At 48.7% G+C, this 286,754-nt stretch overlaps 1 protein-coding gene, 1 long non-coding RNA gene and 23 other non-coding genes across 29 annotated transcripts; 3 read left to right on the top strand and 22 right to left on the bottom strand.

Annotated features, from left to right (window-relative positions):
• Positions 1 to 14,844: 14,844 nt before the first annotated feature.
• Positions 14,845 to 14,934, bottom strand: trnas-gcu (transfer RNA serine (anticodon GCU)). The gene has a single exon. It is a non-coding gene; the product is annotated as a tRNA-Ser (tRNA).
• A 2,020-nt stretch (positions 14,935 to 16,954) lies between these two features.
• trnas-gcu (transfer RNA serine (anticodon GCU)) lies at positions 16,955 to 17,036 on the bottom strand. Its single transcript has one exon. It is a non-coding gene; the product is annotated as a tRNA-Ser (tRNA).
• Positions 17,037 to 34,002: 16,966 nt separating this feature from the next.
• On the bottom strand, positions 34,003 to 34,084 carry trnas-cga (transfer RNA serine (anticodon CGA)). Its single transcript has one exon. It is a non-coding gene; the product is annotated as a tRNA-Ser (tRNA).
• A 14,170-nt stretch (positions 34,085 to 48,254) lies between these two features.
• trnag-ucc (transfer RNA glycine (anticodon UCC)) lies at positions 48,255 to 48,326 on the top strand. Its single transcript has one exon. It is a non-coding gene; the product is annotated as a tRNA-Gly (tRNA).
• Positions 48,327 to 59,485: 11,159 nt separating this feature from the next.
• On the bottom strand, positions 59,486 to 59,557 carry trnag-ucc (transfer RNA glycine (anticodon UCC)). The gene has a single exon. It is a non-coding gene; the product is annotated as a tRNA-Gly (tRNA).
• Positions 59,558 to 62,328: 2,771 nt separating this feature from the next.
• On the bottom strand, positions 62,329 to 62,411 carry trnal-aag (transfer RNA leucine (anticodon AAG)). The gene has a single exon. It is a non-coding gene; the product is annotated as a tRNA-Leu (tRNA).
• Positions 62,412 to 63,570: 1,159 nt separating this feature from the next.
• On the bottom strand, positions 63,571 to 63,642 carry trnag-ucc (transfer RNA glycine (anticodon UCC)). The gene has a single exon. It is a non-coding gene; the product is annotated as a tRNA-Gly (tRNA).
• Positions 63,643 to 64,317: 675 nt separating this feature from the next.
• trnal-aag (transfer RNA leucine (anticodon AAG)) lies at positions 64,318 to 64,400 on the bottom strand. Its single transcript has one exon. It is a non-coding gene; the product is annotated as a tRNA-Leu (tRNA).
• A 701-nt stretch (positions 64,401 to 65,101) lies between these two features.
• On the bottom strand, positions 65,102 to 65,184 carry trnal-aag (transfer RNA leucine (anticodon AAG)). The gene has a single exon. It is a non-coding gene; the product is annotated as a tRNA-Leu (tRNA).
• Positions 65,185 to 65,560: 376 nt separating this feature from the next.
• On the bottom strand, positions 65,561 to 65,632 carry trnag-ucc (transfer RNA glycine (anticodon UCC)). The gene has a single exon. It is a non-coding gene; the product is annotated as a tRNA-Gly (tRNA).
• Positions 65,633 to 66,305: 673 nt separating this feature from the next.
• On the bottom strand, positions 66,306 to 66,388 carry trnai-aau (transfer RNA isoleucine (anticodon AAU)). The gene has a single exon. It is a non-coding gene; the product is annotated as a tRNA-Ile (tRNA).
• A 9,072-nt stretch (positions 66,389 to 75,460) lies between these two features.
• trnal-aag (transfer RNA leucine (anticodon AAG)) lies at positions 75,461 to 75,543 on the bottom strand. Its single transcript has one exon. It is a non-coding gene; the product is annotated as a tRNA-Leu (tRNA).
• A 2,121-nt stretch (positions 75,544 to 77,664) lies between these two features.
• On the bottom strand, positions 77,665 to 77,747 carry trnal-aag (transfer RNA leucine (anticodon AAG)). The gene has a single exon. It is a non-coding gene; the product is annotated as a tRNA-Leu (tRNA).
• Positions 77,748 to 79,943: 2,196 nt separating this feature from the next.
• trnal-cag (transfer RNA leucine (anticodon CAG)) lies at positions 79,944 to 80,021 on the bottom strand. Its single transcript has one exon. It is a non-coding gene; the product is annotated as a tRNA-Leu (tRNA).
• A 581-nt stretch (positions 80,022 to 80,602) lies between these two features.
• trnam-cau (transfer RNA methionine (anticodon CAU)) lies at positions 80,603 to 80,674 on the bottom strand. Its single transcript has one exon. It is a non-coding gene; the product is annotated as a tRNA-Met (tRNA).
• A 9,601-nt stretch (positions 80,675 to 90,275) lies between these two features.
• On the bottom strand, positions 90,276 to 90,358 carry trnal-cag (transfer RNA leucine (anticodon CAG)). The gene has a single exon. It is a non-coding gene; the product is annotated as a tRNA-Leu (tRNA).
• A 581-nt stretch (positions 90,359 to 90,939) lies between these two features.
• trnai-uau (transfer RNA isoleucine (anticodon UAU)) lies at positions 90,940 to 91,011 on the bottom strand. The gene has a single exon. It is a non-coding gene; the product is annotated as a tRNA-Ile (tRNA).
• Positions 91,012 to 104,492: 13,481 nt separating this feature from the next.
• On the top strand, positions 104,493 to 104,574 carry trnas-uga (transfer RNA serine (anticodon UGA)). The gene has a single exon. It is a non-coding gene; the product is annotated as a tRNA-Ser (tRNA).
• Positions 104,575 to 113,169: 8,595 nt separating this feature from the next.
• On the top strand, positions 113,170 to 113,242 carry trnak-cuu (transfer RNA lysine (anticodon CUU)). Its single transcript has one exon. It is a non-coding gene; the product is annotated as a tRNA-Lys (tRNA).
• Positions 113,243 to 128,904: 15,662 nt separating this feature from the next.
• trnak-cuu (transfer RNA lysine (anticodon CUU)) lies at positions 128,905 to 128,977 on the bottom strand. The gene has a single exon. It is a non-coding gene; the product is annotated as a tRNA-Lys (tRNA).
• Positions 128,978 to 135,497: 6,520 nt separating this feature from the next.
• On the bottom strand, positions 135,498 to 135,580 carry trnal-cag (transfer RNA leucine (anticodon CAG)). The gene has a single exon. It is a non-coding gene; the product is annotated as a tRNA-Leu (tRNA).
• A 3,081-nt stretch (positions 135,581 to 138,661) lies between these two features.
• trnaw-cca (transfer RNA tryptophan (anticodon CCA)) lies at positions 138,662 to 138,733 on the bottom strand. Its single transcript has one exon. It is a non-coding gene; the product is annotated as a tRNA-Trp (tRNA).
• Positions 138,734 to 139,172: 439 nt separating this feature from the next.
• trnag-ucc (transfer RNA glycine (anticodon UCC)) lies at positions 139,173 to 139,244 on the bottom strand. Its single transcript has one exon. It is a non-coding gene; the product is annotated as a tRNA-Gly (tRNA).
• A 2,431-nt stretch (positions 139,245 to 141,675) lies between these two features.
• Positions 141,676 to 175,655, bottom strand: LOC140400009 (histone H2B-like). Of its 4 annotated transcripts, XM_072489502.1 has the most exons (4): positions 175,594 to 175,655; positions 175,182 to 175,250; positions 147,312 to 148,100; positions 141,676 to 142,292 (listed from the first exon to the last, which is right to left on the bottom strand). In XM_072489502.1, the coding sequence occupies exon 3, from the start codon at positions 148,026 to 148,028 to the stop codon at positions 147,642 to 147,644; it is 387 nt and encodes a 128-aa protein (XP_072345603.1). In that variant the 5' UTR covers positions 148,029 to 148,100; positions 175,182 to 175,250; positions 175,594 to 175,655; the 3' UTR covers positions 141,676 to 142,292; positions 147,312 to 147,641. The 4 variants fall into 4 exon arrangements, 2 of the variants coding, with proteins under 2 accessions (XP_072345603.1, XP_072345604.1); XM_072489503.1 differs by lacking the exon at positions 175,594 to 175,655 and having other exon boundaries at positions 141,676 to 142,251; positions 175,182 to 175,581; XR_011937962.1 differs by lacking the exons at positions 147,312 to 148,100; positions 175,594 to 175,655 and having other exon boundaries at positions 175,182 to 175,581.
• A 14,732-nt stretch (positions 175,656 to 190,387) lies between these two features.
• Positions 190,388 to 261,174, bottom strand: LOC140400110 (uncharacterized). Of its 2 annotated transcripts, none has more exons than XR_011938048.1 (3): positions 260,159 to 261,174; positions 247,101 to 247,185; positions 190,388 to 190,507 (listed from the first exon to the last, which is right to left on the bottom strand). It is a non-coding gene; the product is annotated as an uncharacterized lncRNA (long non-coding RNA). The 2 variants fall into 2 exon arrangements; XR_011938049.1 differs by lacking the exon at positions 190,388 to 190,507 and adding an exon at positions 198,212 to 198,393.
• Positions 261,175 to 286,754: the final 25,580 nt, after the last annotated feature.

The following is a 286,754-nucleotide window of genomic DNA, read 5'->3' as shown; positions in this document are numbered from 1 at the left end:
AACGTCCCGGCCTCCACCGCCCTCTGTGGCAATGAATTCCACAGACCCACCACTCTCTGGCTGAAGTTAGGTGGATTGACCATGATAAATTGCCCTTAGTGTCCAAAATTGTCTTTAGCGTTAGATGCGCTTAATGGGATATGGGGATAGGGTGGAGGTGTTGACCTTGGGTAGGGTGCTCTTTCCGGGAGCCGGTGGGCCGGGTGGCCTCCTTCTGCATTGTTCTGCAATATTCTATGATAATCTATGATCAATCTAGGACACAGGCTGTGAAAGCAGCACCGGAAGCAGCAGGAGAGAGAGATTCCAGTCGCCAGGATGCAACTCTCCAATTGAGTACTTCCCGTTGCTCAGATCTTACACACTCGTTTCGAGATTCATAGAATGCTTACAGGTCAGGGTGAGTCCATTCCGCCCACCGTGTACACATCGGTCGCCTCGACCTGGCGTGTAGTCCCGTGTTAAAAACAGAAAATGCTGGGAAATCTCAACAGGCCTGACATCAGCTGTGGAGAGGGGAACAGAGAATGGGAAGGAGGGGCATACTGGATTGGGAACTGTAACTCTCTTTCTCTCTCCACAGGTGTTTCCAGACCAGCCGAGTTATCCAACATTTTCTGTTTCTCTTTCAGGATTTTATGAATAATCTCCATAGCGACATTGCCATTGTCCTCGACGCTTCTATTTATAAAGACTAGTCCCGGATGTCTATTGTTCTGTTCGCAGCGGAGGCCAACAAACCAGAAATAACCAAATTGACCCAATGATCCCGATTTGAAAAACAAGGGCCAAAAAAGAGTTTATTTTGATTGTACTTTAACAACCAAAAAAAATTCAACAGGAATTAAGAAGCCCATTGAGTTGATAAAATGTGCTTTGCTTGGGAGGTAATGGTAAGAGGGTTTCCGCGGGACGTTAACCACCCGTTAGCTTGTTGGTCTAGGGGTGTGATTCTCGCTTAGGGTCGTCTTTTAAAATGCGAGAGCTCCCGGGTTCAAATCGCGGACGAGTCCTGCAAAGCACATTTTAACATCGCTGCGATCGATATGGTGCCATTGACTGAATCCGGTAGCAGTTTGGAGGAAAAGGTGGAAGGGACGTTTTTGGCGCTTAACCGCTCCTTGACACGAGTTCTTCGGCTGCCCACAGTACTGTCGAGGTGACATAGTTGACCTCTTTCAGAATCCTCCTCTGCCGCCTCCACTGGATGAATTTCCTCCTGTTACTCCACTGGAGGGGCTCTTCGGCTACTTCACATCGGTCAGATCTTACACTCTCGTTTAGAAAATCATAGAATGGTTACAGATCAGGGTGAATCCATTCCGCCCACGGTGTTCATGTCAGTCGCCCTGACCTGGCGTGTAGACCGGTTCTAAAAACAGAAAATGCTGGAAAATCGCAGCAGGATGGCAGCAGGTATGGGGAGGGAAACAGAGAACGGGAAGCAGGGTCACACTGGTCTCGGAACTGTAACTGTCTTTCTCTCTCCACAGATGTTGCCAGACCAGCCGAGTTATCCAACATATTGTATTGCCCTTTCAGGATTTTATGAAGAATCTCCATAGCGGCATTGCCCTTGTGCTCGACGCTTCTATTTATAAAGATTGGTCCCGGATGTCTATTGTTCTGTTCGCAGTGGAGGCCACCAAACCAGAAAGAACGAAATTGACCCAATGACACGATAATTTCTTACACTCTCGTTTCGAGAATCATAAAATGGTTACAGATGAGGGTGAGTCCATTCCGCCCACCGTGTCCATGTCAGTCGCCTAGAGCTGGCGTGTAGTCTCGTGATACAAACAGAAAATGCTGGAAATCTCAACAGGCCCGGCAGCAGCTGTGGAGAGGAAAAGAGAGAATGGGAAGCAGGGTCATAGTGGACTCGGAAGTGTAACTCTCTTTCTCTCTCCACGGGTGTCGCAAGATCAGCCGAGTTATCCAACATTTTCTTTTTGTCTTTCAGGATTTTATGAAGAATCTCCGTAGCGGCATTGCCCTTGTGCTCGACGCTTCTATTCAGAAAGGCTGCTCCCGTATGTCTATTGTTCTGTTCGCAGTGGAGGCCAGCAAACAGACATAACCAATTTGACCCAGTGATCCCGATAAGAAAAGCAAGGGACTAAAAGAGTTTCTTTTCATTTTACTTCAACAACGAAATCATATTCAACAGGAATTAAGAAGTCCATTGACTTGATAAAATAAGCTTTGCTTGGGAGGTAATGGTAAGATTGTTTCAGCGGGATGCACAAAGCGATTTAAATTCTATCTTCATTGTCGTTTCATTTGAAACTAGATGTGCTTTTCCTATTTTTGAACCCCAGCCAGTGTCCTGTATCTGAGTGCCATCCATCTCCAAGCCGCTGGTGGTTCAGGAGCTTCCGATTGCTGCATTGATCAGTTTGCTACAATCAACAAAGACCGAACTGCCGCCTACCTGTTCCTCACACGAAGGCGTTGAGAGACTAAGATCTGAGCGGCGTGAAGGATCCGATTAGACAGTTGTATCCGGGCGACTGGTGTCTCTCACCACAGGTGCTTCTGGTGCTGCTTTCACAGACACGCAGCCGAATAACCCATCCAGTGCGCAAACAGGAGGAGGTTCATTCAGTAAATGCGGCAGAAGAGAATTCTGCGAGATGTCAACTGAGTCACCTCGACAATCCAACCAGCCAGACTATTTACAGCAAGGTTAAGAGGAAATTTACCCGGAGTCCTGGGATCATTATTAATTCCTCAACCAGAGTCACTGAGCAGATCATCCAGTCATTAAATGGGCTTTTGCCAGTGGGGTTTTACTGTGCCAATTTAAGCAGGAATCTCACGTCCTGAGGCCATCGATTCCCCATTGAATGGGAGGTATAGGATGTTTTGTGGTTGAACATTTTGCTGGAGACATGTCACCTCGTGGAGGAAAAGTTAATGTCAGAAGTGGGATTCGAACCGAGACCTCCAGGGAAGACTGCGACCTTAACGCAGCGCCTTTGACGGTTCGGCCATCCTGACGCGCTGTGTCAAAATATATGGTCCGTGCACAAATCGATTTAAATTCGAGCTTCATCGTTGTTTCCTTTCAAACTAGATGTGCTTTTCCTATATTTGAACCCCAGCCAGAGTCCTGCATCTGGGTGCGAACCTTCTCCAAGCCGCTGGGGGTTAAGGGGCTTCTCATTGCTGCATTGATCAGTTTGCACCAATCATCAAAGACCGAACTGCCGCCAACCTGTTCCTCACACGAAGGCATTGAGAGTCTAAGATCTGAGCGGCGTGAAGGATCCACTTAGACAGTTCCATCCTTGCGACTGGAATCTCTATCCACAGCTGCTTCTCGTGCTGTTTCCACACACAAGTCGCCATAGAAGCCCTGCAGTGTCCACAGAGGAGGAAGTTCATCGAGTAAAGACGGCAGAAGAGGATTCAGGGAGAGGTCAACTGAGTCACCTCAACAATCCAACCAGACAGGCTATTTGCAACAAGAGAAGAGGAATCTTACCCAGCGTCCTGGAATGAATACCAATTACTCGACCAGACTCCCTGCGCAGGTCATCCAGTCATGAACTGGGCTTCTGCTGTGGGTCTTGCTGTGCGCATATAAGCAGGAATCTCATGCCTGAGACCACCACTTCCCCATTGACCCGGAAGTATTGGGTCTTCCTGGGGTTGAACGTTTATTTGAAGAAACGTAACCTGGTGGAAGAAGAGTGAATGCCAGAAGTGGGATTCGAACCCACGCCTCCGGAGAAGTCTGCGACCGTATGGCAGCGCTTTCGACCGCTCGGCCATTCTAACGCTTTGTAGCAAAGCACATGCTCCGTGCACAAATCGATTTAAATTCTATCTTCATCGTAATTTATTTTCAAACTTGATGTGCTTTTCCTATTTTTGAGCCCCAACCAGAGTCCTGTATCTGAGTGCCATTGTTCTCCAAGCCGCTGGGGTTTAACGAGCTGCTCATTGCTGCATTGATCAGTTTGCTACAATCAACATTGACCGAACTGCCGCCTATCTGTTCCTCACGCGAAGGTATTGAGAGTCTAAAAGATCTGAGCGGGGTGAAGTATCCAATTCGACAGTTGCATCCTGGCGACTGGAATCTCTCTCCACAGATGCTTCTGGTGCTGCTTTCACAGACAAGTAGCCAAAGAACCCCTTCAGCGTCCAAGCAGGAGGACATTCATCCAGTAAAGGCGGCAGATGAGGATTCTGGGAGAGGTCAACTGAGTCACCTCGACAATCCAGCCAGACAGACTATTTACAACACGAGAAGAGGAATTTTACCTGGCGTCCCGGGATCAATATTAATTCCTCAACCAGACTCACAGAGCAGATTATCCAGCCATTAACTGGGTTTTTGCCTGTGGTGTTTTGCTGTGCCAACTTAAGCAGGAATCTGACGTCCTGAGGCCACCACTTCACCATGGAATGGGAGATAATGGATATTCCTGGGGTTGAACATTTTGCTGGAGAAATGTAACCTCGTGAGGAAAAGCTAATGTCAGAAGTGTGATTCGAACCCACGCCTCCAGAGGAGCCGACAACTTTAAGGCAACGCGTTCGACCGCTCGGCCATCCTGACGCGCTACGGCAAACCATATGCTCCGTGCACAACTCGATTTAAATTCTACCTTAATCGTCTGCTATTTGCGATTTTTATCAATGATTTGGAGGAGGGAGCTGAAGGGTGGGTCAGTAAATTTGCTGATGACACCAAGATTGGTGGAGTAGTGGATGAGGAGGAGGGCTGTTGTACGCTGCGAAGAGACATTGATAGGATGCAGAGCTGGGCCAGAAAATGACAGATGGAGTTTAACCTTGATAAGTGCGAGGTGATTCATTTTGGTAGAAAAAAATTGAATGCGGATTACAGGGTCAACGGCAGGGTTCTGAGGAATCTGGAGGAACAGAGAGATCTTGGGGTTCATGTCCACAGATCTCTGAAGGTTGCCACTCAAGTGGATAGGGCCGTGAAGAAGGCTGATAGTGTGTTAGCATTTATGATCAGGGGACTTGAGTTTAAGAGCCGCGGGATTATGCTGCAACTATACATGACCCTGGTGAGACCACATTTGGAGTATTGTGTGCAGTTCTGGTCACCTCATTATAGGAAGGATGTGGAAGCATTGGAAAGGGGGTAAAGGAGATTTACCAGGATGCTGCCTGGTTTGCAGGATAGGTCTTATGAGGAAAGGTTGAGGGAGTTAGGGCTTTTCTCTTTGGAGCGCAGGAGGATGAACATAAGAACATAAGAACATACAAACTAGGAGCAGGAGTAGGCCATCTGGCTCCTCGAGCCTGCTCCACCATTCAATGAGATCATGGCTGATCTTTTGTGGACTCAGCTCCACTTTCCGGCCCTAACACCATAACCCTTAATCTCTTTATTCTTCAAAAAATTATCAATCTTTATCTTAAAATCATTTAATGAATGAGCCTCTACTGCTTCACTGGGCAAGGAATTCCATAGATTCACAACCCTTTGGGTGAAGAAGTTCCTCCTAAACTCAGTCCTAATTCTACTCACCCTTATTTTGAGGCTATGCACCCTAGTTCTGCTTTCACCCGCCAGTGGAAACAACCTGCCCGCATCTGTCCTATCTATTCCCTTCATAATCTTATATGTTTCTATCAGATCCCCCCCTCATCCTTCTAAATTCCAACAAGTACAGTCCCAGTCTACTCAACCTCTCCTCGTAATCCAACCCCTTCAGCTCTGGGATTAACCTAGCGAATCTCCTCTGCACACCCTCCAGTGCCAGTACGTCCGTTCTCAAGTAAGGAGACCAAAACTGAACACAATACTCCAGGTGTGGCCTCACTAACACCTTATACAATTGCAGCAGAACCTCCCTAGTCTTAAACTCCATCCCTCTAGCAATGAAGGACAAAATTCCATTTGCCTTCTTAATCACCTGTTGCACCTGTAAACCAACTTTTTGCGACTCGTGCACTAGCACACCCAGGTCTCTCTGCACAGCAGCATGTTTTAATATTTTCTCATTTAAATAATAATGCCTTTTTCTGTTATTCCTACCAAAATGGATAACCTGACATTTGTCAACATTGTATTCCATCTGCCAGACACTAGCCCATTCACTTATCCTATCCAAATCCCTCTGCAGACTTCCAGTATCCTCTGCACTTTTTGCTTTACCACTTATCTTAGTGTAGTCTGCAAACTTGGACACATTGCCCTTGGTCCCCAACTTCAAATCATGAGAGGTGACTTCATAGAAATTTATAAGATAATGAGGGGGATAGAGTGGACGTTCAGAGACTATTTCCTCGGGTAAATGTAGCTGTTACAAGGGGGCATAAATATAAGATTTCTCATTGCTGCATAGATCAGTTTGCTCCAATCAACAAGGACCGAACTGCCGCCGACCTGTTCATCACACGAGGATATTGAGAGTGTAAGATCTGAGCGGCGTGAAGGATCCAATTAGTCAGTTGTATCCTGATGACTGGGATCTCTCTCCACAGCTGCTTCTGGTGCTGCTTTCACAGACAAGTAGCCGAAGAACCCTTCAGTGTCCACACAGGAGGAGGTACATCCAGGAAAAGCGTCAGAGAAGGATTCTGCGAGAGGTCAACTGAGTCACCTCGACAATCCAACCAGACATGCTTTTTGCAACAAGAGAGGGGGAATTTTATCCGGGGTCCTGGGTTCAATATTAATTCCTCAGCCAGTGTCACTGAGCAGGTCATCCAGTCATGAACTGGGCTTCGGCCTGTGGGGTCTTGATGTGCGAATTTAAGTAGAAATCTCTTGTCCGGAGACGACCGCTTCCGCATTGAATTGGCGTCATTGGAACTTCCTGGAGTTGAACATTTTGCTGGAAAACTGTAACCTCGTGGAGGGAAACTTAATGTCAGAAGTGGGATTCAAACCCACGCCTCCAGAAAAAACTGCGACCTTAACGCAGCGCCTTCGACTGATCAGCCATCCAGCCGCGTAGTGGCAAACGACACGCTTCTTGCACAAAACGATTTAAATTATATCTTCATCGTCATTTCTCTGCAAACTCGATGTGCTTTTCCTCTTTTTGAAACCCAGCCAGAGTCCTGTATCTGAGTGCCATACTTCTCCAAGCCGCTGGGGGTTAAGGAGCTTCCAATTGCTGCATTGATCCGTTTGCTCCAATCAACAATGACCGAACTGCCGCTCTACCTGTTCCCACACGAAGGTATTGAGAGTCTAATATCTGAGCGGCATGAAGGATCCAATGAGATAGTTGCATCCTGGCGACTATAATCTCTCTCCACAGCTGCTTCAGGTGCAGCTTTCACAGAACTGACAGATGACTGCCTCTCAGCAAGTAGGGTGGGGGCAGCTTCAGCAAGTCATACACTAAGCTAAACACTGCACCTTTAACTGAGAAGCAGCAGAATTTGACTTCCCACTTACCTTTCCTGATTTCCTCACTGCACCAAATTACCAAGTTTCAATTCACATTCTGGATGTGTCTCACTCACTCAGGATGTGTCTCCTTGAACTGCGCAAAATCAGATGTGCTTTTCCTATTTATCAACTCCAGCCAGAGTCCGGTATCTGAGTGCCATCCTTCTCCAAGCCGCTGGAGGTTAAGGAGCTTCTCATTGATACATTGATCCGTTTGCTGCAAACAACAAAGTCCGAACTGCCCCCTACCTGTTCCTCACACGAAGGTATTGAGAGTCTAAAATCTGAGCGGCGTGAAGGATCCAATCAGACAGTTGCATCCTGGCGACTGGGATCTCTCTCCACAGCTTCCTCTGGTGCTGCTTTCACAGACAAGTAGCCGAAGAAGCCCTTCAGTGTCCACACAGGATGAGGTACATCCAGGAAAGGCGGCAGAAGAGGATTCTGGGAGACGTCAACTGAGTCACCTCGGCAATCCAACCAGACAGGCTATTTAAATAATGAGAAGAAGAATTTTACACGGAGTCGTGGTATCAATATTAATTCCTCAAGCAGACTCACTGAGCAGGTCATCCAGTCATGAACTCGGCTTCTGCCTGTGGGGTCTTGCTGTGCGAATTTAAGTAGAAATCTCATGTCCTGAGACCACCGCTTCCCCATTGAATGGGAGGTATTGGATCTTCTTTGGGCTGAACATTTTGCTGGAGAAACGTAACGACGTGGAGGAAATGTTAATGCCAGAAGTTGGATTCGAACCCACGCCAACAGACGAGACTGCGATTTTAACGCAGCGACTTCGACGGCTCCAACATCCTGACGCGTTGCGGCAAAGATATGCTCCGTGCACAAATCGATTTAAATTCTATTTTCATCGTCATTTCTTTTCAAACTTGATGTGATTTTCCTCATTTTGAACCCCAGCCAGAGTCCTGTATCTGAGTCCCATCCTTCTCCAAACCGCTGGGGGTTAAGCAGATTCTCATTGCTGCATTGATCAGTTTGCTCGAATCAACAAGGACCGAACTCCCGCTCGACCTGTTCCTCACACGAAGATATTGAGAGACTAAGATCTGAGCGACGTGAAGTATCCACTTCGGTTGGAGAGTTGCAACCCGGCGACTGGAATCTCTCTCCACAGCTGCTTCCGGTGCTGCTGTCACAGAGAAGTTGCCGAAGAACCCCTCCAGTGTCCAAACAGGAGGACGCTCATCCAGTCGAGGCGCCAGAAGAGTGTTCTGGGAGAAATCAACTTCGTCACCTCGACTGTACTGTGGGTAGCTGAAGAACAGGTGTCAAAGAGCGGATCAGACTGAAAGCAAAACTTTGATGCTAATAAAGAAAAAGGCAGATATGCTGCTGGCAAACAATGACTTGTTTCCGTTTGATGTGAGAGAGAATATAAATGGCAGATGATGGTTTCGATCCATGGGGTTATGGGCACAGCACGCTTCCGCTGCGCCACTCTGCTCGTGGTTGTGTTCTTTCGGGGTCGGACTTGAGGCAAAGTTTGAAGAAATCAGTTACAGCGTGATCCATGTTCCCGGAGAGGTGAAACTGCCGCCCGAAATTCATTCTATGACGGTGATTCCAGACACTCCCCACTTTCCCATCAGAACAACGTCACAGAAGAAATCACATCACCTTCACAGAACAACCATTGCGCACGAAAGTTAATTATCTGACCTATGCTGACCAGAATCAGTTTGCTCAAACGTGTGTTCCTGTTGAAAGACTAAATGAGGAAGTGAATAGTTGAGTGGCTACCGCAGGGCAGTAATGTTGTAGCTCCTGGTTTAAGGAGCAGAGTGCCGCAGCGGAAGCGTGCTGGGTCATTACCCCGAGGTCGAGGAATCGAGGCAATTTTCTGCAATTTACATTCTCCCTAACACCAAAAGTAAACATAACGCACGCTCCTGTTTGCTGTGCACCAAATACCCGTCAGAATGTTTCTTGCAGTCTCATCCCGTCATTTGTCCCAGGAATGAATGAGACAAAATGACACATTACAACATTGTAATGCTCACAAATATGGAACCACGGAGAAAACGTTTTAAAATCTCTGCCGGTCTGACAGCATCTGTAGGGTGACAAATGAGCTAACGCTTCGAGTCCAGGTGACGCTTTGTCAAAGCTGGACTGGAAACGTTATCCAGGAGAACGCCACAGAGGGGCAACATAGATATATAACGATATCCAGTAATCCCTCACAGGGGGCAATAAGGAAATAAACCGAGTTCCCATCTTCCTCTCTCGGACGTATGTGAACAATCCAACCAGCACGACTTTTGAAAACCAATTTTACTCGGAGCCCTGGAATCAATGTTATTTCCTCAACTAGAGTCACTGAAGCAGATTATCGAGTAATTAACTGGGCTTTTGCCAGTGGCGTCTTGCTGTGCGTATTTAAGCAGGAATCTCCTGTCCTGCGACCGACGCTTATCCATTGAATGGGAGATATTGGATCTTCCTCAGGTTGAAAATCTAGCTGGAGAAATTTTACATGCGGGGGGAAAAGTCAATATCAGGAGTATGATCCGGACCCAAGCCTCCAGAAGAGACTGCGACCTGAATGCAGAGCCTTAGAACGCTCGGCCTTCATAGAACATAGAACGATACAGTGCAGTACAGGCCCTTCGGCCCACGATATTGCACCGACATGGGAAGTCAAAAAACAAAAGCCATCTAACCTACACTATGCCATTATTATCCATATGCTTATCCAATAAACTTTTAAATGCCCTCAATGTTGGTGAGTTTACTACTGTTGCAGGTAGGGCATTCCACGGCCTCACCACTCTTTGCGTAAAGAACCTACCTCTGAGCTCTGTCCTATATCTATTACCCCTCAGTTTAAGGCTATGTCCCCTCGTGCTAGCCATTCCCATCCGCGGGAGAAGGCTCTCACTGTCCACCCTATCTAACCCCCTGATCATTTTGTATGCCTCTATTAAGTCTCCTCTTAACCTTCTTCTCTCTAACGAAAACAACCTCAAGTCCATCAGCCTGTCCTCATAAGATTTTCCCTCCATACCAGGCAACATCCTGGTAAATCTCCTCTGCACCCGTTCCAAAGCTTCCACGTCCTTCCTATAATGAGGCGACCAGAACTGTACGCAATACTCCAAATGCGGCCGTACCAGAGTTTTGTACAGCTGCAACATGACCTCATGACTCCGGAACTCAATCCCTCTACCAATAAAGGCCAACACTCCATAGGCCTTCTTCACAACCCTATCAACCTGGGTGGCCACTTTCAGGGATCTATGTACATGGACACCGAGATCCCTCTGCTCATCCACACTTCCAAGAATTTTACCATTAGCCAAATATTCCACATTCCTGTTATTACTTCCAAAGTGAATCACCACACACTTCTCTACATTAAACTCCATTTGCCACCTCTCAGCCCAGCTCTGCAGCTTATCTATGTCACGCTGTAACCTGCAACATCCTTCCGCACTGTCGACAACACCACCGACTTTAGTGTCGTCTGCAAATTTACTCACCCACCCTTCTGCGCCCTCCTCTAGGTCATTTATAAAAATGACAAACAGCAACGGCCCCAGAACAGATCCTTGTGGTACGCCACTTCTAACTGAACTCCATTCTGAACATTTCCCATCAACCACCACCATCTGGCTTCTTTCAGCTAGCTAATTTCTGATCCACATCTCTAAATCACCCTCAATCCCCAGCCTCCGTATTTTCTGCCATAGCCTACCGTGGGGAACCTTATCAAACACTTCCTGGCGCGTTGCCGTCGAAATGAAGATCCGTGCATGAATAGACTTAAATTCTGTCTTCATCGTCATTTCATTTCAAACAAGATACGCTTTTCCTACTTTTGAACCCCAGCCTGAGTCCTGTATCTGAGTGCCATCCTTGTCCAAGCCACTGGGGTTAAGCAGCTTCTCATTGCTGCATTCATCAGTTTGCTCTAATCACAAGGACTGAATTCCCGCTCTACCTGTTCCTCACACGAAGTTATTGAGAGTCTGAGATCTGAGCGACGTGAAGTATCCAATTGGAGAGTTGCATTCTGGCGACTGGAATCTCTCCCCGCAGCTACTTCCGGTGCTGCTTTCATAGACAAGGAGCCGAAGAACCCCTCCAGTGTCCAAACAGGAGAACTTTCAGCAAGTAGAGGCGGCAGAAGAGTGTTCCGGGAAAAGTCAACTGAGTCACCTCGACTGTACTGAAGGTAGCTGAAGAACAGGTGTCAAAGAACGGATCAGACTGAAAGCAAAACTTTAATACTAATAAAGAAAAAAGGCAGATGTGCTGCTGACGAATTGCCACTTGTTTCCGTTTGGTGTGAGTGAGAATATAAATAGCAGAAGATGGTATTGATCCATCGACCTCCGGGCTATGGGCCTAGCACGCTCCCACGGCGCCACTCTGCGCGTGATTGACTCGCTTCGGGGTCGGACTTGAGGCAAAGTTTGATGAAATCAGTAACAGGTTGATCAATGTTCCCAGAGAGGTGAAACTGCCGCCCCGAACTTCCTTCTATGAAGGTGATTCCAGTCACTCCCCACTTTCCCATCAGAACAACATCACAGAAGAAATCACATCACCTTCACAGAACAACCATTCATCACGAAAGTAAAATATCTGAACTGTGCTGACCAAAAGCAGTTGAGTCGGGTTCGATTCCTGGCCTTCACAGTAATAGTTGTATTGGATGTTCTTGCGCCACATCGTTAGTTTCAAACTGAGGAAGACTGGCCAACAGCTTTTCACTCAGAATTTATGCGCCATTATTTAATTGAGATGTATAAGATGTCGGAAGGTATGGATAAAGGAGACGTGGCGTTGATGCTTCCTCTTGTGGGTCATTCTAAAACCAGAGGTCATGATCTGAGTATAAGAGATCGCAAATTTAAAACCGATTTGAGGAAAAACTGCGTGTCCCAAATGCTTGTGATTCTGTGGAATTCGCAACCCCACAGTGCGTTGGATGCAGGGAGAGTGAGTAATTGTAAGGAGGAGTTAGAGAGATTTTTATTGGTAAGGAGTTGAAGGTTTAGGGAGAGCGTGCAGGACGGTGGAGTTGAGGCCTCGATGGGATTTGCTAAGATCACATGGAAGGTGTTAGACTCAGGAGGCTAAATTGCCTACTCCCGCTCCGAGGTCATGTATTCTTGGGAGAAGGTGTTCTGGCTGATATCATAAACGATCTCTTGGTCTGTAACATTCTAAGTAGCAGCTGAGGAACCTTTCAGCCATGATGGAATGACGGGCAGATTCGTTGGGTCGACTGGCTTAATTTTGATTCTATACCTGATGAACTTATCTTTTTGGCGCGACTTCATGCCTTTCAAACTGAGGGAAAGAAATCGTTTCCAACACAGAATTTATGCGCTATTAGGGCGGGCAGTGAATAAAGTCAATTCCTCGTCATTTTGTAATGTGGTTTGAATATGGAAAGTGTTCGAGTATTCACCACCTCCAGGCCCTTAAACAAAAGCTAAAAATCACAGCATTTTTACTTCACCCTCATGAAGTGGACCAGACAGAGACGCTACAGACACGTTGCAGACGATGATGGGATACGGACCCACGAGCGCAGAGCACCAAGGGTTACGGTGCATCCCCTTAACCACGTGGTACAACTCCTTCACTTCATGGATCTTTAATATTTGATCTTCGCACAGACATGGAACCCCTCCAATGTACAAATAGAAGGAATTTCATCTGGGAGAGGTGGCAGAACTTAATTATAGGAGAGGTCAACACGGAAACATCGACTTTCCTGTGTTCGGCCGAAGACGAACAGGTGTCAACGGGCGGTTAAGCACCAACACGTCTGTCTTCGTTCCTCCCTCCACTAACCCAACTCGATGCAAAAGGCCTGAAAAATTGGAATAGATTGACACATCAGTTATTGCAGATCCATCATGGAAAAATTAGCCCCACTTCCGAGAAACACTAGATGAAAATTCGACGAGGATGGGATTCGAACCCATGTTTTCAAAGCACAATGGACCAGCAGTCCATCGCCTTCACCATTCGGCCACCACATTACAGGCACGCATCCGCTAATACGTTTAAATTCGGTTCGCATCCATGAACTGATGGAAATTATCTGCCTCTTTCTATTCAACCTGGTATCCAAAATTTGAAATGGGGCGATGGTGGTACAGTGATGAGCGCAGCTGCCTTCTAAACAGTTTATCTGGGTTCGATTCCCAGCTATGGCAGTAATAGTTGTATTGGATGTTTTTCACGACATCGTGAGTTTCAAACTGAGGAGTACTGGCAGACAGTTTTACATTCGGAATTTATGCGCCATTATCTAATTGAGATGCATAAGATGTCAGAAGGTACGGATAAAGTAGACGTGGAGTTGATGCTTCCTCTTGTGGGGCATTCTAAAGCCAGAGGTCATGATCTTAGAATAAGAGATCGCAAATTTAAAACCGATTTGAGGAAAAACTACGTGTCCTAAATGCTTGTGATTCTGTGGAATTCGCAACCCCACAGTGCGTTGGATGCAGGGAGAGTGAGTAAATGTAAGGAGGAGTTAGAGAGATTTTTATTGGTAAGGAGTTGAAGGTTTATGGAGAGCGTGCAGGACGGTAGAGTTGAGGCCACGATGGGATCAGCTAAGATCACATGGAAGGTGTTAGACTCAGGAGGCTAAATTGCCTACTCCCGCTCCGAGGTCATGGATCCTTGGGACTGGGTGTTCTGGCTGGTATCATAAACGATCTCTTGGTCTGTAACATTCTAAGTAGCAGCTGAGGAACTTTTCAGCCATGATGGAATGGCGGGGAGATTCGATGGGTCGACTGGCTTAATTTTGCTTCTATACCTGATGAACTTATCTTTTTGGCGCGACTTCATGCCTTTCAAACTGAGGGAAAGAAATAGTTTCCAACACAGAATTTATGCGCTATTAGGGCGGGGAGTGAATAAAGTCAATTCCTCGTCATTTTTTAATGCGGTTTGAACATGGCAAGTGTTCGAGTATTCACCACCTCCAGCCCTTAAAGAAAAGTTAAAAATCACAGCATTTTTACTTCACCCTCATGAAATAGACCAAACAGAGACGCAACAGACACCACGTTACAGAAGATGATGGGATGCGGACCAAGGGTTATTGTGTATCCCTTAACCTCGTGGTACCTTCACTTCATGGAACTTTAATATTTGATCTTCTCACATTCAAGGAACCGAGGCACCCCTCCAATGCACAATTCCACCTGGGAGAGGTGGGAGAACTTAATTATAGGAGAGGTCAACACGGAAACATCGACTATACTGTGTTCGGCCGAAGAAGAACTGGTGTCAATCGGCGGTGAAGCCCCAACACGTCTGCCTCCGTTCCTCCCTCCACTAACCCAACTCGATGCAATCTGGCCTGAAAACCTGGAATAGATTGTCACATCAGTGATTGCAGATCCATCTTGGAAAAACGAGCGACACTTCAGAGAACCAGTGGATGAAAATTCCACGAGGATGAGATTCGAACCCACGCGCGCAAAGCACAATGGATCAGCAGTCCATCGCCGTGACCACTGGGCCACCATGTCCCACACACTCAGCCGCAAATACGTCTAAATGCGGTTCGCATCCATGAACTGTTGGAAATTATCTGCCTCATTCTATTCAACCTGGTGTCCAAAACTTAAAATGGAGCGATGGCGGTACAGTGTTGAGCATAGCTGCTTACCAAACAGTTGACCGGGGATCTGTTCCCGGCCATCGCAGTAATAGTTGTATTGGATGTTTTTGCGCCACATAGAACATAGAAAAATACAGCACAGAACAGGCCCTTCGGACGACGATGTTGTGCCGAACCTTTGTCCTAGATTCATCATAGATTATCATAGCATTTACAGTGCAGAAGGAGGCCATTCGGCCCATTGAGTCTGCACCGGCTCTTGGAAAGAACACCTCCACCCAACACTAAGGGCAATTTTGGAATCGAAGGGCAATTTATCGTGAGTTTCCAACTGAGGAACACTGGCCAACAGTTTTTCACTCAGAATTTATGCGCCATTATCTAATTGAGAAGGAAAAGATGTCAGAAGGTATGGATAAAGTGCGGAGCACAATGGATGAGCAGTTCACCGCCTTAACCACTCGGCCACCCCGTCCCGCAAGCTCGCACGTCTATCCGTCTTCGTTCATTTTGCACCCATGAACTGATGGATTATATCTGCCTCGTTCTATTCATCCTGGTGTTCAATATTGAAAATGCAGCGATAGTGGCATAGTGGTGAGCATAGCTTCCTTCTCAGCAGTTGAACAGTGATCGATTTACCGCCATCGCAGTAATAGTTGTATCGGATGTTTTTGCGTGACACCGTGAGTTTCAAACCGAGGAAGACTGGCCAACAGTTTTTCACTCAGAATCTATGCGCAATTATCTAATTGAGGGGTATAAGATGCCAAAAGGTCAGGATAAGGTCGACGTGGAGTTGATGCTTCCTCTAGTGGGGCATTCTAAAACGCGAGGTCATAATCTTAAAATAAGAGATCGCAAATTTAACAAAGATTTGAGGAAAACCTACTTCTCCCAAAGGCTTGTGATACTTGTGGAATTCGCAACCCCACAGTGCGTTGGATGAAGTGAGAGTGAGTAAATGTAAGGAGAAGTTAGAGAGATTTTTATTGGTAAGGCGTTTCAACTCCTTACCAATAAGGAGAGCGGGCAGGACGGTGGAGTTGCGGCCACGATGGGATCAGCCAAGATCACATGGAAGGTGTTAGGCTCAGGAGGCTAAATTGCCTACTTCCGCTCCGAGGTCATGTGTTCTCGGGAGGAGGTGCTCTGGCTGATATCGCAATCGACCTCTTCACCTGTAACATTGTAGATAGCAGATGAGGAACATTTCAGCGATGATAGAATGGCGGGGCAGACTCGAAAGGTCGAATGGCTTAATTCTGCTCCTATATTTTATGAACTTATCTTTTGCGCGAATTCGTGAGTTTCAAACTGAGGGGAAGGAACAGTTTCCAACTCAGAATTTATGGGCAATTATGGTAGAGAGTGATTTAAGTAACTTCCTCATCGTTTTTTAATGTTGTTTCAATATGGAAAGCGTTCTACTATTCACCACCCGCCAAGCCCTTAAACAAAAGCTAAATATCACAGCATTTTTATTTTATCCTCATGAAGTTGACCACGTTACAGACGAGAATGGGATTGGAATCCACGTGCGCAGAACACAATGGATTATTGTGCATCACCTTAACCACGTGGTATACCTCCTTTACTTCATGGAAATTTAATATGCGATCTTCTCACAGACAAGTAGCCGAAGAACCCCTCCAGTGTACAAACAGGAGAAGGTTCATCCAGGAGAGGTGGCTGAAGAGAATTCTGGGAGAAGTGAACCCGGTAACCTCGACTGTACTGTGGGTAACCGAAGAAGAACTGGTGGCATTGAGCGGTTAAACCACAAACACGCTTGCCTCCATTCGTCCCTCCTCTCACCCAACTCGATGCAATCCGGGATGACAACTTTGAATAGACTGTCACATCAGTGATTGCAGATCCATCTTTGAAAAAGGAGTCCCACTTTCGAGAAACGGTGGATGAAAAATCGACGAGGATGGGATTCGAACCCACGCGTGCAGAGCACAATGGATTAGCAGTCCATCGCCTTAACCACTCGGCCACCCCGTCCCGCAAGCTCACTCAGAATCTATGCGCAATTATCTAATTGAGGGGTATAAGCTGCCAAAAGGTATGGATAAGGTAGACGTGGAGTTGATGCTTCCTCTAGTGGGGCATTCTAAAACGCGAGGTCATAACCTTAGAATAAGAGATTGCAAATTTAATAAAGGCTTGAGGAAAAACGACTTCTCCCAAAGGCTTGTGATTCTGTGGAACTCGCGACCCCAGAGCTGGTTGGATGCAGGGAGAGTGAGTAAATGTAAGGAGGAGTTAGAGAGATTTTTAGTGGTAAGGAGCTTAAGGGTTATTGAGATAGGGTAGGACGGTGGAGTTGAGGCCAGGATGGTTTCAGCCAAGATCACATGGAAGATGTTAGGCTCAGGAGTCTAAATTGCCTACTCACGCTCCGAGGTCATGTGTTCTCGGGAGGAGGTGCTCTGGCTGATATCGCAATCGACCTCTTCATCTGTAACATTGTAGATAGCAGATAAGGAACATATCAGCGATGATAGAATGGCAGGGCAGACTCGAAAGGTCTAATGGCTTAATTCAGCTCCTATATTTAATGAACTTACCTTTTGCGCGAATTCGTGAGTTTCGAACTGAGGGAAAGAAACGGGTTCCGACTCAGCATGTATGCGCAATTAGGGCAGAGAGTGAATTAAGTAACTTCCTCATCGTTTTTGAATGTGGTTTCAATATGCAAGGTGTTCTACTATTCACCACCCGCCAAGCCCTTCAACAATTGCTACATATCACAGCATTTTTATTTTATCCTCATAAAGTTGACCACGTTACAGACGAGGGTGCGATTGGAATCCACGTGCAATGGATTATTGTGCATCATCTTAACCACGTGTTCCAACTCCTTTACTTCATGGAAATTTAATATGCGATCTTCTCACAGATAAGTAGCCGAAGGACCCCTCCAGTGTACTAACAGTAGAAGGTTCATCCAGGAGAGGTGGCTGAAGAGAATTATGGGAGAAGTGAATACGGAAACCTGGACTGCGCAGTGGGTAACCGAAGAAGAACTGGTGGCATTGAGCGGTTAAACCCCAAACACTGGCAGATACAATCACACAGTCACAAAAAGTGACATACACTGACAGGTACTATGACACACTCACAGTTAGTGAAATATAGTGATACGCATAATCACACACTCAGAGACAGTCTCAGAAACAGATAGATGCAATCACACACTCAGACAGTAACAGATACTGACAGATACAAGCACACACTCATAGACTGTAAGCAACGCTGACAGATACAATCACACACTCACAAATAGTATCAAACATTGATAGATACAATGACAACGCACAGACAGTGACACACGCTGATCGATCCAATCACACACTCACAGTCACAGACACTGACAGATACAACCACACACTTAGAGACAGCGACAGGCACTGAAAGATACAATCACACACTCACAGACACTGAAAGATGCAATCGCACTCTTACGGACAGTCACAGACACGGAAAGATGCAATTGCACACTTACAGACAGCCACAGACACTTATAGATGGAATGGCACACTTACATACTGTAAAAGACACTGATAGATGCAATAGATCACCCACAGACTGTACCAGACGCTAATAGAGGCAATTACACACTCACAGACAGTAACAGACACTAGCAGATCCAATAGTACACTGACTGATTGTAACAAGCACTGATAGATAAAATCACAGACAGTAAGAGACACTGACAGATACAGTCGCGCACACACAGTCAGTGACACACACTGGCAGATATAATCACAACTCACAGACAGTAAGATACAGTGATCGATGCACTCACACACTCACAGACAGCAACGTAAACCGACAGATGAAATTACACATTCGTCGGCAACAGTGCACACTGATAGATGCAATCACACACTCAGACAGTAACATACACTGACAGACACAATCAGACACTCACAAACTGTAATAGACACTTATAGGTACAACACAAACTCACAGACAGGAACGTCACGGATAGGTGCAATCGCGCCGGCACAGACAGTAGCAGACACTTATTGATACTGTCTCACACTTACAGATAGAACGAGGCTGACAGATTCATCCACATACTCATATACCGAAACAAAGAATTGCAGGCCTATCACACGGTAAATGACAGGCTCACGGATAGAATCAGGCACTCACAGAGAGTAACAGAGGCTGGCATGCACAATCACACAATCAGACACAGTAACAGACACTGACAGATACAATCACACACGCACAGAGAGAAACAGATTGGCAGCAACAGAGACTGACATATATAATCACACACAGACAGCAATAGAGACGGACAGATATAATAATCGAATAATAATCCACCTTTTTAGTACCACATAGGTTTCCATTAACACAGCCATGAAGTTACAATGAAAAATCACGAGACGCTGCACTGCGGCGCCTGTTTCCTCCTCTAAGGGGGAGAGCTGACTGGTGTTGATTTAACCTGAGAACTGCTGCACCTCGGGAGAGGGGTGTGTTTGAGAAGGTGGCCCTTCCTGAACCAAATACCCAAGTTAGTTGCATTGGGGTAGTATCAAGTAAATTGGCACCACTCAATGGTCCACTCACACACTGTGACCTCATTGGCTGGGGGCCGGATAAAGTTCTGGAAAGGCAGGGGGGAGGGGTATAACAATCAAATCCCGGTCCCCCGAACAGCGAAGACTCCATTCAGCAGAGCCGGTAGGAAGCAGCGTGTGAGGCCCACCCTGGCAACGAAGTCCCCGAGGAAATCGAGGCTCAGAGAATGAGAGGAACAGACACAGTTTCTAATTCGGGAGGTATGAGAAATTAAGTCAGGTAGTGAAATACTTAACTTACTCAGCATTTTGTTTGAAGAGCGTAAACTTTGGATTCAATATGGAAGGAGTTCGATTATTCCAGGCACTCAAACATCATCTGCCATCTTGTTTCTGTGAATATATTAAACTCCATGAATTAAAAACTAAAAATCACAGCATTTTCAGTTCACCCTCATGAACTGGACCAAACAGAGACACAACAGATATTTTACAGACGACGATGGGAGCTGAAACCACGTGTACAGAGCAGAATGGATTATTGAGTATCGTTTTAACCACGTGGTACAAACATTTGATCACATCATGATGAACATCGCTCAGGCGCCTTAAGGATCAGGTCATGTGGAACTCATGACAAATCTAATTTGTTATCCATTAAATCCCTCAAATTCCGAAGAAGGTCATTCGGCCCATTAAGTCTGCACCGACCCTCCGAAACAGCCCTCTGTCCAGAACCCTCCAATCCCCCGCCCGCCCTATTCCCCTAACACCACGCATTGCCCATGGCCTATCCACCTAGCCTGCATAGCTTTAAAATGAGGTACGAATCCGAAGCACCCGGAAGATCCTCCTTCCGCAGAGACGGGGAGAATGTGGAAACTCCACACGGATAGCCACGCAAGGCCGGAATCCAGCTATTACGAAACGCCAACTGACAGGCAGAATTGCTGTAACTCCACATGATTCGGACAAGTTGAGTGAGTGGGCAAATGAACGGCAGATGCAGTACAATTTGGATGAATGTTAGGTTCGCAACTTTGGTAGCAAAAACAAGAAGGTAGATTATTATGTGGATGGCAATAAATTAGGAAATGTGAATGTGCCACGAGACCTGGGTGTCCCTGTGCACCAGTCGCTGAAGATAAACGTGCAGGTGCAGCAGGCGGTAAAGAAGGCAAGTGGTACGTTGGCTTTCATCGCGACAGCATTTCAGTGCAGGAGCAAGGATGTCTTGTTACAATTATATAAGATGTGGAGATGCCTGCGTTGGACTGCAGTGAGCACAGCAAGATATCTTACAACACCAGGTTAAAGTCCAACAGGTTTGTTTCAAATCACTAGCTTTCAGAGCATTGCTCCTTCCTCAGGTGAATGAAGAAGTAGGTTCCAGGAACAGATATATCGACAAAGTCAAAGATGCAAAACGATACTTAGAATGCATGCACTTGCAGGGGTGATCCCAGATTTAAGAGGGGTGTAAATTGCCCAAGCCAGGATAGTTGGTAGGATGATTTTGCAAGCACAGGCCAGATGGTGGGGGGGGGGGGGGGGGGGGGGTGAATGTAATGCGACAAGGATCAAAGGTCCCGGTTGAGGCCGTAGCAATGAGTGTGGAACTTGGCTACAAGTTTCTGCTCGGCCATTCTGCGTTGTCACGCGACCTGAATGCTGCCTTGGAGAACGCTTACCCAAAGATCAGAGCCTGAATGCCCTTGACAGCTGAAGTGTTCCCCGACTGGAAGGAAACATTCCTGCCTGACGATTGTCGCGCCATGTCCGATCATCCGTTGTCCAAGCTTCTACATGGTCTCGCCAATATACCACGCTTCGGGACAAACTTTCCTGCAGCGTATGAGGTAGACAACATTGGTCAACTCGAACGAGTATGTACCGCGTACCTGGTGGGTGGTGTTCTCATGTTTAATGGTGGTACCCATGTCGATGATCTGGCACATCATGACGAGATTGGCATGTCAGAGTAGTGTGGTGGCGTGGTCGTTGTTCTGAAGTCTGGGTAGTTTGCTGCAAACAATGGTTTGTTTGAGGTTGCACGGTTGTTTGAAGGCAAGTTGTGAAGGTGTGGGGATGTCCTTGGCAAGATGTTCGTCTTCATCGATGACGTGTTGTAGGCTGGAAAGAAGATTTCGTAGTTTCTCCGCTCCAGGGAAGTACTGGACGACGAACGGTACTCTGTCGGTTGTGTCCAGTTTTTGTCATCTGAGGAGGTCCGTGCGGTCTTTTGCTGTGGTGCGTTGGAACTGTTGATCGATGAGTCGAACGCCATATTCCGTTCGTACGAAGGCATCTTTCAGCGTCTCAACTCTCATTTTCTGCTTCACTCCATTGTTCTGGAGTGATGTTCCTCGGATGTCGGAAGAACCATCACCACGTGATACAGAAGGATCACATTTGAATTCAGAGCAGCAAACTGTGTGAATCACAGTCTGTACACGAATCCTATTATTTATTTGTGATAAAGAAGTAGGTTTAGTGAAATTGAAGTCACAATAAATGGATTGAAGGGCGGGTTGTTCATGGACAGATTGCAGAATTTGACGAATATTTATTGTCAGAGATCTCAGAACAATTGATATTTGATGCGATTAAGGAGATTAACATTGAACGAAGCATGTCCTTATCTATAATTCATCATTATCTAATTTTGTGAAATTTGTTCTGACAGATGGCATTCAACGTCCTGAAGTCATCAGGATTCGAAACTGCGGAGATAAATCCCGATGGATTATGAATCCATCGCTTTAACCACTAGGCCAGGGTTGCGTCCCCTGACGTATGCAAACCACACACACTGCTGGTGAAACCACATGTCAAAAATGTAATGCCGCATTTTGAATTCCGGTGCTGCATCTTAATGTATTTCGGCATTCTGATGATTATGTAGATCTGTACTCTGCATTTATAGTGAATCGTATTTAATCGGGGTGGGTTTTAATCAGACTTTGTAGCCATCTGGGATGGTCACTTACCACGAGGGAAAGAGAAACTCGCAAAGCCTTAAACGGACAAGGCAAGACTCAGCCAGTCACGGAGCTTGAGATGTATATTTGCAAGCAAGAAGTCCAGACGGTATCGAAACTCCGACCAATTAGTGTTTTGATGGGGCCGATTAGCATTTGATGGCCCATTTTCACGTAAACAAAGGACTGGTACTCCAGAGACCGTACAGTCCCAGACATTTCGGCGCCAATCCCTGTTCAGGGGAACCTAAAGCAATTCCGCTTGGCACACGTTCAGCCATCCAGGTCCCCGCCCACCTATTGGTTAGGAATCGAACAGCGTGATCAGGGATCACCCAATTAGTGGGGTCCAAACTGAAGGACCGCCCAAAAGAGCGCGAAAACCCCCAAGTATAAGAAGAAGAGTTTGCCGTGTGTTCGACCTCTTTTGAACCTGGCGCCCTGGCAACGACCATCTCCAATCGCAGCAACACCAGAAGCAAGTCCAAGTTCAACGCTCGCTACCAGATGGATGAGCCTAGCTGAGCAGCACCTACTTCTCCAGACTCGATGGATCCAGAATCGGACAGCGGCCACTGTTCCTCTGACCAAAGCCAGGTGCCTGAAGTTAATTACAGGTGTAGTTAACTAGTAGTGTTTATATTGCATGACTAATTGTGTGTAAATAAAGTATCCTTGACTTTGAATGAACTGACTCGTGTTTGGCTCTTTGATCAATAGTCGGTTGAACCTTGTGGTGGTATCATTTGATACCTGGCGACTCTGAGCATTAGAACATAGATATCAAAAGAAAGGAGGGCAAACTAACTGATTGCCATAATTGGAACAGAGCCACAGAAAAAGACAGGGGAATAAAAGGCAACAGTCATTGGCGACACCTGACGGGAATTGACCCAAACGTGACCGTGTCACTCCGAGAGAACCCACAAAAGTGTTAGAATTAGAAATCCAAATTTTCAAAGTAAAAGAAACCACAAGCGAAACCAATATCGATCAAACCTCCAAAATTCAGGAGTGTGTAATCTGCATGCGTACTAAGTAAGTGATATAAGGTAAACTCGATAGGCTTTCTTGCGTGAAACTCTCGGAAGTTGCGTAAACCGGAAAATAGCTTGAGCCTTACCCGTATTGGCATCACCGCTTTATTCCCCCTTGTTCCAAATTTCTGGTAGAGACAGAAGTAATTGTTGGGATTGCCATGAAGGCAATGGAATGCGCTATGCATCCACAGGCACCCGAGGGTGCAGCGAGCAACAGATCAGAACAGTGTCCCGTATGGGAAGAAGAGCTTAGGAGATACCTAAAGGGGAAAGGATGGCCCCAATGGTCGGAAATTTGCGCAAATGAGGCAAGTGTTCCTGGCAGCATAGGACAGACTTGGTGGGACAGCCTGACAGAGATCCACAAGAAAAGTTTAAGTAAGGTTCGTAAGCCGATGGCAATCGTGTCCTGTCTGGCAATTGCGTGTCACGGAGGAGGTCATGAGGGCACTCCGTAAGCAGCTTGAGGAGAAGGAGAGATGTAGATAGGGAGATATTAGTGCAAGCGAGAGATTAAATGTGCAGCTGCGGTACCAGCTAGCGGCGAAGGACAAGGAGATGGATGATGTCAAGAAGACACACCAATCCTGTCTCGCCCACCGTAGCAGCTTCCAAATTCACTATGATAAGGCCTACCAGGACACGCAACGTGATGTGATGGCAAGAGAAGAAACAGCGAACCAGTTGGAACAATTGAGGAAACAGTGCTATGATTTGTAGGCAGCCCTCCGAGCACTCCATAGTTCCACCACGGGACAGAGGCAGAGTTTGGTGGGTCATGCTAAGTGCAGGCAGCAAATTGCAAAATTGCAATCCCTGCTATCTGTTCAAAATGGGTTCAGAGACACCTTTGGCCCACAGCTAGATGAGGAAGACGGCCCTGATTGGCAGGAACTCAGTGAAACGGCCCAACAGTACATGAGTGAGATCGAAAATCAAAATAGAGCCCCCCCCCTCCCGCCCCCCCAGGCTCCGAAAAGAAAAGCACCCGCAACACCGACTGCACAGGCATCACCCAACACAATGAACCACATCACCATGCAGCGCAGGGTCAGCACGGAAGACCAACCCGATTTTCTTTATACAACCCCATTAACCATCACCCAGTTAAGAGATGCCGACGATAAGATTGAGACTTTCCACCGCACATCAGACATACACCACCTTTTCGAGCTAGTGAAGCAACAGACACTAATGTACAGTTTAGATGAGAAGAAGGAGGTAACGCTCATAGTTATGTGCCTCGACCCGTCAGTTAGTTCAGCCCTTCCCAACTCACAAACGGTAGGAGGTGGTTGCCTCCAAGGCATGAAAAGAGCCATTTTAGACGCCATTGACTATAATAGAGGAGATGCGTAGAAGGACTCAACCGGCGCAGACAGAAAAAGGGAGAGCATACAACAGCTTTTGCTGAACACCTTTGGATTCACTTTACTGCTGTATTTGGTGAGTTAGCCCGCGCCCGTTTATCAGCAGACGATACGGTCAAATGGACCCATACACTAGTATCCCATGCCACAGAAGCAGGACAGAAGATGTGCCAGTTACGACTCCTCAGACCCGGCACACAATGAAGTGTGGGGTCGGAAACGCTGATCGAGTGCTTGGGAACAATCTGTACAGAGAACGACACAGCAGGAGAGAGTGGGCGCCACAATGAACCCAGTAAGGGCACACCAAGACCCCGCATGGGTAAATTAAGGTAGAAGAAGCGCGCAGCATGCTAAAGCATATGAATGTTATAATTGTGGACACGAAGGACATTATGCCCGAGAATGCAATACCGCCCGAAGCAGCAAAGGAATAAGCACCCCCCCTCCCCCCCCCCCCCCGCCCAGAAACAATGCCAGACCCATCCACAGTGTTAGCACCCGACCAGATAATTCGGCCATGAATGGCACCGACTGACGGTCTTCGCGCTCCGCAACCTGGGTCCATGATACACTTTAGGATAACTCCGGAAGACCGGTAGTTGCATGCACCGTCCGGGGACGCCCCGTAGAGTTCCTTTGGGATACAGGAGGGTCCTGAACCACGGTAAACTCCTCCACCATGTACCAAAGAGAGATATGGCCCACTACGGACACCATTACCCTTCATCGCTTTACAGGTCAACTCCAGCACGGACACATCACAGCCCCTGTGGATGTAAAGATTGGCAATATTAAAACAAAACACTTGGTCATTTTTGTAGATTTACCCCAGACAGCAGAACACATCCTAGGCATAGATTTCATGAGTGCACCAACCTTTCATTGGACCCAGTCAACAGATGTATATGGGAAATGGCTAGAGCAGCGCGTGCCCCGCCAGGCTCACAGTAGTAGATTATGCCCATTGACTCAGCTCATTAGGAGAGTACTGGTTTGATGCACAAACCATTACCACAGGCAAAGCGGTTAGAGAGGTCTTGAAGAGACATAAAGCAGCGTTTGCCCAGCACAAGAACGACTGCGGCAAATTCCCAAGAGTGGTTAACATTACAGGTCCCAATCCTAAGCCCCAGAAACAGTATGGCTTCCCCCAGCAAGCCGAGGGAGAGATAGTCAAGGTAATTGCTTATTAAAGCTTATTAAATCAAGGAGTGATTCGACCAGTAGCATCGACGAACAATGCCCCGATTTGGCCAGTAAGAAAACCAGACGGTTCATGGCGACTGACCATCGACTACAGGGAATTGAACAAAGTGACTCCCCTAGCAGCCCCAACTGTTGCCACGAGCTCCGAGACCATGTTAAAACAGGGACTCCAGTCGAAAGTTTTCACGGTATTGGACATTAGCAATGGTTTTTGGTCCATACCAGTGGACAAAGGTTGCCAGTATAAATTTGCGTTCACGTTCCAGGGACAGCAGTACACGTGGACGTGCCTTCCACAACTTCTCCTCCATTTTCCACAGACAATTGGCGAATGGCTTATCTAAATTGTCCCGCCCTGAATGCCTTGTTCAGTATGTGGATGACTTGCTCCGACAGACGGACACCAAGGAAACGCACATCTTGCTTCTTTCAGAATTATTAGGACTACTCACAACAATTGAATGCAAAATTAACCCCAAGAAAGCCCAAATCCTCCATGGAAATTTCACAAATGTAGGTACGGTCATCACGCATGGGAAGAGTAAAATAGAATACAAACGCATAGATTCCATTCTAAATTTGCCTTTGCCCCAGAATGTTACAGCATTCCGGTCATTTTTAGGAGTGGTTGGATCTTGTAGAAACCCCATAGACGGATTCGCCGCAAAAGCAGCCCCACTTTCCGAGCTCAGAAAGAAACAGGCCCCATGGAAATGGCTTCCACAGCACACGGATGCCTTGAATGTTTTAAATCGCGCCCTGAGCACAATCCCCGCCTTGCAAGCCCCAGATCCACACTCCCCATATGCGATAGAGGTAGCGACCACCGACCGAACCCTTTCGGTCGTACTCCTGCAGGAAAGGCACGATCGTTTCGGACCCATATCCTATGCCTCACGTGTTTTAGATGCAGTCGAGCAGGGATTTTCAGCCTGCGAAAGCTGTTAGCAGTTTTCTGGGCAGTACAGTGCTTCTCGTACATAACCGGACTCAACCCAGTAACCATTTTGACCGAGCATACCCCGACACAGCTTGTACTGGACGCAGACTAAAAGACGGCACAGTAAGCGACATTCAAACAGCACGATGGATCCTACTCGTACAAGGAAGCGACATTACGGTAAAACGGACAAAAACGCACATGTTTCTGGCCGACCATTTGCACGATGCAGGAACCCCACATGAGTGCGAGATCATAGCCCCCAAGCACAGTACAGGCCCCTTTGTTCCCAAGTCGGTACCAAAAAAGACAGGCATCCGACGATAGACGAACACAGACAAAGCATTGAGAATCTATGTAGATGGCTCCTCCACAGTCCTTGGTGGAAAAAGGATCACAGGATGTGGTATTTATGTCGAGGGTGCGCAGGGACGCGCTTCAGAAGAAATTGCTTTAAAGTTGCCTGGACACTTAGGTTCGCAGGCAGCCGAGTTAGCAGCCATCGCTTACATTGTCCAGCACCCCGATTCGTTCCCGACCCCAGCAGACATATATTCAGACAGTTTGCATGTCTGCAACAGCCTAACAGAATTCCTATCCCTGTGGGAGTCTAAAGGATTAATTTCCGCCAACGGAAAACCTCTACCCTCAGCCCCATTGATCAAATATATCCTTCAGAATGCGAGAGGCAGAAAATATGGTGCGGTAAAAGTAAGAAGTCACCATCGTTCCTCCCCACCCGGCAACATGAAAGCTGATGCCCAAGCGAAGGCAGGCTCACGACATGGCCACTTTTGGCAACCCCCCGAGAGTGCCCCAGTACACGCAGTTCAGGTCTCACAGACCAACATCCAAGACTTAACCCAGGCCCAGAAGGAAGACAAGACATTGAAGGGAATTTTAAAAGGAAACTTCTCAGCTCCCTGCGAAAATGTTAGGAATTCTTTAACGATCCATGATGGAATCGTTTTAAAAGATGGCATTTATGTAGTCCCCACCCAGGACAGGAACCAAATATTTTGTTATTTCCATGACGGATATGGACACCAAGGAATTGAATCCACCCTTGCCCACCTCAGGCCTCTCTGCTGGTGGCCTGATTTTAAAACCGACGTATCCCATTACGTTGAAAATTGCTTGATTTATGCACAGAACAGCCCGGATAGATATGCGAAAAAAGCCCAGCTACGACACACCCGCCCTGTGAATGGCCCGTGGACAAACCTTCAGCTAGATTATATTGGTTCCCTCCACACCCCCCCCCCCCCACCCTGCAGAAATGGATACAAATATGTGTTGGTTGTAAGCGATACATTTACGAAATGTGTCGAAAATTTCCCCTCGAGAACAAAGACAGCCAAGCCCACGGCAAAGATCCTAACCAAGCAAATTGGCACCAGATGGGGACTCCCCTGTAGTACTGTGTCGGACCAAGGTTCGTACTTTACAGGCAGGGTTATGAAAAACGTTATGCCCATTTTTGGTATAAAGCAAAAGTTCCACATTGCCTATCACCCGCAGTCCAGCGGCATTGTGGAACACATGAATCGAACACTAAAGGCAACACTTAAGAAAACGGTGCAGCAGCACAACACGACATGGCACACAGTTCTCCCATTCGCACTGATGTTTGTTCGGAACACAGTGTCGAGTTCAACAGGATATACCCTGAGAAAATCGCACGTCCACATATACTCTCATAACCGGACGACCCATGAAGTGTACCGAGTATTTATTTGGACTTGATTTGGCCAGCCCCGCAGTCCCCACCCTGACCCATGAGAAAGGAGTCCAGCACATGGTAGAAAATATTAAAGCAGCACAAGTCGCTGCAGCTGTTCGACTAGGTGCAAAATGAAAGCAGAGTAAAGCCTGCTTTGATAAGACGGTACACCCGACAGAGTATACAGTCGGACAGCAAGTAATGGTCACCTTATACAACCACAGCTCATTCCTCTCCCCTAAATTTGCAAGTCCCTATTCAACCTCGGAGAAAGTAAGCCCCCCAGTTTATGAAATCACGTATCCGAACGGAAAATCAGGATGGTTCCATGCAAATCAGCTTAAGGTTTATGGAACCCAGTGCAGCCACTCGCACCACCTCTCGTCGGCGATGGCAGACAATGAAGACCCGCCCACTGACAACCCAATCCCCCCTCCCCCAGCAGCAGCAGCAAGTCCACACACACAACCTTGACCCGGCGCCTAGAATCAAATGTCACCCTGACGCTTGCTTCTGCTGACAGCGACAGCACAACTGAAGCCCATGAGAAAACCGAACAATGGACACACAGGCCAGACGCCAGTCTTTGCAGCCCCAGAGACACCGATCAGGATACATTCATCCCCTTCGTGACGATTTATTTGCCCACACCGGAAACTGACCCACCACCCGCCGATAGGGACAACCCCCTTACCCAGACCGCCATATGGAACATGAAACACTGGCAAAGCGATCATTCCTGTCGTCTGACACGGAATGATGAAATGGACCCCACATCGGCAAACGCGGTGTTAGCACGGAAACTCTACACGCGAGTTTGGCACCTGGGAGATGCTGATGACTCCATGTCTGACTCCCACCATGGTAACCCCTTTGAAACCCTTTTCAGAATGGAACCTTGAGGTGTCCAGATGATGAGAGACAGGAACCGATTGAGATTTACGGTGTCCTATACTCTGATGGAACCCGCCCGCTTTTGTTCTTTACTTTGTTTTTAAATGTTGTATATTCTCTCTTGTACGATTTTGTGTCAGCCTCACGAATACTTTCCTGATACAGTAATAACTACTCTTCTGACGCCACATGGCAGTTAAGAAAACAAATTTCCAAATTCGTACCGCTCTTGGAAGGTCACTCAGGCAGTGGAGTAACGGCATTTATCGACGCCCTGCCTGAGGACCCCTTATACATTTGGTCAGCCAAGATCGGGGAGTGGTGTAAAGGCACTGGTCACCACCCTACCCGGGGATTCCACCCATTCTTGCCCTGCCGCGGATCATACGCACTCCATTCGGAGAATTATTTTCGAATCTCTTTGCTGTTCTTTTTCATTCCTGTGGTTTAAAGAATGCATTTTGCCACAACTTTGCCCCTTTCAGGCAACCCTTCGGTTGTTATCCCCCACCTACTATTTACATGTCAGAATCACTTCGTTGGAAAAACGAGTTTGCAGAGGACGGAGAAATTGTTCGTCCACTCAGCCCATCAAACACCAGCTGCGAGACTGCTCGCACTGTGACAGAATTTGTTTTTCGGATGTCTTGTCTCCGCAAATAGTTGGTATACAAATAAAATGAGGGAGTCACATATGGTGACGATTCTAACGGGAAATTGACGTTAAGGAGAAACAGACAGACAAACGAGATGTTAAGCAACAAGATAATAACAGACATTTTGCTTGCTCCCCGAAGAAGATACGAAGATACCTACAGACGGAGAAAAGTCTGAACAAGATGAAGACGACCCTGATGATCTGCATCATGACCGTAGCTGGAACAATACAGTTGCGCGATTTACCTACCTCTACCTCCCTCACCACAGAGGCCCCGAACACGACTATCCAACACAACAACCCTAGCCTGGACACGACATCACAGATAGACCCAGCCACCGATACCCCCACATGGTGTGAGAATCTGATTAAATGATACTCCCTGTCAAAAACAGTAGAAGCCTTACTAGTGATAGCCATATTCTGCAGAGTCACCCAGACAATCAGATTGCGGAAATGGAGAAGGAGAGCCTCCCGCCCTCCAGTGTACACAGTTAGAGTCCCTATCCCCGGACTCCAGCAAACCCCACACTCTTTCTGAACTTTTTTATTTCATAAATTCCGCAGTTGTTGCTTCGTTAATAAAGTTAATTTTCTGTATATGAATGTTAGTGATATGAAGAAATGTGATACTGCTATTGGATTTTTGTGCTGCAAGATAAGTTCTTTGATTGTTGAATAGCAGCATGAGGGTAGTTTACTGAGACACAGTTAGAGGTTCTCCTTTTATATTATTTATAAGGAGAATGGAATATAGGATTGAATGTTAAAAGGCCCCTTAGGAATATTTAGGTACGTGTTGTATCAGGGAGATTTAGGTAAATTCTTTCGACCCGTGGCACAGAGTAGGGTAGAACCTGTCCTTGATTGAGGGTACCCGGCATTTCAGAGATCAGGAGAAGACCCAGTATTGTGATCCTTCACGCTTCGCGGTGAGGATCAAGAGGACGGAGTGTAGCCATCTGGAATGGCCACTTACAACTAGGGACAGAGAAACGCGCAAAGCCTAGCGGGTAAAATGGACAAGGCAAGGCTCAGGCAGGCTCAGAGCCTAAGATGTATATTTGCAAGCAAGAAATCCAGACGTTATCGAAACTCCGACCAATTAGCATTTTGATGCGGCCGATTAGCATTTGATGGCCCATCTTCACCAAAACAAAGGACTGGTACTCGAGCGACCGGTACAGTCCCAGACATTTCAGCGCCACTCCCTGTTCAGGGGAAGCGTAAGCAACCGGGTCAGTGACCGCTTGGAACACGGCCAGCCATCCAGGTCTTCGCCAACTTATTGGTTAGGAATTGAACAGAGTGATCAGGGATCACCCAATTAGTGGGGCCCAAACTGAAGGACCGCCAAAAGAACACGAAGCCCCCAAGTATAAGTAGAAGAGTTTGCCAGATATTCGTCCTCTCTTGGACCTGGCGCCCCGGCCACGACCATTTCCAAGTGCAGTAACACCAGAAGTAAGTGCAAGTTTAACGCTCGCTACCAGACGGATGAGCCGAGCTGAGCAGCACTTATTTCTCCAGACTCGAGTGTTCCAGAATCGGACAGCAGCCACTGTTCCTCTGACCTAAGCCGGGTGCCTGAAGTTAAGTACAGGTTGTCTTAGTCGATAGGTGTAGTTAACTAGCAGTGTTTATGTTGCATGACTAATTGTGTGTAAATAAAGTACCCTTGACCTTGAACTAACTAACTGGTGTTTGGCTCTTTGATCAATAGCCGGTTGAACCTTGTGGTGGTATCATATGATACCTGGCGACTCTGAGCATTAGAACATAGATATCAAAAGAAAGGTGGGCAAACTTATTGATTGCCATAATTGGAACAGAGTCACAGAAAAGACAGGAAAAGAAAAGCCAACATCTTTCCTTCAGTTTTCAATCAGGTCAAAACACATTGATACACAAAGCAGCTCAACACAAACAGATTGAGAGATAACAGAAATAAATACACAATTATTCTATTATTCAACGCACTCTCATGCTCCTACACATAAAATTCAAATGCAAACGTCGCAATAGTAATCATAAATATTGTTTTATTTAGAGCTTGATATTATCCAATACCTGCAACAGCTACGTTGAAGATGCCATCGGAGTGCGTTCTTCAGCGGGAGGAACTCGAAGATTTTATATTCTTCTGTCATTTGTCGCATCCATTCTGCAATTTAGTTTTGCGGAGATATGAAAAAGGAATATGTGAATTCCTCGGCTAGAATGAAATAAACTGATATGTGCCAGTTGAATACAGGCTGGAAATGCAATGAATAGTAGACGCAGAGGCAGTCAGTAAAGATGTGCGGGGTTACACAACAGCCTCACATTGCAGGACCAGTGGGAAATTGGTGTACTTTGCAGATGGTGAGAAACGATAGACCTTGGAGGAGCAAAGGGATTGGAGACCCTTGTTTCGGAGTCATTCACCGTCAGTGGAAATATCCGATTACTAGTTTCTCGTTCTCAACTTCCAGGCTGTCATATCAGAGGCGACATTCATTCCTCCAGTCCATTGTCTGGGCAAATCTCTCCAATGAGCTGCTGTAATTAATTGAAACATCGATTCCCTAGCGGGCAGAGTGGGGCTATTCGGTCCATTAAGTGGTGACCGACCCTCCGAACGAGCATCATACCGTTCCCGTACCAGCCTCCCCGAACAGGCGCCGGAATGTGGCCACTAGGGGTTTTTCACAGTAACTTCATTTGAAGCCTACTTGTGACAATCAGCGATTTTCATATTTCATATTTCATTTCATACCCTGTCCATGCCCTGCCCATAACTCCACCTAATGTCTGGAAAGTAAAGGCCTAGTAAACATGGCCCATCCAACTAAGCTGCAGATGGTTGAAGTGTGGAAGGTAGCCGGTGCAGTCCCACTGCCTGCTCGCACCTCGTTCTATTCATCCATTAGCCTTTGATTTGAACAATAAAATGATATCCAGACATTTTGCTCATTTGTCGGCGAGATCAGCGGCCATTAAGAACGGCAGAGAAGTCTTGCCGTTCGACACATTTTCACGAAAGTTCCTTTGACATTTTTGTGTTTTACACCACCTCACAGCTTTCCATGTAAGGCATAACTTATGACAACGAAACTTGCGTGAATTTGTAAATTGCATGACCGAAGGAAGACACGTTGTCATCAGGATTCGAACCTCCGCGGGGAAAGCCCAATGGATTTCTAGTCCATCGCCTGAACCGGCATAGTGGGGAGCACCGCGGTGTTCCCGGTGGTTAACCAGCGTTCGATTACCGGCCATTGTTGCGCCGATTTATTTAGAAATTTATGCGAGCTGGTCAATTTCAAAATAAGAGAACAAAAAGATCTAACAAATGACAGGCAAAAATAAATTTGAAGCTTTGTTATCATCGATTTTCACAATTCTGGTGCCCGGTGAAGTTAATATGAACGTGACTGAGGTTGTGAAACTATCCTGACAAATAAGAAAATTCAGAGCGAAAGCAGAATGAGAAAAAGGAACGTTCTTCTGTCATGACACAGACATTTAATCCGAATACATTGAATGAACAAGAACTTCAAATTGATACTTAGACTGACATCGTGTTCTGCAAACAGATTGCTCCAAACCGAGTAAAGATTTCAGATCATAGCCGCTGCGAGTAGGATTCGAACCTACGCGGGGAAACCCCATTGGATTTCGAGTCCAACGCCTTAACCACTCGGCCATTGCAGCTGACCGCTCGCGTGTCGAAAACATTGTAAAATGCACTCCAGGTATTCCAGTAATGCAATGAACGGTGTCCCAGTCTTTATCTGGGAAGGGTAGAATTAACATGGAAAAAGACCATGAGATTTGGGGCAACGCCTTGAGCTGCACGAAAATCTCACCTTCCATAACGCACTGTTCTACTTTTGTGTCACAATATCAGTTGCAAAGGAAATATGCGATAAATTGATGTTTTTTGAATGGACCAGTCCAGAACTTCCCAGTCTCGGTCAAAATTAAAGTAATGGAATCGAAGAATCTTACAACACAGAAAGAGACCTGCGCAGACCGAGTGGTCACGTGATGACTGGGTTATCAGGAAGTTCCACCAGATTTCTGTGTGAAGTGACCGCAGCAGGTCTACCACATGGACTCAACGTTAAATTCCTCGACGTCAGACGCCGTTTCCATCCGCTGCAAAGAGGAAGCTGATGTTTTCACCCTGTCAATAATCACTGTCAATATTTCCATTTCAGTTCTGTTTTTGATGATACCCTTTTTCCCAGATCACAGAAAATACACGGAAAGCTCCAGCTGCCGGACATGGTCATTTTCGATGTCGCAAAAGTCCTTCACATTGAGAGCCGTGAAGATTCATGGAGCATCATCCTCAAATTTAGCTGCTCACGGGCATGTGTCACATCCTCTGCCTGTTCGGCAATCACATAGAGTCAGTGATCCTCACCAAGTGAATCAACACAAACCCGGCTCAATAAGAACTGCAGACAAACAAAGGGTGCGTCATAGCACCAATTTTCTTTTCCATTTTCCTCACTACAATATTGTACCTGTCACCCAGCAACTTCCCGACAGGCCTGGAGATAATCAAAGGAACGACAGGAAATTGTTCAAACTACAATCGTTTTCATTAGAAAGTCAAACACTATCTTCAGACATTGAGCCCCAGGCTGGAGGCAAAGTTTGTGTGGGTGTTCAATCAGAATCTCAGAATCAAGCAGATTCAGCACGGCTTTATGAAGGGAACGTCATGGACGACAGATTAATTGGAATTCTTTGCGGCGTTAATCACCAGGATAAATAAAGGAGACCCAAAAGGTGTAATATACTTGGATATCCAATAACGCGTTCGACAAGATGCCACACATAAGTTAACTTAATGAGATAAGAGACCATGGTTTTCTGGCTAATATATTCGGACGGTCTCCTTGGATTTTATTTTGTATATTGTCACGTTCTCCAAGGTACAGTGATATGTATTCTTCTGCGAGCAGCTCAACAGATCATTAAGTACATGAAAAGGAAAGGAAATAAAAGAAAATACATAATAGGGCAACACATGTTACACAATGTAACTCCATAACACCGGCATCGGGTGAAGCATACAGGGGTGTAGTGTTCATGAGGTCAGTCCATAAGAGGATCGTTTAGGAGTCCGCTAACAGCGGGGAAGAAGCTGTTCATGCGTTATCTCAAACTTCGGTATCTCCTGCCCATTGGAAGAAGTTGGAACAGTGAGTAAGCCGGGTGGGAGGCGTCGTTGATTGTGCTGCCCGCTTTCCCCAGGCAGCAGAAGGTGTAGATGGAGTCAATGGAGGGGAGGCAGGTTCGTGTGATGGACTGGGCGGTGTTTACGACTCTCTGAATTTTCTTGCGGTCATGACCGAGCAGTTGCCATAACAGGCTGTGATGCAGCCAGATAGATTGCTTTCAATGGTGCATCTGTAAAAGTGGGTAAGAGATAATGTGGACATGCCGAATTTCCTTAGTTCCCTGAGGACTGGATAATATCCCAAACTTGTATCCTGCTATTGTCACCTTGCTCCACCACCTTGTTCTCTTCACAAAACATCAGGAATCTCAGACCAAATCTTCAGACATTTGATTCTCTCTTGAACCAACATCTTGTCCCTGATTAAGTCCACCTTGGGAAGAGGGGCTTGACATTCCGAGATCCCCTGCAGACAGCCGGCTGCTGTTGATGGATCAAAAGAGGCCTAACCCCTGAAAGAAAGCCTCTCTCACAGTCCTGTGAGCATGTCTCCATTAGACGGCGCAGTCACAACTGCAGAATACCTAACGGCACAGAGGTCCCACTTTCGATCCCGGCCCTGGGTCACTGTCCGTGTGGAGTTTGCATATTCGCCCCGTATTTGTGTGCGTTTCATCCCCACAACCCAAAGATGTGCAGGGTAGGTGGATTGCCCCTTAATTAGAAAAATGAATTGGGTACTCTAAATTTATATTGAAACAAAACACTGAATAGATCCTCTGGGAGCTGGACTCAAATCAAATAGGGAATATCCGATGAATTTCTGGTCGAAAGATTTAACAACTGGATAACGTCAGCTGACATAAGCAATTGTGTTAAAATCCCTGTTGATATTCCACAGGAAAGGGAAGGAGAATTTGCAAAAGACAGATATCCCGCTGTTATGGAGGAAGTTCTCATTCTTACACATGGTCAAAGGGAATAAGGCTCGGCTGAGATTTGAATTTAGATTTTTCTTTAGGGAACAGACACTTTAACGTACTAAACTACAGTGTGTGAGTATGTTGAGCTAATCACAAGGGAATGCTGGAAATAATTTACGGATCTGTAGTATCTGTGAAAAGAGAAATAGTTACCATTTCAGATCCTGACCTTTCATTGGAACGACCTGTTCCTCTCTCCACAGAAGCTGCCGGATCAGCTGAATATTTGCAGCATTTTCTGTCTTTGTTTCGGGTTTGCAGCATCCACAGTATTTTGGTTTTGGGCCTAAGGACAATGAGTTGTCCTTCCTGCTCTGAGGGTTATTGCAGGTCTCTCTGGATGTGATTATCGCTGATTATCCATCTCTGGGATCTTTATGAATCATTGAACGATTTATCGTGAGCTAGTCCCATTTACTGCATTCAGGAGCAGCATTCCCTATCAGTGAGCAGGTCACACACGTTGCAGCCGCCTGCTGCTTGTGACCAGCAACAAAAGCAATTGCAGAGACAGACTTAGATTATCATCATGGGACAAATAACAAAAATAATAATCGCTTATTATCACAAGTCGGATTCATTGAAGTTACTGTGAAGTCGACACATTCCGGCACCTGTTCGGGGAGGCCAGAATGGGAATTGAATCCGCGCTGCTGACTTTGTTTTGCAGAACAAGCCAGCTGTTTCGACTACTGTGCTAACCCGGTCCCTCAATACAAAGCCCGAGAGACAGGATCAGAGGGAAGGTTGTTTTTCTGCAGTGTGGACTTCACTCCAGAACAATGAGAAAAGCAGAACATGAGAGTTGAATGTGGTAAAGAGACGTTTCTTCACACAAAAGGTTACGGAAATTAGGAACTCGCGCCGAACAAGCCAGTGAAACTCAGAGTCAATAATATAGTTTTGAATATTTCACATATTTTTAACCAGCTCTGGTCTGATTGTTTCTGAAATCCTGTAAGGGAGCTGGAGTGAAGATGCAGCCGAGCCCTAATTCAATTTAAATAAAGCGTGGAACAGTGTCGAGGGGCTGAATGGCCAGCACAGTTTGTTTGTTCCTGGGAATACAACAGAATATCAAGAGAAACAGTTGAAAACACACATTGCATTTCATTCATAGAGTCATAGAACCATACAGCACAGAAAAGGCCCTTCGGCCCATCACGTCTGTGCTGCTCAAAAACAAGCACCTAACCATTCTCATCCCATTTTCCAGAACTTGGCCCAAAGCATTGTGTGCCCTGGGATGGCAAGTGCACATCTAAATACTTCAATATTATGAGGGTCTTTGCTCTACCATCCTTTCAGGCAGCGGAAAAACATGTTTTCACAATAAAATATTTCACAACAAACACTGCAATCAGAATCTGAAAAGGGAGAGAGGTCATCTGGCAGGAAGGATCAAGGAAAACCCAAAAGCTTTCTATAGGTATGTCAGGAATAAGCGAATGACTAGGGAAAGAGTAGGACCAGTCAAGGACAGGGATGGGAAATTGTGTGTGGAGTCTGAAGAGATAGGCGAGATACTAAATGAATATTTTTCGTGAGTATTCACTCAGGAAAAAGATAATGTTGTGGAGGAGAATGCTGAGCCCCAGGCTAATAGAATAGATGGCATTGAGGTACGTAGGGAAGAGGTGTTGGCAATTCTGGACAGGCTGAAAATAGATAAGTCCCCGGGACCTGATGGGATTTATCCTAGGATTCTCTGGGAGGCCAGGGAAGAGATTGCTGGACCTTTGGCTTTGATTTTTATGTCATCATTGGCTACAGGAATAGTGCCAGAGGACTGGAGGACAGCAAATGTGGTCCCTTTGTTCAAAAAGGGGAGCAGAGACAACCCCGGCAACTATAGACCGGTGAGCCTCACGTCTGTAGTGGGTAAAGTCTTGGAGGGGATTATAAGAGACAAGATTTATAATCATCTAGATAGGAATAATATGATCAGGGATAGGCAGCATGGCTTTGTGAAGGGTAGGTCATGTCTCACAAACCTTATTGAGTTCTTTGAGAAGGTGACTGAACAGATAGACGAGGGTAGAGCAGTTGATGTGGTGTATATGGATTTCAGCAAAGCGTTTGATAAGGTTCCCCACGGTAGGCTATTGCAAAAAATACGGAGGCTGGGGATTGAGGGTGATTTAGAGATGTGGATCAAAAATTGGCTAGCTGAAAGAAGACAGAGGGTGGTGGTTGATGGGATATGTTCAGAATGGAGTACAGTCACAAGTGGAGTACCACAAGGATCTGTTCTGGGGCTGTTGCTGTTTGTCATTTTTATCAATGACCTAGAGGAAGGCGCAGAAGGGTGGGTGAGTAAATTTGCAGACGATACTAAAGTCGGTGGTGTTGTCGATAGTGTGGAAGGATGTAGCAGGATACAGAGGGGTATAGATAAGCTGCAGAGCTGGGCTGAGAGGTGGCAAATGGAGTTTAATGTAGAGAAGTGTGAGGTGATTCACTTTGGAAGGAATAACAGGAATGCGGAATATTTGGCTAATGGTAAAGTTCTTGAAAGTGTGGATGAGCAGAGGGATCTAGGTGTCCATGTACATAGATCCCTGAAAGTTGCCACCCAGGTTGATAGGGTTGTGAAGAAGGCCTATGGAGTGTTGGCCTTTATTGGTAGAGGGATTGAGTTCCGGAGTCGGGAGGTCATGGTGCAGCTGTACAGAACTCTGGTACGGCCGCATTTGGAGTATTGCGTACAGTTCTGGTCACCGCATTATAGGAAGGACGTGGAGGCTTTGGAGCGGGTGCAGAGGAGATTTACCAGGATGTTGCCTGGTATGGAGGGAAAATCTTATGAGGAAAGGCTGATGGACTTGAGGTTGTTTTCGTTGGAGAGAAGAAGGTTAAGAGGAGACTTAATAGAGGCATACAAAATGATCAGGGGGTTGAATAGGGTGGACAGTGAGAGCCTTCTCCCGCGGATGGATATGGCTGGCACGAGGGGACATAACTTTAAACTGAGGGGTAATAGATATAGGACAGAGGTCAGAGGTAGGTTCTTTACGCAAAGAGTAGTGAGGCCGTGGAATGCCCTACCTGCTACAGTAGTGAACTCGCCAACATTGAGGGCATTTAAAAGTTTATTGGATAAACATATGGATGATAATGGCATAGTGTAGGTTAGATGGTTTTTGTTTCGGTGCAACATCGTGGGCCGAAGGGCCTGTACTGCGCTGTATTGTTCTATGTTCTAGATGTTCTATCTTGTCCTCTGTGCCCCTCTTAATAAAGCCGAGGATACCGTCTGCTTTATTAACGGCTCTTACAACCTTTTCTACCTGCTTAAATGATTTATACACTTGTCCATCCATTTCCCGCTGTTCCTGCACACACTTTTGGAATTATATCCTTTATTTTATATTGCCTACTTGTGTTCTTCGTACAGAAATTAATCACTTCATTTCTTGTCTGCCATATGTTCTCCTGTTGCACCAACAAGTCTATGTCCTTTCAGTGTTCGACGGTGTTCAGAATTCCTGGACCTCTTTTCACAACCACAGGCCGGCCCAAAACATTTCAGACAATAATGTTCTCTTGAAATGTACTCTTTGAACTGTGCAAATTGCTGAACTTTTGAACTGGCTGTTGGACAACATCGGAAATTCCCATGTGCGGATGGGCGGTTACTGCAAGTGTGGCTCTATGGCGCAACGGATAGCGCGTTGGACTTCTGGTTGCTGTCGTGGTGAGACGTTCAATGGTTGTGGGTTCGACTCCCATGAGAGTCACGTTTTAAATAATGTTTTACGAAATCAGTCACGGGTTGATCAATGTTCCCAGAGGACTGCCGCCCGGAACTTCCTTCCAGAAAGGTTCCTCCAGTCACTCCCCCACTTTCTCATCAGAACAACGTCACAGAAGAAACCACACCACCTTCACAGAACGACCATTCAGCAGGAAAGTAAAATATGTGAACTATGCTGACCCGAATCAGTCTGCTCAAACGTGAGTTCTTGTTGAAAGAAAAATTGAGGAAGTGAATAGTTGACTGGCAACCGCAGGGCAGTAATGTCGTAGCTCCTGGTTTAAGGAGCAGAGTGCTGCAGCGGAATGATGGGCCATTACCCCGAGTACGAAGAATCGAGGGTATTCCCTGCTATTTACAATCGCCCTCACAAGAAAGCAAACAGAAACAACGTTCCTGTTTGCTTTACAGCAAATACCTATCAGAATCCTGCTTGCAGTCGCATCCCGACAGTTGTCCCAGGAATGAAGCAGACAGTATTACAATATTGTAAAGGTAAAAAATGGGGAACCACAGAGAAAATGCTGTAACAAGGGATGGGTGAGTAAATTTGCAGATGACACTAAAGTCGGTGGAGTTGTGGATAGTGCGGAAGGATGTTACAAGTTACAGAGGGACCATAAGACCATAAGACATAGGAGCGGAAGTAAGGCCATTCGGCCCATCGAGTCCACTCCACCATTCAATCATGGCTGATTTCAACTCCATTTACCCGCTCTCTCTCCATAGCCCTTAATTCCTCGAGAAATCAAGAATTTATCAACTTCTGTCTTAAAGACACTCAACGTCCCGGCCTCCACCGCCCTCTGTGGCAATGAATTCCACAGACCCACCACTCTCTGGCTGAAGAAATTTCTCCTAATCTCTGTTCTAAAGTGACTCCCTTTTATTCTAAGGCTGTGCCCCCGGGTCCTAGTCTCCCCTGCTAATGGAAACTACTTCCCTACGTCCACCCTATCTAAGCCATTCATTACCTTGCAAGTTTCTATTAGATCTCCCCTCAACCTCCTAAACTCCAATTAATATAATCCCAGGATCCTCAGACGTTCATCGTATGTTAGGCCTACCATTCTTGGGATCATCCGTGTGAATCTCCGCTGGACCCGCTCCAGTGCCAGTATGTCCTTCCTGAGGTGTGGGGCCCAAAATTGCTCACAGTATTCTAAATGGGGCCTAACTAATGCTTTATAAAGTTTCAGAAGTACATCCCTGCTTTTATATTCCAAGCCTCTTGAGATAAATGACAACATTGCATTTGCTTTCTTAATTACGGACTCAAACCTGCAAGTTTACCTATAGAGTATCGTGGACTAGGACTCCCAAGTCCCTTTGCACTTCAGCATTATGAATTTTGTCACCGTTCAGAAAATAGTCCATGCCTCTATTCTGTTTTCCAAAGTGCAAGACCTCGCACTTGCCCACGTTGAATTTGATCAGCCATTTCTTGGACCACTCTCCTAAACTGTCTAAATCTTTCTGCAGCCTCCCCACCTCCTCCATACTACCTGCCCCTCCACCTATCTTTGTATCATCGGCAAACTTAGCCAGAATGCCCCCAGTCCCATCCTCTAGATCGTTAATATATAAAGAGAACAGCTGTGGCCCCAACACTGAACCCTGCGGGACACCACTCGTCACCGGTTGCCATTCCGAAAAAGAACCTTTTATCCCAACTCTCTGCCTTGTGCCTGACAGCCAATCGTCAATCCATGTTAGTACCTTGCCTCGAATACCATGGGCCCTTATTTTACTCAGCAGTCTCCCGTGAGGCACCTTATCAAAGGCCTTTTGGAAGTCAAGATAGAGAACATCCATTGGCTCTCCTTGGTCTAACCTATTTGTTATCTCTTCAAAGAACTCTAACACGTTTGTCAGGCACGACCTCCCCTTACTAAATCCACGCTGACTTGTCCTAATCCGACCCTGCACTTCCAAGAATTTAGAAATCTCATCCTTAACAATGGATTCTAGAATCTTGCCAACAACCGATGTTAGGCTAATTGGCCTATAATTTTCCATCTTTTTCCTTGTTCCCTTCTTGAACAGGGGGGTTACAACAGCGATTTTCCAATCCTCTGGGACTTTCCCTGACTCCAGTGACTTTTGAAATATCATAACTAATGCCTCCACTATTCCTTCAGCTATCTCCTTTAGAACTCTAGGATGTAGCCCATCTGGGCCCGGAGATTTATCAATTTTTAGACCTCTTAGTTTCTCTCGCAATTTCTCCTTTGTGATGGTTACCATATTCAACTCTGCCCCCTGACTCTCCTGAATTGTTGGGATATTGCTCATGTCTTCTACTGTGAAGACTGACGCAAAGTACTTATTTAGTTCCTCAGCTATTTCCTTGTCTCCCATCAACAATTACCAGCGTCATTTTGGAGCGGCCCAATGTCTACTTTTGCCACCCGTTTGTTTTAATGTATTTAAAGAAACGTTTACTATCATTCCTAATGTTACTGGCTAGCCTACCTTCATATTTGATCCTCTCTTTCTTTATTTTTCTCTTTGTTATCCTTTGTTTGTTTTTGTAGCCTTCCCAATCTTCTGACTTCCCACTACTCTTTGTCACATTATAGGCTTTCACTTTTGCTTTGATGCATTCCCTAACTTCCTTTGTCAGCCATGGCTGCCTAATCCCCCCCCCCCCCCCCCCCCTCTGATAACCTTTCTTTTCCTTAGGATGAACCTCTGTACTGTGTCTTCAATTACTCCCAGAAACTCCTGTCATTGCTGTTCTACTGTCTTTCCCACTAGGCTCTGCTCCCAGTCGATTTTCGTCAGTTCCTCCCTCATGACCCTGTAGTTAGCTTTTTTTAACTGTAACACCTTTACATGTACATAGATGACTGCAGCTCTGGGCGGAGAGGTTGCAAATGGAGTTTAATGCAGAAAAGTGTAAGGTGATTCATTTTGGAAGGAATAACAGGAAGACAGAGTACTGGGCTAATGGTAAGATTCTTGGCAGTGTGGATGAGCAGAGAGATCTCGGTGTCCATGTACATAGATCACTGAAAGTTGCCACTCAGGTTGAGAGGGTTGTTAAGAAGGCGTACGGTGTGTTAGTTTTTATTGGTACAGGGATTGAGTTTCGGAGCCATGAGGTCATGTTGCAGCTGAACAAAACTCTGGTGCGGCTGCATTTAGAGTACTGCGTGCAATTCTGGTCACCGCTTTATAGGAAGGATGTGGAAGCATTGGAAAGGGTACAGAGGAGATTTACCAGAATGTTGACTGGTATGGAGGGAAGATCTTATGAGGAAAGGCTGAGGGACTTGAGGCTGTTTTCGTTCGAGAGAAGAAGGTTAAGAGGTGACTTAATTGAGGCATACAAGATGATCAGAGGATTGGATAGGGTGGACAGTGAGAGCCTTTTTCCTCGGATGGTGATGTCTAGCACGAGGGGACATAGCTTTAAATTCAGGGGAGATTGATATAAGACAGACGTCAGAGGTAGGTTCTTTACTCAGAGAGTAGTAAGCGTGTGGAATGCCCTGCCTGCAACAGCATTGGACTCGCCAACACTAAGGGTATTCAAATGGTCATTGGATAGACATATGGACGATAAGGGAATAGTGTAAATGGGCTTTAGAGTGGTTTCACAGGTCGGCGCAACATCGAGGGCTGAAGGGCTGTACTGCGCTCTAATGTTCTATGTTCTATGTTCTAAATCTCAGCTGCTTTGGCAGCATCTATGGGGAGAGAAAAGAGCTAACGTTTGGAGTCCAGGTGACACTTTGTCAAAGCTGGACACGAAACATTATCCAGTAGTACCACACAGAGGGGCAATATAGATATATAACGATAACCAGTAATACGTCACAAGGGAGCAATAAAGAAATAAAACATTATCGAGGAATAAGTCACAATAGAAACTGAGTGCCCAGCTTCCCCTCTCGGACGGATGCGGACAATCCAACCAGCCAGACTATATGCAACAAGGGAAGAAGGATTTTACCCGGAGACCTGGGATCATTATTAATTCCTCAACCAGAGTCACTGAACAGGCTATCCAGTCATTCACTGGGCTTTTACCTGTGGGATCATTCTGTGCGAATTTAAGAAGGAATGTCTTGTGCTGAGATCGCCGCTTCCCCATTGAATGGGAGGCATTTGATCTTCGTGGGTTGAACATTTTGCTGGAGAAATGTAACCTCGTGGAGGAAAAGTCAATATCAGGAGGCGGATTCGGATCCACGCCACCAGAGAAGACTGTGACCTTCGACCGCTCGGCCATCCTGACGCGTTGTGGCAAAAGATATGCTCCGTGCAGAAATCGATTTAAATTCCACCTTCATCGTCATTTCATTTCAAACTAGATGTACTTTTACGATTTTTGAACCCCAGCCAGAGGCCTTTATCTGAGTGCCATTCTCTTCCGAGCCGCTGGTGGTTAAGGAGCTTCTCATTGCTGCATTCATCAGTTTGCCCCAATCAACAAGGTCCGAATTCCCGCTCTACCTGTTCCTCACACGAAGGTATTGAGAGTCTAAGATCTAAGCGACGTGAAGGATCCAATAGGAAAGTTGCATCCTGGCGACTGGAATCTCTCTCCACAGCTGATTTCACAGACAAGTAGCCGAAGGCGCCCTCCAGTGTCCAAACAGGAGAAATTCCATCCAGTAGATGCGGCAGCAGACGATTCTGGGAGAAGTCAACTGAGTCACCACGACTGTACTGTGGGTAGCTGAAAAACAGGTGTCAAGGAGCGGATCAGACTGAAAGCAAAACTTTGATACTAATAAAGGTATAGTCAGACGTACAGCTGGGTGACACCACACTGTTGGCTTTTCGTATGAGTGAACGTATAAATAGCAGAGAATGGTTTCAATCCATCGACCTCTGGGATATGTACCCAGCACGCTTCCGCTGCGCCACTCTGCACCTCGTTGAATGCCTCTGGGCTTGGACTTGAGGCAAAGTTTAAATAAATTAGTAACAGGTTGATCAATATTCCCAGAGAGGTGAAACTGCCGCCACGAACTTCCTTCCATGAAGATATTTCCAGTCACTCCCCACTTCCGCATCAGAACTACGTCACAGAATAAATCACATCCCCTTCACAGAACAACCATTCAGCACGAAAGTAAAATATCTGAACGATGCTGACCAGAGTCAGTGTGCTCAAACGCGTGTTCTTGGTGAAAGAAAAAATGAGAAAGTGAATAGTTGCGTGGCTACCGCAGGGCAGTAATGTTGTAGCTCCTGGTTTAAGGAGCAGAGTGCCGCAGCGGAAGCGTGCTGGGCCATTAGACCGAGGTCGAGGAATCGAGGCCATTCTCTGCAGTTACATTCACACTGACAAAAACGTAAACATAGCGCACGTTTCTGTTAACTTTGCAACAAATACCTATCAGAATCTTGCTTGCAGTCTCATCCCGACATTTGTCCCAGGAATTAAGGAGACAGCATTACAACACTGTAAAGTTCACAAACAAAGATCCACAGAGAACATGATGTAAAATCTCCAAGCAGGAGGAAGTTGATCCAGCATTGACCCTTTGTCAATGCTGGACTCGAAGCGCTTTCCAGTAGTACCCCACAGAGGGGCAATATAGATATACAACGATTTCCAGTAATACCTCACAGGGGGCCAATAAGGAAATACATCTTTATCGAGCAATGAATCACAATAGAAACCGAGTCCCCAACTTCCCCTCTTGGACGGATGTGAACACTCCAACCAGCCAGACATTTTCCCACAAGAGAAGACGATTTTTCCCCGGAGTCGAGGAATCAATATTTATTCCTCAATCAGAGTTTATGTGCAGATTATGCAGTCATTAACTGGGCTTTTGCCTGTTGCGTCTTGCTGTGCGAATTTAAGCAGGAATCTCATGTCATGAGGTCACCGCTTCCCCATTGAATGGGAGGTACTGGATCTTCCTTGAGTTGAACATTTTGCAGGAGAAATGTAATCTCTTGGAGGAAAACTCAATCTCTGGAATGGTATCCGAAGCCACGCCTCCAGAGGTGACGGCGACCTTAACGCAGCGCCTTAGATCGCTCGGCCATCCTGACACTTTGCGGCCGAAGAATTTCTCCGTGCACAAATCGATTTAAATTCTATCTTCATCGTCATTTGATTTGAAACTAAATGTTCTTTTACTATTTTTGTACCATAGCCAGAGTCCTGTATCTGAGTGCCATGCATCTCCAAGCCGCAGATGCTTAAGGAGCATTTTATCGCTGCATTGATCAGTTTGCTCCAATCAACAAGGACCGAATTCCTGCTCTACCTGTTCCTCCCACGAAGGCATTGAGAGTCAAAGATCTGAGCAACGTGCGGTATCCAATTGGACAGTTGAAACCTGGCGACTGGAATCTCTCTCCACAGCTGCTCCTGATGCTGATTTTACAGACGAGTAGACGGAGAACCCCTCCAGTGTCCAACCAGGAGGAATTTCATCCAGCAGATGCCGCAGAAGATCATTCTGGGAGAAGTCAACTGAGTCACCTTGACTGTACTGTGGGTAGCTGAAGAACAGGTGTCAAGGAGCGGATCGGACTGAAAGCAAAACTTTGATACTAATAAACAAAACGGCAGATGTGCTGCTGGGTGACAGCGACTTGTTTGCTTTTGGTGTGAGTGAGAATACACTGGGCCCAGCACGCTTCCGCTGCGCCACTCTCCTCGTGGTTGAGTCTGTCTGTGATCGGACTTGAGGCAAAGTTTGATGAAATCAGTAACAGGTTGATCAATGTTCCCAGAGAGGTGAAACTGCCGCCACGAACTTCCTCCTGTGAAGGTGTTTCCAGTCACTCCCACTTTCCCATCAGAACAACGGCACAGAAGAAATCACAGATCCTTCACAGACCAACCATTCAGCACGAAACTAAAATATCTGAACGATGCTGACCAGAGTCAGTGTGCTCAAACGTGTGTTCTTGGTGAAAGAAAAAATGAGGAAGTGCATAGTTGTCTGGCTACCGCAGGGCAGTAATGCCGTAGCTCCTGGTTTAAGGAGCAGAGGACCGCAGCGGAACCGTGCTGGGCCATTAGCCCTAGTTCGAGGTTGTTCTCTGCTGTATACATTCTCACTCACACCAAAAGTAAACAAAACGCACGTTCCTGTTGGCTTTGCAGCAAATACCTATCATCCCGACATTTGTCCCAGGAATGAAGGAGACAGCATTACAACATAGGGAACCACGGAGAAAATGCTGTAAAATCTCAACAGGTTAGGCATGTCCTGAGACCTAGGATTTCCCTTGAATGGGAGGTATTAGATCTTCCCAGGTTTGAAAATCTTGCTCGAGAAATGTAACCTCGTGGAACACAAGTCCATATCAGGAGTGGAATTCGAACCCAGAGCACCAGAGTAGGCTTCGACTTTAACACAGCGCCTTTGGCCGCCCAACCATCAGAACACGTTGCGATAGAAGATACAAATCGATTTAAATTATATCTTCAACGCCATTTCATTTCAAGTTAGATCTGCTTTTCCCATTTATTTATTTTTAAAATAAATTTAGAGCACCTAATTCATTTTTTCCAACTAAGCGGCAATTTAGCGTGTTCAATCCACCTACTTGGCACATCTTTGGGTGATAGAACATAGAAAATAGAACATAGAACAATACAGCGCAGTACAGGCCCTTCGGCCCACGATGTTGCACCGAAACAAAAGCCATCTAACCTACACTATACCATTATCATCCATATGTTTATCCAATAAATTTTTTAATGCCCTCAATGTTGGCGAGTTCACTACTGTAGCTGGTAGGGCATTCCACGGCCTCACTACTCTTTGCGTAAAGAACCTACCTCTGACCTCTGTCCTATATCTATTACCCCTCAGTTTAAAGTTATCGCTTTAATCACTCAGCCACTTCGTCCCACAGGTTCAGACGCCAATCCGTCTCAATTTGTTTTGCATCCATGAACTGATGGAAATTATCTGCCTCGTTCGTTTCAAACTGGTGTTCAACGATGGAAATGAAGCGATGGTGGTATAGTGGTGAGCACAGTTGCCTTCCAAGCAGTTGATTCGGGTTCGATTCCCGGCCATCGCAGTAATTGTTAGCTCGGATGTCTTGACATCGTGAGTTTCAAACTGAGAAAAACTGGTCAACAGTTTCTCACTTGAGTGTATGTGTAATTATCTAACTGAGGTGTATCAGATGCCTAAAGGTCCAGAAAGGTAGACATGGAGCTGATGCCTCCTCTTGTGGCGCATTCTAAAACGAGAGGTCATGACCTTAGAATAAAAGATCGCAAATTAAAAAAGAGTGGACGAAAAACTACTTCTCGCAAAGGCTGTGAGTCTGTGGAATTCGGTACCCCAGAGTGTGTTGGATGCAGGGAGACTGAGTAAATTTCATGAGGTGTTAGAGAGATTTTTATTGGTGAGGAGTTGAAGGGTTGTGGAGAACGGGCCAGACGGTGGAGTTGAGCCCAGGATGGGATCAGCCAAGATCACATGAAATGTGTTAGGCTCACGAAGCTAAATTGCCTACTCCAGCTCCGAAGTCCTCTTTTCCAGAGAGGATGTGTTCTGGCTAAAGCGCAATCGACCTCTTCATCTGAAACATTGTCGGTAGCAGATGAGGAACATATCAGCACGATAGAATGGCGGGGCAGACTCGATGTGTCTAATGGCTTAATTCTGCTCCTGATATTTTATGAACGTAACTTTTGCGCGACTTCGTGAGTTTCAAACTGAGGGGCAGAAACAGTTTCCAAATCAGAATTTATGCGCAATTAGAGCAGTGAGTTAAATAAGTAACTTTCTCACCTATTTGTAATGTGATTTCAACATGAATAGCGTTCGACTATTAACCACTCCCAAGCCCTTAAACAAAAGCTAAACATCACAGCACTTTTACTTTATGCTCGTGACACGGACCAAACAGAGACACAGCAGACACGTTTCAGCCGAGGATGGGATTCGAACCCACGTGCGCAGAGCGTAAAGGATTATTGTGCAGCCCCTTAACCACGTGGTACAACTACTTTACTTCATGAAACATTAATGTCCGATCTTCTCACAGACAAGCAGCCGACGCACTCCTCCAGTGGACAAATAGAATGAAATTAATCCAGGAGAGGTAGCAGAAGGTAATTGTGGGAGAAGTCAACCCGGTCACCTCGCCGAGACTGTGGGTCGCCAAAGAATTACTGGTGTCAATGAGCTGTTCAGCCCCAAACACGTCTGCCTCCGTTCCTCCCTCCTCGAACCCAACTGGATGCATTCTGGCCTGACAACTTGTAATAGACTGTCACATCAGTGATTGTGGATCCACCTTGGAAAAATGAGTCACATTTCGCGGAAACAGTGGGTACAATTTCGAGGAGTATGGGATTCGAACCCACGTGTGCAGAGCACAATATATTATCAGTCGATCACCTTTACCGCGGCCCACAAGCGCGCAAGTTAATGTGTCTTCACTCGTTTTGCATCCATGAACAGATGGAAAGTATCGGCCTCCATCTATTCCACCTGGTGTTCAAATTTGGAAATGCAGCGATGGTGGTGCAGTGGTCAGCACAGCTTTCTTCCAAGCAGTTGTACCGGGTTCGGATCCCGGCCATCGCAGTAATAGTTGTATCGGATGATTTTGCGCGACACCATGAGTTTCAAACTGAGGAAGACTGGCCAACAGTTTCTCACTCAGAATCTATGCGCAATTATCTAATTGAGGTGTATAAGATGCCAAAAGGTATGGATAAAGTAGACGTGGGGCTGATGCTTCCTCTTATGGGGCATTCTAAAACGAGAGGTCATAGTTTTAGAATAAGAGATTGCAAATTTAAAAATGATTTGAGGAAAAACTACTTCTCCCAAAGGGTTGTGATTCTGTGGAATTCGCTACCCCAGGGTGCGTTGCATACAGGGAGAGTGAGTAAAGTTAAGGAGGGGTTAGAGAGATGTTTATTGGTAATGAGTTGATGGGTTATGGAGACCGGGCAGGATGGTGGAGTTGAGGCCAGGCTGGCATAAGCCAGGATCACATGGAAGGTGTTAGGCTCAGAAGGCTAAATTGCCTACTCCCGCTCCGAAGACGTGTGTTCTCGGGAGGAGGTGCTCTGGCTGATATTGCAATCGACCACTTCATCTGTAACTTTGTAGGTAGCAGATGAGGAACAACTCAGCCATGATAGAATGGCGTGCAGACTCGATCGGTCTAATGGCTTAATTCTGCTCCTATACCTTGTGAACTTATCTTTTGCGCGACTTTGTGAGGTTCAAATTGAGAGGAAGAAGCAACTTCGAACTCAGGATTTATGCGCAATTCGGGTAGGGAGTGAAATAAGTAACTTTCTCACCTTTTTATAACGTGGTATCAACATGGACAGTGTTGGACGAATTCACCACCCTCCAAGCCCTTGAACAAATGCTAAAAATCACAGCATTTTTACTTTTTGCTCATGAAGTGGACCAAACAGAGACACGGCCGCCACATTCCAGACGAGGATGGGATTTCATTCCACGTGTGTAGAGTACAATGGATTATTGTGCATCTCATTAACCACATGATACAACTCCTTTACTTTATTGAATTTTAATACGCGATCTTCTTACAGGCAAGTAGCTAAAGAACCCCTCCCGTCTACAAACAGGAGGAGGTTCATCCTGGAGAGCTGGCTGAAGAGAATTAGTGGAGAAGTCATCCCGGTAACCTCAACTGTACTGTGGGTAGCCGAAGAACTGGTGTCAAGGAGCGGTTCCACTGACAACGTATCCACAGGCACATATAGTGACGAAGACTGTCAGGTTCAGATTGTCTCTTTCACTCTCACTCATTACCTGAGAGTGACAGGAACCCCCCATTTACAAACGGGACCAGAGAAGTGCAGAGCGAATGCACCTCACTCCCACATACAACATGTTGACGGATTCAACACAACCAAAATATAAGAAAAGATCATCACCAAATATTATGTTCTCATAAATCCCGCCGTCCCAAGTTCAATATAATATAAACAATTGTTATCAGTTGTGTGTCACTCTGACCTGCGAACTTCGTTCCACCAGAGTGTGCTGACATCTATTGGCCACGACACAGAACCGCAACAGAGCGGGGGAGATTCACATGAACTGTCGGTGTTGCAGAAACAGGTCAACATGAAGAACCGGTGATAGAATGTGATCGGCAGGACTGAGAGGTGTTAGAAGTAAGTAAAATTTAAACAATCTATATTCATGTATTTCCCAATGGAGTTGGTAGAATTTGGAAGTGTTTATCTTGAGGATCAATTAAGACGAATAGCAGAAATGTTTTTAAGTGAAATCTGGACGAGTACAGGAGTGAGAATGGATTTCAGAGACAAACAAATAATGTTGCATGAAGTAGTCCATAGAATCCACTAATTCTATAGTCTGGGTGTAGGATCTCCTGGAGCACTGTAACAATTAGAGAAGTGTCTGTTTTCAATTATGAGCATTATGGAGAGGACGAATAACAATTTGCAGTATTTTCAGACACTGACAGACACTGACAGCAACAGAGACTGACAGAAAGTAACAATCTGACAGGTAAATCACACTCACAGATAAGAACTGAGACTGACAGATACAATCAGACACTTACAGACAGTAACCCACACTGACAGATACAATTGTACATTCACACACAGTGTCTAACACTGAAAGATACAATCACAACTCACATACACTGATAGCTACAATCACACACAAACAGGCATTAACAGATACTGACAGTTACAATCACAACTCACAGACATTTACACACGCTGATACATCCAATCAGCGTGTGGCTGTTTAGCACAGGGCTAAATCGCTGGCTTTGAAAGCAGACCAAGGCAGGCCAGCAGCACAGTTCAATTCACGTGACAGCCTCCCCGAACAGGCGCCGGAATGTGGCGACTAGGGGCTTTTGACAGTAACTTCATTTGAAGCTTACTTGTGACAATACGCGATTTTCATTTCATTTCATTTTCATACACTCACAGTCACAGACACTGACTGATACAATCGCACACTTACAGACAGTGACAGGCACTGATACACTCGCCCAGAACCCTCCTCTGCCGCCTCCACTGGGTGAAATTCCTCCTGTTTGTCCACTGGAGGTGTTTCTCGGCTACGTGCCTGTGAAAGCAGCCCCGGAAGCAGCGGGGCAGAGAGATTCCAGTCGCCAGGATGCAATTCTCCAATTGGATACTTCACGTTGCTCAGAACTTACACGCTCGTTTAGAGAATCAGAGAATGGTTAAAGATCAGCGTGAGTCCATTCCGCCCACCGTGTCCATGTCAGTCGCCTGGAGCTGGCGTGTAGTCCTGTGATGAAGACAGAAAATGCTGTAAAATCTCAACAGGCCTGGCAGCAGATGTGGGGAGGGGAACAGAGAATGGGAAGGAGGGTCAGACTGGATTCGGAACTGTAACTCTCTTTCTCCCTCCACAGGTGTTGCCCGGCCATCCGAGTTATCCACCATTTTCTATTGCTGTTTCAGGATTTTATGAAGAATCGCCATAGCGGCATTGCCCTTGTGCTCGGCGCTTCTAATTATAAAAACTGGTCCCGTATGTCTATTGTTCTGTTCGCAGTGGAGGACAACGAGCCAGAAAGAACCAAATTGACGCAATGATCCCGATAAGAAAAGCAAGGGACAAAGAAGACTTTCTTTTGATTTTACTTTCACAACCAAACCAAATTCAGCGGGAATGAAGAAGTCCATTGAGTTGCTCAAATAAACTTTGCTTGGGACGTAATGGTAAGCTGGTTTCAGCGGTACGTTGAGCACACATGGTTCGTTGGTCTAGGGGTATGATTCTCGCTTGGGGTCTTCTGCTGCAATAAAATGCTAGAGGTCACGTGTTCAAATCCTGGACGAGCCTTGCAAAACACTTTTTAATATCTGTGCGATCGATATGGTGCCATTGACTGAACGAGGGAGCAGTTTGGAGAAAAAGGAGGGTGGGAGCGAGGGTCATGTTTGGGGCTTAACCGCTCTTTGACACCAGTTCTTTGGCTGCCCACAGTGCAGTCGAGGTGACACAGTTGACCACTCCCAGAACTCTCCTCTACCGTCTCCACTGGATGAATTTCCTCCTGTTTGTCCACTGGAGGGATTCTTCTGCTAAGTATCTGTGAAGGCTGCACCGTAAACAGCGGGGGAGAGAGATTCCAATCGCCAGGATGCAACTCTCCAATTGGATACTTCACGTTGCTCACACTCGTTTAGAGAATCATTAAATGGTAACAGATCAGGGTGAGTCCATTCCGCCCAACGTGTCCATGACAATCGCCTAGAGCTGGCGTATAGTACCGTGATACAAACAAAAAATGCTGGAAAATCCCAACATGCCTGGCAGCAGCTGTGTTGAGCGAAACAGAGAATGGGAAGCAGGGTCATTCTGAATTCGGAATGGTAACTCTCTTCCTCTCTCCACAGATGTTACCATACCAGACGATTTGTCCAGCAATTTCTATTTGTCTTTCAGGATTTTATGGAGAATCTCCATAGCGGCATTGCCCTTGTGCCCGGCGCTTCTATTTACAAAGACTTGTCCCTTCTGTCTATTGTTCTGTTCCCTGTGGAGGCCAACAAACCAGAAAAAAACAAATTTACCCAATAATCCCGATAAGGAAAGCAAGGGCAAAAGGGAGTTCCTTTTGATTTTACTTTAACAACCAAACCAAATTCAACAGGAATTAAGAAGTCCGTTGAGTTGATAAAATAAGCTTTGCTTGGGAGGTAATGGTAAGATGGTTTCAGCGGAATACTGATCTCCGGCTTGTTCGTTGATCTAGGGGTATGATTCTCGCTTAAGGTCTTCTGATCGGCAAAATGCGATTAGTCCCGGGTTCAAACCCCCGCCGAGCCCTGCAAGGACTTTATAACATCTGTGCGATCGATATGGTCTCATTGACTGAACTCGGGAGCAGTTTGGAGGAAAAGAAGGGAGGGGCGAAGGTCATGTTTGGAGCTTAACCGCTCCTTGACACCAGTTCTTCGGCTGTCCACAGTGCAGTCGAGGTGACTCAGTTGACCTCTTCCACAATCCTTCTCTGTCGCCTCCACTGGATGAATTTCCTTCTGTTTTGTCCACTGGAGGTGTTCTTCGGCTACATGTCTGTGAAAGTAGCACCGGTAGCAGCTGTGGAGGGAGATTACATACGCCAGGGTGCAACTCTCCAATTGGATACTTCCCGTTGCTAACTCTTGTTTAGAGAATCAAAAAATGGTTACAGATCAGGATGAGTCCATTCCGCCCACCGTGCCCATGACAGCCGCCTAGAGCTGGCGTGTAATCCCGTGATAAAAACAGAAAATGCTGGAAATCCTTAACAGGCCTGGCAGCAGCTATGGAGATGGAAACAGAGAATGGGAGGGAGTGTCGTACTGGATTCGGAACTGTAACTGTCTTTCTCTCTCCACAGATGTTGCCATACCAGTCGAGTTATCCAACATTTTCTATTTCTCTTTCAGGATTTTATGAAGAATCTGCATAGCGGCATTGCCCTTGTGCTCGACTCTTCTATTTGTAAAGACTGCTCACTTATGTCTATTGTTCTGTTCGCAGTGGACGCCACCAAACCAGAAAGAACCAAATTGACCCAGTGATCCCGATATAAAACCAAGGGACAAAAAGTCTTTCTTTTGATTTTACATCAGCAAGGAAACAAAATTTAACAGGAATTAAGAAGCACATTGACTTGATAAAATAAGCTTTGCTTCGGAGGAAATGGTAAATTGTTTCAGTGGAATGCACAAAGCGATTTAAATTCTATATTCATCGTCATTTCATTTCAAACTTGATGTGCTTTTACTATTTTTGAACCCTGTATCTGAGTGCCAGAGTCACAGATCTGATTATCCAGTCAGTAACTGATCTTTTCCTGTTGGGTTTTGCTGTGCCAATTTAAGCAGGATTCTCACGTCCTGAGGCCGCCTCTTCCCCGGTGAATGGGAGGCATTGGATCTTCCTGGGGTGAACATTTTGCTGGAGAAATGTAACCTTGTGGAGGAAAAGGTAATATCAGCAGTGGGATTCGGACCCATGCCTCCAGAGGAGAGTGTGACCTGAACGCAGTGACTTCGAACGCTCGACCATCCTGACGCGCTGTCGCAAAAGATATGCTGCGTGCACAAATCGATTAAAATTCTATCTTCGTCGTCATTTAATTTCAAGCTAGAAACAAGTAGCAGGTGGAAGGTACTGAGGGAGATAGTAAATGGGTGACCCAAAGACAGAGCAAGAGTAGGAAGGCAGTGCAGGTGTCCTCTGCGGTCATCTCCCTGCAAAACAGATATACCGCTTTGGAGACTGTTGAGGAAAATGGCTCACCAGGGGAAGGGAGCAGCAGCCAGGTTCATGGCACCGTGGCTGGCTCTGCTGCGCAGCTGGGCAGGAAGAAGAATGGCAGGGCTATAGTGATAGGGGACTCAATTGTAAGGGGAATAGACAGGCGGTTCTGCGGACGCAATCGAGACTCCAGGATGGTATGTTGCCTCCCTGGTGCAAGGGTCAAGGATGTCTCGGAGCGGCTGCAGGACATTCTGGGGGGGAGGGGGGGGGGGGAGGGTGAACAGCCAGCTGTCGTGGTGCACATATGCACCAACGATATAGGTAAAAAACGGGACAAGGTCCTACAAGCTGAATTTAGGGAGCTAGGAGGAAAACTAAAAAGTAGGACCTCAAAGGTAGTAATCTCAGGATTGCTACCAGTGCCACGAGCTAGTCAGAGTAGGAGTGTCAGGATAGAGAGGATGAATACGTGGCTCGAGAGATGGTGCAAGAGGGAGGGATTCAAATTCCTGGGACATTGGAACCGGTTCTGGGGTAGGTGGGACCAGTACAAACCGGACGGTCTGCACCTGGGCAGGACTGGAACTGATGCCCTAGGGGGGGAGGGGGGGGGGGTGTTTGCTAGAGCTGTTGGGGAGAGTTTAAACTAATGTGGCAGGGGGATGGGAACCGATGCAGGAAGTTGGAAGGTTGTAAAACAGGGACAGAAATAAAAGGCAGTAATGGGGAAAGTGTAAGGCAGAGAATCCATAGTCAAAAATCAAAAAGGGCGACAGTACAAGGTACAGTGACTGAGGGGAGCTCAGTGAATAGGACCACGAATACTAAAAGAAATAAAACGGGAAGTGAAAACATTAATGTTAAGCGACGCGGCAGGCTGTTACAGGAAGATATGGGTTCGATGACAAGGAAAATTAGGAGAAAGGTTAAGAGGAAATATAACTTAGGAGAGGTTACTGATCGAGGTGTTAAGATTCAGAACAGAGGTAAAAAAGCCAACATAAGTGTACTTTACCTGAATGCTCGTATTATTCAGAATAAGGTAAATGAGTTGATGGCGCAAATCGTCGTGAATGACTATGATTTAGTGGCCATTACTGAAACATGGTTAAAGGATGGTCACGACTGGGAGTTAAATATCCGAGGGTATCAAACCTTTCGGAAGGACAGAGTGGATGGTAAGGGAGGTAGTGTAGCTCTGTTATTTAAGGATGACATCCGGGCAACAGTAAGGGGTGACACCGGTGCTATGGAGGATAAGGTTGAATACATTTGGGTGGAAATCAGGAATAGTAAGGCGAAAAAGTCACTGATAGGAGGAATCTATAGGCCACCAAATAGTAACATTATGGTGGGGCAGGCAATAAACAATGAAATAACAGATGCATGTAGAAATGGTACAGCAGTTATCATGGGGGATTTTAATCTACATGTTGATTGGTTTAACCAGGTCAGTCAAGGCAGCCTTGAGGAGGAGTTTATAGAATGTATCCGCGATAGTTTCCTAGGTGGAACCTACGAGGGAACAAGCGGTCCTAGATCTGGTCCTGTGTAATGAGACAGGATTGATTCAGGATCTCATAGTTAGGGAACCTCTCGGAAGGAGCGATCACAATATGATGGAATTTAAAATACAGATGGAGGGTGAGAAGGTAAAATCAAGCACTAGTGTTTTGCGCTTAAACAAAGGAGATTACAATGGGATGAGAGAAGAACTAGCTAAGGTAGACTGGGAGCAAATATTTTATTGTGAAACAGTTGAGAAACAGTGGAGAACCTTCCAAGTGATTTTTCACAGTGCTCAGCAAAGGTAGATACCAACAAAAAGGAAGGGCGGTAAAAAGAGGGAAAATCGACCGTCGATATCTAAGGAAATAAGGGAGAGTATCAAATTGAAGGATAAAACATACAAAGTAGCAAAGATCAGTGGGAGACTAGAGGACTGGGAAATCTTTAGGGGGCAACTGAAAGCTACTAAAAAAGCTATAAAGAAGAGTAAGATAGATTATGAGAGTAAACTTGCTCAGAATATAAAAACAGATAGTAAAGGTTTCTACAAATACATAAAACAAAAAAGAGTGGCTAAGGTAAATATTTGCCCTTTAGAGGATGAGAAGGGAGATTTAGTAATGGGAGATGAGGAAATGGCTGAGGAACTGAACAGGTTTTTTGGGTCGGTCTTCACAGTGGAAGACACAAATAACATGCCAGTGACTGATGGAAATGAGGCTATGACAGGTGAGGACTTGAGAGGATTGTTATCACCAAGGAGGTAGTGATGGGCAAGCTCATGGGGCTAAAGGTAGACAAGTCTCCTGGACCTGATGGAATGCATCCCAGAGTGCGAAAAGGGATGGCTAGGGAAATTGCAAATGCACTAGTGATAATTTACCAAAATTATCTGGGGCCGTCCCGGCGGATTGGAAATTAGCAAACGTGACACCACTGTTTAAAAAAGGAGGGAGACAGAAAGCGGGTAATTATAGGCCAGTGAGCTTAACTTCGGTAGTAGGGAAGATGCTGGTATCTATCATCAAGGAAGAAATAGCGAGGCATCTGGATGGAAATTGTCCCACTGGACAGGGTTCATAAAGGGCAGGTCGCGCCTAACTAATTTAGTGGAATATTTTGAGGACATTAACAGTGCGGTAGATAACGGGGAGCCAATGGATGTGGTATATCTGGTATATCTGGATTTCCAGAAAGCCTTTGACAAGGTGCCACACAAAAGGTTGTTGCATCAGATAAAGATGCATGGCATTAAGGGGAAAGTAGTAGCATGGATAGAGGATTGGTTAATTAATAGAAAGCAAAGAGTGGGGATTAATGGGTGTTTCTCTGGTTGGCAATCAGTAGCTAGTGGTGTCCCTCAGTGATCAGTGTTGGGCCCACAACTGTTCACAATTTACGTCGATGATTTGGAGTTGGGGACCAAGGGCAATGTGTCCAAGTTTGCATACGACACTAAGATAAGTGGTAAAGCAAAAAGTGCAGAGGATATTGGAAGTCTGCAGAGGGATTTGGATAGGCTAAGTGAATGGGCTAGGGTCTGGCAGATGGAATACAATGTTGACAAATGTGAGGTTATCCATTTTGGTAGGAATAACAGCAAAAGAGGTTATTATTTAAATGATAAAATATTAAAACATGCTGCTGTGCAGAGAGACCTGGGTGTTCTAGTGCATGAGTCTCAAAAAGTTGGTTTTTTGTCCTTCATTGCTAGAGGGATGGAGTTTAAGACTGGGGAGGTTCTGCTGCAATTGTATAAGGTGTTAGTTAGGCCACACCTAGAGTATTGTGTTCAGTTTTGGTCTCCTTACATGAGAAAGGACGTACTGGCACTGGAGGGTGTGCAGAGGAGATTCACTAGGTTAATCCCAGAGCTGAAGGGGTTGGATTACGAGGAGAGGTTGAGTAGACTGGGACCGTACTCATTGGAATTTAGAAGGATGAGGGGGGGATCTTATAGAAACATATGAGATTATGAAGGGAATAGAAAGGATAGATGCGGGCAGGTTGTTTCCACTGGCGGGTGAAAACAGAACCTGGGGGCATAGCCTCAAAATAAGGGGAAGTAGATTTAGGACTGAGTTTAGAAGGAACTTCTTCACCCAAAGCGTTGTGAATCTATGGAATTCCTTGCCCAGTGAAGCAGTAGAGGCTTCTTAATTAAATGTTTTTAAGATAAGGATAGGTAGTATTTTGAAGAATAAAGGGATTAAGGGTTATGGTGTTCGGGCCGGAAAGTGGAGCTGAGTCCACAAAAGATCAGCCATGATCTCATTGAATGGTGGAGCAGGCTCGAGGGGCCAGATGGCCTACTCCTGCTCCTAGTTCTTATATTATCCAGTTATGAACTGGGCTTCTCCCTGTGAGGTCTTGCTGTGCGAATGTAAGCAGGAATCTCATTCCCGGAGGCCACCGCTTACCCAAAATTTCGAAATAAATTTCTTCTGCGATGGCCGAGAATCGAACACGGGTCAACTGCTTGGAAGGCAACTATGCTCACCACTGTACCACCATCGCTCACAGACCCGCTTTAAATTATATCTTCATTCTCATTTTATTTCTAATCAGTTGTGCTTTTCCTATTTTTGAACACCAGCCAGAGAACCCTTCAGTGTCAAAACAAGAGGTCGCTCATGCTGTAAAGGCGGCAGAAGAACTTTCTGGAAGAAGCCAACTGATTCACGTCCGACAATCCAACCAGCCAGACTATTTACAACAAGGGAAGTGGAAATTTAACCGGAGTCCTGGGATCAGTATTAATTCCTCAACCAGAGTCACTGAGCAGATCATCCCGTCATGAACTGGGCTTCTGACTGTGGGGTCTTGCTGTGCGAATTTAAGTGCCAATCTCACGTCCCGAGGGCACCGCTTCCCCCTTGAATGGGAGGTATTAGATCTTCCTGGGGTTGAACATTTGTTGGAGAAATGTAACCTCGTGGAAAAAAAGGCAATGTCCGAAGTAGGATTCGAACCCACGCCTACAGAGAAGACTGCGACCTTAACGCAGCGCCTTCGACCGCTCGGCCAGCCTGACGTGCTTTTCCTATTTTTGAACACCAGCCAGAGTCCTGTATCTAAGTGCCGTCCTTCTCCAAGCCGCTGGGGGTTAAGGAGCTTCGCATTGTTGCATTGATCAGTTTGCTACAATCAACAAAGACCGAACTCCCGCCGACCTGTTCCTCACATGAAGATATTGAGAGTCTAAGATCTGAGCGGCGTGAAGGATCCAATTATACAGTTGCATCCTTGCGACTGGAATCTCTCTCCACAGCTGCTTCTGGTGCTGCTTTCACAAACAAGTAACCAGAAAACCCTTCAGGGTCCAAGCAGGAGGACATTCATCCAGTAAAGGCGGCAGATGAGTTTTCTGGGAGATGTCGACTGAGACACCTCGACAATCCAACCAGCCAGACTATTTACAACAAGAGACGAGACATTTACCCGGAATCCTGGGATCATTATTAATTCCTCAAATAGAGTCAGGAGCAAATTATCCAGTGATGAACTGGGCTTCTGTCTGTGGGGTCTTGTGCGAATGTAAGCAGGAATCTCATTCCCGGAGGCCACCGCTTACCCAAAATTTCGAAATAAATTTCTTCTGCGATGGCCGAGAATCGAACACGGGTCAACTGCTTGGAAGGCAACTATGCTCACTACTGTACCACCATCGCTCACAGACCCGCTTTAAATTATATCTTCATTCTCATTTTATTTCTAATCAGTTGTGCTTTTCCTATTTTTGAACACCAGCCAGAGAACCCTTCAGTGTCAAAACAGGAGGTCGCTCATGCTGTAAAGGCGGCAGAAGAACTTTCTGGAAGAAGCCAACTGATTCACGTCCGACAATCCAACCAGCCAGACTATTTACAACAATGGAAGTGGAAATTTACCCGGAGTCCTGGGATCAGTATTAATTCCTCAACCAGAGTCACTGAGCAGATCATCCAGTCATGAACTGGGCTTCTGACTGTGGGGTCTTGCTGTGCGAATTCAAGTACGAATCTCGCGTCCCGAGGCCACCGCTTCCCCATTGAATGGGAGGTATGAGATCTTACTGGGGTTGAACAATTTTTGGAGGAACGTAACTTCGTGGAAAAAAAGGCAATGTCAGAAATAGGATTCTAACCCACGCCTCCAGAGGAGACTGCGTCCTGAACGCCGCGCCTTCGACCGCTCGGCCACCCTGACGAGCTGCAGAAACTATTATGCTCGGTGCACAAATAGACATATTCAGCCCATCGAGTCTGCACCGATCCACTTAAGACCTCAATTCCATCCTTTCACCCTGACCCCGCAACCCAATAATCCTTCCTACCTTTTTGGACACTAAGGGCAATTACGCATGACCAATTCCCCTAGCCAGCTCGTCTTTATGCTGTGGGAGGAAACCGGAGCACCCGGGGTGAAATTCACGCAGACATGGGGAGAACGTGCAGACTCCGCACAGACAGTGACCCAAGCCGGGAATCGAACCTGGAACCCTGGAGCTGTGAAACAACTGTGCTACCTTGCTGCCCAAATTTTCGAAATAAGTTTTTTCTGCGACGGCCGGGAATCGAACCTAGATCAACTGCTTGGAAGGCAGCTATGCTCACCACTAGACCACCATCGCTCACCTAAGGACGTTAAATTCGATCTTCATTGTCATTTCATTTTTAATCAGTTGTGCTTTTCCTATTTTTGAACACCAGCCAGAGTCCTGTATCTGAGTGCCGTCCTTCTCCAAGCCGCTGGGGGTTAAGGAGCTTCGCATTGCTGCATTGATCAGTTTGCTGCAATTAACAAAGACCGAACTCCCGCCGACCTGTTCCTCACACGAAGGTATTGAGAGTCTAAGATCTGAGCGGCGTGAAGGATCCAATTATACAGTTGCATCCTTGCGACTGGAATCTCTCTCCACAGCTGCTTCTGGTGCTGCTTTCACAAACAAGTAGCCAGAAAACCCTTCAGTGTCCAAACAGGAGGACGTTCATCCAGTAAAGGCGGCAGAAAAGTATTCTGCGAGAGGTCAACTGAGACACCTCAATAATCCAACCAGCCAGACTATTTACAACAAAAGAAGAGAAATTTACCCGGAATCCTGGGATCATTATTAATAGCTCAAACAGAGTCACTGAGCAGATAATCCAGTCATGAACTGGGCATCTGCCTGTGGGGTCTCGCTGTGCGAATATACGCTGGAATCTCATTCCAGGAGGCCACCGCTTACCCATTGAATGGGAGGTATTGGATCGTCCTGGTGTTGCAAATTTTGCTGGAGAAAGGTAACCACGTGGAGGAAAAGGGAATGTCAGAAGTGGGTTTCGAACCCACGCCTCCAGAGGAGACTGCGACCTTAACGCAGCGCCTTCGACCGCTCGGCCATCCTGACGCACTGTGGCCAAAGATATGCTCCATGCGCAAATCGACTTAAATTTAATTTTCATCTTCATTTCATTTCAAACTAGATGTGGTTTTACTATTTTTGAACGCCAGCCAGACTCTTGCATCTGAGTGCGATGGTTCTCCAACACGCCGTGTGTTAAGGAGCTCTCATTTCTGCATTGATCAGTTTGCTCCAATCAACAAAGTCCGTACTGCCGTCTAACTGTTCCTTACACGAAGGTATTAAGAGTCCAGGATCTGGGTGGCGGGAAGGATCCAATGAGACAGTTGCATCCTGGCGACTGGAATCTCTCTGCACAGCTGCATCTGGTGCTGCTTTCACAGACAAGTAGCCGAATAACGCCTCCAGTGCCAAACACGAGGATGTTCATGCTGTAAAGGCGGCAGAAGAACTTTCTGGAAGAAGCCAGCTGATTCACGTCCGACAATCCAACCAGCCAGACTATTTACAACAATGGAAGTGGAAATTTACCCGGAGTCCTGGGATCAGTATTAATTCCTCAACCAGAGTCACTGAGCAGATCATCCAGTCATGAACTGGGCTTCTGACTGTGGGGTCTTGCTGTGCGAATTTAAGTACGAATCTCGCGTCCCGAGGCCACCGCTTCCCCATTGAATGGGAGGTATGAGATCTTCCTGGGGTTGAACAATTTTTGAGTAATGTAACCTCGTGGAAAAAAGGCAATGTCAGAAGTAGGTTTCTAACCCACGCCTCCACAGGAGACTGCGTCCTTAACGCCGCGCCTTCGACCGCTCGGCCACCCTGACGAGCTGCAGAAACTGTTATGCTCGGTGCACAAATAGACATAGAACAAACAGTGCAGAAGGAATCCATTCGGCCCATCGAGTCTGCACCGATCCACTTAAGACCTCAATTCCATCCTATCACCCTCACCCCGCAACCCAATAATCCTTCCTACCTTTTTGGACACGAAGGGCAATTACGCATGACCAATTCCCTTTGCCAGCTCGTCTTTATGCCGTGGGAGGAAACCGGAGCTCCCGGGGTGAAATTCACGCAGGCATGGGGAGAACGTGCAGACTCCGCACAGACAGTGACCCAAGCCGGGAATCGAACCTGGAACCCTGGAGGTGTGAAACAACTGTGCTACCTTGCTGCCCAAAATTTCGAAATATGGTTTTTCTGCGATGGCTGGGAATCGAACCCAGGTCAACTGCTTGGAAGGCAGCTATGCTCACCATTATGCCACCATCGCTAAATGAAGAACTTTAAATTATATCTTCATTGTCATTTCGTTTCTAATCAGTTGTGCTTTTCCTATTTTTGAACACCAGCCAGAGTCCTGTATCTGAGTGCCGTCCTTCTCCAAGCCGCTGGGGGCTAAGGAGCTTCGCGTCGTTGCATTGATCAGTTTGCTGCAATCAACAAAGACCGAACTCCCGCCGACCTGTTCCTCACATGAAGAGATTGAGAGTCTAAGATCTGAGCGGCGTGAAGGATCCAATTATACAGTTGCATCCTTGCGACTGGAATCTCTCTCCACAGCTGCTTCTGGTGCTGCTTTCACAAACAAGTAGCCAGAAAACCCTTCAGTGTCCAAACAGGAGGACATTCATCCAGTAAAGGCGGCAGAAGAGTTTTCTGGGAGATGTCGACTGAGACACCTCGACAATCCAACCAGCCAGACTATTTACAACAAGGGACGAGACATTTACCCGGAATCCTGGGATCATTATTAATTCCTCAAATAGAGTCATGAGCAGATTATCCAGTGATGAACGGGGCTTCTGCCTGTGGGGTCTTGCTGTGCGAATATCAGCAGGAATCTCATTCTAGGAGGCCACCGCTTACCCATTGAATGGGAGGTATTGGATCGTCCTGGTGTTGCAAATTTTGCTGGAGAAACGTAACCACGTGGAGGAAAAGGGAATGTCAGAAGTGGGATTCGAACCCACGCCTCCAGAGGAGACTGCGACCTTAACGCAGCGCCTTCGACCGCTCGGCCATCCTGACGCACTGTGGCCAAAGATATGCTCCATGCACAAATCGATTTTAATTTAATTTTCATCTTCATTTCATTTCAAACGAGATGTGGTTTTACTATTTTTGAACGCCAGCCACACTCTTGCATCTGAGTGCGATCGTTCTCCAACGCGCTGTGTGTTAAGGAGCTCTCTTTTCTGCATCGATCAGTTTGCTCCAATCAACAAAGTCCGTACTGCCGTCTAACTGTTCCTTCCACGAAGGTATTAAGAGTCTAAGATCTGAGTGGCGGGAAGGATCCAATGAGACAGTTGCATCCTGGCGACTGGAATCTCTCTGCACAGCTGCATCTGGTGCTGCTTTCACAGACAAGTAGCCGAATAACGCCTCCAGTGCCAAACACGAGGATGTTCATGCTGTAAAGGCGGCAGAAGAACTTTCTGGAAGAAGCCAGCTGATTCACGTCCGACAATCCAACCAGCCAGACTATTTACAACAATGGAAGTGGAAATTTACCCGGAGTCCTGGCATCAGTATTAAATCCTCAACCAGAGTCACTGAGCAGATCATCCAGTCATGAACTGGGCTTCTGACTGTGGGGTCTTGCTGTGCGAATTCAAGTACGAATCTCGCGTCCCGAGGCCACCGCTTCCCCATTGAATGGGAGGTATGAGATCTTCCTGGGGTTCAACAATTTTTGGAGAAATGTAACCTCGTAAAAAAAAAGGCAATGTCAGAAGTAGGATTCTAACCCACGCCTCCAGAGGAGACTGCGTCCTTAACGCCGCGCCTTCGACCGCTCGGCCACCCTGACGAGCTGCAGAAACTGTTATGCTCATGCACAAATAGACATAGAACATACAGTGCAGAAGGAGTCCATTCGGCCCATCGAGTCTGCACCGATCCACTTAAGACCTCAATTCCATCCTATCACCCTCACCCCGCAACTCAATAATCCTTCCGACCTTTTTGGACACGAAGGGCAATTACGCATGACCAATTCCCCGAGCCAGCTCGTCTTTATGCCGTGGGAGGAAACCGGAGCACCCGGGGTGAAATTCACGCAGACATGGGGAGAACGTGCACACACCGCACAGACAGTGACCCAAGCTGGGAATCGAACCTGGAACCCTGGAGCTGTGAAACAACTGTGCTACCTTGCTGCCCAAAATTTCGAAGTAAGTTTTTTCTGCGATGGCTGGGAATCGAACCCAGGTCAACTGCTTGGAAGGCAGCTATGCTCACCATTATACCACCATCGCTCACTGAAGAATTTTAAATTCTATCTTCATTGTCATTTCATTTCTAATCAGTTGTGCTTTTCCTATTTTTGAACACCAGCCAGAGTCCTGTATCTGAGTGCCGTCCTTCTCCAAGCCGCTGGGAGTTAAGGAACTTCGCGTCGTTGCATTTATCAGTTTGCTGCAATCAACAAAGACCGAACTCCCGCCGACCTGTTCCTCACATGAAGATATTGAGAGTCTAAGATCTGAGCGGCGTGAAGGATCCAATTATACAGTTGCATCCTTGCGACTGGAATCTCTCTCCACAGCTGCTTCTGGTACTGCTTTCACAAACAAGTAGCCAGAAAACCCTTCAGTGTCCTGAAGGGACGTTCATCCAGTAAAGGCGGCAGAAAAGTATTCTGCGAGAGGTCGACTGAGACACCTCAATAATCCAACCAGCCAGACTATTTACAACAAGAGAAGAGAAATTTACCCGGAATCCTGGGATCATTATTAATAGCTCAAACAGAGTCACTGAGCAGATTATCCAGTCATGAACTGGGCATCTGCCTGTGGGGTCTCGCTGTGCGAATATACGCAGGAATCTCATTCCCGGAGGACAACGCTTCCCCATTGAATGGGAGGTATTGGATCTTCCTGGCGTTGCAAATTTTGCTGGAGAAATGTAACCACGTGGAGGAAAAGTTAATGTCAGAAGTGGGATTCGAACCCACACCTCCAAAGGAGACTGCGATATTAACGCAGCGCCTTCGACCGCTCGGCCATCCTGACGCACTGTGGCCAAAGATATGGTCCATGCGCAAATCGATTTAAATTTAATTTTCATCTTCATTTCATTTCAAACTAGATGTGGTTTTACTATTTTTGAACGCCAGCCAGACGCTTGCATCTGAGTGCGATCGTTCTCCAACACGCTGTGTGTTAAGGAGCTCTCATTTCCGCATTGATCAGTTTGCTCCAATCAACAAAGTCCGTACTGCCGCCTACCTGTTCCTCACACGAAGGTATTAAGAGTCTAAGATCTGAGCGGCGGAAAGGATCCAATTAGACAGTTGCATTCTGGCGACTGGAATCTCTCTGCACAGCTGCATCTGGTGCTGCTTTCACAGACAAGTAGCCGAATAACGCCTCCAGTGTCCAAACACGAGGAAGTTCATGCTGTAAAGGCGGCAGAAGAACTTTCTGGGAGAAGCCAACGGATTCACCTGCGCCAATCCAAGCAGCCAGACTATTTACAACAAGGGAAGTGGAAATTTACCAGGAGTCCTGTGATCATTATTAATTCCTCAACCAGAGTCACTGAGCAGATCGTCCCGTCATGAACTTGGCTTCTGCCTGCGGGGTCTTGCTGTGCGTATTTAAGCAAGAATCTCACGCCCTGAGGCCACCGCTTCCCCATTGAATCGGAGGTATTGGATTATCCTCGGGTTCAACACTTCGCTGGAGAAATGGATCCTCGCGGATGAAAGTTGAATGTCTGAAGTGAGATTCGAACACACGTCTCCAGAGGAGACTGTGACCGAAACGCAGCACCTTCATCCGCTCGGCCATCGGTACGCGCTGTGACAAACGGTGTGTTCCGTGCACGAATCGATTTAAATTCTATCGTCATTGTCATTTCATTTCAAACAAGAACAAAGAACAAAGAAAAGTACAGCACAGGAACAGGCCCTTCGGCCCTCCAAGCCCGTGCCGACCATGCTGCCCGTCTAAACTAAAATCTTCTACACTTCCTGGTTCCGTATCCCTCTATTCCCATCCTATTCCTGTATTTGTCAAAATGCCCCTTCCATGTTACTATCGTCCATGGTCCCACCGCCTCCTCCGGCAGCGAGTTCCAGGCACCCACTACCCTCTGTGTAAAAAACGTGCCTCGTACATCTCCTCTAAACATTGCCCCGCGCACCTTAAACCGATGCCGCCCAGTAATTAACACCCCTACCCTGGGCAAATGCCTCTGACTATCCACTGTGTCTATGCCCCTCATAATTTTGTAGACCACTATCAGCTCGCCCGTCAACCTCCGTCGTTCCAGTGAGAACAAACCGAGTTTATTCAACCGCTCCTCATAACTAATGCCCTCCATACCGGGCATCATCCTGGTAAATCTCTTCTGCACCCTTCATAAAGCCTCCACACCCTTCTGGTAGTGTGGCGACCAGAATTGAACACTCTACTCAAAGTGTGGCCAAACTAAGGTTCTATACAGCTGCAACATGACGTGCCAATTCTTGTACTTAGTGCCCCGGCCAATGAAGGCAAGCATGCCGTATGCCTTTCTGACTACCTTCTCCACCTGTGTTGTCCCTTTCAATGACCTGTGGACCTGTTCACCTTGATCTCTCTGACTTTCAATACTCTCGAGTGTTCTACCATTCATTGTATATTCCCTACCTCCATTAGACCTTCCAAAATGCATTACCTCACATTTGTCCGGATTAAACGCCATCTGCCATCTCTCCACCCACGTCTCCAAACGATCTAAATCCTGCGGTATCCGCTGACTGTCCTCATCTCTATCCGCAATTCCACCAACCTGTGTGTCGTCTGCAAACTTACTTATCAGACCAGTTACATTTTCCTCCAAATCATTTATGTTTTCTACGAACATCAAAGGTCCCAGCACTGATCCCTGCGGAACACCACTAGTCACAGCCCTCCAATTAGGAAATCACCCTTCCATTGCTGCACTCTGCCTTCTATGACCTAACCAGTTCTCGATCTAACTTGCCAGCTCACCCCTGATCCCGTGTGACTTCAACTTTTTTGCCGGTCTACCATGAGGGACCTTGTCAAAGGCCTTACTGAAGTCCATATAGATAACATCCACTGCCCTACCTGCATCAATCATCTTTGTGACCTCTTCGAAAAACTGAGTTTACCTTGACAATCCAACCAACCAAACTACTTACAACAAGAGGAGAGGAATTTTACCCGGAGTCCTGGGATCAAAGTTAATTCCTCAACCAGAGTCACTGAGCAGATCATCCAGCCATGAATTGGGTTTCTATCTGTACGGTCTTCTTGTGCGAATCGAAGCAGGAATCTCATGTCCTGAGGCCACCGCTTCCCCAATGTATCTGAGTTATTGGACCTTCCTGAGGTTGAACATTTTGCTGCAGAAATTTAACCTCGTGGACGGAAAGTAAATGTCAGCAGTGGGATTCGAACACACGCCTCCAGAGGAAACTGCCACCTGAATACAGTGTCTACGATCGCTCGGCCATCCTGAGACGCTCTGGCAGAAGCCCTCCTCCGTGCACAAATCGATTTGAGATCTTTCTTAATCATCATTTCATTCTAAACTCGATGTGATTTTCCTATTTTTGAACCACAGCCAGAGTCTTGCATCCGACTGGCATCCTTCTCCAAGCCGCTGGGGGTTATGGAGCTTCTCAACGCTGCATTGACCTGTTTGCTCCAATCAACAAAGACCAAACTGCCGCCGACCTGTTCCTCATTATTGAGAGTCGAAGATCTGAGCGGCGTGAAGGATGCAATTAGACTGTTGCATTCTTGCGACTGGAATCTTTCTCCACAGCTGCTTCTCTTGCTGCTTTCACAGACAAGTAGCCAAAGAACCCCTGCAGTGTCCAAACAGGAGGACGTTCATCCAGTAAAGGCAGCAGAAGAGGATTATGTGAGAGGTTAAATGAGTCACCTCGACAATCCAACCAGCCAGACTATTTACAACAAGTGAAGAGGAATTTTGACCGGAGTCCTGGGATCCATATTAATTCCTCAACCAGAGTCACTGAACAGATTATCCGGTCACTAGCTGGGATTTTGCCAGTGGGGTATTGCTGTGCCAATTTAAGCAGGAATCTCACGTCCTGAGGCCAACGGTTCCCCATTGAATTGGAGGTATTGGATGTTTGGTGGTTGAACATTTTGCTGGAGAAATGTAACCTCGTGGAAGAAAAGTTAATGTCAGAAGTGGGAGTCGAACACAGGCCTCAGAGAAGACTGCGATCTTAATGCTGCGACTGGGACCTTAAAGCAGCGCCTTCGAACGTTCGGCCACCCTGCCGCGCTGTGGCAACAGATATGCTCCGTGCACAAATCGATTTAAATTCTATCTTCTTCGTAATTTCCTTTCAAACAAGATGTGCTTTTCCTATTTTTGAACCCCAGCCAGAGACCTGCATCTGAGTGCGATCTTTCTCCAAGCCGCTGGGGGGTTAAGGAGCTTTTCATTGCTGCATTTATCAGTTTGCTCCAATCAACAAAGACCGAGCTGCCGCCTACCTGTTCCTCACGCGAAGGTATTGAGAGTCTAAGATCTGAGCGGCGTGAAAGCTCCAATTAGACAGTTGCATCCTGGCGACTGGAATCTCTCTCCACAGCTGCTTCTGGTGCCGCTTTCACAGACAAGTCGCCAAAGAACCTCTTCTGTGTCCACACAGGAGGAAGTTCATCTCATGTCCTGAGGCCACCACTTCCCAATTGAACCGGAGGTATTGGATCTTCCTGGGGTTGAACATTTTGTTTGAGGAACATAACCTCATGGAAGGAATGTTAATGTCAGAAGGGAATTCGAACGCACGCTTCCAGAGGAGACTGCAAACTTACCGCTCGGCCATCCTAACGCTTTGTGACAAAACAGATGCTCCGTGCACAAATCGATTTAAATTCTATATTCATCGTAATTTCTTTTCACACTTCATGTGCTTTTCCTATTTTTGAACCCCAGCCAGAGTCCTCTATCTGGGTGCCATCCTTCTCCAAGCCGCTGGGGTTTAAGGAGCTTCTCATTGCTGCACTGATCTGTTTGCTCCAATCAACAAAGACGGAACTGCCGCCGACCTGTTCCTCACGCGAAGGTATTGAGAATCTAAGATCTGAGAGGCGTGAAGGATCCAATATAACAGCTGCATCGTGGCGACTGGAATCTCTCTCCACAGCTGCTTCTGGTGATGATTTCACAGACAAGTAGCCTAATAACCACTCCAGTGTTCAAACAGGATGAAGTACATCCAGTTAAGGCGGCAGAAGAGGATTCTGGGAGAAGTCAACTGAATCACCTCGACAATCCAACCAAACCGGCTATTTACAACAAGGGAAGAGAAATTTTGGCAGGCGCCCTGGGATCAAAATTAATTGCTCAAACAGACTCACTGACCAGATCATCTATCGTGAACTGGGCATCTGCCTGTAGGGTCTTGTTCTGCCAACTAAAGCAGGAATCTCACGTCCTGAGGCCACCACTTCCCCATGGAATCGAAGTAATGGACCTTCCTGGGGTTGAACATTACATAGGGGAAAGGTTAATGTTAGAAGTGGGATTCGAACCCACGCCTCCAGAGGAGACTGCGACCTTAACGCAGCGCCTTTGACCGATCGGACATCCTGACGCGTTGCGACAAAATATATGCCCCGTGCACAAATCTATTTAAATTCTATCTTCATTGACATTTCTTTCCAAACTTGATGGGATTTTACTATTTTTGAACCCCAGCCAGTGTCCTGTATCTGAGAGCCTTCCTTCTCCAAGCCGCTGGGGGTTAAGGAGATTCTCATTGCTTCTTTATCAGTTTTCTCTAATCAAGAAAGTCCGAACTGCCGCCTTGCTGTTCCTCACACGAAGGTATAGAGAGTCTAAGATCTGACCGGCGTGAAGGATCCAACTAGACAGTTGCATACTGGCGACTGGAATCTCTCTCCACAGCTGCTTCTGGTGCTGCTTACACAGACAAGTATCCGAATAACCCCTCCAGTGTCCAAACAGGAGGAAGTTGATACAGTAAAGGCGGTAGAAGAGGATTCTGGGAGAGGTCAACTGAGTCATCTCGACAATCCAACAAGACAAGCTATTTACACCAAGAGAAGAGGAGTTTTACCCGAAGTCCTGGGATCAATATTAATTTGTCAACTAGACTCACTGAGCATATCATCCAGTCATAAGACCATAAGACATAGGAGAGGAAGCAAGGCCATTCGGCCCATCGAGTCCACTCCACCATTCAATCATGGCTGATTTCAACTCCATTTACCCGCTCTCAATACAAGCCCTTAATTCCTCGAGAAATCAAGAATTTATCAACTTCTGTCTTAAAGACACTCAACGTCCCGGCCTCCACCACCCTCTGTGGCAGTGAATTCCACAGACCCACTACTCTTTGGCTGAAGAAATTTCTCCTCATCTCTGTTTTAAAGTGATTCCCTTTTATTCTAAGGCTGTGCCCCCGGGTCCTAGTCTCCCCTGCTCATGGAAACAACTTCCCTACGTCCACCCTATCTAAGCCATTCATTATCTTGTAAGTTTCTATTAGATATCCCCTCAACCTCCTAAACTCCAATTAATATAATCCCAGGATCCTCAGACGTTCATCGTATGGCCTACCATTCCTGGGATCATCCGTGTGAATCTCCGCTGGACCCGCTCCAGTGCCAGTATGTCCTTCCTGAGGTGTGGGGCCCAAATTTCTCACAGTATTCTAAATTGGGCCTAACTAATGTTTTATAAAGCTTCAGAAGTACATCCCTGCTTTTATATTCCAAGCCTCTTGAGATAAATGACAACATTGCATTTGCTTTCTTAATTAAGGACTCAACCTGCAAGTTTACCTTGAGAGAATCCTGGACTAGGACTCCCAAGTCCCTTCGCTCTTCAGCATTATGAATTTTGTCACCGTTTAGAAAATAGTCCATGCCTCTATTCTTTTTTCCAAAGTGCAAGACCTCGCACTTGCCCACGTTGAATTTCATCAGCCATTTCTTGGACCACTTTCCTAAACTGTCTAAATCTTTCTGCAGCCTCCCCACCTCCTCCATACTACCTGCCCCTCCACCTATCTTTGTATCATCGGCAAACTTAGCCAGAATGTCCCCAGTCCCGTCATCTAGATCGTTAATATATAAAGAGAACAGCTGTGGCCCCAACACTGAACCCTGCGGGACACCACTCGTCACCGGTTGCCATTCCGAAAAATAACCTTTTATCCCAACTCTCAGCCTTCCGCCTGACAGCCAATCGTCAATCCATGTTAGTACCTTGCCTCGAATACCATGGGCCCTTATTTTACTCAGCAGTCTCCCGTGAGGCACCTTATCAAAGGCCTTTTGGAAGTCAAGATAGATAACATCCATTGGCTCTCCTTGGTCTAACCTATGTGTTATCTCTTCAAAGAACTCTAACAGGTTTGTCAGGCACGACCTCCCCTTACTAAATCCATGCTGACTTGTCCTGATCCGACCCCGCACTGACAAGAATTTAGAAATCTCATCCTTAACAATGGATTCTAGAATCTTGCCAACAACCGAGGATAGACTAATTGGCCTATAATTTTCCATCTTTTTCCTTGTTCCCTTCTTGAACAGGGGGGCTACAACAGCGATTTTCCAATCCTCTGGGACTTGCCCTGACTCCAGTGACTTTTGAAAGATCATAACTAACGCCTCCACTATTTCTTCAGATATCTCCTTTAGAACTCTAGGATGTATCCCATCTGGGCCCGGAGATTTATCAATTTTTAGACCTCTTTGTTTCTCTAGCACTTTCTCCTTTGTGATGGATACCATATTCAACTCAGCCCCCTGACTCTCCTGAATTGTTGGGATATTACTCATGTCTTCTACTGTGAAGACTGACGCAAAGTACTTATTTAGTTCCTCAGCTGTTTCCTTGTCTCCCATCACTAGATTACCAGGGACATTTTGGAGCGGCCCAATGTCTACTTTTGCCTCCCGTTTGTTTTTAATGTATTTAAAGAAACTTTTATTATCATTCATAATTGATCCTCTCTTTCCTTATTTCTCTCTTTGTTATCCTGTTTGTTTTTGTAGCCTTCCCAATCTTCTGACTTCCCACTACTCTTTGCCACATTATACGCTTTCTCTGTTGCTTTGATGCATTCCCTAACTTCCTTTGTCAGCCATGGCTGCCTAATCCCCCCTCTGATAACCTTTCTTTTCTTTGGGACGAACATCTGTACTGTGCCCTCAATTACTCCCAGAAACTCCTGCCATTGCTGTTCTACTGTCTTTCCCACGAGGCTCTACTCCCAGTCGATTTTCGTCAGTTCCTCCCTCATGCCCCTGTAGTTACCTTTATTTAACTGTCACACATTTACATCTGATTCTATCTTCTTTCTTTCAATTTGGAGATTGAATTCTACCATATTATGATCACTGCCTCCTAAGTGTTCCCTTACTTTAAGATCTTTAATCAATTCTGGCTCGTTACATAAAACTAAGTCCAGAATGGCCTGTCCCCTCGTGGGCTCCATCACAAGCTGTTCCAAAAAGACCCCTCCTGTAAACATTCAATGAATTCCCTTTCCTTGGGTCCACTGGCAGCATTATCTACCCTGTCCACCTGCATATTAAAGTCCCCCATGATCACTGTGGCCTTGCCTTTCTCACACGCACTTTCTATTTCGTGGTGCATTTTGTGACCCTGGTCCTGACCACTGTTAGGACGCCTGTACATAACACCCATTATGGGGTTTTTTTGCCTTTGTGGTTCCTCAACTCTACCCACGCAGACTCCACATCATCTGACCCTATGTCGTTTAGTGCGATCGATTTAATTTCATTCCTAATTAACAAGGCAGCCCCGCCCCCTCTGCCCACCTCTCTGTCTCTTCGATAGGTTGTGAATCCCTGGAGGTTTAAATGTCAGTCCTGAACCCCCTGCAACCACGTCTCTGTGATGCCTACCACATCATACCTGCCAGTCACAATCTGGGCCACAAGCTCATCTACCTTGTTCCGTACACTGCGCGCATTTAAATATAGCACCTTTAATTCTATATTGACCGTCCCTTTTTGTTTCCTTAGTGTGGTGGACCTTGGTTTACTGAGGCTTTCCATACACTGTGTCATATTTTGTGGGACGGGGACTATCGTAACCTCTCCTGAGTTCTGTCTTTTCGTGCGTTTTTGTATTCCTAAGCAGCTACGCTTCCCACTGATTACTTCACCTCATGGTTCCCGGACTCCCCCCCCCCCCCCCCATTCTCTAGTTTAAAGTCCGACTGACCACCCTATTTACTCTTTTCGCCAGAACACTGGTCCCAGCTCGGTTCAGGTGGAGACCATCCCAACGGTATAGGTCCCCCCTGTCCTAAAACTGATGCCAGTGTCCCATCAAAAGGAACCCCTCTTTCCCACACCACTCTTTCAGTCACGTATTATCTTCCCTTATTCTTGCCTCCCTATGCCAATTTGCACGTGGCTCGGGCAGTAATCCGGAGATTATGACCCTTGAGAACCTGTTCTTTAATTTGAATCCTAGCTCTTTATAATCTCTAAACAGGTCCTCTTTTCTTGACTTTCCTATGTTGTTGGTATCGACATGGACCACAACAACTGGGTCCGCCCCCTCCCTCACCCGTATCCTTTCAAGCCGGTCAGAGATGTCCCGCACCCTAGCACCGGGCTGGCAGCTTATCATGCGGGACCCTTTATCCTGCTCACAAAGGATACTATCTATCCCCCTGATAATAGAATCCCCTACAACTACAACTTGCCTATTTACTCCCTCCCCTTGAATGGCCTGCTGAACCATGGTGCCTTGATCAGCTGACTCATCCTTCCTGCAGCCTTGTTCGCCATCCACACAGGGAGCAAGTGCCTCATGCCTGTTGGACAGGGTCAAGTGCTGAGGCTCCTGAGTTCCTGACTGCTGCTTCCCGTTACCTGCCTGACTTGCAGTCGCACCCTGCTCTCCCTGGCCACCGGCAGGATTTAAACTACTACTTTCATGAACTGGGCTTCTGCCTTTCGGGACATGCTGTACGAATTCAAGCAGGAATCTCATGTCCTGAGGCCACCGCTTGCCCATTGAATGTGAGGTATTGGATCTTCCTGGGGTTGAACATTGCGTGGAGGAAAAGTTAATGTCAGAAATGGGATTCGAACCCACGTCTCCAGAGGAGACTGCGACCTTACCGCAGTGCCTTCGACCGCTCGGCCATCCTGACGAGGTGTGGCCAAAGATATGCTCCATGCACAAATCGATTTAAATTCAACCTTCACCGACATTTCATTTCGAACTTAATGCTCTTTTCCTATTTTTTTTAACCCCAGCCAGAATCCTGTATCGGAGAGCCATGCTTGTCCAAGCCCCTGAGCGGTAATGACCTCCTCATTGCTGCATTGATCAGTTTTCTCCAATCAACAAAGACCGAACTGCCGCCTACCTGTTCCTCACACGAAGGTATTGAGAGTCTAAGATATGAGTGGAGTGAAGGATCCAATTGGAGAGTTGCATCCTGGCAAATGGAAAGGCGGCAGAATAGGATTCTGGGAGAAGTCAACTGAGATACCTCCACATTCCAACCAGACTATTTACTAGAGAAGAGAAACTTTACCCGGCGTCCTGCACTTAATATTAATTACTCAACCAGACTCACAGATGATCCAGTCATGGACTGTGTTTCTGTCTGTGAGGTCTTGCTGTGCGGATGATAAGCAGGAATCTTATGTCCTGACGCCACCACTTCCCCGTTGAATCGGAGATATTAGATCTTCCTGGCGTTGAACGCTTTGCTGGAAACACATAACCTCGTGGAGAAAACGTTTATGTCTGAAGTAGGATTCGAACTCACGCCTCCAGAGAAGACTGCGACATTAGCGCAGCGCAGGCTACCGCTCGGCCACGCTGCCACGTTGCGACAAAATATATGCTCCTTGCACAAATCTATTTAAATTCTACCTTCATTGTCTTTACATTCCAAGCTTGATGTGATTTTACTATTTTTGAACCCCAGCAGAGTCTTGTGTCTGAGTGCCATCCTTCTCCAAGCCGGTGGTGTTTAAGAAGACTCTCATTGCTGCATTGAACAGTTTTCTCCAATCAAGAAAGTCCGAACTGCCGCCTTACTGTTCCTCACACAAAGGTATAGAGAGTCTAAGATCCGAGCGGCGTGAAGGATCCAACTAGACAGTTGTATACTGGCGACTGGAATCTCTCTCCACAGCTGCTTCTGGTGCTGCTTACACAGACAAGTAGCCGAATAACCCCTCCAGTGTCCAAACAGCAGGAAGTTGATCCAGTAAAGGCGGCAGATGAGGATTCTGGGAGAGGTCAACTGAGTCACTTCGACCACCCAACAAGACAAGCTATTTACAACAAGAGAAGAGGAATTTTACCCGGAGTCCTGGGATCAATATTAATTTGTCAACCAGACTCGCTGTGCATATCATCCAGTCATGAACTGGGCTTCTGCCTGTGGGGTCATGCTGTGCCAATTTAAGCAGGAACCCCATGTCCTGAGCCCACCGCTTGCCCATTGAATGTGAGGTATTGGATCTTCCTGGGGTTGAACATTTCGTGGAGGAAAAGTTAATGTCAGAAGGGGGATTCGAGCCCACGCCTCCAGAGGAGCCTGCGACCTTAACGCAGCGCCTTCGACCGCTCGGCCAGGCAAAACATATGCTCCATGCACAAATCGATTTAAATTCTACCCTCACCGACATTTCATGTCAAACTTGATGCTCTTTTCATATTTTTAAACCCGAGACAGAATCCTGTATCGGAGAGCCATGCTTCTCCAAGCCCCTGGTCGTTAATGACCTCCTCATTGATCAGTTTTCTCCAATCAACAAAATCTGAACTGCCGCCTAACTGTTCCTCACACGAAGTATTGAGAGAGTAAGATATGAGTGGAGTGAAGGATCCAATTGGAGAGTTGCATTCTGGCGACTCGAATCACTCTCCATTGCTGCTGCTGTCACAGACAAGTAGCCGAAGAACGCTTAAGTGTCCAAACAGCAGGAAGTTCATCCAGTAAAGGCGGCAGAATAGGATTCTAGGAGAGGTCAACTGAGACACCTCGACATTCCAACCAGCCAGACTATTTACAACAAGAGAAGAGAAATGTTGCCCGGCGTCCTGCGATCAATATTATTTCCTCAACCAGGCTCACTGAGCAGATCATCCAGTCATGGGCTGGGCTTCTGTCTGTTGGGCCTTGCTTTGCGAATGTGAGCAGGAATCTCATGTCCTTACGCCACCGCTTCCCAATTGAATCGGAGGTATTGGATCTTCCTGGTGTTGAACGGTTTGCTGGAAACACGTAACCTCGTGGAGGAAAAGTTAATGTCAGAAGTGGGATTCGAACCCACGCCTCCAGAGGAGACTGCAACCTTAACGCAGCGCCTTCGACCGCTCGGCCATCCTGACGCGCTGTGGTCAAAGATATGCTCCATGGGCAAATCGATTTTAATTCAATTTTCATCTTCATTTCATTTCAAACTAGATGTGGTTTTACTATTTTTGAACGCCAGCCAGACTCTTGTATCTGAATGCCATCCTTCTCCAAGACGCTGTGTGTTAAGGAGCTCTCATTTCTGCATTGATCAGTTTGCTCCATTCGACAAAGTCCGTCCCTCCACTTGCCCATTGAATGTGAGGTATTGGATCTTCCTGGGGTTGAACATTTCGTGGAGGAAAAGTTAATGTCAAAAGTGCGATTCGAACCCACGTCTCCAGAGAAGACTGCGACCTTAACGCAGCGCCATAGCCACTCAGCCATCGTGATGCGCTGGCGTCAAAAATAAGTTCCGTGTACAAATCGACTTAAATTCTATCTTCATCGTCATTTCATTTCAAAGAACATATGCTTTAGCTACTTTTGAACCCCACCCAGTGTCCTGTATCTGAGTGCCATCCTTGTCCAAACTGCTGGGGGTTAAGGAGCTTCTCATTGCTGCATTCATCAGTTTGCTCCAATCAACAAGGACCAAAGTCCCGCTCAACCTGTTCCTCGCACGACGGTATTGAATGTCGAAGATCTGAGAGACGTGAAGTATCCAATTGGAGAGTTGCATTCTGGCGGCTGCAATATCTCTCCACAGCTGCTCCCTGTGCTGGTTTCAGAGACATGGAGCCGAACAACCCCTCCAGTGTCCAAACAGGTGAACGGTCATCTAGTAGAGGCGCCAGATGAGTGTTCTGGGAGAAGTCAACTTAGTCACATCGACTGCAGTGTGGGTAGGTGAAGAACAGGTGTCCAAGACCGGATCAGACTGAAAGCAAAACTTTGATACCAATAAAGAAAATCACAGATGTGCTGCTGACAAATAGCAACTTGTTTCCGTTTGGCGTGAGTGAGAACACGAATAGCAGAGGAATGTTTCGATCCATCGACTTCTGGGTAATGGATCCACCAAGCTTCCGCTGCGCCACTCTGATCGTGGTTGACTCTTTTCGGGGTCGGACTTGAGGCAAAGTTTGATGAAATCAGTAACAGCGTGATCAATGTTCCCAGACGGGTGAAACTGCCGTCCCGAACTTCGTTCTATGAAGATGATTCCAGTCACTCCCCACTTTCCCATCAGAACAACGTCACAGAATAAATCACATCACCTTCACAGAACAACCATTCAGCACGAAACTAAATTATCTGAACTGTGCTGACCAGAATCAGTGTGCTCAAACGTGTATTCTTGTTGAAAGAGAAAATGAGGAAGTGAATAGTTGTGTGGCTGCCGCAGGGCAGTAATGACGTACCTCCTGGTTTCAGGAGGAGAGTTCGGTAGGGAAACCGTGCTGGGCCATTACCCTGAGGACGAGGAATCGAGGCTGTTCTCTGCTATTTACATTCTTCCTCATACCAAAAGTAAACATAACGCACGGTCCTCCTGTTTGCCTTGCAGCAGATACCTGTCAGAAATGTCTTGCAGTCACATCCCGACATTAGTCCCTGGAATGAAGATGGGAGCATGACACATTACAACATTGTAAAGCTCACACAGAGGGAACCACGGAGAAAATGTTTTAAAGTCTCAGCATGTCTGACAGCATCTGCAAGGAGAGAAAAGAGCTGACTTTTCGAGTGCAGGTTACCCTTAGTCATAGCTGGACCGGAAACGTTCTCCAGTAGTACCCCACGGAGGGGCAATATAGATATATAACGATATCCAGTAATATCTCGCAGGGGGCCAATAAGGAAATAAATCTTTATCGAGCAATGAATCACAATAGAAACCGAGTTCCCATCTTCCCCTCTCGGATGGATGTGAACAGTCGAACGTGCCAGACTATTTACAAGAGAAGACGAATTTTACCCGGAGTCCTGGGATCACTATTAATTCCTCAACCAGAGTAACTGAAGCAGATTATCGAGTCATTAACTGGGCTTTTGCATGGACCTTGGGTAGGGTGCTCTTCCCAAGAGCCGGTGCAGACTCGATGGTCCGAATGGCCTCCTTCTGCACTGTAAATTCTATGATTCTATGATGTTGGGTCTTGCTGTGCGTATTTAAGCAGGAATCTCATGTCCTGAGACCAAAGCTTTCCCATTCAAAGGGAGGAATTGGAACTTCGTGAGGTTGAAAATCTCGCTGGAGAAATTTAATCTCGTGGAGGAAATGTCAATATCAGGAGTGGGATTTGAACCCACGTCTCCAGACTGCAACCTGAACGCAGCGCCTTTGACCACTCAGCCATCCTGATGCGCTGGCGGCAAAAGTAAGATCCGTGCACAAATCGACTTAAATTCTATCTTTATCGTCATTTAATTTCAAACAACATATGCTTTTCCTACTTTTGAATCCCAGCCAGTCTCCTCTATCTGAGTGCCCTCCTTGTCCAAGCCGCTGGAGGTTAAGGAGCTTCTCATTGCTTCATTGGTCAGTTTGCTTCAATCAACAAGTACCGAATCTCCGCTCTACCTGTTCCTCACACGAAGATGTTGAGAGACTAAAATCTGAACGATGTGAAGCATCCAATTGGAGAGTTGCGTTCTGGCAACGGCAATCTCCTTCCACAGCTGCTTCCGGTCTTGTTTTCACAGAAAAGTAGCCGAAGAACCCCTCCAGTGTCCAAACGGGTGAACGTTCATCCAGTAGATGCGCCAGAAGAGTGTTCTGGGAGAAGGCAACCTCGTCACCTCGACTGTACTGTGGGTAGCTGAAGAACAGGTGTCAAAGAGCGGATCGGAGTGAAAGCAAAGTTTTGATACTAATAAATAAAAAGGCAGATGTGCTGCTGACAAATCGCCACATGTTTCCGTTTGGTGTGAGTGAGAATATAAATAGCAGAGGATGGTTTCGATCCATCGACCTCTGAGTTATGGGCCCAGCACGCTTCCGCTGCGCCACTCTGCTCGTGGCTGACGTTCTTCGGCGTCGGTCTTGAGGCAAAGTTTGAAGAAATCAGTAACAACGTGAACAACGTTCCCAAAGAGGTGAAACTTTCTTCCCGAACTTCATTCTATGAATGTGATTCCAGTCACTCCCACTTTCCCATCAGAACAACGTCACAGAAGAAATCACATCACCTTCACAGAACAAACACTGAGCACGAAGGTAAATTAACTGAAACATGCTGACCAGAATCAATGTGCTAAAACGTGTGTTCTTGTTGAAAGAATTAATGAGGAAGTGAATAGTTGTGTGGCTACCGCAGGGCAGTAATGTTGTGTCTCCTGGTTTAAGGAGCAGAGTGCCGCAGCGGAAGCGTGCTGGGTTATTAGCCTGAGGTCGAGGATTCGAGGCTGTTCTCTGCTATTTACATTCTCCCTCACACCAAAAGTAAACATAACACACGTTCCTGTTTGCTTTGAAGCAAATACCTATCAGAATGTTTCTTGCAGTCTCATCCCGACATTAGTCCCATGAATGAAGAAGACATAAGGACATAAGAACTAGGAAGAGGAGTAGGCCATCTGGCCCCTCGAGCCGGCTCCGACATTTAATGAGATCATGGCTGATCTTTGTGGACTCAGCTCCACTCTCCGGCCCGTTCACCATATCCCCGAATCCCTTTATTCTTTAGAAAGGCATCTATCTTTTTCTTAAAAACGTTTAAAGAAGGAGCCTCAACTGCTTCACTGGGCAAGGAATTCCAGAGATTCACAACCCTTAGGGTGAAGAAGTTCCTCCTACACTCCGTCCTAAATCTACCTCCCCTTATTTTGAGGCTATGCCCCCTGATTCTGCTTTCCCCGACCAGTGGAAACAACCTGCCCGCATCTATCCTATCTATTCCCTTCATAATTTTATATGTCTCAATAAGATCGCCCCGCATCCTTCTAAACTCCAATGAGTACAGTCCCAGTCTGCTCAACCTCTCGTCATAATCTAATCGCCTCAACTCTGGGATCAACCTAGTGAATCTCCTCTGCAGTCCCTCCAGTGCCAATATGTCCTTTCTAAGGTAAGGAGACCAAAACTGAACACAATACTCCAGATGCGGCCTCACCAACACCCCATACAATTGCAGCATAACCTCACTAGTCTTGAACTCCATCCCTCTAGCAATGAAAAACAAAACTCGACTAGCCTTCTTAATCACCTGTTGCACCTGCACACCAACTTTTTGCGACTCGTGCACCAGCACACCCAGGTCCCTCTGCACAGCAGCATGTTTTAACATCTTACCGTTTAAATAATAATCCATTCTGCTGTTATTCCTCCTAACATGGATAGCCTCACACTTGGCAACATTTAACTCCATCTGCCAGACCCTAGCCCATTCACCTAACCTACCAAATCCTTCTACTGACTTCCGGTATCCTCTGCACTTTTTGCTTTACCACTCATCTTAGTGTCGTCTGCAGATTTTGACACATTGCACTTGGTCCCCAACTCCAAATCGTCTATGTAAATTGTGAACAACTGCGGGCTCAACACTGATCCTTGAGGGACCCCACTAGTTACAGGTTGCCAACCAGAGAAACACGCATTGATCCCCACTCTCTGCTTTCTGTTAGTTAACCAATCCTCTACTCATGCTACCACTTTACCCACAATGCCATGCATCTTTAGTTTATGCAGCAACCTTTTGTGCGGCACCTTGTCAAAAGCTTTCTGGAAATCCAAATATACCACATCCATTAGCTCCCCGTTATCTACTGCACTGGTAACGTCCTCAAAAAATTCTACCAAAGTAGTCAGACACGAACTACCCTTTGTGAACCCATGCTGCGTCTGCCCAATGGGACAATGTCCCTCCAGGTGCCCCGGTATTTCCTCCTTAATGATAGATTCCAGCATTTTCCCTACAACCGAAGTTAAGCTTACCGGCCTATAATTACTCGCTTCCTGCCGACCTCCTTTTTTAACCAGTGGTGTCACGTTTGCTACTTTCCAATCCTCTGGGACCACCCCAGAGTCTAGTGAATTTTGATAAATTATCACTAGTGCGTTTACAATTTCCCTAGCCATCTCTTTAACACCCTGGGATGCAGCCCATCAGGGCCAGGAGACTTGTCTACCTTTAGCCCCATTAGCTTGCCCAATATTGCCACCTTAGTGATTACAATCATCTCAAAGGTCCTCACCTATCATATCTTTATTTCCATCATGTTATTTGTGTCCTTCACTGTGAAGACTGACCCAAAAAACCTGTTCAGCTCCTCAGCCAATTCCCCGTCTCCTATTATTAAATCTCCCTTCTCATCTTCCAAAGGACCAATATTTACCTTAGCCACTCTTTTTTGTCTTATATATTTGTACGAAGTCTTACAACACCAGGTTCAAGTCCAACAGGTTTGTTTCGATGTCACTAGCTTTCGGAGCGCTGCTCCTTCCTCAGGTGAATGAAAAGATCTGAATGAAGAGGTCTCATTCACCGGGTGTGACTGCCTCCTGAAACAAAGCGTCCAGCATGACACATTGCAACATTGTAAAGCTCCCGCAGAGGGAACCACGGAGAAAATGTTTTAAAGTCACAGCAGGTCTGAAAGCATCTGCAGGGAGAGAAAAGAGCTAACGTTTCGAGTCCACGTGACAATTTGTCAAAGCTGCACGGGAAACGTTATCCAGTAGTACCCCATAGAGGGGCAATATTGATATATAACGATATCCAGTAATACCTCACAGTGGGGCAATAAGGAAATAAAGCTTATCGAGCAATAAATCACAATAGAAACCGAGTTCCCAACGTCCCCTCTCGGACGGTTGTGAACAAGCCGCACTATTTATAAGAAGAGAAGACGAATTTTACCCGGGGTCCTGAGATCAATATGAATTCCTCAACCAGAGTCACTGAAGCAGATTATCGAGTCATTAACTGGGCTTTTGCCTGTGGGGTCTTGCTGTGCGTATTTAAGCAGGAATCTCATGACCTCAGGCCAACGCTTTTCCAATGAAATTCCTGAGGTTGAAAATCTTGCTGGAGAAATTAAATCTCGTGGAGGAAAAGTCAATATCAGGAGTGGGATTCTAACCCACGTCTCCAAAAGCGACTGCGAGCTGAACGCAGCATCTTAGACCGCCTGGTCATCCTGATGCGTCATCGTCAAAACTAAGCTCCGTGCACAAATCGACTTAAATTCAATCTTCATCGTCGTTTCATTTCAAACAAGACATGCGTTTCCTCCTTTTGAACCCCAGCCAGAGTCCTGTATCTGAGTGCCATCCTTCCCCAAGCCGCTGGGGGTTAAGCAGCTTCTCATTGCTGCATTGATCAGTTGCTCCGATCAACAAGGACCGAATTCCGGCTCTATCCGTTCCTCACACGAAGGCACTGAGAGTCTATGATCGGAGCGACGTGAAGTTTCAAAGAACAAAGAAATGTACAGCACAGGAACAGGCCCTTCGGCCCTCCAAGCCCGTGCCGACCATGCTGCCCGACTAAACTACAATCTTCTACACTTCCTGGGTCCGTATCCTTCTATTCCCATCCTATTCATATATTTGTCAAGATGCCCCTTAAATGTCCCTATCGTCCCTGCTTCCACTACCTCCTCCGGTAGCGAGTTCCAGGCACCCACTGTGCTCTGTGTAAAAACACTTGCCTCGTACATCTACTCTAAACCTTGCCCCTCTCACCTTAAACCTATGCCCCCTAGTAATTGACCCCTCTGCCCTGGGGAAAAGCCTCTGACTATCCACTCTGTCTATGCCCCTCATAATTTTGTATACCTCTATCAGGTCTCCCCGCAACCTCCTTCGTTCCAGTGAGAACAAACCGACTTTATTCAATCGCTCCTCATAGCTAATGCCCTCCATATCAGGCAACATTCTGGTAAATCTCTTCTGCACCCTCTCTAAAGCCTCCACATCCTTCTGGTAGTGTGGCGACCAGAATTGAACACTATACTCCAAGTGTGGCCTAACTAAGGTTCTATACAGCTGCAACATGACTTGCCAATTCTTATACTCAATGCCCCGGCCAATGAAGGCAAGCATGCCGTATGCCTTCTTGACTACCTTCTCCACCTGTGTTGCCCCTTTCAATGACCTGTGGACCTGTACTCCTAGATCTCTTTGACTTTCAATACTCTTGAGGGTTCTACCATTCACTGTATATTCCCTACCTGCATTAGACCGTCCAAAATGCATTACCTCACATTTGTCCGGATTAAACTCCATCTGCCATCTCTCTGCCCAAGTCTCCAGACAATCTAAATCCTGCTGTATCCTCCGACAGTCCTCATCGCTATCCGCAATTCCACCAACCTTTGTGTCGTCAGACCAGTTACATTTTCCTCCAAATCATTTATATATACTACAAAGAGCAAAGGTCCCAGCACTGATCCCTGTGGGACACCACTGGTCACAGCCCTCCAATTAGAAAAGCATCCGTCCATTGCTACTCTCTGCCTTCTATGGCCTAGCCAGTTCTGTATCCACCGTGCCAGCTCACCCCTGATCCCGTGTGACTTCACCTTTTGTACTAGTCTACCATGAGGGACCTTGTCAAAGGCCTTACTGAAGTCCATATAGACAACATCTACTGCCCTACCTGCATCAATCATCTTAGTGACCTCCTCGAAAAACTCTATCAAGTTAGTGAGACACGACCTCCCCTTCACAAAACCGTGCTGCCTCTCACTAATACGTCCATTTGCTTCCAAATGGGAGTAGATCCTGTCTCGAAGAATTCTCTCCAGTAATTTCCCTACCACTGAAGTAAGGCTCACCGGCCTGTAGTTCCCGGGATTATCCTTGCTACCCTTCTTAAACAGAGGAACAACATTGGCTATTCTCCAGTCCTCCGGGACATCCCCTGAAGACAGCGAGTATCCAAAGATTTCTGTCAAGGCCTCAGCAATTTCCTCTCCAGCCTCCTTCAGTATTCTGGGGTAGATCCCATCAGGCCCTGGGGACTTATCTACCTTAATATTTTTTAAGACACCCAACACCTCGTCTTTTTGGATCACAATGTGACCCAGGCTATCTACACCCCCTTCTCCAGACTCAACATCTACCAATTCCTTCTCTTTGGTGAATACTGATGCAAAGTATTCATTTAGTACCTCGCCCATTTCCTCTGGCTCCACACATAGATTCCCTTGCCTATCCTTCAGTGGGCCAACCCTTTCCCTGGCTACCCTCTTGCTTTTTATGTACGTGTTAAAAAGCATTGGGATTTTCCTTAACCCTATTTGCCAATGACTTTTCGTGACCCTTTCTAGCCCTCCTGACTCCTTGCTTAAGTTCCTTCCTACTTTCCTTATATTCCACGCAGGCTTCGTCTGTTCCCAGCCTTTTAGCCCTGACAAATGCCTCCTTTTTCTTTTTGACGAGGCCTACAATATCACTCGTCATCCAAGGTTCCGAAAATTGCCGTATTTATCTTTCTTCCTCACAGAAACATGCCGGTCCTGTATTCCTTTCAACTGCCACTTGAAAGCCTCCCACATGTCAGATGTTGATTTGCCCTCAAACATCCGCCCCCAATCTATGTTCTTCAGTTCCCGCCTAATATTGTTATAATTAGCCTTCCCCCCAATTTAGCACATTCATCCTCGGACCACTCTTATACTTGTCCACCAGTACTTTAAAACTTACTGAATTGTGGTCACTGTTACCGAAATGCTCCCCTACTGAAACATCTACCACCTGGCCGGGCTCATTCCCCAATGCCAGGTCCAGTACCGCCCCTTCCCTAGTTGGACTGTCTACATATTGTTTTAAGAAGCCCTCCTGGATGCTCCTTCCAAACTCCGCCCCGTCTAAGCCCCTGGCACTAAGTGAGTCCCAGTCAATATTGGGGAAGTTGAAGTCTCCCATCACCACAACCCTGTTGTTTTTACTCTTTTCCAAAATCTGTCTACCTAGCTGCTCCTCTATCTCCCGCTGGCTGTTGGGAGGCCTGTAGTATACCCCCAACATTGTGACTGCACCCTTCTTATTCCTGATCTCTACCCATATAGCCTCACTGCCCTCTGAGGTGTCCTCTCGCAGTACAGCTGTGATATTCTCCCGAACAAGAAGCACAACTCCGCCTGCCCTTTTACATGCCCCTCTATCCCGCCTGAAACATCTAAATCCTGGAACGTTTAGCTGCCAATCCTGCCCTTCCCTCAACCAGGTCTCTGTAATGGCAACAACATCATAGTTCCAAGTACTAATCCAAGCTCTAAGTTCATCTGCCTTACCCGTAATGCTCCTTGCATTAAAACATATGCACTTCAGGCCACCAGACCCGCTGTGTTCAGCAGCTTCTCCCCGTCTGCTCTGCCTCAGAGCCACACTGTCCCAATTCCCTAGTTCTCCCTCAATGCTCTCACCTTCTGACCTATTGCTCCCGTGCCCACCCCCCTGCCATACTAGTTTAAACCCTCCTGTGTGACACTAGCAAACCTCGCGGCCAGGATATTTCTGCCTCTCCGGTTTAGATGCAACCCGTCCTTCGTATACAGGTCACACCTGCCCCGGAAGAGCTCCCAGTGGTCCAGATAATGGAAACCCTCCCTGCTACACCAGCTATTTAGCCACGTGTTTATCTGCTCTATATTCCTATTTCTAGCCTCACTGGCACGTGGCACAGGGAGTAATCCCGAGATTACAACCCTCGAGGTCCTGTCTTTTAACTTTCTGCCTAGCTCCCTGAACTCCTGCTGCAGGACCTCATGCCCCTTCCTGCCTATGTCGTTAGTACCAATATGTACAACGACCTCTGCCTGTTTGCCCTCCCCCTTCAGGATTCCCTCTACCAGTTCGGAGACATCCTGGACCCTGGCACCATGGAGGCAACATACCATCCTGGAGTCTCTTTCACGTCCACAGAAGCGCCTATCTGTGCCCCTGACTATAGAGTCCTCTATTACTATTACTCTTCTGCGCTTTGACCCTCCCTTCTGAACATCAGAGCCAGCCGTGGTGCCACTGCTCTGGCTGCTGCTGTTTTCCGCTGATAGGCTATCCCCCCCCGACAGTATCCAAAGGGGTATATCTGTTCGAGAGGGGGACAACCACAGGGGATTCCTGCACTGACTGCCTGCCCTTTCTGGTGGTCACCCATTTCTCTGCCTGCACCTTGGGTGTGACCACATTTACATAACTGCTATCTATGATGCTTTCCGCCACCTGCATGCTCCTAAGTGCATCCAATTGCTGCTCCAACCGAACCATGCGGTCTGCGAGGAGCTCCAGTTGGGTGCACTTTCTGCAGATGAAACCATCCGGGACGCTGGAAGCCTCACGGACCTGCCACATCTCACAGTCAGAGCACAGCACCCCTCTAACTGACATTGCGTCAATTAATTAAAATTAAAATTTGTCTTTTTTAAAAAATATTTTTATAAAAATTTCAAAGTTACTGTCAACTATCTGTTTCCTAGCACTAGATTTCTAATAGAAATGCGATAGCTAACTATAATACTCTCCGATCTCTGGCTTAGATATCCCTCTAAATTATAATTAAGTTATTATGTTTAATTAGTTACCAAATACTCAAAATTTTTTTAAATTTAGGGTAGAATCCCAACCAGCCACTCAGGCCACAGCTTTTCTGTGATGTCACTTCAGTTTCCCCCCGACACACACAATTTGAAAAAAGGTATAAAAGTAAAAATAAGTAAAAATCACTTACTTACCTTCTAACCTTCTGAGTGTCTTAGATGTTCTCAGGTTCTCTCGCTGACAGAGACTGCTCCTCCACCTCCGAACCTTGACCTGCACAATGCTAATAATATAATATGGCACTTACCAGAATTTATTTGTTGGGGGGGGGGGGGGGGGGGGGGACTTCCCAGAGGTCCGTGGGTCGAACTTCCGGCTCCCGCCTTATATATAAACAAATAAAACAGAAAAGGTGAACAGACACGGGACCAGGTAAGGCTTGTTAAAGGAAGTACTCACCTCCCAGAAGGCCCCTGCGCACCGCTGCCGCCCAAATCCAAAGGGCTGCTCCTGTAAAGGTAAGTGGTTTTAACGTCTCTACTCGCCTCCCAGAGGGCCCCTGCGCACCGCTGCCGCCGAAATCCAAAGGGCTGCTCCTGTAAACGCGAGGCTTTTTAAAATAAGTACTCACCTCCCAGAAGGCCCCTGCGCACCGCTGCCGCCGACTGGAGAGTTGCATCCTGACGACTGCAATCTCTCTCCACAGCTGCTTCCGGTGCTGCTTCCGCAGACAAGTCGCCGAGAGAAATCCTCCAGTGTCCAAACAGGTGAACGTTCATCCAGTAGAGGGAGAAGAGTGTTCTGGGAGAAGTCAACTTAGTCACCTCGCTGCACTGTGGGTCGCTGAAGAACAGGTGTCAAGGAGCGGATCAGACTGAAAGCAAAACTTTGATACTAATAAAGAAAAAGGCAGATGTGTTGCTGACAAATAGCGACTTGTTTGCTTTTGGTGTGAATTAGAAAATAAATAATAGAGAATGGTTTCGATCCATTGACCTCTGGGTTATGGGCCCAGCACGCTGCCGCTGCGCCACTCTGCTCGTGGTTGATTCGTTGCGGGGTCGGACTTGAGGTAAAGTTTGAAGAAATCAGTAACAGCGTGATCAATGTTCCCAGAGAGGTGAATCTGTCGCCCCGAACTTCATTCTATGAAGGTGATTGCAATCACTCCCCACTTTCCCATCAGAACAACGTCACAGAAGTAATCACATCACCTTCACAGAACAACCATTCAGCACGAAACTAAATTATCTGAACCATGCTGACCAGAATCAGTGAGCTCAAACGTGTATTCTTGTTGAAAGAAAAAATGAGGAAGTGAATAGTTGTGTGGCTGCCGCAGGGCAGTAATGACGTACCTCCTGGTTTAAGGAGCAGAGTGCGGTAGGGAAACCGTGCTGGGCCATTACCCTGAGAACGAGGAATCGAGGCTGTTCTCTTCTATTCACATTCTACCTCGCACCAAAAGTAAACAGAACTCACGTTCCTGTTTGCTTTGCAGCAAATACCTATCAGAAATTTCTTGCAGTCTCATCCCGACATTGGTCCCAAGAATGAAGGAGACAGCATGACACAGTGCAGCATTGTAAAGCTCACACATAGGGAACCACGGAGAAAATGCTTTAAAGTCTCAGCAGGCCTGGCAGCATCTGAAGGGAGAGAAAAGAGCTAACGTTTCTAGTCCACGTGACAATTTGTCAAAGCTGCACGGGAAACGTTATCCAGTAGTACTCCACAGAGGGGCAATATAGATAAATAACGATATCCAGTAATACCTCACAGTGAGGCAATAAGGAAATGAGGTTTATCGAGCAATAAATCACAATAGAAACCGAGTTCCCAACTTCCCCTCTCGGACGGATGTGAACAATCCAACCAGCCACGCTATTTATAAGAAGAGAAGACGAATTTTACCCGGAGTCCTGGGATCACTATAAATTCCTCAACCAGAGTAACTGAAGCAGATTACCGAGTCATTAGCTGGGCTTTTGCATGTTGGGTCTTGCTGTGCGTATTTAAGCTGGAATCTCATGTCCTGAGACCAAAACTTGCCCATTCAATTGGAGGAATTGGATCTTCGTGAGGTTGAAAATCTCGCTGGAGAAATTTAACCTCGTGGAGGAAAAGTCAATATCAGGAGTGGGACTTGAACCCACGTCTCTAGAAAAGACTGCAATCTGAACGCAGCGCCTTGGACCACTGGGCCATCCTGATGCGCTGGCATCAAAAGTACGATCCGTGCACAAATCGACTTAAATTCTATCTTTATCGTCATTTCTTTTCAAACAAGATATGCTTTTCCTACCTTTGAATCCCAGCCGGTCACCTCTATGTAAGTGTTCTCCTTGTCCAAACCGCTGGATGTTAAGGAGCTTCTCATTGCTTCATTGGCCAGTTTGCTTCAATCAACAAGTACCGAATTACCGCTCTACCTGTTCCTCACACGAAGATGTTGAGAGACTAAGATCTGAACGATGTGAAGCATCCAATTGGAGAGTTGCATTCTGGCGACGGCAATCTCTTTCCGCAGTTGCTTCCGGTGCTGCTTTCACAGAAAAGTAACCGAAGAACCCCACCAGTGTCCAAACAGGTGAACGTTCATCCAGTAGACGCGCCAGAAGAGTGTTCTGGGAGAAGGCAACTTAGTCATCTCGACTATACTGTGGGTGGCTGAAGAACAGGTGTCAAAGAGCGGATCTAACTGAAATCACCATTTTGATACTAATAAAGAAAAAGGCAGATGTGCTGCTGACAATACGCCACATGTTTCCGTTTGGTGTGAGTGAGAATATAAATAGCAGAGGATGGTTTCGATCCATCGACCTCTGGGTTATAGGCCCAGCACGCTTCCGCTGCGCCACTCTGCTCGTGGTTGACGCTCTTCGGCGTCGGTCTTGAGGCAAAGTTTGAAGAAATCAGTAACAACGTGAACAACGTTCCCAAAGAGGTGAAACTTTCTTCCCGAACTTCATTCTATGAAGGTGATTCCAGTCACTCCCACTTTCCCATCAGAACAACGTCACAGAAGAAATCACATCACCTTCACAGAACAACCATTGACACGAAGGTAAATTAACTGAAATATGCTGACCAGAATCAGTGTGCTCAAAATTGTGTTCTTGTTGAAAGAATAAATGAGGAAGTGAATAGCTGTGTGGCTGCCGCAGGGCAGTAATGTTGTATCTCCTGGTTTAAGGAGCAGAGTGCCGCAGCGGAAGCGTGCGGATTAGCCTGTGGTCGAGGATTCGAGGCTGTTCTCTGCTATTTACATTCTCCGTCACACCAAAAGTAAACGTAACGTACGTTCCTGTTTGCTTTGAAGCAAATACCTATCAGAATGTTTCTTGCAGTCTCATCCCGACATTAGTCCCAGGAATGAAGGAGACAGCATGACACATTACAACATTGTAAAGCTCACACAGAGGGAATCACGGAGAAAATGTTTTAAAGTCTCAGCAGGTCTGACAGCATCTGCAAGGAGAGAAAAGAGCTAACGTTTCTAGTCCACGTGACAATTTGTCAAAGCTGCACGGGAAACGTTATCCAGTAGTACTCCACAGAGGGGCAATATAGATATATAACGATATCCAGTAATACCGCACCGTGGGGCAATAAGGAAATAAGGTTTATCGAGCAATAAATCACAATAGAAACCGAGTTCCCAACTTCCCCTCTCGGACGCATGTGAACAATCCAACCAGCCACACTATTTATAAGTTGAGAAGACGAATTTTACCCGGGGTCCTGGGATCAATATGAATTCCTCAACCAGAGCCACTGAAGCAGATTATCGAGTCATTAACTGGGCTTTTGCCTGTGGGGTCTTGCTGTGCGTATTTAAGCAGGAATCCCATGACCTCAGGCCAACGCTTGTCCAATGATCTTCCTGAGGTTGAAAATCTGGCTGGAGAAATTAAATCTCGTGGAGGAAAAGTGAATATCAGGAGTGAGATTCTAACCCACGTCTCCAAAAGAGACAGCGAGCTGAACGCAGCATCTTAGACCGCCTGGCCATCCTGATGCGTCGTCGTCAAAACAAATCTCCGTGCACAAATCGACTTAAATTCAATCTTCATCGTCGTTTCATTCCAAACAAGACATGCGTTTCCTCCTTTTGAACCCCAGCCAGAGTCCTGTATCCGAGTGCTCCAAATGTGGCCTTACCAAAGTTTTGTACAGCTGCATCATCACCACACGGCTCTTAAATGCAACCCCTCTGTTAATGAACGCTAGCACACCATTGGCCTTCTCCACAGCTCTATCCACTTGAGTGGCAACTTTCAAACATCTATGAACATAGTCCCCAAGATCTCTCTGCTCCTCCACATTGCCAAGAACACTACCCTTAACCCTTTATTCCGCATTCATATTTGTCCTTCCAAAATGGACAACCTCACACTTTTCAGGATTAAACTCCATCTGCCACTTCTCAGCCCCGCTCTGCATCCTATCTATGTCTCTTTGCAGCCGACAATGGCCTTCCTCACTATCCACCATCTTCGTATCGTCTGCAAATTTACTTACCCACCCTTCAATTCCCTCATCACGTCATTAATGAAAATCACAAACAGCAGAGGACCCAGAACTGATCCCTGCGGTACGCCACTGGTAACTGGGATCCAGGCTGAATATTTGCTATCCATCACCACTCTCTGACTTCTTTCGGTTAGCCAGTTCGTTATCCAACGGGCCAAATTTCCCACTATCCCATGCCTCCTTACTTTCTGCATAAGCCTACCATGGGGATCCTTATCAAATGCCTTTGTAAAATCCATGTACACTACATCCACTTCATTACCTTCATCCACATGCTTGGTCACCTCCTCAAAGAATTTAATAAGACTTGTTAAGCAAGACATACCTCTCACAAATCCGTGCTGACTATCCCTAATCAAGCAGTGTCTTTCCAGATACTCAGAAATCCTATCCCTCAGTGCCCTTTCTATTACTTTGCCTACCACCGAAGTAAGACTAACTGGACTGTAATTTCCAGGGTGATCCCTAGTCCCTTTTTTGAACAGGGGAACGACATTCGCCACTCTCCAATCCCCTGGTACCACCCCTGCTGACAGTAAGGACGAAAAGATCATTGCCGACGGCTCTGCAATTTCATCTCTTGCTTCCCATAGAATTCTTGTATATATTCCGTCAGGCCCGGAGGACTTGTCTATCCTCAACTTTTACAAAATGCCCAACACATCTTCCTTCCTGACAAGTATTTCCTCGAGCTTACTGTTTCACACTATCCTCTCCAACAATATGGCCCCTCTCATTTGTAAATACTGAAGAAAAGTACTCGTTCAAGACCTCTCCTATCTCTTCAGACTCAATACACAATCTCCCGCCACTGTCCTTGATCGGACCTACCCTCGCTCTAGTCATTCTCATATTTCTCACATGTGTGTAAAAGGCCTTGGGATTTTCCTGGATCCTACCCGCCAAAGATTTTTCTTGCCCTCTCTTAGCTCTCCGAATCGCTTTCTTTAGTTCCCTCCTGGTTATCTTGTATCCCTCCAGCGCCCTGACTGAAACTTGTGTCCTCAGCCTTACAGATGTCTCCTTCTTCCTCTTAACAAGACATTCAACCTCTCTTGTCAACAATGGTTCCCTCACTCGACCATCTCTTCCCTGCCTGACAGGGACATACATATCAAGGATACGTAGTACTTGTTCCTTGAACAAGTTTCACATTTCACTTGTGTCCTTCCCTGTCAGCCTATGTTCCCAACTTATGCACTTCAATGCTTGCCTGACAACATCGTATTTACCCTTCCCCCAATTGTAAACCTTGCCCTGTTGCACGCACCCATCCCTCTCCATTACTAAAGTGAAAGTCACAGAATTGTTGTCACTATCTCCAAAATGCTCCCCCACTAACAAATCTATCACTTGCCTTGGTTCATTACCAAGTACCAAATCCAATATAGCCTCCCCACTGGTCGGACAATCTACATACTGTGTTGGAAAAGCTTCCTGGACACACTGCACAAACACCACCCCATCCAAACTATTTGATTACTCATGGACAAAGAGGAGAGTGGTCCTAAAGAAAGAGTGCTAAATTGGGGAAAGGCCAAGTATAACAAAATTCGGAAGGAACTAGGGAATGTGGATTGGGAGCAGCTCTTTAAGGGTAAATCCACATTTGAAATGTGGGAGTCTTTTAAGGAAAGGTTGATTTGATTGCAGGACAGACATGTCCCTGTGAAATTGAGGGATAGAAATGGCAAGATTAGGGAACCATGGATGAAGGGTGGAATTGTGAGACTTGCGAAGATGAAAAAGGAAGCATACATAAGATCTAGGCGACTTAAATCTGATGAAGCTTTGGAGGAATATCGGGAAAGTAGGACACATCTCAAACGCGCAATAAAGAGTTCTAAAAGGGGTCATGACTTATCTTTGGCTAACAGGGTTAAGGAAAATCCCAAAGCCTTTTATTCGTAGAAAGGAGCAAGAGGGTAACTAGAGAAAGGATTGGCCCACTCAAAGACAAAAGAAGGAATTTATGCGTGGAGTCAGAGGAAATGGGTGAGATTCTTAATGAGTACTTTGCATCGGTATTCACCAAGGAGAGAGACATGACGGATGTTGAGGCTAAGGATGGATGTTTAAATACTCTAGGTCAAGTCGGCATATGGAAGGGGGAAGTTTGGGTATTCTAAAAGGCATTAAGGTGGAGAAGTCCCCAGGTCCGGATGGGATCTATCCCAGGTTACTGAGGGAAGCGAGGGAAGAAATAGCTGGGGCCTTAACAGATATCTTTGCAGCATCCTTGAGCTCTGGTGAGGTCCCAGAGGACTGGAGAATTGCTAATGTTGTCCTTTTGTTTAAGCAGGGTAGCAGAGATAATCGTGGGAATTATAGACTTGTGAGCTTGACGTCAGTGGTAGGCAAACTGTTGGAGAAGATACTGCGTGATAGGATCTATTGACATTTGGAAGAAAATAGACTTATCAGTGATAGGCAGCATGGTTTTGTGCAGGGAAGGTCATAACTTACAAAGCTAATAGAATTCTTTGAGGAAGTGACAACGTTAATTGATGAGGGAAGGGCTGTAGATGTCATATACATGGACTTCAGTAAGGCGTTTGATAAAGTTTCCCATGGCAGGTTGATGGAAAAAGTGAAGTCGTATGGGGTTCAGGGTGTACTAGCTAGATGGATAAAGAACTGGCTGGGCAACAGGAGACAGAGAGTAGTGGTGGAAGGGAGTGTCTCAAAACGGAGAAAGGTGACTATTGGTGTTCCACAGGGATCCGTGCTCGGAGCACTGTTGTTTGTGATATACATAAATGATCTGGACGAAGGAATAGGTGGTTTGATTAGCAAGTTTGCAGATGATATTAAGATTGGTGGAGTTGCAGATACCGTGGAGGACTGTCAGAGAATACAGGAAAATATAAATAGATTGGAGAGTTGGGCAGAGAAATGGCAGATGGAGTTCAATCCAGGCAAATGCGAGGTGATGCATTTTGGAAGATCTAATTCAAGAGCGGACTTTACGGTCAATGGGAGAGTCCTGGAGAAAATTGATGTAGAGACAAATCTGGGAGTACAGGTCCATTGTACCCTGAAGGTGGCAACGCAGGTCGATAGAGTGGTCAAAAAAGCATACAGCATGCTTGCCTTCATCGGACGGGGTATTGAGTACAAGAGTCGGCAGGTCATGTTACAGTTGTCTAGAACTTTGGTTAGGCCACAGTTGGAATACTGCATGCAGTTCTGGTCGCCACATTGCCAGAAGGATGTGGATGATTTAGAGAGGGTGCAGAAGAGGTTCACCAGGATGTTGCCTGGCATGGAGGGTGCTAGCTATGAAGAAAGGTTGAATAGATTAGGATTGTTTTCGTTGGAAAGACGGAGGTTGAAGGGGGACCTGATTGAGGTCTACAAAATTATGAGAGGTATATACAGGGTGGATAGCAACAAGCTTTTTCCAAGAGTGGGGGTGTCAATTACAAGGGGACACGATTTCAAGGTGAGACGGGGAAAGTTTAAGGGAGGTGTGCGTGGAAAGTATTTTACGCAGAGGGTGGTGGGTGCCTGGAACGCTTTGCCAGCGGAGCTGGTAGCGGCGGGCACGATAGCGTCATTTAAGATGCATCTAGACAGATACATGAACGGGCGGGGAACAGAGGGAAGTAGATCCTTGGAAAATAGGCGACAGGTTTTGATGAAGGCTCTGGATCGGCGCAGGCTGGGAGGGCCGCAGGGCCTGTTCCTGTGCTGTAATTTTATTTGTTCTTTGTTCTTTGTAAAGAGTTTCCACTCAATGTTTGGGAAGTTGAAGTCACCCATGACTACTACCCTGTGATTTCTGCACCTTTCCAAAATCTGTTTCCCAATCTGTTCCTCCACATCTCTGCTAATATTTGGGCCCACAGAAAACTCCCAACAAGGTGACCGCTCCTTTCCTATTTCTGACTTCAACCCATACTACCTCAGTAGGCAGATTCTTCTCGAACTGCCTGTCTGCAGCTGTTATACTATCTCTAATTAGCAATGCCACCCCCCACCTCTTTTACCACCCTCCCTAATCGTATTCAAACATCTATAACCAGGGACCGCCAACAACCATTTCTGCCCCTCTTCTATCCAAGTTTCTGTGATGGCCACCACATCATAGTTCCAAGTACCGATCCATGCCTTAAGTTCACCCACCTTATTCCTGATGCTTCTTGCGTTGAGGTATACACACTTCAACCCATCTCCGTGCCTGCAAGTACTCTCCTTTGTCAGTGTTCCCTTCCCCACTGCCTCATTGCACGCTTTGGCGTCCTGAATATCGGCTACCTGAGTTGCTGGACTACAAATCCGGTTCCCATTCCCCTGCCAAATTAGTTTATACCCTCCCGAAGATTACTAGAAAACCTCCCTCCCATGATATTGGTGCCCCTCTGGTTCTGATGCAACCCATCCTGCTTGTACAGGTCCCACCTCCCACAGAATGCACTCCAATTATCCAAATACCTGAAGCCCTCCCTCCTACACCATTCCTGCAGCCACGTGTTTAACTGCTCTCTCTCCCTATTCCTAGCCTCGCTATCACGTGGCACCGGCAACAAACCAGAGATGACAACTCTGTCTGTTCTGGCTTTTAACTTCCAGCCTAACTCCGTTTATTACCTCCACACCCTTTTTCCTACCTAACTCTTTGATAGCAATGTGCACCACGACTTCTGGCTGCTCACTCTCCCCCTTAAGGATCCTGAAGACACGATACGAGACATCCCTGGCACAGGCACCCGGAAGGCAGCATACCTTCTGGGAGTCTCGCTCGCGACCACAGAATCTCCTATCTATTCCCTTAACCATTGAATATCCTATTACGATTGCTTTTCTCTTCTCCCCCTTCCCTTCTGAGCCCCAGACGCAGACTCAGTGCCAGAGAGCTGGCCGCTAAGGCCTTCCCACGGTAGGTCATTCACCCCCCCCCCCCCCCAACCCCCCACCCCCAACAGCGTCCAAAATGGTATACTTGTTTTGATGAGGAACGGCCACGAAGGATCCCTGCGCTGTCTGCCTGTTTGTTTTCTTTCCCCTGACTGTAATCCAGCTACTCTTGTCCTGTACCTTGGGTGTGCTTACCTCCCTGTAACTATTCTCTATAACCCCCTCTGCCTCGCGGATGATCCGAAGTTCATCCAGCTCCAGCTCCAGTTCCCTAACACGGTCTCTGAGGAGCTGGAGTTGGGTGCACTTCCCTCAGGTACAGTCAGCGTGGACACCGGTGGTATCCCTCACCACCCACATCCTACAGGATGAGCATGTAACTGCCCTAGCCTCCAACCCTTCTTGCCTTACAGAATATAGCTGCCCTGTGGATCAACTGGACTTCCGGCCTCTGACTCTGCTCCCAGTCAGCTGCACACTCTATAAACTCCTGGTTCCAAAGAACAAAGAACAAAGAAATGTACAGCACAGGAACAGGCCCTTCGGCCCTCCAAGCCCGTGCCGACCATACTGCCCGACTAAACTACAATCTTCTACACTTCCTGGGTCCGTATCCTTCTATTCCCATCCTATTCATATATTTGTCAAGATGCCCCTTAAATGTCCCTATCGTCCCTGCCTCCACTACCTCCTCCGGTAGTGAGTTCCAGGCACCCACTACCCTCTGCGTAAAAAACTTGCCTCGTACATCTACTCTAAACTTTGCCCCTCTCACCTTAAACCTATGCCCCCTAGTAATTGACCCCTCTACCCTGGGGAAAAGCCTCTGACTATCCACTCTGTCTATGCCCCTCATAATTTTGTATACCTCTATCAGGTCGCCCCTCAACCTCCTTCGTTCCAGTGAGAACAAACCGAGTTTATTCAATCGCTCCTCATAGCTTATGCCCTCCATACCAGGCAACATTCTGGTAAATCTCTTCTGCACCCTCTCTAAAGCCTCCACATCCTTCTGGTAGTGTGGCGACCAGAATTGAACACTATACTCCAAGTGTGGCCTAACTAAGGTTCTATACAGCTGCAACATGACTTGCCAATTCTTATACTCAATGCCCCGGCCAATGAAGGCAAGCATGCCGTATGCCTTCTTGACTACCTTCTCCACCTGTGTAGCCCCTTTCAGTGATCTGTGGACCTGTACTCCTAGATCTCTTTGACTTTCAATACTCTTGAGGGTTCTACCATTCACTGTATATTCCCTACCTGCATTAGCCCTTCCAAAATGCATTACCTCACATTTGTCCAGGTTAAACTCCATCTGCCATCTCTCCGCCCAAGTCTCCAGACAATCTAAATCCTGCTGTATCCTCAGACAGTCCTCATCGCTATCCGCAATTCCACCAACCTTTGTGTCGTCTGCAAACTTACTAATCAGACCAGTTACATTTTCCTCCAAATCATTTATATATACTACAAAGAGCAAAGGTCCCAGCACTGATCCCTGTGGAACACCACTGGTCACAGCCCTCCAATTAGAAAAGCATCCCTCCATTGCTACCCTCTGCCTTCTATGGCCTAGCCAGTTCTGTATCCACCTTGCCAGTTCACCCCTGATCCCGTGTGACTTCACCTTTTGTACTAGTCTACCATGAGGGACCTTGTCAAAGGCCTTACTGAAGTCCATATAGACAACATCTACTGCCCTACCTGCATCAATCATCTTAGTGACCTCCTCGAAAAACTCGATCAAGTTAGTGAGACACGACCTCCCCTTCACAAAACCGTGCTGCCTCTCACTAATACGTCCATTTGCTTCCAAATGGGAGTAGATCCTGTCTCGAAGAATTCTCTCCAGTAATTTCCCTACCACTGAAGTAAGGCTCACCGGCCTGTAGTTCCCGGGATTATCCCTGCCACCCTTCTTAAACAGAGGAACAACATTGGCTATTCTCCAGTCCTCCGGGACATCCCCTGAAGACAGCGAGGATCCAAAGATTTCTGTCAAGGCCTCAGCAATTTCCTCTCCAGCCTCCTTCAGTATTCTGGGGTAGATCCCATCCGGCCCTGGGGACTTATCTACCTTAATATTTTTTAAGACACCCAACACCTCATCTTTTTGGATCACAATGTGACCCAGGCTATCTACACCCCCTTCTCCAGACTCAACATCTACCAATTCCTTCTCTTTGGTGAATACTGATGCAAAGTATTCATTCATTCCGTTCTCGCTCTTTGCTGAAATGAAATTAAAGGAGCACCTTACTAACTCCTCGTCTAACTCCCTCAGTCACCAAACACTCACTGTAGCAGTCAAATGCACCAAATTCATCATTCAGAGCAAACAAAGTGTGCACTGTAGCTGGATCACTTTTATACTGTGAATCTAGCCTCTGGAGACTGGCCTAATCCAATTAGCTAATTAATAAGCTCCAGCTGCAAGTACCTACAAGTAGAACCTTTGTTTAAAGCTCGTTGAAAATTCACCTTCTCAACCAAACAGGAACTTTTAAATTAATTAACTAAATAAAAGAAAGACTAGACTTTAGATCAAAATTAACCCTTATACACCCTCAGTCACGAAACTCTCACTATAGCACGCAAATGCACCAAATTCAGAACTCAGTGAAGAACGCCTCCAGTGGACAAACAGGAGGAACTTCATTCAGTGGAGGCGGCAGAGGAGGATTCTGGAAGAGGTCAACTGAGTCACCTCGACTGTACTGTGGGCAACCGAAGAACAGGTGTCAAGGAGCGGTTAAGCGCCAAACACGTCCCTCCCTACTTTTCCTCAAAACTGCTCCCGTGTTCAGTCAATGGCACCATATCGATCGCACAGATGTTAAAAAGTGCTTTGCAGGGTTCGTCCGGGATTGGAACCCGGGACCTCTGGCATTTTATCGCAGCAGAATTGCCTACGAGAGAATCGCCAAAGCGAGAATCACCAAAGGTGATCAACGTCCCGCTGAAACAATCTTACCATTACTTCCCAACCGAAGCTTATTTTATTAACTCAATGGGCTTCTTAATTCCTGTTGAATTTGGTTTGGTTGTTAAAGTAAAATCCAAATAAACTATTTTTTGTCCCTTGCTTATCTTATCGGGATCATTGGGTCAATTTGGTTCTTTCTGGTTTGTTGGCCTCCACTGCGAACAGAACAATAGACATCCGGGACCAATCTTTATAAATAGAAGCGTCGAGCGCATTCTTCATAATGCAGATTCTTCATAAAATTCTGAAAGAGAATTGGAAAATGTTGGATTACTCGGCTGGTCTGGCAACATCTGTGGAGAGAGAAAGAGAGTTACAGTTCCGAGTCAAGTATGACCCTGCTTCTCATACTCTGTTTCCCTCTCTACAGATGCTGCCAGGCCTGCTGGGATTTTCCAGCATTTTCTGTTTTTATCACGGGACTACCGCCAGCTCTCGGCGACCAACGTGGACACGGTGGGCAAAATGGATTTCGCCTGATCTGTAACTATTCAATGATTCTCTAAACGAGAGTGTAAGATCTGATCAAAGTGAAGTATCCAATTGGAGAGTTGCATCCTGGAGATTGGAATCTGTCTCCACAGCTGCTTCCGGTGCTGCTTTCACAGACAAGTAGCCGAAGAACCCCTCCAGTGGACAAACATGAGGAAATTCATCCAGTGGAAGCGGCAGAGGAGGATTCTGGAAGAGGTCAACTGGGTCACCTCGACTGTACTGTTGGCAGCCGAAGAACTGGCGTGAAGAAGTGGTTAAGCTCTAAACATGGCCCTCGCTCCCTCCCTCCCTTTCCTCCAAACTACTCCCGAGTTCAGTCAATGGCACCATATCGATCGTACAGATTTTAAAAAGTTATTTGCACAGTCCGCAATCTGAACCCGGGATCTCTCTCATTTTATGGCAACAGAAGATCCTAAGCGAGAATCATCCCACTAGACCAACGAGCCAGCCGGTGGTCAGCGTGCCGCTGACACCATTTTACCATTACCTCCCAAGCAAAATTTATTTTATCAACTCAATGGGCTTCTTAATTCCTGTTCAATTTGGTTTGGTTGTTAAAGTAAAATCGAAAGAAACTCTTTTTTGTCCCTTGCTTTTCTCATCGGGGTCATTGGGTCAATTTGGTTCTTTCTGGTTTGTTGGCCTCCGCTGCGAACAGAACAATAGACATCCGGGACCAATCTTTATAATTAGAAGCGTCGAGCACAAGGGCAATGCCGCTATGGAAATTCTTCATAAAATCCTGAAAGAGAAATATAAAATGTTGGATAACTCGACTGGTCTGGCAACATCTGTGGAGAGAGAAAGTTACAGTTCCGAGTCCAGTATGCCACTGCCTCCCATTCTCGGTTTCCCTCTCAGTCAATGTCTGGTACTGTATGTGAGGGTGGGATTCAGTCTCTATCAGACATTGGTACTGAATGTCAGTGTGGAAATCATTCTGTATTTATCAATCACAATTCTTGTTTGGGAAACGTGAGATGAATACGTAACATCAGTATGGCTGTAACAGATAGAGAAAGTCACACAGAAAGAGACTATCAGGATACACACAGTGACACACACAAAAGGTGCAGTGCAAACCAGCAAGATACTGAGATGGAGAAATTGGGTATTTAGGAAAATGTGTTTTCTGCTGCACACAGAGAGGCCCTGTTTGTAAATATATATCCTGCTGTGTAACCGTGCTCTCTGATGTGTAACTGAGCTCTCAGCTGTGTAACTGAGCTCTCTGCTGTGTGACTCTTCTCTCTGTCGTGGAACAATGACTCTGCCGGTGACAGATCTGCACTGCACTAATTGGAGGGCTGTGACCAGTGGTGTTCCACAGGGATCAGTGCTGGGACCTTTGCTCTTTGTAGTATATATAAATGATTTGGAGGAAAATGTAACTGGTCTGTTTAGTAAGTTTGCAGACGACACAAAGGTTGGTGGAATTGCGGATAGCGATGAGGACTGTTAAAAGATTACAGCAGGGTTTAGATTGTTTGGAGTCTTGGGCGGAGAGATGGCAGATGGAGTTTAATCCGGACAAATGTGAGGTAATGCATTTTGGAAGGTCTAATGCAGGTAGGGAATATACAGTGAATGGTAGAACCCTCAAGAGTATTGAAAGTCAAAGAGATCTAGGAGTACAGGTCTACAGGTCATTGAAAGGGGCAACACAGGTGGAGAAGGTAGTCAAGAAGGCATAGGGCATGCTTGCCTTCATTCGCCGGGGCATTGAGTATAAGAATTGGCAAGTCATGTTGCAGCTGTATAGAACCTTAGTTAGGCCACACTTGGAGTATAGTGTTCAATTCTGGTCGCCACACTACCAGAAGGATGTGGAGGCTTTAGAGAGGGTGCAGAAGAGTTTTACCAGAATGTTGCCTGGTATGGAGGGCATTAGCTATGAGGAGCGGTTGAATAAGCTCTGTTTGTTCTCACTGGAATGAAGGAGGTTGAGGGGAGACCTGATAGAGGTCTATAAAATTATGAGGGGCACAGACAGAGTGGATAGTCAGAGGCTTTTCCCCAGGGTAGAGGGGTCAATTACTAGGTTTAAGGTGAGAGGGGCAAGGTTTAGAGTAGATGTAGGAGGCAAGTTTTTTACGCAGAGGGTAGTGGATGCCTGGAACTCGCTACCGGAGGAGGTGGTGGAAGCAGGGACGATAGTGACATTTAAGGGGCATCTTGACAAATACATGATTAGGATGGGAATAAAGGGATACGGACCCAGGAAGTGTAGAAGATCGTAGTTTAGTCGGGCAGCATGGTCGGCACGGGCTTGGAGGGCCGAAGGGCACGTTCCTGTGCTGTACATTTCTTTGTTCTTTGGTTGTGTCAAATCATTCCCTGTTGTGTAAATGTGTTCCCGGTTGTGGAAATCGATCCGTCTGAAGCAGAACCTTTCTGCGCCATTACGGAGACGAAATTTCAATTCCTGATTTATTCAATCTTGTCACCAAGGGTTCAGACCCCTGGATTCCCAGTCAAGCGACATCACCTTGTGTTTTTGTTCTGAAGACAGTTAATTCAGCATGAATATTTTAAGATACTAATATGGAAGCGCCCAACGTGGGGCTCGAACCCACGATACTGAAATTAAAAGTACCATGCGCTACCGACTGAGCTAGCCGGTATGGTGCTGCACTCTCTATTGCAGAGTAGCGGCGGTGCTCATTCGGAGGGTCAGTGTTGACGCGTTGGGTCGAATGGCCTCCTTCTGGGCTGGAGATTTTACTATTCGATGATACAAGGAGGTTGATGCGGTGGAGTCCTTCTGCCATACTGCCCACTCCTGACACCATGTAGGAATGCTGGTCTCTCAATGACTGGCGACCAAGGTCTTGTAATAAAAAATAATTAAATTAATAATTGAGCAGCCCCTCCTGGTTTGTGCTCTGACCGCGATCCGGGGAGAACTGCTCGAATCCAGACACGTGATCATGTTAGTTGCGTCATCGGGTCATCACGTGACCATTCGGCCTGCACAGGTCTCTTTCTGTGCCGTAATTTCTAGATTCCATCATTTTAATTTTCTTCCAGACTGGGAAGTGTGGTCCTGTTCCATTTGAATTTCTAATATATTTCCAATGTAACTGATGTTGTTACACAAACTATTAAATCAGTGGAATTGTGCGTTTAGGGAGTTGAGATTTTCGAGTCTCTCAAGGCTTCTCTCCAAATCCAATGGCAATTTTCCACGAAGATTCAACCCCTCCTCACATAAACACTATCAGAACATAGAAAAATACAGCACAGTACAGGCCCTTCGGCCCACGATGTTGTGCCGAACCTTTTTCCTAGATTAATCATAGATTATCATTGAATTTACAGTGCAGAAGGAGGCCATTCGGCCCACCGTGTCTGCACCGGCGGACTATTGGTCGCTTGAATGGAATAACTTCCTGGAGTGATTCCAGGCTGGTTTTAGAATGTATTCCATCGACCAAATAACTAAGGAATGACGCATTGGACGCAGCTGCGATGGCCGAGTGGTTAAGGCGTTGGACTTGAAATCCAATGGGGTTTCCCCGCCCCGGTTCGAATCCCGCTCGCAGCGACTGTGATTCGAAATATTTGTTCTACTCCCCGCACAAGCCGCTGACTCGAAAATTAATACGTTTTCCGATTGTTTGTAAATAAGCGGTTTGAACGTCAATCCAGTTCAGTCAGATACTTAACATTTTTTTGGGGGGGGGGACTGAACGAAATATTCAGATGAATAAGGAACTCACACCCAAAACAGCAATCAGTAATATTTCCTGCAACGTTCGGAAGGAGAAGCAGCAACGGCAGCGAATGGAAACGTGGTTTGGTTTCATTCAGCTGAATGTATTTCTGGGTAAAAAGATCGTGGCAGAAATGGAACATATTTTAAAAATATTTTCTTGTTCTCTTTCCTTTGTCTCCATCTGTTTCTTTGTTTCTTTCTCTCTCCCTCACTCGTTGTTTTTGTTCTTCTCCGGGGACTCATTGGATACACAGTGAAACTCAGCCCCATCTCATTCCAACTCTTTTGGACCAACACGTCCTGGTGATGGACGGTCCTGAATCAGTGGAAGAATCGACAAACTATTCCATTCTTGGCTCTGTGAGAAGTTCCATTCCTGGTTGTGAGGTGGCTCTGAGATAAAGGGATCGAGAGAGAACGAGGTGACTGCAGTCTGACTCTTACTCTGAAAACCAGTTAGTGCGCCCTTGTAGAAAGTGGATGTGTCTGAGAACAGGAGGAAAGCAGATCATGGGCCTGTGATTGATTTTATTGAGCAGGACCTTGAAAAGTGATGCAAGCTTCTAACCAGTCGGCGCCTGTCTGAGAACTGGCAAGGAATTAAGGCTGATATTGAAACGGTTGATTTTGAATTAGTTTAGGCAAATCGATTCTTTATGAGGTGTTGGTATATTGTTTTCAGAGACACTGTCATACTTTCTTAAAATATGATTTGTGCTTGTTTTTGTTTTGTTCAATAATTTGGGGAATCTATTTGGAGCGGATGCAGTTTGTTAATATCTGTGCCGCTTGCTTGTCCAGCTGCCCGTGCAGCAGCAGCTCCATTCCTGTCGAGATCTGCGGACACAAACAGGATATCCAAACTATTGCGCACTGCTGCCATCTCCTGGTTGAACGCGAGTTGTCCAACACGGAAACGCTGTATTCGTAACACATTTCAATTGGAGCAAAAGAACATTAACATGGTTAAATATTATCATTGTAGTAATTATCTTGAAATCCCCAGGTATCTGATTTCTGACTGAGCTACCCAGCTCTACCCGATCTATCGGAATATGAAAGATTCCCATTACAGCCATATTGGTTACAAGAATATCGAATCCCTGATTTAATACATTCACCCGCTTCATTGTTTGTGTATTCGTTCTATAAATACAGAGGGGGCAACATTGCCCAGGGACAGGTGGTGGTATAGTGGTGACTGTCACAGCATTTGACCAAGATTCAGTTCCTGCCCATAACAGTGGTGAATTATTTAATTAGATACCGCAGGTCAGGGCAGAAAAGGAGGGGACACTCCTGAAATAAAATTCACCAATTGTTTTCATCACCCATGGGTTCCTTATGTAATAACCAGCATCAATTTGTTTTGTGTGGAAACTTAGTTTAAATAAACGACAATCTTCAACATTAATAACTAAGTTCTCAGTCTGCAACCATAGTAAATAGGTGGGTTAAACGGGACAAAAATACGAGCCACGCAAAGTTCCGTTTACAAAATGAGCTTAAAACACTCCTAGTGGCTGAATAACTTAATCACTAAGTAAGTTACATAATTAATACCAGTAAAAAGTTATTACTGAAACAGGATGAAAAGGGCAGCATCAGGGCACAAGGACAAGGTAATGTCTCAGACCAGAGTAAGAGTCCAATGTAATGACACACAGAACACCAGAAATATATTGCATAAATACATTTATTGTGGACTGGTGCAATCTCCTGGCTGATCGGGAGCCGTGTGACACAGACACTTTCATTCAGGAGCGTTTTAAATTGGAGTGAAATTCACACAAACAACACGAATTTCTTTCTGCTCACTGTGCCAGTTATAGTGATCTGTATTAAACAGCAGGAGCGGGATCCGCAGTCTTCACCTTGTTTTAAAATAATTTAGAGTACCCAATTGATTTTTCCCAATTAAGGGGCAATTTAGCGTGGCCAATCCACCTAGCTTGCACATCATTGGATTCTGGGGGCGAAACCCACGCAAACACGGGAGAATGTTCAAAATTCACACGGACAGTGACCCAGAGCCGGGATCGAACCTGGTACCTCGGCGCCGTGAGGCAGTCGTGCTGACCACTGTGCCGCCATGCTGCCCTCGCAGTTTCGTTGTTGAAATAAAATCAAAAGAAACAATTTTTGTCCCTTGCTTTTCGTACTGGGATCATTGGGTAAATTGGGTTATTTTTGGTTTGTTGGCCTCCACTGCGAACAGAATAAAACACATACGGGACCAGTCTTTGCCGTTGCTGAGTAAGCACTGTGCAATGGTCACTCCGAACGATTCTGTCATGAAGCTGCTTTTCAAGTATTCTCTTTCTCAATCTGCTGAAGGCTGAGCTGTCACATTGGAGGTGAGGGCGAATCCTATCTGCCTTTTTCCAGTGGTGGCTTCCGGTCATGGAAAATGGTCCACATTTTCCACGATCTCGCTATTTTATTCTGTGTGCCATTTCTATGTGAGTGTTGACACCATAATTCAGCTCTTGGTATTCACCATGATTCAGGGACAGCACGGTAGAATAGTGGTTAGCACTGTGGCTTCACAGCGCCGGGTCTCATGTTCGATTCCCACTTGGATCACTGTCTGTGTTCTCCCTGTGTCTGCGTGGGTTTCCTCCGGGTCTCCGGTTTCCTACCACACTCCAAAGATGTGCAGTTTAGGTGGATTGGCCGTGCTAAATTACCCTTAGGTTAGATGGGGTTGCTGGGATACGGGGAAAGGGTGGACGCATGGGCTTCAGTGGGGTGCTATTTGAAGAGCCGGTGCAGATTCCATGGTACGAATGGCCACCTCTGCACTGTAAATTCTATGATTCTATATTCCCTTAAAAATGCATAATGAATGAATGAAAATCGCTTATTGTCACAAGTAGGCTTCAAATGAAGTTACTGTGAAAAGTCCATAGTCGCCACATTCCGGCGCCTGTTCGTAAAGGCTGGTATGGGAATTGAACTGGTCTGCTTTTGTCTGCTTTAAAAGCCAGCGATTTACCCCAGTGTGCTAAACCAGCCCCTGTCTGGTTTCTAGTCTAAACCATTCATCTCACACGTCTCCAGACTGAAAATCATCTTTCGCCGTTTGACGTTCTAGACTGTCCACGTATCAGTTCAGAACATTTCCAAGTTTGTATCATCATCAAACTTTGAAACTGTTCCCTCTACACCATGATCTAGCACATTGTTATATGCCAGGGAAAGCAAATATTCCAGTAGGAACCCATGTCGAACACTACAAACCTTCTTCCAGTCCGAAAATTCTCTACTGGCCATTATATTCTGTTTCTGATTATTCAACCACATTTATATCCATATTGCTACTGTCCCTTTTATTCCAGGAGCTACACATTTCGCTAATTCTGTGCAGTTTTGGTTTCCTTATTTAGGTAAATACGGTTCAGAGGAGGTTTCCTCGATTGGTCCAGGAATGAGCGGGTTTTCTAATGAGGAAAGGTTAGACAGACTGCACTTGTTTCCAATGGAGATGTGAAGAGTGACAGTTGATTTGATTGAAGTACATCAGATTTTGAATGGTCTTGGCAAGGTGGACGTGGAAAGGATGTCACTGCTTGAGGGTGAGACCAGAACTACTGGGCAGTTAAAAACAAGGATGTCGCCCTTTTCGGATGGAGATGTGGAAATTTCTCACTCCCAGAGAGTTGTGCGACTTTGGAGCTCTGCCTCAGAAGGCGGCGGAAGCGGCACATTGATTATTTTTAAGGCGGAGATTCAGCAAATAAATCAAAGGTTTATTGGGGTTACATACAAACATTGCATTCAGCCAACTACCTGGATGCGCAAGCGTTCGTTTGTTTTTCTTGATATCTGAGGATAAATTCAGAGTCCTCCACCATGGTGAAACGGTCTTTAAATGTCGCGTTCGTTTCTTCGCGCGTTCTGTACTGACACATTCTCTGGAGCTCAAACTTGCTCCCGATTTCAGTCAATGACACCACATGGATCGTACTGATTAAACATAAACAGGGCTCGTCCGGTATTTGAATCCGGGACCTCTCGCATTTTATCGTTAACGGAAGTCCCTATGCGAGAATCATACCCCGAGACCAACGAGCCAACCGACATGCAAACGTCACTCAAACCAGCTTATCATTGCGTCCCGAAGCCTATTGTATCAGCTCAATGCGCTTTTTAATTCCTGTTCAATTTTGTTTCGTTGTTGAAATAAAATCAAAATAAACAATTTTTGTCCCTTGCTTTTCGTACTGGGATCATTGGGTAAATTGGAGTATTTTTGGTTTGTTGGCCTCCACTGAGAACAGAATAAAACACATACGGGACCAGTCTTTGCCGTTGCTGAGTAAGCACTGTGCAATGGTCACTCCGAACGATTCTGTCATCAAGCTGCTCTTCAAGTATTCTCTTTCTCAATCTGCTGAAGGCTGAGCTGACACATTGGAGGTGGGGGCGAATCCTATCTGCTGGATCTGCCTTTTTCCAGTGGTGGCTTCCGGTCATGGAAAACGGTCCACATTTTCCACGATCTCGCCATTTTATTCTGTGTGCCATTTCTATGTGAGTGTTGACAACATAATTCAGCTCTTGGTATTCACCATGATTCAGTCAGTGGTGGTCTGTGGAAAGTATGATTCAGTCTGTGGAGCTCTGTCTCCCATAGTCTTGACGTTCAGAGTGACCATTACACAGTCATTGTGGCGACAAGGTCCCCTTTGCACATTGAGGATTCGCACCATCCGGTTATTTGACACTACCACCCTGCTAAGTGCGATCAATTTTGAAATACAATTGCTGCATATTTCAGTCCCTGACACTATATGGCAGAGTCAGATTCATTCCATATTTGTAATATACCAATCATTCTTCGGCTTGTTACATATCTTCTGCAACAATCTGTCTTTGTATTCAGTTAAATCGCTTTGCGAGAGTCTCTGGGACTGTATGAGAGTCTGTCATTCATTCAATATCTTTCATACTCTGAAAATCTGTGTGAAGGTTGAACTAAATCTGTAATGATCAATCTCTGATATTGTTATTGAGTGGAAAAAAATCATTATGTTGTTTGCTAGTTTCCGTTAAAACGTCTGCATATCAGAATCATGACAAAACTTTCAGTGGCAGTGGGCATGCGCGTGTGTTGGGGGAGGTGCACATAGACATTTGGGTGGTGAATGACTCTTTATCTGTCAGCCCCTGCTGTGCACAGTAACAAGTCTGACAACACCAGGTTAAAGTCCAACAGGTGTGTTTCAAACACTAGCTTTCGGAGAACTGCTCGTTCCTCAGGTGAATGAAGAGGTATGTTTCGGAAACATATATATAGGCAAAGTCAAAAATGCAAGACAATGCTTTGAATGCCAGCATTTGCAGGTAATTAAGTCTTCACAGGTCCAGAGATGAAATGAAAATCGCTTATTGTCACAAGTAGGTTTCAAATTAAGTTACCGTGAAAAGCCACATTCCGTCGCCTGTTCGGGGAGGCTGATCCGGGAATTGAACCGTGCTTCTGATCTGACTTGGTCGGCTTTTAAAGCCAGCGATTTAGCCCTGTGCTAAACCAGATAGGGGTAACCCCAGGTTAAAGGGGTGTGAATTGACTCACACCAGGACAGTTGGTAGGATTTCGCGAGCCCAGGCCAGATGGTGGGGGATAAATGTAATGCGACATGAATCCAAGGTCCCGGTTGAGGCCGTACTCATGTCTGCGGAACTTGGCTAGAAGTTTCTGTTCGGCGATTTTCCTTGTCGCGCGTCCTGAAGGCCGCCTTGCAGAACGCTTACCCGGAGATCAGAGGCTCAATGCCCTTGACTGCTGAATTGTTCTCCTACGTGTTCTCTGGTGTGACATGTGAATATTCGATTCATTCTCTATCTGCAGACTCTGTTGCTTTGTGTGGCACAGGTCTCCCCAGACCAACGAGCCAGCCGCTGATTTGATCTCACTTGAAGCAACTTTTAATTGCGTCCAAAGCCCATCAGTTTCCCCACACAATTATAAATCAGAAATATGAAAGGACAATGTGACATTTATCTCTCTGTTCTGGAGCTGACCAGAAGCAGTGATGTCAGTTTGCACCACTCGCCAAGTCGGTCTGTGGATGCGCCTCGCCAATCACGTGGGTAATGTAACTCTGCCAGTCAGTGGGTTCATTTGGCATTTTAGGAGAAATTCGAAGCCATCATGACTTCATCAGTGGCCTCATGGTTAAGGTGTGAGTGATGTTAATCATGATGTGATCAAATGAGTATCTGTTTCAGTGTTTCCGCGGGGAGTTTTCATGCTGAGGAGAAACATGTTGGACATGGTCTGGGAATGTTTCACTCCGATCCATTCCCAACATTTCCTGATCTGATGGGATGGGCATTTCCTTCCAATCGTTGCAGAACACTTTTTAAATATTGATTAATATTCGTTAATTATCATTTATTAAGTATTGTTTCATATGTTTAGTGCAGTTTATTTAAAAATACTAATTACCAGACGCGATAAATTTTTACTTTCATTCCCGAAACAGCCAAATTGGGTGAAAACCATCAATGAGATGCAAAGAGAGCCCCAATCATTTGTGTGGTCAGTGGTTTGTTTATTGAGCTGAGTAAATATTCCAGAGCAGAGCGGCTGCGAGCGGGGTTCGAACCTCCGCGGGGATACAATAATGTGGGTTTGCCGTTTGTGTCCACACATTTGGCGAGGAATGGAGCTGCTGCTGCCCGGTGAGCTGGGCAAGCAAGAAGCACAGATATTGACCAACTGCACCCGCCCCAAATAGATTCCCCAAACTACTGGACAAAACAAAAACAAGCACAACTGATCTTTTCAGAAACTATGTCAGTCTCTACGAAAACAATATGCCAACACCGCTTCAAGATTCGATTTGCTGCAAGAATTCACTATGAACTGCCTCAATGTCAGCCGTAATTCCTTACCAGCTCTCAGACAGAAGCTGACTGTTTCGAAGTTTCCGTCACTTTTCTAGGTCCGGCTCAGTAAAATCAATCACACCCCCATGATCTGCTTTTCTCCTGTTCTCAGACACATCCACTTTCTACAAGTGCGCACGAAATGATTTGCAGAGTAAGAGTCAGACTCGTTCTCTCTCGATCCCTTTATCCCAGAGCCACCTCACAACCAGGAATGGAACTTCTTACAGAGCCAAGAATGGAATAGTTTGTCGATTCTTCTACTGATTCACGACCGTCCATCACCAGGACGTATTCGTCCAAAAGAGTTGGGGTGAGATGGGGCTGAGTTTCACTGTGTATCCAATCAGTCCCCGGAGAAGCACAAAAACAATGAGTGAGGGAGAGAGAAAGAAACAGAGACAACAGAAAGAGAACAAGAAAATATATTTTTTAAATGTTCAATTTCTGCCACGATCTTTTTACCCAGAAATACATTCACCTGAATGAAACCGAACCACGTTTCCATTCGCTGCCGTTGCTGCTTCTCCTTCCGAACGTTGCAGGAAATGTTATTATTTATTGATTGTTGCTTTGAGTGTGAACTCCTTATTTATCTTTATGTTTCGTTTAGTTTCCAAAAAGAACGTTTTTCCAAAAAACTGAATTCGATAAATGTTAATACCGTTAACAGACAACCAACCGAAATTCCGATTCATTGTCGAGCCGGCAGCTTTTCCGGGGAGTTGAACAAACATTTCGAATCACAGTTGAATCTGCGGGGGGGAAACGCTATTGGATTTGAAGTCCAACGACTTGACCACTCGGCCATCACAGCTGCATCACTCAACAGTAATTTGGTCGATAGAATACATTCGAAAGCCGGCCTGGAATCACTCCAGGAAGTCATTGCATTCAAGCGATCAAAGCGGCCCCGGGGTTTATGTGAGGAGGGGTTGAATCTTGTGGAAAATAACCATTCGATTTGGAAAGAAGCCTTCAGATATTCGAAAATCTGAGTTCCCTGAACGCACAATTCCACTGATTAAATAGTTTGTGTAACAACATCAGTTACATTGGAAAAATATTAGAAATTCATGTTCCTTTTCAAATGCAGCAGCACTAAACTTCCCAGTCTGGATGAAAATTAAAATGATGAATCTAGAAATTAGAGCACCGAGGGAGACCAGTGGAGACCGAATGGTCACGTGATGACGCAACTAAAATGATCACGTGTCTGGATTCCTGCAATTCTCCCCGGATCGCGGTCAGAGCACAAGCCAGGAGGAGCAGCTCAATTATTAAATCAATTATTTTTTTATTACAGCTCCTTGGTTTCCAGTGATTCAAAGACGACCATTTCTACATGGTGTCAGGAGTGGACACTATAGCAGAAGCATTTGAACGCATCAACCTCCTTGCTTCGTAGAATCGTAGATTCTCCAGCGCAGAAAGCCATTTGGCCCAACAAGTCATTACTTACCCTCCGAATGAGCACCGCAGCCACTCTCCACAAGAAGATGTTTAATGGGCAATGCAGCACCAGCTCGGCTAGCTCAGTCGGTAGAGCATGGAACTCTTAATCCCAGAGTCGTGGGTTCGAGCCCCATGTTGGGCGCTTCCTGACTATTATCGGAAAAGATTGATGCTGAATGAACTGTCTTCACAACAAGAAGGCAAGGTTATGTCGCTGGACTGGGAATCCAGAGGTCTGAACTAACCCTTGGTGACAAGATTTAACAAATCTGGAATTGAAATTTCGTCTCAGTAATGGCGCAGAAAGGTTCTGCTTCAGGCGGATCAATTTCCACAACTGGGAACACATTTACACAACAGGGAACGATTTGACACAACCACAGTGAAGATCTGTCACCAGCAGAGTGACGGTTCCGACAGAGAGAGCACAGTTACACAGCAGAAAACACACTTTCCGAAAAAAACAGTTTCTTCATATCGGCACCTTTTCTGTGTGTCATTGTGTGTGTGTCCTGATAGTCCCTTCCTGCATTTCTCTGTGTCTTTCTCTGTCTGTCACAGCCGTGATGATGTTACGGATTCATCTCACTTTTCCCAAACAGTAATTGTGATTGACAGATGCAGAAATATTTTCACACTGACATTCAGTACCAATGTCTGATAGAGACTGAATTCCACTCTCACAAAAAGTACCAGACATTGACTCATAATGAAGGCATCCTGCTCTCACAATCTGTTCCAGAGACTGAGGTGCAGACTGTTCCCTCCACTCGCGAACACTACCTGTGATTTACAGATCCAGAACAAATCTCAGTCAGGTGAGTAGCAGAGTTTGATGGGTACGACATGTATTCCACAATCGCCTTCTCTGCGCCAGATAATCAGACGCAGTCGACATACGGTGTCTGTGTTGTTTTAACAAGAGTTTTACACAAGAACCGGAACACATTTACACAATATCAGGGTATAAGACGGAGGAGCAGAAGTAGACCATTCAGCTTATCGAATGTGCTCTGTATTTCAATGAGATCATGCTTGATCTGATATATGACGTGTTATGACCTCATACGGTGGCACGTTGTCACAGTGGCTACCTCACAGCGCCCGCGATCCGGGTTCAATTCCAGCCTTTGGTCACTGACTGTGTGGAGTTTGCACTTTTTTTCTGTGTCTATGGGTTTCCTCCGGGTGCTGCGATTTCCTCGCACGCCCAAATGTGTGTGGGTGAGGTGGAATGCCCATGCTAAATTGCCCCTTTGTGTTTATAAAGTTGGGTAGTGCGTTACAGGGATGTGGTTGGGGCATAGGGACTCTTTCAGAGGGTCGGTGCAGAGTCGATGGGTCGAATGGCCACCTTTTACATTTTAATGATTTCATGATGATCCTCATGCCCACTTTCCCGGCTTTTCATCTCTAGATTTCATGATTAACCTTTAAAACCAATACTCCAACTAAGCCTCAGGTACCAGTAACTCCTCAATGGGCGCTAATTTTCCGGCTGCCAATCATTTGATCAGTCTGAGGGAAGTCGCATCCTGGAAACATCATAAATTGATCCAGTTCCAAAGTAAATTAAGTCGCTTCAGTCCCTGATAACCATAGGCTGCTTTCCCCGTTGATGGTGAGACCTGACTGATGGTGATTTAACCTGAGGATCACGATACCTCAGGCGAGTGGCAAGGCTGTGAAGGCGGGGTTTTCCCGATTCAGTTCTATTGTAACCGTGTGATCTGAATCTAATTAACCTGGTTCTCACTCTGGTAATATTGTCTCACGCTGAGGCCGACCTCACCGATTGGATAGACGAGTGATCGTTCTTCAGTCTTGTCATGGACGAATCCGCTAAATATAAGACCATAAGACCATAAGAAATAGGAGCGGAAGTAAGGCCATTCGGCCCATCGAGTCCACTCCACCATTCAATCATGGCTGATTTCAACTCCATTTACCTGCTCTCTCTCCACAGCCCTTAATTCCTCGAGAAATCAAGAATTTATCAACTTCTGTCTTAAAGACACTCAACATCCCGGCATCCACCGCCCTCTGTGGCAATGAATTCCACAGACCCACCACTCTCTGGCTGAAGAAATTTCTCCTCATCTCTGTTCTAAAGTGACTCCCTTTTATTCTACGGCTGTGCCCCCGTGTCCTAGTCTCCCCTGCTAATGGAAACAACTTCCCTACATCCACCCTATCTAAGCCATTCATTATCTTGTAAGTTTCTATTAGATCTCCCCTCAACCTCCTAAACTCCAATGAATATAATCCCAGGATCCTCAGACGTTCATCGTATGTTAGGCCTACCATTCCTGGGATCATCCGTGTGAATCTCCGCTGGACCCGCTCCAGTGCCAGTATGTCCTTCCTGAGGCGTGGTGCCCAAAATTGCTCACAGTATTCTAAATGGGGCCTAACTAATGCTTTATAAAGCTTCGGAAGTACATCCCTGCTTTTATATTCCAAGCCTCTTGAGATGAATGACAACATTGCATTTGCTTTCTTAATTACGGACTCAACCTGCAAGTTTACCTTTAGAGAATCCTGGACTAGGACCCACAAGTCCCTTTGCACTTCAGCATTATGAATTTTGTCACCGTTTAGAAAATAGTCCATGCCTCTATTCTTTTTTCCAAAGTTCAAGACCTCGCGCTTGCCCACGTTGAATTTCATCAGCCATTTCTTGGACCACTCTCCTAAACTGTCTAAATTTTTCTGGAGCCTCCCCACCTCCTCCATATTACCTGCCCCTCCACCTATCTTTGTATCATCGGCAAACTTAGCCAGAATGCCCCCAGTCCCGTCATCTAGATCGTTAATATATAAAGAGAACAGCTGTGGCCCCAACACTGAACCCTGTGGGACACCACTCGTCACCGGTTGCCATTCCGAAAAAGAACCTTTAATCCCAACTCTCTGCCTTCTGCCTGACAGCCAATCGTCAATCCATGTTAGTACCTTGCCTCGAATACCATGGGCCCTTATTTTACTCAGCAGTCTCCCGTGAGGCACCTTATCAAAGGCCTTTTGGAAGTCAAGATAGATAACATCCATTGGCTCTCCTTGGTCTAACCTATTTATTATCTCTTCAAAGAACTCTAACAGGTTTGTCAGGCACGACCTCCACTTACTAAATCCATGCTGACTTGTCCTAATCCGACCCTGCACTTCCAAGAATTTAGAAATCTCATCCTTAACAATGGATTCTAGAATCTTGCCAACAACCGAGGTTAGGCTAATTGGCCTATAGTTCTCCCTCTTTATCCTTGTTCCATTCTTGAACAGGGGGTTACAACAGGGATTTTCCAATCCTCTGGGACTTTCCCTGGCTCCATTGACTTTTGAAAGATCATAACTAACGCCTTCACTATTTCTTCAGCAATCTCCTTTAGAACTCTGGGATGTAGCCCATCTGGGCCCGGAGATTTATCAATTTTTAGACCTCTTAGTTTCTCTAGCACTTTCTCCTTTGTGATGGCTACCATATTCAACTCTGCCCCCTGACTCTCCGGAATTGTTGGGCTTTTACTCATGTCTTCTACAGTGAAGACTGACGCAAAGTACTTATTTAGTTCCTCAGCTATTTCCTTGTCTCCCATCACTAGATTACCAGTGTCATTTTGGAGCGGCCCAATGTCAACTTTTGCCTCCCGTTTGTTTTTAATGTATTTAAAGAAACTTTTACTATCATTCCTAATGTTACTGGCTAGCCTACCTTCATATTTAATCCTCTCTTTCCTTATTTCTCTCTTTGTTATCCTCTGTTTGTTTTTGTAGCCTTCCCAATCTCCTGACTTCCCGCTACTCTTTGCCACATTCATAGGCTTTCTCTTCTGCTTTGATGCATTCCCTAACTTCCTTTGTCAGTCATGGCTGCCGAATCCCCCCTCTGATAATCTTTCTTTTCTTTGGGATGAACCTCTGTACTGTGTCCTCAATTACTCCCAGAAACTCCTGCCATTGCTGAGCTACTGTCATTCCCACTAGGCTCTGCTCCAAGTCGATTTTCGTCAGTTCCTCCCTCATGCCCCTGTAGTAACCTTTATTTAACTGTAACACCTTTACATCTGATTCTACCTTCTTTCTTTCAAATTGGAGATTGAATTCTACCATATTATGATCACCGCCTCCTAAGTGCTCCCTTACTTTAAGATCTTTAATCAAGTCTGGCTCATTACATAACACTCAGTCCAGTATGGCCTGTTCCCACGTGGGCTCCATCACAAGCTGTTGCAAAAAGCCCTCCTGTAAACATTCAATGAATTCCCTTTCCTTGGGTCCACTGACAGCATTATTTACCCAGTCCACCTGCATATTGAAGACCCCCATGATCACTGTGACCTTGCCTTTCTGACATGCACTTTCTATTTCGTGGTGCATTTTGTACCCCCGGTCCTGACCACTGTTTGGTGGCCTGTACATACCTCCCATTATGTTTTTATGCCTTTGTGGTTCCTCAACTCTACCCACACAGACTCCACATTATCTGACCCTATGTCGTTTAGTGCTATTGATTTAATTTCATTCCTAATTAACAAGGCAACCCCGCCCCCTCTGCCCACCTCTCTGTCTTTTCGATAGGTTGCGAATCCCTGGATGTTTAAATGCCAGTCTTGAACCCCCTGCAACCATGTCTCTGTGATGCCTACCACGTCATACCTGCCAGTCATAATCTGGGCCACAAGCTAATCTACCTTGTTCCGTACACTGCGCGCATTTAAATATAGCACCTTTAATTCTCTATTGACCGTCCCTTTTTGTTTTCTTAGTGTGGTGGACCTTAGTTTACTGAGCCTTTCCATACACTGTGTCATATTTTGTGGGATGGGGACTATCGTAACCTCTCCTGAGTTTTGTCTTTTCGTGCTTTTTTGTATTCCTAAGCAGCTACGCTTCCCACTGATTACTTCACCTCTTGGTTCCCTGACTTTCTCTTCCCCCCCCAATCTTTAGTTTAAAGTCCTATTGACCACCCTATTTACTCTTTTCGCCAGAACACTGGTCCCAGCTCGGTTCAGGTGGAGACCATCCCAACGGTATTGGTCCCCCATGTCCCAAAACTGATGCCAGTGTCCCATGAAAAGGAACCCCTCTTTCCCACACCACTCTTTCAGCCACGTGTTAACTTCCCTTATTCTTGCCTCCCTATGCCAATTTGCACGTGGCTCGGGCAGTAATCCGGAGATTATGACCCTTGACGACCTGTTTTTTAATTTGAATCCTAGCTCTTTATAATCTCGAAACAGGTCCTCTTCCCTAGACTTGCCTATGTTGTTGGTACCGACATGGGCCACAACAACTGGATCCTCCCCCTCCCTCTCAGTATCCTTTCAAGCCGGTCAGATATACCAGGCAACGTACCATGCGGGACTCTTTATCCTCCTCACAAAGGATACTATCTATCCCCCTGATAATATAATCCCCTGCAACTACAACTTGCCTATTTACTCCCTCCCCTTGAATGGCCTGCTGAACCATGGTGCCTTGGTCAGCTGACTCATCCTTCCTGCAGCCCTGTTCGCCATCCACACAGGGAGCAAGTGCCTCATACCTGTTGGACAGGGTCAAGGGCTGAGGCTCCTGAGTTCCTGACTGCTGGTTCCCTTTAACTCCCTGACCTGCAGTCACACCCTGCTGTCCCTGGCCACTGGCAGGATTTAAACTAGTTACCCTGACAGGTGTGACTGCCTCCTGAAACACAGTGTCCAGGTAAGTCTCCCCCTCCCGGATGTGCCTCAGTGTTTGAAGCTCAGACTCCAGCTCATCAACTCTGAGCCGGAGCTCTTCGAGCAGCCAACACTTACTGCAGATGTGGTCGCTGCAGCTCGCAATGGGATCTGCCAGCTCCCACATCAAGCAGCTCAAGCACATCACCTGACCAGCCATCACTGATTAATTAATTAGTTTAATTTAAGTTGACGAGTTAAGCTGTGTTTTGTTTTAAATGTGGTGCCGATTTGCGATCAACCACAATATGAAGGCACTTTCTGGAAAGTTTACCTTTCAACCAGCAATAGTCTCATCGTACCACAATAATTTATCATTAATCTGCTCCAAGTATACTTTCACGACTCGCTGAAAGAATATAATCCCTATTTCCTGGGGAATAAAGCCAGGCAGGAGTAGAAACCTGTAACTGAATGATCAGAAAATGTCCATCGTGAAATGTGTGTTCCGATGATCGACGGATTCCTCTGTGAAGCCGGGAGCGTTTGTTTTTGCTGTCAAATGCTGGTTGATTCCAGTCTTTCAGCGGGGGCCTTTCACACTGTGTGGAAACATCTTGGAAATAATATTGAAGTGTTTCACATCAGTCCATTCATAAAAGTCCCTGAATGTGATGGGAATTCATTTTATTGAAAAACACTGCATTTCCAACATTGAACACGGGGCTGGAGTCAAAGATCATAGAATTTACAGTGCAGAAGGAGGCCATTCGGCCCTTCGAGTCTGCACCGGCTCTTGGAAAGAGCATCCTACCCAACGTCAACACCCCCACCCTATCCCCATAACCCACTAACCCCACCCAACACTAAGGGCAATTTTGGACACTAAGAGCAATTTATCATGGCCAATCCACCTAACCTGCACATCTTTGGACTCTGGGCGGATATTTTCCATCAGTTCATGGATGCAAAACGAATTAAGACGTTTCGACGCATGCACTTGTCGGTTGAGGTGGCCGAGTGGTGAAGGCGATGTACTGCTAGTCCATTGCGCTCTGTCACGGCGTTCGAATCCCATCCTCGTCGATTTTTCATACGCTGTTTTCTCGGAAGTGGGACTCATTTTCCGATGATGGATCTGCAATCACTGACGTGCAACTCCATTCCAGGTTGTGAGGCCGGATTGCATCGAGCTGTGTTGGAAAAACGAGAATTCAAAATTCAGTCTTGTTATGATTGAGATGAATTGATCGGGTAGGGAGAGAGGAACCACTTTGATTTGACTTACTGTCACATGTACTGAAGTACAGTGAAAAGTATTTTTCTGCTACCAAGGCACATACACATTACATACAGAGTGGGCAAAAAAAGAATAATCGACACAGTGCATTGCCAAATGGTACATCGACAAACAGTGATTGGTCACAGTGCGGAACAAGTGGACAAACAAAGTAAATCCATGAGCAAGAGCAGCATAGGGCGTCGTGAATAGTGTTCTTACAGGGAACAGATCAGTATGAGGGAGAGTTGTTGAGGAGTCTAGTAGCTGTGGGGAAGAAGCTGTTCCTATGTCTGGATGTGCGAGTCTTCAGACTTCAGTGCCTTCTGCCTGATGAAATAGTCTGTAAAAAGTCAAAACCTGGGTGGGAGGGTTTCTGATAATGTTGTCTGCTGTCCTGAGGCAGCGGGAGTTGTAGGCAGAATCACTGTGCGTGTGACATGCTTGTGTGATGGGTTGGGCTGAGTTCACCACATTGCAGTTTCTTGCGAAGTTGGACCGAGCAGTTGCCATACCAAGCTGTGATGCAGCCCGATAGGATGCTCTCTATGGCGCATCTGTAGAAGTTTGTGAGAGTCGAAGCAGACATGACGAATTTCTTGTCCTTCCTTCGGAGGTAGAAACGATGTTGGCCTACTAGCTTGTTGCATCAACGTGAGTGGACCAGGACAGACTGTTGGTGATGGCGACCCCCAGAGTTGTAAAGCTATCGACCATCTCCACTTCGCAGCCATTGATGCAGACGGGTGTGTGTGTTGTGCAACGCTTCATGGCGTCGATGATCAGTTCCTTGGTCTTTCCGATATTTAGAGAGAGGCTGTTTTAGGTACTGTTATGGACGAGGCGTTTTCCGAACCCCAAAATGTATCAGAAAGTTCTACCGATCTCTCCCTTTAATGGATTTGTTGCTTTTGCTAGCACATGGCTTTTTCCCTAGGTGTGGGATTACAATTATGGACACGTGGGTTTTTAAACACAAAACATTGTTTATTCCATGAACTCAACTGAACATCTTAAATAAACATTGGATCTCTTACCGCAGCTTACTTCAAAGATAACTCAGAAAATATTGCAACAGTAAATAATTCCTTAAACTGTTCCTTCAAACTTCCAAGAGACTTAACACCTTGAAACAGAATCACATCAGGTTAAAGGCTTTACAATCATCAGTTTAAATCACCCAAATGATCCAAAGATGGTCTTTTATGTCAGAGATCCAGCTCCCTGCTAACACAGACACTCCCAAGCTCTTTTCAAACTTGCAGCTCCCTGGAAACACACAGACACACACAAGGTGCTTTTTAAACTGAAAGTAAAAACCTGAAAAATGGCTGACCTAAAGCCCAGCTCCACCCACTCTCTGGCATCACTGTTTTCTTAAAGGTACATTGCTCAAACATCCATGTCTTAAAGGTACTCTTACATGACACCTCCACCCAAGAAAAAAAAACTTCAATTTCAAGATGGTTTCATTTTTCACTTTTGCACCATTCACTAAGAAATATACACAGTAAATATACACTTTCGTTTAAAAAAAACAACACATGCAAACAGGTATAATAATATAGTCCATTTTTTCTTTGTTATTCTTCCTCCAACCGAAATCCTTCTCGATTGACAGTCTCTTTGAACAAAATCTCTGCACGAGATCTCTGCACGGGGGCAGCACGGTAGCCTTGTGGATAGCACAATTGCTTCACAGCTCCAGGGTCCCAGGTTCGATTCTGGCTTGAGTCACTGTCTGTGCGGAGTCTGCACATCCTCCCCGTGTCTGCGTGGGTTTTCTCCGGGTGCTCTGGTTTCCTCCCACAGTCCAAAGATGTGCGGGTTAGGTGGAATGGCCATGATAAATTGTCCTTAGTGTCCAAAATTGCCCGTGAGGTTACTGGGTTACTGGGTTATGGGGATAGGGTGGCGGTGTTGACCTTGGGTAGGGTGCTCTTTCCAAGAACCGGTGCAGACTCGATGGGCTGAATGGCCTCCTTCTGCTCTGTAAATTCTGTGATAATGATCCATCCATTCCTCTACTACTCTGCATTTCTCTTTAGAATCAGATACTTTAGTTCAATCTGACCACAGAGTCCCTTGCAATTCTCCAATACAGGGACATTGGTGATCACAGCTTTCAGGCAGTCAAATGCCTGTTGAAAGTACGCTGTCCATTGAATATTTTTACGTTTCTTCAGCAATTCCATCAGTGGAGTAATCACGCCACAAAACGTTTGCACTAAAGTTCGATTAAATCCACTCATTCTAAGAAATCGCATTATTTCCCTTCCTCTTGAGGATATCAGAAACTCCTCAAGGAAAGTGATTCGGGCTCCTGCAAATTCACTTTCGGCTAGTTTCATTACCAACCCCGCCACCTGAAGTCGATCGAAGAACTCCATACGATGCTTTAAATGTTCTTTCCATATCTGGAAGTTGGAAATAAAAGCAGATTTTCCTACTTTCTCAATGCAATCATTCAAACGTGGGATAGGGTAAGAGTCAGTTCTCGTAACTGCATTCACCTTTCTATAGTCCACATACAACCGTTGGGTACCGTCTGGTTTAGGTACCATCACTATGGGTGAGCTCCATTGGCTGCTACCCACTTCAATTATGCCATTTTAAGCATACTCTCAATCTCTTTGTTAACCTGTGCCAATTTTAAAGGATTAAGTCTATATGAATGTTGTTTGATAGGAACAGCATTTCCTACATCTACATCATGTATAGCCACTTTAATACTACCCAATTTATCACTACAAACTTGCCCATGTGATTTCAATAACTCTCTCTGGTCAGTTCGTTTTTCCTCTGGAAGGTAACTTAACAATTCATACCAAATTTTAAGAACATCCTCATTATCCAATTTAATTTGAGGATGTCAAATTCACAGTCATCTGGATTTGGTTCGTCACTTTGAGTTAGAATCATTAAAACCTCCTTTTTCTCTCCTTCCCTTTCAAAGTACCTTTTAAGCAGATTCACATGACACACTCGGTGAGTCTTCCTTCTATCTGGTGTTTTTACCACTTAATTCACCTCATTTAATTTCCTTTCAATCTGATACTGTCCACAAAACCTAGCTTTTAAAGGCTCCCCTGCCACTGGTAACAACTTTATCCCCACTGGCAAAACTACGAACTTTGGATTTCTTGTCCGCTACCCATTTCATTCCATTTTGTACAACTTTCAAATGTTGTCCAGCCAATTCACCTGCTCTATTTAATCGTTTCCTAAAATTTGACACGTAATCCAATAGTGTAATTTCCGATTTCGCACCCACCAATTTTTCCTTAATCAATTTAGGCGGACTAAAGGACTAAATTTGGTAGACTCATTAGGTGCATCCCTAATTGCAAACAATACGAATGGGATTCATTTATCCCAATCCTCTGGTTAATCTTGACAATACGGCCTCAACATTGGCTTTAATGTCTGATGCAAACTTTCTGACGCTCCCTGCGATTCTGGATGGGACGCAGTTGATTTAAATTGTTTTATTCCTAAGCTATCCATAACTTCTTTGAATAACTTTGAAGTAAAATTAGTTCCTTGATCGGATTGAATTTCTGGTGGTAGTCCATATCTAGTAAAGAAATGAAGTAACTCCTCCACAATCCTTTTAGCTGTAATATTACGTACTGGAATGGCCGCTGGAAACCTAGTAGACACATCCATTACAGTCAAAAGATATTGATTCCCACTTTTTGTTTTAGAAAGCGGTCCTACACAATCGATTAGGACCCCTGTAAAAGGTTCCTTAAATGCTGGAATGGGTATTAAGGGCGCTGGTTTTATCATTGCTTGAGGTTTCCCTATCACTTGACATGTGCGACATGATTTATAAAATGTAACTACTTCTTTATGTAGTCCAGGCGAGTAAAACAATTTTGGATTTTAGCTTGTGTTTTCCTTATTTCCAAATGACCTCCCACTGGTACCTCATGTGCAACTCGCAACACCTCCTTTCTATACCCTATCGGCAATTCTACTTGATGATCTTCTGCCCACTTTTCATCCGCCTGCATATGTACAGGTCTCCATTTTCTCATCAGGCCATCATGTTTACGGTAATAACACACTGGTATACTCTCAGATTCCTCTTCCGTATATGCTTTCTGATATATCCGTTTTATTTCTACATCTTTCTGTTATAACTCCGCAAATATTCCTGAACTAAAAATATCCGCCTCATCCTCCACCTGTTCTTGTTCTTTTTCAACCATCTGATCAAAAATTGTTGCTGATAATAGCACTTCAACTTCACCTTTACTCTTTGATTTCTCCTCTTGTCTTTACCTGTAACTTTGCGACCTTGTTACGACACAAACCGGAAGAATCCCAGGATATTCGTCCTTCAACCCTTCAGTTGACTGATTTTCCACTGGCTTATCAACCACAGTAGGCATCACTCCCACCTGCGATGCAGGTATATCATTACCCAAGATAAACTGTATTCCTGGACAAGATAGTTTATCTATTACTCCTACTACCTCTTCACCATTCTTCACTGGACTTTCCAACTTCACCTTATACAATGGAACGCGACTCCTCTCACCCTGAATTCCACATATCACCACCTTTTCTGGCAACATTCTTCCCAAACTACATAATTCCTCATTTTTACCATTAAAGATTGACTAGCCACTGTATCTCAAAACATTGTGACTTCTTCACCTGCTCCTCTTGATACACATAAGTAAATTCTACCCACACAAGTAAATTCTTTAAATACATCTGGCACCTTCTTAACAATTACTTCTTGAACAGGCTGTACAATTGTTTGCACCTCCTTCGCGTCCCTTGGGATTTCCTTTACCACTCTTACAAACCCCACCGTCTTATCCTGTTTTACCACATCACCCTTCTCAGTGCTTGTCTTCAACCACCAACACTGTGACTTTAATGACCTTGTTTATTACAGTGAAAACATTTGAAACTTTTCATTTCTTTTCCACACTCCTGGATTTATTTTTTAATCAGAGGTACACTCCCTTTATTGTCTCCCATCATATCACCTTTACCTTTACCACTTGAGTATTTCTCATGTCCCCAGTTTCTATCCCTCATCGGCTGAAACTGATGTCGGAAAACAATCTTTGATTTATGAACGTATTCATAATCATCTGCCATTTCTGATACTACTTTCGCAGCTCTAACCTTCTGTTCTTCCACATGAGTTCTCACTACATCAGGAATTGAATTTTTAAACTCCTCCAAAAGTATAATTTTCTGAGAACGTAATACATTTGGTCTATTTTCAAAGCCCTTATCCACCTATCAAAATTACTCTGTTTCAGCCTTTCAAACTCCATGTATGTTTGACCAAATTCTTTCCTTAAATTTCTAAACCTTTGTCTGTAAGCTTCAGGCACTCGCTAAGATGCACTTAAGATGGGTTTCTTCACCTGCTCATACGTTCCAGATTCCACCTCCGGTCGTGATGCAAACACTTCACTAGCTCTACCTACCAGCTTTGTTTGAATCAGTAACGCCCACATGTCCTGTGGCCATTTCATTTGTTTAGCTACCTTCTGAAATGAAATGAAAAAGGCTTCCACTTCCTTCTCGTCAAACCGTGGCAGTGCTTGGACATATTTAAATAGTTTCCCACCAAGCCTTCGACTATGACGCGCTTTCACACTATCCTCATCACTATCATCCAGCTGTACGTTTCCCTTTACGTCTGCCAATGTTAACTGATTGTCATGTTTCATGGCCATTTTCTGAAGTTCAAACTCGCTCTCTTTATCTTTTTCCCTCCTCTGTATTTCCATTTCTTTTTCTTTTCGTTCTGCTAGGACTATTCTTTCTTTTCGCCTTTCTGCTCTCTCCTTTTCTTTATCCTCTCTCTCTCTCTTTCTCTTTCTTTTTCCTCTCTCTCCCTCTCGTATTCAAGCCTCTTTCATTCTTTCTCATGTTCCATTTGTTTAATTTGCAACTGAATTTTTGCCATTTCCAATGAATCAAACTCTATCGCATGCAAATTTAAATGCTTAACCACCGCCATAATTACTTCATCTTTTCGCATTTTGTCAGGTGAGGTTAACTGCAATGTTCTTGCCAAATCTAACAGTCTGCTTTTCGTTTCTGCCCGCAAAGTACTTCGTGTGACATTCTCCACCCCCAAAAACTTCTGAGCCTCTGAAAGAGCCATTGTTCACAACACTCTCCCCACGTAAACTAAAATACCACACCGGAAAAGGAACAATCCTTCACTGTCTTTAAGTTCACAAAAGCCAATCCAATAGATAGACTTTTATCCCGGATGAGCCCCCAATTTCTATGGGTGAGGCGTTTTCAGAACCCCAAAATGTATCATGGAGTTCAACCAACCTCTCCCTTTAATGTATTTGTTGCTTTTCCTAGCACACGGCTTTTCCCCTAGGTGTATTATTATTATACAATTATGGACTCGTGGGCTTTTAAACACAAAGCACTGTTTATTCCATGAACTCAACTTAACATCTTAAATAAACATTGGATCTCTTAACGCCCCTTACTTCAAAGATAACTCAGAAAATATTGCAACAGAAACAATTACTTAAAATGTTCCTTCAAACTTCCAAGAGACTTAACACCTTTAAACAGAATCACATCAGGTTGAAGGCTTTACAATTATCAGTTTAAATCACCCAAATGATCCAGAGATGGTCTTTTATGTCAGAGATCCAGCACCCTGCAAACGAAGACACTCCCAATCTCTTTTCAAACTTGCAGCTCTCTGGAAACACACAGACACACACAAGCTGCTTTTTAAACTGAAAGTAAAAATCTGCAAAATGGCTGACCTAAAGTCCAGCTCCACCCACTCTCTGACATCACTGTTTTCTTAAATGTACATTGCTTAAACTTACATGTCTTAAAAGTACACTCACATGACAGCGCACTATGCAACTATGTGATTGATCTACCTTCTGTATCTGATTCGTCATTGTTTGCGATACGACCTACCGCAGTGGTATCATCCACAAACTTATAGCTTGAGTTGGAGCTAAATCCTGCCACACAGGATATGCCTCCATATTCAGCGGGACCGACAATGACAAGACTGAAGAACGATCACTCGTCTATCAAATCAGTGAGGTTTGCCTCACTGTGAGACAAGATTAGCAGAAGGAAAACCAAATTAATTAGATTGAGATCACACGGTTATACTAGACCTGAAACATGAAAACCCCGCCATCTCACAATTCCCGTTCCAGCCTCCCCGAACCGGCGCCGGAATGTGGCAACTCCGGGCTTTTCACAGTAACTTGATTGAAGCCAACTTGTGACAATAAGAGATTATTAGTATTATTATTATTGCTCCTCGCCTGAAGTATGGTGATCCTCAGGTTAAATCACCACCAGTCAGATCTTACACTCAAAGGGCCTATGGTCATCAGGGACTTGAGCGACTTAATTTATTTTAGAACTGGATCAATGTGTGACATTTCCAGGATGTGACTTCACTCAAGACTGGCCAAATGACTGACAGCCGGGAAATTAACGACCATTGAGGAGTTACCGCTACCTGAGGCTTGGTGGGATTGCTGGTTTTAAAGGTTCATCATGAAATCTAGAGATAAAATGCCGGGAAAGTGGACATGAGCATTATCATGAGATCATTAAAATGTAAAAGGAGGCCATTCTGCCAATGGACTCTGCAACGATATTCTGAAAGAGCCTCTGTGTCCCCATCACATCCCTGTAACACCACCCAACTTTCTGAACACTAAGGGTCAATTTAACATGGACAGTCCACCTAACCCCGCACACATTTGGACTGTGTGAGGAAATCGGAGCACCCGGAGGGAACCCACACAGACACGGAGAGAAAGTGCAAACTCCACACAGTCAGTGACCAAAGGCTGGAATTAAACCCGGATCGCGGGCGCTGTGAGGTAATCACTGTGATAACGTGCCACCATATAAGGCCATAACACGTCATACATCAGATCAAGCATGATCTCATTGAAATACGGAGCATATTCGATGGGCTGAATGGCCTACTTCTGCTCCTACGTCTTATACCCTGATATTGTGTAAATCTGTTCCTGTTCTTGGGTAAAACCCTTGTTAAACCAACACAGACGCCGCATGTCGTCTGCATCTGATTATCTGGCGCGGTGATTGTGGAATACATGTCGTACCCATCAAACTCTGCTACTCACCTGACTGAGATGTGTTCTGTATCTGTAAATCACAGGTAGTGTTCGCGAGTGGAGGGAACACTCTGCACCCCAGTCTCAACAGTTTGTGAGAGCAGGATTCCTTCATTATGAGTCAATGTCTGGGACTGTATGTGAGGGTGGGTTTCAGTCTCTATCAGACATTGGTACTGAATGTCAGTTTGGAAATGTTTCTGTATCTATCAATCACAATTACTGTTTGGGAAAAGTGAGATTAATACACAACAGCAGCACTGCTGTAACAGACAGAGAAAGATACACAAAAAATCAGGAAGAGACTATCAGGACACACATACAATGACACACACACAGAAAAGGTGCCGAGATGGAGAAACTGTTTTTTTAGGAAAATGTGTTTTCTGCTGCACACAAAGAGGCCTTGTTTGTAAAATTATATCTTGCTGTGTAACTGAGCTCTCTGCTGTGTAACCGTGCTCTCTGCCATGGAACCGTGACACTGCCGGTGACAGATCTTCACTGGAGTTGTGTCAAATCATTATCTGTTGTGTAATGTGTTCCCAGTTGTGGAAGTAAGATCCGTCGGAAGCAGAACCGTTACTGAGAAGCAATTTTAATTCCATATTTATTAAATTTTGTCACGAGGTTCGTTTGGACCTCTGGATTCCCAGTCAAGGTTATGTCCCTGTTATGAAGACAGTTCATTCAGCGTCAACATTTTCAGATAATAACAAGAAAGCGCCCAACGTGGGGCTCGAACCCACGACCCTGGGATTAAGAGTCCCATGCTCTACCGACTGAGCTAGCCGGGCTGCTGAGGCGCTATTTATTAAACCTCTTCTTGAAGAGAGTTGCTGCGGTGCTCATTCGGAGGGCCAGTGCTGACTTGTTGGGCCGAATGGCCTACTTCTGAGCTGGATATTCTACGATTCTGTGATACAAGCATGTTGTTGCGGTGAAGTCCTTCTGCCATACTGCCCACTCCTGGCACCATGTAGAAATGCTGGTCTCTCAATGACTGGCGACCAATGACATGTAATAAAAAATCACTGACTTAATAATTGAGCAGCTCCTCCTGGCTTGTGCTCTGACCGCGATCCGGGGAACTGCCGGAATCCCGACACGTGACCATTTTTGTTGCGTCATCAGGTGACCGTTCGGCCTGCACAGGTCTCCTTCTGTGCTGTAATTTCTAGATTTCATCATTTAAATTTTCCTCCAGACTGTAAAGTGTGGTCCTGTTCCATTTGAATTTCTAATATATTTCCAATGTAACTGATGTTGTTCCACAATCTATTTAATCGGTGTAATTGTGCGTTTAGTGAGCTGAGGTTTTCGAGTCTCTCAAGGCCTCTCTCCAAATCCAATGGTCATTTTCCACGAAGATTCAACCCCTCCTCACATAAACACCGGGGCCCCGTTGATCGTTTGAATGCAATAACTTCCTGGAGTGATTCCAGGCTGGTTTTAGAATGTATTCTATCGACCAAATTACTAGTGAATGGCACTCTAGACACAGCTGCGATGGCAGAGTGGTTAAGGCGTTGTACTTGAAATCAATGTGGTTTCCCCGCGCTGGTTCGAGCCTTGCTCGCAGCGACTGTGATTCGAAGTGTTTGCTGAACTCCCCGCGCAAGCCACTGAATCGGAATGTTTGTAAATGAACGATTTGAACCTATATCAGAATCGGTCAGCATTTGTTTTGGAAACTGAACGACAAAGAAAGAAGCTCGCACTCAAAACAACAATCAATAAATAATAACGTTTCCTGCAACGTTTGGAAGGAGAAGCAGCAACGGCAGCGAATGGAAACGTGGTTCGGTTTCATTCAGCTGAATGTATTTCTGGGTAAAAAGATCGTGGTAGAAATGGAACATGTTTTATCTCTCTATCTGTTTCTTTGTTTCTTTCTCTCTCCCTCACTCACTGTTTTTGTGCTTCTCCGGGGACTGATTGGATACAGTGAAACTCAGCCCCATCTCACCCCAACTCTTTTGGACGAATACATCCTGGCGATGGGCGGTCCTGAATCAGTGGAAGAATCGACACACTATTCCATTCTTGGCTCTGTGAGAAGTTCCATTCCTGGTTGTGAGGTGGCTCTGAGATAAAGGGATCGAGAGAGAACGAGGTGACTGCAGTCTGACTCTTACTCTGAAAACCAGTTAGTGCGCCCTTGTAGAAAGTGGATGTGTCTGAGAACAGGAGGAAAGCAGATCATGGGCCTGTGATTGATTTTATTGAGCCGGACCTTGAAAAGTGAAGCAAACTTCTAACCAGTCAGCGCCTGTCTGAGAACTGGTAAGGAATTACGGCTGATATTGAAACGGTTCATCTTTAATTAGTTCCAGCAAATCGATTCTTTCAGAGGTGATGGTGTATTGTTTTCAGAGTCACTGTCATAGTTTCTTAAAATATGATTTCTGCTTGTTTTTGTTTTGTTCAGTAATTTGGGGAATCTATTTGGAGCGGGTGCAGTTGGTCAGTATCTGTGCCTCTTGCTTGGCAGCTCCCCGGGAAGCAGCAGCTCCATACCTATCGAGATCTGTGGACACAATCAGGAGACCCAAACTATTGCGCACTGCTGCCATCTCCTGGCTGAAAGCAAGTTGCGCAACAAGGTAACGAGGTATTCGTGACAGGTTTCAATTGGAGCAAAATAACATTAACATGGTTAAATATTATTACTGTAGTAATCACATTTAAACCCCCAGATATCTGATTTCTGACTGAGCGATCCAGCTCATCCCGATTTATCGGAAAATGAAGGATTCCCATTACAACCGTATTGGTTACAAGAATATCCAATCTCTGATTTAATACATTCTCCCTCTTCATTGCTTGTGTATTCGTTCTATAAATACAGGCAAAGTTTGAAGAAATCAGCAACAGAGTGATCAATGTTCCCGGAGAGGTGAAACTGCCGCCCCGAACTTCATTTTATGAAGGTGATTCCAGTCACTCCCCACTTTCCCATCAGAACAACGTCCCAGAAGAAATCAAATCACCTTCACAAACAACCATTCAGCACGAAAGTAAATGATCTCAACTATGCTGACCAGAATCAGTGTGCTCAAACGTGTGTTCTTGTTGAAAGAAAAAATGAGGAAGTGAATAGTGTGGCTACCGCAGGGCAGTAATGTTGTAGCTCCTGGTTTAAGGAGCAGAGTGCCGTAGCGGAAGCGTGTTGGGTCATTAGCCCGAGGTCTAAGAATCGAGGCTATTCTCTGCTATTTACATCCTCCCTGACACGAAAAGTAAAAATAACGCACGTTCCTGTTTGCTTTGCAGCAAATAGCTATCAGAAACTTTCTTGCAGTCTCATCCCGACATTAAACCCAGGAATGAAGCAGACAGCGTGACACATTACAACATTGTAAAGCTCACACAGACGGAACCACAGAGAAAATGCTTTAAAGTCTCAGCAGGTCTGACCAGATCTGTAGGGAGAGAAAAGAGTTAACGTTTCGAGTCCAGATGACACTTTGTCAAAGCTGGACCGGATACGATATCCAGTAGTAACCCACAAAGGGGCAATATAGGTATATAACGATATCCAGTAATATCTCACAGGGGGCATATAAGGAAATAAAGCTTTATCGAGCAACAAATCACAATAGAAACCAAGTTCCCATCTTCCCCTCTCGGACGGATGTGAACAATCGAACCTGCCGGACTATTTACAAGAGAAGGCGAATTTTACTCGGAGTCCAGGGATCAATATTAATTCCTCAACCAAAGTCACTGAAGCAGATTATCGAGTCATTAACTGCGCTTTTGCCTGTGTGGTCTTGCTGTGCGTATTTAAGCAGGAATCTCATGTCCTGAGACCAACGCTTTTCCATTGAAAGGAAGGTATTGGACATTCGTGAGGTTGAAAATCTCGCTGGAGAAATTTAACCTCGTGGGGGAAAGGTCAATGTCAGGAGTGGGATTCGCACCCACGCTTCAAAAAGAGACTGCGACCTGAACCTTTGACCGCTCGGTCACCCTGATGCGTTGTCGCCGAAACTAAGATCCGTGCACAAATCGACTCAAATTCTATCTTCATCATCATTCCATTTCAAACAAGATATGCTTACCCTACTTTTGAACACCAGCCAGAGTCCTGTATCTGAGTGTCATCCTTGTCCAGGCCGCTGAGGGTTAAGGAGCTCCCCATTGCTGCATTGATCAGTTTGCTCCAATCAACCAGGGACGAATTCCCGCTCTACCTGTTCCTCACTCGAAGAAATTGAGAGCCTAAGATCTGAGCGACGTGAAGTATCCAATTGGAGAGTTGCATCCTGGCGACTGCAATCTCTCTCCACAGCTGCTCCCGGTGCTGCTTTCACAGAGAAGTAGCCGAAGAATCCCTCCTGTGTCCAAACAGGAAAACGTTCATCCAGGAGAGGTGCCAGAAGAGTGTTCTGGGAGAAGTCAACTTTGTCACTTCGACTATACTGTGGGTAGCTGAAGAACAGGTGTCAAAGTGCGGATCAGACTGTAAGTAAAACGTTGATACTAATAAAGAAAAAGGTAGATGTGCTGCTGACAAATAGCGACTTGTTTCCGTTTGGTGTGAGTGAGAATATGAATAGCAGAAGATGGTTTGGATCCATCGACCTCTGGGTTATGGGCCGCTGCTCCACGCTGCTCGTGCTTGACCCTGTCCGGGGTCGGACTTGAGGCAAAGTTTGAAGAAATCTCTAACAGCGTGATCAATGTTCCCAGAGAGGTGAAACTGCCGCCCCGAACTTCATTCTATGAAGATGATTCCAGTCACTCCCCACTTTATCATCAGAACAACGTCACACAAGAAATCACATTACCTTCACAGAACAACATTCAGAACGCAAGTAAATTATCTGAAATTTGCTGACCAGAATTACTGTGCTCAAACGTGTGTTCTAGTTGAAAGAAAAAATGAGGAAGTGAATAGCTGTGTGGCTACCGCAGGGCAGTAATGTTGTAGCTCCTGGTTTAAGGAGCAGAGTGCCGCAGCGGAAGCGTGTTGGGCCATTAGCCCGACGTCAGGGAATCGTGGCTATTCTCTGCTATTTACATTCTCCCTGACACAAAAAGAAAACATAACGCACGTTCCTGTTTGCTTTGCAGCAAATACCTATCAGAAACATTCTTGCAGTCTCATCCCGACATTTGTCCAAGAATGAAGGAGATAGCATGACACATTACAACATTGTAAAGCTCACACATAGGGAACCACAGAGAAAATGCTTTAAAGTCCAGGTAACTGTTTGTCAAAGCTGGACTGGAAACGTTATCCAATAGTACCCAACAGAGGGGCAATATAGAGAAATAACGTTATCCAGTAATACCTCACAGGGGGCCAATAAGGAAATAAAGTTTTATCCAGCAGGAAATCACAATAGAAACCGAGTTTCCAACTTCCCCTCTCGGACGGATGTGAACACTCTAACCAGCCAGACTATTTACAAGAAGATAAGACGAATTTTACCCGGAGTCCTGTGCTCAATATTAATTCCTCAACCAGAGTCACTGAAGCAGATTATCGAGGCATTAACTGCGCATTTGCCTGTGTGGTCTTGCTGTGTGTATTTAAACAGGAATCTCATGTCCTGAGACCAACGCTTTTCCACTCAAAGGGAGGTATTGGATCTTCCTGATGTTGAAAATCTTGCTGGAGGAATTTAACCTCATGGAGAAAAAGTCAATATTAGGAATGGGAGTCGAACCCACGCCTCAAGTGGAGACTTCGATCTAAACGCAGCAGCTTAAACCACCCGGCATTGATCAGTTTGCTCTAATCAGCAAGGTCCAATATCCCGCTCTACCTGTTCCTCAGACGAAGGTATTGAAAGTCTAAGATCTGAGCGACGTGAAGTGTCTAATTGGAGAGTTGCATTCTGGCAACTGCAATCTCTCTCCACAGCTGCTTCCGGTGCTGCTCTCACAGACAAGTAGCCGAAGAACCCCTCCAGTGTCCAATCAGGTGAACGTTCATCCAGTAGAGGCGGCAGAAGAGTGTTCAGGGAGAAGTCAACTTAGTCACCTCGACTGTACTGTGGCTAGCTGAAGAACAGGTGTCAAAGAGTGGATAAGGCTGAAAGCAAAACTTTGGTACCAATAAAGAAAAAGGCAGATGTGCTGCTGGCAAATAGCAACTTTCTTCCGTTTGGTGGGATTGGGAATATGAATAGCAGAGGATGGTTTCGATCCATCGACCTCTGGGTTATGGGCCCAGCAGGCTTCCGCTGCGCCACTCTGCTCGGTGCTCTTTATTTTTGTGGTCGGACTTGAGGCAAAGTTTGAGGAAGTCTGTAACAGCGTGATCAATGTTCCCAGAGAGATGAAACTGCCGCCCCGAACTTCATTTTATAAAGGTGATTCCAGTCACTCCCCACTTTCCCATCAGAACAACGTCACAGAAGAAATCACATCACCTTCCACAGAACAACCATTCCGCACGAAAGTCAATTATCTGAACTATGCTGACCAGAATCAGTGTGCTCAAACGTGTGTTCTTGTTGAAAGAAAAAAATGCGGAAGTGAATAATTGTGTGGTTACCGCAGGGCAGTAATGTTGTAGCTCCTGGTTTAAGGAGCAGAGTGCGCAGCGGAAGCGTGCAGGGCTATTAGCCCGAGGTCGAGGAATCGAGGGTATTCTCTGCTATTTGCATTCTCCCTCACAACAAAAGTAAACATAACACGCGTTCCTGTTTGCTTTGCAGCAAATAGCTATCAGAAACTTTCTTGCAGTCTCATCCCGACATTAGTCCCAAGAATGAAAGAGACAGCATGACACATTACAACATTGTAATGAACATATCGGGAACCACAGAGAAAATGCTTTAAAGTCTCAGCAGATCTGACAGCATCTGGAGGGAGAGAAATGAGCTGACGTTTCGTGTCCAGGTGACCCTTAGTCAAAACTGCACGGGAAGCATTATCCAGTAGTACCCCACAGAGGGGCAATATAGATATATAGCGATATCCAGTAATAACTCACGGGGGGCCAATAAGGAAATGAAGCTTTATCGAGCAAGGAATCACAATAGAAGCAGAGTTCCCAACGTCCCCTCTTGGACGGATGTGAACAATCCAACCAGCCAGACTATTTACAAGAGAAGACGAATTTTACCCTTCTGTTTGGATCAATATGAATTCCTCAACCAGACTCACCGAAGCAGATTGTCGAGTCATGAGCTGGGCTTCTGCCGGTGGGGTCCTGCTGGTGGGGTCTTGCTGTGCATATTTAAGCTGGAATCTCATGTCCTGAGACCAACGCTTTTCCATTGAAAGGGAGGTATTGGATCTTCCTGAGTTTGAAAATTTTGCTGGAGAAATTTAACCTCGTGGAGGAAAAGACAATATCAGGAGTGGGATTCGAACCCACGCCTCCAGAAGAGACTGCGACCTGAACGCAGCGCCTTAGACCGCTCGGCCATCCTGATGCCTTGACGCACAAACTAAGATCCGTGCACAAATCGACTTAAAGTCTGTCTTCATCTTTATTACATTTCAAACAAGACATGCTTTCCCTACTTTTGAACCCCAGCCAGAGTCCTGTATCTGAGTGCCATCCTTGTCCAAACCGCTGGTGGTTAAGGAGCTTCTCATTGCTGCATTGATCAGTTTGCTCTAATCAGCAAGGTCCGATATACCGCTCTACCTGTTCCTCAGACGATGGTATTGAAAGTCTACGATCTGAGGACGTGAAGTATCCAATTGGAGAGTTGCATTCTGGCAACTTTTTCCTTTGGACCCACGGCGAAGAATCACTGAAACGACTGCACGATGACATCCATAAGTTCCATCCAACCATCAGGCTCACCATGGACTACTCTCCAAAATCAGTTGCATTCTTGGACACACTCGTCTCCATCAAGGGCGGTCACCTCAGCACTTCGCTTTACCGCAAACCCACGGATAACCTTACACTTCTCCAGCTTCCACCCTAAACACATTAAAGAAGCCATCCCCGATGGACAAGCTCTCCGTATACACAGGATCTGCTCAGACGAGGAGGAGCGTAACAGACATCTACAGACGTTGAAAGATGCCTTCGTATGAACGGGATATGGCGCTCGACTCATCGATCGACAGTTCCAACGCGCCACAGCAAAAAAACGCACTGACCTCCTCAGAAGACAAACATGGGACACAACCGACAGAATACCCTTCGTCGTCCAGTACTTTCCCGGAGCGGAGAAACTACGACATCTTCTTCACAGCCTTCAACACATCATCGATGAAGATGAACATCTTGCCAAGGTCATCCCCACACCTCCACTACTTGCCTTCAAACAACCGCACAACCTCAAACAAACCATTGTTTGCAGCAAACTACCCAGCCTTCAGAACAGTGACCACGACACCACGCAACCCTGACATGGCAATCTCTGCAAGACGTGTCAGATCATCGACATGGATACCACCATTACACATGAGAACACCACCCACCAGGTACGCGGTACATACTCGTGCGACTCGGCCAATGATGTCTACCTCATACGCTGCAGGAAACGGTGTCCCGAAGCGTGATACATTGGCGAGACCATGCAGACGCTGCGACAACGAATGAACGGACATCGTGCGACAATCACCAGGCAGGAATGTTCCCTTCCAGTCGGGAACACTTCAGCAGTCAAGGGCATTCAGCCTCTGATCTCCGGGTAAGCGTTCTCCAAGGCAGCCTTCAGGACGCGCAACAACGCAGAATCGCTGAGCAGAAGCTTATAGCCAAGTTCCGCACACATGAGTGCAGCCTCAACCAGGACCTGGGATTCATGTCGCATTACATTCATTCCCCACCATCTGGCCTGTGAAATCCTACCAACTGTCCTGGCTTGACACAATTCACACCTCTTTAACCTCAGTCCAAAGCCGGCATGTCCACATCAGAATGATACAGGCATAGAAGGTTTCAATTATGAGGACAGTTTAGAATTATAGATGATGGCTTGACACAATTCACACCTCTTTACCATGGGGTTACCCCATCTCTGGATCTGTAAAGGTTTAATCACCTGCTAATGCTCGCATTCCAAGCATTGTCGGGCATCTTTGAATCTGTCTATATATATGTTTGTGGACCATACCTCTTCATTCACCTGAGGAAGGAGCAGCTCTCCGAAAGCTAGTGAAATCGAAACAAACCTGTTGGACTTTAACCTGGTGTTGTAAGACTTCTTACTAGAATTATAGAATGATAGAATGGTTCCAGCACAGGGTGCGGCCATTCCGGTCAGTCGCCCAGAGCTGGAAAATCTCAGCAGACCTGGCAGCATCTGTGGAGCGGGAAACAGAGAATGGGAAGCAGGGTCAGACTGGACTGGAAACTGTAACTCTGTTTCTCTCTCCACAGATGCTGCCAGACCAGCCGAGTTATCCAACATTGTCTATTTCTGTTGCAGGATTTTATGAAGAATCTCCATAGCGGCCTTGCCTTTGTGCTCGACGTTTCTATTTATTTATTTCTGTGTAAATTTAGAGTACCCAATTATTTTTTTCCCAATTAAGGGCCAATTTAGCGTGGCCAACCCACATACCTTGCACATCTTTGGGTTGTGGGGGTGAATCCCACGCAGACATGGGAAGAATGAGCAAACTCCAGACGGGCAGTGACCCAGGGCCGGGATGACGCTTCTATTTATAAAGACTGGTCCCGTATGGGCACTAAGGGCAATTTATCCAATCCACCTAATGCACGTCTTTGCACTGTGGGAGGAATCCGGAGCACCCGGAGGAAACCCACGCAGACACGGGCAGAAAGTGCAGACTCCGCACAGAGAGTGAATCGAACCTGGTACCCTGGCACTGTGAAGCCACAGTGCGAGCTACTCGTGCTACCGTGCTTTGTGCCCAGAGAAGTTATTGCAGCGAATATATCAGTGGAGAACACGTGAAGAAATGAAAACGACATTTTAAGACCGTTTCACTATGGTGTGGAACTGATATATCAAATAAAAAACCGCACGCTTGTGCACCCAGGTAACTGGCTGAATGCAATGGTTGTATGCAACCCCGATAAACCTTTGATTTATTTGCTGAACAAGAATTTCCCCATCTCCGCCTTAAAAATAATCAATGTCCCGCTTCCGCGGCCTTCTGAGGCAGAGTTCCAAAGTCGCACAACTCTCTGAGAGGGAGAAATTTCCTCATCTCCGTCCGAAAAGAGCGACATCCTTGTTTTTAACTGCCCAGTAGTTCTGGTCTCAGCCACGAGCAGTGAGATTGAACCAACTGTTTGCGGAGCACGGTAGCACAATGGTTAGCACAGTTGGTTCAATATTCTCAGATAATAATATGGAAGCGGCCAACGTGCGGCTCGAACCCTCGATCCTGGGAGGTAGACTCCCATGCTCTACCGACTGAGCTATCCGAATGTTTGATGAAACTGCTCAAAAATAGAAACTGAGCGGGTCAATCTGAAATATCCGGAAAGATATACCAGCATTGCGGCTTTGAACGGAGTCATTTCAGGAACATTCCCACAGAGAGAAATTCCTGGAACCAGCGGCAGAAAAACATCCTGAGCTTGACGTGATTTGAACACGCAACCTTCTGATCTGGAGTCAGACGCGCTACCGTTGCGCCACAAGCCCAAGTGCGGACCATTGCGGGTTTCTCCTCATAGATTTATGTTTTATTTATACCCAACTGTGCGAAAGAAACGCAGAGAAGTCAGATTGAGGGATACTAAAGGACCATGAAGTAAAGCAGCTGTACCACGTGGTTAAGGTGATGCACAATAATCCATTGTGCTCTGTACACGTGGCTTCAAATCCCATCCTCGTCTGTCACGTGTCTGTTGTGTCTGGTCCACTTCATGAGGCTGAAGTGAAAATGCTGTGATTTTTAGCTTTTGTCGGAGGGCTTGGACAGTGAATAGTGGAACACTGTCCATATTGAAACCACATTAAAAATGATGAGAAAGTTACTTATTTCACTCCTCGCTGTACTTGCCACTAAATTCTGACTGAGAAACTTTCTCTTCCTCAGTTTGAAACTCACAAAGAGGTGCAAAAATTGCAAATTTATTATTGCAATGGCCGGGAATCGAACCCGGGTCAACTGCTTGGAAGGCAGCAATGCTCACCACTATACCACCATCGCTCACGGGATGGAAATGTGTCCTTTTGGTTCTTTAGATCAGTTTGATTAACTGTTTCGTAACAAATACTTACTTTGCGTAAGTTATTTCACTCCAATTTAAAATGCTCCTGAATGAAAGTGTCAGTGTCGCACGGCTCCTGTTCAGCCAGGAGATGGCACCAGTCCACAATAAATGTACATTCTATGTGTCATTACACAGGACACTTACTCTGGCCTGAGACCTTAACTCGTCCTGTGTCCTGATGCTGCCATTTTCACCCTATTTCAGTAATCATAGAATGCCTCCAGTGCAGACGGAGGCCATTCGGCCCATGGAGCCAGTACCGACCCTCGGAAAGACCACACGATTTCGGTCAGGATGGCCGAGCGCAGGTCGCAGTCTCCTCTGGAGGTCAGGGCTCGAATCGCACTCCTGAAATTGACTTTTCCTCCGCGAGGCACCATCCAAACCTGGAACCCCTCCCTAACAGCGCTGTGTGTGTACATACACCATATGGACTTGCAGCGGTTCCAGAATCCCCTCACCGCCCATTCTCACGGTCAATTAATGATAGATTGTAAATGTTTTGCCGAATCAGCGACAATCACAGCCAGAGAGACCTGCAATAACCCTCAGAGCAGGAAAGGCAACTCATTGTCCTTTGACCCAAAAGCAAAATACTGCGGATGCTGCAAACCCGAAACAAAGACAGAAAATGCTGGAAATATTCAGTTGATCCGGTAGCTTCTGTGGAGAGAGAAACAGGTCGTTCCAACGAAAGGTCAGGTTGTGAAATGTTAACTATTTCTCTTTTCACAGATACGACAGATCTGTCCAGTATTTCCAGTATTCCCTTGTGATTAGCTGAACATCTTCAGACTCTGTAGCTTCGTCCGGTAAAGTGTCTGTTCACTGAAGAAAAATCTGGACTCAAATCCCAGCCCAGCCTTATTCCGTTTGACCACCTGTGCGATTGAGAACTTCCTCCACAACAGGGGAAAATGTGTTGGATTTCTAGTCGGAAAATATGCCTTTTGCAGGGTTAAATTCAGTAGAATATCTACAGAGATTGTAACGCAAGGACTGATTTCAGCTGCCATCATCCAGTTGTTAAATCTTTCCACTAGAAACCCACTGAATTTTCCCCTTTGACTTGAGTCCTGCTCCCAGAGGATCTGTTCAGTATTTTCAATAATATTATATTTTGAATGCTCTGTATCCAGAGAATTGTGACGCTGAAATTGCTCACCCTTCTCCTCATTGTTATCTACTCTGCAGGTATTGACTACACCGTCTAATGGAGACACGCTCACAGGGCTGTGAGAGAGGCTTTCTTTCAGGCGTGAGGCCTCTTTTGGTCCATCAACAGCAACCGGATGGCTGCAGAGAAACTCGGAACACCGAGCCCCTCTTCCCAGGATGAACTTAATCAGGGACAAGTTGTTGTTTGAAGAGATAATCAAAGGTCTGAGGATTTGGGTTGAGGTTCCTGGACTTTTGTGAAGAGACCAAGGTGGTGGAGCAATGTGACAATAGCAGGATACGAGTTTGGGATATTATCCAGTCTGTGCTGGGGGGCCTGCGGGAAGGACGTTGTCTTGTTTGCCCACCCAAGCTGAATGTTGGGATTGAGGTGGTGTTCTGATTCCGAGAGGAATGTGAAATCCTTTCACTGAGTTTCAAGCCCACAGTGCGGTTGAGTGTCTTGAGTTACAGGAAGATACAGACGGGATGGTCAAATGGGCAGAAAAGTGGCTGATGGAATTTAACGCTGAAAAATTAGATGTGATCCATTTGGTTGGGATTTTCGCAGTAACTTCATTGAGGTGTTAATATAAGCCTATTTGTGACAATGAAGAATATTATATTATTATTGTAGAACTAATGTGAATGGCCTGACACTGGGAAGTCCTGAGGAACAAAGGTCATAGATCTCTGAAGGCAAGGTTAATAGGGTGGTGGAAAAGACATTTGAGATACTTGTCTTTATCAATCGGGGCATGGATTACAAAAGCAGAGAGGTCATGGTGGAGTTGAATAGAATGTTGGGGAGGTCACAGCTGGAGTACCGTGTGCAATTCTGGTCACCACATTCTAGGAAATATGTGACTGCACTGGGTGCGTTGCAGAGGTGATTCAGCAGGATGTTGCTTGGGATGTAGCATTTAGGATATGAAGAGAGGTTGGATAGGCTTGTTTTCTCTCTCTCGCGGGAACAGCGATGACTGAGGGGTGATCTCATCGAGGTGTACAAGATTATGATAGGTATAGACAGGGCGGATAGGGAGCACCTGTTCCCTTCAGTCACAAGGGGACACTGTATTATTCTGTGATTCTGTTACAGATCAGATCTTGGAGGTATCGCTGCTGTATTCCCAGGAGGTGGTGGTCTGATCCGGAGAGCAAAAGCTTCCATCGAGGACGGGGTTCTCAATAAGAACAAACTGGAGGTGTGGGATGTTAGAATCTGCTCAGCACTGATTCATTTTTATTCATTGTTGTGTCCTAGAATAAACACGTGGATTGTAGCTGTCCATTAAAAACAAAAATAGAATTCGGAAATTTCTGGCCAGTAACTTCACCATGTCCACGTTACATCACTCAGCATCCTCAGCTGCATCACATCTGGTCCACGTTTCCTCAGCAGAGAGCACAGTTTCACAGCAGAGAGTACATTTCCACTGGAGAGATCACAGTTTCTCAGCAGAGCACACAGTTTACGGCAGAGAACACAGTCCCACAGCAGAGAACACAGTAACACAGCAGAGAGCACAGTTTCACAGGAGAGGCACAGTTCACAGCAGAGAACACAGTAACACAGCAGAGAGCACAGTTTCACAGCAGAGAACACAGTTTCACAGCAGAGAACACAGTCCCACAGCAGAGAGTACATTTCCACAGGAGAGGTCGCCGTTTCCCAGCAGAGGCACAGTTCACAGCAGAGATCATATTCCACAGCAGAGAGCAGTTACACAGTAGAGATCTCGGTTCCACAGTAGAAATCACAGTTCAGCGGGAGAGAATATACTGAAATATCGGAAAGCAGTTTAATTAACATCAGGGAAGACCTGTCAATAACAGAGTGAAGATGCAGATAACACAGTTACACAAGAGGAAAGAGGGGAGATTTTACAACAAAGAACAAAGACAAAGAAAAGTACAGCAGAGGAACAGGCCCTTCGGCCCTCCAAGCCTGAGCCGACCATGTTGCCCACCTGAACTAAAATCTTCTAGTCTTCCTGGGTCCGTATCCCTATATTCCCATCCTATTCATGTATTTGTTAAGATGCCCTTCAATGTCACTATCGCCCCTGCTTCCACCACCTCATCCGGCAGCGAGTTCCAGGCACCCACTACCCTCTGTGTAAAAAACTTGCCTCGTACATCTCCTGTAAACCTTGCCCCTCACACCTTAAACCTATGCCCCCTAGTAATTGACCTCTCTACCCTGGGAAAAAGCCTCTGACTATCCACTCTGTCTATGCCCCTCATAATTTTGTAGACCTCTTTCAGGTCTCCCCTCAACCTCCGTTGTTCCAGGGAGAACAAACCAAATTTATTTAACTGCTCCTCATAGCTAATGCCCTCCATGCCAGGCAACATCCTGGCAAATTTCTTCTGCACCCTCTCTAAAGCCTCCACATCCTTCTGGTAGTGTGGCGACCAGAATTGAACACTATACTCCAAGTGTGGCTTATCTAAGGTCCTATACAGCTGCAACATGACTTGCCAATTCTTATACTCAATGCCCCGGCCAATGAAGGCAAGCATGCCGTACGCCTTCTTGACTACCTTCTCCACCTGTGTTGCCCCTTTCAGTGACCTGTGGACCTGTACACCTCGATCTCTCTGACTGTCAATACTCTTGAGGGTTCTACCTTTCACTGTATATTCCCTACCTGCATTAGACCTTCCAAAATGCATTACCTCACATTTGTCCGGATTAAACTCCATCTGCCATCTCTCCACCCAAGTCTCCAAACGATCTAAATCCTGCTGTATCCTCTGACAGTCCTCACGCTATCCGCAATTCCACCAACCTTTTTGTCGTCTGCAAACTTACTAATCAGACCCGTTACATTTTCCTCCAAATCATTTATATATACTACGAACAGCAAAGGTCCCAGCACTGATCCCTGCGGAACACCACTAGACATAGCCCTCCAGTCAGAAACGCACCCTTCCATTGCTACTCTCTGCCTTCTATGACCTAGCCACGTCTGTATCCATCTTGCCAGCTCACCCCTGATCCCGTGTGACTTCTTCACCTTTTGTACCAGTCTGCCATGAGGGATCTTGTCAAATGCTTTACTGAAGTCCATATAGACAACATCCACTGCCCTCCGTGCATCAATCATCGTTGTGACCTCTTCGAAAAACTCTGTCAAGTTAGTGCGACACGACCTCCCCTTCACAAAACCGTGCTGCCTCTCTCTAATAAGTCCATTTGTTTCCAAATGGGAGTCGATCCTGTCTCGAAGAATTCTCTCCAGTAATTTCCCTAACACTGACGTAAGGCTCACCGGCCTGTAGGTCCCTGCATTATCCTTGCTCCCCTTCTTAAACAAAGGAACAACATTGGCTATTCTCCAGTCCTCTGGGGCGTCACCTGAAGACAGAGAACACTGGAACTTAATGGGAGCACTTTCTATATATGATCAGTCAGTCGATGCTTGTGTGCGTGTGTGTTATCTTGTGTAAGGTGACAGTGTCCAGCTGCTGCGTGTGTGTGTGTGTGTGTTCAATTGTTGGTGAGTTACACAGTGGAATTGTGCCGCCAGGGTGCGCTGTCGAGCACATGTGGTCCTGATGAACAACATTGCGGAAGTGAGGAATTGTGTCGCTTCAACGCAATACTAATAATCATAGAGCAGAGTGTGCTGGGCCCATAACCCAGAGGTCGATGGATCGAAACCATTCTCTGCTAGTTATTTTTTATACTTTCCGTTACAGTAAAAAGAAACATTTAGCTTCTCACCACAAGTGTATCTGACATTTCTTTCCAGGAAACGGGTTTTTTACTCGGCTGGAAGAGGGTTCCAGCAAACACTTAATTTGTGCAACCAATGTCTGAAATGGCATTTACTCCCACACGGACACACGCTGTGAATGCTGCAAACACACACAGACTTTCCATGATTGCAGAATGTTCAGCACCATTCACAACTCCTCTGTTAATGAAACAGTCCATGTCCAAATGCAGCAACCTGGACAATATCCAGGCTTGGGCTGAAAAGTTCCAGGCAAAGACCATCTCTAATAAGTGAGAATCTAACCATTGCCCCTTGACATTCACCGGAATTCCCATCACTGAAACCCCACTGCCAACATCTGACTGATTGCCATTGGCCAGAAACTGAACTGGTCATATAAATACTGTGGCTAGAAGGCAGGCCAAAGACTCGGACTCCTGTGGCGAGGCACTCACTCCCTGACTCCCCAAACCCTGTCGACACAGCATAAATCAGGAATGTATTGGAATAATTTCCATTTCCTTTAATAGTTGCAATTTCAACAACACTGAATAGGTTTGACACCATCTGGGACCAGGCATCCTGCTTGATCGGCACCCCATCCATAAACACTCACTCGCTCCACCACTGATGCAGAGTGGCAGCGTGTATACCAGCTACAGGATTCACTGCAGGAAGTCACCAAGGCTCCTTTGGCAACACCTTAAAAAACCCACATCCACCACCATCTAGAGAGGGACAAGGGCGGCCGACACCGCGACCTGGAGGCTCTCCTCCAGCCACTCACCATCCTGTATTAGAACTATATCTCTGTTACTTCACTGCAGCTGGATTAATTATTTCTCTGATGTAATGTATCTGTCTCTGTGTATATCTGTGTCTGTGAGCACATGCGTGTTTCTATATATGTGTGTGTATTTGAGAATTTGTGTGAATGTTTATGTGCCTGTGTGTGTATACCTGTGTGTGCGGGTGTGTACAACTGTGTGTGTATAAAGCGTGTGACTCTGTATACTGTGTGTGTACACGTGTATATACCTGTGTGTCTATGTTTGTGTCTCTGTGTGTGTGCAACTGTATGTATAATGTGTGTGGGCCTGTACACTGTGTGTGTATCTCTGTGTATACGTGTGTAAAGCTCTGTGTGTATACCTGTGTGTGTGTATGGGAATACGTTTGTGTGGTGTGTGTGCACGCAGTCTTCCGTTTGTATGTCATTATTGTTTCCTCTCTGAGAGTCTTTTAACCATTTCTAAATCTCTCAGAGGTACAATTGTTGAGTCTGATTGCTTTTAGTGATTGCTATTTATGAGTGAGTACAGTGTCTTTCAGCATCTTACTCTGAACAACCGTTTGAGAATAATCCTGAATCTGTCATGCTCCAGGACTCAGTGTGAGGATGGATCTTAGTCTAAACATGTGTTTGGGGATTATCCTGTACCTGTCAGGCTCTGTGACTCAGTGGGAGGATGCGATTCAGGATGTGACCTTTCAATCTCTGGGACAGTTTATAAGTTTGCATTCATTCCACGTAAATTTCCAGCACAGAAAGAAAACATTGCTGTGGGAGGTTTGAAGCAAACAATGTGAGAATTTTGGACCAGCATTTAATATCAGAACACAATTGTGAAAGATAATGTAACCTTCAATCTGATACTGGATTGCTCTGGAAGTTAAACTCAGGTTGTACACATGATATCTGTGACACTCAGTCTGATTCGGAGTCAACATTTTGACATGAATGTAAAATGGACCACAGTCTGGAATTGCTGCAGTATCTTCCATCTGGAACAGATTCAGTGAGGATTTTGCAATAGTTTGCTAGTTACAGCTCAGTTCATAGTCAGCGAAATGAGATTGTATCTTTTATTTTCATAAACTTTGTCGCTTTCAGCATATCTCAATCTGAGAATGCACCTGATATTTGTGTTTGCAACTAATGTATTTGAGAGGACACACTCGGAGGATTAGTACAGCCACCCCTGATGTGAGTGATGTGGCTGGTATTTAACTCGAATCCCAGAGTACATTATTAAGATTAATTGTGTAATTCTTAACCGGAAACCATGTGTCAGTTTTCTCTGATATTGATTATTTCACTAAGCTGCTCCATTGTGGAACTGATACAGTGATGATGAGAATGGGTGAGAATTTGCACTGGGATTTATGGGGCCTCCTGTCAGTGGGACTGAGTTAGGGTGACATGGACACAGCGTCTGTCTCTCCTGCTGTTTAATTGATGGGTTGAAACTGTGTCTCTGGAACAGTTTCCGCTGCCTGAGACTGTGGAACTGATGACCTGTCTGTGTCTCTTTGCTCTGTCAGTGACAATGTGCGGATTGTGTGTGACAAGGAGCTGGCGACACTCTTCCCAAAAACTTGTTTGGAGGAAAGATCACATTTATTCATCTTCAGAATATTCTGGTATTTGTCGGTGGAAACAAATTATATTTAAAACTCAAGGACAGTCAACAATTAACCAATCACAGGCCAGGGAGAAGAATGTGGAGGTTTTGATTGGCTGACATTTTCAAATTCGAAACTCCCGCCAATCTCAGTTCAGGAAAATCCCAAATAACGGAACGGCTCAATGTTCAGGAAACTATTTTCCCTCCCAGAATCCGGGCGCTATTTTCGGAACAGTTTGATTTTGTCAATCTCTTCTCTGTAACCGGCGACCCCGTTCAGCAATTTAAAACGGAGCAAATCTCAGCTCACTGCAAAAGCAGAAACATAGAGATTACCAACCAACTCCTTCACACAGGCTTCACAGGGACAGGGAGAAAGGGCTGATTTCGGAGCCTCTCTCCTGAAAGCGGCCGGGAATGTTACTGGGAAGTGTGGAGAGAATCCCCGACTCTATCCAGCCGGTGGAACAGGCAGCTTTGTGTCCGGAGAATAGGGAGGGCCGGGGAGAGGCAGATCTTAAAGCGCTGCAATGGACTCAGGTCCTGTGTGTGCTCAAATCTCGCTGGTTCCGTCTCCTGGGAAAACTGCGGAACAAACAGATCAGCCCGAAAATAACCTCTTCATTCCCGCCTTTACTGTGTCCCGGGAGCGGGAAACACATAACCCGAGAGAAAAAATAATAATTTCCTTATTAATTTAACTCACCAGTTGTTAAACTCTGAATATGGTTATCATTAAATAGAAATAATTCCCTCCTGAAATTGTGTTTCTCCTCATTGTCCGTCACAAATGCCAGACTGCGTTTAAAATCCGCTCTCAATTCAGTTTAATTCCCTTCTGTGTGAAAGTGTCTGTGACGGGCGGGTATGAAGCCACATTCACAACATTCTGGAACGGGACAAATCTCTATCCTCCACAAAGAGATTTCTCATCAAGTCAATGCGGGAAAAGATGGTGCAGCTTTTTCACAGAGATTGTGGGTGGCTCTTAAAAGAGCCGTTGTGTTTGGGGTGGTTTACAGTCCACTGTGGAGTTTTACTTGGAGCTGGTGTACTTGGTCACCGCCTTTGTCCCTTCCGACACGGCGTGCTTGGCCAGTTCCCCGGGCAGCAGCAGGCGCACGGCGGTCTGGATCTCCCGGGAGCTGATGGTGCTGCGCTTGTTGTAATGGGCCAGGCGGGAAGCCTCACCCGCGATGCGCTCGAAAATATCGTTGACGAAGGAGTTCATGATGCTCATGGCCTTGGAGGAGATGCCGGTGTCGGGGTGAACCTGCTTCATCACTTTGTAGATGTAGATGGAGTAACTCTCCTTCCTCGACCTTCGCCGCTTCTTGCCGCCCTTTCCTGCCGGTTTCTTAATGACTTTCTTGGCTCCCTTCTTGGAAGCTGGTTTCGATGTTGGTTTCTTCTCGTCAGCCATCTTCAATTTCACCCAGAAATAAAGCAAACCCCTTCCGAGCGCTGATTAAATAGGCAGAGCCTCACATCTATGCTAATGAGGAATGGGGAAAGGAATAATTGTGATTGGACATTGTGAAAATGAGGACTGCCAGTTATGTTCTGTTCATTTGACTGGAGATGTAAACAGACCAATCACATTTAGGAATTTCCACCAATCAGAAACCTTCTTACTACAAACAGGGAATCCATTTCAGAAAGAATGTCTCCAGTCCCAGTTTGTCAATGTGTAAAGATCCAACGGGTAAAATCACCTAGCTGTCGGTGAGAGGGATTGTGCGGCAGTCTGGGATTCCTTCAGGAACTGTGAGTGTCTTGTAATGTGTGAGAGTGTGGGATTTACTCACTCTCCGATACTGTGTGTGAATGTGGGATTTACTCACTCACTGATACAGTGTGTGAGTGTGGGATTTACTCACTCTGATACAGTGTGTGAGTGTGGGATTTACTGACTGTCAGATACAGTGTGAGAGTGTGGGATTTACACACTCTCTGATACACTGTGTGAGTGTGGGATTTACTGATTCTCTCATACAGTGTGTGAGTGTGGGAATTACTCTCTGATAGTGTGAGTGTGGGATTTACTGACTTTGATACAGTGTGTCTGTGGGATTTACTCACTCTCTGATACAGTGAGTCTGTGGGATTTACTCACTCTCTGATCCAGTGTGTCTGTGGGATTTACTCACTCTCTGATACAGTGTGTGCGTGTGGGATTTACTCACTCTCTGATCCAGTGTGTCTGTGGGATTTACTCTCTCTCTGATACAGTGTGTGCGTGTGGGATTTACTCACTCTCTGATACAGTGTGAGTGTGGGATTTACTCACTCTCTCATACAGTGTGTCTGTGGGATTCACTCACTCTCTGATACAGTGTGTGCGTGTGGGATTTACTCACTCTGATACAGTGTGTGAGTGTGGGATTTACTCCCTCTCTGATACAGTGTGAGAGTGTGGGATTTACTCACTCTGATACAGTGTGAGAGTGTGGGATTTACTCCCTCTCTGATACAGTGTGAGAGTGTGGGATTTACTCACTCTCTGATACTGTGTGAGTGTGGGATTTACACACTCTCTGATACAGTGTGTGAGTGTGGGATTTACTCACTCTCTGATAGTGTGAGTGTGGGATTTACTCACTCTCTGATACAGTGTGTGAGTGTGGGATTTACTCACTCTCTGATACAGTGTGTGAGTGTGGGATTTACTCACTCTCTGATAGTGTGAGTGTGGGATTTACTCACTCTCTGATAGTGTGAGTGTGGGATTTACTCACTCTCTGATACAGTGTGAGTGTGGGATTTACTCACTCTCTGATACAGTGTGTGAGTGTGGGATTTACTCACTCTCTGATACAGTGTGTCTGGGGGATTTACTCACTCTCTGATACAGTGTGTCTGTGGGATTTACTCACTCTCTGATCCAGTGTGTCTGTGGGATTTACTCACTCTCTGATACAGTGTGTCTGTGGGATTCACTCACTCTCTGATACAGTGTGTGTGTGGGATTTACTCACTCTCTGATACAGTGTGTGAGTGTGTGATTTACTCACTCTCTGATACAGTGTGTGAGTGTGGGATTTACTCACTCTCTGATACAGTGTGAGTGTGTGATTTACTCACTCTCTGATACAGTGTGTGAGTGTGGGATTTACTCACTCTCTGATACAGTGTGTGTGTGATTTACTCACTCTCTGATATAGTGTGTGAGTGTGGGATTTACTCACTCTCTGATACAGTGTGTGAGTGTGGGATTTACTCTCTCTCTGATACAGTGTGTGAGTGTGGGATTTACTCACTCTCTGATACAGTGTGAGAGTGTGGGATTTACTCACTCTCTGATACAGTGTGTGAGTGTGGGATTTACTCACTCTCTGATACAGTGTGTGAGTGTGGGATTTACTCACTCTCTGATACAGTGTGTGAGTGTGCGATTTACTCACTCACGGATACAGTGTGTGAGTGTGGGATTTACTCACTCTCTGATACAGTGTGAGTGTGGGATTTACTCTCTCTCTGATACAGTGTGTGAGTGTGGGATTTACTCACTCTGATACAGTGTGTGAGTGTGGGATTTACTCACTCTGATACAGTGTGTGAGTGTGGGATTTACTCACTCTCTGATACAGTGTGTGAGTGTGGGATTTACTCACTCTCTGATACAGTGTGTGAGTGTGGGATTTACTCACTCTCTGATACAGTGTGTGTGAGTGGGATTTACTCACTCTCTGATACAGTGTGTGAGTGTGGGATTTACTCACTCTCTGTTACAGTGTGAGTGTGGGATTTACTCACTCTCTGATACAGTGTGTGAGTGTGGGATTTACTCACTCTCTGATACAGTGTGTGAGTGAGGGATTTACTCACTCTCTGATACAGTGTGTGAGTGTGGGATTTACTCACTCTCTGATACAGTGTGTGAGTGTGGGATTTACTCACTCTCTGGTACAGTGTGTGAGTGTGGGATTTACTCACTCTCTGATACAGTGTGTGTGTGGGATTTACTCACTCTCTGATACAGTGTGAGTGTGGGATTTACTCACTCTCTGATACAGTGTGAGTGTGGGATTTACTCACTCTCTGATACAGTGTGTGAGTGTGGGATTTACTCACTCACTGATACAGTGTCTGAGTGTGGGATTTACTCACTCTCTGATACAGTGTGAGTGTGGGATTTACTCTCTCTCTGATACAGTGTGTGAGTGTGGGATTTACCAACGTTTTACAGTTCCAGCAGAACCTGCCTGTTCTTAAACTCTGTGCCTCGGCTAATATAGTCTGTGGTATCATGGGCCTGGCATTTTTAAGCTCAGGGTCGTGTCCTGTGGGTGGATCTCGGGAAGGTTCCAGGATGGTGGCGGTAATCAAGATTGCGGGGGGAAGCTGCAAGCTGACCTGAGGGCCTGTATCAAAGATGAATTCTAGCAGCGGAGGGAACAACTGTGAAAAGACCTCATCAAGGCCACTGAAGGGACTTCCGGTTGCGGTGATGCCTAGCTAGCCGCACGCTTCGGCGGCTCCAGCTCCGACGGACCTTCGGGCTCTTTTAAGAGCCCCAACGGGAAATTTTTCGACGCGCAACCCGGTGTGGGGTGTGTGAGAAGGGAGTCCCCCCCAAACGAAGGAGGAAAAAACCGGCGGCGTCGGCTGCAGCGCGAGGAATCGTCGACCAAAGGGTCAGAAAGAGAGAAGTACAAGATGGCGGCGGAGAAAGCGCAGGCGACATGGGGGCCTGAGCAGGATGAAATTGTGAGATGGTGCATGGAGCTGCTGAAGAGGGAGGTGCTGACCCCGTTGCTACAGGCAATTGAGGGGCTCAAGGAGACATTAAAGACCCAGGAGACTGAGCTCCGCGTGGTGGAGCAGAAGGTGACAGATATTGAGGACGAGATCCTGGGCCTGGCGGTTAAGACACATACGCATGAGGCACTTCATAAAAAGTGTACTGAAAGGATCGAAGCCCTAGAAAATGGAGCGCGAAGGAAGAACCTTTGGATACTGGGTCTCCCTGAGGGTGTGGAAGGAGTGGACTGTGGAGCGTATGCAAGTACGATGCTGAGCTCACTGATGGGTGCTGAGGCCCCTACCGGCCCCTTGGAGGTGGAGTGGGCAAATCGGATTCCGGCGAGAAGACCAAAAGCGGGAGAACCACCCAGGGCGATAATCGTGCGATTTTACCGCCTTAAGGATAGAGAAGAGGTCCTGAGATGGGCTAAAAATGTGCGGAGTAGCAGATGGGAGAATGCAGTGGTACGGGTATACCAGGATTGGAGTGCGGAGGTGGCGAGAAGGAGGGCGAGCTTCAACCGAGCCAAAGAGCTGTTGCATAAAAGGAAGGTGAAGTTTGGGATGCTGCAGCCGGCAAGACTATGGGTCACGTATCAGGAGAGACACCATTATTTCGAGACGGCGGAGGAAGCATGGACCTTCATCAAAGAAGAGAAATTGGATCGGAACTGAGGGACTGATGCTGCAGGAAATGTTATTGTTAATGTTATGGTTGAAGTTAATTGAGAAGTAAATTGGGAAGGGTGGAGACATTGGGAAAATGTGGGCGCCGGTGAGGGGGGAAAGACGGAACATAGTTGGGGAATGGGGAAGGGGAGGGGGAGGGGAAAGGGAGCTGCGCCATAAGAGGCGGGTCAGGTAAAGGGATGTTCCTGCACCAGAAAGAATAAGGCGGGAAGACAGGCGCAAGGCGGATGGGAGTTCCCCACACGGGGGGGTCGAGGAGTGAGCAGGAGTAGCCGGGGTCAGTTGAAGTCAGCTGACTTACGGAAGTAATATGGGGGGAGCAATCATGCTAGAAAGAGATCTAGCGGGGAGGGGGGTAGGGAGGCGGAGGGGGGGGGGACAACTGGGTTGCTGCTGCGGAAATCCAAAAGGAAATGGCTAAAGAGTGGGTGGGCGGGGATGGTGTGCGACGCTGGGGGAGCGAGCGGGAGCGCGGAGGCGGGATATGGGACTGGTCTAGAGAAGGTAATGGCTAGTCGACACGGGAGGGGGGCAGGTAGCCCCTTAGTGAGGCTGATCACGTGGAACGTGAGAGGCCTGAACGGACCGATAAAAAGGGCCCGAGTGCTCGCGCATTTGAAAGGACTAAGGGCAGACGTGGTCATGCTCCAAGAGACGCACCTAAAGGTGGCAGACCAAGTTAGGCTAAGGAAAGGATGGGTGGGACAGGTGTTCCACTCAGGACTGGACGCAAAGAATAGAGGGGTGGCCATTTTGGTGGGGAAACGGGTAGCATTTGAAGCAAAGAACATCGTAGCAGATAGCGGAGGTAGATATGTAATGGTGAGTGGTAGGCTGGAGGGAATGGAGGTCGTGTTGGTTAATGTGTATGCCCCAAACTGGGACGATGTGGGATTTATGAGACGGATGCTGGGGCGTATACCGGACCTGGAGGTAGGAAACTTGATTTTAGGAGGGGACTTTAATACGGTGCTGGACCCAGGGCTAGATAGATCCAGCTCAAGGACCGGAAGAAGGCCGGCAGCGGCCAAGGTACTTAAGGGGTTTATGGACCAAATGGGGGGAGTGGATCCATGGCGATTTCTTAGACCTAGGGCTAGGGAGTTATCCTTCTTCTCCCATGTCCATAAAGTGTACTCCCGGATAGATTTTTTTGTTTTGGGAAGGTCGTTGATCTCTAGGGTGGAAGAAGCTGAGTACTCAGCCATAGAGGTTTCGGATCATGCCCCACATTGGGTGGACCTGGAATTAGGAGAGGAAAGGGAGCAGAGAACACTCTGGCGATTAGATGTGGGACTGATGGCGGATGAGGGAGTGTGTGCAAGAGTGCGGGTGTGTATTGAGAGATACCTGGAGGTCAATGATGACGGCGAGGTCCCTGTGGGAGTGGTATGGGAAGCACTAAAAGTGGTGGTCAGAGGAGAGCTGATCTCCATTGGGGCCCACAAAAGGAAAACAGAGGCCAAGGAAAGGGAAAGATTACTGGGGGAGATTTTAAGGGTGGATAGGGAATTTGCAGAGACCCCGGAGGAGGAATTGTACAGGGAGAGGAGACGACTCCAGACGGAATTTGACCTTCTGACCACCAGAAAGGCGGAGGTACTGTGGAGGAAGGCACAGGGGAGGAGGCATGAATATGGGGAAAAGGCTAGTCGCCTGTTGGCTCATCAATTGCGAAAGAGGGCAGCAGCGAGGGAGATAGGAGGAATTAGAGACAAAAGGGGAGACACGGTGCGAAGGGCAGGAAAGATAAATGAGGTGTTCAAGACCTTCTATGAGGAACTGTATAGGTCTCAACCCCCAGAGGGAGAGGAGGGGATGCGGCAATTCCTGGACCAATTGAGGTTCCCGAAAGTGGAGGAGCGGGGGGTGGTAGGCCTGGGGGCACCGATTGGGGAGGACGAGGTTATTAAGGGACTGGGAAGCATGCAAGCAGGGAAGGCCCCAGGACCAGACGGGTTCCCGGTGGAGTATTACAGAAAATATGTGGACTTGTTGGCCCCGTTGATGGTGAGGATGTTCAATGAGGCCAGGAAAGGGGGGACTCTACCCCCGACGATGTCGGAGGCAACGATATCGTTAATTTTGAAGAGGGATAAAGATCCGTTGCAGTGCGGGTCCTATAGACCCATTTCATTATTGAACGTGGACGCCAAATTGTTGGCAAAGGTACTGGCATCGAGGATAGAGGACTGTGTCTCGGGGGTGGTGCACGAAGACCAGACAGGGTTCGTAAAAGAGAGACAACTGAATATTAACGTGTGACGACTATTAGGGGTGATAATGATGCCCCCAGTGGAGGGGGAGGCAGAGATAGTGGCAGCAATGGACGCAGAGAAGATTTGATAGGGTGGAGTGGGAGTATTTATGGGAAGTGTTAAGGAGGTTTGGGTTTGGGAACGGGTTTATTAGCTGGGTTAGACTTCTTTATGGGGCTCCAACGGCAAGCGTAGTTACAGGTCGACATAGATCGGAGTATTTCCGACTATATAGGGGAACAAGACAGGGATGCCCGCTGTCTCCATTGTTGTTCGCGTTGGCAATTGAACCTCTGGCCATGGCATTGAGAGACTCCAGGAATTGGAGAGGGGTGATTAGAGGGGGAGAAGAACACAGAGTCTCGTTATACGCGGATGACCTATTGTTATACGTGTCGGACCCAGCGAGGGGGGTGATAGAGGTTATGTGAATTTTTAGGGGGTTCGGGGATTTCTCGGGGTATAGGCTAAACATGGGGAAGAGTGAATTATTTGTGATACATCCAGGGGACCAGAGTAGAGAGATAGAAGGCTTGCCTCGAAGGAAAGTGGAAAGAAACTTCCGATACCTGGGGATTCAGATCGCTAGGAGCTGGGGAACCTTGCACAGACTTAATCTGACACGGTTGGTAGAACAAATGGAGGAGGACTTCAAGAGGTGGGACATGCAGCCTCTATCGCTGGCGGGCAGGGTGCAAGCAATTAAGATGATGGTCCTCCCGAGGTTCTTATTTGTATTGCAATGTCTCCCTATACTAATCACCAAGACCTTTTTTAATAAAATAGACAGGAGCATCACGAGCTTCGTGTGGGCAGGGAAAGTTCCGAGAGTAAGGAGGGGGTTCCTTCAGCGGAGTAGGGACAGAGGAGGATTGGCACTACCGAACCTGGGCGATTACTATTGGGCTGCCAATGTGGCAATGATACGTAAATGGATGATGGATGATGGAGGGTGAGGGAGCGGCGTGGAAAAGACTGGAGAGAAAGTCCTGTAAAGGGACGAGTTTAGAGGCGCTGGTGACGGCGCCGCTACCGATCTCACCTAAAAAGTTTACCACAAACCCGGTGGTGGCGGCAACATTGAATATCTGGGGACAGTGGAGGCGACAGAGAGGGGTGCGGGGAGCCCTGGTGGGGTCCCCAATCGGGAACAACCATAGGTTCGCCCCAGGAAGAATGGATGGAGGATTTCAGAGCTGGTACCAGTTGGGAATTAGGAGGGTGGGAGATTTATTTATAGATGGGACTTTTGCGAGCTTGGGAGCATTGGAGGAAAAGTATAAGTTGCCCCGGGGAAATTTCTTGAGATATATGCAGGTGAGGGCGTTTACTAGACAACAGGTGAGGGAATTTCCGTTGCTCCCGGCACAGGGGATACAGGACAGGGTGCTTTCAGGGGTGTGGGTCGGAGAGGGCAAGGTGTCAGAGATTTACCGAGAGATGAGGGAAGAGGGGGAGGAGTCGGTGGGCGAACTAAAAGGAAAGTGGGAAGAAGAACTAGGGGAGGAGATAGAGGAGGGTATGTGGGCTGATGCCCTAAGCAGGGTAAATTCCTCTTCCTCATGTGCCAGGCTTAGCCTGATTCAATTTAAGGTGCTACATAGAGCACACATAACGGGAGCAAGATTGAGCAGGTTCTTTGGAGTGGAGGACAAATGTGGGAGGTGTGGCGGGAGCCCGGCAAACCACGCACATATGTTTTGGGCGTGCCCGGCACTGGAAGGGTATTGGAAGGGAGTGACGGGAGTGATTTTGCGGGTGGTGAAGGCCCGGGTCAAACCAGGCTGGGGGTTAGCTCTATTTGGAGTTGAGGAAGAGCCGGGAGTGCAGGAGGCGAAAGAGGCCGACGTTGTGGCCTTTGCGTCCCTAGTAGCCCGGCGCAGGATCCTACTCATGTGGAAGGAGGCGAAACCCCCCGGACTGGAGGCCTGGGTAAATGATATGGCGGGGTTCATTAAACTGGAGCAGATAAAGTTTGCCCTGAGAGGATCGGCTCAAGGGTTCACCAGGCGGTGGCAGCAATTTCTCGACTCCCTAGGGGAACGTTAGAGGGAAGACAGATGACCAGCAGCAGCAACCCAGGGGGAAGGGGGGGTGGGGGTTAGTTTAGTTTAGGTCAAAGATAAAGGGGTTTTGCTACTTGTGTATTGTTAAAAATTTCTGTATTGTTATTGTTGCGTTTGCTTTGTAAGAGGGGAAAAATTGTTGTTTGGGAAAAAAATTTCAATAAAACATATTTTTTTAAAAAAAGATTGCGGGGGGAATGGCCAATGGTCACGACCAGCTTTTATAAGTGCCGGCCGTGAGGCCGTTTTAAGATTAACTGCCATCCGCGCCTGCCCACCTTATCAAGTAGTGCGCAAGGTGGACCGGCTCCTCCTGATGTCAGTGCACAGTCCCAGGCCAGTTATTTTCAGCAAATTCTGGAATCCTCCCACCGGAGGCGGCGCCAGCGAGCAGGTCACACGTCCCGTACGCTGACATCACGTGTTCTGGGCCCGAGCCAGATTCCTCCATTTTGCAGCTGCCAGCAGTGCTGGAGTGAACTCCAGGGCCTCTGGTGAACAACCCATGAAGAAGCTGAAAACAGGAACAAAGCAGCACAATGATGATTAGGGGTAGCATGGTAGCAGTGTGGATAGCACAATTGCTTCACAGCTCCAGGGTCCCAGGTATGAATCCGGCTTGGGTCACTGTCTGTGTGGAGTCTGCACATCCTCCCCGTGTGTGCGTGGGTTTCCTCCGGGTGCACCGGTTTCCTCCCACAGTCCAAAGATGTGCAGGTTAGGTGGATTGGCCATGATAAATTGCCCTTGGTGTCCAAAATTGCCCTTAGTGTTGGGTGGGGTTACTGGGTTATGGGGATAGGGTGGAGGTGTTGACCTTGGGTAGGGTGCTCTTTCCAAGAGCCGGTGCAGACTCAATGGGCCAAATGGCCTCCTTCTGCACTGTAAATTCTATGATAATCTATGATTATTTGAGGGGTGGGTTTATAAATTGTGCCACTGCAATCAGGAGTCAAATTTCATGGGTGTTACATGCAGGGAATTACTGGCAAATGAATGTTTAAAACCTCAAATTGTCAAAGACGTTTGAAGAATAAACATGGCGAGTTCGAGGACAAACCTCTGTAATTTTTTCAGTGGATGCAGTGAGATCCTTGGGCATGTGTCTTCACATCAGTCACCCATGTGGGCCCTGATGAAAAGCCTTGCTGAAGTCCAAGTAGATTACGTCAAATGCATTTCACTCATTGACACTCCTGTTCATCTCTTCGAAAAATTCAATCAAGTTGGTCAGACATCTCCTCCCCTTAACCAAACCACGCTGACCTTTTAATATCTGCCTCTACAAATGCAGATTAATTCTGTGTCTCAGATTTGCTTCCAATAGTTCCCCCACCACACAGGTTAGACTGACTGGTCTGTAGTTTCCTGGTTTATCCTTTCCTCCCTTCTTCAATAATGGTACCACATTGGCGATCCTCCAGTCCGCCAGCACCTCTTCTGTGGCCAGAGAGGAATTGAAAATTATTGCCAGTGTCCCTGCTATTTCCTCGCTTGCCTCACTCATCAGCCTGGGATACATTTCATCTGGCCCTGGAGTTTTGTCTACTTTGAAGCCTCCCAGTCAGAACCTCCTCTCTGTCTATATTAATCTCTTTAGTTTTATTACAGTCCTTCTCCCTGATATCTATACCCACACTGTCTTTCTCACGGGTGAACACTGACACAAAATACCCTTTTAGAACTCCACCTACATCACCCGGCTCTACACACAAGTTACCACTGTGATCCATCATGGGCCTTACTCTGCCCCAAGTTATCATTTTACACTTAATGTACTTGTAGAACAACTTAACAACTTTATTTTACCTGCCTGTATCCTTTCAGTATCTGGTGCGACCGCATTTGGAGTATTGCGTGCAATTCTGGTCGCCGCATTATAGAAAGGATGTGGAAGCATTGGAAAGGGTGCAGAGGAGATTCACCAGAATGTTGCCTGGTATGGAGGGAAGATCTTAAGAGGAAAGGCTGAGGGACTTGAGGCTGTTTACGTTAGAGAGAAGAAGATTAAGAGGTGACTTAACTGAGACATACAGTAGGGCAGCACGGTGGCGCAGTGTGTTAGCCCTGCTGCCTCACGGCGCTGAGGTCCCAGGTTCAATTCTGGGTCACTGTCCATGTGGAGTTTGCACATTCACCCCATGTTTGCGTGGGTTTCGCCCCCACAACCCAAAGATGTGCAAGTTAGGTGGATTGGCCCCACCAAATTGCCCCTTAATCAGAAAAGTGAATAGGGTACACTACAAAAAAAAAATTTTTTTTTAAAATAAATTGAGGATGGTCAGAGGATTGGATAGGGTGGACAGTGAGAGCCTTTTTCCTTGGATGGTGATGTCTCGCACGAGGGGACATAGATTTAAATTGAGGGGAGCTAGATATAGGACAGATGTCAGAGGTAGATTCTTTACTCAGAGAATAGTAAGGGCGTGGAATGCCCTGCCTGCAACAGTAGTGGACTCGCCAACACCAAGGGCATTCAAATGGTCATTGGATAGACATATGGACGATAAGGGAATAGTGTAGATGGGCTTTAGAGTGCTTTCACAGGTCGGCACAACATCGAGGGCCGAAGGGCCTGTACTGCGCTGTAATGTTCTATGTTCATGTCTCCTTTTTGCTCTCCTCATTTCCGTTTTAAGTCCCCTCTTGCACATTCTGTACACCTCTAGCACTTCTGCTGTTTTGAGCCCTTGATATCTGCCACAAGCCTCCCCTTTTCTACTTATCCAACGCTGTATATCCCTCAATATATATGGTTGACTGGATTTGTTGGTCTCACCCTTTTCTTGATTGGAACATGTTGGCCGTGTACTCTCCCTATTTCCTTGCTGAATGTGTCCCACTGTTCTGTCACAGATTTACTGAAAGGTGTCTGCTCCCGATCCACTCTGGCCAAATCATATCTGTTCTTATTAAAATCAGCCTTCCTCCATTTGTGAACTTTGATCTCAGGTCCATCCATCTCCTTTTCCAGAACTATCTTGAATCTAATGAAGTTAAGATCACTGTCTGCAAAATGCTCCCCCAACGATACTTCAACCACTTGTCCAGCTTCGTTACTGAAAGTGAAGCCCAAGACCGCTCCTCTCTTGTCTGTCCTTCTACGTACTGGCTTAAAAAGTTCTCATGGATGCATTTTAAGAATTACGCTCCCTCTAAACCGTTCACACTATGACTACCCCAGTTCATATTGAGGAAGTTGAGATCCCCCACTGTTCCCACTATCACAACCCTATTACTGTTCCACTTCTCTGAAATTTGCCTCCATATTCACTCTTCTATTTCTCTCGGATGGTTAGGGGGCCAATGGAACACGCCAGCAATGTGATTGCTCCTTTTTGGTTTTTAAGTTCTACCCATTTGGCTTCAGTATAGTTCTAATATCTGGGCCCCGCAAGGCTACCTACTTAGCCCCTTACTATCCTTGCTGTGCACACATGACTGCGTGGCCAAATTTGGTACCAACCCCATCCACAGGTTTGCTGACAATACGATCATAGTGGGCCGGATCGCGAATAATGACAAGTCAGAATACAGGATGGAGATCGAGAACCTAGTGGAGTGGTGTAGCGACAACAACCTCTCCCTCAATGCCAGCAAATCTAAAGAGCCGGTCATTGACTTCAGAAAGCTAAGAACTGGACACACCACTGTCAGCATCTATGAGGCCGAGGTGGAGATGGTTAGCAGTTTCAAATTCCTAGTGGTTCACATCTCCAAAAATCTGTCCTGGTCCACCCACGTCGACGCTACCACCAAGAAATCTCAACAGGGCCTTTACTTCCTCAGCAAACTAAGGAAATTCGGCATGTCCACATTAACTCTTCCCAACTTTTACAGATGCACCATAGAAAGCATCCTAGCTGCTGCATCACGGCCTGGTATGGCAACCGCTCGGCCCAAAACCGCAAGATACTTCAGAGAGTCGTGAACACAGCCCAGTCCATCACACGAACCTGCCTCCCATCCATTGACTCCATCTACACCTCCCGCTGCCTGGGAAAAGCGGCAAGCACAATCAAAGACCCCTCCCACCCGGCTTACTCACTCTTCCAACTTCTTCCATCGGGCAGGAGATACAAAAGTCTGGGAACACGCACAAACAAACTCAAACAGCTTCTTCCCCACTGTTACCAGACTCCTAAACGACCCTCTTATGGACTGACCTCATTAATACTACACCCCTGTATGCTTCACCCGATGCCGGTGTCTATGTAGTTACATTGTGTACCTTGTGTTGCCCGATTATGTATTTTCTTTTATTTCCTTTTCTTTTCATGTACTTGATGATCTGTTGAGCTGCTCGCAGAAAAATATTTTTCACTGTACCTCGGTCCACGTGACAATGAACAAAATCCAATCCAGTTGAAGAGCTTTCTAAGATGTCATCTCTCCTTACTGCTGTAATTCATTCTCTGATCAAAATTGTGACACTCCCTCCTCTTTTACCTCCTGCCCTATCTCTCCTGGAGATCCTGTATCCTGGAATATTGAGATCCCAATCCTTCCCCTCTCCCAAGCGTGATTCAGTGACAGCAAATACATCATAACCCCATGTTCTCACTTCATCTGCCTTGTTCGTCAGACTCGCAATCTCGCTGTGATATAGAACGTATACTTACTGTTTACTGCTAAGTTAGTGGTGTGTGTGAGTTTTATCCTCAATGTCCCTGTGATATATAATGCATATTTTACTGCTTCGTGCTCAGTTACTGGTGTGTCAGAGTGAGAGAATGTGAGTGTGTGTGCGTGTGTTTTATTTTCAATGTCACTCTATGATATATAACACGTATTTTACTGCTTACTGATCAGTTATTGATGAGTGAGTGTGTGTTTGTGGGTGTGAGAGAGTGTGAGTGACCGCATTAATGTGTGCGAAAGTGTGTATTACCCTCACTGTCTCTCTTTGATACAGAACACATATTTTACTGCTTGCTGCGCAGGTACTGGTGTGAGTGTGCGTGAGAGAATGTGTGTGAGAGAGAGGGCATGTGTGAGAGAGCGAGCACGTGCGTGTGAGAAAGCGAGCGTGCGTGTGAGAGCGTGCACGCGTGAGAGGGAGCGCGCGTGTGAGAGGCAGCGCGCGTGCGTGAGGCAGCGCGCGTGCGTGAGGCAGCGCGGGTGCGAGAGGGAGCGCGTGTGTGAGAGAGCGCGTGTGTGTGAGGCATGTGTGTGAGCATGTGTGTGTGAGCATCTGTGTGTGTGAGCATGTTTGCATTTTACCCTCTTTATCTCTCTTTGATATATTACACATATTTTACTGTTCATGCCCAGTTACTGGTGTGTGTGAGAGAGAGAGTGCGAGCGTGTGTTTTCCCATCATTGTCTCTCTATGATAGATGATGCATTTTTTACTCAGGAACTGTTGTGTCAGAGAGTGTGAGTGTCAGAAAGTGTGTGAATATGAAAGAGTGCGAGTGTGTGAGGGAGCGTGTGCAAGTGAGTGTGTCAGTCTGTGTCAGGGAGAATGAGAGAAATAGTCTGCAGGAGTGTGAGTGTGTGCGGAGAGAGTGTGTGTTTTACCTTCATTGTCTCTCTGTGATATATAACATATTTTACTGCTCAGTCACTGGTGTGTGAGTGTGTTTTATCCTCACTGTCTGTCTATCAGAAATAACATATTTCACTGCTTACTGCTCAGTAACTGGTGTGTGTGTGAGAGATTGTGGGGAGAGCGCGTGTGAGCATGTGTTGTACCCTCACTGTCCCTCTGTGAAATCAGCAAGAAGTCTTGCTGGAGAGGGATAGGGCCATACGGCAGGGCAAGGTTTATAATTGGGGGAGGGGGGAACTTCCGGTTGCGGCTATGCGGAGCTAAGTCGCACATTCGGCGGTTCCCGCAAAAACAGACTTTTGGGCTCTTTTCAGGGCCCCTAACGGCACTTTTTCGACGTTTCCCGGTGTGGGAAGGAGTCTACAACAGCTCCCCGTCAGTATATGGCTTCAACTAGGAGCGGGGCAAAAAAAAAGGTGGTGGTGGACCCGACGAAGGTGTGAGGGAAGAAGGACAAAATGGCGGCGGGCAGAGACCAGGCAGCGTGGATGCAGTGGGCGGAAGAGCAGCAGGAGGGTATCCAGCGCTGCTTCAGAGAGATTAAAACGGACCTGCTAGAGCCGATGAAGGCGTCGATTGATAAGCTGCTGGAGACACAGACGGCCCAGAGAGTGGCGATCCGCGAGGCTCGACAAAAGATCTCTGACAATGAGGACGAGATCTCAGGCCTGCCGGTAAAGGTGGAGGCGCACGAGGCGCTCCACAAGAAATGGCAGGAGCGGTTCGAGGAGATGGAGAATCGGTCGAGGCGGAAGAATCTGCGGATTCTGGGCCTCCCGGAGGGGCTGGAGGGGCCGGACGTGGGGGCCTATGTGGTCACCATGTTGAACTCACTGATGGGAGCGGCGTCCTTCTAGGAGCCCCTGGAGCTGGAAGGGGCCCATCGAGTGCTGGCGAGGAGGCCCAAGGCTAACGAGCCTCCGCGGGCGGTGCTGGTGAGGTTCCATCGGTTCGTCGATCGGGAGTGTGTGTTCAGGTGGGCCAAGAAGGAGAGGAGCAGCAGGTGGGAGAACGGGGAGGTTCAGATATATCAGGACTGGAGTGCGGAGGTGGCGAAGAGGAGGGCCGGGTACAATCGAGCGAAGGCGGTGCTGCACTGGAAGGGGGTGAAGTTTGGCATGTTGCAGCCGGCGTGACTGTGGGTTTCCGACAAGGACCGGCACCATTATTTTGAGTCTCCGGAGGAGGTGTGGGCCTTTGTTCAGGCCGAGAAGTTGGACACAGATTGAGGGTCGGGACGGGCGATTGGGGACTATGGTTGATATGCTATGTTTATTTTTGTTTCGAGGGGGGGACTTTTGTATTGCTCCGGGTTTCTTTTTCTTTGTGTTTTTTCTCTTTTGGGTCGGAGAAGGTAGCTGGGGCGGCTTGATCACTGTTTTGGTTGGGTTGGTCGGGGGGGCTCTTGAAGGTGAGATGGGGCCCCGCGGGGGAGGGGGAGGCCCGAGTCAGGGGTGAGGGGACAGGGCCTGTAAAAAGGAGCTGCGTCAGAGGTGGCGGGGCCTGGTAGGTGGAAAGCGCGGGCTTTATCCCCCGCTGAAGACTGGAGGGGGCGGGGCCGGGGCGGGGAAGCGAGGGTCGTTTCCCGCGCTTAGAACAGAAGGGGGAGGGGGAGAGCCTATGGATGGGGACGGGAGAGGAGGGTGTGCCACACAATGGGAGGAGTCGAAGGAGAGGCGGGAGTGGCCGGGGTCAGCAGGAGTCAGCTGACTTGCGGAAGGGCAATGGGGGGAGTAAATCAGCTAGGATGGGTCCTAACCGGGGGAGGGGGGTTGGGTGGGGGGGGGGGGAAATCGAGTTGCTGCTGCTATGGTCAAGGAGGAGCTGGAGCGAGTGAGGGGGGGTCGAGACGGGGGTATGCCGCTGTGGGGAACGGGCCGGGTGTGGGGTGCGGGCGAGTGGCTGGCCGAGGAGGGGTCATGGCTAGTCGGCGGGAGAGGGGGGCGGGTAGCCCCCTGATCCGGCTGATAGCCTGGAATGTAAGGAGACTGAATGGGCCGATTAAGCGGGCCCGCGTGTTCGCTCACCTGAAGGGGCTCAAGGCGGATGTGGTTATGCTTCAGGAGACACACCTGAAGGTGGCAGACCAAGTAAGATTGAGGAAAGGGTGGGTAGGTCAGGTGTTTCACTCGGGGCTGGATGCCAAAAATCGAGGGGTGGCGATCTTGGTGGGAAAGAAGGTGTCGTTTGAGACGTCGAGCATTGTGGCAGATAATAGCGGCAGGTACATAATGGTAAGTGGTAAGTTGCAGGGAGAGAGGGTGGTACTGGTCAATGTGTATGCCCCAAAATGGGACAATGCGGGTTTTATGTGGCGTATGTTGGGTCGGATCCCAGACTTGGAAGTGGGGGGCCTGATAATGGGGGGAGACTTTAACACGGTGCTGGACCCGGCACTGGATCGCTCTAGGTCTAGGACGGGTAGGAAGCCGGCGGTGGCTAGAGTGCTGAGGGGGGTTTATGGACCAGATGGGAGGGGTGGACCCTTGGGGATTTGCAAGGCCGGGGGCTAGGGAATTTTCATTCTTCTCACATGTCCATAAGGCTTATTCCCGAATCGACTTTTTCACCTTGAGTACGGCGTTGATAGCGAGAGTAGAGGATACTCAGTATTCGGCAATAGCCATTTCGGACCACGCCCCGAATTGGGTGGACTTGGAGATAGGGGAGTAGAGGGACCAGCGCCCGCTGTGGCGCTTGGAGGTGGGGCTGTTGGCGGACGAGGAGGTGAGCGAGTGGGTCCGAGGAAGTATAGAGAGGTACGTGGAGACCAACGCCAACGGGGAGGTCTGAGTGGGGATGGTATGGGAGGCACTGAAGGTGGTGGTGAGGGGCGAGCTGATCTCCATTAGGGCCCACAAGGAGCGGAGGGAGTGGGGGGGGAGAGGCTGGTGGGGGAGATGGTGAGGGTAGACAGGAGGTATGCGGAGGAGACCGAGGAAGGATTGTTGAGGAAGAGACGTAGCCTCCAGGCCGAATTCGACCTGGTGACCACCAGGAAGGTGGAGGTGCAGTGGAGGAAGGCCCAGGGGGCGATTTAAGAGTACGGGGAAAAGGCAAGCCGGGTGCTGACGCATCAGCTTCAGAAGCGGGACGCAGCTAAGTTAAGGACGGGGGGGGGCGGAGTGGAGCTGGCTTCAATGGGGTCTTCAGGGACTTCGACGAGGAATTGTACTGATCCGAGCCCCCACGGGAGGAGGGAGGGATGGGCCGCTTCCTGGACCAATTGAGGTTTCCAAAGGTGGAAGAGGGACTGGTGGCGGGATTGGGGGCCCCGATTGGGCTGGAGGAGCTGATCAAAGGGATAGGAAGCATGCAGGCGGGGTAGGCACCGGGGCCGGACGGTTTCCCGGTCGAATTCTATAAAGGTTATATGGACCTGTTGGGCCCGCTGTTAGTTAGGACCTTCAATGAGGCAAGGGAGGGGGGGTGCTTTTCCCCCGACGATGTCCCGGGCACTGATCTCCTTGATCCTGAAGCGGGACAAGGATCCCCTGCAGTGTGGGTCTTACAGACCGATTTCCTTGTTAAATGTAGATGCCAAGGTGCTGGCGAAGGTCTTAGCCTTGAGGATTGAGGATTGTGTGCCGCAGATCATCCATGAAGACCAGACGGGGTTTGTGAAGGGGAGGCAGTTGAACGCGAATGTGCGGAGGCTTTTGAACGTTATCATGATGCCGGCGAGGGAGTGGGAGACGGAGATAGTGGTAGCGATGGACGCTGAGAAAGCCTTCGATAGGGTAGAGTGGGGGTATCTGTGGGAGGTGCTGAAGAGGTTCAGGTTTGGGGAGGGGTTTGTCAGGTGGGTTAGGCTGTTGTATGAGGTCCCGATGGTGAGTGTGGCCACAAACAGGAAGAGGTCCGAGTACTTTCGGTTGCACCGAGGGACGAGACAGGGGTGTCCCCTATCCCCCCTGCTCTTCGCACTGGCGATTGAACACCTGGCTTTGGCACTGAGGGAGTCAAGGAACTGGAGGGGGTTGGTGCGGGGTGGGGAGGAGCATAGGGTGTCACTTTATGCGGACGACCTGCTGCTGTCTGTGGTGGACCCGGTGGGAGGAATGCCGGAGGTAATGAGAATTCTTAGGGAATTCAGGGACTTTTCGGGGTACAACCTCAACATGGGGAAGAGCAAGCTGTTCGTAGTTCACCCATGGGACCAGGAGATGGGGATTGGCGAGCTCCCACTAAAAAAAGCAGAGAGGAGCTTCAGGTATCTGGGAGTCCAGGTGGCCAGGAGCTGGGGGGGCCCTGCATAGGCTTAACTTTACAAGGCTGGTGGAGCAAATGGAGGAGTTCAAGAGGTGGGACGCGTTGCCGCTGTCCTTGGCGGGTATGGTGCAGTCAATCAAAATGACGGTGCGCCCAAGGTTTTTGTTCCTGTTCCAGTGCTTCAGTGTTTATCCCGAAGGCTTTTTTCAGGCGGGTTAACAGGAGTATAATGGGGTTTGTGTGGGCGCGACGGAATCCGAGGGTGAAAAGGGTGTTCCTGGAGCGGAGTAGAGATAGGGGAGGACTGGCGCTGCCCAACCTCTGTGGATACTTTTGGGCCGCCAATGCGACGATGGTGTGCAAGTGGGTGATGGAGGGGGAGGGGACCGCATGGAAGAGGCTGGAGATGGCATCTTGTGTGGGTACAAGTCTGGGGACGATGGCAACGGCGCCGCTGCCGCTACCTCCAAGGAGGTCTCCCACGAGCCCGGTGGTGGTGACTGCCCTCAAAATTTGGGGGCAGTGGAGGTGGCACAGGGGGGGGGGGGAAGTGGCGGCCTCGGTGGGGAACCCATTATGGGGGAACCACCGGTTCGCCCCAGGAAGAACAGGTGGGAGGGTTTGCGGGGTGGCACAGGGCAGGGATACGAAAGTTGGGGGACCTGTTTGTGGACGGGAAGTTCGCGAGCCTGGGTGAGCAGGAGGAGAAGTACGGGCTCTCCCCAGGGAACACCTTCAGGTACTTACAGGTAAGGGTGTTTACCAGACGGCAGGTGACGGAATTCCCACGGCTACGGCCACACACAGTATAGGACAGGGTGCTCTCGGGGGGGGGGGGGGGGGGGGGAGATCTCGGAAACTTACCAGGTGATGCAGGAGGAGGAGAAGACCTCGGTGGTGGAGGTAAAGGGTAAGTGGGAAGAGGATTTGGGAGAGGAAATTGAGGAAGGGACAAGGGCAGACGCCCTGGCGAGGGTGAACTGTTCCTCATCGTGCGCGATGCTCAGCCTCATACAGTTTAAGGTGCTGCACAGGGCACACACACCGGGACAAGGATGAGTCGGTTTTTTGGGGGTGAGGACAGGTGTGTTAGGTGCTCAGGGAGCCCAGCAAACCACACCCATATGTTCTGGGCATGCCCAGTGCTGGAGGAATTTTGGAAGGGCGTAGCGAGGATGGTGTCGAGAGTGGTAGGATCCAGGGTCAAGCCGGGCTGGGGGCTCGCAATATTTGGGGTGGTAGAGGATCCGGGAGTGCAGGAGGAGAAAGAGGCCGGAATTCTGGCCTTTGCGTCCCTGGTAGCCCGGCGGAGGATTCTTCTTCAGTGGAAGGATGTGAGGCTGCCACGCGTGGAATCCTGGATCGACGATATGGCGGGGTTTATTAAGTTGGAGAGGATGAAATTCGCCTTGAGAGTGTCGGTACAAGGGTACTTTAGGTGGCGGCAACCGTTCTTAGACTTCCTGGCAGAGCGGGAGACATTGGTCAATGGCAGCAGCAACTCGCGGGGGGCACTTTATTTTTTTGTTTTTGTTATTTACACTGGAGGGTCTGAGGGGTTGTATATACTTGTTGTATTAAGTCGGGGTGTTAATGTTAATTTATTATTTATGTACAGGGGGGAGGGGGATATGGAGGGTTGTTTTTCTGGACTGTGTTTTGTACTTAACCCTGGTGGGTTTCTTTTTCATTTTGTTGTTGATATTTTATGAAAACCTTTAATAAAAATTTTAAAAAGTAAAATAAAATAATTGTGGGAGGGTTAATGATGATGCGATTAGGCAAGAATTAGGAAGCATAAGATGGGAACAGAAACTGTCAGGGAAAAGCACAAATGAAAAGTGGAGCTTGGTCAAGGAACAAATACTGCGTGTCCTTGATAGGTATGTCCCTGTCTGGCAGGGAGCAAATGGCCGTGTGAGGGGACCATGGTTCACAAAAGAGGTTGAATGTCTTGTCAAGAGGAAAAAGGAAGCTTATGTAAGGATGAGAAAACAAGGTTCAGGAGGGTCGCTTGAGGGTTAGAAGGTAGCAAGGAATGAGCTTAAAAAAGGACTTAGGACAGCTAGGAGGGGGCATGAGAAGTCCTTGGCGGGTCGAATCAAGGAAAAGCAAAAGGCTTTTTACTCTTATGTGAGAAATAAAAGAATGACCAGGGTGAGGTTAGGGCCGGTCAAGGACAGTAGTGGCAACTTCTGTGTGGCATCGGGATAGGAGAGGCGTTGAATGAATACTTTTCTTCAGTATTCACCGAAGAGAGGGGCTATGCTATTTGTGATTTTAATAAATGACTTGGAGGAGGGGGCTGAAGGGTGGGTCAGTAAATTTGCTGATGACACCAAGATTGGTGGAGCAGTGGATGAGGTGGAGGGCTGTTGTAGGCTGCAAAGAGACATTGATAAGATGCAGAGCTGGGCCGAAAAATGGCAGATGGAGTTTAACCCCTGCTAAGTGCGAGGTGATTCATTTTGGTCAGACAAATTTGAATGCGGATTACAGGGTCAACGGCAGGGTTCTGAGGAATGTGAAGGAACAGAGAGATCTTGGGGTTCATGTCCACAGATCTCTGAAGGTTGCCACTCAAGTGGACAGAGCCGTGAAGAAGATCTATAGCGTGTTAGTGTTTATTAACAGGGGGCTTGAGTTTAAGAGCCGTTGGGTTATGCTGCAACTGTACAGGACCCTGATGAGACCACATTTGGAGTATTGTGTGCAGTTCTGGGCACCTCATTATAGGAAGGATGTGGAAGTATTGGAAAGGGTGCAGAGGAGGTTTACCAGGATACTGCCTGGATTGGAGGGTAGGTTTATGAGGAAACGTTGATGGATCTAGAGCTTTTCTCATAGGAGCGAAGGAGGGTGAGAGGCGACTTAATCGAGGTTGAAAGATGATGAGGGGGATAGATAGAGTGGACGTTCAGAGACTATTTCCTCGGGAGGATGTAGCTGTTACAAGGGGGCATAACTATAAGGTTCGGGGTGGGAGATATAGGAGGGATATCCGAGGTAGGTTCTTTACACAGAGAGTGGTTAGAGTGTGGAATGGACTGCCTGCTGTGATAGTGGAGTCGGACATTTAGGAACTTTCAAGCGGTTATTGGACAGGCACATGGAGCACACCAGAATGACAGGGAGTGGGATAGCTTGATCTTGGTTTCGGACAAAGCCCGGCACAACATCGAGGGCCGAAGGGCCTGTTCTGTGCTGTACTGTTCTATGTTCTAACAACACCAGGTTCAAGTCCCACAGGTGGTGCTTCGAAACAAACCTTTTGGACTTTAACCTGGTGTTGTAAGACTTCATCCTGTGCTCACCCTAGTCCAATGGTGGCATCTCCACATCATCTCTGTGATATATAACACATTTTACTGCTCAGTAACAGGTGTTGGAGAGTGTGTGAGTGTGTGTTTTATCCTCACTGTATGTCTATTATATACAACATATTTTGCTGCTCACTGCTCAGTTACTGGAGTGTGTGAGTATGTGAGAGTGGCGAGAGTGTGTTTTACCCTCACTGTCCCCCTGAGACATACAATGCATATTTAACTGCTTACTGCTCAGTGACTGGCGTGTGTGAGAGAGCATGAGTGTGTGTGAGAGATAGTGCCTGTATGAGTGTGAAGGTGTGATTTGCCCTCATTGTTTCTCTGTGATATATGATGCTTACTGGTGTGTGTGAGTGAGAGAGTGTGTGAGATCTCTCAGTGATGTCTAACACATTGTAATATTTTGTTACCGGTGTGTGTGTGAGCGAGAGACTGTGAGCAGAAGTGTGTGTGTGGATATCACTTTTCTCCTCACTGTCTCTGTGATATATAATGCATATATTAGTGTCTGCTGCTCAGTCACTGATATGTTTCAGACTGGGTGTGCGTGAGAGAGAGCGGGTGTGCATGAGAGAGAGAGCGGGTGTGCATGAGAGAGAGAGCGGGTGTGCATGAGAGAGAGAGCGGGTGTGCATGAGAGAGAGAGCGGGTGTGCATGAGAGAGAGAGCGGGTGTGCATGAGAGAGAGAGCGGGTGTGCGTGAGAGAGAGCGGGTGTGCGTGAGAGAGAGCGGGTGTGCGTGAGAGAGAGCGGGTGTGCGTGAGAGAGAGCGGGTGTGCGTGAGAGAGAGCGGGTGTGCGTGAGAGAGAGCGGGTGTGCGTGAGAGAGAGCGGGTGTGCGTGAGAGAGAGCGGGTGTGCGTGAGAGAGAGCGGGTGTGCGTGAGAGAGAGCGGGTGTGCGTGAGAGAGAGCGGGTGTGCGTGAGAGAGAGCGGGTGTGCGTGAGAGAGAGCGGGTGTGCGTGAGAGAGAGCGGGTGTGCGTGAGAGAGAGCGGGTGTGCGTGAGAGAGAGCGGGTGTGCGTGAGAGAGAGCGGGTGTGCGTGAGAGAGAGCGGGTGTGCGTGAGAGAGAGCGGGTGTGCGTGAGAGAGAGCGGGTGTGCGTGAGAGAGAGCGGGTGTGCGTGAGAGAGAGCGGGTGTGCGTGAGAGAGAGCGGGTGTGCGTGAGAGAGAGCGGGTATGCGAGCGAGTGAGTCTAGGTGTATTTAACCCTCATTGGCTCTCTTTGATATATAACACATATTTTGCTGTTGCTGCTCAGTTACTGGGGTGTGTGGTGAGTGTGTGAGAGAGAGAGTGAGAATGTGTTTGACCATCACTGTCTCTGTGATATATGATGCATATTTTACTGCTCACTGCTCAGTTACTGTTGTGAGAGTGTGTGAATATGAGAGTATGTGAATATGAGAGTGTGTGAGAGAATGTGTCACTGTGTGTTTGGGAGTGTCTGAGTGGGAGAAATAGTCTGTGTGAGTGTGTGTGTGTTTTACCTTCATTGTCTCGGTGATAAAAAACACATATTTTACTGCTCAGTTACTGGTGTGCGAATGTGTGTTTTACCCCCACTGACCCTCTGCGATATAAAACGCATATTTAACTGCTTACTGCTCAGTGACTGGTGTGTATGTGTGTGTGAGAGAGAGTCTGCGAAAGAAGCAGCAAGAGTGAGAGAGAGCGAGCGTGAGTGTGTGGGAGAGTTAGTGTTTGCAAGAGAAATAGAGTGTGAGTGTGTGTTTTACCCGCATTGTCTCGCCGCGATATATAATGCATATTTTTCCGCTCAGTTACTGGTGTGAGTGTGTGAATGAGATAGCGTATGAGTGTGTGAGAGACAGAATGTGTGTGAGAGAAGTAAATATGAGTTATATAGCATAAAGAGTCAGTGAGGGTAAAGACACACTCTCAACACTCACTATCTCTCGCACACACAGACACACACATAGACCTGTAACTGAGCAGGAAGCACAAGAATATTCATTATATATCACAGAGAGACAGTGAGGTTACTACACACACTCATGGATAGATAGTCCCAAAAGACGTGCTGTTAGGTAATTTGGACATTCTGAATTCTCCCTCCGTGTACCCAAACAGGTGCCAGAATGTGGCGACTCGGGCATTTTCACAGGAACTTCATTGCAGTGTTAATGTAAGCCTACTTGTGACAATAAAGATTATTAGAAGATAGAGTCATATTAACCTCAATGTCTCTCTGCGATATATAATGAATATTTTACTGCTTACTGTTCAGTTACTGGTGTGTGGGTGTGTGAGCGAGAGTGTGTGAGTATATTAGTGACTTTTTGTGTGTTTATTCTTACTGTTCAGTTGCTGGCGTGTGAGAGAGAGTGTGTGCGAGTTTTATCCTTAATGTCTCCCCATGATATATATCACATATTTTAATACTTACTGCTCAGTTACTGGTGTGTGAGAGTGAATGGGTGTGTGTGAGAGAGAGTGAGAGAGCGTGAGAGAGAGACAGAGTTGATATTTAATGATTATTGTACCACTGTTGCTGGTGAGTGAGAGTGTGTGAGTGAAAGTGTGAGTTTTATGCTCAGTGTTTCTATGAAATAAAACATATCTTACTGCTCAGTTATTGTTGTGTTAATGTGTTAGACATATTTAACTGCTTACCACCGGTATGTGTGTGAGTGAGAGTGACTGAGTGTGTGTGAAAGAGAGTCTGTGAGTGTGTATGAGAGAGGGAGCATCTGTGTGTGAGAGATAGCGTGTGTGAGACAGTGTGCGAGTGTGTGTTTTTCTGTGATATATAACAAATATTTTACAGCTTACTGCTCAATTAATGTGTGTGTGTGTGTGGGAGAGCATGAGTGCGATAGTGTGTGTGAGATGGAGGGAGTGTGGGTGAGATTTTTATCCTCACTGTCTCTCTATGATATAGACACATATTTTACAGCGTACTGCTCAGTTAATGGTGTGTGTGAGTGCCAGTGTGTGTGTGGGAGACATTGAGTGGAAGTTTTATCCTCACTGCCTCTCTGTGATGTATTACACATATTTTACTGCTTATGGCTCAATTCCTGGTGTGAGAGAGTGTGTGTGAGAGGGTGAGTCTGTGAGTATGTGTGAGGGATGGTGAATGTGTGTGAGAGCAACAGGGTGAAAAGTGGATGTGCTGCTGATGGGCAGCAGGGTGGCACAGTGGTTAGCACTGCTGCCTCACAGCACCAGAGGCTCGGTTCGATTCTGATCTCAGGCGCCTGTCTGTGCGGAGTTTGGGTTTCCTCCGGGTGCTCCAGTTTCCTCCCACAGTCCAAAGATATACAGGTTAGGTGGATTCAATATGCTAAACTGTCCCTTGGTAGGGTTACAAGGAGATGGTGGGAGATTGGTCTTCGGGTAGCATGCTCATTCAAAAGGTCAATGCAGACTCGATGGGTTGAATGGCCTCCTGCTGCACTGTAGGATTTCTATGAGAGAGAGTGTTTTACCCCCCCCACCCCATCTCCTTTGATACACTTCGTCCCGAGTGCTAAATCTATCTGTTTCTTAAAAAGGGCAGCACGGTAGCATTGTGGATAGCACAATTGCTTCACAGCTCCAGAGTCCCAGGTTCGATTCCGGCTTGGGTCAATGTCTGTGCGGAGTCTGCACATCCTCCCCGTATGTGCGTGGGTTTTCTCCGGGTGCTCCGGTTTCCTCCCAAAATCCAAAGATGTGCAGGTTAGGTGGATTGGCCATGATAAATTGCCCTTAGTGTCCAAAATTTCCCTTAGTGTTGGGTGGGGTTACTGGGTTATGGGGATAGGGTGGAGGTGTGGGATTAAGTAGGATGCTCTTTCCAAGAGCTGGTACAGGCTCGATGGGCTGAATGGCCTCCTTCTGCACTGTAAATTCAATGATTAAAAAAAAAAGACCCTCACTGATTCATATCAAATATTTTACTGCTTACAGCACACACACACACTCTCTCCCTCTCACACACACACACTCCAGTCACTGAGCAATTATCAATTAAATATGCAATATATACCACAGAGATACAGCGAGGGTAAAACATGCACTCACTCTCTCACTCACACTCACTCAGTCACACAGCAGTAACTGAGCAGTAAGCTGTAAAATATGTGTTATACGTCATAGAGAGACAGTGAGGGTAAAGCACACACACTCACATATTTTACAGCTTACTGCTCAGTTACTGCTGTGTGACTGAGTGAGAGAGTATGAGTGAGAGAGTGAGTGCATGTTTTACCCTCACTATATCTCTGTGGTATATATTGCATATTTAATTGATTACTGCTCAGTGACTGGTGTGTGTGTGTGTGTGTAGAGAGAGAGAATGTGTGTGTGAGAGAGTGTGAGTGAGTGTGTATTAACCTCACAGTCTCTCTGTGATGTACAATTAATATATTCTTGATTACTGCTCAGTTATTGATTTGTGAGTGTGTGGGAGAGACAGTGCGTGGGTGTGTGTGAGAGTGTATGAGAGACAGAGTGTGAGTGAGTGTGTATAAACCTCTCTGTTTCTGTGTGCGATATATGACTTATTTTACTGCTTAATGCTCAGTTATTGGTGTGTGTGTGTGTTTCACCCTCAGACTCCCTGTGATATTCACTGCATATATAGTGCTTCCTGCTAAGTTACTTGTGAGTGAGCATGTGCATGAGAAAACGTGAGTGTGTGTTTTACCCTCACTGTCTATTTATGATATATGGCATATTTTACTGCTTCTTGCTCAGTTGTTGGTGTCTGAATGTGTGAGTGTGTTTTCCACGGTAGCTGTCTGTCTCTGTTATGGGTCAAGTGTTAGGGGGAAACTTAATTTGACTCACTAACACTCTGTCTCTGTGTTTGCATTTGTAGCTGTCTGTCTCTGTTATGGGATTCTGGGTTTAATCTCTATCTGTAATATTATTTACAGATACACGAGAGGACAGGTAATCTCAGTCTGTCCAGCTCTCAGATGTGCAAGATTTTACTGTGTTTTCTGTACTTGTCAATATCTGTTTTGTGAGTTAAGGGTGAACATTCTGTTCAGTATTCATCCTCCATTATTACTTTTAGTGATAACATTGATATGTTAAATTATCTATTTCCATGTCTGTTTCATGAGAATGACACTGTACCATTATATCTGAGATTGTGTGAGATATTTGGATGGGAATTTTATATTTTGTTTTGGGAGGTGTCTCGGTAGAAGTTTATGATTATTTCTGCACTTTTCAATAAGCTGTACTATCCGACCTTTTACTTGTACCAAAGGTTCACAACTTGTGAGATAAAGGATGGCCTGACAATTTGATAAGTGTCCCTTTGGAGAACAATTTAAATGTATCATTTTTCTGTTAATGCCTTATTCAAGTGCTTTGCTTCTGAAATATTTTAAACTAAGAAAGTTACAAAAAAGTGCCAATGGATGCTTGCACATTGATTGCTGAATCTATAGCCTAATTAATATTATACTGATTACTTTACAGATGAAACGCTGTTGTCAAAAGTTGATCCAACATTCCATGAGAGAGTAGGGGTGAACTGTGGAAAATTATCCCACCTGCCCTCTCGTGTATCTGTAAATAATATTTACATTTTCTCCAGAAGTTCAGATTTACTTGAATTTTTCAATTGGATAATGAGGACTGTTGGATTGGACATGTTCATCTGGGACTTGAGGTCTCTGCGAATCTGACTGCTTCTGCTCTGTGACGGTGGAGCTGATGTTGTGTCTGTGTCTCTGCAATGTTGCATTAATATTGTACTTACAGTCAGTTAGAAGGAGACGGCTGTACATTTATGTTGCTGAGGAATCATCATCATCATCGTGGAACTCATCTTTTCATTTGTTGAACGAGGAAGAAGAAAACAAATTTCATGGAAGTTAGGGTCAGATGAGACCAATGATAGATCAATCGATTCTTTCAACTGATAATCAGTAAAATAAAGAAAATACTCTCCGAATCCTAACCCAGAATCAGACAAATAAGCCAGGCCCAGAAAAAGCTCTCCCCCCCCTTCACTCCAAGTCCCGGAACAAGATCGTGCTCCGCTGCGCCTCTTGCAAACAGCCCCCGATTCTCCCTGAACTCCCCCCGAGTCAGTAATGATCTCTGAGCCTCTTTGCTCACACTCCCAGATGGAGGTGCTGCTGCAACGAGAACGCTGTTTCCTCGCTGACCTGGGTCTGACATTGACATTTCCCTCAGCTTCAACAAAGCGATTCAGTGACCAAATGGAGAGTGTGTGGGGGAGGGGCTGCGCATGCGCTCTAAATATCTGAATGACGACAGGAAAGCGGTTACGCCGGGCATGCGCACATCCCCCAGCTATTACGCGTTGAGAATCAATTCCCCATTTCACTGTCATCGCAAATGGAGCAAAACCTCCTATAGAAACCGTGTTGGGGGGACTGTGTGTGTGGCTGCAAATGGCCCTGCGCCCTCGGGCTCAACCAATCACCTTTGTAGCTGTGTGTTTGTGCCAATGAGAGATTCAATTTGCAGTCATTGCCTGCAGCTTGTTTGTTATTACACTGTCACTCAGCCCCTCAAACTCACACTTTCTGCAAACTACCATTTCACTGACTGACTTCATTTTTCATAGAAGCACAGAATTTATTTTCAAAAATATACTTCATTTATAAAATCCCTTGAAATAAACATGGTCAAACATTTCAAATTGTCATCACAATAACATCGTTTCGTACAATAATATTTACATTTTCTCCAGAGCTCCAGATTCACTTGAATTTCTTCAGTTGGATAATGAGGACATTACACACATTTCAATATTTACATTACAATTCTTCTCAAAATATTTACATCAGTCATGTTCCACCCTGTAAAGCTTCAATAATTTTAAACATTTAGTGTTAATCACACATACGAGGTGGATTTTACACAGTTACCAGCCCCTCTTTAGTGTTACTCACACAGACCCGGGGTTTTACCCGGTTACCAGCCTCTCGGTGTACATTTGCTGCAAGAACTTACACAGTGGCCTTTCCCCATTGAGCCTTGGTGCTGGGTACCCCAAGCTTGAGTGCGTCCCTCAACACGTAGTCCTGGACTTTGGAATGTGCCAGTCTGCAACACTCAGTCGAGGACAATTCTTTACCCTGGAAGATCAACAGGTTACGGGCAGACCAAAGAGAGTCTTTCACCGAGTTTATGATCCTCCAGCAGCAGTTGATGTTTGTCTCAGTGTGTACCTGGGAATAGCCCGTAGAGCACAGAGTCCTGTGTCACAGAGCTGCTCGGGCTGAACCTGGACAAATCCCACTGCATCTCTCAAACAAAGAACAATACAGCACAGGAGCAGGACCTTCGGCCGTCCAAACCTGTACCGGTCATGATACCAAACTTTGCCAAAACCCTCAGCACTTCCTTGTGCCGTATCCCTCTCTACCCATCCGATCCATGTGTTTGTCAAGATGATTTTTGACCGCCGTAATGTAGCTGCTTCCACAACCTCCCCTGGCAACGCGGTCCATGCTCTCCCCACTGTCTGCGTAAAAAACCTGCCTCGCACATCCTCTGTAAACTTTACCCTGTACACCTTAAATCTATGCCCCCTGGAGACTGGCCCCTCCACCCTGGGAAAGATTGCCTGCCCATTCACTCTATCCATGCCCCTCATAATTTGGTCGGCCTTTATCAGATCACATCTCCGTCTTTCTAATGAAATCAGTCCGAGTCTATTCAGCCTCTCCATAAAGCTCACTTTCCAGACCAGGCAACAGCCTGTTAAACCTCCTCTGCATCCTCTCCAAAGCCTGCACAGCCTTCTGGTAAGGTGGCGACCAGAATTGTGCACAATATTCCAAGTGCGTCCTTACCAAGGTTCTATACAGCTGTAGCATAACTTGCCAGTTTTTTACTTAATGCCCCGTCCAATGAAAGCTGGCATTCCGTCTGCTTTGTTGACGACCTTGTCCACTTCCATTGCCACCTTCAAAGATCTGTGGACCTGCGTGTCCAGATCTCTCCGACTTTCTATATTCCTAAGAGTTTTGCCATTTACGGTATATTTCCCCTCTATGTTAAACCTACCAAAATGCATTACCTCCCGTTTGTCCAGATTAAACTCCATTTGCCATTTCTCTGCCCAAGTCTCCATCCTATGTATGTCCTGCTGTATCCTCTGACAATCCTCAACACTCTCTGCCACTCCACCAACCTTGGTGTCATCCATGAACTTTCACTCTCCAGACCTTATTTGGAAAGGCACATTCCACATGGAGGCGAGTGACCATTTCGCGCCCCGCCCCCCCCCCTTCCCAGCCACTTCGAGGGCAGCGTGTGACGGCGTTGAGACTTCGGGAGTGCAGGAAGGATCTGCCGGGAGAGTCCTGCTCACCACCAGCCAAGCTGGGGCTTGGTGCTTGTTTAAAAGTTCTGGTGATGAGATGATCTGCCAGATGCCTCTGAGAGTCCGCTCAGGGGAACCATCTGACATGATCCACCATCTCTTTTTCCCTAAGGGCCTCGAGGACATTACGTGCAGACCACTGCTTGATCGCCTTGTGGTCAAAGGTGTTTTCCTGAACAAATGTTTCCATGAGGGACAGGTGTTACGATATGGTCCAACTACCAGAGCATCCTGCGGCAATGAGGCCAGACCCATCGTTCGTAACACCGGGGACAGGTAGAACCTCAGTACGTAGTGACACTTGGTGCTTGTGTACTGGGGGTCCACGCACAGCTTGATGTAGCCACAGACAAAGGTGGCTATCAGGGGGAGGACGGCCTTCGGTATGTGTCTCCCTCCCTTATCCAGAGATTTGTACATGCTGTCCCTTCTGTTTGTATATGGGTCCCTGTGATCTCCAGATGAACTTGATGATGGCTCGGGTGACTGCTGCGCACAGGACTGGGGAATGGGCCAGACCTGCGCCACGTCCAGCAACACCGAGATCCTTCCCATATAATTACTACAGTGCAGGAGGCTATTCAGTCCATCGAGTCCACAGCGACTCTCTGAAAGAGCAAACCTACCCAGGCCCACTCCCTCGCAACTCCACCTAACACACACGCCGAGACACAAAGGGCTAATTTAGCATGGCCAATCCACCGAACCTGCGTATCTTTGACTGTGGGAGGAAACCCACACAGACACAGAATGTTAGGGTCAGAGTGAACCAGGGTCCCTGGCGCTGTGAGGCAGCAGTGCTGAAAACGGTGCAGCCCATCATGTTGCAGTTTGTACGTGTTGTTCAGCGCGCTCTTTTCACTTCTGTTTGGAATATAAAATGTGGGTTGGAGCAGGCAGGAGGAGGAGCTGGATGATCAAAGACATTTCACTGCTCTGTCTGTCAGTCAGTCTGCTCCCCGCCTCTCTCTTTCTCAGTCAGGTCGGGGCGGGCTGTATAAAAATGGAAAGAGCAGCAGCTCGTCTCATTCAGCAGCGATTTGACTCAAGAAGCATAATGTCTGGCAGAGGAAAAGGAGGCAAAGGACTGGGCAAAGGCGGAGCAAAGCGGCACCGCAAAGTGCTTCGTGATAACATCCAGGGCATCACCAAACCAGCAATCCGCCGCCTGGCTCGCCGTGGCGGCGTCAAGCGCATCTCGGGTTTGATCTATGAGGAGACTCGCGGGGTGCTGAAGGTTTTCCTGGAGAATGTGATCAGGGACGCCGTCACCTACACTGAACACGCCAAGCGCAAGACCGTCACCGCCATGGATGTGGTTTACGCTCTCAAACGCCAGGGCCGCACTCTCTATGGATTCGGCGGCTGAGGAAATCCATTTGACAATTTAACAAAACCCAAAGGCTCTTTTAAGAGCCGCCCAAATCCTCACAGTGAGAGCACTGACCTGAGAATGGCAGCAGCATAATGTACCCAGCAGGTTTACGAGTAAGGAGGCAGTGTAGCGTTAAAATAGACTAATATTTCCTATCATTGATCTCTCTTTTCACATTACAAGGCGACATGAATCTGCTGTAGAGTCTGAATCACAAAAGCTTTCTCCGAAGTCAGACCTGAACCGCACATAGTGAACATTGTAATGAGAGCGGGAATGAAATCTGAAACCCCGCTCACCCATTGCACATAAATGGTCTGTTTAGGAAAGCCTGCCGGCTAAAAACTGCCGTCCCCCGGTAAATACCAACAATACAGGGGAAGCTCATTCCAGCCGGAAGCCTCTGGGAAATTCTCACAAACACGGCACGAAGCGGATCGAGAACAGGTCACCCTTTTTCAGATAAAGTGAGTGGCTCTGAAAAGAGCCTTTGTGTTATTAGATTAAAGAATGGTCGCTTCACTTCTTGCCGGCGCCAGCGCTGCTTTTCTTGGGCAGCAGCACGGCCTGGATATTAGGCAGCACCCCCACATTCACTTCGCTTCAGGAGGAGTGGCGGTGCACACATTGCTGATTGGTTATCTGAACAACATTGTGGAGCCTGGCACAAACTGACCAATCAGATGTCTGTTTGAAGCACCAATCAGGAGACTCCACGGTGCTGAGGGCGGAAAGTTTGGGCGCCAAATGTTCAGATTCCAACCGAATATTTATTTTAAAGCTTAAAAGAGCGCGAAAAGATAAAAGAGATAAAATTGAACAGGGACCGTAAAACATGTGAATAAATCATTTGAGTTTTGAGTATAAGATTGTTGGATTTTCTCTCTTTCCCGAGTCCAGTTTCCCTTTATCTGTCAGTTTCTGATTTCGGGTTTTCTCTCTAACAGAACAAACCCAAAATAAATTAAAGCAAAATAATGCGGATGCCGCAAATGTGAATTAATGAGAAAATGCTGGAAAAACTCAGCATATCTGGGAGAATCTGTGGAGAGAAACGTTTAAGATCTGTAGAAGGGACGTTTAGATCCGAAACGTTAACTGTCTCCACAGGTTTAATCCGGCTGCTGTTTAAAACGCTTTCAGCCGTCGGCAGTGTCTAATTTATAGCCATCTGCAAACTATAACATTTGTTCCCATTGTAGACTGCTCCCGCTTCCTCAGTGTTAAAAGTGGAGTAAATGTGGATGCTGCAAATGTGAATTGAAGAGAAATGCTGGATAAACTCAGCATGTCTGGGAGAATCTGTGGAAAAGTTTCGGATTTATAAAAGGGGCATTTAATCCGAAACTGTCTCCACAGATTTTTACAATCTGGAGTCCAATCGAGTTTAATCTGGCTGCTGTTTAAAACGCTGTCACCCGCAGACAGAATGTCTAATTCACAGCCAACTACAAACCTTATTTTAAAAATTCCATATTGTAGACTACTTCAGTGTTAAAAGTGGAGTGAGCAATTTGGAGCTCGTGTCAGTATTGAAATGGAATTTCACCACAACACTGGTGTGCTCTCAATAAACTGATCGATTATTGAGGAAGCCTGAAAGAGAAAGGGAGGTTTTTGGAAACCTGAACACAAATTGAAAGGGAGGTTTTGGAGTTCTATTGTCTCTCCAAATCTAGCGACAGGGACCGAATATGACCAAGTCAGAAACAAAAGACACAGGGACACCGAGCAGTCACTAAATGAGGAGACTTATTTTCAAGGCACGAAGATCGACCGGGCGATAATGACATCACCCAGGATGTTATGTTCCAGTGAAACCCTATTTGAACCGATTTGGCTATTCATAGTCTAATAATAATTTAAAAACGATGGTTTGGCAGCTTTCCAGAAATTGTGGGTGGCTCTTAAAAGAGCCGTTGGGTTTTGATGAGTTCATGATGCTCATGGATGGATACAGTGTGTGTTGGATTTACTCACTCTCTGATACAGTGTGTGAGTGTGGGATTTACTCACTCTCTGATACAGTGTGGGATTTACTCACTCTCTGATACAGTGTGAGTATGGGATTTACTCACTGTCTGATATAATGTGTGAGTGTGGGATTTATTCACTCTGATACAGTGTGCAAGTGTGGGATTTACTCACTCTCTGATACAGTGTGTGCGGGATTTACTCACTTTCTGATACAGTGTGTGTGTGGGATTTACTCACTCTCAGATACAGTGTGTGCGGGATTTACTCACACTCTGATACAGTGCGTGAGTGTGGGATTTACTCACTCTGATACAGTGTGAGAGTGTGGGATTTACTCACTCTCTGATACAGTGTGAGTGTGGGATTTACTCACTCTCTGATACAGTGTGTGTGTGTGGGATTTACTCACTCTCTGATACAGTGTGTGAGTGTGGGATTTACTCACTCTCTGATACAGTGTGAGTGTGAGTATTACTCTAGCTAAGGCCTAACCAATGTTTTATACAGTTCCAGCATAACCTGCCTTTTCTTAAACTCTGTGCCTCGGCGAATAGAGACAAGGATATCATAGGCCCGGGGTTTTCAAGCTCAGGGTCGTGGCCTGTGGGTGGATCTCGGGAAGGCTTCAGGAGGGTGGTAGTTATCCAGATCGCGGAAGGAATGGCCAATGGTCACGACTAGTGTTTACAAATGCCAACCATGATGGACGTTTGAGATTGTCGGCTATTCCGCGCATGTGTCTCTTATCAAGTAGTGCGCAGGTCCGGAGCCCAGCAAGTTGGACTGGCTCCTCGTGATGTCAGTGCGTTGTCCCGGGCCTGTTTTGTTCAGCAAATTCTGGAGTCCTCCCACCGGAGGCGGCGCCAGCGAGCAGGTCACACGCCCCGTACGCTGACATCACGTGTTCTGGGCGCGAGTGAGATTCCTCCATTTTGCAGCTGCCAGCAGTGCTGGAGTGAACTCCAGGGCCTCTGGTGAACAACCGATGAAGAAGCTGAAAACAGGAACAAAGCAGCACAATGATGAGTATTTGAGGGGTGGGTTTAAAAATTGAACCACTGCAATCAGGAGTCAAATTTCATGGGTGTTACATGTCGGGAATTACTGGCAAGTGAAAGTTTAAAACCCTCAAAATGTCAAAGACATTTGAAGAGTAAGCAGGGCGAGTTCCAGGACAAACCTCTGTAATTTTTTCAGTGGATGCCGTGAGATCTTAAATCATCAGCTGGAGTCATTATCAGAAATGTAACATTGAATAACAAAGCAAGTGAGATCGTGGGGACCGAGCAGGCTCACCTGTCACATTAAAGTCAAGTGAAAATGGTGGGTGTGTGTGAGAGAGAGTGGGTGTGTGTGAGAGAGAGTGGCTCTGTGAGAGAGAGAGTGGGTGTGTGTGTGAGAGAGAGTGGGTGTGTGCGAGAGAGAGTTGGTGTGTGTGAGAGAGAGAGTGTGTGTGTGAGAGAGAGTGGGTGTGTGTGAGAGAGAGTGGGTGCGTGTGAGAGAGAGTGGGTGCGTGTGAAAGAGAGTGGGTGTGTGAGAGAGAGTGGGTGTGTGTGAGAGAGAGTGGGTGTGTGTGAGAGAGAGTGGGTGTGTGTGAGAGAGTGGTTGTGTGTGAGAGAGAGTGGGTGTGTGTGAGAGAGAGTGGGTGTGTGTGAGAGAGAGTGGGTGTGTGTGAGAGAGAGTGTGTGTGTGTGAGAGAGAGTGGGTCTGTGAGAGAGAGTGGGTGTCTGTGTGTGAGAGAGAGTGGGTGCGTGTGAAAGAGAATGGGTGTGGGTGTGTGAGAGAGAGTTGGTGTGTGAGAGAGTGGGTGCGTGTGTGAGAGAGTGGGTGCGTGTGTGAGAGAGTGGGTGCGTGTGAGAGAGAGTGGGTGCGTGTGAGAGAGAGTGGGTGCGTGTGAGAGAGAGTGGGTGTGTGTGAGAGAGTGTGGGTGTGTGTGAGAGAGAGTGTGTGTGTGTGAGAGAGAGTGGATGTGTGTGTGAGTGTGTTTGTGAGAGAGTGGGTGTGTGTGAGAGTGCATGTGTGCAAGAGAGAGTGGGTGTGTGTGAGAGAGTGGGTGTGTGTGAGAGAGAGTGGGTGTGTGTGAGAGAGTGGTTGTGTGTGAGAGAGAGTGGGTGTGTGTGAGAGAGAGTGGGTGTGTGTGAGAGAGAGTGGGTGTGTGTGAGAGAGAGTGGGTGGGTGTGAGAGAGAGTGGCTCTGTGAGAGAGAGAGTGGGTGTGTGTGTGAGAGAGAGTGGGTGTGTGCGAGAGAGAGTGGGTGTGTGTGAGAGAGTGGTTGTGTGTGAGAGAGAGTGTGTGTGTGTGAGAGAGAGTGGTTGTGTGTGAGAGAGAGTGGTTGTGTGTGAGAGAGAGTGGGTGTGTGTGAGAGAGAGTGGGTGTGTGTGAGAGAGAATGGGAGCGTGTGAAAGAGAGTGGGTGTGTGAGAGAGAGTGGGTGTGTGTGAGAGAGAGTGGGTGTGTGTGAGTGAGTGGGTGTGTGCGAGAGAGAGTGGTTGTGTGTGAGAGAGTGGTTGTGTGTGAGAGAGAGTGTGTGTGTGTGAGAGAGAGTGGGTGTGTGTGAGAGAGAGTGGGTCTGTGAGAGAGAGAGTGGGTGTCTGTGTGTGAGAGAGAGTGGGTGCGTGTGAAAGAGAATGGGTGTGTGTGAGAGAGAGAGAGTGGGTGTGTGAGAGAGAGAGAGAGTGGGTGTGTGAGAGAGAGTTGGTGTGAGAGAGAGTGGGTGCGTGTGAGAGAGAGTGGGTGCGTGTGAGAGAGAGTGGGTGCATGTGAGAGAGAGTGGGTGTGTGTGAGAGAGTGTGGGTGTGTGTGAGAGAGTGTGGGTGTGTGTGAGAGAGTGTGGGTGTGTGTGAGAGAGAGTGTGTGTGTGTGAGAGAGAGTGGATGTGTGTGTGAGTGTGTTTGTGAGAGAGTGGGTGTGTGTGAGAGTGCATGTGTGCAAGAGAGAGTGGGTGTGTGTGAGAGAGTGGGTGTGTGTGAGAGAGAGTGGGTGTGTGTGAGAGAGTGGTTGTGTGTGAGAGAGAGTGGGTGTGTGTGAGAGAGAGTGGGTGTGTGTGAGAGAGAGTGGGTGTGTGTGAGAGAGAGTGGGTGGGTGTGAGAGAGAGTGGCTCTGTGAGAGAGAGAGTGGGTGTGTGTGTGAGAGAGAGTGGGTGTGTGCGAGAGAGAGTGGGTGTGTGTGAGAGAGTGGTTGTGTGTGAGAGAGAGTGTGTGTGTGTGAGAGAGAGTGGTTGTGTGTGAGAGAGAGTGGTTGTGTGTGAGAGAGAGTGGGTGTGTGTGAGAGAGAGTGGGTGTGTGTGAGAGAGAATGGGAGCGTGTGAAAGAGAGTGGGTGTGTGAGAGAGAGTGGGTGTGTGTGAGAGAGAGTGGGTGTGTGTGAGTGAGTGGGTGTGTGCGAGAGAGAGTGGTTGTGTGTGAGAGAGTGGTTGTGTGTGAGAGAGAGTGTGTGTGTGTGAGAGAGAGTGGGTGTGTGTGAGAGAGAGTGGGTCTGTGAGAGAGAGAGTGGGTGTCTGTGTGTGAGAGAGAGTGGGTGCGTGTGAAAGAGAATGGGTGTGTGTGAGAGAGAGAGAGTGGGTGTGTGAGAGAGAGAGAGAGTGGGTGTGTGAGAGAGAGTTGGTGTGAGAGAGAGTGGGTGCGTGTGAGAGAGAGTGGGTGCGTGTGAGAGAGAGTGGGTGCATGTGAGAGAGAGTGGGTGTGTGTGAGAGAGTGTGGGTGTGTGTGAGAGAGTGTGGGTGTGTGTGAGAGAGTGTGGGTGTGTGTGAGAGAGAGTGTGTGTGTGTGAGAGAGAGTGGATGTGTGTGTGAGTGTGTTTGTGAGAGAGTGGGTGTGTGTGAGAGTGCATGTGTGCAAGAGAGAGTGGGTGTGTGTGAGAGAGTGGGTGTGTGTGAGAGAGTGTGTGTGTGTGAGAGAGAGTGGGTGTGTGAGAGAGAGAGTGGGTGTGTGAGAGAGAGAGTGGGTGTGTGAGAGAGAGAGTGGGTGCGTGTGAGAGAGAGTGGGTGCGTGTGAGAGAGAGTGGGTGCATGTGATAGAGTGTGTGTGTGTGTGAGAGAGAGTGGGTGTGTGAGAGAGTGGGTGTGTGAGAGAGTGGGTGTGTGTGAGAGAGAGTGGGTGGATGTGTGTGTGAGTGAGAGAGTTGGTGTGTGAGAGAGAGAGAGTGGATGTGTGTGTGAGTGTGTTTGTGAGAGAGTGGGTGTGTGTGAGAGTGTGTTTGTGAGAGAGAGAGTGGGTGTGTGAGAGAGTGCGTGTGTGAGCGAGTGAGCCTCTGTATTTTACATTGTCACTCTTTGATATGTAACACATATTTTACTCTTGCTGCTCTGTTACTGGGGTGTGTGTGAGAGAGAGAGTGTGTTTTACCATCACGGTCTCTGTGATATATGATGCATATTTTACTGTGTACTGCTCAGTTACTGTTGTGTCAAAGAGTGTGTGTATATCAAAGTTTGTGAATATGTGAGTGTGTGTGAGGAAGTTTGTGCGAGGGAATGTGTCACTATGTCTGCAAGAGTGTACGAGTGTGAGAAATAGTCTGCGTGAGTGTGTGTGTGTTTTACCTTCATTGTCTCTGTGATATTTCACACATTTTACTGCTCAGTTACTGGTGGGCGAGTGTGTTTATCCTCACTGTCTGGCTATCATATATAATATATTTTACTGCTTACTGCTCAGTTACTTAAGTGTGAGAGTGGCGAGAGTGTGTTTTACCCTCACTGTCCCTCTGCGATATATAACACATATTGAACTGCTTACTGCTCAGTGACTGGTGTGTCCATGTGTGAGGCAGTCTGAGAGAGAGGGACTAGGAGTGAGAGAGAGTGAGTGTGTGTGAGTGTGTGTGAGAGTTAGTGTTTGCCAGAGAAATAGTGAGTATGTGTCACACTGTCTCTCATTGTCCCTCTGTGAAAGATAAAGCATAATTTACCACTCAGTTACTGGTGTGTGTGTGTGAATGAGAGAGTGTATGAGTGTGTGTGAGAGAGAATGTGTGAGAGAGAGTGAAATACGAGTTATATAGCACAGAGACAGTGAGGGTAAACACACTCACACTCTCTCTCACACACCAGTAACTGAGCAATAAGCAGTAGAATATTCAATATATATCGCAGAGAGACAGTGGTTACTATCACAGAGGTTACTACACACACTCATAGGTCGATTGTCCCGAAAGACGAGCTGTTAGGTAATTTGGACATTCTGAATTCTCCCTCCCTGTACCCAAACAGGCGCCAGAATGTAGCGACTTGGGGCTTTTCACAGAAACTTCATTGCAGTGTTAATGTAAGCCTACTTGTGACAATAAAGATTATTATAAGATAGAGTCATATCTGTGTGTATGTGTTAACCTCACTGTCTCTCTGTGATATATAATGAATATTTTACTGCTTACTGCTGTGTGGGTGTGTGAGTGAGACAGTGTGTGTGTGAGTGAGACAGTGTGTTTGGGAGTGTGTGTGTGAGTGAGGCAGTGTGTTTGGGAGTGTGTGTGTGAGTGAGGCAGTGTGTTTGGGAGTGTGTGTGTGAGTGAGACAGTGTGTTTGGGAGTGTGTGTGTGAGTGAGACAGTGTGTTTGGGAGTGTGTGTGTGAGTGAGACAGTGTGTTTGGCAGTGTGTGTGAGTGAGACAGTGTGTTTGGGAGTGTGTGTGTGAGTGAGACAGTGTGTTTGGGAGTGTGTTTGTGAGTGAGACAGTGTGTTTGGGAGTGTGTTTGTGAGTGAGACAGTGTGTTTGGGAGTGTGTTTGGGAGTGAGACAGTGTTTTTGGGGTGAGACAGTGTGTTTGGGAGTGTGTGTGTGAGTGAGACAGTGTGTGTGTGAGTGAGACAGTGTGTGTATGAGTGAGACAGTGTGTTTGGGAGTGAGACAGTGTGTTTGGGAGTGTGTGTGGGAGTGAGCCAGTGTGTTTGGGAGTGTGTGTGTGAGTGAGCCAGTGTGTTTGGGAGTGTGTGTGTGAGTGAGCCAGTGTGTTTGGGAGTGTGTGTGTGAGTGAGACAGTGTGTTTGGGAGTGTGTGTGTGAGTGAGACCGTGTGTTTGGGAGTGTGTGTGTGAGTGAGACAGTGTTTGGGAGTGTGTGTGTGAGTGAGACAGTGTGTTTGGGAGTGTGTGTGTGAGTGAGACAGTGTGTTTGTGAGTGTGTGTGTGAGTGAGACCGTGTGTTTGGGAGTGTGTGTGTGAGTGAGACAGTGTGTTTGGGAGTGTGTGTGTGAGTGAGACAGTGTGTTTGTGAGTGTGTGTGTGAGTGAGACCGTGTGTTTGGGAGTGTGTGTGTGAGTGAGACAGTGTGTTTGGGAGTGTGCGTGTGAGTGAGACAGTGTGTTTGTGAGTGAGACAGTGTGTTTGGGAGTGTGTGTGGGAGTGAGCCAGTGTGTTTGTGAGTGTGTGTGTGAGTGAGACAGTGTGTTTGGGAGTGTGTTTGTGAGTGAGACAGTGTTTGGGAGTGTGTGTGTGAGTGAGACAGTGTTTGGGAGTGTGTGTGTGAGTGAGACAGTGTGTTTGGGAGTGTGTGTGTGAGTGAGACAGTGTGTTTGGGAGTGTGTGTGTGAGTGAGACAGTGTGTTTGGGAGTGTGTGTGTGAGTGAGACAGTGTGTTTGGGAGTGTGTGTGTGAGTGAGCCAGTGTGTTTGGGAGTGTGTGTGTGAGTGAGACAGTGTGTTTGGGAGTGTGTGTGTGAGTATATGAGTGAGTGTGTGTGTGTTTATTGTCGCTGTCTCTCTGTGATGTATAACGGCTTTTACTGCTTACTGCTCAGGTACTGGTGAGTGAGAGTGTGTAAGTGAGAGAATGTGAGTTTTACCCTCACTATGTATCTGTGATATATAACACATATTTTACTCTTACAGGTGTGTGTGTGTTTTACCCTCACTATGTATCTGTGATATATAACACATATTTTACTCTTACAGGTGTGTGTGTGTTTTACCCTCACTATGTATCTGTGATATATAACACATATTTTACTCTTACAGGTGTGTGTGTATTTTACCCTCACTATGTATCTGTGATATATAACACATAGAACATAGAACAATACAGCGCAGTACAGGCTCTTCGGCCCACGATGTTGCACCGAAACAAAAGCCATCTAACCTACACTATGCCATTATCATCCATATGTTTATCCAATAAACTTTTAAATGCCCTCAATGTTGGCGAGTTCACTACTGTAGCAGGTAGGGCATTCCACGGCCTCACGACTCTTTGCGTAAAGAACCTACCTCTGACCTCTGTCCTATATCTATTACCCCTCAGTTTAAAGTTATGTCCCCTCATGCCAGCCATATCCATCCGCGGGAGAAGGCTCTCACTGTCCACCCTATCCAACCCCCTGATCATTTTGTATGCCTCTATTAAGTCTCCTCTTAACCTTCTTCTCTCCAACGAAAACAACCTCAAGTCCATCAGCCTTTCCTCATAAGATTTTCCCTCCATACCAGGCAACATCCTGGTAAATCTCCTCTGCACCCGCTCCAAAGCCTCCACGTCCTTCCTATAATGCGGTGACCAGAACTGTACGCAATACTCCAAATGCGGCCGTACCAGAGTTCTGTACAGCTGCAACATGACCTCCCGACTCCGGAACTCAATCCCTCTACCAATAAAGGCCAACACTGCATAGGCCTTCTTCACAACCCTATCAACCTGGGTGGCAACTTTCAGGGATCTATGTACATGGACACCTAGATCCCTCTGCTCATCCACACTTTCAAGAACTTTACCATTAGCCAAATATTCCGCATTCCTGTTATTCCTTCCAAAGTGAATCACCTCACACTTCTCTACATTAAACTCCATTTGCCACCTCTCAGCCCAGCTCTGCAGCTTATCTATATCCCTCTGTAACCTGCTACATCCTTCCACACTATCGACAACACCACCGAATTTAGTATCGTCTGCAAATTTACTCACCCACCCTTCTGCGCCTTCCTCTCGGTCATTGATAAAAATGACAAACAGCAACGGCCCCAGAACAGATCCTTGTGGTACTCCACTTGTGACTGTACTCCATTCTGAACATTTCCCATCAACCTCCACCCTCTGTCTTCTTTCAGCTAGCCAATTTCTGATCCACATCTCTAAATCACCCTCAATCCCCAGCCTCCGTATTTTTTGCAATAGCCTACCGTGGGGAACCTTATCAAACGCTTTGCTGAAATCCATATACACCACATCAACTGCTCTACCCTTTTCTACCTGTTCAGTCACATATTTTACTCTTACAGGTGTGTGTGTGTTTTACCCTCACTATGTATCTGTGATAAATAAAACATATTTTACTCTTACAGGTGTGTGTTTTACCCTCACTATGTATCTATGATATATAACACATATTTTACTCTTACAGGTCTGTGTGTGTGTTTTACCCTCACTATGTATCTGTGATATATAACACATATTTTACTCTTACAGGTGTGTGTGTGTTTTACCCTCACTATGTATCTGTGATATATAACACATAATTTACTCTTACAGGTGTGTGTGTGTGTTTTACCCTCACTATGTATCTGTGATATATAACACATAATTTACTCTCACAGGTGTGTTTGTGTTTTACCCTCACTATGTATCTGTGATATATAACACATATTTTACTCTTACAGGTGTGTGTGAGTTTTACCCTCACTATGTATCAATGATATATAACACATATTTTACTCTTACAGGTGTGTGTGTGAGTTTTACCCTCACTATGTATTTGTGATATATAACACATAATTTACTCTTACAGGTGTGTGTGTGAGTTTTACCCTCACTATGTATTTGTGATATATAACACATAATTTACTCTTACTGGTGTGTGTGTGTTTTACCCGCACTATGTATCTGTGATATATAACACATATTTTACTCGTACAGGTCTGTGTGTGTGTTTTACCCTCACTATGTATCTGTGATATATAACACATATTTTACTCTTACAGGTGTGTGTGAGTTTTACCCTCACTATGTATCTGTGATATATAACACATATTTTACTCTTACAGGTGTGTGTGTGAGTTTTACCCTCACTATGTATTTGTGATATATAACACATAATTTACACTTACAGGTGTTTGTGAGTTTTACCCTCACTATGTATCTGTGATATATAAAACTTATTTAACTGCTTACTGCTCAGTGACTGGTATGTGTGTGAGTGAGAGTGACTGAGTGTGTGTGAGAGAGAGTGTAAGTGTGTGTGACAGTCGTGCGAGTGTGTTTATCTGGGACTTGAGGTCAATGTGAGTCTGACTGCTTCTGTTCTCTGTGACGGTGGAGATGATGTTGTGTCTGTGTCTCTGCAATGTTGGATTAATATTGTACTTACTGTCAGTTAGAAGGAGACGGCGACACATACATTTTGCTGAGGAATCATCATCTTGTTCTTGGAACTCATCTCTTCATCTGTTGAACTAGGGGGAAGAAAGCATATCTCTTGTAAATCAGGGTCAAATGAGGCCAATGATAAATCAATCTATTCTTTCAACTGATAATCACAGAATTTACAGTGCAGAAGGAGGCCATTCGGTCCATCGGGTCCATCTTTGTAAAGAGCATCTCACGCGTCCACCCTAACCCAGAAATCCATGCCTCCACCCTAACCCAGTAACCCATGCCTCCACCCTAACCCAGTAACCCCACCTAACCTTTTTGGACACTAAGTGCAATTTAGTCGGGCCAATCCACCTAACCTGCACATCTTAGGACTGTGGGAGGAAACCGGAGCACCCGGAGGAAACCCACGCAGATACGGGGAGAGCGTGCAGACTCCGCAGATAGCAACAAAAGCCTGGAAATTGAACCTGGTACCATAGAGCAGCGAATCAGCCGTGCTAACCACTATGCTACCTTGCTGCCCCCAATCAGTAAAAGAAAGAAAATACTCTCCAAATCCTAACCCAGAATCAGACAAATAAGCCAGGCCCAGAAAGAGCTCTCCCTTCCCCCTGCTCACTCCAAGTCCCGGAACAAGATCGTGCTCCGCTAAGCCTCTTGCAAACAGCCCCCGATTCTCCCTGAACTCCCCCCGAGTCAGTAATGATCTCTGAGCCTCTTTGCTCACACTCCCAAATGGATGTGCTGCTGCAATGAGAACGCTGTTTCCTCGCTGACCTGGGCCCTGACATTGACATTTAACTCAGTTTCAACAAAGCGATTCCACTCACTGACCAAATGGAGTGTGTGGGGGAGGGGCTGCGCATGCGCTCCCAATCTCAGAATTATGTGGAGATGCCGGCGTTGGACTGGGGTGAGCACAGTAAGAAGTCTGACAACACCAGGTTAAAGACCAGCAGGTTTGTTTCGATGTCACTAGCTTTCGGAGCGCTGCTCCTTCTTCAGGTGAATGAAGAGGTATGTTCCAGAAATATATATAGAGACAGATTCAAACATGCCAGACAATGCTTCGAATGTGACCATTAGCAGGTGATTAAATCTTTACAGATCCAGAGATGGGGTAACCCCAGGTTAAGGAGGTGTGAATTGTCTCAAACCAGGACAGTTGGTAGGATTTCGCAGGCCAGATGTTTGGGGATGAATGTAATGCGACATGAATCCCAGGTATTACATTCATCCCCCACCACCTGGCCTGCAAAATCCTACCAACAGTCCTGGCTTGACACAATTCACACCTCCTTAACCTGGGGTTACCCCATCTCTGGATCTGTAAAGATTTAATCACCTGCTAATGCTCGCATTCGAAGCATTGTCTGGCATCTTTGAATCTGTCTATATATATGTTTCTGGAACATACCTCTTCATTCACCTGAGGAAGGAGCAGCGCTCCGAAAGCTAGTGACATCGAAACAAACCTGTTTGACTTTAACCTGGTGTTGTAAGACTTCGTACTGTGCTCACCCCAGTCCAACGCCGGCATCTCCACATCGCGACTAGCAGGGGCGGGGTTACACCGGGCATGCGCACATCCCCGCAGCAATCCCGCATTGAGAATCAATGGGAACATTCCCCATTTCATAGTCATCACATGTGGAGCAAAACCTCCGATAGAGCCCTTGTTGGGGGACTGTGTGTGTGGCTGCAAATGGCCCTGCGCCCTCGGGCTCAACCAATCACCTTTTGTAGCTGTGTGCTTGTCCCAATGAGAGATTCAATTTGCAGTCATTGCCTGCAGCTTGTTTGTTATTACACTGTCACTCAGCCCCTCAAACTCACACTTTCTGCAAACTACCTTTCCACTGATTTACCTCATTTTCCACTGAACCATAGAATTACCACAGTGCAGAAGGAGGCAATCTGGCCCATCGAGTCTGCACGACACTCAGAAAGGGCAGCCCACCTAGGACCACTCCCCACCCGACCACCATAAATCTGTATCCCTACGTAATCTACACACCCTTGGATACAAAGCGGTAATTCAGCATCGCCAATCCATCTAACCTGCACATCTTTGGCTTGTGGGAGAAAAACAGAGCACCCGGAGGAAATCTACACAGACACAGGCAGAATATGCAAACTCCACACAGACAGTCACCCAACGCTGGAATTGAACCAGGATCCCTGGCACAGTGAGGCAGCAGTGAAACCAATGTTCCCCCTCCAAATGTATTCACTCCCCTGGTTCACTCGCTCTCCAGGTTTACTTACTCTCCAGGTTCACTCACTCCCCTGGTTCACTCACTCCCCTGGTTCACTCACTCCCCCGGTTCACTCACTCTCCCGGTTCACTCACTCCCCTGGTTCACTCACTCTCCTGGTTCACTCACTCTCCTGGTTCACTCAACCCCCTGGTTCACTCACCCCCCTGGTTCACTCACCCCCCTGGTTCACTCACCCTCCTGGTTCACTCACTCTCCTGGTTCACTCACTCCCCTGGTTCACTCACCCCCCTGGTTCACTCACCCCCCTGGTTCACTCACCCCCCTGGTTCACTCACTCCCCCGGTTCACTCACTCCCCCGGTTCACTCACTGTCCCGGTTCACTCACCCTCCTGGTTCACTCACCCTCCTGGTTCACTCACCCCCCTGGTTCACTCACTCTCCTGGTTCACTCACTCTCCTGGTTCACTCACTCCCCTGGTTCACTCACTCCCCTAGTTCACTCACTCCCCTGATTCACTCACTCTCCTGGTTCACTCACTCCCCTAGTTCACTCACTCCCCTGGTTCACTCACTCTCCTGGTTCACTCACTCTCCTGGTTCACTCACTCTCCTGGTTCACTCACTCCCCTGGTTCACTCACTCTCCTGATTCACTCACTCTCCGGGTTCACTCACTCTCCTGGTTCACTCACTCCCCTGGTTCACTCTCTCTCCTGGTTCACTCACTGTCCTGCTTCACTCACTCTCCTGGTTCACTCACTCTCCTGCTGCACTCACTCTCCCGGTTTACTCACTCTCCCGGTTCACTCACTCCCCTGGTTCACTCAGTCCCCTGGTTCATTCACTCCACTGGTTCACTCCCCTGGTTTACTCGCTCTCCTGGTTCACTCGCTCCCCTGGTTCACTCACTCTCCTGGTTCACTCACTCCCCTGGTTTACTCACTCCCCTGGTTTACTCACTCCCCTGGTTCACTCACTCCCCTGGTTCACTCACTCCCCTGGTTCACTCACTCTCCTGGTCCACTCACTCTCCTGGTCCACTCACTCTCCTGGTCCACTCACTCTCCTGGTTCACTCACTCCCCTGGTTCACTCACTCCCCTGGTTCACTCACTCCCCTGGTTCACTCACTCTCCTGGTTTACTCGCTCTCCTGGTTTACTCGCTCCCCTGGTTCACTCACTCTCCTGGTTCACTCACTCTCCTGGTTCACTCACTCCCCTGGTTTACTCACTCCCCTGGATAATTAACTCTCCTGGTTCACTCGCTCTCCTGGTTTACTCACTCCCCTGGTTTACTCACTCCCCTGGATAATTAACTCTCCTGGTTTACTCACTCCCCTGGTTTACTCACTCCCCTGGTTTACTCACTCTCCTGGTTTACTCACTCTCCTGGTTTACTCACTCCCCTGGTTTACTCACTCCCCTGGTCCACTCACTCTCCTGGTCCACTCACTCTCCTGGTCCACTCACTCTCCTGGTTCACTCACTCTCCTGGTTCACTCACTCTCCTGGTTCACTCACTCTCCTGGTTCACTCACTCCCCTGTTTCACTCACACCCCTGTTTCACTCACTCTCCTGGTTTACTCACTCTCCTGGTTTACTCACTCTCCTGGTTTACTCACTCTCCTGGTTTACTCACTCCCCTGGTTTACTCACTCCCCTGGTTTACTCACTCTCCTGGTTTACTCACTCTCCAGGTTTACTCACTCCCCTGGTTTACTCACTCCCCTGGTCCACTCACTCTCCTGGTCCACTCACTCTCCTGGTTCACTCACTCTCCTGGTTCACTCACTCTCCTGGTTCACTCACTCCCCTGTTTCACTCACACCCCTGTTTCACTCACTCTCCTGTTTTACTCACTCTCCTGGTTTACTCACTCTCCTGGTTTACTCACTCTCCTGGTTTACTCACTCTCCTGGTTTACTCACTCCCCTGTTTTACTCACTCTCCTGGTTTGCTCACTCTCCTGGCTCACTCACTCTCCTGATTTACTCACTCCCCGGGTTCACTCACTCTCCTGGTTCACTCACTCTCCTGGTTCACTCACTCTCCTGGTTCACTCACTCTCCTGGTTCACTCACTCTCCTGCTGCACTCACTCTCCTGCTGCACTCACTCTCCTGGTTCACTCACTCTCCTGGTTCACTCACTCCCCTGGTTCTCTCGCTCTCCTGGTTCACTCGCTCTCCTGGTTCACTCGCTCCCCTGGTTCACTCACTCCCCTGGTTTACTCACTCCCCTGGTTTACTCACTCCCCTGGTTTACTCACTCTCCTGGTTCACTCACTCTCCTGGTTCACTCACTCTCCTGGTTCACTCACTCTCCTGGTTCACTCACTTCCCTGGTTCACTCACTTCCCTGGTTCACTCACTCTCCTGGTTCACTCACTCCCCTGGTTCACTCACTCCCCTGGTTCACTCACTCTCCTGGTTCACTCACTCTCCTGGTTCACTCACTCTCCTGGTTCACTCACTCTCCTGGTTCACTCACTCCCCTGGTTTACTCACTCTCCTGTTTTACTCACTCTCCTGATTCACTCACTCTCCTGGTTCACTCACTCCTCTGGATAATTCACTCCCCTGGTTCACTCACTCTCCTGGTTTACTCGCTCCCCTGGTTTACTCACTCCCCTGGTTTACTCACTCCCCTGGTTTACTCACTCTCCTGGTTCACTCACTCTCCTGTTTTACTCACTCTCCTGGTTCACTCACTCCCCTGTTTTACTCACTCTCCTGTTTTACTCACTCTCCTGTTTTACTCACTCTCCTGGTTTACTCACTCCCCTGTTTTACTCACTCTCCTGGTTCACTCACTCTCCTGGTTCACTCACTCTCCTGGTTCACTCACTCTCCTGGTTCACTCACTCTCCTGGTTCACTCACTCTCCTGGTTCACTCACTCCCCTGGTTTACTCACTCTCCTGTTTTACTCACTCTCCTGATTCACTCACTCTCCTGGTTCACTCACTCCTCTGGATAATTCACTCCCCTGGTTCACTCACTCTCCTGGTTTACTCGCTCCCCTGGTTTACTCACTCCCCTGGTTTACTCACTCCCCTGGTTTACTCACTCTCCTGGTTCACTCACTCTCCTGTTTTACTCACTCTCCTGGTTCACTCACTCCCCTGTTTTACTCACTCTCCTGTTTTACTCACTCTCCTGTTTTACTCACTCTCCTGGTTTACTCACTCCCCTGTTTTACTCACTCTCCTGGTTCACTCACTCTCCTGGTTCACTCACTCTCCTGGTTCACTCACTCTCCTGGTTCACTCACTCTCCTGGTTCACTCACTCCCCTGGTTTACTCACTGCCCTGTTTTACTCACTCTCCTGGTTCACTCACTCCTCTGGTTCACTCACTCCTCTGGATAATTCACTCTCCTGGTTCACTCACTCTCCTGGTTCATTCGCTCCCCTGGTTTACTCACTCCCCTGGTTTACTCACTCCCCTGGTTTACTCACTCTCCTGGTTCACTCACTCCCCTGTTTTACTCACTCCCCTGTTTTACTCACTCTCCTGTTTTACTCACTCTCCTGGTTCACTCACTCCCCTGGTTCACTCACTCCCCTGTTTTACTCACTCTCCTGTTTTACTCACTCTCCTGTTTTACTCACTCTCCTGGTTTAATCACTCCCCTGTTTTACTCACTCTCCTGGTTCACTCACTCTCCTGGTTCACTCACTCTCCTGGTTTGCTCACTCTCCTGGTTCACGGCAGTTTTCCCAAGCACCATCTTTTACACACTCGCCCGATTTATACGCAGCCTCGAATTGCACATTATTTGGTTACAACCCCCCTCCCCCGGTTTGCACACTGCCCTGTTTACACACTCCCCTGTATTACACACTCCCCTGATTTACACACTGCCCTAATTACACATTCCCCAGGTTTCCACACTCCTGTGGTTTAACTCTCGTCTGGTTTCACACACTCGTCTGATTTAAACAATCCACTGGTTTTACACCCCCCCTGATTTACACACTCCCCTGATTTACACACTCTATGGGTTTGGATACAGCAAAGATCTTACACACACCCTGGTTTACACACTCCCCTGATTTACACCCCCCCTGATTTACACACTCCCCTGATTTAAACAATCCACTGGTTTTACACCCCCCCTGATTTACACACTCCCCTGATTTACACACTCCCCTGATTTACACATTCCCCTGATTTACACATTCCCCTGATTTACACATTCCCCTGGTTTCCACACTCTCCTGATTTACACACTCTATGAGTTTGGATACAGCAAAGATCTTACACACACCCTGGTTTACACACTCCCCTGGTTTACACACTCTATGGGTTTGGATACAGCAAAGATTTTACACACACCCTGGTTTACACACTCCCCTGATTTACACACTCTCCGGGTTTGGATACAGCGAAGATGTTACACACCACCCTGGTTTCCACACTCCCCTGGTTTGCCGCTCCCCTGATTTCACACACTCAACTGGTTTAAACCATCCACTGGTTTTGCACACTTCTTGCTTTACACAGTGTATACTCCATTTGATCCATACACTCCCCTGTGTGCGTACACTTCCCTGGCTGACACACTACCTGCTTTATCTACTCATTTGTTATGTGTGGCTTTCCACACTCACCTTGTTTTGCACATTCACCTACTTTTGTGCACACAGGTTTACACACTATTTGATATGCCCACACTCCTGGTTTACACTCACACTAATTTTACACACTCCTGGATTTAAACGCCACTGATTTATACATGCCCACATTGTGTTTTCCTTCTTTGTCACAATCCACTCAAACACACCCCTGATTTTACAGCCTCCAGGTTTACAGACATCGATATTGCACAATCACCTCATTTTACACACTCCCCTCATTAACACACTTACACCCCTGGCTTTACACTCTCCTCTGGTTGTACCAAATTCCCAGCTTTACACATTCCCAGTTTACATAATTCGATTAAATTATGATAGTTTTGATTGAATTCCACTCTTTCCGTTAGAAAATGAAGCACATCTGACTCAATATTTCAATACCAAATGTATCAAGGTATCTCCTTGTGTTGGTGTGGGACATATTGTACTGGGGGGAAACATTAAAAGCTTCCTTATTGAGCTCCCATGCTCAACACAATCTCTGAACAAATCTAATACTCTTGTCAAAGAATTCAGCTCCAGTTGTAAACTTCTCCAGTCTCCACTTGAATAACTGACATCCTGTTCTGAGCAGCTTACTGCACTTTCTCTGCAATAGGCACCATGACATATTGTCAAAGCTGGATTTTAAAATTCTTATTCAGTTTGTCTAATATAGAAGTCTGCATGTTTACCAATCATACTTCTTATAATGTGTGTCATTGCTTAGGTCTCTTCTTGAAGCATGAGACCTGGTCCTGATGTCTGAAGCTACCTTTTTCATTCTGCTTAAGTTATGAATGTTCTTATCTGTAACATCTGGGCTACATCAATGACATTAGTATGAACTTCATCAAGCACCGAGAGTGTCTATGGCACAGTGATGGAGCTGGATTGTGCTGGGGGGTTTTGAATAATAGAAAACTGATTTGCTTTTGTGTCAGGTTGAGAATATATTTAATGTTTATGACTCCAGTTCACAAATTTTAAGAAGTTTTCATGATAAATAATTGAGCATGAATGTTAAGTTCCAAACGAGATGAAAACGGTTGTCCATTATCTTTCATCAGCCTCTGTGTCCATGTTCCATGTGTTCCGGATCTTCGCTTTACTTTATTTCCCTTCAGATTAAACATACACGCATCGATTAGGAGCTGCAGACTTATGCACTCTCTATCTCTCTGTGTCTCTCTCTCTTTGTCTCCCTGTGTGTCTCTCTCTCTGTCCCTCTCTCTGTCTCTCCCTCTCTCTCTCTCTGTCTCTCACTCTGTCTCTCTCTCCTTCCCTTTCTGTCTCTGTCTAAGTGTCTCAATGTCTCTCTCCTTCAATATGATTATCTCACTCCCTCTCTTCCGCTCTACATCTCTGTGTTATGTGCCACTGGTTCCATTGTTCTCTCTCTCTCTGTTTCTCTCTAGTTTCCTTTATGTGTCTCTGTCCTCAATATCTGTCTACTTCAATATGAGTATCTCACTCCCTCTCTCCCGCTCCACATTGCTGCGTTACTATGTCGCTCGCTCTATTTTTCTCTGTCTCTCATTTTCAATCTGTCATTCGGAGTGTTGTGGACACAGTGATAACACGTGTAACACTGGCCCTCACTGTCAATACTGGACACAGTGATAACACGTGTAACACTGACCCTCACTGTGAACACTGGACATGGTGGTAACACATGTAACACTGGCTCTCACTGTGAACACTGGACGCAGTGATAACACGTGTAACACTGGCCCTCAGTATGATCACTGGACACAATGATAACATGTGTAACACTGGCCCTCACTGTGAACACTGGACACAGTGATAACACATGTAACACTGACCCTCGCTGTGAACACTGGACACAGTGATAACACGTGTAACACTGGCACTCGCTGTGAACACTGGACACAGTGATAACACGTGTAACACTGGCCCTCACTGTGAACACTGGACACAGTGATAACACGTGTAACACTGGCACTCGCTGTGAACACTGGACACAGTGATAACACGTGTAACACTGGCCCTCATTGTGAACACTGGACACAGTGATAACACCTGTAACACTGGCCCTCACTGTGAACACTGGACACATTGATAACACGTGTAACACTGGCCCTCACTGTGAACGCTGGACACAGTGATAACACCTGTAACACTGGCTCTCGCTGTGAACACAGCTGCCGTGTTGTGGGTGAAACGGTCACTGTCCCTCCTCCACACAGGAAGTCCTGGTCTATCAGATCATCTTTATTTTTAAAATTTGCTGTTTGGATCAGAATGGTCAGAATCTGTGTCACTGTGAAAATCTCCACTCTCAGAGGGGGTGGGATTATTCGTTAACTGGGGGTCCCTGCTTGTTGAGTTTGCGGTTCAGTGTTACCGGGCAGTGCAGGAGGATCACATCAAGCAGGAAAATCTCCACTGAGAGAGAGGAGATCAATTGTATTTTCACCTTCAAGGGAGGTTTTTCATCAATGAATTTAGATTTTAAAATATGACTGGCTGCTGCCGGGTATTTAGGTAAACAGAAAATAGGGAGCAGAAAACTCAGAGAGTTGAACAGTAATTAAGACACGGATTGGGAACAAGTGTTCTGGAGAAGGGGGTGTCGATAGCCTGGGTCACATTGTGATCCAAAAAGACGAGGTGTTGGGTGTCTTAAAAAATATTAAGGTAGGTAGGTCCCCAGGGCCTGATGGGATCTACCCCAGAATACTGAAGGAGGCTGGAGAGGAAATTGCTGAGGCCTTGACAGAAATCTTTGGATCCTCGCTGTCTTCAGGGGATGTCCCGGAGGACTTGAGAATAGACAATGTTGTTCCTCTGTTTAAGAAGGGTAGCAAGGATAATCCCAGGAACTACAGGCCGGTGAGCCTTACTTCAGTGGTAGGGAAATTACTGGAGAGAATTCTTCGAGACAGGATCTACTCCCATTTGGAAGCAAATGGACGTATTAGTGAGAGGCAGCACGGTTTTGTGAAGGGGAGGTCGTGTCTCACTAACTTGATTGAGTTTTTCGAGGAGGTCACTAAGATGATTGATGCAGGTAGGGCAGTAGATGTTGTCTATATGGACTTCAGTAAGGCCTTTGACAAGGTCCCTCATGGTAGACTAGTACAAAAGGTGAAGTCACACGGGATCAGGGGTGAGCTGGCAAGGTGGATACAGAACTGGCTAGGCCATATAAGGCAGAGAGTAGCAATGGAGGGATGCTTTTCTAATTGGAGGGCTGTGACCAGTGGTGTTCCACAGGGATCAGTGCTGGGACCTTTGCTCTTTGTAGTACATATAAATGATTTGGAGGAAAATGTAACTGGTCTGATTAGTAAGTTTGCAGACGACACAAACGTTGGTGGAATTGCGGATAGCGATGAGGACTGTCGGAGGATACAGCAGGATTTAGATTGTCTGGAGACTTGGGCGGAGAGATGTCAGATGGAGTTTAATCCGGACAAATGTGAGCTAATGCATTTTGGAAGGTCTAATGCAGGTAGGGAATATACAGTGAATGGTAGAACCCTCAAGAGTATTGAAAGTCAAAGAGATCTAGGAGTACAGGTCCACAGGTCATTGAAAGGGGCAACACAGGTGGAGAAGGTAGTCAAGAAGGCATACGGCATGCTTGCCTTCATTGGCCGGGGCATTGAGTATAAGAATTGGCAAGTCATGTTGCAGCTGTATAGAACCTTAGTTAGGCCACACTTGGAGTATAGTGTTCAATTCTGGTCGCCACACTACCAGAAGGATGTGTAGGCTTTAGAGAGGGTGCAGAAGAGATTTACCAGAATGTTGCCTGGTATGGAGGGCATTAGCTATGGGGAACGATTGAATAAACTCGGTTTGTTTTCACTGGAACGAAGGAGGTTGAGGGGAGACCTGATAGAGGTATACAAAATTATGAGGGGCATAGACAGAGTGGATAGTCAGAGGCTTTTCCCCAGGGTAGAGGGGTTAATTACTAGGGGGCATAGGTTTAAGGTGAGAGGGGCAAGGTTTAGAGTAGATGTACGAGGCAAGTGTTTTTACACAGAGCACAGTGGGTGCCTGGAACTCGCTACCGGAGGAGGTAGTGGAAGCAGGGACGATAGGGACATTTAAGGGGCATTTTGACAAATATATGAATAGGATGGGAATAGAAGGATACGGACCCAGGAAGTGTAGAAGATTGTAGTTTAGTCGGGCAGCATGGTCGGCACTTGGAGGGCTTGGAGGGCCGAAGGGCCTGTTCCTGTGGGGTACATTTCTTTGTTTGTTGAGAAGAGGGAGAATTCTGCCCTGGGAAATGTCATTTCCAAACCTTGTGTGTGGATGTGAATATTGTGGAAGAGAGTGTGTGAAAGGGGCGGGCCAAACAGGAGAAACCAACTGTGTTTGTGTGTCCGCTCTGACCAGGAGATCTCCCAATCCCTCTGGGACTAAATGGAAATATTTTTCATTCCAACAATCCCCCTGTTCCCCTCCTACTTTTCCAAGTTGGATTTCAGGGCAGTTTCGATGCTGCTTTCCAGATTTCTGTGGAAAGGTTGGGAAAATGAGAGCGATCGGGTGAGAGAGCGCGAACAGTGCATCAGTAAAACGGGTTTAAATGCAAAATGGAGCCTTCAAATCGCGTGAAACCTTTTCTACAGCAAACATGAGAGTGTGAGAGACAGGAAGGAATTATCCTGGGACACTGTGGAGCTGGAATTTGAGTGGAATTGGAGAGTTTGGGACGAGAGAAAAACACAGAGAGGCAGCAGCAGCCTGGAGCTGAGAGCAGGTTGTCTCCGCCCCGTCCGCTCGCTGCCTTTAAGTTGCTCAGTGCCGCCACCAGAGGCTTCATTTCTCACCCACATTGACGGAGAGATTTTGTGCAGAGTCTCGGACATGAGCGATAGTGCAGCCGCCGAAACGGCTCCTAAAGCCGCCGCCCCAGTCAAGGCTGTCAAGAAGCAGAAGGCGGTTCCCCGGAAGAAACAAGAAGGTCCCGGGCTGGGCGAGCTGATCCTCCAGATTGTGGCGGAAAGCGGCTATCGCAAGGGGATTTCCTTACAGGCCATAAAGAAGGCGCTGCGGAGCAAAGGGGTCGATGTGGATAAACGGGGGGCCCAGATCAAGCAAAGTGTCAGAAGGGAATTGGCTAAAGGCGCCTTGGCTCAGGTCAAGGGCACGGGCGCCTCCGGCTCCTTCAAGATCGTGAAGAAGACAACCGGGGGGAAAGTGAGAAAGACCGGAGCAGGCAAGAAACCTTCAGTGAAGAAACCAGCAGCCAAGAAATCTCTCAAGAAACCAGCAGCAAAGAAATCTCCCAAGAAACCAGCAGCCAAGAAATCTCCCAAGAAACCAGCAGCCAAGAAATCTCCCAAGAAACCAGCAGCCACGAAGGCGGCAACTCCCAAAAAGAGCGCGAAGAAAGCAGCCCCGAAGAAAAAGTCACTTGTGAAAAAGACCACGGGCAGAATAAATCCGACCCAATTGAAGGCCAAGCCCAAAGTGAAATCAGCAACGGCTAAGAAACCAGCAAAGAAGTGAAAGAAGGCGAGCAAATTGTAAACCTCTGAACCCAAAGGCTCTTCTCAGAGCCACCCACATCTCTCAGGAAAGAGCTGACCCCCCGACCAATGAATCGCTGTCCCGGTGCTGGGAGCAGATTTCAGACAGAAATGTCAATCCAGTATTGCCGCTCACTCGCTGACATGCTCTGCACCGGGCCTCTCCCCCCACTCTGCACTAAAACACTGCCTGCTCCAACACACATTTTATATTCCAAACAGAAGTGAAAAGAGCGCGCTGAACAACACGTACAAACTGCAACATCATACAGCATCTAGTTAGAAACGCGGATCTTATAAATCCAGACGTGTCAGTAATGTTCAGCGCCCTCTTTTCACTTCTGTTTGGAATATAAAATGTGGGTTGGAGCAGGCAGGAGGAGGAGCTGGATGATCAAAGACATTTCACTGCTCTGTCTGTCACTCAGTCTGCTCCCCGCCTCTCTCTCTCAGTCAGGTCGGGGCGGGCTGTATAATAAAGGAAAGAGCAGCAGCTCGTCTCATTCAGGAGCGATTTGACTGAACAAGCATCATGTCTGGCAGAGGGAAAGGAGGCAAAGGACTGGGTAAAGGCGGAGCAAAGCGGCACCGCAAAGTGCTTCGTGATAACATCCAGGGCATCACCAAACCAGCAATCCGCCGCCTGGCTCGCCGTGGCGGCGTCAAGCGCATCTCGGGTTTGATCTATGAGGAGACTCGCGGGGTGCTGAAGGTTTTCCTGGAGAATGTGATCAGGGACGCGGTCACCTACACTGAACACGCCAAGCGCAAGACCGTCACCGCCATGGATGTGGTTTACGCTCTCAAACGCCAGGGCCGCACTCTCTATGGATTCGGCGGCTGAGGAAACCCATTTGACAATTTAACAAAACCCAATGGCTCTTTTAAGAGCCGCCCAAATCCTCACATTGAGAGCACTGACCTGAGAATGGCAGCAGAATAACTCATCGAGCTGGTTTAGCGAGTCAGCTTGGAAACCGCGGTTTTCTGTTAAGACGGGTAGCGTTAGAGCAGGAAATCCTTTCCCATCATTGATTTGTTTTCTCATTACAAGGCGACATAGATGCGTTGTACAGTCTGAAACCACCATTCCCCAAAGTCAAACCTGTAACCGCACAAAGTGAACACTGACATTGTAATGCGATCGGGAATTATGTACCTGCTCCATTTTATTCATCTTATCTCGGTTGCGTCCAATCCGAGACAAAAATGGGACCAGGAATCATTGAGAAGTTTTTAATACTTACAACTTGAGATTGATTTTTTCAGTTTTCTCAAATATCCGTTCCTGGTCCCTGTGAAATTGGCGGGCTTTTTGAAATTGATGGGGTGTCAGTTGCAGGTCCACCAATCAGGGCCCTGATATCCTTGCCGCTCATCGCTCTTTTCAAACCTGTCCACGGGATCGGGCTGCATCCAATGAGGAGAAGTGGGCGGTCACTATAATGTCTTAAATAGGCAGCGAGAGAGCGGCGCCAGCATTCTCAGCGTGTGCGTTTCCCCCAGTTTCACATCATGGCCAGGACCAAGCAGACAGCTCGCAAATCGACCGGAGGCAAAGCTCCTCGCAAACAGCTGGCTACCAAAGCGGCCCGCAAGAGCGCTCCAGCCACGGGCGGAGTGAAGAAGCCCCATCGCTACAGACCCGGCACTGTGGCTCTGAGGGAGATCCGCCGCTACCAGAAATCCACCGAGCTGCTGATCCGCAAACTGCCCTTCCAGCGCCTGGTGCGAGAGATCGCTCAGGACTTCAAGACAGACCTGCGCTTCCAGAGCTCCGCCGTCATGGCCCTGCAGGAGGCCAGCGAGGCTTACCTGGTGGGGCTCTTTGAGGACACCAACCTGTGCGCCATCCACGCCAAGCGAGTCACCATCATGCCCAAAGACATCCAGCTGGCCCGCCGCATCCGCGGGGAACGCGCCTAAAGCCCGGATTCAGCACCAACAACAACAAAGGCTCTTTTAAGAGCCACCAAGTCTGTCAGGAAAAGAGCTTCAACACCCAATTCCCTCAGTTGAGATGCGGTGATTTAGAATATGATCATTGGCAGTATCTCTGCATTCGGAAGCTTTAGTGACAGAACAGGGCAGAATCTGAGTGACACAAAACAATTCGCTCTTTTTCCGATAAAGTGAGTGGCTCTGAAAAGAGCCTTTGTGTTATTAGATTAAAGAATGGTCGCTTCACTTCTTGCCGGCGCCAGCGCTGCTTTTCTTGGGCAGCAGCACGGCCTGGATATTAGGCAGCACCCCCACATTCACTTCGCTTCAGGAGGAGTGGCGGTGCACACATTGCTGATTGGTTATCTGAACAACATTGTGGAGCCTGGCACAAACTGACCAATCAGATGTCTGTTTGAAGCACCAATCAGGAGACTCCACGGTGCTGAGGGCGGAAAGTTTGGGCGCCAAATGTTCAGATTCCAACCGAATATTTATTTCAAAGCTTAAAAGAGCGCGAAAAGATAAAACAGAGAAAATTGCATAGGGACCGTAAACACGTGACTAAATCACTGAGTATAAAATTGTTGGATTCTCTCTCCGTAATCTACAGTTTCCCTTTATCTGTCAGTTTCTCATTTCGGGTTTTCTCTCTAACAGAACAAACCCAAAATGAATTAAAGCAAAATAATGCGGATGCCGCAAATACGAATTGAAGAGAAATGCTGGATAAACTCAGCATGTCTGGGAGAATCTGTGGAAATGTTTCGGATTTATAAAAGGGGCATTTAATCCGAAACTGTCTCCACAGATTTTTACAATCTGGAGTCCAATCGAGTTTAATCTGGCTGCTGTTTAAAACGCTCTCAGCCGCAGACAGAATGTCTAATTTACAGCCAACTACAAACCTTATTTTAAAAATTCCATATGTAGACTACTTCAGTGTTAAAAGTGGAGTGAGCAATTTGGAGCTCGTGTCAGTATTGAAATGGAGTTTTCCCACAACACTGGTGTGCTCTCAATAAACTGATCGATTATTGAGGAAGCCTGAAAGAGAAAGGGAGGTTTTTGGAAACCTGAACACAAATTGAAAGGGAGGTTTTGGAGTTCTATTGTCTCTCCAAATCTAACCAAGTCAGAAACCAAAGACACACAGGGACACCGAGCAGTCACTAAATGATGAGACTTATTTTCAAGGCACGAAGATCGACCGGGCGATAACTGGACATCACCCAGGATGTTATGTTCCAGTGAAACCCTATTTGAACCGATTTGGCTATTCATAATCTAATAAGAATTTAAAAACGATGGTTTGGCTGCTTTCCAGAAATTGTGGGTGGCTCTTAAAAGAGCCGTTGGGTTTTGATGAGTTTGAGAACAGTTTTACTTGGAGCTGGTGTACTTGGTCACCGCCTTTGTCCCTTCCGACACGGCGTGCTTGGCCAGTTCCCCGGGCAGCAGCAGGCGCACGGCGGTCTGGATCTCCCGGGAGCTGATGGTGCTGCGCTTGTTGTAATGGGCCAGGCGGGAAGCCTCACCCGCAATGCGCTCGAAAATATTGTTGACGAAGGAGTTCATGATGCTCATGGCCTTAGAGGAGATGCCAGTGTCGGGGTGAACCTGCTTCATCACTTTGTAGATGTAGATGGAGTAACTCTCCTTCCTGGCTCGTCTCCTCTTCTTGTTGCCCTTCACTGGTACCTTCTTCTGGGTTTTCTTAGCGCCCTTCTTGGGAGCTGGAGCTTTCTTGTCCTCAGCCATGGTCAGAGCAAACTGCAGACACACAATAACTGAGAACTGCCACACACCTGCTCTTTTCCAGAATAACCCGCATTAGCTATGAGGAGCGGTTGAGTAAACTCGGTTTGTTCTCACTGGAACGACAGAGGTTGGGGGCGAGGTTGAGGTCTACAAAATTATGAGGGGCATGGACAGAATGGATACTCAGAGGCTTTTCCCCAGGGTAGAGGGGACAATTACGAGGGGGCATAGGTTTAAGGTGCGAGGGGCAAGGTTTAGAGGAGGTGTACGAGGCAAGTTTTTTTACACAGAGGGTAGTGGGTGCCTGGAACGCGCTACAGGAGGAGGTGGTGGAAGTAGGGACGATAATGACATTTAAGAGGCATATGGACAAATACATGAATAGGAAGGGAATAGAGGGATACGGACCCAGAAAGTGTAGATTTTAGATTAGACGGGCAGCATGGTCGGCACGGGCTTGGAGGGCCGAAGGGCCTGTTCCTGTGCTGTGCCTTTCTTTGTTTGTAACTCACTTACCGATGTTAATGAATGATGGGAGAGAGACCAAGTCACCATTGGGGAATTTATGTGACGTTTATTTGCATCTGTTTTGTTGGTTCAGGTACCCAATTGCAGCATCTGCCCCCCCCCGCCCCATCCACAAACTCTGGCCAGTGAGATTCCCCCTAATTGACACATTGCTCTGACTCTGGGCCTCCCTCTGCCGGCAGCAGCACATTCTCTCTGCTGGTAATAACACGTCACTCTCCAGGGACTGTCGCGGCTGCCGGCTATACCGCGCATGCGTGCCCACTCAGCCCGATCAGGCAGTGCGCAGGCGCGGTACACAGCGGGCCGGACCGCCTCCTCCTGACGTCACCGGGCTGTCCGAGGGCAGCTTCTTTGAAGCAACAGCAGGTTGAAGCGGCGCCAGAGAGCAGATCCTCCATTTTGTAGCTGGCAGCTGTGAAGAATTGAAAATGGACGGTTTTGTAATAAGGGAGAGAGGGTCAGAGACACAAACAGGCCCGGATCACACATCTAGATCTGTGGGAGAAAGTCGCTGAGGAGAGTCCACAGCAACACAAAGCAGAGCTGGGGTGAGCTCCACGGCCTCTGCTCAACAACCCATTAAGAAGAAGCTGGAAACAGGAACACAGCAGAATAAAGGTGATATTTGAAGGTATGTCTTTATAAATTGTGCCAATGCAAATCAGGATCTCCTCTGGCTGATTTGTTTGCTGATGAAACGTGGAAGCTCTCTATGTGTTGCCTTCCAGACATCTTTTCAATTCTAAACACACTGAACCGCAAATTATAAGGGAAGGAGGATGATTTCTTTTGGCGCTGTGAAGAATTTGATGTTTTCCCAAAAGTAATTGAACGTTAGGAAACTGCGCGTGGAAAATCAAACCTACTACATGTTCCCCACACTGCAATGACATCTCGAAGAAAACGGTTAGGAAGGGAACTGTCGATAGACTGGCTGCGCTGAACAACAGTTTTTATCGCTATTTTCCAGAGGAGAAGTTTCAGATTTTGAGAGAGAATTAGTTGGTGAAAACTCCCTTTGAGTTTGAGACCCCAGACTCAATTTACTGATTTATAGCTGACTCCAAATGTACAAACTGAGCTTCTCTTACCTGTGACTGCACATTAATAATACAGCACAACTCCCATGAGGTTTTCAGAGTTCCAGCGTAGCGTCTCCGAGAAGTACCCAGTACGGAGTAAAACAAGCATTCTTTTGCTATTACACATCACAAGGATCTACATGTTCAAGGTTGGATTTTTCATCCTCAAAAGGATGAAGACAGCACAAAGGAACCAGCTGAACTCTGCACCTGATACACGCACTGCCCTCTCCTCTAAACCTGATTGGAGTGAGATCATAAGGACCAAGCAAGCTCACCTGCTGCATTAAAGGCAAGAGAACATAGTGGGTCGTGGAGGTCAGCTGGTGTGGGTCCCAAACGCTGGCCAGCATGGGTCCCAAAGGGTGGCCGGTTGGTTAAAATGGGTCGCAGGTAAAAACAGTTTAAAAGAACTGCTCTGTAAAATACTGCTGATTCAGTTCATCCATTTTCCCTTCATTTACCAGGACTAACTGATGTTTATTAATCCCGCCCTTCATCCGGAAGTAGAATCCAGAATTATTGATTTACAACTGGGGCTCATTTGAACATTGCTGCGAATGTTTTTGGATAAAATGTTAGAAGAGCAGTGACAACAACATTGTGAAAAACCTGACTGAAATAAAACCCTGCTGTGGGTTTACGGGCCACCTGTCGGTTTCCAATCCATATGTACGGACTCATCTGTAATAAACATTTTTTGTTTATTACACTATTCCATAATGCTCAGCTTCTGGCAGAGAATGATTTATTTTAACTCCAGCATTTTGCCCGTGTATTCTGCGTGGCTTTAAAATGAATATGATAGTTGTACACATCTGGCAGCTCCTAATCGATGTGTGTAAGTTTACTATGAAAACTTCTTGGAATACATGGGCTGGAGACACAGATATTAAAGATATTCTCAATTTTTTTTTCAATTATACAAAAAATGTCAGCAAAATCCAGCTCCATCACTGTGCCATAGACAGTATCGGTGCTTGATGAAGTTCATACTAATGTCATTGATGTAGTACATATGTTACAGATAAGAACATTCATAACTTAAGCAGAATGGAAAAGGCAGTTTCAGACATCAGGACGAGACCAGGTCTCATGCAACAAGAGACCTGAGCAATGACATATTATAAGAATTATTATTGGTAAACATGCAGTAACGGAAGAAGAAACTGAAGAAGAATTTTAAAATCCAGGTTTGGCAGTATGTCATGGTGCACCTTACAGAGAAAGTGCTGCAAGCTGCTCAGAACTGGATGTCAACTATTCAAGTGGAGACTGGAGAAGCTTTCCACTGGAGCAGAGTTCATAGATTTCATAGCATTTACAGAGCAGAAGGTGGCCATTCGGCCCATCGAGTCTGCAATGGCCCTTGGAAAGAGCAAACTAATAATAATAATAATTGCTTATTGTCACAAGTCGGCTTTAATTAAGTTACTGAAAAACCCCTCGACGCCACATTTCGGCGCCTGTTCGGAAAGGCCGGTACGGGAATTGAACCCACGCTGCTGGACTTGTTCTGCATTACAAGCCAGCTGTTTAGCTCACTGTGCTAAACCAGCCCCACAACTACCTAAACTCACACCTCAACCCTCTCCCCGGAAACCTTCCCTAACCTTTTTTGGACACTAAGGACAATTTAGCATAGCCAATCCACATAACTTGCGCATCTTTGGACTGGGAGGAAACCGGAGCACCCAAAGGAAACATGGGGAGAACGTGTGACTCAGTTGACGGTGTAAACCAGGGGAGTGTTCAAATCATATTCAATTACAAATTGGAAACCAGGGGAGTGACTACATCAGTGGTGTGGGTAAACCAGGGAGTGTGGAAATCAGGGGAGTGTTTCAAACCAGCGGACTGTCCAAGACCAGACAATTGTCCAAAGCCACTGAAATGTATCAGCCAGCGGACTGTGTGAGCCAGGATAGTGTATAAACCAAATTCAATTTCAAATTGGAAAGGGGTGAAAATGAAGTCAATCAATGAAATGTTTTGCTGCTGGAGGAGAGAGTGGGGCCACCTGGGGCCGGTTGCTGCCCCCTCCCGGGGTGAAGACCCTGCCTCCAACCTTTTGTCTTTTCACCGCCGTGCCTGAAGTGGGAGTGGGTCCACCTGGGGACGGTTGCTGTGCCCCCTCCCTGGGTGAAGGCCCTGACCTCTGTCCTCCCACCCCTCTGCCTGAGGTAGGACCACCTGGGGCCTGGTGCTGTTCCCCCTCCCGGGGTGAAGACCCTGCCTTTGGTCCTCCCGCCCCTCTGCCTGAGGTGGGAGTGGGACCGCCTGGGGCTGCTGTGAAGACAAAGGACTTTGTCTTGGGCCCCCACAGGGCTGAAGAGCGCCGTCCGCCCACTTCTTTCACCCCCTGTGGCGGGTGTGTGGCAGTTGCCACTTTGCTTTAGGCCCCTCCAGGTCTGAAGAACGCTGCCCGTTTACAGTGACTATCTGCTGTTGCCCTGCAGCATCTTCCCCTGTGGCACCTGCTGTTGTTGTGCCACGTCCTTCCCCCAGTACTCTGATTTCAGTTACATGGCTGTGCCGTACCAAGTGTGGGCATGGTCAGTACCCCAGGGGCATCCTCCACTCTGCTGGGGGCAGGGCGGCCAAGAACCTATGCGGGGGCAACAGCCACTCGACCCTCGGCGGCCCCCTCGCCCTTCCGCCTACTAACGCGGCAACTTGGGGTCAAATGTTATGCCCACCCCACCATGGCCATCGAGGCGTGCACTCGTGCGATGGCCGAGGTCATCGGCCTCTTGGCCATCGTAGCCGCCTCTAGGATGTACGGCAAAGCCGTGTTTTTCCTGCGGGCCGAGCAGGCGGTCCACCGTGTCCTGGAAAGGGGGTCACAGTGGGTGGGACACACATGGCCGTGGACCCGCTGGAGGCCATCGCCGAACGTGTCTCCTCCTCCCCCATCTCAACCTCCTGGGGGAGGTCAGGTCCGGGGTGGCGCCGCTGACACTCGGCCTCGGGACCCTTCCCTCCGTCATGTATACTCGGAGCGTCAGGCTTTTGCCCGCCTGACCCGGGAGGAGGTCACGCTGGGAGGTTTTGTGGTTCCCCACCAAGGGAAGGATCATAAAGTGATCTGGTCTGCGGTGCCATGCCTGAAGAGGGCTGGGGCATATTCGCCGGAACTGCCCCACCCTAACGGCCGCTGCCAACACCATCTCCAGGTCGGCCGTGGCTGGCACTGCCCCCCTCTCCTCTACCACCTCTTTGTCTGCCCAGCAGCCGGCCCCTGACAACACCGCGGCTGCTGGCGGGGGGAGAGGGAGACTCCACTAGACCAGAGGCAGCCTAAAAAGGCCAAACGGAAGACGGCGTGACGGTCAGACCGAATCCATCCACACCTTGGCCCCATCACGAGTACTGACCCCGTGCCCATCCAGGGGCCTGCGGCAGTCACCAGAGTCCCTATATCTTCGGGTCGTGGGCGGGCGACGGTGAGGAAGGCTCCCCGCTCACAAGGCCCAAGCAGACGATGCCAAGGAGCCCAGGATCCATCCCGGAGCTGTTCCCGGGGGTCTTTCCGAGTCTCTCCGAGGGGCCGGCTACGACAGTGGAGGCGGGGTTGCCACGGACTCTGAATCGAGGGGGAAGCCTGCGAGGAACCCGCCTGAGGGTGATCCTGGGGGTGGGATCGACTCAGACCAGGGGGAGCAGCGACAGGCTGTTCTGTTCCTCGGGGGGGCTCCTGAGGGAGCTCAGGCACGGTCCGCGTACTGGCACTTTAACAACCTGCTGCTGGAGGACAAGCGGTTCCTGGACTGGATTCGCCTTTTCTGGGCCGGCTGGAGAAAGAAGCGGGGTGGCTTCCCCTCCTTGAGGCTATGGTGGGACTTGGGCAAGACTCATGTCCGCGCCTTCTGTCAGAGGTACACAAAGCGGTCGATGGCGGGGCGGAAATCCACGATCGCCAAGTTTGCTGAAGAGGACTTCGATCTGGAGTCACGTCTCGCTCAGCCTGATGAGGACCCACCCTGGGGCTGCTGTACAGGGAGAAGACGGGCGTGCTGCGGGACCTGCAACTTGTCGGGTCCCACGGCGCGTACGTGAGGTCGCGGATCAGTTTCCTGACAGACATGGACCGTGGCTCCCCCTTCTACCCGCTGGAAAGAGGATGCAGGGCCCGTCAGCCGACGACGGTCCCTCGTCTCGGATCCGGAGGGGGTCAGGACCCTAAATCAGGGACTTTTATTCTGACCTCTTTACTGCAGATCCGTGCAGCGAGGACGCTTGCAGAGTTCTGTGGGAGGACCTGCCGCAGGTCGGCCCGGAGGTAGTCGGGAGGCTCGACCAAACCGTCAATCATCAAGACCGGCACCCTCGACAGCAAGACCCCAGGGCTGGACGGAATGACCGTGGAGTTCTTCAGTGCGTGCTGGGGAGCGACTACGCGGGGGTCCTGGGGAATGTATCGTGACCGGTGAGATGCCCCTTTCGTGGTCCCACACCGTCCCGGATCGCACCATTTACCATGATCCACCCGGACAGTCCCACACCGTCCCGTACCGCACCATTTACCATGATCCACCCTGACAGTCCCACACCGTCCCGGACCGCACCATTTACCATGATCCACCCTGACAGTCCCACACCGTCCCGGACCGCACCATTTACCATGATCCACCCTGACAGTCCCACACCGTCCCGGACCGCACCATTTACCATGATCCACCCTGACAGTCCCACACCGTCCCGGACCGCACCATTTACCATAATATCCATCTGGTCCGGGACATCCATCATTCCCAGATGACTGGGATGTTGAGCGCCTACCTGTCTCTTGACCAGGAGAGGGCGTTCGACAGGGTGGGGCACGAGTATTTGCTCGGGCCTCTGCGAGCCTTCTGGTTCAGGATGCACTTTGTCGCCCGGATCCGATTACTGTACGCTGCCTCGGAGTGTCTGATTAATGTTAACCTGTCCCTGACGGCGCCCCTTCGCTTTGGGAGAGGAGTGCGTCAGTGCTGCCCAACTTTATTCTCTCTGCGTGGAGCCTTTCCTGCACCTCCTGCGGAGGAGGTTGTTGGGGCTGGTTCTGTGCGAGCCGGGCATGGCGGTTGTAGCCATCTGGGATGGCCACTTCCAGAATACAAAATGGACGCTCGCAAAGAATATAGGGAACTGTGGACAATGCTAGAAAACAAGCAGGCACAGAGCCTGAATGGATATTTGGGAAACAGCTCCCAGACGGAATTGAAACTCTGGGTCGATTAGCATATTGATGGCCCATCTCCGGGAAACAAAGGAATGACACTCAGGTCACCGATACTATTGCAGACATCCCGGCGCCAGTTCCCCAACCGAAAAGCACAAACAAAGCAAGGCCAACGGCCACCTGAGACACGCCCAGCCATCAGGGCACCCACCCCTTTATTGGTCAAGATCGATAACAGTGATCGAGAAGCGGCCCAATTAATTGGGACCAAGTTTAAGGCCCACCTAAAAGCGCGCAAAGCCCCTCCAAGGATAAGAAGGAACCCCCAGGAGAGATTCACTCTCTTGGACTTGGCTCTCAAAGCACAGAGACCCATCCACCAGCATCACCAGAAGCAAGTAAGTTCAAGGTCAACGATCGCTACCAGACAGACGACCTTCGCTGTTCTCCTGTGTATCTTCAAACCCAACAGCCTCAGATCCAAACAACGGCCATTGTTCCTCTGACAAAGTGGGCACCCGAAGTTAAGTACAGGCGTTAGCGTTAGAGATAGTTTAGTTTGTAGTACTGTTGTGCATGAGTAGATCTTACGGTGTGTGTAAATATATAGTATTGACTTTGAACTAACTAACTGGTGTATTGGCTCTTTGATCAGTATTCGGGTTTGAACCTTGTGGCGGTATCGAGAGATACCTGGCGACTCTAAAGTAAACATAATTAGGATTAAGGAAGGCGACCATGTTGACCGCCATATTTATAACCAGATAAACAGAGCAACACGGTGGTCCTTTCGGCTTACGCTGATGATGTGCTGCTCATGTTCATTGACCCCGGTGACCTGCGGAGGATGCGAGAGTGCCAGGCTGTGTACTCCGCCGCATCTTCTGCTGGGATCAACCGGGCTAAATGTTCCGGACTCCTGGTCGGTCCATGGCAGATGGACCCCCTCCCAGAGGAGCTCAGGCCCTTCAGCTGAAGCCGGACCAAGATCCTCTACTTGGACCAACATCCTCGACTTGGGAGTCTATCTTTGCCCAGCAAAGGAAGGCTGGCCGGCGAACTGGCAGGAGTTGGCGACCAAGGTCACCGCTCGCCTGGGACGCTGGACAGGACTGCTCCGAGTGATGTCCTACAGGGGTCGAGTTCTCATCATAAACCAGCTGATAGCCTCCATCTTGTGGTACCGGCTGTTCACTTTGACCCCTCCCCCTGTCTTTGTGACAGGCATCCAGAGAACTCTGATTCGGTTCTTCTGGGACAATGGATTGCACTGGGTCGCTGAGGATGTCTTGAGTCTCCCGCTTGCGGAGGGCGGTCAGGCGCTGGTGTGCCTTCGCATCCAGATCACGACTTTACGCCTTCAGACTCTGCAGCGATACCTGGACGTTGAGCCTCCTCCACGATGGTGTGCCCGGGCGAAGTATTTCTTCCCCCAGGTGCACGGCCTGAACTACGATGTGCAGCTCCTGTTCGGTGACCATCAAGGTCTTCAGAATTCTTTGTTGACGCTGCCAGTCTTGTACCAGGACCATCTCAAAGTCAGGAACAGGGTCCCCACGTGCCACAGCTCTCCGCTGTCAGGAGCAGTGGCTCTCGTAAGGGAGCCGCTGCTCAGGAATCCGCACCTCCGCCAATATCCATTCCGGTGGCTGGCGGAGCGGAGGGCTGTGGATGGCGGGGTGACCAGGATCGGGGACATGCAGGGTGGCAGAGGAGTGGACTGGATGACGCCCTACGAGCTCTCCGAGCGCGGTGCTGTGTCCATCCAGCACGCGGCCAAGCCCATCCGAGGCCTCAAAACCGTCGTGCTTGGCCCCTTGGACTCGAGACGGCGCAGTTGTGTGGTGGCATCCCGTCTGAGCGGACCCCTGCTGTGACGGAATTCCATGTTGGTCTCAGGCCCTGGAACCTCCTCCGGCCGCCGGTACCCCACAACCCCAGCCGCCACACGGAAACACCCCCCGTGCCTTTTCATACCGCGCAGCTGGGTTTCCTGTACGGCCTGCTCCCAACTGGGACAACGTAAAATTCATGAAAAAGACCATGGCAGAAATATCCTACATAGCGACGCACCGACTGATCATGGTGAGGGGTGGGGGGACGTTAACTGTGTCCAGGACCCAAGGACAGACAGGTCAAACCCCAGAGCAGGGAATACCTTGAACATGGAGAAGGAACCCGGTCGCTTCATGGGGCAGAAGAGGGTGGTGGACACATGGAGGATCACCCACCCAGGGGAGAAGGAGTTCTCCTTCTTCTCCTCAGTCCACAACGTATACTCGATGATTGACTTCTTTGTGGTTGGAAAATCGGTGCTCCAAGGGCTGGTCAAGGCAGAGTACTCCGCAATCGTAATCTCCGATCACGCTCCACATTATATGGAAGTGAGGTTGGGGACGGGCTCTACCAATGCCCCACAAGGAGGTTGGACACTGCCCTATTGGCCGAGAAGCACTTCAGTGAGAGGTTATCACAGGCCATAGCGGAGTATACGACAAACAAGATTGGGAGAGGTCTCATCCTCCACGTTCTGGGAGACGCTGAAGGCCGTGATTAGAGTGGAAATTGGGCAGAACGGTGGCGCAGTGGGTTAGCACTGCGGCCTCACTGCGCCGAGGTCCCAGGTTTGATCTCGGCTCTCGGTCACTGTGTGTGGAGTTTGCACATTCTACCCGTGTTTGTGTGGGCTTCGCCCCCACAACCCAAAGATGTGCAAGTTAGGTGGATTGGCCACACTAAATTGCCCCTTAATTGGAAAAAAAAGTAAAAAATGAATTGGGTACTCTAAGTTTAAAAACAAAATTGGGGAAATTATTGCCTTTAAAGTGCAAAGGGAGAGAGAGGAGAGAGCGGCTAGGCCTCAACAGCAGAGCTCTTGGCGGAAAGGAAAAAGCTACAAATGGACTTTGACCTGCTCTCCACGAGGAAAGCAGTGCACCAACTCCGCCAGGCACGGGGACCGCTATAAAAAAAACAGGGACAAAGCCAGCCGCCTGTTGGCACACCAGCTGAGAAAGCAGGCAGCCACCAGAGTGATCGTGCAAATTAGGGACAACAGAGGCACACTAGAAACAGACCCAAACAAGGTTAACAAGACCTTCGAGGACTTTGACTGGCGACTGTACACCTCAGAGCCCCCAACAGGGGGCTCAGGGATGAAACAGTTCCTTGATAGACTAGACATGCCAGTCGTGGGGGAGGACAGAAAATGGGGCCTGGGAGCACCGCTAGAACTGGGAGAGATCATGGAGAGTATAAGCTACATGCAGGCAGGTTCCGGGCGGACTTCTACGAAACATTTGTGACAGCACTGGCGCCACACCTGAGGAAGGTGTTCACAGGCTCGCTGGCAAGGGGCACACTGCCACCTATACTAGCACAAGCCTCAATCTCGCTAATACCTAAGAAAGACCCGACTGAATACGTTTCATACAGACCCATTTTGCTACGAAATGTAGACTCCAAAATATTGGCCAAGATCCTCGCCAAAAGACTGGAAGACTGCGTACCAGAGGTGGTCGCAGAGGATCAAACGGGCTTTGTCAGAGGTAGACAGCTAACATCGAACATCAGGCACCTGCTGAACGTGATCATGATCCCATCTGGGGTCAGAGCACCCGAGGTGATCGTTTCCCTGGATGCAGAAAAGGCCTTCGACAGAGTCGAGTGGAAGTACCTTATAGAGGTGCTGGAGCAGTTCGGGCTCGGATCAGGGTTCACCTCCTGGGTGGAGCTCCTGTACAACGCTCCAATGGCGAGCGTATGGCGAAGCAACACCAGCTCCCAGTACTTCCAGCTCCACAAGGGCACCAGGCAGGGATGCCCGCTGTTACAGCTGCTGTTCGTTCCAGCGATCGAATAATTAGCGATCGCTCACAGAACAGCAAAGAACTGGAGAGGGATCCAAAGAGGAGGCAGAAAGCATCGAGTCTCACTCTTTGCAGATGGCCTGCTCCTCTACATCTCGGTCCCACAAAGCAGCATGAAAGGAATCATTGCGCTCCTGAAAGAGATTGGTGCCGTCTCGGCCGATTAAACACAATATGAGCAAAAGTGAGATTTTCCCGGTGAACCCGCAAGGGGGAGGGGCAGCACTGGTGGGACTGCCGTTTAAACAATCCCAACACAAATTCCACTACCTGGGGATCCTAATCGCTCATCACTGGATGGGGATCCACAAATGGAACCTGACCAGTCTGGCAGAGGAAGTCAAAAAGGACCTGCAGAGATGGAACACACTCCCACTCTCCCTGTTGGGGAGAATACAGACAATCAAAATGAACGTACTGCCCAGGTACCTCTTCCTATTCAGATTGATCCCAATCTATATCCCCAAGGCCTTTTTTAACTCACTGGACAAGTTAATCATGGCGTTTGTATAAGGGGAAAAGAATGCTAGGATCACAAAGAAGGTCCTACAGAAACCAAAATCCAGGGGAGTGCTAGCCCTCCCAAACCTTCAATTCTAACACTGGGCAACGACAGCGGCATCTTTTACCAAGATGGCGCCGTAGCGAGGCAACTCTCAGCGAGCTCTCCCAAACAGATCCACTTTTTACTTAACTTATACTCGTTCTAATCTTTTAAAAATTAATTCTAAAACTAACATTATTACTAACCTCTCTCTTTTATCTTCTCTTGCAGGCTTGAACATCCTCCGAAGCCCTTGGAGACCTTTTGACCCGACCCGACCTGACCTCCGCGACCTGGAAGAAGATCGGGCCCAAACCGGAAGTGAAGCCCCGACCTCGATTTGGAGCCGAACCGGACCTCGGAGCTCCAAACCCGGCCAAACTACTGACGCCAGCCCCCTGATCGCCTTGCCCAGTCCCCGGAGCTCCCGACCCGACCCCCGACGGCAAGACCCGGCCCAACGCGACCCCCAGAGACCCGCCCAGCGACCCGGCCCTGAGAGGCCCGCCCAACAACCCGACCTACCTGGTGATGGAAGAAAGAAAAATCCACGTGGAGGCCCGAACGGGCCCACTTCAAGATCCTACCATAGCAGCACCCAGGGAGGGAACAGACCACGGGACCCAGCCCAACCTGCCTCAGGAAGCCCCTGCCCACGACCCAGGACTCCCGAAATGGCGGAGACCCCGTGCGAGGACCCAAAAGCGCTGCAAGGTATTCCCGTGCCCGCAGAAGGCCGGGACCCATCCGGATCGCAAACGTGCCCCCTTGCAACCCCTCTACCTCAACCAGTGCCCGGGACCCTGCCAGACGCGACCCCAGTTACGTAAACAGCGCCCTTGTCCCCGCCAGCGCCCTGGACCCCGCCAGACACGACCACCTACCTTCCACAAGAACTGACATCTGCCATCGGATCCGAGGATCATCCAGCAGCAGCCGCCGACCGAGGAAGCGAGGGAAACGCGGCGGTCTGTAGGTTAGACTGAAGCAACGCGGTTTCAAGACCCCGCTCCCCAGCATATTCGTGGCAAACGTCCAAGCGATCGAAAACAAGCTGGATGAACTTAACGCCAGACTTACCTCTCAGAGGGAAGTAAGAGACTGCTGTGTGCTGTGTTTCACAGAGACATGGCTCACCCCTGCCTCACCGGACTGTGCCATACAACCTGAAGGCTTCTCAATTCACCTGGTGGACCGCACTGCATCATCAGGCAAAGCGAAGGGTGGAGGGGTTTGCCTCCTCATCAATTCCTCCTGGTGCTTGGATGTGACGACTCTGGCGACCCACTGCTCCCAGACCTGGAATACCTGACCGTGAAGTGCCGCCCATATTATCTTCCACGGGAGTTCACTTCAGCCATTATCACAGCGGTCTACATCCCACCCCAGGCAGTATTGAGGAAGGCGCTGGACGAACTATACACAGTAATAAACAAATACGAAACAGAACACCCGGAGGCCTTGTTCATCGTGGCCGGAGACTTCAACAAGGCCAACCTCAAGAGTGTACTGCCAAAATTTTACCAGCACATCTCCTGTCCCACCAGGGGCGACAACACTCTTGACCACTGCTACTCAAAAATCAAGGGCGCCTACCGTTCCATCCCCCGACCGCACTTTGGGAAATCAGACCACAAGACGGTGCTCCTTCTCCCGGCATACAAGCAGAAACTCAAGCGGGAGAATCCAGCTAAGAAGGTTGTGCAGTGCTGGTCCGAGGAGACAGAAGAGCTCTTAGAGACAGTGGACTGGTCCATATTTAAGAACTCAGCGCCCAACTTAAATGAGTATGCCACCACCGTCACAGACTTCGTCAGCAAATGTGTGGACGACTGCGTGCCAAAGAAAGCAGTACGTGCGTTCCCCAACCGGAAACCATGGCTCAATCGCGAGACTGACTCCCTACTGAAGGACAGATCTGAGGCGTTCAAGGTAGACGACCCTGACCTATACAAGAAATCCAGGTACGACCTCCGCAAAGCCATCCGGAATGCCAAGAGAGAAGGTCAAACCAAGCTAGAGTCAGACAGACTCTCGGCGGCTGTGGCAAGGACTAAACAATATAACGGGCTACAAAGCGAAGCCGAACAGTATCTCTGGCAGCAGCGCAACCGATGAACTTAATGCATTCTATGCTCGGTTCGAGCAGGTAACCAACAATCCGCTGGCGAGTGCCCCAGCAGCCCATAATTCACCCATACCCACCATCACAGCTTCCGAAGTCAGATTGGCCTTCCTGAAAGTGAACCCTCGGAAGGCGACGGGCCCAGATGGGATCCCTGGTCGTGCACTCAGAGCCTGCGCGGAGCAGCTGGCAGAGGTATTCACGGACATCTTTAACCTGTCCCTACTCCACTCCGAGGTCCCCACCTGCTTCAAGAAGACCACCATCATACCGGTACCAAAGAAGAACCAGGCAACGTGCCTCAATGACTAACGACCAATGGCCCTGACTTCAGTCGTAATGAAGTGCTTCAAGAGGTTGATCATGAAGCGCATCACCTCCAGACTCCCAGAACGCCTTGATCCACTGCAATTCGCATACCGCTGCAACCGGTCCACATCAGACACCATTTCCCTGGCCCTACACTCATCCCTAGAGCATCTCAAAAACAAGGACTCCTACATTAGACTCCTATTTATTGACTACAGCTCCGCCTTCAACACCATAATCCCAGCCAAGCTCATATCAAAGCTCCAAAACCTAGGACTTGGCTCCCCACTCTGCAACTGGATACTCGATTTTCTTACCAACAGACCACAATCAGTAAGAATGAACAACAACACCTCCTCCACAATAGTCCTCAACACCGGCACCCCACAAGGCTGCGTACTTGGCACCCTACTCTACTCCCTGTACACACACGACTGCGTGGTAAAACTTGGTTCCAACTCCATCTACAAGTTTGCTGATGATACGACCATCGTGGGCCGGATCTCGAATAACGACGAGTCCGAATACAGGCGGGAGATAGAGAATCTAGTGGAGTGGAGTGGTATAGCGACAACAATGTCTCCCTCAATGCCAGCAAAACTAAAGAGCTGGTAATTGACTTCAGGAAGCAAAGTACTGTACACACCCCTGTCAGCATCAACGGGGCCGAGGTGGAGATGGTTAGCAGTTTCAAATTCCTAGGGGTGCACATCTGCAGAAATCTGTCCTGGTCCACCCACGTCGACACTACCACCAAGAAAGCACAACAGCCCCTATACTTCCTCAGGAAACTAAGGAAATTCGGCATGTCCACATTGACTCTCACCAACTTTTACAGATGCACCACAGAAAGCATCCTATCAGGCGGCATCACAGCCTGGTATGGCAACTGCTCGGCCCAGGACTGCAAGAAACTTCAGAGAGTCGTGAACACCGCCCAGTCCATCACATGAACCTGCCTCCCATCCATTGACTCCATCTACACCTCCCGCTGCCTGGGGAAAGCGAGCAGTATAATCAAAGATCCCTCCCACCCGGCTTACTCATTCTTCCAACTTCTTCCATCGGGCAGGAGATACAGAAGTCTGACAACACGCACAAACAGACTCAAAAACAGCTTCTTCCCCACTGTCACCAGACTCCTAAATGACCCTCTTATGGACTGACTTCATTAACACTACACCCTGTATGCTTCATCCGATGCCAGTGCTTATGTAGTTACATTGTATATTGTGTGTTGCCCTATTGTGTATTTTCTTTTATTCCCTTTTCTTCTCATGCACTTGATGATCTGTTGAGCTGCTCGCAGAAAAATACTTTTCACTGTACCTCGGTACACGTGACAATAAACAAATCCAATCCAATCCAAGAGAGATGGGATGGACAAAGGAGGCAGAAGCCGAGTGGATGCACGCAGAGGAGACCCCCTCAAGGGGACCTGCCCCCGGGCTCTCGCCAAGGCGGCTCTCCCAAGAAACACTCCAGCAGCCCAGTGGTGATAGCCACCTCCAGACGTGGAACCAACTACGGCAGCAATTCGGACTGACCAAAATATCCGACAAAGCCCCCATCTGCAATAACCACAGGTTCACACCAGCACTCACCGACGCCACCTTCAAAAGGTGGAGACAGGATGTGGGGGACATTGACAGTCAGGGACCTATACACTGACGGTAGGGTCACAACACTGGAAGAACTGACGCAGAGATTCCAACCAGCTAAAGGCAACAAACTCAGATACCTGCAGCGACAAAGCTTCCTCAAGGAAGGAGACAAGGACATAACCACGACCACCATGACAGACACTATTGGAAGAGCTACTGGGCGCAGACATCCTCGGCAGAGGGAACTGTAGTGACATGTACGAACAACTGCTAGAGAGGGCCGACACCGAACTGGACACGACAAGGAGGAAATGGGAAGACGACTTGGGGTTCGAAATATGGTGGGGATTCTGGAGCGACGCACTGCACAGGGTCAACTCTCCCTCCGAGGCTCAAACTAACACAGCTAAAAGTGGTACACAGAGCCCACTTGACCAGAACCCGAATGATCAGGTTCTTCCCAGAGGTGGAGAATAGATGGGAACCCTGCCAAGGAGGCCCGGACAACCACGCCCACATGTTCTGGTCTTGCCCCAGACTTGGTGGGTACGGGACAGCCTTCTTCGAGGCAATGTCCAAAGTGTTAGGGATGAGAGTGAAGACATGCCCGAAAGTGGCAGTCTCTGGGGTATCAGACCAGCCAGATCTCTTCATGGGGAGGAGGGCGGATGCCTTTACCTCCCTGGTCGGCCGCAGTAAAATTTTGCTCGGCTGGCAATCAGCAGCACCACCTAAAACTGCAGACTGGCTTCCCGGCCGATCGGAATTTCTCCAAATGGAGGGGGGGAGGGTACAGGGGAGGGGAGCTGGACGGGGGGGGGGTCAGGGAGAGGGGAGCTGGGTGGGGGGGGTCAGGGAGAGGGGAGCTGGGTGGGGGGGGGTCAGGGAGAGGGGAGCTGGGTGGGGGGGGGTCAGGGAGAGGGGAGCTGGGCGGGGGGGTGTCAGGCAGAGGGGAGCTGGGCGGGGGGGGGGGAGGGTCAGGGAGAGGGGTCAGGGAGAGGGGAGCTGGGCGGGGGGAGGTGAGCTGGGCTGGGGGGGGTTAGGGAGAGGGGAGCTGGACGGGGGGGGTGTCAGGGAGAGGGGAGTTGGGGGGGGGGGAGGGGAGCTGGGGGGGGGGGGAGCTTGGCAGGGGGGGTCAGGGAGAGGGGAGCTGGGTGGGTGGGGGGGCGGATCAGGGAGAGGGGAGCTGGGCGGGGGGTGGCTCAGGGAGAGGGGAGCTGGGCGGGGGGGGTCAGGGTGTGGGGTCAGGGAGAGGGGAGCTGGGCAGGGGGGGGTCAGGGAGAGGGGAGCTGGGCGGGGGGGGGGGGTCAGGGAGAGGGAGCTGGGTGGAGGGGGTCAGGGAGAGGGAAGCTGTGCGGGGGGGTCAGGGAGAGGGGAGCTGGGCGGGGGGGGTGTCAGGGAGAGGGGAGCTGGGTGGGTGGGGGGGGTCAGGGAGAGGGGAGCTGGTTGGGGGGGGGTCAAGAGACGGGAGCTGGGCGGGGGGGGTCAGGGAGAAGGGAGCTGGGCGGGGGGGAGGGTCAGGGAGAGGGGTCAGGGAGAGGGGAGCTGGGCGGGGGGTGGGTCAGGGAGAGGGGAGCTGTGTGGGGGAGGTGAGCTGGGCTAGGGGGGGGGTTAGGGAGAGGGGAGCTGGACGGGGGGGTGTCAGGGAGAGGGGAGCTGGCGGGGGGGGAGGGGAGCTGGCGGGGGGGGAGGGGAGCTGGGGGGGGGGAGCTGGGCAGGGGGGTCAGGGAGAGGGGAGCTGGGTGGGTGGGGGGGCGGATCAGGGAGAGGGGAGCTGGGCGGGGGGGTGGCTCAGGGAGACGGGAGCTGGGCGGGGGGGGTCAGGGTGTGGGGAGCTGGGTGGGGGGGTCAGGGAGAGGGGAGCTGGACGGGGGGGGGTGTCAGGGAGAGGGGAGTTGGGGGGGGGAGGGGAGCTGGGGGGGGGGAGCTTGGCAGGGGGGGTCAGGGAGAGGGGAGCTGGGTGGGTGGGGGGGCGGATCAGGGAGAGGGGAGCTGGGCGGGGGGTGGCTCAGGGAGAGGGGAGCTGGGCGGGGGGGGTCAGGGTGTGGGGTCAGGGAGAGGGGAGCTGGGCAGGGGGGGGTCAGGGAGAGGGGAGCTGGGCGGGGGGGGGGGGTCAGGGAGAGGGAGCTGGGTGGGGGGGGTCAGGGAGAGGGAAGCTGTGCGGGGGGGTCAGGGAGAGGGGAGCTGGGCGGGGGGGGTGTCAGGGAGAGGGGAGCTGGGTGGGGGTGGTCAGGGAGAGGGGAGCTGGGCGGGGGGGGTCAGGGAGAGGGGAGCTGGGCGGGGGGGTCAGGGAGAGGGGAGCTGGGTGGGTGGGGGGGTCAGGGAGAGGGGAGCTGGTTGGGGGGGGGTCAAGAGACGGGAGCTGGGCGGGGGGGGTCAGGGAGAAGGGAGCTGGGCGGGGGGGAGGGTCAGGGAGAGGGGTCAGGGAGAGGGGAGCTGGGCGGGGGGTGGGTCAGGGAGAGGGGAGCTGTGTGGGGGAGGTGAGCTGGGCTAGGGGGGGGGTTAGGGAGAGGGGAGCTGGACGGGGGGGTGTCAGGGAGAGGGGAGCTGGCGGGGGGGGGAGGGGAGCTGGGGGGGGGGAGCTGGGCAGGGGGGTCAGGGAGAGGGGAGCTGGGCAGGGGGGTCAGGGAGAGGGGAGCTGGGTGGGTGGGGGGGCGGATCAGGGAGAGGGGAGCTGGGCGGGGGGGTGGCTCAGGGAGACGGGAGCTGGGCGGGGGGGGTCAGGGTGTGGGGAGCTGGGTGGGGGGGTCAGGGAGAGGGGAGCTGGGCGGGGGGGGGGGTCAGGAAGAGGGGAGCTGGCCGGGGGGGAGGGTCAGGGTGGAGGGAGCTGGGTGGGGGGGGTCAGGGAGAGGGAAGCTGGGCGGGGGGGGTCAGGGAGAGGGGAGCTGGGCGGGGGGGGGGTCAGGGAGAGGGGAGCTGGGTGGGGGGGGTCAGGGAGAGGGGAGCTGGGCGGGGGGGTCAGGGAGAGGGGAGCTGGGTGGGTGGGGGGGGGTCAGGGAGAGGGGAGCTGGTTGGGGGGGGGGTCAAGAGAGGGGAGCTGGGCGGGGGGGGTCAGGGAGAGGGGAGCTGGGCAGGGGGGTCAGGGAGAGGGGAGCTGGGTGGGTGGGGGGGTCAGGGAGAGGGGAGCTGGGTGGGTGGGGGGGGTCAGGGAGAGGGGAGCTGGGCGGGGTGATGTCAGGGAGAGGGGAGCTTGGTGGAGGGGGTCAGGGTGTGGGGAGCTGGGTGGGGGGGTCAGGGAGAGGGGAGCTGGGCGGGGGGGGGGGGGGTCAGGGAGAGCGGAGCCGGGCGGGGGGGGGTCAGGGAGAGGGAGCTGGGTGGGGGGGGGTCAGGGAGAGGGAAGCTGGGCGGTGGGGTGAGGGAGAGGGGAGATGGGCGGGGGGGGGGGGGTCAGGGAGAGGGGAGCTGGGCGGGGGGGTCAGGGAGAGGGGAGCTGGGTGGGTGGGGGGGGTCAGGGAGAGGGGAGCTGGTTGGGGGGGGGTCAAGAGAGGGGAGCTGGGCGGGGGGGGGTCAGGAAGAAGGGAGCTGGGCGGGGGGGAGGGTCAGGGAGAGGGGTCAGGGAGAGGGGAGCTGGGCGGGGGGGGGTCAGGGAGAGGGGAGCTGTGTGGGGGGAGGTGAGCTTTGCTAGGGGGGGGGTTAGGGAGAGGGGAGCTGGGGGGGGGGAGGGGAGCTGGCGGGGGGGGAGCTGGGCAGGGGGGTCAGGGAGAGGGGAGCTGGGTGGGTGGGGGGGCGGGTCAGGGAGAGGGGAGCTGGGTGGGTGGGGGGGCGGATCAGGGAGAGGGGACCTGGGCGGGGGGGTGGCTCAGGGAGAGGGGAGCTGGGCGGGGGGGGGGGGGGTCAGGGTGTGTGGGGGGGTCAGGGAGAGGGGAGCTGGGCGGGGGGATGTCAGGGAGAGGGGAGCTGGGTGGGGGGGGGGGGTCAGGGAGAGGGAGCTGGGTGGGGGGGGTCAGGGAGAGGGGAGCTGGGTGGGGGGGGTCAGGGAGAGGGGAGCTGGGCGGGGGGGGGGGTCAGGGAGAGGGGAGCTGGGCGGGGGGGGGGTCAGGGAGAGGGGAGCTGGGTGGGTGGGGTCAAGAGAGGGGAGCTGGGCGGGGGGGGTCAGGGAGAGGGGAGCTGGGCAGGGGGGGTCAGGGAGAGGGGAGCTGGGTGGGTGGGGGGGTCAGGGAGAGGGGAGCTGGGTGGGTGGGGGGGGTCAGGGAGAGGGGAGCTGGGCGGGGTGGTGTCAGGGAGAGGGGAGCTTGGTGGAGGGGGTCACGGAGAGGGGAGCTGGGTGGGGGGGGGTCAGGGAGAGGGGAGCTGGGCGGGGGGGGTCAGGGAAAGGGGAGCTGGGTGGGGGGGTCAGGGAGAGGGGAGCTGGGTGGGGGGGGATAGGGAGGATTGTTTGCTGAGCCAGATGGCGATAGACTGTTATTAGAGAAAGCGAAGAAGAATCCTTTGTTTCTGGACAATAAATGAAAACGAACGGCAATTTTTTTTGTTTTTTGAAAGTGTGAAAACAGAGGGATGTGCGCAACAAGAAAGTGTGGAAACCAGTGGAGCTTCTAAACGATTGGAAGTGGTTCAAGCAGGGGAGTGCATAAATCAAATGAAAATCGCTTATTGTCACAAGTAGGCTTCAAATGAAGTTACTGTGGAAAGCCCCTAGTTGCCACATTCCGGCACAAGCAGGGGAGTGTGTAAAACAGGGGAGTGTACAAAGCAGGGGGGGTGTCTAAAGCAGGGGAGTGCGTAAAGCAGGGGAGTGCGTAAAGCAGGGGGAAGTGGTGGGGGGGTGGGATGGTGGTGTGGGGGGGGGGGGGGGGTGGGATGGTGGTGTGGGGGGGGGGGGGGTGGGGGTGGGGGTGTGGGGTGGTGGGGGTGTGGGGTGTGGGGTGGGGGGGGGGTGGAGGGGGGTGTGTGGAGGGGGGCGTGTAAAGCAGGGGAGCGTACCAAGCAGGGGAGCGTACCAAGCAGGGGAGCGTACCAAGCAGGGGGGCGTAGCAAGCAGGGGGGCGTACCAAGCAGGGGGGGCGTACCAAGCAGGGGGGCGTACCAAGCAGGGGGGCGTACCAAGCAGGGGGGCGTACCAAGCAGGGGGGCGTACCAAGCAGGGGGGCGTACCAAGCAGGGGGGCGTACCAAGCAGGGGGGCGTACCAAGCAGGGGGGCGTACCAAGCAGGGGGGCGTACCAAGCAGGGGGGCGTACCAAGCAGGGGGGCGTACCAAGCAGGGGGGCGTATCAAGCAGGGGGGCGTATCAAGCAGGGGGGCGTATCAAGCAGGGGGGCGTATCAAGCAGGGGGGCGTATCAAGCAGGGGGGCGTATCAAGCAGGGGGGTGTATCAAGCAGGAGGGTGTATCAAGCAGGGGAGTGGATAAAGCAGGAGAGTGGATGAAGCAGGAGAGTGGATAAAGCAGGAGAGTGGATAAAGCAGGAGAGTGGATGAAGCAGGAGAGTGGATGAAGCAGGAGAGTGGATAAAGCAGGAGAGTGGATAAAGCAGGAGAGTGGATGAAGCAGGAGAGTGGATGAAGCAGGAGAGTGGATGAAGCAGGGGAGTGGATAAAGCAGGGGAGTGGATAAAGCAGGGGAGTGGATAAAGCAGGAGAGTGGATGAAGCAGGGGGGTGTATAAAGCAGGGGGGTGTATAAAGCAGGGGGGTGTATAAAGCAGGGGAGTGCATAAAGCAGGGGGGTGTATAAAGCAGGGGGGTGTATAAAGCAGGGGGGTGTATAAAGCAGGGGGGGGTATAAAGGAAGGGTAGTGTATGAAGCAGGGGGGTGTATAAAGCAGGGGGGTGTATAAAGCAGGGGGGGTGTATAAAGCAGGGGGGTGTATAAAACAGGGGATTGCACGAAGCAGGGGGATGCATAAAGCAGGGGACTGTACAAAGCAGGGTAGTGTCTAAAGCAGGAAGACGTATAAAGCAGGGGGATTTGTAAATGAGGGGAGTGTGTAGAGCAGTGGAGTGTGTAAAGCAGGGGGGTGTATGAAGCAGGGGAGTGTATGAAGCAGGGGGATGTATGAAGCAGGGGGATGTATGAAGCAGGGGGGGTGTATGAAGCAGGGGGGGTGTATGAAGCAGGGGGAGTGTATGAAGCAGGGGGAGTGTATGAAGCAGGGGGAGTGTATGAAGCAGGGGGAGTGTATGAAGCAGGGGGGTGTATGAAGCAGGGGGGTGTATGAAGCAGGGGGGTGTATGAAGCAGGGGGGTGTATGAAGCAGGGGGGCGTATGATTAAGGGGGGTGTATAAAGCAGTGGGGTGCATAAAGCACGGGAGCGCATAAAGCAGGGGGGTGTATAAAGCAGGGGAGTGTATAAAGCAGAGGAGTGTCTAAAGCAGGGGAGTGTATAAAGCTGGGGGAGTGTATGAAGCAGGGGGAGTGTATGAAGCAGGGGGAGTGTATGAAGCAGGGGGAGTGTATGAAGCAGGGGGAGTGTATGAAGCAGGGGGAGTGTATGAAGCAGGGGGAGGGTATGAAGCAGGGGGAGGGTATGAAGCAGGGGGAGGGTATGAAGCAGGGGGGTGTATGAAGCAAGGGGGGGTGTATGAAGCAGGGGGGGTGTATGAAGCAGGGGGGTGTATGAAGCAGGGGGGGGGTGTATGAAGCAGGGGGGTGTATGAAGCAGGGGGGGTGTATCAAGCAGGGGGGGTGTATCAGGCAGGGGGGTGTATCAAGCAGGGGGGTGTATCAAGCAGGGGGGTGTATCAAGCAGGGGGGTGTATGAAGCAGGGGGGTGTATGAAGCAGGGGGGTGTATGAAGCAGGGGGGTGTATGAAGCAGGGGGGTGTATGAAGCAGGGGGGTGTATGAAGCAGGGGGGTGTATCAAGCAGGGAGGTGTATCAAGCAGGGGGGTGTATCAAGCAGGGGAGTGCATCAAGCAGGGGAGTGCATAAAGCAGGCGGTGCATAAAGCAGGGGGTGCATAAAGCAGGGGGTGCATAAAGCAGGGGGGTGCATAAAGCAGGGGGGTGCATAAAGGAGGGGGGTGCATAAAGCAGGGGGGTGCATAAAGCAGGGGTGTGCATAAAGCAGGGGAGTGAATAAAGCAGGGGAGTGCATAAAGCAGGGGAGTGCATAAAGCAGGGGGGTGCATAAAGCAGGGGGGTGCATGAAGCAGAGGGATGTTTAAAGCAGGGGAGTGGATAAAGCAGGGGGGTGTATAAAGCAGGGGGGGGTGTAAAGCAGGGGAGTGTGTAAAGCAGGGGAGTGTGTAAAGCAGGGGAGTGTGTAAAGCAGGGGAGTGTGTAAAGCAGGGGGGATGTATAAAGCAGGGGGGTGTATGAAGCAGGGGGAGTGTATTAAGCAGAGGGATGTATAAAGCAGGGGAGTGAAAAAAACGCGGAGTGTATAAAGCAGGGGGATGAAAGCAGGGGGGTGTATGAAGCAGGGGAGTGTATAAAGCAGGGGAGTGTATAAAGCAGGGGGGTGTATAAAGCAGGGGGGTGTATAAAGCAGGGGGGTGTATGAAGCAGGGGGGTGTATGAAGCAGGGGGGTGTATGAAGCAGGGGGGTGTATGAAGCAGGGGGGTGTATAAAGCAGGGGGGTGTATGAAGCAGGGGGGTGTATGAAGCAGGGGGGTGTATGAAGCAGGGGGGTGTATGAAGCAGGGGGGTGTATAAAGCAGGGGGGTGTATAAAGCAGGGGGGTGTATAAAGCAGGGGGGTGTATAAAGCAGGGGGGTGTATAAAGCAGGGGGGTGTATAAAGCAGGGGGGTGTATAAAGCAGGGGGGTGTATAAAGCAGGGAGTTGTATAAAGCAGGGAGTTGTATAAAGCAGGGGGGTGTATAAAGCAGGGGGGTGTATAAAGCAGGGGGGTGTATAAAGCAGGGGGGTGTATAAAGCAGGGGGGGTGTACAAAGCAGGGGGGGTGTATAAAGCAGGGGGGGTGTATAAAGCAGGGGGGTGTATAAAGCAGGGGGGTGTTTCACACAGGGGATTGCATAAAACAGGGGATTGCATGAAGCAGGGGGATGCACAAAGCAGGGGACTGTACAAAGCAGTGGAGTGTCTCAAGCAGGAAGACGTATAAAGCAGCAGGATTTGTAAATGAGGGGAGTGTGTAGAACAGTGGAGTGTGTAAAGCAGGGGGGTGTAAAAAGCAGGGGTGTGTAAAAAGCAGTGGGGTGTAAAAAGCAGGGGGGTGTATCAAGCAGGGGGGTGTATCAAGCAGGGGGGTGTATCAAGCAGGGGGTGTATCAAGCAGGGGGGTGTATCAAGCAGGGGGGTGTATCAAGCAGGGGGGTGTATCAAGCAGGGGGGTGTATGAAGCAGGGGGGTGTATGAAGCAGGGGGGTGTATGAAGCAGGGGGGTGTATGAAGCAGGGGGTGTATCAAGCAGGGGGGTGTATCAAGCAGGGGGATGTATCAAGCAGGGGGATGTATCAAGCAGGGGGATGTATCAAGCAGGGGGTGCATAAAGCAGGGGGTGCATAAAGGAGGGGGGTGTATAAAGCAGGGGGTGCATAAAGGAGGGGGGTGCATAAAGCAGGGGGGTGCATAAAGCAGGGGAGTGCATAAAGCAGGGGAGTGCATAAAGCAGGTGAGTGCATAAAGCAGGGGGTGTATAAAGCAGGGGGGTGTATAAAGCAGGGGGGTGTATAAAGCAGGGGGGTGTATAAAGCATGGGGATGTTTAAAGCAGGGGAGTGTATAAAGCACGGGGGATGTATGAAGCAGGGGGAGTGTATGAAGCAGGGGGATGTATAAAGCAGGGGAGTGAAAAAACCGCAGAGTGTATAAAGCAGGGGGATGAAAGCAGGTGGTTGTATAAAGCAGGGGAGTGTATAAAGCAGGGGGATGTATAAAGCAGGGGATGTACAAAGCAGGGGAGTGTATAAAGCAGGGGGGTGTATTAAGCAGGGGGGTGTATAAAGCAGGGTGGTGTATAAAGCAGGGTGGTGTATGAAGCAGGGGGAGTGTATGAAGCAGGGGGAGTGTATGAAGCAGGGGGAGTGTATGAAGCAGGGGGAGTGTATGAAGCAGGGGGAGTGTATGAAGAAGGGGGAGTGTATGAAGAAGGGGGAGTGTATGAAGAAGGGGAGTGTATGAAGCAGGGGGAGTGTATGAAGCAGGGGGAGTGTATGAAGCGGGGGAGTGTATCAAGCAGGGGAGTGTATAAAGCAGGGGAGTGTATAAAGCAGGGGAGTGTATAAAGCAGGGGGTGCATAAAGCAGGGGGTGCATAAAGCAGGGGGGTGCATAAAGGAGGGGGGTGCATAAAGGAGGGGGGTGCATAAAGCAAGGGGGTGCATAAAGCAGGGGGGTGTATAAAGCAGGGGGTGTATAAAGCAGGGGGATGTTTAAAGCAGGGGAGTATATAAAGCAGGGGGGTGTATAAAGCAGGGGAGTGTATAAAGCAGGGGAGTGTATAAAGCAGGGGAGTGTATAAAGCAGGGGAGTGTATAAAGCAGGGGAGTGTATAAAGCAGGGGAGTGTACAAAGCAGGGGGGTGAATAAAGGAGGGGGTGTATAAAGCAGGGGGGGGTGTATAAAGCAGGGGAGTGTATAAAGCAGGGGGGTGAATAAAGTAGGGGGTGTATGAAGCAGGGGGAGTGTATAAAGCAGAGGGATGTATAAAGCAGGGGAGTGAAAAAACCGCGGAGTGTATAAAGCAGGGGGATGAAAGCAGGGGGGTGTATAAAACAGGGGAGTGCATAAAGCAGGGGGATGTATCAAACAGCGGGATGTATAAAGCAGGGGGGTGTATAAAGCAGGGGAGTGTATCAAGCAGGGGAGTGTATCAAGCAGGGGGGTGTATCAAGCAGGGGGGTGTATCAAGCAGGGGGGTGTATCAAGCAGGGGGGTGTATCAAGCAGGGGGGTGTATCAAGCAGGGGGGTGTATGAAGCAGGGGGGTGTATGAAGCAGGGGGGTGTATGAAGCAGGGGGGTGTATGAAGCAGGGGGTGTATGAAGCAGGGGGGTGTATCAAGCAGGGGGGTGTATCAAGCAGGGGGATGTATCAAGCAGGGGGATGTATCAAGCAGGGGGATGTATCAAGCAGGGGGTGCATAAAGCAGGGGGTGCATAAAGGAGGGGGGTGTATAAAGCAGGGGGTGCATAAAGGAGGGGGGTGCATAAAGCAGGGGGGTGCATAAAGCAGGGGAGTGCATAAAGCAGGGGAGTGCATAAAGCAGGTGAGTGCATAAAGCAGGGGGTGTATAAAGCAGGGGGGTGTATAAAGCATGGGGATGTTTAAAGCAGGGGAGTGCATAAAGCAGGGGGATGTATCAAACAGCGGGATGTAAAAAGCAGGGGGGTGTATAAAGCAGGGGAGTGTATAAAGAAGGGGGAGTGTATGAAGAAGGGGGAGTGTATGAAGCAGGGGGAGTGTATGAAGCAGGGGGAGTGTATGAAGCGGGGGAGTGTATCAAGCAGGGGAGTGTATAAAGCAGGGGAGTGTATAAAGCAGGGGAGTGTATAAAGCAGGGGGTGCATAAAGCAGGGGGTGCATAAAGCAGGGGGGTGCATAAAGGAGGGGGGTGCATAAAGGAGGGGGGTGCATAAAGCAAGGGGGTGCATAAAGCAGGGGGGTGTATAAAGCAGGGGGGTGTATAAAGCAGGGGGATGTTTAAAGCAGGGGAGTATATAAAGCAGGGGGGTGTATAAAGCAGGGGAGTGTATAAAGCAGGGGAGTGTATAAAGCAGGGGAGTGTATAAAGCAGGGGAGTGTATAAAGCAGGGGAGTGTATAAAGCAGGGGAGTGTATAAAGCAGGGGAGTGTACAAAGCAGGGGGGTGAATAAAGGAGGGGGTGTATAAAGCAGGGTGGTGTATAAAGCAGGGGGGGGTGTATAAAGCAGGGGAGTGTATAAAGCAGGGGGGTGAATAAAGTAGGGTGTGTATGAAGCAGGGGGAGTGTATAAAGCAGAGGGATGTATAAAGCAGGGGAGTGAAAAAACCGCGGAGTATATAAAGCAGGGGGATGAAAGCAGGGGGGTGTATAAAACAGGGGAGTGCATAAAGCAGGGGGATGTATCAAACAGCGGGATGTATAAAGCAGGGGGGTGTATAAAGCAGGGGAGTGTATGAAGCAGGGGGGTGTATAAAGCAGGGGGGTGTATAAAGCAGGGGGGTGTATAAAGCAGGGGGGTGTATCAAGCAGGGGGGTGTATCAAGCAGGGGGGTGTATCAAGCAGGGGGGTGTATAAAGCAGGGGGGGTGTATAAAGCAGGGGAGTGTATGAAGCAGGGGGATGTATGAAGCAGGGGGATGTATGAAGCAGGGGGGGTGTATGAAGCAGGGGGGGTGTATGAAGCAGGGGGGGTGTATGAAGCAGGGGGGGTGTATGAAGCAGGGGGGGTGTATGAAGCAGGGGGAGCGTATGAAGCAGGGGGAGTGTATGAAGCAGGGGGAGTGTATGAAGCAGGGGGAGTGTATGAAGCAGGGGGGTGTATGAAGCAGGGGGGTGTATGAAGCAGGGGGGCGTATGATTAAGGGGGGTGTATAAAGCAGTGGGGTGCATAAAGCACGGGAGCGCATAAAGCAGGGGGGCGTATAAAGCAGGGGAGTGTATAAAGCAGGGGAGTGTATAAAGCAGGGGAGTGTATAAAGCAGGGGAGTGTATAAAGCAGGGGAGTGTATAAAGCAGGGGAGTGTATAAAGCAGAGGAGTGTATAAAGCAGGGGAGTGTATAAAGCAGGGGGAGTGTATGAAGCAGGGGGAGTGTATGAAGCAGGGGGAGTGTATGTAGCAGGGGGAGGGTATGAAGCAGGGGGAGGGTATGAAGCAGGGGGAGGGAATGAAGCAGGGGGGTGTATGAAGCAGGGAGGTGTATGAAGCAGGGGGGGTGTATGAAGCAGGGGGGGTGTATGAAGCAGGGGGGTGTATGAAGCAGGGGGGGGTGTATGAAGCAGGGGGGTGTATGAAGCAGGGGGGTGTATGAAGCAGGGGGGGTGTATGAAGCAGGGGGGTGTATCAGGCAGGGGGGTGTATCAAGCAGGGGGGTGTATCAAGCAGGGGGGTGTATCAAGCAGGGGGGTGTATCAAGCAGGGGGGTGTATCAAGCAGGGGGGTGTATCAAGCAGGGGGGTGTATCAAGCAGGGGGGTGTATCAAGCAGGGGGGTGTATCAAGCAGGGGGGTGTATCAAGCAGGGGGGTGTATCAAGCAGGGGGGTGTATCAAGCAGGGGGGTGTATCAAGCAGGGGGGTGTATCAAGCAGGCGGGTGTATCAAGCAGGGAGGTGTATCAAGCAGGGGAGTGCATCAAGCAGGGGAGTGCATCAAGCAGGCGGTGCATAAAGCAGGGGGTGCATAAAGCAGGGGGTGCATAAAGCAGGGGGGTGCATAAAGCAGGGGGGTGCATAAAGGAGGGGGGTGCATAAAGCAGGGGGGTGCATAAAGCAGGGGTGTGCATAAAGCAGGGGAGTGCATAAAGCAGGGGAGTGCATAAAGCAGGGGAGTGCATAAAGCAGGGGAGTGCATAAAGCAGGGGAGTGCATAAAGCAGGGGAGTGCATAAAGCAGGGGGGTGCATCAAGCAGGGGGGTGTATCAAGCAGGGGGGTGTATCAAGCAGGGGGGGGTGTATCAAGCAGGGGGGGTGTATCAAGCAGGGGGGGTGTATCAAGCAGGGGGGGTGTATCAAGCAGGGGGGGGTGTATCAAGCAGGGGGGGTGTATCAAGCAGGGGGGGTGTATCAAGCAGGGGGGGTGTATCAAGCAGGGGGGGTGTATCAAGCAGGGGGGGTGTATCAAGCAGGGGGGTGTATCAAGCAGGGGGGTGTATCAAGCAGGGGGGTGTATCAAGCAGGGGGGTGTATCAAGCAGGGGGGTGTATCAAGCAGGGGGGTGTATCAAGCAGGGGGGTGTATCAAGCAGGGGGGTGTATCAAGCAGGGGGGTGTATCAAGCAGGGGGGTGTATCAAGCAGGGGGGTGTATCAAGCAGGGGGGTGTATCAAGCAGGGGGGTGTATCAAGCAGGGGGGTGTATCAAGCAGGGGGGTGTATCAAGCAGGGGGGTGTATCAAGCAGGGGGGGTGTATCAAGCAGGGGGGGTGTATCAAGCAGGGGGGGGGTGCATCAAGCAGGGGGGGGGTGTATCAAGCAGGGGGGGGGTGTATCAAGCAGGGGGGGGGTGTATCAAGCAGGGGGGGTGTATAAAGCAGGGGGGCGTCTAAAGCAGGGGGGGTGTATAAAGCGGGGGGTGTATAAAACAGGGGGATTGCACGAAGCAGGGGGATGCATAAAGCAGGGGACTGTACAAAGCAGGGGAGTGTCTAAAGCAGGAAGACGTATAAAGCAGGGGGATTTGTAAACGAGGGGAGTGTGTAGAGCAGTGGAGTGTGTAAAGCAGGGTGTGCATAAAGGAGGGGGGTGCATAAAGGAGGGGGGTGCATAAAGGAGGGGGGTGCATAAAGCAGGGGAGTGCATAAAGCAGGGGAGTGCATAAAGCAGGGGGGTGTATAAAGCAGGGGGGTGTATAAAGCATGGGGATGTTTAAAGCAGGGGAGTGTGTAAAGCAGGGGGATGTATAAAGCAGGGGAGTGAAAAAAACGCAGAATGTATAAAGCAGGAGGATGAAAGCAGGTGGTTGTATAAAGCAGGGGAGTCTATAAAGCAGGGGAGTGTATAAAGCAGGGGGGTGTATGAAGCAGGGGGGTGTATAAAGCAGGGTGGTGTATAAAGCAGGGTGGTGTATAAAGCAGGGGTGTGTAAAGCAGGGGAGTGCATAAAGCAGGGGAGTGCATAAAGCAGGGGGATGTATCAAACAGCGGGATGTATAAAGCAGGGGGGTGTATAAAGCAGGGGGGTGTATAAAGCAGGGGGGTGTATAAAGCAGGGGGGTGTATAAAGCAGGGGGGTGTATAATGCAGGGGGGTGTATAATGCAGGGGGGTGTATGAAGCAGGGGGGTGTATGAAGCAGGGGGGTGTATAAAGCAGGGGGGTGTATAAAGCAGGGGGGTGTATAAAGCAGGGGACTGTACAAAGCAGGGGAGTGTCTAAAGCAGGAAGACGTATAAAGCAGGGGAGTGCATAAAGCAGGGGAGTGCATAAAGCAGGGGGGTGCATAAAGCAGGGGGGTGCATAAAGCAGGGGTGTATAAAGCAGGGGAGTGCATAAAGCAGGGGAGTGCATAAAGCAGGGGGGTGCATAAAGCAGGGGGGTGTATAAAGCAGGGGGGTGTATAAAGCAGGGGGGTGTATAAAGCAGGGGGGTGTATAAAGCAGGGGGGTGTATAAAGCAGGGGGGTGTATAAAGCAGGGGGGTGTATAAAGCAGGGGGGTGTATAAAGCAGGGGGTGTATAAAGCAGGGGACTGTACAAAGCAGGGGAGTGTCTAAAGCAGGAAGACGTATAAAGCAGGGGGATTTGTAAACGAGGGGAGTGTATAAAGCAGGGGGGTGTATAAAGCAGGGGATGTACAAAGCAGGGGGGTGTATAAAGCAGGGGGGTGTATTAAGCAGGGTGGTGTATAAAGCAGGGTGGTGTATAAAGCAGGGTGGTGTATAAAGCAGGGGTGTATAAAGCAGGGGTGTATAAAGCAGGGGTGTATAAAGCAGGGGAGTGCATAAAGCAGGGGAGTTTATAAAGCAGGGGGGTGTATAAAGCAGGGGGGTGTATAAAGCAGGGGGGTGTATAAAGCAGGGGGGTGTATAAAGCAGGGGGGTGTATAAAGCAGGGGGGTGTATAAAGCAGGGGGGTGTATAAAGCAGGGGGGTGTATAAAGCAGGGGGTGTATAAAGCAGGGGACTGTACAAAGCAGGGGAGTGTCTAAAGCAGGAAGACGTATAAAGCAGGGGGATTTGTAAACAAGGGGAGTGTGTAAAGCAGGGTGTGAATAAAGGAGGGCCGTGTATAAAGCAGGGGGTGCATAAAAGGAGGGGGGTGCATAAAAGGAGGGGGGTGCATAAAGGAGGGGGGTGCATAAAGCAGGGGGGTGCATAAAGCAGGGGGGTGCATAAAGCAGGGGGGTGCATAAAGCAGGGGGGTGTATAAAGCAGGGGAGTGCATAAAGCAGGGGGGTGTATCGAGCAGGGGGGTGTATAAAGCAGGGGGGTGTATAAAGCAGGGGGGTGTATAAAGCAGGGGGGTGTATAAAGCAGGGGGGTGTATAAAGCAGGGGGGTGTATAAAGCAGGGGGGTGTATCAAGCAGGGGGGTGTATCAAGCAGGGGGGATTATCAAGCAGGAGGGATTATCAAGCAGGGGAGTGTGTAAAGCAGGGGGATGTATAAAGCAGGGGGGGTGTATGAAGCAGGGGGGGTGTATGAAGCAGGGGGATGTATAAAGCAGGGGAGTGAAAAAACCGCAGAGTGTATAAAGTAGGGGGATGAAAGCAGGTGGTTGTATAAAGCAGGGGAGTGTATAAAGCAGGGGAGTGTATAAAGCAGGGGGGTGTATAAAGCAGGGGATGTACAAAGCAGGGGAGTGTACAAAGCAGGGGGGTGTATTAAGCAGGGGGGTGTATAAAGCAGGGTGGTGTATAAATCAGGGTGGTGTATAAAGCAGGGGTGTATAAAGCAGGGGAGTGCATAAAGCAGGGGGATGTATCAAACAGCGGGATGTATAAAGCAGGGGGGTGTATAAAGCAGGGGGGTGTATTAAGCAGGGGGGTGTATGAAGCAGGGGGGTGTATGAAGCAGGGGGGTGTATGAAGCAGGGGGGTGTATGAAGCAGGGGGGTGTATGAAGCAGGGGGGTGTATGAAGCAGGGGGGTGTATGAAGCAGGGGGGTGTATGAAGCAGGGGGGTGTATGAAGCAGGGGGGTGTATGAAGCAGGGGGGTGTATAAAGCAGGAGGGTGTATAAAGCAGGGGAATGTACAAAGCAGGGGAGTGTCTAAAGCAGGAAGACGTATAAAGCAGGGGGATTTGTATACGAGGGGAGTGTGTAGAGCAGTGGAGTGTAAAAAGCAGGGCGATGTATGAAGCAGGGGGGTGTATAAAGCAGGGGGTTGTATAAAGCAGGGGGTTGTATAAAGCAGGGGGGTGTATAAAGCAGGGGGTTGTATAAAGCAGGGGGGCGTATAAAGTAGGGGGGCGTTTAAAGCAGGGGGGGTGTATTAAGCAGGGGGTGTATAAAGCAGGGGGGTGTATGAAGCAGGGGGGTGTATGAAGCAGGGGGGTGGAAAGAGCAGGGAGGTGTATAAAGCAGGGGACTGTACAAAGCAGGGGAGTGTCTAAAGCAGGAAGACGTATAAAGCAGGGGGTTTTGTAAACGAGGGGAGTGTGTAGAGCAGTGGAGTGTGTAAAGCAGGGTGTGCATAAAGGAGGGGGGTGTATAAAGCAGGGGGTGCATAAAGGAGGGGGGTGCATAAAGGAGGGGGGTGCATAAAGGAGGGGGGTGCATAAAGCAGGGGGGTGTATAAAGCATGGGGATGTTTAAAGCAGGGGGTGTATAAAGCAGGGGTTGTACAAAGCAGGGGGGTGTACAAAGCAGGGGAGTGTATAAAGCAGAGAGGTGTATAAAGCAGGGGGGTGTATAAAGCAGGGGGGTGTATAAAGCAGGGGGGTGTATAAAGCAGGGGGGTGTATCAAGCAGGGGGGTGTATCAAGCAGGGGGGTGTATCAAGCAGGGGAGTGTGTAAAGCAGGGGGGATGTATAAAGCAGGGGGGATGTATAAAGCAGGGGGGTGTATAAAGCAGGGGGATGAAAGCAGGTGGTTGTATAAAGCAGGGGAGTGTATAAAGCAGGGGAGTGTATAAAGCAGGGGGGTGTATTAAGCAGGGGGGTGTATAAAGGAGGGTGGTGTATAAAGCAGGGTGGTGTATAAAGCAGGGGTGTATAAAGCAGGGGAGTGCATAAAGCAGGGGGATGTATCAAACAGCGGGATGTATAAAGCAGGGGGGTGTATAAAGCAGGGGGGGTGTATTAACCAGGGGGGGGTGTATAAAGCAGGGGGGTGTATGAAGCAGGGGGGTGTATGAAGCAGGGGGGTGTATAAAGCAGGGGGGGTGTATAAAGCAGGGGACTGTACAAAGCAGGGGAGTGTCTAAAGCAGGAAGACGTATAAAGCAGGGGGATTTGTATACGAGGAGAGTGTGTAGAGCAGTGGAGTGTAAAAAGCAGGGCGATGTATAAAGCAGGGGAGTGTATAAAGCAGGGGGGTGTATTAACCAGGGGGGGTGTATAAAGCAGGGGGGTGTATGAAGCAGGGGGGTGTTTAAAGCAGAGGGGCGTATAAAGCAGGGGGGCGTATAAAGCAGGGGGGCGTATAAAGCAGGGGGGCGTATAAAGCAGGGGAGTGTATAAAGCAGGGGGGTGTATAAAGCAGGGGAGTGTATAAAGCAGGGGAGTGTATAAAGCAGGGGGGCGTATAAAGCAGGGGGTTGTTTAAAGCAGAGGGGCGTATAAAGCAGGGGGGCGTATAAAGCAGGGGACTGTACAAAGCAGCGGAGTGTCTAAAGCAGGAAGACGTATAAAGCAGGGGGATTTGTAAACGAGGGGAGTGTGTAGAGCAGGGGGGTGTAAAAAGCAGGGGGGTGTATAAAGCAGCGGGGGTGTATAAAGCAGCGGGGGTGTATAAAGCAGCGGGGGTGTATAAAGCAAGGGGGGTATATCAAGCAGGGGGAGGTGTATGAAGAATGGGGAAGGTGTATGAAGCAGGGGAGTGTATGAAGCAGGGGGAGGTGTATGAAGCAGGGGGAGGTGTATGAAGCAGGGGGAGGTGTATGAAGCAGGGGGAGGTGTATGAAGCAGGGGGAGGTGTATGAAGCAGGGGGAGGAGTATGAAGCAGGGGGAGTGTATGAAGCAGGGGGAGTGTATGAAGCAGGGGGAGTGTATGAAGCAGGGGGAGTGTATGAAGCAGGGGGAGTGTATGAAGCAGGGGGAGTGTATGAAGCAGGGGGAGTGTATGAAGCAGGGGGGTGTATAAAGCAGGGGGGTGTATAAAGCAAGGGGGTGTATAAAGCAGGGGGGTGTATAAAGCAGGGGAGTGCATAAAGCAGGGGGATGTATCAAACAGCGGGGTGTATAAAGCAGGGGGGTGTATAAAGCAGGGGGGTGTATAAAGCAGGGGAGTGTATAAAGCAGGGGGGATGTATAAAGCAGGGGGGATGTATAAAGCAGGGGGGTGCATAAAGCAGGGGAGTGTATGAAGCAGGGGGGTGTATGAAGCAGGGGGGTGTATGAAGCAGGGGGGTGTATGAAGCAGGGGGGTGTATAAAGCAGGGGGGTGTATAAAGCAGGGGGGCGTATAAAGCGGGGGGTGTATAAAACAGGGGGATTGCACGAAGCAGGGGGATGCATAAAGCAGGGGACTGTACAAAGCAGGGGAGTGTCTAAAGCAGGAAGACGTATAAAGCAGGGGGATTTGTAAACGAGGGGAGTGTGTAGAGCAGTGGAGTGTGTAAAGCAGGGTGTGTATAAAGCAGGGGGTGCATAAAGGAGGGGGGTGCATAAAGGAGGGGGGTGCATAAAGCAGGGGGGTGCATAAAGCAGGGGGGTGCATAAAGCAGGGGAGTGCATAAAGCAGGGGAGTGCATAAAGCAGGGGAGTGCATAAAGCAGGGGGGTGCATAAAGCAGGGGGGTGTATAAAGCATGGGGATGTTTAAAGCAGGGGAGTGTGTAAAGCAGGGGGATGTATAAAGCAGGGGAGTGAAAAAACCGCAGAATGTATAAAGCAGGGGGATGAAAGCAGGTGGTTGTATAAAGCAGGGGAGTCTATAAAGCAGGGGAGTGTATAAAGCAGGGGGGTGTATGAAGCAGGGGGGTGTATAAAGCAGGGTGGTGTATAAAGCAGGGTGGTGTATAAAGCAGGGGTGTATAAAGCAGGGGAGTGCATAAAGCAGGGGAGTGCATAAAGCAGGGGGATGTATCAAACAGCGGGATGTATAAAGCAGGGGGGTGTATAAAGCAGGGGGGTGTATAAAGCAGGGGGGTGTATTAAGCAGGGGGGTGTATAATGCAGGGGGGTGTATGAAGCAGGGGGGTGTATGAAGCAGGGGGGTGTATAAAGCAGGGGGGTGTATAAAGCAGGGGGGTGTATAAAGCAGGGGACTGTACAAAGCAGGGGAGTGTCTAAAGCAGGAAGACGTATAAAGCAGGGGGATTTGTAAACGAGGGGAGTGTATAAAGCAGGGGGGTGTATAAAGCAGGGGATGTACAAAGCAGGGGGGTGTATTAAGCAGGGGGGTGTATTAAGCAGGGTGGTGTATAAAGCAGGGTGGTGTATAAAGCAGGGGTGTATAAAGCAGGGGAGTGCATAAAGCAGGGGAGTGCATAAAGCAGGGGGGTGTATAAAGCAGGGGGGTGTATAAAGCAGGGGGTGTATAAAGCAGGGGGGTGTATAAAGCAGGGGGGTGTATAAAGCAGGGGGGTGTATAAAGCAGGGGGGTGTATAAAGCAGGGGGGTGTATAAAGCAGGGGGGTGTATAAAGCAGGGGGGTGTATAAAGCAGGGGGGTGTATAAAGCAGGGGGTGTATAAAGCAGGGGACTGTACAAAGCAGGGGAGTGTCTAAAGCAGGAAGACGTATAAAGCAGGGGGATTTGTAAACGAGGGGAGTGTATAAAGCAGGGGGTGTATAAAGCAGGGGATGTACAAAGCAGGGGGGTGTATAAAGCAGGGGGGTGTATAAAGCAGGGGGGTGTATAAAGCAGGGTGGTGTATAAAGCAGGGGTGTATAAAGCAGGGGTGTATAAAGCAGGGGAGTGCATAAAGCAGGGGAGTGCATAAAGCAGGGGGGTGTATAAAGCAGGGGGGTGTATAAAGCAGGGGGGTGCATAAAGCAGGGGGGTGTATAAAGCAGGGGTGTATAAAGCAGGGGGTGCATAAAAGGAGGGGGGTGCATAAAAGGAGGGTGGTGCATAAAGGAGGGGGGTGCATAAAGCAGGGGGGTGCATAAAGCAGGGGGGTGCATAAAGCAGGGGGGTGTATAAAGCAGGGGGGTGTATAAAGCAGGGGGGTGTATAAAGCATGGGGATGTTTAAAGCAGTGGAGTGTGTAAAGCAGGGTGTGAATAAAGGAGGGCCGTGTATAAAGCAGGGGGAGCATAAAAGGAGGGGGGTGCATAAAGGAGGGGGGTGCATAAAGCAAGGGGGTGCATAAAGCAGGGGAGTGCATAAAGCAGGGGGGTGTATAAAGCAGGGGGGTGTATAAAGCATGGGGATGTTTAAAGCAGGGGAGTGTATAAAGCAGGGGGTGTATAAAGCAGGGGTTGTACAAAGCAGGGGGGTGTACAAAGCAGGGGAGTGTATAAAGCAGGGGGGTGTATAAAGCAGGGGGGTGTATAAAGCAGGGGGGTGTATAAAGCAGGGGGGTGTATAAAGCAGGGGGGTGTATAAAGCAGGGGGGTGTATAAAGCAGGGGGGTGCATAAAGCAGGGGGGTGTATCAAGCAGGGGGGTGTATCAAGCAGGGGGGATTATCAAGCAGGGGGGATTATCAAGCAGGGGAGTGTGTAAAGCAGAGGGGATGTATAAAGCAGGGGGGGTGTATGAAGCAGGGGGATGTATAAAGCAGGGGAGTGAAAAAACCGCAGAGTGTATAAAGTAGGGGGATGAAAGCAGGTGGTTGTATAAAGCAGGGGAGTGTATAAAGCAGGGGAGTGTATAAAGCAGGGGAGTGTATAAAGCAGGGGATGTACAAAGCAGGGGAGTGTACAAAGCAGGGGGGTGTATTAAGCAGGGGGGTGTATAAAGCAGGGTGGTGTATAAAACAGGGTGGTGTATAAAGCAGGGGAGTGCATAAAGCATTGGGATGTATCAAACAGCGGGATGTATAAAGCAGGGGGGTGTATAAAGCAGGGGGGTGTATGAAGCAGGGGGGTGTATGAAGCAGGGGGGTGTATGAAGCAGGGGGGTGTATGAAGCAGGGGGGTGTATGAAGCAGGGGGGTGTATGAAGCAGGGGGGTGTATGAAGCAGGGGGGTGTATGAAGCAGGGGGGTGTATGAAGCAGGGGGGTGTATGAAGCAGGGGGGTGTATGAAGCAGGGAGGTGTATAAAGCAGGGGGGTGTATAAAGCAGGGGTGTATAAAGCAGGGGAGTGCATAAAGCATTGGGATGTATCAAACAGCGGGATGTATAAAGCAGGGGGGTGTATAAAGCAGGGGGGTGTATGAAGCAGGGGGGTGTATGAAGCAGGGGGGTGTATGAAGCAGGGGGGTGTATGAAGCAGGGGGGTGTATGAAGCAGGGGGGTGGAAAGAGCAGGGGGGTGGAAAGAGCAGGGGGGTGTATAAAGCAGGGGACTGTACAAAGCAGGGGAGTGTCTAAAGCAGGAAGACGTATAAAGCAGGGGGATTTGTAAACGAGGGGATTGTGTAGAGCAGTGGAGTGTAAAAAGCAGGGCGATGTATGAAGCAGGGGGGTGTATAAAGCAGGGGGGTGTATAAAGCAGGGGGGTGTATAAAGCAGGGGGGTGTATCAAGCAGGGGGGTGTATCAAGCAGGGGAGTGTGTAAAGCAGGGGGGATGTATAAAGCAGGGGGGATGTATAAAGCAGGGGGGTGTATAAAGCAGGGGGATGAAAGCAGGTGGTTGTATAAAGCAGGGGAGTGTATAAAGCAGGGGAGTGTATAAAGCAGGGGAGTGTATAAAGCAGGGGAGTGTATAAAGCAGGTGGGTGTATTAAGCAGGGGGGTGTATAAAGGAGGGTGGTGTATAAAGCAGGGGTGTATAAAGCAGGGGTGTATAAAGCAGGGGAGTGCATAAAGCAGGGGGATGTATCAAACAGCGGGATGTATAAAGCAGGGGGGTGTATAAAGCAGGGGGGGTGTATTAACCAGGGGGGGGTGTATAAAGCAGGGGGGTGTATGAAGCAGGGGGTGTATAAAGCAGGGGTTGTACAAAGCAGGGGGGTGTACAAAGCAGGGGAGTGTATAAAGCAGGGGGGTGTATAAAGCAGGGGGGTGTATAAAGCAGGGGGGTGTATAAAGCAGGGGGGTGTATAAAGCAGGGGGGTGTATAAAGCAGGGGGGTGTATAAAGCAGGGGGGTGTATAAAGCAGGGGGGTGTATAAAGCAGGGGGGTGCATAAAGCAGGGGGGTGTATCAAGCAGGGGGGTGTATCAAGCAGGGGGGATTATCAAGCAGGGGGGATTATCAAGCAGGGGAGTGTGTAAAGCAGAGGGGATGTATAAAGCAGGGGGGGTGTATGAAGCAGGGGGATGTATAAAGCAGGGGAGTGAAAAAACCGCAGAGTGTATAAAGTAGGGGGATGAAAGCAGGTGGTTGTATAAAGCAGGGGAGTGTATAAAGCAGGGGAGTGTATAAAGCAGGGGGGTGTATAAAGCAGGGGATGTACAAAGCAGGGGAGTGTACAAAGCAGGGGGGTGTATTAAGCAGGGGGGTGTATAAAGCAGGGTGGTGTATAAAGCAGGGTGGTGTATAAAGCAGGGGTGTATAAAGCAGGGGAGTGCATAAAGCATTGGGATGTATCAAACAGCGGGATGTATAAAGCAGGGGGGTGTATAAAGCAGGGGGGTGTATGAAGCAGGGGGGTGTATGAAGCAGGGGGGTGTATGAAGCAGGGGGGTGTATGAAGCAGGGGGTGTATGAAGCAGGGGGGTGTATGAAGCAGGGGGGTGTATGAAGCAGGGGGGTGTATGAAGCAGGGGGGTGTATGAAGCAGGGGGGTGTATGAAGCAGGGAGGTGTATAAAGCAGGGAGGTGTATAAAGCAGGGGGGTGTATAAAGCAGGGGTGTATAAAGCAGGGGAGTGCATAAAGCATTGGGATGTATCAAACAGCGGGATGTATAAAGCAGGGGGGTGTATAAAGCAGGGGGGTGTATGAAGCAGGGGGGTGTATGAAGCAGGGGGGTGGATGAAGCAGGGGGGTGTATGAAGCAGGGGGGTGTATGAAGCAGGGGGGTGGAAAGAGCAGGGGGGTGGAAAGAGCAGGGGGGTGGAAAGAGCAGGGGGGTGTATAAAGCAGGGGACTGTACAAAGCAGGGGAGTGTCTAAAGCAGGAAGACGTATAAAGCAGGGGGATTTGTAAACGAGGGGATTGTGTAGAGCAGTGGAGTGTAAAAAGCAGGGCGATGTATGAAGCAGGGGGGTGTATAAAGCAGGGGGGTGTATAAAGCAGGGGGGTGTATAAAGCAGGGGGGTGTATCAAGCAGGGGGGTGTATCAAGCAGGGGAGTGTGTAAAGCAGGGGGGATGTATAAAGCAGGGGGGATGTATAAAGCAGGGGGGTGTATAAAGCAGGGGGGTGTATAAAGCAGGGGGGTGTATCAAGCAGGGGGGTGTATCAAGCAGGGGAGTGTGTAAAGCAGGGGGGATGTATAAAGCAGGGGGGATGTATAAAGCAGGGGGGTGTATAAAGGAGGGTGGTGTATAAAGCAGGGGTGTATAAAGCAGGGGTGTATAAAGCAGGGGAGTGCATAAAGCAGGGGGATGTATCAAACAGCGGGATGTATAAAGCAGGGGGGTGTATAAAGCAGGGGGGGTGTATTAACCAGGGGGGGGTGTATAAAGCAGGGGGGTGTATGAAGCAGGGGGGTGTATGAAGCAGGGGGGTGTATAAAGCAGGGGGGGTGTATAAAGCAGGGGACTGTACAAAGCAGGGGAGTGTCTAAAGCAGGAAGACGTATAAAGCAGGGGGATTTGTATACGAGGGGAGTGTGTAGAGCAGTGGAGTGTAAAAAGCAGGGCGATGTATAAAGCAGGGGAGTGTATAAAGCAGGGGGGTGTATGAAGCAGGGGGGTGTATGAAGCAGGGGGGTGTATTAACCAGGGGGGGGGGTGTATAAAGCAGGGGGGTGTATGAAGCAGGGGGGTGTATGAAGCAGGGGGGTGTATAAAGCAGGGGGTTGTATAAAGCAGGGGGTTGTATAAAGCAGGGGGGCGTATAAAGCAGGGGGGCGTATAAAGCAGGGGGGCGTATGAAGCAGGGGGGTGTTTAAAGCAGAGGGGCGTATAAAGCAGGGGGGCGTATAAAGCAGGGGGGTGTATAAAGCAGGGGGGTGTATAAAGCAGGGGACTGTACAAAGCAGGGGAGTGTCTAAAGCAGGAAGACGTATAAAGCAGGGGGATTTGTAAACGAGGGGAGTGTGTAGAGCAGGGGGGTGTAAAAAGCAGGGGGGTGTATAAAGCAGCGGGGGTGTATAAAGCAGCGGGGGTGTATAAAGCAGGGGGGTGTATAAAGCAAGGGGGGTATATCAAGCAGGGGGAGGTGTATGAAGCAGGGGGAGGTGTATGAAGCAGGGGGAGGTGTATGAAGCAGGGGGAGGTGTATGAAGCAGGGGGAGGTGTATGAAGCAGGGGGAGGTGTATGAAGCAGGGGGAGGTGTATGAAGCAGGGGCAGTGTATGAAGCAGGGGCAGTGTATGAAGCAGGGGGAGTGTATGAAGCAGGGGGAGTGTATGAAGCAGGGGGAGTGTATGAAGCAGGGGGAGTGTATGAAGCAGGGGGAGTGTATGAAGCAGGGGGAGTGTATGAAGCAGGGGGAGTGTATGAAGCAGGGGGAGTGTATGAAGCAGGGGGAGTGTATGAAGCAGGGGGAGTGTATGAAGCAGGGGGAGTGTATGAAGCAGGGGGAGTGTATGAAGCAGGGGGAGTGTATGAAGCAGGGGGAGTGTATGAAGCAGGGGGAGTGTATGAAGCAGGGGGAGTGTATGAAGCAGGGGGAGTGTATGAAGCAGGGGGAGTGTATCAAGCAGGGGAGGGCATAAAGCAGGGGAGTGTGTAAAGTCGGGGAGTGTATAAAGCAAGGGGAAGTATAAACCAGGGGAGTGTATGAACCAGGTGAGTGTATGGAACCAGGGGAGGATGCACAACAGGAGTGTGTGTAAAATGAGGAGTGTGTACAGCAGTTGAGTGTTCAAACCAGATGAGTGAGAAACCAGGAGAGCATGTAAACCAGGGGAGTGTGTGAAACTAGCGTGGTGTAAACCAGGGGATTGTGTAAATCAGGGGATTGCTTCACAGTGCCAGGTTCCAAGGTTTGATTCCCGCTTGGGTCGCAGCCTGTGCAGAGTCTGCACGTTTTCCCTGTGTCTGTGTGGGTTTCCTCCGGATGCTCCGGTTTCCTCCCACAAGTCCCGAAAGACATGCTTGTTATGTGAATTGGACATTCCCCCAATATTTTGTTTTCTGACTTGTCTCAGTAGAAACTTACGAATAATTCTGTATTTTTAAATCTGCTGTACTATCTGACTTTTTACTTGCACCAAAGGTTCACAACTTGTGAGGTTAAAGTGCTTCTGATACATTTTAATCCAACAAAGTTACAAAAAAGTGCAAATGGATACTTACACATTGCTGAATCTGTACCTAATTATTTCTATACTGATTACTTTACGAAAAGCTATTATCACAACAAGTTGATCCAACGTTCCATGATATGGCGGGGGGGGGGCGAATTCTGGAAAATGATCCCACCTGCCCTCTCGTGTATCACTGTTGGATTGGACATGTTTATCTGGGACTTGAGGTCAATGTGAGTGTGACTGCTTCTGTTCTCTGTGACGGTGGAGTTGATGTTGTGTCTGTGTCTCTGCAATGTTGGATTAATATTGTACTTACTGTCAGTTAGAAGGAGACGGCAGCACATACATTTTGCTGAGGAATCATCATCTTGTTCTTGGAACTCATTTCTTCATCTGTTGAACTAGGGGGAAGAAAGCATATCTCTTGTAAATCAGGGTCAGATGAGGCCAATGATAGATCAGTCTATTCTTTCAACTGATAATCACAGAATTGATAGTGCAAAAGGAGGCCATTCGGTCCATCGAGCCCATCTTTGTAAAGAGCGTTCCACGCCTCCACCCTTACCCAGTAACCCCACCTAACCATGTGAAATGGAATGAAAATCGCTTCTTGTCACAAGTCGGCTTCAAATGAAGTTACTGTGAAAAGCGCCAAGTCGCCACATTCACGTTGCTGAGGAATCATCATCTTGGAACTCATCTCTTCATCTGTTGGACTGGGCGGAAGATAACATCTCTCTTGTAAATCAGGATCAGATTAGGCCAATGATAGATCAATCTATTCTTTCAATTGATTATCAGTAAAATAAAGAAAATACTCTCCAAATCCTAACCCAGAATCAGACAAATAAGCCAGGCCAAGAAAGAGCTCTCCCTTCCCCCCGCTCACTCCAAGTCCCGGAACAAGATCGTGCTCCGCTGCGCCTCTTGCAAACAGCCCCCGATTCTCCCTGAACTCCCCCCGAGTCTGTAATGATCTCTGAGCCTCTTTGCTCACACTCGCAAATGGATGTGCTGCTGCAATGAGAACGCTGTTCCTGGGCTGGAGGGGCTGCACATGCGCTCTCACCCTCAGTGACGACAGGCAGGGGGCGGGGTTACGCCGGGCATGCGCAGATCCCCGCAGCAATTCCGCATTGAGAATCAATGGAAATATTTCTCATTTCACTGTCATCACATATAGAGCAAAACCTCCTATAGAGGAGGGGGCACTGTGTGTGGGGGGTTTTATCGGGTTTAACAACTGTCATAATATTTTTGTGTTGTTTTTTTTTCTTGTGTTTTTTTCCCTTGTGAGTGATGACCTGCTGCATTTATCTCCACGCAGCAGGATTAAAACCCTGCATCCACCGACTATTCTGGAGTGATGCACGGCGTGACAACTAAAGAAAAAATACAAAAATTAACTGAGGGACAAAAGCAAACCGGGGGGTGCTCCAAAAAGAAAGCAACTGGAGCAGAGCCCAAAAAGGAATCAGAAAGGAAACGGAAACGGAACAAAACCCGTTAAATTAAAGTGTGAAAATCAGGGTTGATGAGGCAGTCCAACCCCTACGGCGGCCACCAAGCACGGAAGGCCTCAAGTGTGCTCGTGGTCACCACAAGCTCTCACTCCAGGGACACCCGGCCGCGAACGAGGCTGCGGAGGAGGGGCAGACAGTCAGGCCGGACGACCCCCTCGGTCGCCCGCTGCCTGGACCTATTAATGGCAAGTGTGGCCAGGCCCAGGAGCAGGTTCACAAGGAGGTCCTCCGCCTTCCCCGCTTCCCCACCTTCCCACACCAGATGTCCATAGATCAGGAGCGTGGGGCTTAAGTGCAAAGAAAACCTCAACAACAATATCATCAAAAAACTAAAAAAGGAGTGCAGCCTAAGACAAGACAACAAACACATGCTCCACGGTCTCCACCAGGCCGCAAACGTGGCAGGTCTCTGGGGAGGCCGTGTGGTGATTTAACCGATGGTTGCACGACACTGCCTTCTGCAGCACCCTCCACCCCAGGTCCCCAAGTCTTATAGGGAAGACGCCTCCGTAGAGGGAACTCCAGTTGGGACCTCCGCTGCCGGACTGCAGCAAGGCACGCCAAGCCGTGTCCGGATGGCGGGCGAGGGCAAGGAGGTGGAAGGTGTGCAGCAGCAGGCCGTACAGGAAACCCATCTGCGCGGTACGAAAAGGCACGGGGGGTGTCTACATGAAGCGACTGGGGTTGTGGGGTACCGGCGCCCGGAAGGGGTTCCGGGGCCTGGGACCAACGTGGCATTCCGTCCGAGCAGGGGTCCGCTCAGACGGGATGCCACCGCACAACTGCGCCGTCTCGAGTCCAAGGGGCCGAGCACAACCATTTTGAGGCCTCGGATGGGCTTGGCCGCGTGCTGGATGGACACAGCACCGTGCTCGGCGAGCTCGTAGGGCGTCATCCAGTCCATTCCTCTGCCACCCTGCATGTCCCCGATCCTGGTCACCCCGCCATCCACAGCCCTCCGCTCCGCCAGCCACCGGAATGGATATTGGCGGAGGTGCGGATTCCTGAGCAGCGGCTCCCTTACGAGAGCCACTACTCCTGACAGCAGAGAGCTGTGGCACGTGGGGACCCTGTTCCAGACTTTGAGACGGTCCTGGTACAAGACGGGCAGCATCAACAAAGAATTCTGAAGACCATGCTGGTCAACGTCGTAGTTCAGGCCGTGCACCTGGCAGAAGAAATATGTCGCCAAGGCACACCATCGTGGAGGAGGCTCAACGTCCAGGTATCGCTGCAGAGTCTGAAGGTGGAAAGTCGTGATCTGGATGCGAAGGCACACCAGCGCCTGACCGCCCTCCGCAAGCGGGAGACTCCAGACCTCCGCAGCGACCCAGTGCAATCCATTGTCCCAGAAGAACCGAATCAGAGTTCTCAGGATGCCTGTCACAAAGTCAGGGGGAGGGGTCAAAGTGACCAGCCGGTACCACAACATGGAAGCTATCAGCTGGTTTATGATGAGAACTCGACCCCTGTAGGACAGCTCTCGGAGCAGTCCTGGCCAACGTCCCAGGCGAGCGGTGATCTTGGTCTCCAACTCCTGCCAGTTCACCGGCCAGGCTTCCTCTGCCGGGCAAAGATGGGCTCCCAGGTCGAGGATGTTGGTCCAAGTCGATGTTGGACCGGCTCCAGCTGAAGGCCTGAGCTCCTCTGGGAGGGGGTCCATCTGCCACGGACCGACCAGGAGTCCGGAACATTTTAGCCCGGTTGATCCCAGCAGAAGATGAGGCGGAGTACACAGCCTGGCACTCTCGCATCCTCCGCAGGTCACCGGGGTCAATGAACATGAGCAGCACATCATCAGCGTAAGCCAAAACGACCACCGCCATGCCCAGCTCACGCAGAACCAGCCCCGACAACCTCTTCCGCAGGAGGCGCAGGAAAGGCTCCATGCAGAGAGAATAAAGTTGGCCGGGCAAGGGGCAGCCCTGACGCACACCTCTCCCAAAGCGAAGGGGCGCGTCAGGGACAGGTTAACCTTAATCAGACACTCCGAGGCAGCGTACAGTAATCGGATCCGGGCAGCAAAGTGCGTCCTGAACCAGAAGGCTCGCAGAGGCCCGAGCAAATAATCGTGCCCCACCCTGTCGAACGCCCTCTCCTGGTCAAGAGACAGGTAGGCGCTCAACATCCCAGTCGTCTGGGAATGATGGATGTCCCGGACCAGATGGATATTATGGTAAATGGTGCGGTCCGGGACGGTGTGGGACTGTCAGGGTGGATCATGGTAAATGGTGCGGTCCGGGACGGTGTGGGACTGTCAGGGTGGATCATGTGGTCCAGCACAGGGCCACGGCGCAAAGACATGACCGTGGCAATTATTTTGTAGTCCGTGCTGAGGAGGGAGACCGCTCGCCTGTTTTTGGGTCGGCGGAAATCCCCTTTCTTGGGCAGCAGGGCAATAACGGCCCTGCGCCACGAAAGGGGCATCTCCCCAGTCACGATACATTCCCCAGGACCCCCGCGTAGTCGCTCCCCAGGACGTCCCAGCATGCACTGAAGAACTCCGCGGTCAGCCCGTCCAGCCCTGGGGTCTTGCCCCTTGACAAGCTGTCGAGGGCGCCGGTCTTGATGATTGACGGTTTGGTCGAGACCCCGACGCCCTCCGGGCCGACCTGCGGCAGGTCCTCCCACAGAACTCTGCAAGCATCCTCGCTGCACGGATCCGGAGTATAGAGGTCAGAATAAAAGTCCCTGATTAGGGTCCTGACCCCCTCCGGATCCGAGACGAGGGACCGTCGTCGGCCGACTGGCCCTGCATCCTCTTTCCAGCGAGTAGAAGGGGGAGCCACGGTCCATGTCTGTCAGGAGACAGATCCGTGACCTCACATATGCGCCGTGGGACCCGACAAGTTGCAGGTCCCGCAGCACGCCCGTCTTCTCCCTGGACAGCAGCCCCAGGGCCGGGTCCTCATCCGGCTGAGGGAGACGTGACTCCAGATGGAAGACTTCTTCAGCCAATTTGGCGATCATGTATTTCCGCCCCGGCATCGACCGCTTCGTGTACACCTGACAGAAGGCGCGGACATGAGTCTTGCCCAAGTCCCACCATAGCCTCAAGGAGGGGAAGCCACCCTGCTTCTTTCTCCAGCCGGCCCAGAAACGGCAAAGCGATTCCAGGAACCTCTTGTCCTCCAGCAGCAGGTTGTTAAAGTGCCAGTACGCGGACCGTGCCTGAGCGTGGAGCTGGCCAAGCCCCGCCTGACGAATGTGATATAAAATAGTTACTTTAGAGTTACTAGTTAATGTAATGTAGAAATAAGCCACTTTGATTCTGGCAGTTCGGGACAAAGGGGTTTGAGACCGCATGGAAAAAGCAGGAAGAGGTGTGTCTATGAGAGTGATGCTGCATTGATAGGGGCCAGAGAAAGGGATTGGAAGTGAGCCAATCAGAATAGATCGAACAGGTCAGGAGGGACATAGGCTGACCTATGTCCGTCGAGTATGTGAAACTTGATACCATTTGAATTGATTTTGCAGAGATCCCTTTGTCTTTTAGTTCAGTCGTTTTCTGGGGTGTAAGAGGCTGGATGTCTCTTACGTTTCTGTAAGATGATTCAAGCTTGCAAGCTAAATAAATAACTTCTTTTTACGTGCAAATCCATCTCAACTTTTATTGAGGCCAGACTGACAGAGAAAGAAATTTGGGGATCAACATTTGGTGCCGAAAACCGGGATTTCTCTGGGCGATCCTGATCCAACTGCGAAATCAGAATTAGACTGATTATGAACAGGAGGATGGGGAACAAAGGGCCCTCAATGTAGAACTGGAAAACGACCGCGCATTGATTGTTCCCCTCTTCTTATCGTCTGATTAGTCTGGTCACTCGCGGTTGGCACAGAAAGACCGCCTCGACGAAATCACAGGTCAGTCTGGGGATTAGCACTTTAATTGATGGGATTTCATATTGTTGTTTCGGCTTGGGTTAGGGTTTTGGGCTGATGGGACTTTAATAATGAAGGTTCAGTCTATTATATGGGTTCAGAGGCTGATGTGACTTCATTAATGAAGGTTCAGTCTATTATATGGGTTCAGAGGCTGATGTGACTTCATTAATGAAGGTTCAGTCTATTATATGGGTTCAGGGGCTGATGTGACTTCATTAATGAAGGTTCAGTCTATTATATGGGTTCAGGGGCTGATGAGACTTCAATAGATGGAGGTTCAGTCCAGTATAACTGTTTTTAAATCTGAAGATGGTTCAACTCTATGTGTGAGTGTTTTAAATATATAGTTGATTAAGCTAAAATTGTCTCCTTGGACTGTAAAGTTCCGAGGTCTAGTTGAGATTGTGAGGAATGCTGCATATTGGTTGAAGCAGAAGTCTCTCAAAGGGTTAACAGCAGCAGGCGGAGTTGAAAACAGACAGTGCTTCTCACTCAGGCTTTGAGATAACAGCAGCAGCCGTAGTGTAATCGGATACCTTTCCTTTGAGTCAGTGAACACCAGCAAAGTTACGTTTTGAATTAATTAAAGGAAACCAGTGGCTTTCTCCACCTCTTTGATAAAAGTTATTATTTTCGAAAGCAATTGATTGAAATTGCCAGAATCTTAAGTTTTACTTACTTGAAATAAGGTTTATCTCATTTTATCTGGAGATTAATAGAAACTTAAAGAAGATCATGGACACCATTTTAAAAAGTGTCAATCTGGAGATGATAGTTGATTTTGCTAATACTTATGTGTATGTAAAGGAAAAAAAACTTGTTAAAAGAAAAATTGTTAAGATAAAGAAATAATTAAGTTGTAAATGTTATACAAGTTTGTGTTAAGCAAATTGTAAATTTAGTTCTGAGTTGAGATCAGAGCTAAGCTTGCAAGTTGCAGTAATTCAATTTGAATTTTCAAACATTTTTAAGTTTTAAAAAAAAAGAGAGCAAATAGAGAAAAGAAGGACACAGATCTTGAATGCGTTGAATAGCACATTTCAAAGGACCATAAATCTTTCTGTTATCTTAGACCTAAAACCTAGGAAGATTGACGAGGCAGAGGAATTTCTGGAGCTTTTTAATGAAATCTACCGGGGGCAGTCAGGCGATTTGCTGTATCAAAATGGTCAGAATTCCCCTCAATACTGTGCTATGTTAATGCATTGCCTACCACCTTCTGTGGTTACTGCTGTGAAATGTAATAACATGAATTGGACAGAGAACGACCCTTCCCAGATGGCAAGGGCAGTCAGATTTTACTGGAAGGAGGGTGTAGGCCAAGAAGGAGGCTCAGTTACAAAGGTTAAGACTGAGTATGTAATGAAAAAGGATGATCTGCGACCCCAACAAGCGGCAGAAATGGTAGTTTACCGGCAGGAGCTCCAATATAGTGACTTTGGGTGGGTGGATCAGCGAAGAGGAGGATGAGACAACAGTGCTATATTTCTATCACCCCCCAGTGGTGGACGTTAGACGTTGAACAGTCACTGCATCACGTTACCCTGGCCTATGACAGAACTGGACGAAACAGGGAGTTGGAGGACAAATACCGGCCATTACTTGAGACCGAATGGCCAGTCAAGGTTACAGCCACAGTCACGGGAAAAGAAGGTACAGCCGATTTTGTTACAATATCACCACATTTATGGCCACAGTCAGCTTCGGTAAGCCCTCATATTACACGTCAGGTCCATGACCAGTACCATGCCAGGGATATGGGGCGAATGGTCAGCATCTTACCGCAGCTCGTCAGAATAGGTATGAGATATACCTTTTGAACAATCCACGTCTGACATTTAAATACTGTACCACTATCAATCCAGCCTGTTTTCTTAGTGGTCCCCCTGTCCATGAAGACGCACCTGGCCACGACTGTTTAGCCTTGATTCAGGAAACTACCACAATAAGGGGCGATTTGAGTGACATTTCGTCAGAACAACCTGACATGATTATGTGTGGTCAAATATCCCACCGGGGTTTAGTTAATGACCTACTGCAGGCCCTCCTTATGCCCGCGCAGATTTCCGTTATTAAATGCGCTGCCCACACGAATGGTACAACCCCAGTTGACGTTGGTAATGAACGAGCAGATCGTGCAGCGCGCACAGCTGCACAAATTCAGCAAGTGATGGTGCCTAAGATGTTAAGTCAGACTAAACGATCTACTATGAATATGTCTGCTTCTGACAAGCGAATGCCAACCATCCAAGACGTCATAAGGTTACAGGAGGACGCTCCTGAGAGTGATAAACAAATGTGGAAACGGTTAGGTTGTACATATGATTCTGTTTCCTCTTTATGGACCACGCCTGCACATCAGACTTGTATGTCTGATGCGCTGGCTTTATGGGTGATTGAATGTGTACACTTTGCAACTCATTGTGGGGCTCGAGGGACTAGTGATTTGTTGCTTGACACTTGGTGGCACCCTAAAATGCAGGGGTTGGCCCAAAGTATCAGTAATCGGTGTTTGATTTGTCAGCAATATAACACCGGAAAAGGTATCCCTTGTGGGAAGGGGCAAACCCCGTTGCCCAGTGGTCCCTTTGAGACGCTCCAAATGGATTACATTGAGTTGGAAAGGTGTCAATGTTACAAATATGTTTTGGTCATTGTGGATGTGTTCAGCAGATGGGTCGAGGCGTATCCGACTATCTATAGTAAAGCTGCTCCTGTGGTTAAAGTCTTGATGAGGGAAATCATTCCCCGGTACGGTATACCAGCTCAGTTAAGTTCTGATAATGGGCCTCATTTTATTGGACAAATTAACAAGGAGTTTTGCTCCCAGTTGGGCATACGCCAGCAGTTACACTGTCCTTACAGACCGCAGGCGGCCGGGTTGGTTGAGAGACACAATCAGACCCTCAAAACTAAATTGGCAAAATTAAGAGCAGACACGGGACTGACGTGGCTTAAGTTGCTCCCCGTTGCCCTCTTCCAGCTGCGGGTTACACCTGCGGGACCAGCCCGGCTCTCTCCCGCCGAGATTCTTTATGGCAGGCCTCTTCGAACTCCTTGGAGCCTGCAGGTTCCCAGATGGGTTCAGTTTCATCAGATGACTGAAGAAATGACCACCTATGTTCTAGCCCTTACGCAAGTGCTCAAGGAACTCCATGGCCAAGTCCGCGCGGCTCACCAGCCATTGCCCCAGTACCTAGCTCACTTTCAGTCCAGCCCGGTAGTTATGTCATGGTCAAAAATTGGACTAGGAAGGGGTCGGAGCCGCGATGGGATGGGCCCTTCCAAGTTCTCCTTACCACCCCCACAGCAGTTAAAGTGGAGGGGCGAAGTGCTTGGTTCCACCTACATCACTGTAAATTGAGTCCATCTCCACTACTGTAAAAGGTCGGATACTAACCTGCCTCCCTTCTCCAGTGCTATTTTACAGGTGTGGAGCATGATGGAGTGGCTACGCATCGTCTGTCTGATATTTGGCCTCACTTCGCTTGGCGTGTTATTGGCGATGGATATGGAAAAGGGGAATATTATGTATCTGTGTAGCCCCAACCAATCTACAAGGATACATCACCTATGCAAAGGTGATGTTCTTCGCTGCCCCCATATACGAGGACATGGTATCGACTCATGGAAGGTCATCAAAGTTAAGGAGAATGCAGGAGTCATGAAGCAGCTGCACCGGTCCCGGCGATGGGAAGGGAACATTATATGGACATTGCCTTGTTTTTGGAATACATGTAAATTTGATTTTGGATGTGTTAAAAGTGGTACAATAAAGGTAAAATCAGGCTGTCAGAAGAGTGTAGGAAGAGACCATGAGAAAGAGAAAGGGACTAGAGAGAGGACGGGGCGTGTGAGAAGGGAAGTACAGCTAGAACGTAGGTTACCGGGAGATACACTTAAGTTAGTTAAAGGCCAAACTGAGGAAAACCCGGGTAGTAAACTTTGGGAGCCCTCGGGGCAACAACCAAGGAGTTGTCTCAGCTACGGTTGTTTGCAATGCAGAACCGGCGTGCTCTTGACTATCTTCTGGCCCGTGAGGGTGGGGTATGCGCCATAGTACAGGGCAAGTGTATCATGGGTGTTCAGGACTTGACCGCTAACATTACTAAATTTATGGATCGCATACGGGATCACTTGGACGGGATGCAGGATCCTGACTCTTGGGGTAACTGGGGATTTGGAGGATGGAAGGACTGGTTGATAAATATGGCCATGTATCTAGTGGTAGCTATCGGCTGCATCTTTGTGGGCCTGGCCATCCTTAAATGTGTGATGGGTAGAATGCGGGGTGCACTAGATCAGATCACCGCCCCAATCACCGGAAAAAAAAATTAACTGTTAAAATCCATGAGGGTGAGGCAGATGAAGGGGGGCTAAGACAGGAATTGGAAATGCAGCGACGGATCTTTTTAGATGAGGAACCGTAGCTATGGATTGGATAGTTCGGTTATCATGGAATGATAAAAGGAGGGAATGACGAATGTGATATAAAATAGTTACTTTAGAGTTACTAGTTAATGTAATGTAGAAATAAGCCACTTTGATTCTGGCAGTTAGGGACAAAGGGGTTTGAGACCGCATGGAAAAAGCAGGAAGAGGTGTGTCTGTGAGAGTGATGCTGCATTGATAGGGGCCAGAGAAAGGGATTGGAAGTGAGCCAATCAGAATAGATCGAACCGGTCAGGAGGGACATAGGCTGACCTATGTCCGTCGAGTATGTGAAACTTGATACCATTTGAATTGATTTTGCAGAGATCCCTTTGTCTTTTAGTTCAGTCGTTTTCTGGGGTGTAAGAGGCTGGATGTCTCTTACGTTTCTGTAAGATGATTCAAGCTTGCAAGCTAAATAAATAACTTCTTTTTACGTGCGAATCCATCTCAACTTTTATTGAGGCCAGACTGACAGAGAAAGAAATTTGGGGATCAACACGCCCACACCAGGTGGTCATCCGAGCACAGCACCTGCTCCACAGAGGCCGTCTGAACACTGGGCAAGAACCTCCTAGAAATGTAAAGACGGTCGATTCTGGACGTTCCCAACAAAGGGCCCACAAATGTGTCCACCTGAGATTCAGGATGGAGAGTTCTCCAGGCGCCCACCAAGTCGAAGGACCTGACCAGGTCCCTTAACTTCATCACCGCCTGCATGCTGCACTAGACTCTACCACGGTCCTTGTCCTGGAGGGTGCAATTGAAATCCCCTCCAAGGATGATGCACTCGTCCACAGGAATGGTGCCAAGAAGAGTGGACACTTTGTCAAAGAAAGTTGTTTGCTGCGGCCCGGCCAGGGAGCCTATACATTCACAAAGTGACGCACCACGTCCCCGTCGAGGACCGTTAAATGCAACAGACGGCCTGGCACTGGCTCCTTGACCCTCAAGATCTCCAGCTGAAAATGGAAATCATCAAGATAGCCACCCCGCCCGACCGTGGGGCCAAGTGACTCATGAAGACTCCCCCTTGCCACTCCAGGGTTCACTTAGCTTTGTCCTCCGGAATGGCGTGGGTTTCTTGCAGGAAGCACACCCCATACTTTGCGTCCCAGAGGACAGAGAAGCACTGGAAACGGTGATGTGCCGTGGATGTTGAGACTGGCTATGGTTACCTCCAAGTCAGTTGTAGCGTGTGTCCTTCACCAATCACCCATAACTCTACTCAGAGGGAGGAGAGGGTTGTTGCCCCCTCTACTCCCTCAGGAGTCCCCCGAGGAACAGAACAGCCTGTCGCTGCTCCCCCTGGTCCGAGTCGATCCCACCCCCAGGATCACCCTCAGGCGGGTTCCTCGCAGGCTCCCCCCCCCTCGATTCAGAGTCCGTGGCGACACCAACCCCGCCGTCGATGCCGGGCCCTCGGAAAGACCCGGAAAGACCCCCTGGAACAGCTCCGGGATGGATCCTGGGCTCCTTCGCATCGTCTGCTTGGGCCTTGTGAGCGGGGAGCCTTCCTCGCCGTCGCCCGCCCACGACCCGAAGATATAGGGGCTCTGATGGCTGCCGCATGCCCCCAGCGATGAACAAAAGGTATTCGGGAGTAAAACTGCACCGGGCAGAACAAGCATAGGGGGGGGTCACGTCTCCGCCCGCCCCCAGGCCTCCCTGCTCGAGGGACGATGGCAGCTCGGTCACCTCAGCGGCTGCTTTGGCCTTCTTTTTAACGGGGCTGGGCATCAGGGTGATGGAAATAAACACAGGAGATACCCAACCCCGCTCGCCTGGGGAGGGGGTAGCAAGATCCACCACCACCTCCAACCCAGGCCGCTGGCGCTTGCGGTGGGCAAGCTGATGTTGCTGCGGGGCCACTACTGCTGGAAGGCCCTCGGCAGCAACCCCCCCCCCCCACCCTCTGCAATGCCCCCCCCCCCCCCCTCCGCATCGCCGAGCCCCTGGGACTGTGGTGGGGCCGGAACAGTATCCAGCTCGGGACTCTACACAGGGTCCCCACCGCCCTCCGGAGCCCGTGTGTTGGTCTCTCCAGGCCCCTCATGTTGTTGTGAGGTGGCGGCGGCATCGCGAGGTGAGGCTGCGGCCTCTGTGTTGGTTGGGACGGGCACGGGGTCAGTACTCGTGATGGGGCCAAGGTGTGGGTGGGCCCCGTCCGACCATCGCGCCGTCTTCCGTTTGGCCTTTTTAGGCCGCCAACAGCCGAGGTGTTGTCAGGGGCCGGCTGCTGGGCAGACAGAGGTGGTAGAGGAGAGGGGGGCAGTGCCAGCCATGGCCGGCCTGGAGATGTTGTTGGCAGTGGCCGTTAGGGTGGGGCAGTTCCGGCGAATATGCCCCAGCCCACTTCAGGCATGGCACCGCATGCCATCCGCAGACCAGATCACTTTATGGTTCTTCCCTTGGTGGGGAGCCACAAATCCTCCCTCCATGACCTCCTCCCGGGTCAGGCAGACAAAACCCTGATGCCGGAAGGAGTATTCGTGACTGAGGGAAGTGTCCCGCAGGCCGAGTGTCAGCGGCGCCACCCCGGACCTGACCTCCCCCAGGAAGTTGAGATGGGGAGGAGGAGCTCGGTGGGGAGGTAGAGCGGGACGTTTGAAGGAGTGACACATTCGGCGGTGGCCTCCAGTGGGTCCACCACCACGTGTGCCCCACCCACTGTGAGCCCCCTTTCCAGGACACGGTAGACCGCCTGCTCGGCCCGCAGGAAAAACACGGCCTGACCGGAAGATTTCCGGGGAGGGTGGAGGTGTGGGGCTAGGGTTCAGGTGTGAGCTTAGGTAGTTGGGGAGGGCTGGTTTAGCACAGTGGGCTAAGCAGCTGGCTTGTAATGCAGAACACGTCCAGCAGCGTGGGTTCAATTCCCATGCCGGACTCCCCGAACAGGCGCCGGAATGTGGCGACTGGGGCTTTTCACAGTAACTTCATTGAAGCCTACTTGTGACAATCTATTATTATTAATATGCTCTTTCCAAGGGCCGTTGCAGACTTGATGGGCCGAATGGCCACTGTAGACTCGATGAAATCTATGAACTCAGCTCCAGCTCCAGTTGAAAGCTTCTCCAGTCTCCACTTGAATTGTTGACAAACAGTTCGGAGCAGTTTGCAGCACTTTCTCTGTAATGAGCACCATGACATACTGACAAAGCTGGATTTTAAAATTCTTCTTCAGTAACTGCATGTTTACCAATAATAATTCTTATAATGTTTCATTGCTCAGGTCTCTTCTTGTAGTATGAGACCTGGTCTTGTCCTGATGTCTGAAACTGCCTTTTCCATTCTGCTTCAGTTATAAATGTGCTTATCTGTAACATATGTACTACATCAATGACATTAGATCAGTTAGTCCTGGTAAATGAAGGAAAAGTGGATGAACTGAATCAGCAGAATTTTACAGAGCAGTACTTTTAAACCGTTTTTACCTGCGACCCATTTTAACCAACCGGCTATCCCTTGGGACCCATGCTGGCCAGCCTTTGGGACCCACACCAGCTGACCTCCGTGACCCACTATGTTCTCTTACCTTTAATCCAGTAGGTGAACTTGCTTGGTCCTTATGATCTCTTTCCAATCAGGTTTAGAGGAGAGGGCAGTGCATGTATCAGGTGCAGAGTTCAGCTGGTTCCTGTGTGCTGTCTTCATCCTTTTGAGGATGAAAAATCCAACCTTGAACATGTAGATCCTTGTGATGTGTAATAGCAAAAGAATGCTTGTTTTACTCCGTACTGGGTACTCCTCGGAGACGCTACGCTGGAACTCTGAAAACCTCATGGAGTTGTGCCGTATTTTTAATGTGCTGTCACAGGTAAGGTGCAGAAGCTCAGTTTGTACATTTGGAGTCAGCTATAAATCAGTAAATTGAGTCTGGGGTCTCAAACTCAAAGGGAGTTTTCACCAACTAATTCTCTCTCAAAATCTGAAACTTCTCTGGAAAATAGCGATTAAAAACTGTTGTTCAGTGCAGCCAGTGTATCGGCAGTTCCCATCCTAACCGTTTTCTTCAAGATGTCATTGCAGTGTGGGGAACATGTAGTAGGTTTGGCTTTCTACGCGCAGTTTCCTAACGTTCAATTACTTTTGGAAAGCATCAAATTCTTCACAGCGCCAAAAGCAATCATCCTCCTTCCCTGACAATTTGCGGTTCAGTGTGTTTAGAATTGAAAAGATGTCTGCAAGGTAAGACATAGAGAGCTTCCACGTTTCATCAGCAAACAAATCAGCCAGAGGGGATCCTGATTTGCATTGGCACAATTTATAAAGACATACCTTCAAATATCACCTTTATTCTGCTGTGTTCCTGTTTCCAGCTTCTTCTTAATGGGTTGTTGAGCAGAGGCCGTGGAGCTCACCCCAGCTCTGCTTTGTGTTGCTGTGGACTCTCCTCAGCGACTCTCTCCCACAGATTTAGATGTGTGATCCGGGCCTGTTTGTGTCTCTGACCCTCTCTTCCTTATTACAAAACCGTCCATTTTCAATTCTTCACAGCTGCCAGCTACAAAATGGAGGATCTGCTCTCTGGCGCCGCTTCAACCTGCTGTTGCTTCAAAGAAGCTGCCCTTGGACAGACCGGTGACGTCAGGAGGAGGCGGTCCGGCCCGCTGTGTACCGCGCATGCGCACCGCCTGATCGGGCTGAGTGGGCACGCATGCGCGGTATAGCCGGCACCCGGGACAGCCCCTGGAGTGACGTGTTATTACCAGCAGAGAGAATGTGCTGCTGCCGGCAGAGGGAGGCCCAGAGTCAGAGCAATGTGTCAATTAGGGGAATCTGACTGGCCACAGAAGTTTGTGGATGGGCGGGGCAGTTGCTCTAATTGGGTACCTGAAACAACCAATCAGATGCTCGTAGACGTCTGAGCATTCTAAATTCACCAATGGTGACTTGGTCTCTCACCCATCCTTCATTAACATAGTTCACTGAGTTAGTCGAGAAAAGAACAGTTGTGTGGCAGTTCTCAGTTATTGTGTGTCTGCAGTTTGCTCTGACCATGGCTGAGGACAAGAAAGCTCCAGCTCCCAAGAAGGGCGCTAAGAAAACCCAGAAGAAGGTACCAGTGAAGGGCAACAAGAAGAGGAGACGAGCCAGGAAGGAGAGTTACTCCATCTACATCTACAAAGTGATGAAGCAGGTTCACCCCGACACCGGCATCTCCTCCAAGGCCATGAGCATCATGAACTCCTTCGTCAACGATATTTTCGAGCGCATCGCGGGTGAGGCTTCCCGCCTGGCCCATTACAACAAGCGCAGCACCATCAGCTCCCGGGAGATCCAGACCGCCGTGCGCCTGCTGCTGCCCGGGGAACTGGCCAAGCACGCCGTGTCGGAAGGGACAAAGGCGGTGACCAAGTACACCAGCTCCAAGTAAAACTGTTCTCAAACTCATCAAAACCCAACGGCTCTTTTAAGAGCCACCCACAATTTCTGGAAAGCAGCCAAACCATCGTTTTTAAATTATTATTAGACTATGAATAGCCAAATCGGTTCAAATAGGGTTTCACTTGAACATAACATCCTGGGTGATGTCCAGTTATCGCCCGGTCGATCTTCGTGCCTTGAAAATAAGTCTCATCATTTAGTGACTGCTCGGTGTACCTGTGTGTCTTTGGTTTCTGACTTGGTCATATTCGGTCCCTGTCGCTAGATTTGGAGAGACAATAGAACTCCAAAACCTCCCTTTCCATTTATGTTCAGGTTTACTCAATAATCGATCAGTTTATTGAGAGCACACCAGTGTTGTGGGAAAACTCCATTTCAATACTGACACGAGCTCCAAATTGCTCACTCCACTTTTACCACTGAGGAAGCAGTATACAATATGGAAACAAATTATAAAATTTTCACTTGGCCGTATATTTGACATTCTGTCGGCGACTGAGAGCGTTTTAAACAGCAGCCAGATTAAACCCGACTGGACTGCAAATTGTAAAAATATTTGAAGACAGTTTCGGATCTAAATCCACGTTCTGCAGATTCAAAACGTTTACAAAGATGCCCCCGGACATGCTGAGTTTATCCAGCACGTTCTCCTTAATTCACATTTGCAGCAACGCATTATTTTGCTTTAATTTATTTTGGGTTTGTTGTCAGTTACAGAGAAAGCACGAAATCAGAAACTGACAGATGAAGAGAAACTGTGGTCTAGGGATAGAGAGAGAATCCAACATTCTTACACTCAAAATTCATCGATTTATTCACATTTTTTACGGTCCCTATTCAATTTTCTCTTTTTTAAATCTTTTCGCGCTCTTTTAAGCTTTGAAATCAATCTTCGGTTGGAATCTCAACATTTGGCGCCCAAACTTTCCGCCCTCAGTACCCGGGATCCCCCTGATTGGTGCTTCAAACAGATATCTGATTGGTCACGTTGAAGCAGACTCCGCAATGTTGTTCAGATAACCAATCAGCAATGTGTGCACCGCCATTCCTCCTGAAGCTATAAGAGAAGTGAATGTGGGCGGGTTTCCTCATTCTGTGTGAAAGTGTTTGTGAGATTGGGACAATGTCTGGAAGAGGAAAGACCGGCGGTAAAGCTCGGGCCAAGGCCAAGTCTCGCTCCTCCCGGGCTGGACTGCAGTTCCCGGTGGGTCGTGTTCACAGGCACCTGAGAAAGGGCAACTATGCCCAGCGTGTGGGGGCCGGAGCCCCGGTCTATCTGGCTGCTGTGCTCGAGTATCTGACCGCTGAAATCCTCGAGCTGGCCGGCAACGCGGCCCGGGACAACAAGAAGACCCGCATCATCCCCAGGCACCTGCAGCTGGCCGTCCGCAACGACGAGGAGCTCAACAAGCTGCTGGGAGGGGTGACCATCGCTCAGGGCGGGGTGCTGCCTAATATCCAGGCCGTGCTGCTGCCCAAGAAAAGCAGCGCTGGCGCCGGCAAGAAGTGAAACGACCATTCTTTAATCTAATAACCCAAAGGCTCTTTTCAGAGCCACTCACTTGATCTGAAAAAGAGCGAATTATTTTTTGACACTCGAGATTCTGCTCTGCTACTTAATATGAAAATATTTCACGCTTTATGGTATCAATCCGTAGCGCGTTCCAATAATATTGCTCAAATAAGGAAGCCTGCGATCCAATCTATCCTGTAGTTTCTGCTCTGCTATTTAATGTGTAGATGTTTCTGCAATGGCTATCTAAGTGGGTTACTATGTGACTCGTTTCTTACTCAGGACCGCGAATAATCTAATCCGGGCTGGTTTAACAGAGGGCTGGTTTTTAAAGCAGACGAAAGGCCAGCAGGACGGTTCAATTCCCTCCCAGCGTCCCCGAACATGCGGCGGAATGTGGTCTATCCACAGTAACTTTATTTGAAGCCTACTAGTGACAATAAGCGATGTTCGTTTCATAAATTCATTCCATGCTATTAATTCTGGTATGTGATTTCAATAAACCTTCCTAAAGCCTATGCTTATATTCGAAATCACGTCAAATGAGTATTGGGTGGTGAAGCTCCCTTCCTGACAGACTTGGTGGCTCTTAAAAGAGCCTTTGTTGCTGTTGGTGATGAAGCCGGGCTTTAGGCGCGTTCCCCGCGGATGCGGCGGGCCAGCTGGATGTCTTTGGGCATGATGGTGACTCGCTTGGCGTGGATGGCGCACAGGTTGGTGTCCTCAAAGAGCCCCACCAGGTAAGCTTCGCTGGCCTCCTGCAGGGCCATGACGGCGGAGCTCTGGAAGCGTAGGTCTGTCTTGAAGTCCTGAGCGATCTCTCGCACCAGGCGCTGGAAGGGCAGTTTGCGGATCAGCAGCTCGGTGGATTTCTGGTAGCGGCGGATCTCCCTCAGAGCCACAGTGCCGGGTCTGTAGCGATGGGGCTTCTTCACTCCGCCCGTGGCTGGAGCGCTCTTGCGGGCCGCTTTGGTAGCCAGCTGTTTGCGAGGAGCTTTGCCTCCGGTCGATTTGCGCGCTGTCTGCTTGGTCCTGGCCATGATGTGAAACTGGGGGAAATGCACACGCTGAGAATGCTGGCGCCGCTCTCTCGCTGCCTATTTAAGACATTATAGTGACCGCCCACTTCTCCTCATTGGATGCAGCCCGAACCCGTGGACAAGTTTGAAAAGAGCGATGATTGCGAAGGATATCAGGGCCCTGATTGGTGGACCTGCAACTGACACCCCATCAATTTCAAAAAGCCCGCCAATTTCACAGGGACAAGGAACGGATAGTTGACAAAACCGAAAAAATCAAAACTCAATCTCAAGTTGTAAATGTGAAAAACTTCTCAATGATTCCTGGTCCCATTTTTGTCTCAGATTCGACCCACTGCCTGAGCACCCGGATTAAATTCAGATTCACTCCCTGATTGTTCTACAACAGACTGGGATAAAGCTCCTATTGAGGGGCGGAATTCTGTCTCATTTTTATCTGATCAGCGATATCGGTTCTTTCAATGCAAAGAGCGATAGGTATTAAAGGGAAAATTGGCTGATTCGTTCAGCGACTGTTCTGGGGGAGATGGATGGAGGAGGCGGTGTTTACAGATCAGTTATGTAAATAGTGTCTCTGATCAATGTCAGTGTTCATTGTGCGCGGTTACAGGTTTGACCTCGGAGAAAGGTTTTGTGTTTCAGACTGTCCAACTATGTCGCCGAATTATAGAATTTATACTGCAGGAGACCATTCGGCCCATCGAATCTGCACCGGCTCTTCAAGAGTGAAAACAGAAATCAATTCTCGGAAAGGATTTCCTGCTCTAACGCCGCCCGTTTTCACAGGAAATCGAGGTTTCCAAGCTATGAGTCGCTAAACCAGCTCGATGAGTTATGCTGCTGCCATTCTAAGGTCAGTGGTCTCATTGTGAGGATCTGGGCGGCTCTTAAAAGAGCCTTTGGATTTTGTTATATTGTCAAATTGACTTTCTCAGCCGCCGAATCCATAGAGAGTGCGGCCCTGGCGTTTGAGAGCGTAAACCACATCCATGGCGGTGACGGTCTTGCGCTTGGCGTGTTCAGTGTAGGTGACGGCGTCCCTGATCACATTCTCCAGGAAAACCTTCAGCACCCCGCGAGTCTCCTCATAGATCAAACCCGAGATGCGCTTAACCCCGCCACGGCGAGCCAGGCGGCGGATTGCTGGTTTGGTGATGCCCTGGATATTATCACGAAGCACTTTGCGGTGCCGCTTTGCTCCGCCTTTACCCAGTCCTTTGCCTCCTTTCCCTCTGCCAGACATGATGCTTGTTCAGTCAAATCGCTGCTGAATGAGACGAGCTGCTGCTCCTTCCTTTATTATACAGCCCGCCCCGACCTGACTGAGAGAGAGAGGCGGGGAGCAGACCGAGTGACAGACAGAGCAGTGAAATGTCTTTGATCATCCAGCTCCTCCTCCAACCCACATTTTATATTCCAAACAGAAGTGAAAAGAGCGCGCTGAACAACACGTACAAACTGCAACATCAGATAGCAGCTAGTTAGAAACGCGGATCTATTAAATCCAGACTTGTCAGTAATATTCCCGCCTCAGTTCGGTCCTTTCTAGAACCAGCCCAACTATCTGCTCCTATTTCAACCCCAGCTCCAATTCCATCCCCACACAACTCCTCTCCCAGACGGGTTGGGAATTTTACTAACACCCCTTCCAGCTGATATAAAGTGTTTAAGTTATGAGGTGGGATTTCTTCGCCATGTAACTCTTTTACAGACTCTCCCCTGAATCTGTGAATAATGGAACTAACACAAACTGTGACTGTTGCCCCGGACACATCCCCGTTTAGGAAGAGGCAGCAACATCCCTGTGTTTTAGTGCAGAGTGGGGGGAGAGGCCCGGTGCAGAGCATGTCAGCGAGTGAGCGGCAATACTGGATTGACATTTCTGTCTGAAATCTGCTCCCAGCACCGGGACAGCGATTCATTGGTCGGGGGGTCAGCTCTTTCCGGAGAGATGTGGGTGGCTCTGAGAAGAGCCTTTGGGTTCAGGTTTACAATTTGCTCGCCTTCTTTCACTTCTTTGCTGGTTTCTTAGCCGTTGCTGATTTGACTTTGGGCTTGGCCCTCGATTGGGTCGGATTTTTTACGCCCGTGGTCTTTTTCACAGGAGACCTTTTCTTCGGGGCTGCTTTCTTCGCGCTCTTTTTGGGAGTTGCCGCCTTCTTGGCTGCTGGTTTCTTGGGGGATTTCTTGGCTGCTGGTTTCTTGGGAGATTTCTTGGCTGCTGGTTTCTTGGGAGATTTCTTGGCTGCTGGTTTCTTGGGAGATTTCTTGGCTGCTGGTTTCTTCACTGAAGTTTTCGTGGCTGATGTTTTCTTGGGAGATTTCTTGGCTGCTGTTTTCTTCACTGAAGGTTTCTTGCCTGCTCCGGTCTTCATCACTTTCCCCCCGGTTGTCTTCTTAACGATCTTGAAAGAGCCGGAGGCGCCCGTGCCCTTGACCTGAGCCAAGGTGCCTTTAGCCAATTCCCTCCTGACACTTTGCTTGATCTGGGCCCCCCGTTTATCGACATCGACCCCTTTGCTCCGCAGCGCCTTCTTTATGGCCTGTAAGGAAGCCCCCTTGCGATCGCCGCTTTCCGCCACAATCTGGAGGATCAGCTCGCCCAGCCCGGGACCTTCTTGTTTCTTCCGGGGAACCGCCTTCTGCTTCTTGACAGCCTTGACTGGGGCGGCTGGAGGAGCCGTTTCGGCGGCTGCACTATCGCTCATGTCCGAGACTCTGCACAAAATCTCTCCGTCAATGTAGGTGAGAAATGAAGCCTCTGGTGGCGGCACTGAGCAACTTAAAGGCAGCGAGCGGACGGGGCGGAGACAACCTGCTCTCAGCTCCAGGCTGCTGCTGCCTCTCTGTGTTTTTCTCTCGTCCCAAACTCTCCAATTCCACTCAAATTCCAGCTCTACAGTGTCCCAGGATAATTCCTTCCTGTCTCTCACACTCTCATGTTTGCTGTAGAAAAGGTTTCACGCGATTTGAAGGCTCCATTTTGCATTTAAACCCGTTTTACTGATGCACTGTTCGCGCTCTCTCACCCGATCGCTCTCATTTTCCCAACCTTTCCACAGAAATCTGGAAAGCAGCATCGAAACTGCCCTGAAATCCAACTTGGAAAAGTAGGAGGGGAACAGGGGGATTGTTGGAATGAAAAATATTTCCATTTAGTCCCAGAGGGATTGGGAGATCTCCTGGTCAGAGCGGACACACAAACACAGTTGGTTTCTCCTGTTTGGCCCGCCCCTTTCACACACTCTCTCTTCCACAATATTCACATCCACACACAAGGTCTGGAAATGACATTTCCCAGGGCAGAATTCTCCCTCTTCTCAACACTTGTTCCCAATCTGTGTCTTAATTATAGATTTTCATCTCACTGATCAATTCTCTGAGTTTTCTGTTTACCTAAATACCCGGCAGCAGCCAGTCATATTTTTAAATCTAAATTCATTGATGACCCACCTTTCGTGAAGGTGAAAATACAATTCATCTCCTCTCTATCAGTGGAGATTTTCCTGCTTGATGTGATCCTCCTGCACTGCACGGTAACACTGAACCCCAAACTCAACAAGCAGGGACACCCAGTTAAAGACTAATCCCACCCCCTCTGAGAGTGGAGATTTTCACAGTGACACACACATTCTGACCATTCTGATCCCAGTAGCAAATTTAAAAAATAAAGATGGACTCACAGAGCCGGACTTTCTGTGTGGAGGAGGGACAGTGACCGTCTCACCCACAACACGGCAGCTGTGTTCACAGTGAGGGCCAGTGTTACACGTGTTATCACTGTGTCCAGTGTTCACAGTGAGGACCAGTGTTACACGTGTTATCACTGTGTCCAGTGTTCACAGTGAGGGCCAGTGTTACACGTGTTATCACTGTGTCTAGTGTTCACAGTGAGGGCCAGTGTTACACGTGTTATCACTGTGTCCAGTGTTCACAGTGAGGACCAGTGTTAGACGTGCGATCACTGTGTCCAGTGTTCACAGTGAGGGCCAGTGTTACACGTGTTATCACTGTGTCCACAACACTCCTGATGACATATTGAAAATGAGAGAGAAAGACAAGAAAAATAGAGAGTGTGACAGAGAAACAAGGATAAGGATGAACTCATAGAGCTGGACTTTGTGTGTGGAGGGGAGGCACTTCCACAATCCGGGCACCTGGAAATCAGAGGAATGTTTACAACCAGGGGAGTTTCCATCCAGGAGAGTGTTTAAAATTAGTGAGTGTAAACCAGGAGAGTGTGCAAAACCATGAGAATGTGCACACTAAAAATTATGTAAACCTGAGAGTTTGTAAACCAGAGAGTGTGTAAACCAGGGCAGTGTGTACAACAGGGGAGTGTATTCACCAGAAGATTGTGTGAATCATGAGAATGGTGATACCAGAGAAGTGTGTAAATCTAAAGGAGAACAAACAAAAGTACAGCACAGGAACAGGCCCTTCGGCCCTCCAAGCCCGTGCCAACCATGCTGCCCGACTAAACTACAACCTTCTACACTTCCTGGGTCCGTATACCTCTATTCCCATCCTATTCATGTATTTGTCAAGATGCCCCTTAAATGTCAATATCGTCCCTGCTTCCACCACGTCCTCCGACTGCGAGTTCCAGGCACCCACTGTGCTGTGTAAAAAAACTTGCCTCGTACATCTACTCTAAACTTTGCCCCTCGCACCTTAAACCTATGCCCTCTAGTAATGGACCCCTCTACCCTGGGGAAAAGCCTCTGACTATGCCCCTCATAATTTTATAGACCTCTAACAGGTCGCCCCTCAACCTCCGTCGTTCCAGTGAGAACAAACCGAGTTTATTCAACCGCTCCTCATTGCAAATGTCCTCCATACCAGGCACCATCCTGGTAAATCTCTACTGCACCCTCTCTAAAGCCTCCACATACTTCTGGTAGTGTGGCGACCAGAATTGAACACTGAACTCCAAGTGTGGCCTAAGGTTCTATACAGTTGCAACATGACTTACCAATTCTTGTACTCAATGCCCCGGCCAATGAAGGCAAGCATGCCGTATGCCTTCTTGACAACTCTCCACCTGTGTTGCCCCTTTCAATGACCTGTGGACCTGTACTGCTGGATCTCTTTGACTTTCAATACTCTTGAGGGTTCTACCATTCACTGTATATTCCCTACCTGCATTAGACCTTCCAAAATGCATTACCTCACATTTGTCTGGATTAAACTCCAACTGTCATCTCCCCGCCCAAGCCGCCAAACGATCTAACTCCTTCTGTATCCTCTGACAGTCCTCATCACTATCTGCAATTCCACCAACCATTGTGTCATCTGCAAACTTACTAATCAGAAAAGTTACATTTTCCTCCAAATCATTTATATATACGATGAACAGCAAAGGTTCCAGCACAGATCCCTGTGGAAGACCACTAGTCACAGTCCTCCAATTAGAAAAGGGGAGTGAGTGAATAAGGGGAGTGAGTAAACCAGGAGAGTGAGTAAACCAGGAGAGTGAGTAAACCAGAGGAGCGAGTAAACCAGGGGAGTGAGTGAATCAGGGGAGTGAGTAAACCAGGAGAGTGGGTAAACCAGGGCAGTGGTTGAACCAGGGCAGTGGTTGAACCAGGGGAGTGAGTAAACAAGGAGAGTGAGTAAACCAGGAGAGTGAGTAAACCAGGAGTGCGAGTAAACCTGGAGAGTGAGTGAACCAGGGGAGTGAGTAAACCAGGAGAATGAGTGAACCAGGAGACTGAGTGAACCAGGAGAGTGAGTGAACCAGGGGAGTGAGTAAACCAGGAGAGTGAGTGAGTGAACCAGGGGAGTGAGTGAACCTGGAGAGTGAGTGAACCAGGGGAGTGAGTAAACCAGGATGCGAGTAATCCAGGGGAGTGAGTGAACCAGGGGAGTGAGTGAACCAGGGGAGTGAGTGAACCAGGGGAGTGAGTGAACCAGGGGAGTGAGTGAACCAGGGGGGTGAGTGAACCAGGGGGGTGAGTGAACCAGGGGGGTGAGTGACCCAGGGGAGTGAGTGAATCAGGGGAGTGAGTGAACCAGGGGAGTGAGTGAACCAGGAGAGTGAGTGAACCAGGAGAGTGAGTGAACCAGGGGAGTGAGTGAACCAGGGGAGTGAGTGACCCAGGAGAGTGAGTGAACCAGGGGAGTGAGTGAACCAGGGGAGTGAGTGAACCAGAGAGTGAGTGAACCAGGGGAGTGAGTGAACCAGGGGAGTGAGTGAACCGGGAGAGTGAGTAAATCGGGAGAGTGAGTAAACCAGGGGAGTGAGTGAACCAGGAGAGTGAGTGAACCAGGAGAGTGAGTGAATCAGGAGAGTGAGTGAACCAGGGGAGTGAGTAAATCTGGGGAGTGAGTAAATCTGGGGAGTGAGTAAATCAGGGGAGTGAGTGAACCAGGAGAGTGAGTGAACCAGGAGAGTGAGTGAACCAGGGGAGTGAGTGAACCGGGAGAGCGAGTGAACCAGGGGAGCGAGTGAACCAGGGGCGTGAGTGAACCGGGAGAGTGAGTGAACCGGGGGTGTGAGTGAACCGGGGGAGTGAGTGAACCAGGGGAAGTGAGTGAACCAGGGGAAGTGAGTGAACCGGGGGAGTGAGTGAACCGGGGGAGTGAGTAAACCGGGAGAGTGAGTGAACCAGGAGAGTGAGTGAGTGAACCAGAGGAGTGAGCAAACCAGGAGAGTGAGTAAACCAGGAGAGTGAGTGAACCAGGAGAGCGAGTGAACCAGGAGAGTGAGTGAGTGAACCAGCGGAGTGAGCAAACCAGGAGAGTGAGTGAACCAGGAAAGTGAGTGAATCAGGGGAGTGAGTGAACCAGGAGAGTGAGTGAACCAGGAGAGTGAGTGAACCAGGGGAGTGAGCGAACCAGGAGAGTGAGCGAACCAGGAGAGTGAGTGAACCAGGAGAATGAGTGAACCAGGAGAGTGAGTGAACCAGGAGAGTGAGTAAACCAGGAGAGTGAGTGAGTGAATCAGGGGAGTGAGCAAACCAGGAGAGTGAGTGAACCAGGAGAGTGAGTGAACCAGGAGAGTGAGTGAACCAGGACAGTGAGTGAGTGAACCAGCGGAGTGAGCAAACAAGGAGAGTGAGTGAACCAGGAGAGTGAGTGAACCAGGGGAGTGAGCAAACCAGGAGAGTGAGTGAACCAGGAGAGTGAGTGAACCAGGAGAGTGAGTGAACCAGGGGAGTGAGCAAACCAGGAGAGTGAGTGAACCAGGAGTGAGAGTGAACCAGGAGAGTGAGTGAGCAAACCAGGAGAGTGAGTGAACCAGGAGAGTGAGTGACCCAGGAGAGTGAGTGAGTGAACCAGGGGAGTGAGCAAACCAGGGGAGTGAGCAAACCAGGAGAGTGAGTGAACCAGGAGAGTGAGTGAACCAGCGGAGTGAGCAAACCAGGGGAGCAAATAAACCAGGAGAGTGAGTAAACCTGGGGAGTGAGTGAACCAGGAGAGTGAGTGAACCAGGAGAGTGAGTGAACCAGGGGAGCGAGTGAACCAGGAGGGTGAGGAAACCAGGGGAGTGAGTGAACCAGGGGAGTGAGTGAACCAGGGGAGTGTGTGAACCAGGGGCGCGAGTAAACCAGGAGAGTGAGTGAACCAGCAGAGCGAGTGATTAAACCAGGAGAGTGAGTAAACCAGGGGAGTGAGTAAACCAGGAGAGTGAGTGAAGCAGGGGAGTGAGTAAACCACGAGAGCGAGTAAACCAGGGGAGTGAGTGAACCAGGAGAGTGAGTGAACCAGGGGAGTGAGTGAACCCGAGGGTGAGTGAACCAGGAGAGTGAGTGAACCAGGGGAGTGAGTGAACCCGAGGGTGAGTGAACGAGGGGAGTGAGTGAACCAGGGGAGGGAGTGAACCAGGGGAGTGAGTGAACCAGGAGAGTGAGTGAACCAGGAGAGTGAGTGAACCAGGAGAGTGAGTGAACCAGGAGAGTGAGTGAACCAGGAGAGTGAGTGCATCAGGGGAGTGAGTGCACCTGGGGAGTGAGTGAACCAAGAGATTGAGTGAACCAGGAGAGTGAGTGAACCAGGGGAGTGAGTGAACCAGGGGAGTGAGTGAACCAGGAGAGCGAGTGAATCAGGAGAGTGAGTGAGTGAACCAGGGGAGGGAGTGAACCAGGTGAGTGAGTGAATCAGGAGAGTGAGTGAACCAGGAGAGTGAGTGAACCAGGGGAGTGAGTAAATCTGGGGAGTGAGTAAATCTGGGGAGTGAGTAAATCAGGGGAGTGAGTGAACCAGGAGAGTGAGTGAACCAGGAGAGTGAGTGAACCAGGGGAGTGAGTGAACCGGGAGAGCGAGTGAACCAGGGGAGCGAGTGAACCAGGGGCGTGAGTGAACCGGGAGAGTGAGTGAACCGGGGGTGTGAGTGAACCGGGGGAGTGAGTGAACCAGGGGAAGTGAGTGAACCGGGGGAGTGAGTGAACCGGGGGAGTGAGTAAACCGGGGGAGTGAGTGAACCAGGAGAGTGAGTGAACCAGGAGAGTGAGTGAGTGAACCAGAGGAGTGAGCAAACCAGGAGAGTGAGTAAACCAGGAGAGTGAGTGAACCAGGAGAGCGAGTGAACCAGGAGAGTGAGTGAGTGAACCAGCGGAGTGAGCAAACCAGGAGAGTGAGTGAACCAGGAAAGTGAGTGAATCAGGGGAGTGAGTGAACCAGGAGAGTGAGTGAACCAGGGGAGTGAGCGAACCAGGAGAGTGAGCGAACCAGGAGAGTGAGTGAACCAGGAGAATGAGTGAACCAGGAGAGTGAGTGAACCAGGAGAGTGAGTAAACCAGGAGAGTGAGTGAGTGAATCAGGGGAGTGAGCAAACCAGGAGAGTGAGTGAACCAGGAGAGTGAGTGAACCAGGAGAGTGAGTGAACCAGGACAGTGAGTGAGTGAACCAGCGGAGTGAGCAAACAAGGAGAGTGAGTGAACCAGGAGAGTGAGCGAACCAGGGGAGTGAGTAAACCAGGAGAGTGAGTGAACCAGGAGCGTGAGTGAACCAGGAGAGTGAGTGAACCAGGGGAGTGAGCAAACCAGGAGAGTGAGTGAACCAGGAGTGAGAGTGAACCAGGAGAGTGAGTGAGCAAACCAGGAGAGTGAGTGAACCAGGAGAGTGAGTGACCCAGGAGAGTGAGTGAGTGAACCAGGGGAGTGAGCAAACCAGGGGAGTGAGCAAACCAGGAGAGTGAGTGAACCAGGAGAGTGAGTGAACCAGCGGAGTGAGCAAACCAGGGGAGCAAATAAACCAGGAGAGTGAGTAAACCTGGGGAGTGAGTGAACCAGGAGAGTGAGTGAACCAGGGGAGCGAGTGAACCAGGAGGGTGAGGAAACCAGGGGAGTGAGTGAACCAGGGGAGTGAGTGAGCCAGGAGAGTGAGTGAACCAGGGGCGCGAGTATACCAGGAGAGTGAGTGAACCAGCAGAGCAAGTGAGTAAACCAGGAGAGTGAGTAAACCAGGGGAGTGAGTAAACCAGGAGAGTGAGTGAAGCAGGGGAGTGAGTAAACCACGAGAGCGAGTAAACCAGGGGAGTGAGTGAACCAGGAGAGTGAGTGAACCAGGGGAGTGAGTGAACCCGAGGGTGAGTGAACGAGGGGAGTGAGTGAACCAGGGGAGGGAGTGAACCAGGGGAGTGAGTGAACCAGGAGAGTGAGTGAACCAGGAGAGTGAGTGAACCAGGAGAGTGAGTGAACCAGGAGAGTGAGTGAACCAGGAGAGTGAGTGAATCAGGAGAGTGAGTGAATCAGGAGAGTGAGTGAACCAGGGGAGTGAGTAAATCTGGGGAGTGAGTAAATCTGGGGAGTGAGTAAATCAGGGGAGTGAGTGAACCAGGAGAGTGAGTGAACCAGGAGAGTGAGTGAACCAGGGGAGTGAGTGAACCGGGAGAGCGAGTGAACCAGGGGAGCGAGTGAACCAGGGGCGTGAGTGAACCGGGAGAGTGAGTGAACCGGGGGTGTGAGTGAACCGGGGGAGTGAGTGAACCAGGGGAAGTGAGTGAACCAGGGGAAGTGAGTGAACCGGGGGAGTGAGTGAACCGGGGGAGTGAGTAAACCGGGAGAGTGAGTGAACCAGGAGAGTGAGTGAGTGAACCAGAGGAGTGAGCAAACCAGGAGAGTGAGTAAACCAGGAGAGTGAGTGAACCAGGAGAGCGAGTGAACCAGGAGAGTGAGTGAGTGAACCAGCGGAGTGAGCAAACCAGGAGAGTGAGTGAACCAGGAAAGTGAGTGAATCAGGGGAGTGAGCGAACCAGGAGAGTAGGTGAACCAGGAGAGTGAGTGAACCAGGGGAGTGAGCGAACCAGGAGAGTGAGCGAACCAGGAGAGTGAGTGAACCAGGAGAATGAGTGAACCAGGAGAGTGAGTGAACCAGGAGAGTGAGTAAACCAGGAGAGTGAGTGAGTGAATCAGGGGAGTGAGCAAACCAGGAGAGTGAGTGAACCAGGAGAGTGAGTGAACCAGGAGAGTGAGTGAACCAGGACAGTGAGTGAGTGAACCAGCGGAGTGAGCAAACAAGGAGAGTGAGTGAACCAGGAGAGTGAGTGAACCAGGGGAGTGAGCAAACCAGGAGAGTGAGTGAACCAGGAGAGTGAGTGAACCAGGAGAGTGAGTGAACCAGGGGAGTGAGCAAACCAGGAGAGTGAGTGAACCAGGAGTGAGAGTGAACCAGGAGAGTGAGTGAGCAAACCAGGAGAGTGAGTGAACCAGGAGAGTGAGTGACCCAGGAGAGTGAGTGAGTGAACCAGGGGAGTGAGCAAACCAGGGGAGTGAGCAAACCAGGAGAGTGAGTGAACCAGGAGAGTGAGTGAACCAGCGGAGTGAGCAAACCAGGGGAGCAAATAAACCAGGAGAGTGAGTAAACCTGGGGAGTGAGTGAACCAGGAGAGTGAGTGAACCAGGAGAGTGAGTGAACCAGGGGAGCGAGTGAACCAGGAGGGTGAGGAAACCAGGGGAGTGAGTGAACCAGGGGAGTGAGTGAACCAGGGGAGTGTGTGAACCAGGGGCGCGAGTAAACCAGGAGAGTGAGTGAACCAGCAGAGCGAGTGATTAAACCAGGAGAGTGAGTAAACCAGGGGAGTGAGTAAACCAGGAGAGTGAGTGAAGCAGGGGAGTGAGTAAACCACGAGAGCGAGTAAACCAGGGGAGTGAGTGAACCAGGAGAGTGAGTGAACCAGGGGAGTGAGTGAACCCGAGGGTGAGTGAACCAGGAGAGTGAGTGAACCAGGGGAGTGAGTGAACCCGAGGGTGAGTGAACGAGGGGAGTGAGTGAACCAGGGGAGGGAGTGAACCAGTAGAGTGAGTGAACCAGGAGAGTGAGTGAACCAGGAGAGTGAGTGAACCAGGAGAGTGAGTGAACCAGGAGAGTGAGTGAACCAGGAGAGTGAGTGCATCAGGGGAGTGAGTGAACCTGGGGAGTGAGTGAACCAAGAGAGTGAGTGAACCAGGAGAGTGAGTGAACCAGGGGAGTGAGTGAACCAGGGGAGTGAGTGAACCAGGAGAGCGAGTGAATCAGGAGAGTGAGTGAGTGAACCAGGGGAGGGAGTGAACCAGGTGAGTGAGTGAATCAGGAGAGTGAGTGAACAAGGAGAGTGAGTGAACCAGGGGAGTGAGTAAATCTGGGGAGTGAGTAAATCTGGGGAGTGAGTAAATCAGGGGAGTGAGTGAACCAGGAGAGTGAGTGAACCAGGAGAGTGAGTGAACCAGGGGAGTGAGTGAACCGGGAGAGCGAGTGAACCAGGGGAGCGAGTGAACCAGGGGCGTGAGTGAACCGGGAGAGTGAGTGAACCGGGGGTGTGAGTGAACCGGGGGAGTGAGTGAACCAGGGGAAGTGAGTGAACCGGGGGAGTGAGTGAACCGGGGGAGTGAGTAAACCGGGGGAGTGAGTGAACCAGGAGAGTGAGTGAACCAGGAGAGTGAGTGAGTGAACCAGAGGAGTGAGCAAACCAGGAGAGTGAGTAAACCAGGAGAGTGAGTGAACCAGGAGAGCGAGTGAACCAGGAGAGTGAGTGAGTGAACCAGCGGAGTGAGCAAACCAGGAGAGTGAGTGAACCAGGAAAGTGAGTGAATCAGGGGAGTGAGCGAACCAGGAGAGTGAGTGAACCAGGAGAGTGAGTGAACCAGGGGAGTGAGCGAACCAGGAGAGTGAGCGAACCAGGAAAGTGAGTGAACCAGGAGAATGAGTGAACCAGGAGAGTGAGTGAACCAGGAGAGTGAGTGAGTGAATCAGGGGAGTGAGCAAACCAGGAGAGTGAGTGAACCAGGAGAGTGAGTGAACCAGGAGAGTGAGTGAACCAGGACAGTGAGTGAGTGAACCAGCGGAGTGAGCAAACAAGGAGAGTGAGTGAACCAGGAGAGTGAGCGAACCAGGGGAGTGAGTAAACCAGGAGAGTGAGTGAACCAGGAGAGTGAGTGAACCAGGAGAGTGAGTGAACCAGGGGAGTGAGCAAACCAGGAGAGTGAGTGAACCAGGAGTGAGAGTGAACCAGGAGAGTGAGTGAGCAAACCAGGAGAGTGAGTGAACCAGGAGAGTGAGTGACCCAGGAGAGTGAGTGAGTGAACCAGGGGAGTGAGCAAACCAGGGGAGTGAGCAAACCAGGAGAGTGAGTGAACCAGGAGAGTGAGTGAACCAGCGGAGTGAGCAAACCAGGGGAGCAAATAAACCAGGAGAGTGAGTAAACCTGGGGAGTGAGTGAACCAGGAGAGTGAGTGAACCAGGGGAGCGAGTGAACCAGGAGGGTGAGGAAACCAGGGGAGTGAGTGAACCAGGGGAGTGAGTGAGCCAGGAGAGTGAGTGAACCAGGGGCGCGAGTATACCAGGAGAGTGAGTGAACCAGCAGAGCGAGTGAGTAAACCAGGAGAGTGAGTAAACCAGGGGAGTGAGTAAACCAGGAGAGTGAGTGAAGCAGGGGAGTGAGTAAACCACGAGAGCGAGTAAACCAGGGGAGTGAGTGAACCAGGAGAGTGAGTGAACCAGGGGAGTGAGTGAACCAGGGGAGCGAGTGAACCAGGAGGGTGAGGAAACCAGGGGAGTGAGTGAACCAGGGGAGTGAGTGAACCAGGGGAGTGTGTGAACCAGGGGCGCGAGTAAACCAGGAGAGTGAGTGAACCAGCAGAGCGAGTGATTAAACCAGGAGAGTGAGTAAACCAGGGGAGTGAGTAAACCAGGAGAGTGAGTGAAGCAGGGGAGTGAGTAAACCACGAGAGCGAGTAAACCAGGGGAGTGAGTGAACCAGGAGAGTGAGTGAACCAGGGGAGTGAGTGAACCCGAGGGTGAGTGAACCAGGAGAGTGAGTGAACCAGGGGAGTGAGTGAACCCGAGGGTGAGTGAACGAGGGGAGTGAGTGAACCAGGGGAGGGAGTGAACCAGGGGAGTGAGTGAACCAGGAGAGTGAGTGAACCAGGAGAGTGAGTGAACCAGGAGAGTGAGTGAACCAGGAGAGTGAGTGCATCAGGGGAGTGAGTGAACCTGGGGAGTGAGTGAACCAAGAGATTGAGTTAACCAGGAGAGTGAGTGAACCAGGGGAGTGAGTTAACCAGGGGAGTGAGTGAACCAGGAGAGCGAGTGAATCAGGAGAGTGAGTGAGTGAACCAGGGGAGGGAGTGAACCAGGTGAGTGAGTGAATCAGGAGAGTGAGTGAACCAGGAGAGTGAGTGAACCAGGGGAGTGAGTAAATCTGGGGAGTGAGTAAATCTGGGGAGTGAGTAAATCAGGGGAGTGAGTGAACCAGGAGAGTGAGTGAACCAGGAGAGTGAGTGAACCAGGGGAGTGAGTGAACCGGGAGAGCGAGTGAACCAGGGGAGCGAGTGAACCAGGGGCGTGAGTGAACCGGGAGAGTGAGTGAACCGGGGGTGTGAGTGAACCGGGGGAGTGAGTGAACCAGGGGAAGTGAGTGAACCAGGGGAAGTGAGTGAACCGGGGGAGTGAGTGAACCGGGGGAGTGAGTAAACCGGGAGAGTGAGTGAACCAGGAGAGTGAGTGAGTGAACCAGAGGAGTGAGCAAACCAGGAGAGTGAGTAAACCAGGAGAGTGAGTGAACCAGGAGAGCGAGTGAACCAGGAGAGTGAGTGAGTGAACCAGCGGAGTGAGCAAACCAGGAGAGTGAGTGAACCAGGAAAGTGAGTGAATCAGGGGAGTGAGCGAACCAGGAGAGTGAGTGAACCAGGAGAGTGAGTGAACCAGGGGAGTGAGCGAACCAGGAGAGTGAGCGAACCAGGAGAGTGAGTGAACCAGGAGAATGAGTGAACCAGGAGAGTGAGTGAACCAGGAGAGTGAGTAAACCAGGAGAGTGAGTGAGTGAATCAGGGGAGTGAGCAAACCAGGAGAGTGAGTGAACCAGGAGAGTGAGTGAACCAGGAGAGTGAGTGAACCAAGACAGTGAGTGAGTGAACCAGCGGAGTGAGCAAACAAGGAGAGTGAGTGAACCAGGAGAGTGAGTGAACCAGGGGAGTGAGCAAACCAGGAGAGTGAGTGAACCAGGAGAGTGAGTGAACCAGGAGAGTGAGCGAACCAGGGGAGTGAGCAAACCAGGAGAGTGAGTGAACCAGGAGTGAGAGTGAACCAGGAGAGTGAGTGAGCAAACCAGGAGAGTGAGTGAACCAGGAGAGTGAGTGACCCAGGAGAGTGAGTGAGTGAACCAGGGGAGTGAGCAAACCAGGGGAGTGAGCAAACCAGGAGAGTGAGTGAACCAGGAGAGTGAGTGAACCAGCGGAGTGAGCAAACCAGGGGAGCAAATAAACCAGGAGAGTGAGTAAACCTGGGGAGTGAGTGAACCAGGAGAGTGAGTGAACCAGGAGAGTGAGTGAACCAGGGGAGCGAGTGAACCAGGAGGGTGAGGAAACCAGGGGAGTGAGTGAACCAGGGGAGTGAGTGAACCAGGGGAGTGTGTGAACCAGGGGCGCGAGTAAACCAGGAGAGTGAGTGAACCAGCAGAGCGAGTGATTAAACCAGGAGAGTGAGTAAACCAGGGGAGTGAGTAAACCAGGAGAGTGAGTGAAGCAGGGGAGTGAGTAAACCACGAGAGCGAGTAAACCAGGGGAGTGAGTGAACCAGGAGAGTGAGTGAACCAGGGGAGTGAGTGAACCCGAGGGTGAGTGAACCAGGAGAGTGAGTGAACCAGGGGAGTGAGTGAACCCGAGGGTGAGTGAACGAGGGGAGTGAGTGAACCAGGGGAGGGAGTGAACCAGGGGAGTGAGTGAACCAGGAGAGTGAGTGAACCAGGAGAGTGAGTGAACCAGGAGAGTGAGTGAACCAGGAGAGTGAGTGCATCAGGGGAGTGAGTGAACCTGGGGAGTGAGTGAACCAAGAGAGTGAGTGAACCAGGAGAGTGAGTGAACCAGGAGAGTGAGTGAACCAGGGGAGTGAGTGAACCAGGGGAGTGAGTGAACCAGGAGAGCGAGTGAATCAGGAGAGTGAGTGAGTGAACCAGGGGAGCGAGTGAACCAGGTGAGTGAGTGAATCAGGAGAGTGAGTGAACCAGGAGAGTGAGTGAACCAGGGGAGTGAGTAAATCTGGGGAGTGAGTAAATCTGGGGAGTGAGTAAATCAGGGGAGTGAGTGAACCAGGAGAGTGAGTGAACCAGGAGAGTGAGTGAACCAGGGGAGTGAGTGAACCGGGAGAGCGAGTGAACCAGGGGAGCGAGTGAACCAGGGGCGTGAGTGAACCGGGAGAGTGAGTGAACCGGGGGTGTGAGTGAACCGGGGGAGTGAGTGAACCAGGGGAAGTGAGTGAACCGGGGGAGTGAGTGAACCGGGGGAGTGAGTAAACCGGGGGAGTGAGTGAACCAGGAGAGTGAGTGAACCAGGAGAGTGAGTGAACCAGGAGAGTGAGTGAGTGAACCAGAGGAGTGAGCAAACCAGGAGAGTGAGTAAACCAGGAGAGTGAGTGAACCAGGAGAGCGAGTGAACCAGGAGAGTGAGTGAGTGAACCAGCGGAGTGAGCAAACCAGGAGAGTGAGTGAACCAGGAAAGTGAGTGAATCAGGGGAGTGAGCGAACCAGGAGAGTGAGTGAACCAGGAGAGTGAGTGAACCAGGGGAGTGAGCGAACCAGGAGAGTGAGCGAACCAGGAGAGTGAGTGAACCAGGAGAATGAGTGAACCAGGAGAGTGAGTGAACCAGGAGAGTGAGTGAGTGAATCAGGGGAGTGAGCAAACCAGGAGAGTGAGTGAACCAGGAGAGTGAGTGAACCAGGAGAGTGAGTGAACCAGGACAGTGAGTGAGTGAACCAGCGGAGTGAGCAAACAAGGAGAGTGAGTGAACCAGGAGAGTGAGCGAACCAGGGGAGTGAGTAAACCAGGAGAGTGAGTGAACCAGGAGAGTGAGTGAACCAGGAGAGTGAGTGAACCAGGAGAGTGAGTGAACCAGGGGAGTGAGCAAACCAGGAGAGTGAGTGAACCAGGAGTGAGAGTGAACCAGGAGAGTGAGTGAGCAAACCAGGAGAGTGAGTGAACCAGGAGAGTGAGTGACCCAGGAGAGTGAGTGAGTGAACCAGGGGAGTGAGCAAACCAGGGGAGTGAGCAAACCAGGAGAGTGAGTGAACGAGGAGAGTGAGCAAACCAGGGGAGCAAATAAACCAGGAGAGTGAGTAAACCTGGGGAGTGAGTGAACCAGGAGAGTGAGTGAACCAGGGGAGCGAGTGAACCAGGAGGGTGAGGAAACCAGGGGAGTGAGTGAACCAGGGGAGTGAGTGAGCCAGGAGAGTGAGTGAACCAGGGGCGCGAGTATACCAGGAGAGTGAGTGAACCAGCAGAGCGAGTGAGTAAACCAGGAGAGTGAGTAAACCAGGGGAGTGAGTAAACCAGGAGAGTGAGTGAAGCAGGGGAGTGAGTAAACCACGAGAGCGAGTAAACCAGGGGAGTGAGTGAACCAGGAGAGTGAGTGAACCAGGGGAGTGAGTGAACCCGAGGGTGAGTGAACGAGGGGAGTGAGTGAACGAGGGGAGTGAGTGAACCAGGGGAGTGAGTGAACCAGGAGAGTGAGTGAACCAGGAGAGTGAGTGAACCAGGAGAGTGAGTGAACCAGGAGAGTGAGTGAACCAGGAGAGTGAGTGCATCAGGGGAGTGAGTGAACCAAGAGAGTGAGTGAACCAGGGGAGTGAGTGAACCAGGGGAGGGAGTGAACCAGGTGAGTGAGTGAACCAGGTGAGTGAGTGAACCAGGAGAGTGAGTGAACCAGGAGAGTGAGTGAACCAGGTGAGTGAGTGAACCAGGAGAGTGAGTGAACCAGGAGAGTGAGTGAACCAGGAGAGTGAGTGAACCAGGGGAGTGAGCGAACCAGGAGAGTGAGTGAGTGAACCAGCGGAGTGAGTAAACCAGGAGAGTGAGTGAACCAGGAGAGTGAGTGAGTGAACCAGCGGAGTGAGCAAACCAGGAGAGTGAGTGAACCAGGAGAGTGAGTGAACCAGGGGAGTGAGCAAACCAGGAGAGTGAGTGAACCAGGAGAGTGAGTGAACCAGGAGAGTGAGCGAACCAGGAGAGTGAGCGAACCAGGAGAGTGAGCGAACCAGGAGAGTGAGTGAACCAGGAGAGTGAGTGAACCAGGAGAGTGAGTGAACCAGGAGAGTGAGTGAGTGAACCAGCGGAGTGAGCAAACCAGGAGAGTGAGTGAACCAGGAGAGTGAGTGAACCAGGAGAGTGAGTGAGAGAACCAGCGGAGTGAGCAAACCAGGGGAGTGAGCAAACCAGGAGAGTGAGCGAACCAGGAGAGTGAGCGAACCAGGAGAGTGAGTGAACCAGGAGAGTGAGTGAACCAGGAGAGTGAGTGAACCAGGAGAGTGAGTGAGTGAACCAGGAGTGAGTGAGCAAACCAGGAGAGTGAGTGAACCAGGAGAGTGAGTGAACCAGCGGACTGAGCAAACCAGGGGAGCGAATAAACCAGGAGAGTGAGTGAACCTGGGGAGTCAGTGAACCAGGAGAGTGAGTGAACCAGGGGAGCGAGTGAACCAGGAGGGTGAGTGAACCAGGGGCGCGAGTGAACCAGGGGAGTGAGTGAACCAGGAGAATGAGTGAACCAGGGGAGCGAGTGAACCAGGAGGGTGAGTGAACCAGGGGCGCGAGTAAACCAGGAGAGTGAGTGAACCAGCAGACCGAGTGAGTAAACCAGGAGAGTGAGTAAACCAGGGGAGTGAGTAAACCAGGAGAGTGAGTGAACCAGGGGAGTGAGTGAACCAGGAGAGTGAGTCAACCAGGGGAGTGAGTCAACCAGGGGAGTGAGTGAACCAGGAAAGTGAGTGAACCAGGAGAGTGAGTGAACCAGGAGAGAGAGTAAATCAGGAGAGTGAGTGAACCAGGGGAGTGAGTGAACCAGGAGAGTGAGTAAACCAGGGGAGTGAGTAAACCAGGAGAGTGAGTGAACCAGGAGAGTGAGTGAACAAGGGGAGCGAGTGAACCAGGGTCGTGAGTGAACCAGGGGAGTGAGTGAACCAGGAGAGTGAGTGAACCAGGAGAGTGAATGAACCAGGGGAGTGAGTGAACCAGGAGAGTGAGTGAACCAGGGGAGTGAGTGAGCCAGGGGAGTGAGTGAACCAGGGGAGTGAGTGAACCAGGAGAGTGAGTGAACCAGGAGAGTGAGTGAACCAGGGGAGTGAGTGAGCCAGGGGAGTGAGCGAGCCAGGGGAGTGAGCGAGCCAGGGGAGTGAGCGAACCAGGAGAGTGAGTGAACCAGGAGAGTGAGTGAACCAGGAGAGTGAGTGAACCAGGGGAGTGAGTGAACCAGGGGAGTGAGTGAACCAGAGGAGTGAGTGAACCAGGGGAGTGAGTGAACCAGGAGAGTGAGTGAACCAGGAGAGTGAGTGAACCAGGAGAGTGAGTGAACCAGGAGAGTGAGTGAACCAGGAGAGTGAGTGAACCAGGAGAGTGAGTGAACCAGGAGAGTGAGTGAACCAGGAGAATGAGTGAACCAGGGGAGTGAGTGAACCAGGGGAGTGAGTGAACCAGGGGAGTGAGTGAACCAGGAGAGTGAGTGACCCAGGGGAGTGAGTGAGCCAGGGGAGTGAGTGAACCAGGGGAGTGAGTGAACCAGGAGAGTGAGTGAACCAGGAGAGTGAGTGAACCAGGAGAGTGAGTGAACCAGGAGAGTGAGTGAACCAGGGGAGTGAGTGAGCCAGGGGAGTGAGCGAGCCAGGGGAGTGAGCGAACCAGGAGAGTGAGTGAACCAGGAGAGTGAGTGAACCAGGAGAGTGAGTGAACCAGGGGAGTGAGTGAACCAGGGGAGTGAGTGAACCAGAGGAGTGAGTGAACCAGGGGAGTGAGTGAACCAGGAGAGTGAGTGAACCAGGAGAGTGAGTGAACCAGGAGAGTGAGTGAACCAGGAGAGTGAGTGAACCAGGAGAGTGAGTGAACCAGGAGAATGAGTGAACCAGGAGAGTGAGTGAACCAGGGCAGTGAGTGAACCAGCAGAGTGAGTGAACCAGCAGAGTGAGTGAACCAGGAGAGTAAGTGAACAAGGAGAGTGAGTGAACAAGGAGAGTGAGTGAGTGAACCAGCGGAGTGAGCAAACCAGGAGAGTGAGTGAACCAGGAGAGTGAGTGAACCAGGAGAGTGAGTGAACCAGGAGAGTGAGTGAGTGAACCAGCGGAGTGAGCAAACCAGGAGAGTGAGTAATCCAGGAGAGTGAGTGAACCAGGAGAGCGAGTGAAGCAGGAGAGTGAGTGAGTGAACCAGCGGAGTGAGCAAACCAGGAGAGTGAGTGAACCAGGAGAGTGAGTGAATCAGGGGAGTGAGCGAACCAGGAGAGTGAGTGAACCAGGAGAGTGAGTGAAACAGGGGAGTGAGCGAACCAGGAGAGTGAGCAAACCAGGAGAGTGAGTGAACCAGGAGAGTGAGTGAACCAGGAGAGTGAGTGAACTAGGAGAGTGAGTGAGTGAACCAGGGGAGTGAGTGAACCAGGAGAGTGAGTGAACCAGGAAAGTGAGTGAACCAGGGGAGTGATCAAACCAGGAGAGTGAGTGAACCAGGAGAGTGAGTGAACCAGGAGAATGAGTGGGTGAACCAGGAGAGTGAGTGAACCAGGAGAATGAGTGAGTGAACCAGGAGAGTGAGTGAGTGAACCAGCGGAGTGAGCAAACCAGGAGAGTGAGTAATCCAGGAGAGTGAGTGAACCAGGAGAGTGAGTGAGTGAACCAGCGGAGTGAGCAAACGAGGAGAGTGAGTGAACCAGGAGAGGGAGTGAATCAGGGGAGTGAGCGAACCAGGAGAGTGAGTGAACCAGGAGAGTGAGTGAACCAGGGGAGTGAGCGAACCAGGAGAGTGAGTGAACCAGGAGAGTGAGTGAACCAGGAGAGTGAGTGAACCAGGAGAGTGAGTGAGTGAACCAGGGGAGTGAGCAAACCAGGAGAGTGAGTGAACCAGGAGAGTGAGTGAACCAGGAGAGTGAGTGAACCAGGACAGTGAGTGAGTGAATCAGCGGAGTGAGCAAACCAGGAGAGTGAGTGAACCAGGAGAGTGAGTGAACCAGGGGAGTGAGCAAACCAGGATAGTGAGTGAACCAGGTGAGTGAGTGAACCAGGAGAGTGAGCAAACCAGGAGTGAGAGTGAACCAGGAGTGAGAGTGAACCAGGAGAGTGAGTGAGTCAACCAGGGGAGTGAGTGAACCAGGTGAGTGAGTGAACCAGGAGAGTGAGTGAACCAGGAGAGTGAGTGAACCAGGAGAGTGAGTGAACCAGGAGAGTGAGTGAACCAGGAGAGTGAGTGAACCAGGAGAGTGAGTGAACCAGGAGAGTGAGTGCATCAGGGGAGTGAGTGAACCTGGGGAGTGAGTGAACCAAGAGAGTGAGTGAACCAGGAGAGTGAGTGAACCAGGGGAGTGAGTGAACCAGGGGAGTGAGTGAACCAGGAGAGCGAGTGAACCAGGAGAGCGAGTGAACCAGGGGAGGGAGTGAACCAGGTGAGTGAGTGAATCAGGAGAGTGAGTGAACCAGGAGAGTGAGTGAACCAGGGGAGTGAGTAAATCTGGGGAGTGAGTAAATCTGGGGAGTGAGTAAATCAGGGGAGTGAGTGAACCAGGAGAGTGAGTGAACCAGGAGAGTGAGTGAACCAGGGGAGTGAGTGAACCGGGAGAGCGAGTGAACCAGGGGAGCGAGTGAACCAGGGGCGTGAGTGAACCGGGAGAGTGAGTGAACCGGGGGTGTGAGTGAACCGGGGGAGTGAGTGAACCAGGGGAAGTGAGTGAACCGGGGGAGTGAGTGAACCGGGGGAGTGAGTAAACCGGGGGAGTGAGTGAACCAGGAGAGTGAGTGAACCAGGAGAGTGAGTGAGTGAACCAGAGGAGTGAGCAAACCAGGAGAGTGAGTAAACCAGGAGAGTGAGTGAACCAGGAGAGCGAGTGAACCAGGAGAGTGAGTGAGTGAACCAGCGGAGTGAGCAAACCAGGAGAGTGAGTGAACCAGGAAAGTGAGTGAATCAGGGGAGTGAGCGAACCAGGAGAGTGAGTGAACCAGGAGAGTGAGTGAACCAGGGGAGTGAGCGAACCAGGAGAGTGAGCGAACCAGGAGAGTGAGTGAACCAGGAGAATGAGTGAACCAGGAGAGTGAGTGAACCAGGAGAGTGAGTGAGTGAATCAGGGGAGTGAGCAAACCAGGAGAGTGAGTGAACCAGGAGAGTGAGTGAACCAGGAGAGTGAGTGAACCAGGACAGTGAGTGAGTGAACCAGCGGAGTGAGCAAACAAGGAGAGTGAGTGAACCAGGAGAGTGAGCGAACCAGGGGAGTGAGTAAACCAGGAGAGTGAGTGAACCAGGAGAGTGAGTGAACCAGGAGAGTGAGTGAACCAGGGGAGTGAGCAAACCAGGAGAGTGAGTGAACCAGGAGTGAGAGTGAACCAGGAGAGTGAGTGAGCAAACCAGGAGAGTGAGTGAACCAGGAGAGTGAGTGACCCAGGAGAGTGAGTGAGTGAACCAGGGGAGTGAGCAAACCAGGGGAGTGAGCAAACCAGGAGAGTGAGTGAACCAGGAGAGTGAGTGAACCAGCGGAGTGAGCAAACCAGGGGAGCAAATAAACCAGGAGAGTGAGTAAACCTGGGGAGTGAGTGAACCAGGAGAGTGAGTGAACCAGGGGAGCGAGTGAACCAGGGGAGTGAGTGAACCAGGGGAGTGAGTGAGCCAGGAGAGTGAGTGAACCAGGGGCGCGAGTATACCAGGAGAGTGAGTGAACCAGCAGAGCGAGTGAGTAAACCAGGAGAGTGAGTAAACCAGGGGAGTGAGTAAACCAGGAGAGTGAGTGAAGCAGGGGAGTGAGTAAACCACGAGAGCGAG

The sequence above is a fragment of the Scyliorhinus torazame genome, chromosome 24 (genome assembly GCF_047496885.1).
Source record: "Scyliorhinus torazame isolate Kashiwa2021f chromosome 24, sScyTor2.1, whole genome shotgun sequence".
NCBI lineage: Eukaryota > Metazoa > Chordata > Chondrichthyes > Carcharhiniformes > Scyliorhinidae > Scyliorhinus > Scyliorhinus torazame.
The sequence above is the reverse complement of the archived record's forward strand: the minus strand, read 5'-3'. Positions and strand labels throughout refer to the sequence as shown.

Bases quoted from the DNA above. Each gene is read 5' to 3' on its own strand.
- LOC140400009 (XM_072489502.1), bottom strand. From the start codon at position 148,028: ATGGCTGACGAGAAGAAACCAACATCGAAACCAGCTTCCAAGAAGGGA.